The following is a 239,343-nucleotide window of genomic DNA, read 5'->3' as shown; positions in this document are numbered from 1 at the left end:
ACACAATAATCCAGTTGTGGTCTCTCCAGAACCCCGAACGTTATTGCAAGACAGTACTACCTTGGTACTTCATTATCTTTGTAATAAATACAAAAAAACAGCAGATGCTGGAAATCTGAACTAAAAACAGAAAATACTGGAAACACTCAGTGGGTCAGGCAGCATCTGTGGTGAAATATAGTCAAGGTTTCAGTTCAACGATGTTTCATTTGCCTTCTTAATTACATGCTGACCTTGCTGCTAACTTTCCGTGCAAGGACACTCAACACTATATTCTGCGACACTTCACATGCCCTCCATCACTTCAACAACTTTCAGTTCCCCGGCCTTGACCATCTCATTTTCACTATGGATGAAAAAATCCTGTACACTCACACCCCCCATCAGTAAGGCCTTGGCTCTCCACTTCTTTCTCGACAACAAACAGTTCCCCTCCAGCACCACCCTCCTCTGTCTGGCAGAACTGGTTCCTCCCACTTTCTCCAAACTAAAGGTGTGGCCATAGGTACTCGCAGGGTCCTCAGCCACGGCTGCCTTTTCATCAGCTAGGTGGAACAATCCATGTTCCAAGCCTATACTGGTAATGCTCCCAACTCTTTCTGTGCTACATTGGCGACTGCATTGGGGCTGCTTCCTGCACCCATGCTGAGCTCGTCAATTTCATCAACTTTGCCTCCAACTTCCACCCTGCCCTCAGATTCACTCGGTCCATCTCCAACACCTCTCTCCCCTTTCTGGATCTCTCTGTCTCCATCTCTGCAGACAGATTAACCACAGACATCTTTTACAAACCCACTGATTCCCGGTTACCTTGACTACACCTCTTCCCACCCTGTCACTTGTAAGGATGCTATCTCTAGCTGCAGCAACCCGTGAAATAAACCACCTTCCTTTTCCATTCAGGTTTCAAACACTCACATCACTGTGACGGCAACCAGAAGCATCTGTACCTGCTCCTGTACAAATTTCCAAAACGAGCCAGTTCTCTCCAGTCTGACACCTCAGGTCTTGAACTTTAACATAAAGCAGTGGAGGCCTTACCTGGCCTGTGTAATTTGTGAGTGTGTTGGAAATTGTTGGGTTCTTACCTACCAGTGTCTCTGTCAGACTTTCAAAGGTTTGCCTGTAAAGTTCCTGTAACCCGATGCCCAGCTGCACTTTCTGTGAATCTGGTGTGGCCCATACATTAGCCACTGGCCACACAACTAGTACTTCAGATTAGTAAATAAAAGTAATAAAACCTCAGTTCACGAGCAAGTGCAGTGAATGTTAGCCTTTTTGTGCAATTTATGGTAAAGAGCTTATGGTATTTATGGCAAATAACAACATTTAAAAGACATTTAGACAGATACACGGACAGGAAAAGTTTAGAGGGATTTGGGCCGAACACAGGCAAATGGGACTAGCTGAGGTGGGCACCTTGATCAGCATGGACAAGTTGGGCCGAAGGGCCTGTTCCGTGCTGTATGACTCTAAGCTGAGACAAACTGTAGAGTCAACCCTTGTGATTGCTGGGAGGGCTTCTCTTCTCATCCACGCATTCTGTGCAAGACAAATGTTTGTGGACAAGGCTAAAGCTGTATCACTGTGACTGGTCAACAATTGTACTGGTCAAATTCTGATCCAACATCTGGAGTCATCCAGGAAATTCCAGAGGTGATGTACGTTGCCGCCACTGGGCATTTTCTCTCCTCACCTGGAATACCGCATTTCATGAATGGTAAACTTGCTGTAAATGATCCCATGCAATGGAGCTGTGGACCTGCATCCAGAACCTTTAATGGAATTCATGGTGATCAGAACTCCCCCACCTTTGGACCCAAAGACCAGGAGACAGAAATTTCCCACCTGTGTTCAGTTCCACACCTCCCAACACACCAGTTTAAGCTGGAAGGAGATTCAGGGTAGGACAAGGATCCCCGTTCACAACGTCTAACTGGTACCAAGCTCAGGATACGATCGAAGGAGAAACCAGGGAAGGAGAAAAGGGAGCAGAGGTTATTCCGACTCCAGATGTGGGGGCAGATTTCCAGAATCCTATCTGAACTGTGCATTTATTACAAATGTGACATATACAAAAAAACACAAATTGGTCAAAAAAGACCCAGTGTTTGCAGGTGTGTGCCTGTTTCACCCACAGCGCAACACCTAGAGTTTAGCATTGTGTCACAGACAGAACAAACTCAACTCCTTATATCGGCTACAGAAGAATGGAGTTTTGTCAGTGGGTCTGGATCATTGCACCGACTCCATGGGCTCCTGATGCAGCCGGAAGAGCAGAAATCCCAGCAGGAGGAGGGCCCAGGATCGATTCCTGTTCCTGGTGTCAGCTCGCCAAGTAGTTCAGTGTCAGTTGTCTTGGTTTCTTCTTCTTCGCTTTCAGTACAGGTGGCAGAGCAAGTCTGAAAGCAGTCCTGAATGTAAAACAAAAAGACATCGTCACCAATCACGATGGAGCCCACCGTAAGGGGAGGAAACAATTGAACCTGTCGATACTCACTCACAGGTCGTGCAAATAGGGCTGAAGTTGCAAAATACTAAAAATTAAAAAGAGAAATCCATTAGAAACTGACCAACATACAAATAAAGACCTCAAAAACCAAGATGCTATTTAAAACTCACTGGATAAGCAGACAGAACACACGTAGCCAATTTCAATCAGGTTACGGTGGCAGAAGCAGGCAGCTCTGTAATCCACATGGACAGGAGGCGGGAGGACAAGCTGGGATCTCTGCTCTGGGTCTGGTAGGAACACCCACTGGCGGTGAGAGGTGGTGTGGGGCAAGGAGGACACAGAATCAGAGACAAAATTACATTAAAAACTTCAGTGATCTACAAAAAGCTATTCTAGGTTGAGGAAGTGAGGACTTTACTGCATCAAAAGATTTCTGTTGGGAAGGGTGTCAGGGAATGTAGATCTGATGGCTGTGGGGCTGAGGTACAGGTCCAACTGAATGACAAAGCAGGTTTCCTTCGACTCCTACATGACAGACAAAATTGTGCAGTGATATAATGAGAACAGGAAGTTTCACTTTGGATTTTCAGATCAGGCTTCAAGGAAGTGCCTCAGTCCCTCAAACAAACTCATTGTTGCGGCAGTTGGCACAAACACAGTGGCATGAACTACCCTAGTCCCTGCCCACGCTGATGGTCGAGGAAATGCAATGTATTTCAGGGCACAGTCTACCAATTTATTGAGTTAAAATACACAACAGTTTGTGGTGGGGTTTGAACTTTGACCTGCCTGGGAGGTAAACCAATGCAGCAACTGCTGCACACCGATCAGAGCGTCAGATCAACTGGAACCCATCCTCTGGAAGGCAGTGACACCAGGCACGGTGGGTGCAAGGACAAGGCAGCGTTACAGTGTCAGGGAGGTGACAAAGGATTCTTACATTTCACAAAACCTTTCATTCCCAGTGTCACAGCTCTGAACATCCTGAAGTTCAACGGAGGGGCAGGTGGATTCCAGCCCCACCTACCCAATACCCACCATCCGCACACACACACACACACACACACACACACCTGTCCCCACACACACACCCCATCCACCCAGTACCCACCATCCGCACACACACATCCATCCACACACACACATGCACACTCCATCCATGCATACACACCCCTATCTGTGCGCACACGCGCGTGCACACACACACACCCCTGTCCACAGAGTGTACCCCAGCCCCACTCCATCCTCATGGAGAACCACTGAACAAGTCAGGCAGCAGCAAACACCATGTTTAAGGATTCACCTTACCAGCAAATACTGTGTGAGTGCCAGCAGCTGTGGTATTTTTAAATATAATCCTCCGGTTATATCTGCAGCCTGTGGACAAAAAGAGAAGCCAGATTAAACTGATCCAGATGGGTTCTGAAATCCCTGTACATCAGGCACTGACCCTCAGACTGATCAGGGCAGAGAGATGACAGCTCTTAGTATCCTGGTTGTTATGGAACAGTTGGTGGGGTGGCGGGGGGGAGGTGGGGGTGGGGATGGTGGTGGGTGGAGTAAGAGATCCATACCTCTCAGACACACAGGTTCCTAGGAAATGAACTCAGGTTTCCAAGCTGGGATAGTCTGAGTCCAGGGAGAGGAGATGTTGATACCCTACTATGCTACTGTGCCAAAGGATCACTTCAGCTGAGGCAAGAACCCAGGCATCCAGGACAGCAGAGTTCCACAATCAGGCAACGCAGAGTCAACGGTGGCTGCACTAACCCTCCAATAACAAGCATCTCCGAGAAGCAGCAACTTAAGGAGCAGCACAGAGAACACGAGGGTCACACTGGTAGAACCCAGCTCCAGCCCTCAACGACCACCCAAATGGTTGTGTGGTGACTGTCAGATTATTGCTTACATACGAGGAAAGGTATTTTTGGGGTGGACTCTAATACAGTGGATACCTTACGTGAAACAGATGGTCTCAATCTAAAGCAGTCGTTCCTCACTTACCTGTTGCAGGAGTCCAGAGTCAGAGTCCAGAACACACGCGTCAATCAGAATATTCTGAGAGAGAAAGAATCCAGACATCTATATTACAAAATCCTTGGACTACTCCGCACTGTATACATTCTCTCTCTCCACCTCTGGATATGTACCGTCTACAAAATGTACGACACAAGTTGTCAAAATTGTCGTCAGCATTTCCTGAACCCACAACTTCGACCAGGGTAAAGGAGGAGGTCAGCAGGTGCAGGGGACACCACTGCTGCAGGTCCCTGTGACAGCCTGACCTGGAATTCCGACAACATTGCAAGAATTCCCTCCTCAGCAGAAGGACCTCAGCGGTTCACTTCCACCTTCTTGAGGGCACCCACAATAAATGCTGGCTTAGGTTATTAATCCAAGAGGGGAAGTCACTTCAGGGCTGAGCCAGTGTCTCAAACTCCCTGGGACATGATCCAATGCAGACACTTGTATAAATATAAAGGCAACAGTTGTAACACGTGCTGATGGACAGAAATGCACCAAATGTTATGGGACCAGGACAAGCACTCACACAAACTTGTCACTGTTTACTAGAGGTTTTAATATCTCGGGGTTACTAACTAAGCTTCTGCAGACAACTGTGGCAAAATAGATCTATTCACAGCTTATATTTCAACCGCACTTAACAGCCTGAAAATGAAACCTGGCAACTTCACTTGGGACTGACAAGTGAATCTACAGAGCAGTGTGGCACTGACCTACACAAACACCTTCCAAAACTGTTTGAGCTGCACCATGACAACTTCCTTCTGCTTCACCGAGCACTGTCAGTGCTGACGGAGGTGGATTTTCAAACCTTTCACCGAGAGATTCTAATTATTACTGGACTCACGTGTAACTCAGTCAGTATCACACTCGAAGATTGTGGTTTAATCAGATATTAAACAATAATCAACTCTGCCCTCTCCCACAGATGTAAAGGATCCCAAGATAGTATATCAAAGAAGCACACAAGTTATCTTTGGTGTCCAGACCAATATACATTCCTCAGTCAATACCACTAAAAAAATAATGATCAGATTGCCAGTTGTGGGAGCTTGCTGTGCACAAACTGCCTGCTGCTCATTGTACAGCAGTGACTCATATTTCAGAAAATAATGTCCATTCAGTCTTCATCCAGAAAACTAATCAGTGTTAGAAATCGTATTCTGTGAGAGGAGCAGCGCGCAAACTTTACCTGCTTCTGTGCTGCAAAAATAACATTCATAAAATTCATATATTGAGCAGCAGAGTCCTCAGCAGCTTTAATAACCTGTGGAAGAGATGGACAATTCTAAATCAAGCTGACATCACCTCTGCGTTGTGCTGCAGTGGGGTACAGGGATACCTCAGGTACATAATTAGGGCCAGGGGTTGGGGGCTGTGGTCACCTGTTCCCCGTCCCCAGACTTTACTGTCCCCTCCCACCCCACAGCCTCCAGGCACCACTCTCAGGCCCACAGCTCCGCAGCACCCAAGGTCATTCTCTCCAAGCCTCAGGTAACCTGCAGCCCCCTCGGACTCCCAGGCAACAGCAGTGTATCACTCCACCCCTTACAAAATATGTGCAAGAAATCTTTAACAGTAGCCACAGGAAACTCACCAGTATTCGGGACTTCAGCTCGTGGCTGGCTGCATTTTGTGGGAACAAAACGAAAACAATTTTTGTAACATCCGAGCTACAAGTTACAAAACATACTTGAAGTATTCCTAAATCTGTGCCTGATCAGTCCTGTTCCTCCCTCGGTAACACCGCACATTTACAGCATTAAACCAAAAATGACCATGCTGTGAAATATCACAGAAACGTGGGAGGCCATTCAGCCCCTTTACTGTTCACTTTGACCATGGCAGATCTATACCTCCACTCCAGTTGTTCAAATGCAAAATACTGAGATGATGTAAATCTGAAATAAACACACAGAATGCTGGGGGGGGGGGGGGGGGAGGAGGGGGAGGAGCACACGCAGATAGATGATCAGTGAGTCCAGGTGAGAGGGGGAAGGGAGGTGGGTGGGGGAGGGGGAGAAGATGTAATAAGCTGAGAGGTGAGAGGTAGAAGAGGCAAAGGGCTGAAGGAGGTGGAATCCGGTAGGAGAGGGCAGTGGACCATGGAATAGAGGAGGGGAAGAGAGGAGATGGGCAGGTCATCAAGGCAGGGGAAGGGAGCCAAAGGAATAGGGAAGACAAAGGGGTGGGGGGGAGGGAGACAAAGGGGTGGGGGGGAGGGAGACAAAGGGGTGGGGGGAGGGAAGACAAAGGGTGGGGGGTTACTGGAAGTTAGAGAAATCAATGTTGAGGCCATCAATTTAAGACATCTGGACAGGGACATGGATAGGAAAGGTTTAGAGGGATATGAACCAAACACCGGTAAATGGGACGACACCTTATTCGGCATGGATGAGTCAGGCCGAAGGGCCTGTTTCTGTGCTGTATGACTCCATATTATTATTGGTTAAAAAACCAGAAAATGCTGATAACACTCAGCAGGTTAGGCAGCATACGTGGACAGAGAAACAAATTAACGTTTTAGGTCAAAGACCCTTTTTCAGAATTGGGAAAAGTTAGTAAGTTGGTGGTTACTGAGATAGAGAATTAACTCCTGCTCAGTGACTGGGGATTCAAATCCCTGCAGCATTACGTATAATGGCTGGCAGGGACACGATGGGCTGAAGGGTCTGTTCCTTTGCTGTACAACTCTATAACTTTTTACCATCACTCTCACTTGCAACTCAGTGCCGAAACTCTGCAACTGGATTCTGCAATTCCCACGTGCTCCACTTGTGGAAAAGAGTGACTTCCAAACTGACATCATCATGTGGCTGGGATCTGTTAATTCAATCGAATATCTCATTCTGCACTCTGAGCTTCTAACAGACAATGAAGAAAAGCAGTACCTGAATCTCAGTAAACACACGTACTTACCATTCAACTCCTTATTCACTTTGTGAATATCTGACATCAGAAGTGGTAAGAAAAAAACAACAGTTGCAGACGAGAAGTCAGCTATGTGGTAATAGAATTAAAAACTCAGTTTGTTCAATTGAATAAGTGGATGCATTTTTAGCCAGACTCTGCCCAATACATCACTGGCACATCCCTCCCCACAATTAGTAGTGTCTAGAAGGCAACATCCATCATCAAAGATCCCCACCATCCGGGCTGTGCCATCTTCTCGTAGCTCCCACTGGGCAGGAGGTGCAGAAGCCTGAAGTCCCACACCACCAGGTTCAGGAACAGCTACTTCCCTTCAACCATTTGGTTCTTGAACCAACCAGCACAACCTGAATCACTACAGTTCACCAACACTATGACCACTTTGAGTTAAATGGACTTTTTTTGTTCTAATTGTGTTTTTTCTTGTAAAATTGTGTTTAATTTGTTTTTCTTGTGAATACTGCTTATCTGATGCTATGTGCCCGTGATGCTGCTGCAAATAAGCTTTTCATTGCACCTGTGCGCACGTGGACTTGTGCATGTGATAATAAACTCGACTTTGACTTGTCTGGAAGCTCCAAAATGTGCGGGTGAAAGGGCAGCCAAACAGAATTCTGTGAGGAACAACAACTCTGTAACAATGATCATATTGACAAGATTCAAATTTAGACCTAGAACTGACAGATAACCAGAACAAAATTATATTGCTTCCCCACTAATATTCTGCCATTCACATTTTGCGGATGACACAAAGGTTGGGGGTGTTGTGGATAGTTTGGAGGGCTGTCAGAGGTTATAGAGGGATATAAATAGGATGCAGAGTTGGGCTGAGAAGTGGCAGATGCAGTTCAACCCAGATAAGTGTGAAGGGGTTCATTTTGGTAGGTCAAATATGTTGGCAGAATATAGTCTTAATGGTAGGACTCTTGGCAGTGTGGAGGATCAGAGGGATCTTGGGGTCTGAGTCCATAGGACGCTCAAAGCAGCTTCACAGATTGACTCTGTGGTTAAGAAGGCATATGGTGTATTGTCCTTCATCAATCGGGGAATTGAATTTAGGAGCCGGGAGGTATTGTTGCAGCTATATAGGTCCCTGGTCAGACCCCACTTGGAGTACTGTGCTCAGTTCTGGTCGCCTCACTACAGGAAAGATGTGGAAGCCATTAGAGAGGGTACAGAGGAGATTTACAAGGATGCTGCCTGGGATGCAGAGCGTGCCTTATGAAAGCAGGCTGAGGGAACTCGGCCTTTTCTCCTTGGAGCAACGGAGGATGAGGGGGGACCTGATAGAGGTGTATAAGATGATGAGAGGTATTGATTGGGTAGATAGTCAGAGGCTTTTCCCCAGGGCTGAATTGGTGGCCACAAGAGGACATAGGTTTAAGGTGCTGGGGAGTAGATATAGAGGAGATGTCAGGGGTAAGTTTTTTAGTCAGAGAGTGGTGAGTGCGTGGAATGCGCTGCCGGCAACGGTGGTGGAGGCTGATACGATAGGGTCTTTCAAGAGACTGTTAAATCGGTACATGGAGCTGAGTAAAATAGAGGGCTATGGGTAAGCCTAGTAATTTCTAGGGTAGGGACATGTTCAGCACAGCTTTGTGGGCCGAAGGGCCTGAATTGTGCTGTAATTGTTCTATGTTCTATGTAGCCAAATCCACCCAGAAACCTCATAGTTATGAGACAACTTTGTGACCTATTCACCAGAAACATAATATCAAATGTTGTAAGTGTGGAGCAAGATTCACTTACACAAAAACCTGTTCAAGAACTCAACAATCAGAAAGTTTCTCCTGTGTGGACAAGAGTGAAACCCTGCAAGCTATGGCCAGTAATAATGAAATCTTGCAGAATATCAATGGCTAACAAATGAAAAGTCTGCAAATTATGGGTTTTGAGAGTGAAACACTGGCCATGACATCATCAACACAAGACAGCTCATAGACTTTGAATCAATTCTGGAGCAAGGATACAACAAAGTGCTTTTGCCAAAGATCCTGCCAGCAAGGTTTCTGTCAGATGTGCTCTCACTTCAGCTGCAATGCAAGAGAGGAAGACGTCACTTTGTCATCATGCAGCAACGCAGCGACACATTGTCAGTGCACTGGAGCTCAGGTCTGACACGATACTTACTTTTTGCCATTAGGTCTTTGATCTCCTCGGTGACAATGTCATTTCCTAACGCCAGGAGCTCAAATTTACCGTCCTTACTGCCAGATGAAGTAGATTCTGCAGAAGCGGTGTCACTACTTTCAGAAAAGCTTCCCGATTTCCATCGTTTACCTGGGTACAGGAAGCGGCTGCAGAAACAAGAGGAAAACCCGGGATCCCATTAACTTTCCAGCTCTGTGGAGGTCAACAGTTCTCTGGTGAGCTGCCAGATGCCACGGGCTCTCACGCACATCCTTACCTCTCCTGGCTGTGACTCGCGATAATCACCAGTCTGTTACTGCGGCTCATGAATAAGTGTGAGTTTCCCATCACCATCACTGCGTCCATACACTTGGAGAGGGTGAACTGGAAAACAGGACAGAAACCATGCCATAGGAGTTGTGTAAATACCTCTCTTACAGTCAAAATAAATTCAGAGGTTGCACCATCACCTGTCAGTTGTGAGTGCGAGGCACTTAGATCCACAGTTTGCATCACCGGTTGCTCCATAATGCAGCAAGATTAAACACACATGGCAAGAAGGTAAACAGAGAGAAAGCACGAGAAAGAACAGCGTTGAAAAAAGGATTGGTGGATAGAAATAAAACCAGAACAAGAAACAATTTCCCCACACGACTGGACAAGCAGAGAGTACAGCAGGCCCGTGTACACGTGTGTGAATGCAGAATACAGCAGGTCCGTGCACACGTGTGTGTGAATGCAGAATACAGCAGGTCCGTGCACATGTGTGTGAATGCAGAATACAGCAGGTCCGTGCACACGTGTGTGTGAATGCAGAGTACCAGACAAGGTTGGAGAGCTACAACTCTACAGGTGCGACGGTGCTCAGGGAAGATGGGGAAGTGATGGGGGGGGGTGGGGGGGGGGGGCAGCACTGAGTAAGGAAATGTTGCAGTGCTGGAGAAAGAGGAAACCCGGAACGATGAAGGACGGAATCATCCTCCTGCCGCCCCACTACCCTGGTGTCCCGCCCACCACTCCCACCACACTCTGTGTACAGAAGTCAGGAAGTCACATTGCAGCCGTATAAAACTTTGCTTAGGCCACATTTTTGTGTGCAGTTCTGGTCATTACAGGAAGGATGTGGAGGCTTTGGGGAGGGCGCAGAAGAGGTTCACCAGGACACAGCCTGGATTAGAGGGTATGTGATACAAGGAGAGGTTGGACAAACCTGGGATTGTTTTCTCTGGAACAGCGGAGGCTGAGGGGAGACCTGATAAAGGTTTATAAAACTATGAGAGGCATAGATAGAGTAGAATCTTTTTTCCCAGGGTGGAAATACTAGAGGGCAGGCATTTAAGGTGAGGGGGGAAGTTTAAAGACGGAGCTAGTTTTTCACACACAGAGTGGTGGGTGCCCGGAATGTGCTGCCAGGTGTGGTGGTGGAGGCAGATGGGATGGTAACATTTGAGAGCCATTTAGACATGTGCAGGGAATGGAAGGATGGGGACTGTGTGCAGGCAGGTGGGATTAGTTAGATTGCCATCGTGGTCGGCACAAACATGATGGGCCGAAAGGCCTGTTCTGGCTGGACTGTTCTGTGTTCAGCGTACTTGGCCATTCCACCGGGTCAGTCCCCCCCACCCCCGGGTCAGTCACTGCCCCACACCACCGGGTCAGTGCACCCCCCCACCACCACCACCCCCCCATCCCCACAACACTGGGCCAGCACCCCCCCCCTCCAACAGTGTGTTTCTGGCCCAATGGGGAATATCTGGGAAACACTGGTGATAATATTTAGAATAACTGTGGTAAATGATATAGAGTGCTCCAAGGCAAAAATATTCAATTGATGAAGGGCCAATTTCACTGAGATGAGAACAGACCCAGCACAGGAGAACTGGTATCAAACTGTAATTGAACAACGCAAGACCTTTAAGGTAAAGAAGTTTCAACCATAGTCTGGCTACATTCCCGTGAGGAATGGAGTGGAATTAAAACTAAGGATAACCAAAAAGACGGACATTCAAATAGAGCAGAAAGAGGAGCAAACATCACAGAAAACGTGAGGCAAGGAGAGGGCTCAAGAAAAGAGCAGCAGCAAACGTGAAAGGGAATCAAAGGTTCAGTTGCATCTGAGCTGGGAAAGGGCTGTATGGGGAGAGGTGGGGCTGATCAGAGACTGACTGGAGGAAGAGGTACCAAGTGAGCGCTCTACATCATCGCACCAGGGAAGTTGTTGATGAAGTCTCAGTAGAGGAGAAAGTGAATGATTGTGAGTGGACCAAAAAAATGTTCCAGAAATAACAATCAGCAACAGAATGAGAAGTCACTTGGAGATTAGGGTGCTGAGACCCCAGCAACATCTTCCTGGGTGAAGATTTATGTAAAGTGCTCACTCAGTATCTCACATGGATTTATTAAAGGCAATTTTATAAAACTCTGGTTAGGCCACATCTGGAGTATTGCATTCAATTCTGGTCGCCCCATTACAGGAAGGATGTGGGGGCTTTGGAGAGGGTACAGAAGAGGTTAACCAGGATGCTGCCTGGATTAAGAGGGCATGAGCTATAAGGAGAGGTTGGACAAACTTGGGTTGTTTTCTCTGAAGCAGCAGAGGCTGGGGAGAGATCTGATAGAAGTTTATAAGATTATGAGATGTATAGACAGACAGCCAGTATCTTTCTCGCGGGGTCGAAATGTCTAATACCAGAGGGCATGCATTTAAGGTGAGAGGGGTTAAGTACAAAGGAGATGTGCGGGGCAGTTTTTATTTACAGAGGGAGGTGGAGGCCTGGAATGCGCTGCCAGGGGTGGTGGTGGAGGCAGATATGATAGAGACGTCTAAGAGGATCTCAGATAGGCACATGAATTGGACCATGTTTTTCTTGTGAATGTTGTGTGTCTGATGCTATGTGCCTGTGAGGCTGCTGCACGTACTTGTACATAAAACAATAAACTCGACTTTCTACGAGCAGGCAGAAAGGAATTGTTCAATTAGATGTCATTAGTTTAATTGGTTCGGCACAACATCGTGGGCTGAGGAGCCTGTTCCTGTGCTGCACTGTTCTTTGTTCTAAACCATATCTAATAAACTTGATACTGTCTTCTTGTGAAGTAACAGAAAGGTTGATAAGGGAGATGCGGTTAGTGTAGCGTCTATAGATTTCCAAAAGGCTTTTGAAAAGATGCCATATTATGTCTGTCTTCACGATTGAAGACCATGGGCTGTAACAGCAGTGATAGAGAAAGCGAGTACGAATGAAGTGTTTCAGAATGGAGGGAAATGTACAGTGATGTTCCCCAGGGGTCGGTACTTACACCAATGCTTTTATTAGTACATATTAACGACTTTAACAACAGAGCAAAACAACACTTTAGTGCTTGGAGGATTTTGTGTTCTGGGGAATATCAACAACTTTTTCTGTGCCAACATTCACCTGGGAACCAGTTCCACTGGGCGCTCACACAAACCACAATGCTCACAGTAGGAAAACTATTCCATCAGAATAACCCTGGGGCTCAGTGGGAGGGTGGGTAGCAGGTTGGATAGGTGATGTTTGTGATCTAATTGAGAGGTGGAAAGATGATCAAAGAATGTTCAGGAATGGTGGCAATCCACAGCTTTTATGGGAGGCACAATGGTGTAGCTGGTAAAGCTGCTGCCTCACAGCACCAGAGACCTTGGTTCAATCCTGGCCTTGGGTGCTGTCTGTGTGGAGTTTGCATGGGTTTCCCCCGGGTGGTCCAAATCCCCTATTCCTCCTGAGCCTCTCCACTCCCCACACTTAGTGGCACAGATTCCCTGAACACTGGATCCCAAGGTGTTATTTTCTGAAGGAAAATTACCATTTAAATGAAACAACATTATCTGCCTCCAACCTAATTTCTTACCTGGGATTCTTTCAGGATTTGCTGGCCCCACCAAACAGGATTGACATCCACCACAATAACGAGGAGGCTGATATCCTCATCTGTTTGGAAAATGAAAGGAAAATGTGGTCACTAATGGTTGGCTGGTGAAGATCATGGCACATCTTCTGAAAGCTACAACAGGTCCTTCAAATCAAGGTGTCTGTGAGGTATCAATGATGGGAGTCAATCCTGATCCAGGATGAGATGGAAGCCATTCAGAGAGGAACTGAGGGGATAATGGTGCAAGAAAGGACATTGTTATTGCAGAGCTGCAGCCCATTGAGTTGTCCCTCTGGGGACTCTGATCCCTTACACATCACCCATTCCTTTCACTCAATACTCTCGAACTCCCCATACAACCCTCGCAGCCAGCTCTCTTCCTTCAACACAACCCCTTGCAATCCACAAAAAGCAGCAGGAACTCAGCGGGTCAGGCAGCATCTGTGGAGGGAAATGGACAGTCAGTGTTTCAGGTCGAGATCCTTCATGTGGAGCAGGGTAACTGCTGGGAGGGGCGGGGAGGAGGAGGAGGGGGGAGGAGGAGGGGGGAGGGGGGGAGGAGGAGGGGGGGAGGGGGGGAGGGGGGGAGGAGGGGAGGGGGGGAGGGGGGGAGGAGGGGAGGGGGGGAGGGGGGGAGGAGGGGAGGGGGGGAGGGGGGGAGGGGGGGAGGGGGGGAGGGGGGGAGGGGGGGAGGAGGGGAGGGGGGGAGGGGGGGAGGGGGAGGAGGGGTAACTGCCGGGCGGGAGGAGCCGTCACTCACCCGCCGCCATCGCTCCGCCGTGTTTCCGGCCCAGGTGCAGCGCTGAAACAGTCCGGGTCCCGTCAGCCCGGAACCGTTGACCGACGGCTCTTACCGGAGGACAGTTTAGTGCGGAGGTGGCAGCGGTCCGGCGGGATGGATGAGGAGGGTCGGTGACCCGGGGGGGGCCCAGGCGCTGGATCCGCGCCGCCGTACCGTGTGGGGGAAGGGAGGGATGGGTCGGGGGGAGGGTGTTGAGGGGGGTTGTGGGAGTGTGTGTTGGAGGGGTGGGTGTGTGGAGGGGGGAGGGGGGTGTGTGGAGGGGGGAGGGGGGTGTGTGTGCGGGGGTGTTGGGGCTGGTGTGTGGAGGGGGGAGGGGGGGTGTTGGGGTGGGTGTGTGGAGGGGGGAGGGGGGTGTTAGGGTGGGTGTGTGGAGGGGGGAGGGGGTGTGTGTGCGGGGGTGTTGGGGCTGGTGTGTGGAGGGGGGAGGGGGGGTGTTGGGGCTGGTGTGTGGAGCAGGGAGGGGGGGTGTTGGGGCTGGTGTGTGGAGGGGGGAGGGGGGGTGTTGGGGTGGGTGTGTGGAGGGGGGAGGGGGGGTGTTGGGGTGGGTGTGTGGAGGGGGGAGGGGGGTGTTGGGGTGGGTGTGTGGAGGGGGGAGGGGGGTGTTGGGGTGGGTGTGTGGAGGGGGGAGGGGGGTGTTAGGGTGGGTGTGTGGAGGGGGGAGGGGGTGTGTGTGCGGGGGTGTTGGGGCTGGTGTGTGGAGGGGGGAGGGGGGGTGTTGGGGCTGGTGTGTGGAGGGGGGAGGGGGGGTGTTGGGGCTGGTGTGTGGAGGGGGGAGGGGGGGTGTTGGGGTGGGTGTGTGGAGGGGGGAGGGGGGTGTTAGGGTGGGTGTGGAGGGGGGAGGGTGGGTGTGGAGGGGGGAGGGGGGGTGTTGGGGTGGGAGGGGGGTGTTGGGGTGGGTGTGGAGGGGGGTGTTGGGGTGGGTGTGTGGAGGGGGGAGGGGGGTGTTGGGGTGGGTGTGTGGAGGGGGGAGGGGGGTGTTGGGGTGGGTGTGTGGAGGGGGAGGGGGGTGTTGGGGTGGGTGTGTGGAGGGGGGAGGGGGGGTGTTGGGGTGGGTGTGTGGAGGGGGGAGGGGGGGTGTTGGGGTGGGTGTGTGGAGGGGGGAGGGGGGTGTTGGGGTGGGTGTGGAGGGGGGAGGGGGGTGTTGGGGTGGGGAGGGCACCGCCGATGACCTGTGCCGGACCCCGCAGCGTCTGCAGGGCCGGACAGGTGAGGGTGGTGATGGGCGGTGGGGGGAGGGGTCCCTCCTTGACCTCGTCTGCAGCTCCGAGAAGGTGGGGCTGAGCTACTGCGGTGCTGCTGCAGGCGCTCCCTCAGTGTTGTTCCTGGATTTGGACGGTGACAGTGAAGGACCGGTGAGATATTTCCCTGTCAGGATGGAGTGTGATGTGGAGGGGAATCTGCAGTTGGTGGTGTGCCCCCTGCCCTTGTCCTTCTTTCTGGAAGCGCACATGGGTTTGGGAGGTGCATCAGAGTAAATGCAGTGCATTTTGTCCATGCTGTGGTCACAGCAGGTGGTAGGGGGAGCTGATCTAGAGGGACGTTTTGCCATGGATGTTTCTGTGCACTTTGAGAGTGTTGGCACTGTACTCATCCAGGCAGGTGAAGAATGTTCTGTCACACTCTTGACTTGTGCTTTGTAGATGGTGGCAAGATCTTGGGCTGTCAGGAGGTGAGTCACTCAGCAGCTGATGCCCTGCCTCTGACCTGTTCTTGTAGCCATGGTATTTGTGTGGCTGGTCCAGTTGAGTTGTGCTCAGGGTTTTGGTGGTGAGGGACCCATGATGATAATGCTATTAGATGTGGTTAGATATTTTTTGTTGGAGATGAGGAATGCCCAGTTATTGTGGTGTATATGTGATCCGTCACTTCTCAGCCGGGATATTGACTTGCTCTTGGCATATACAGGCATGGGCTCCTTTACTTGCTGAGGGAGTTATGATGATTAAGAACGTACTAAAATAAGTAATTGTCTGTGCCTCAACCAAATGGCATAATCATCTGACTTTTGCAGAGCTTGTGGACTATTTCAAAACCCAAATGAGGGAGAATGAAGATGTGGCTTCTGCAGTTGCAGCCATTCGTACCTTGCTGGAGTTTTTGAAGAGAGATAAAGGTAAATGAAACCTGATGTAGTTTACAACCACTTTCTGCACCTGTGTTTTCTTTTATTGAGACTGTTAGATGAATCTGTTCACTCTTCCAAATTTAAAAGTTATACAGTTTATAAAAAACCTAGTAATTCTTGTGCATGAGCAGGATGCTGTATTTTCAGAGTTTTGTCAGTTGATTGACATTCTCAGATTATTGCTACATTTATGTAGAATACATTTGTTGATGCTGAAAGAAATGTGAATCCTTTCACTTCACACCAAGCTTCAAGTTGTTCCCTGTGTGTGTTTCTGGAATTAGGTGAGACCATTCAGGGGTTAAGGGAGAATCTGAAGGGAGCCATTAAAATCCTATGCAGTGTAGACTCGTCAGTGGCAGTGTCTTCAGGTGGTGAACTCTTCCTCCGTTTTATCAGTCTTACCTCCCTGGAACACCCGGTACGTACCTTGGTGTGGACAATGACCTTTATGTATCTTTGAATATGGACAATGGAATCCCCTCCCTACACCTCTCCACTTTAAATCGCCCCATGACACCTACCTCTTAGACTAAACCTTTGGTCACTTTTCCTCTATCTGCTTGCATGGCTCAATATCAGATTTTGTTTGTGCTCCTGTGAAGTGCCTTGTGATGCTAAAGGCCTGTATAAACGTATGTTGCTCTGTAAGTGGAAAGGTGTTCCAAATGGCTCTGCAGCGGCACTTACCCACCAGTCTGTGGGTGACAGACCTCAGCAAAACACATGTGGACTGGTGACCAGACGCCGGCCCTGCTGATCGGTGAGGAAGCCCACCTCTCAGAATGGGGCTGCAGCATTGATCCCATGGGATCCCATTGATCTGCAGCAACAGTATTTGATGACGTGAGTCTCCAAACTCTGGTTCAGTTGAGTTCTGTGAATTAGAACAAAGTTGATTTTATAAAAAGTTGTTGTTGCCTCCAAACACGTTCCTGTGTGATCTGTGCATGTGGAGTGGGAATAATTTTCTGTCCCTGAATGTTATGCTGTGTTCCAATACAGATGACCCTTGCGTTATAGAAATTTGCCTTTACAGAATTCACAAATCATTATCCAAAAATTTGAGATGCAGAACAAAATTCACTCACGGAATTTATGTGGGGGGATAAAAGTAAATACAATTTATTTTCTTTCAACTTGTGTTTCTTGACACGTGCGCAGATAATGCGGATTCACGTTATGGAAAACTCATGATATGGGCCACTTTCTAGGAATGCAAACCCCCAGTATTGCGAGGGTCACCTGTATTGTTGCAGCCCTCCTCTACTGGAGGTGCTGCCATACCACCAATGGACCAGGAGGAGGTGGTTCATAGATGGAGACATTCACAATAGGAATGTATAAAGGACAGTGTAGAACCTTGAAATGTGGGCTGAATCATTCCCTCTGAGCCTAACTTGATGGCCAGTAGAACCTGGTGAGCTGTGGGAGATCAGGTGTTTTGTGATATTTCCAAGATTGCTCTTAACTGAGTTTAAACTTTCTTATTGTAGGATTATTCAATATGCAAAAAGACGATGATAGACAGAGGGGAGCTTTACTTGGAAAGAATTTCCGTTTCAAGGAACAAGATCGCAAACCTGTGTTCCGCGTTTATAAACGACGGTGCAGTGAGTACTGAATCAGCTGTATGGAGAGCTTGCAGACCTTCTTCACCCTTTTCTCACCTATCATCCTTCCTGCAGGTTCCACATGTGACAATACGAACAGTACAACAGGAGTCACCGTCCTCATATATAAAAGAAAAACTCAGTTTGAGCTCAGTAGCCCCAGTCTTCTCATGGGAAATTTTTGGATCATTTGAGGTGCTCAAGAAGAGGCTATTGGCCAATGGGTTAATATCAAGGCTTTCAACTCTGATAGATACAGACCTTTGCTGCAAATGTCAGACAAAGACCTGTAGTTAGCTGGGTTCCCTCTGTTAACATCCTTAAATAAATGCAGTTTCCAATCTCTCAATTCTCAAAGAACTTTACAAAATTAAGACAAGGTTAAATCACGGTCAGGGTTAAATCTACTTAAATCACATTATTTTCACCTTTGTTGCATGTAAAGTCCAGTTGGTTGCTTCCTTTGAGATTTTTAGGCTTCCATGTACTGGTGATGTTTGTCATTGGAAACAGCAATATAATCTGGCAGCTCCAAATATCTGAAGCCCCAACATCTGTCCCTATCATTTACAGAGTAACCATGTAAAGTCCTAACGCTGTTTCAGGATCCTTTAGATTCATTTCCCTTTGTGAAGAAATTCGTGTCTTTCATTTGGTATTTATTTTCAATGTACAGGTTAAAATCAGGAACAATTGTTCTCATTTATCCTAAACGTCAGTGCATTGTGTTCACAAGGAGTGCCTACTGGTTGTTGTAATCCATTCTCACTTCTTTCCCAGAAAATTTTGACCCACTCTTCTTCACGGGTGGTCCTGCGTGTACTGGAGAACGCTGCCAAGGCCAAAAAACGCTTCAGTGTTTACGTTACAGCATCACAACCTGATTCCTCAGGGTGAGTCCGAATTACACATTGTCTGGAGAGTCTGCTAGTCACCTGGAGAAGCTCCTGGCCAGTACCTATTATGTAGACAGAACAGACCCTTCCCATGAGCTTTGCAGTCACCCTCTCTGTTGTGGCCAGTGTTATCAGGCAGAGCCTCAGTTTGAGGTTTCTGTTTTACTAAACGATGATACCAAGTGTTACTGAATCCACTCTGGACCCATGCACCTACACAACCCTAATGTGTCCCCAAGTATTTCACGGCTGCACATTAACCCTGTAGTACATGGGGCTGCAGACTTCAGTGATCAACCTGGACATCAGGTAAACACTGTTTTATGGAAGAACTTACAATTTACTTGTGACTTTTGAGGCCGGTCTATATTATGTTCACCATCAAGTTTACAGATGACACTAAAGTAGGTGGCATTGTAGACAGTGGAGATGGTTAACAGGATAGTTACAGAGGGATCTCGATCAGCTGGGTCAGTGGGCTGAGGAATGACAAATGGAGTTTAATTCGGATAAGTGTGAAGTGTTGCATTTTGGAAAGTCAAATCAGGGTAGAACATTCACAGTGAACGGTAGGGCCCTGGGGAGCGTTGTAGAACAGAGGGACTTAGGAGTACAAGTACATGATTCACTTAAAGTGGAGTCACAGGTAGATGGTGGTGAAGGAGACTTTTGGTACGCTGGCCTTCATCGGTCAGGGCATAGAAGCTGAGATGTGGTTGTACAAGATGGTGAGGCTGCATTTGGAGTAATTGTGTGTAGATATGGTCATCCTACTAATGGCATTGATGACATGAAGCTGGAAAGAGTGCAGAGGAGATTTACGAGGATGTTGCCAGGGTTCAAGGGCCTGAGTTACAGGGAGAGGTTGGGCAGGCTGGTACTTTATTCCCTGAATCATAGGAAACTGAGAGGTGATCTTACAGAAGTGTGCAAAATCATGAGGGGCATGGATAGGGTGAATGCACACGGTCTTTTTGCCAGGGTTGGGGAATCAAGAACTAGAGGACATAGGTTTAAGGTGAGAGGGGAGAGATCTAATTGAACCTGAGGGACAACTTTTTCACCCAGAGGGTGGTGCGTATATGGAACGAGCTGCCAGAGGAAGTGGTTGAAGCAGGTACGTTAACAACATATTAAAAAAAACAATTGGACAGGTCCATGGATAGGAAGGGTTTAGGGGGATATGGGTCAAATGTGGGCAAATGCCTAGCTCAGGTTGGCACTTTGGTCGGCATGGATGAGTTAGGCTGAAGGGCCTGTTTCTGTGCTGTGTAACTTTGACTATGTGTTAGTCCCATCTCCCAGCACATGGTCCATATTCTTCTGTGCCTAGGCGATTTAAGTGCTCATCTGAACACTTCTTAAATACTGTCAGTGACCCAGTTTCCACCGCTCCCTCAGGCAGTGTGTTCCAGATACTCCCCACTCTCTGGTGAAGAAGTTCCCCCTCAGATCCCCTCTAAATCTCTCCCCCCTCACCCGAAATCTGTGTCCTCCAGTTTTATCTCCCTCCGATACAGGGAAAGTTTCCTACGGTGTACTCTATCTATACCCCTCATAATTTTATACACCTCAGTCACATCCCTTCTTAACCCCCTCCAGGGAGAACAGACCCTGCCTCCAGTCTCTCCTCATAACTAAACTGCTCCATCCCAGGCAACCTCCTGGTCAGTCTCCTCCACACCCTCTCCATCACTATCACATCCTTCCTGTAGCACAGTGACCAGAACTGCTCGCAGTGCTCCAGCTGAGGTCTGACCAGAGTTTTGTAAAGTTGGAGCATAACCCTCTGACTAATGAAGGCCAGTATCCCATGTGTCTTCCTAACTATGTTATCCACCTGTGTTGCCACCTTCAAAATCTATGGACTTGTACTGCAAGGTCCCTCTGTTCCTCAATACTCCCTACGACCCAACCATTCTAGTCTCATTACTACTCCCACTTTACATTTGTGTGGATTAAACTCCATCTGCCACTTATCAGCCCACTTGACAACACATCGATATCTCTCTGTGGAGGACAACCTTCCATACTATCAACAACCCCACCAATCTTCATGTCATTTGCAAACATATTAATCATGCCTCCCACATCTGCATCCAATCATTCATGTACATTATAAACAGCAAGTGTCCTGACACGATCCTTGTGGGACACCACTAGACACAGGCATCCAATCGCAAAAACAACCCTCTACCATCAGGTGTAGGGAATGTTCATGGTGTATATCCTAGCCTCATTAGTACTCCCAAAATATATCCTATTGCCAAGCCAATTTTAGATCCAGTTTGCCAGCTTCCCCTGGGCCCCAACCTTTTGAACCTTGTGGGACCTTGTCAAAGTCGTACTGAAGTCCATGTAAATCACATTGACTGCCCTGCCCTCAGGAATACACATTGTTACCTCTTCAAAGAATTCAATCAGATTTGACAAACAAGATCACCCCTTGATTAAACCATGCTCATTGTCTCTGATTAGTCCCTGCCTTTCCAAACAATCATTAATCCTCTCCCTCAGAATTTTTTTCTAGTATCTTCCCTATCACTGTTGTTAGGCTCACAGGTCTATAGTTAACAGACTTTTCCCTACTGTCTTTCTTGAAAAGGGGGACCACGTTTGCTGTCCTCCAATCATCCGGTACCTCACTTGTGGCCAGCGGAGATGTAAAAATCTCAGCCAGAGCCCCAGTAATCTCTTCCCTTGCCTCCCGCAGCAGTCTGGGATTAATGCTGTTAAGGCATCGAATATCTCCTCTTTATTTATGGAGACTTGCACTGGAATTTCACCTTCCCCTTGCGTAGATAAAAATAGACAGAGTCTGTTCCCCAGGATTAGAATGTCAAGTACTAAGGACGTTCATCTAAGGTGAGAGGGGCAAAGTTTAAAGGAGATATACGGGACAAGTTTTTTTACGCAGAGAGTGGTGGGTACCTGGAACAGACTGCCAGGGGAGGTGGTAGAAACAGATAGCAGATGCAGTGTTTAAAATGCAGTTGGATAGATGCATGAATATGTGCTGTTATAAATTCATTGAAACTAGTACAGTGAGATGGACTCTTGACCTCACAATCTACCTCGTTATCACCTTGCACCTTATTGTCTACCTGCATTGCACTTTCTCTGTAGCTGTTACACTTTATTCTGCGTTGTTATTGTTTTACCTTGTACTACCTCAATCACTGTGTAATGAATTGATCTGTATGAACGGTATGCAAGACAAGCTTTTCACTGTACCTCGGTACAAGTGATAATAATAAACCAATTCCAATATGCAGGGGACGGAGGGACGTGGATCATGTGCAGGCAGAAGAGATTTAGTTTAATTCAGCATCGTGTTTGGTGCAGACATTGTGGGCCAAAGGGTCTGTTCCTGTGTTGTACTGTTCGGTGTTCAATGCATTTAGGGCCACACCTATGCCTTCCAGTTCCATGCACAGTTTGCCTCTGCTGTCCCTAATGGGCCCTACCTTTTCCCTGGTTATTCTTTTGCCCTTAATAACTTCGAACCCCTTCAGATTTGCCTGAATCCTGTCTACCAGTGATATTTTGTGACTCCTCTTTGTCTTCCTAATTTCCTTTTTAAGCCTCCTACACATTTAATGCTCTTGACAGGCCTCCCCGTCATTAGTTCCCTTTACCTGTTATATGGTTACTTTGTTCTCTTTAGCCAACCCTCTATCCCTCAACATCGAGGGTTCCCTGTACTTGTTACCCTGGGCTTCACCCTTACAGGAACATGTTGACCTTGAACTCTTGCTATCTCCTTTGAATGCTACACTGTTGTCATTTTGTTAATTAAAATTTTACACTTGTCAGCTGAATTTATCTCTAAAATCTCAAAGTGTTATAGGATTTGGAGTGAATCAAGTAACTTTACTGTTTATCTTCCAGACTTAAAAGTGCAGAAAGACTAAAAAAGCTGAATATTCCAGTGACGGTGATCTTAGATGCTTCAGTCGGGTATGTTGGGAAATATTCTTCGGGGACAGTTGAAAAGAGTCCTGTTTGACCAGTTTGGAGGTGTTATTTTCACAATGTTGAAGCAGTTGGACGATTACTGTGTATATCATCTATTTTCTGGGTCCCTACATGAACTGTTTTCCTTCGTTTGCAGGTACATTATGGAGCAAGTGGACCTGCTGCTGGTCGGGGCTGAAGGGGTCGTGGAAAGTGGAGGAATCATTAACAAGGTGACGGTTTCTTCCTGTTAACCGAATCTAACTTGCTCCCTAATCATGTGACCAGGAAAGGAATCGGGAATGTGAATCTTTCAGCCCATTTCTTCATTTGATCCCATCTCCGTGCAGCACCTGCCACCACCCCCTCTATCCCATGACTCTTGCTTCCCTTGGGCAGTCCCTCGGAATCGAGGATAACCTGTCTGCTGTCCTAACCAATCCATCGGTCAGTCTTGATATTAAAATTTCCAATTGAAGCCCAGTTTTTGTGGCGGTGATTTTGATTTTCACCTTTGGCTGGATATCACCCCCAAATGGCTTGGACTTATTGTAAGGTTTTTTGCCCTTGGGATTTCCCCAGCTGTGTGACGGAAGAAGTGTAAAGGGCTCAGTCAGAGGGTTTGGGCTTTAGTCCTAATACACAATTTGTTGCCCCAGTAACGTGGGGGAAACATTTTCTCCATTTACACTGTTTGAAAACACAGCAATTCCAAAAAAAAATTGGTATTGTCGAAACCAGTGTTGTTAAAGCCAGTAATTAACTTATATTTGCAAAGAACCACGTGTCTGTGGAACATAGTCATCGTGAGGTTTCTTAAGTTCATCTAAATGAAGGGCAATTTGTTTTCTCTTTGCAGATTGGAACGTACCAAATGGCAGTGTGCGCAAAAGCACACAACAAACCCTTCTACGTGGTGGCAGAGAGTTTCAAATTTGTCCGGCTTTATCCCCTCAATCAGCAAGATGTTCCTGACCGTTTCAAGGTGAGAAAATTCAGAAACAATTGCTCAAAATGAAGTTTTTTCTCATGCCTTGGGTCAATATTTTGATTAATTACATTATGGTTACCTCGGTTAATAATTGCACTCAGAACTGGTGACTTTCACTGATGTTAGTTTCTGCTTCAGGCACTTCACAAGAAATACAAAAACTTATTATATACTTTCTGCTAACAACAGAAAAGGTTGTACTTCTGATGCTCTTTGGGAGTAGGGAGTGCTCGGCAAAGGTCACTGCATCTTTCTCTGCTTCAAACGTTTAAAAGATAAAGGCTTCATGGGGACAGAGTGAGGCAATGGGATTAGCGTGGAATTGATACAGGACCATGGGAAGTGTATGAGCGATGAGATTAGTTTATGATGGTTCTGGCAAAGATCTAGCATGTACTGGACCTGTGCTGAAATGCTATAGCTATATAATGTTAATTGATGCATTTTAATTTACAGTACAGAGCAGAGATACTAAAATCGGCAAAGAACCTTGCAGAGGAGCATCCGACAGTGGACTACACCCCACCATCGTTCATTACCCTTTTGTTCACTGATCTGGGTGTCCTCACCCCATCTGCTGTTAGTGACGAATTAATTAAACTATATTTGTAATAATGTGTCTGCTCCTTTTGAAAACAGGCAGTAATAAAATTATCTTGCAGCACAAAGTAGACATTTAAAATAGCTGGACGAGTTGAATATTTAATGAAGTGAGCTAGTCTGGTAGGTGAGATCACAGGGTGAGCTAGACAATTGGATACTAAATCGGAAGGAGACAGAGGGTGGTAGTGGACGGATGTTTTTCAGATTGAAGGCCTGTGACCAGTGGTGTGTCGCAGGGATCAGTGCTGGGTCCTCTATGTTTTAGATACATTAATGATTTGGTTGGGAATGTAGTTGGCAAGGTTAGTAAGTTTGTGATGACACCTAAATGGTGGTATAGGGGACAGTGAAGAAGGTTGTCTAAGATTATAATGAGATCTTGATCAACTGGGGAAGTGGGCCAAAGAATTGTAGATGGAATTTAACCCAGACAAGTGCAAGAGGTTGCACTTTGGTAAATTATACTTGTACAGTAAATGTTAGGGCCCTGGAGAGTGTTGTGGAACAGAGACACCTAAAGATACAAGTACATAGTTCCCGGAAGTAGTGACACAGGTAGACGGTGATGGAGGTGGTATTTGGCCTGCTTGCCTTCATTGGTTAAGATACTGAGTACACGAGTTGGAAATGTCATGTTACAACTGTACAAGTCGTTAGTGACACTGCTCTTGGAGTATTGTGTGCAGTTCTGGTCACACAGCTATAGGAAGGATGTCATTAAGCTGGAAAAGGTGCAGAAAAGATTCGTGAGGATGTTACTGGGGCTGGAGGGCTTGAGTTATAAGGAGAGGCTGGGACTTTATTTTTGCCCTGGAGTGTAGGAGGCTGAGGGATGACCTTGTAGAGGTCTATGAAGTCATGAAGGGCATAGATAAGGTTGAGGGTTGTTTATGTGATTGGATGCCTGTGACCAGTGGTGTTCCACAGGGATTGGTGCTGGGACCCCTGCTGTTTGTCATGTATGTGAATGATTTGTATGGGAGGTGTGACCAGCAAGTTTGCAGGTGACACGAAGCTTGGTGGAGTAGTTGACTGTGCCGAGGACAGACTTGGGCTGCAGGGTGATATCAGTGTGCTGGGAAAATAACAGAGTTTAATCCAGATAACCATGATCTGTTGCATTTTGGGAGCACTAATGAGGCTAGGGCATACAGCGTTAATGTTAGGGTCCTGGGGAGTATTCAGGAACAGAGAGATGTCTAAAGATCCTTGAAAGTGGCAACACAGGTAGATAATGTGGTTAAGAAGGTAAACAGGATATTGGCCTTCATTACTTAGGGCAATGAATACAAGAGCAGGTAAGTTATGCTCTAACTTTGTAAAACCTCGGTCAGACCTCAGCCAGAGCACTGTGAGCAGTTCTGGTCACCGTGCTACAGGAAGGATGTGATGGTGGTGCAGAGGGGGTTCACCTGGATGTTGCCTGGGATGGAGCAGTTCACTTTTGAGGAGAGACTGGAAAGGCTGGGTCTGTTCTCACTTTGGGGGTGGGGGTGGGGGTGGTGGGGATGGGGATAGGTGATGATGTTAAGTGCAGACGTGACTGAGGGATATAAAATTATGAGGGGTATAGATAGGGTCGATTGCAGGAAACTTTTGCCTACATCAGACGTGGATAAAACTTAGAGGACACAGATTTAGACTAAGGGGGAAGAGACTTGAGAGGGGATCTGAAGGGGATGTTCTTCACCCAGAGAGTGGGAAGTACCTGGAACACACTGCCTGAGAGAGTGGTGGAAGCAGAGTTGCTGACAGTATTTAAGAAATGTTGAGCTGAGCACTTGAATCGCCCAGGGATGGAGGGCTACAGGCCAGGTGCTGGAGATGGACGAGTACGGGAGGTGCCCCTAGTCAGCACGGACAGGGTGGGCCGAATAACTTTTCCAGAATGATTCTTCAGGAAATAGCAAAGGGATGAGATCAAACAGGTTTTACTACTGTCCACAACTCACCTCAATAGATTCTCCCACTAATATTATAGGGAATTTATATTAAACCTGGATTTTAATGTAGCATGTTTTAAAGTAAAACAAAGTGCTGAGGAATTATTCACAGAATATTACATGGCCGACTACTTTCTGCTTCAGCCACAATTCACGTCCCAATCAGCTGCTTCTCAAAGTCTTCCTCACTGATCTTCCCCTTCTTCAGCTTCTTTAATAATCTGGTGTCATTGAGAAGTTCATCAATATCCTCTTCCTCCCTGTCTGATCCCTGGGAAAAGAAATGGGACTGTGAGAATCACTGAGATTGAGCAAATGTACCAATTTGAAGCCAACCAAGTATTCCCCAGAACCTTGTTCACAGACCCAGGGAAGGGTTTACACACACAGTGTAGTTTACCAGCTGTTTACAGACCCAGGGAAGGGTTTATACACACAGTGTAGTTTACCAGCTGTTTACAGACCCAGGGAAGGGTTTACACACACCACTGTAGTTTACCAGCTGCATGAATGGTGTAAAAGTAGAAACAGACCAGTTGCACCTTCCCAACACAACCTGAGGATTCCAGACCTGGGAGAGTCTCAACAAGGTTCACTATGGAAAGAATTGATTTCTTTAATTGGAGGAATTATTCTCCTCACGGCGGAGTGGCAGTGAGAAGTGCAGAGGAGAGAGGCTGCCCATGAGTATCTTTATTACCAGGTTGCAGCCTGGATAACTGACTGGTGATCGTCTAACACCAGTGTTTAATTTGAAGGGAGTGCGTGACTGGGGAGGTGAAGGTTAGAAGGCCATTTGTATCCACAGGTTCTCCATATTCTGTCACCTTCAATTGCCACAAATATCTCTCACACTGAAGGAGAATTTATGTGAAAACATTCACATCAGAAGGTCATCAATAAAAACATTCCACTGGACTCTTGACCACATTGAGAGTTTCAAATGTCAATATTACACAAAGGAAATACCAAGATAGGCACCCTGGCTCCCCAGCCCTGCCAATCCCATCCCACTCTCACCAGCCGTGACCACTGCTCATCCCCTCCCACCTCCTGTGCCTGTGACACTGCTGCAAGCTTTTCATTACACCTGTGCATCCCATAAACTCGATGTCGACGTGCTCCTCTCCAGCATCCCCTCTCCCATGTTAAACCCACCTTCCGTTTGATCGCTTGCTTTCTCCTCTTCTCTCTCCTGGTTTTCTGCTTTGACCAGGGCTTATTTTTCACAAGTTTCCTCTTTGTTCCAGTTTGCTGCTTCTCCTGCTCTGTTAACAACTTCTGCCGCTGCTTCTCTCTGTTCTTGTCCTTGTACCGGATGGAATCAGTGTCGATATTCTCAGGAATAAAACCAGGAAAACTTTTTCCTCTCAACTCTGGCATCTTGGGCAGTTTAAGGAGAGCAAAGCCTCTGGCAACTGCTGCAAAATCCAGATCTGGAAAAGAAATCGTTGCAGAATCAACACCTGAGGCTCTGTTAGAGTGGAGGAGGAAATGGAAATTATCCTGGGCCTTAAACAATGAAAGGGCAAAGCTGGAGGATGTGGGATCTGGTGCGGAGCCTTCGACATCAGATCACAAGCAAGGCATTGAGAATTTTGTAAATGGGAGCGTCCGAGTGCTGAGGGCGAGGCTGGGAGCTCAGGAACTGGGGAAGAGGAACAAAGGGCAGACGTAAAGGGTATTAAAAATGGGCCTTTAGAGTCAAGTCTGATATTCCCCGGAACATCAGAGATTCAGGAATAGTCCGATCCGGGTGAGTAGGTGATCAAAGATCCTTTGCAGCATGCCTATTGAATCCCATTTCCTCAGGCGGGTGAAACTCAAAAGGGGAACAAACTGAACACTGGGAACAGGAATGGAATCAGGAAATGTTTGGAAATCTGTAACTCCACTGCCCTAACTGCTGCCAACAACAGCTGGATGCTGGGCTCAGGATTAAGATCAATTGCTGCAACTGTGGCAAGTTCCTGTTAACATTAAAGTGCCTTCCCCTGGCTAAGTGGCAGGCTTCTCTCCGGGATCCCGGTGCACATTTACATTGGCTGCAGTGAGCCGAGAGGTCACCCGCGCGATGAAACTGTCCAGTTACCTTTCATCCGGAATATCAAGCTGCACTCGTGTTTGGCATAAGACTGAATGAAAGACACAAAGGCCTTCATTCCTTTTTCGAAGAAAGCTCGGTCAGTTAAAGCCAACTTCTTCAGGTTCGGCAGCACGTCAACAGAATCCTTCATCAGCTTCATCTCCTCCATTGGACACTAAACAGAGAACAAATTCACTGAAAGAAAAGATAGGGCTCCAGGACCACAACACGTCCTTCATTTACACAGGTACTAAACATCCTGTTTCATACAAAACTGGATCACTGATTTTTGAAGATCAAAGGCTTTGTTAACATAAGAAGTAGTTTCAACACAGCAGTTAAACCTAACCAAAAGCATATCTCCTTATACACAAGTTTCCAGTTTTGAGTTTTATAAAATACTTCATAAACAGAGGCATAAACTCACAACAGACGGTGTCACCTTATGAATCTATTGGTGATGCTGCCTAAAACTATGCTGGCTGGTCTCTCAGTCCCTTGCATTGGCACCAGTCACATTACATCGACCAGGAGGTCCAAACCTAAATCTGATTACATCGTTACACTTTGGAAAAAGTAGACATACCTTTTGATTAATGGATAGGAAGTTGACATAAGTTGTCTCCATGGGAAGTAGGAACACCAGAGCATTGCCATGGTGACCAATGCGAGCTGTTCGTCCACAGCGATGGACAAAGGCACTACAAAACAAAACACGGTCTTCAAACACCAGTAACTCAATCACTGGTATCAGCAAAGTGGTGTCCAAAACCCACAGGTGTCCAACCACTAACTGAATGTCCCCACCTTAGAGAAGCAACACAACACACCCAGAGATGTTCACAATCAACCTTGGCAGAGCCCACAGAATACATTCCAATCAGCATGCAAGGCTGAGTTTTAACAGATATAACACCCATTCTAAGATTACGGGATCGGTTTCAATCTGAGTGTCATTAGACGTAATTTATTCTGCCCCTTAGACCCCAACACAGCGACTGAGTGCAAGTACCTGGCACTGCTGGGAGGGTCGTACTGCAGGACCCAGTCAACCTCTGGGATGTCGATACCACGAGCCATGACATCCGTGCAAACCAAAATACCACTGGAAACAATCAGAGGGATAGTCAGAGTGTAGGAAGAGGAAAGCATTAAGGAGTAGTTTTCTGTCCTACTTATACCAATAAACCTGAGATTGTAGTGTCCGACTTAAACCATAGAGCGGTGTACATCACCGTCAACCACACCTACAGGGTGCTGGTTGACATTGTCCGACAGGTACCAGCAACACTTCTACTTGCACTGCCCAACCTAAACACCTGGGTGTGTGTTTGCGGTGGAGTCACAGAATCACCACAGGATAGCACAGTGACACAGCTGGCAGCTCCAGTGATCCAGGTTCAATCCTGACCCTGGGCGCTGTCTGCGTGGAGTTTGCGCATTCTCCCCCCGGCTCCCCCCCAGGTGCTGCAGCTTCCTCCCACATCCCAAAGATGTGCAGGTTAGTAGATTAGTTGTCTGCTGTAAGTTGTGTATATGAGTGGGAGAATCTGGGGAGAACTGATGGGATGGTGGGGAAGAAATGTGGGCATGTGGTGAGTGCAGACTCGATGGGCTGAAGGGCCTGTTTCTGTGCCATCTCTGATTCAGCACCGAGCCCACGGTCTGTGCTGCCTCCTTACAGAACAATCCAATCAGTTCGTTTCCATTACTTTCTCCTCGTCCAGTCAATTCTTCTCTTTTCTAATTGACTGAGGTCACAGTCAGCAGGTAACAGCAAGGTCCTGTCTGCTCATACTCACACATCCCAGTCAAGGTCCTGTCTGCTCATACCTACACATCCCAGTCAAGGTCCTGTCTGCTCATACCTACACATCCCAGTCAAGGTCCTGTCTGCTCATACTCACACATCCCAGTCAAGGTCCTGTCTGCTCATACTCACACATCCCAGTCAAGGTCCTGTCTGCTCATACTCACACATCCCAGTCAAGGTCCTGTCTGCTCATACTCACACATCCCAGTCAAGGTCCTGTCTGCTCATACTCACACATCCCAGTCAAGGTCCTGTCTGCTCATACTCACACATCCCAGTCAAGGTCCTGTCTGCTCATACCTACACATCCCAGTCAAGGTCCTGTCTGCTCATACTCACACATCCCAGTCAAGGTCCTGTCTGCTCATACTCACACATCCCAGTCAAGGTCCTGTCTGCTCATACCTACACATCCCAGTCAAGGTCCTGTCTGCTCATACCTACACATCCCAGTCAAGGTCCTGTCTGCTCATACCTACACATCCCAGTCAAGGTCCTGTCTGCTCATACCTACACATCCCAGTCAAGGTCCTGTCTGCTCATACCTACACATCCCAGTCAAGGTCCTGTCTGCTCATACCTACACATCCCAGTCAAGGTCCTGTCTGCTCATACCTACACATCCCAGTCAAGGTCCTGTCTGCTCATACCTACCGCAAGACATTAATTAGTGGATTTAAGCTCAGAAGTGGAAGCTTTCACTTTTGTTCGTGCCCCTTAAACCTTCCGTAGCATCCCAACGCTGCTTCCCCTGGGAGCAGCTTACACACCACACATCTGCAGCCTTTCTGTGGCTCAGGGACTGGCTCCCCCAGTGAGATCCGAACACAGTGTTTCCCTCAACCTAAACCTTTACCTTTCAAGCTGCCGAAACTCTGTGAAGATATTTTGACGTTTGTGCTTCATTTTCCCATGGATACACATGATTCGGACGTTCTTCACCACCTTGTCCAGTGCATTCCCATAATAGTCAACACAAGCACACGTACTGAAACAAATGAACAACTCAGTTAAACTGAGGAAGGAACAGGTGACCAGACAGGGAGGCCCCAAATCCCCTCCAAGCTTCAGAACAACATCACATTCTCATAGATTCACAACCATGATGGAACAAACTGCACTTCTCCTCAGTAAATAAATGAGTAACAGACACCGCGGTTGGGTCTATGATCCTAATCCTCACACTGCCACCCAGAGTGGATTCATAGCAAAACCTTGTTCCATCCTTGTTCTGCCTGTGTTGTGCACAAGGCATTTCCTACCAAATCCTCAGACCTCCGTACCTCAGAGGGCTATCGATGCTCAGTTGAGTGCAGGCCACCCCCACGTTATGGCCATTTGGGTCACAGATATTCACCATTACAGAATTCACACACTATCCAAAACTTTGCGATACAGAATGAAGTACACTCTCATGGAATTTACGTGGGGAAAAGAAGTAAATGGATAAACACAAAATTTATTTTTTTCAACTTGCATTTCGTGTTGTAAGCTCAGATGGCACAGCTTTGCATTACGGAAGATCGCAATATGGAGAGTTTTCAGGAACTTAACACTCCTGTAATGCAGGGGCCTGTACATACAAGGCTGCAGTCTGGGTTGGGCGGGAAAGTGGACGAGGCCAGGACTAACCATGGAGACACCAGGGATGGAGACGCTGGAATCTGGAGCAACACATAAACTGCCACAGGATCTAAGGGTCAGGCAGCATCTGAGGAGGGAAATGGACAGTCAACGATTTAGGTCAAGACCCTTCACCTGGACTCCAACTCAGAAACGTCGACTGTCTGTTTCCCTTCACAGAAGCTGCCTGACCCACTGGGTTCCTCCTGCAGTTTGTTTTTTGCTCAGGATTAGGCATTGTGGGTTCAAGAGCAGAACGACAAACTGTGCCACACGTTTCCTGTCAGAACAATGGTGCTGCAGCCAAACACGAGAGGAAACCAGCCGGTATTGTACTGAGGCTGGTCTGTGCAGGCCAGGCAGAGATCCACTGTAAAAGATTTGCAGCCTCACTTCAGTTACAGAGCAATATCTCACCAAGCCTGAAAGTCATGGCTCAAATCCTGGTGCAGGATCTAGGCGCTCATCTGTGCTGACATCAGGGACGTTCCACATGCTGAGGTAGTAAACCTCATACCAATACCTCCCCACCTCTGGTGGGAGGGAGTTCTCCCAGTGACCAGACCAACATCAACCCACAACCTCCATCCAAAACAGATTCAGTCGTAGTCACTGAGTCATTGGGTTGTTCCGCACAGGAACAGCCCCTTCAGCCCACCATGGCCATGCCAACCCTTCTGCCCATCTACACCATTTGCAGGAGTTCATATCCTGCTTTAAGTGCCTGTCTGAATGCCTTTTAAAGGTGATGTATCCGAGCCCATCACCTCCTCCGGCAGCGAGTTCCAGATATCACCCACAGTCTCTGTAAAAACTTTCCCCTTAAAACTGCTTTAAATCTCCTCCCTCTCACCTTCAGCCCAATCCCTCTCGTGTTTGATACCCATACCATGGAAAAGGATTGACGATCTGCCCTATCTGTTCCTACACCTCTATCAGGTCACCCCTCAGCCTCCTTCGCTCCAGGAAAAACAAGCCCAGCCTCTCCAATCTCTCCCATAACTAAAGTTCTCCAATCCTCCAAGCCTGTTCAGATTATGAACAGTTGACAGGAATGGAACCTGCCGTAACCCAGGGAAGAGCTGACTTCCCAACAGGCATCATCTCACACTTGTCGGGATTAAATTCCATCCGCAAACACTCCGCCCAACTTTCCATTGGATCCATCTCCTGCTGCAGCTGAAGACAAGGCTCCTTACTCTTCACTGTTCATTCAATGCATTACTGTTTGTGAAATCTTGCTGTGTAAATGCTGTTCTTGTTTGTATTGTAGCTGCCACACACATTGTATCTTAAACATGGTTGTTCTTGGAATGTTAGTGGTCTGTTAAGCTCACCAGGGCACCAGATCCCGCCATCCCTCCCTCCACTCCCAGGGGCCCCGGTTCCTGTGCTCCCTTTAAACTTACTTGGTTTGCTGGAAGATTTATTGTAAAACTGCCCAGCATCTTAGGGAAGTGAATTAGAAGCGAGTCGGGGGTGGAGATAGCATCCAATCCGCCAGTCCGACACCACCAAAGGCCCCAGAGTTTTACCACATGGCACAGAATGAAAATGAAAAACATGACGTTTTCAGTGGGAGGAACGTTTACCTGAAGAAGACGAGATGTTTCTGTTTTTTATGCTTCCGGAGGAAGGCAACTAACTGATTAAACTTCTCGTCTGCTCGACAGATCTGCAAAGCAAACATCACAATAATTGAGAACAAAGGGATGTAGAAACATAGAAAACCTACAGCACAATTCAGGGCCTCAGCCCACAAAGCTGCGCCGAACATGTCCCTAACCTAGAAATTACTAGGCTTACCCATAGCCCTCTATTTTATTCAGCTCCATGTACCTATCTAACAGTCTCTTGAAAGACCCTATCGTATCCGCTTCCACCACCGTTGCCGGCAGCTCATTCCACACACTCACCACTCTCTGAGTAAAAAACTTACCCCGACATCTCCTCTATACCTACTCCCCAGCACCTTAAACCTATGTCCTCTTGTGGCTACCATTTCAGCTCTGGGGAAAAACCCCTGACTATCTACCCAATCAATACTTCTCATCATCTTATACACCTCTATCAGGTCCCCCCTCATCCTCCGTCTCTCCAAGGAGAAAAGGCCGAGTTCCCTCAGCCTGCTTTCATAAGGCATGCTCTGCATTCCAGGCAGCATCCTAGTAAATCTCCTCTGTACCCTCTCTAATGGCTTCCACATCTTTCCTGTAGTGAGGCGACCAGAACTGAGCACAGTACTCCAAGTGGGGTCTGACCAGGGACCTATATAGCTGCAACAATACCTCTCGGCTCCTAAATTCAATTCCCCGATTGATGAAGGACAATACACCATATGCCTTCTTAACCACAGAGTTAACCTGCGCAGCCACTTTGAGCGTCCTATGGACTCGGACCCCAAGATCCCTCTGATCCTCCACACTGCCAAGAGTCCTACCATTAATACTATATTCCACCAACATATTTGACCTACCAAAATGAACCACTTCACACTTATCTGGGTTGAACTGCATCTGCCACTTCTCAGCCCAACTTTGCATCCTCTCTGTGTCCCTCTGTAACCTCTGACAGCCCTCCAAACTATCCACAACACCCCCAACCTTCGTGTCATCCGCAAACTTACTAACCCACCCCTCCACTTCCTCATCCAGGTCGTTTATAAAAATCACAAAGAGTAAGGGTCCCAGTACAGATCCCTGAGGTACACCACTGGTCACCGACCTCCACGCAGAATATGACCCTTCAACAACCACTCTTTGCCTTCTGTGGGCCAGCCAGTTCTGGATCCACACTGCAATGTCCCCTTGGATCCCATGTCTCCTCACCTTCTCCATAAGCCTTGCATGGGGTACCTTATCAAATGCCTCGCTAAAATCCATACACACTACATGTACTGCTCTCCCTTCATCGATGTGTTTAGTCACATCCTCAAAAAATTCAATCAGGCTCGTAAGGCAGGACCTACCCTTGACAAAGCCATGCTGACTATTCCTAATCATATTATACCTCTCCAAATGTTCATAAATCCTGCCTCTCAGGATCTTCTCCATCATCTTACCAACCACTGAGGTAAGACTCACCGGTCTATAATTTCCTGGGCTATCCCTATTCCCCTCCCTGAATAAGGGAACAACATCCGCAACCCTCCAATCTTCCGGAACCTCTCCCGTCTCCATCAACAACGCAAAGATCATCGTCAGAGGCTCCGCAATCTCCTCCCTCGCCTCCCACAAGCAGCCTGGGGTACATCTCATCCGGTCCCGGCGCCTTATCCAACTTGATGCTTTCCAAAAGTTTCAGCACCACCTCTTTTCTAATATCTACATACTCAAGCTTTTCAGGCCGCTGCAAGTCCCCACTACAATCCCCCAGATCTTTTTCCGTAATGAATACTTTAAATCAGTATTCACTAAGTACCTCCGCTATTTCCTCCAGATCCATACACACTTTCCCACTGCTGCACTTGATAGGCCCTATCCTTTCGCATCTTATCCTCTTGCTCTTCACATACTTGTAGAACGCCTTGGGGTTTTCCCTAATCCTGCCCGCCAAGGCCTTCTCATGTCCCCTTCTGGCTCTCCTAATCTCTTTCTTAAGTTCCTTCCTTTTAGCCTTGTACTCTTCCAGATCTCTAACATTACCTAGCTCTCTGTACCTTTTGTAAGCTTTTCTTTTCCTTTTGACTAGATTTATTATAGCCTTCGTACGCCACGGTTCCTGTATCCTCTCATGACTCCCCTGTCTCATCGGAACATGTCTTTGCAGAGCTCCACACAAAGACCCCCCGAATATTTGCCACATTTCTTCCATACTTTTCCCTGAGAACATCTGTTCCCAATTTAATCTTCCAATTTCCTGCCTGAGAGCCTCATAATTCCCTTTACTCCAAGTAAACGCCTTTCTAGTCTGTCTGTTCCTCTCTCTCTCCAGTGCTAACGTAAAGGAGATAGAATTATGATCACTATCTCCAAAATGTTCACCCACTGAGAGATCTGACACCTGACCAGGTTCATTTCCCAATATCAAATCAAGCACAGCTTCTCCTCTTGTAGGTCTATCTACATATTGTGTCAAGAATCCTTCCTGAACACACTTAACAAACTCCACCCCATCTAAACCCCTCACTGTATGGAGATGCCAGTCGATGTTTGGGAAATTAAAATCTCCCATCACAACAACTCTGTTATTCTCACACCTTTCTAGGATCTGCTTCCCTATCTGCTCCTCGATATCCGTTACTATTGGGCGGCCTGTAAAAAAAAACACCCAGTAAAGTTATTGACCCCTTCCTGTTCCTAACCTCCACCCACAGAGACTCCGTAGACAGTCCCTCCATGACGTCCACCTTTTCTGTAGCCGTGACACTCTCTCTGATCAACAGTGCCACTCCCCCACCTCTTTTGCCTCCCTCCCTGTCCTTTCTGAAACATCTAAAACCCGGCACTTGAAGTAACCATTCCAGCCCCGGAGCCATCCAAGTCTCCGTAATGGCCACCACATCATAGCTCCAAGTATCGATCCAAGCTCTAAGCTCATCCGCCTTGTTCACAATACTCCTTGCATTAAAATAGACACATCTCAAGCCTGCCTGAACACTTCCCTTCTCTATCACCTGCCTATGGTACTTACTCCTAGCTTCCTCTATTTGAGAGCCAAACACCTCTTCCCCAGTCTCTCCAGTACGGATCCCACCCCCCAACAACAATGTGGATGGACGAAGGTGCAGACAGGTGGAGAGAGGGTACTGCAGCAACAGAGAGGCAGGGATAGGGCGAGGAGTCAGGGCCACGGGGACAGGGCCACCTCCTGCACACGGTACGATTGGGGAGCAGTACTGGAGCAGGCACACAGAGACAGGGAGAACAATCGCCCACACTCCCTGCCTCCCCTTGGGAGACCAACATCCATTCTGAGCCCCCAGACTCCCACAACTACAACTCATCACATCCTGCTTCCCATAAGGACTCCAGTCCATTCTCCCAGGTTCTCCATCCCATATCTTCCTTTTCCCTTATCTGTGGCCTCCGCTCTCCCAGTGCTGATCGGGCTCTCGACCACACTGGTTTCATTTCCCGTATCTTTGGCCTCATCCCTCTCCTGCCACAGAGCAAGGATCAGCCGACCATAACCCTTCCACTCACCAGCCTCCACGTTCACCGGCTCATCCTCCAGTTTCTGCCACTTCCAGTGGGATTCCACCACCTCTCCTCCCACCAACATTCCCGGTGTGACTCAGGGTCCGTTCTTCCTTCTCCACACACAAGTCCCCGTCCTTGGGAACCCCCCCAGACAGCTGCAGCAAATCCAACACTGGTCCTACCGCCCCTTCCCTTCCCACCATCCGGGACCCAAACAGCCCTTCCAGGTGAAGCAATGATTCACTTGCATTCTCCCAGCTTGGACTGGTGCATTCAGTGCTGATGCTGTGGTCCCTCTGTATAGCAGCACACCTCCACAGGTGACCCTGAGCTCCCAGCTGCCTCTCACTTGAACTCTCCATCCCACTGCCCCGTCCCTGTGGGCTTCACACGGTTACAGTGAAGCCCAACATAAGCTCAATGTACCACAGCTCTCGGGGTCGCTGACTCAGGTTTTCTTTCTCTGCAGATGCTGCCTGAACTGCTGGGCTTTTCTAACATTCCCTTTTACTTCAGTTTTCAGCAGCCGCTGTGCCCTGGATCCCACAGTTCCCAGACGTTTTCTCCCTGTTCTCTCAGCTGCCATTATTGAGCCTCCAGCACCCTCCCTCGACACCAACACCGTGTCATTGTCTTTGTTATCTCCACCCTTCTCGACAAGTTAACCATGCCTGCTTGCTGACATTTTCTCGTTGTGGTCACACATTAACCCCCTCCCTCCCACAAATGCCAAGTACTTCCGGCATTTTCTTTTTTTTTTGCAACAATGCTGTTTATCCTCCACTTCCACTCAGAACTAACTGCTGGAGGAACTCAGCGGGTCAGGCAGCGTCTGTGGAGGGAGATGGACAATCCACGTTTCAGGTTGAGACCCTTCATCTGGACTGTCCAGAGACGTCAACTGTCCATTTTCCCCCACAGATGCTGCCTGGCCCGCTGAGTTCCTCCAGCACTTTGCTTGTTGCTCCAGATTCCAGCGTCTGCAGTCTCTGATGTCCTTATTCTGCGCATCAGCGTCCTCCCATCCTTCCTCTGTTCAGTCCCCACTGCCTCCTTCCCTCAGGAGGAAACCCTTTCCCACAGGCTGACCCTCACACCAGAATGGACAACACTTAGAATAGTTGGACTGGCGGAATCATCAGATGCTGGGAGTGAGGGGGAATGTGTGGAAGGAGCTGACCTGTGGGCAGAGGGAGCTCGACAAACAGTGTGAACCATAAACAGCAGGCGACAGAGGTACTGGAAGGGGAAGTGATTGGGCAGAAAGCTGAAGCACACAGACAGAGCGTCACATTTCTTTGAAGGCAGGATAAGATTCCTTAAAACAAAGAGAAGAACAGACAATAAATTCAAATGGAGAAAAAAATGAAACAAAATGGAAAATTATGAAAAGGAACAAGATTTCAAAGAGAAAGTATGGCAAGATGTAACAGCTTGCAGGAGGTCTGTTTGACGTTAAGCGTCAGGGACAGTGTGGGATATGCAGAGTGACCGACATGTTACCACCTCTCCTGACTTCCTGTGGGATCCTACCATGTAACAGTTGTGCAGCCGGATGGGTGTCTTTTGGGTGCTGTCTGCCGTCATTCCCTTCTCCTTCACTGTGATGCGGACGGGGTTACGCAGACCTGCTCGCACCAAGTTCTCCACCTCATCGGTCTGAGTGGCGGAGAAGAGCCCAGTTCTCCGCTGCTTCGGCAGAAAGCCCAGGATGGTGTTCAAGCTGCAGCATCACAACAGACAGAGGTGAGGATTCTGTGATGTCACAGCTACAGCAGAGGCCGGCCCACAACATCCGGCCGGTATTCATCACTCTCCCTGCCAGTGGCAGTTTCACAGCCTTTATGTTCAGCATCACTGAATGCATTTAAAACTGGCACCCAGTTCACCCACCCCCTACCCTTCTCCCGAACGCACTGCTGCTGTGGCCAAGAACCTCACCTTGCTTCAAACCCCAAATCGAGGAGCCGGTCAGCCTCGTCCAGCACCAAGACGTCCAGGCTCTTCACACAGCTGGCGAGATCCAGACCGTCTGCCCGCCGTCTGAACATATCTTCCAACCGGCCAGGGGTGCCCACCACAATGTTCCCTCTGTGGGGAGAACACAGCAATCAAGCCTGTCTCTCTGTATAAACACAGCTGCCAGTTATTGCAAGCTTCCATCGTTAGGGAAGGCTTCACCCATTACACTTCTGACCCCGAGTGAGGATCATGGGTCAAGCCTCGTGGCTGAACACACAATCCAGGCAACACTTCCCAAGGCCGTACCAAGGAATACTGCACCGTCAGGGGCACGGTACTTCAAATGTTAAACTGAAGTACTGTCTACTCTCAAGTGGACGCAAAGGGTCCCCAGCACCATTTGAAGAGAAAGAGAGAACCCTGCCCATCATCAGGCTGTTTCTCACTGTGTGCAAACTGAATGCCACATTCCCTCAGTCTCCACAGTGACCGCTCTTTCATAGTCCTTCACTGGCTGTGATGTGCGAAGGGCAAAATGTCAGGGGACTGCAGGATCTCTCTCTTCAATCTGAGGAAGATCCTGAATAATTGGCACCAATTCCCTGTGTAATCTTACATTGAACTTGAAACTCAGAGAGATCCAGAAATTGCAGGGAGACTGCAGGGTCACTGACTTAAACTGGAAGGGAGAGTGGGGAGTGAGGAAGAGAAGGAATCACAGCATCAGTGAACCTATAACAGTTAATAGCAGAGTGTACACAGAGTATAAAAACAAGTTAATCCTGAAGTGTGAGGTGATGCACTTTGGGAAGTCAAATAGGGGTTGGACATACACAGTAGATTGAAAGGCACTGAGGAATGTTGATGAGCAGCGAGGCCTAGGGGTTCAAGTCCCTGGAAGTGGCAGCAGGGGTAGGTGGGGTGGTGCAGAAGGTATATGACATGTATCACAAGTCAGGGTATAGAATATAGGAGTTGGGACATGATGTTGCAACTTCACAAAACACTGGATAGACCACACTTGGAGCACTGTGTGCAGTTCTGGTCACCACACTACGGGAAGGATGTGGTTACACTGGAGAAGGTGCAGAGGAGATTCACCAGGATGCTGCCCGGATTGGAGGAATTTAGTTATGGGGAGAGATTGGACAGGTTGGGTTTGCTTTCTCTGGAGTGAAGGAGGCTGAGGGGTGGCCTGATAGAGGTGGGTAAAATTCTAAGAGGCATAGATAGGGAAGACAGTCAGAATGCTTTTCCCCATAGTAGAGGTATCAAATACAAGAGGGCATGGGCTTAGGCTGAGAACCAGGAGTTTTAAAGGGGATTTTAGGGGCAAGTTTATTTCACACAAAGTGTGGTTGATATCTGGAATTCACTCTCAGAGAAGGTGATAGAATCAGATACAATCACATTTAAAAGGCATTGAGACAGGCACTAAATAGGCAAGGCATAAATGGATAATGTGGGCAAATGGGATTAGTGTAGATGGTCACAAGGTCAGCATGGATATGGTGGGCTGAAGGGCCTCTGTGCTCAACATCTCTATGATTGATGTGAATACAAGTACAGAGACACTGACCAAACAACCTCATCTCTTGACCCTGGCCCATTAGCCAACTGATCTGTTTAACGGGTTCAGTAAAAGCGACAAGTGACTCAGCAGCAAAGTTCTTGCTCCTTCAAAGCGACGAGTTCCAGGTTAAAGCAACAGCCTGGAGGGAGGAGACTTTGGTCGTGAGTTTAAAGTCTGTGGTTGGAAACCAGTGGCCATTTCCTAATGGTTGGATTCTTCCCCACATTGGATCATTCCAGTGGCCTCTACTTTCCATTCCTGGTCACAGCCCACTCACATCTCCTGGGAATGGTTTGGGCACCTGCGGTGGTGGGCTGGGGAGTGGGGGAAGGAAAGCTGGCCCTGGCAGAGCCAATACCAGCTGTGATGCCCCTTGGAGAGGAGCAGCCAGCCAACACAGGAGAGGTTGTCTGGAGATAGGAGAATTGTAACCCAGTGCAGAAAGTAATCGAGGGGTGGACCTTAGTCCAAGTCCTGAGTGAGTGTCACAGCCTGACAGAACAGCAGGCAGTAAGCAATAACCTACTGACTGGCCGAGAACTCAGGGACAGAAATGGACAGGGAACTTGCCCAGAAGGAATGGTAAATAGGCAGGAAGTCCACACTTACCCATGTTCCTTGAACCTCTCAACATCTTCTATTGGATTCCTTCCACCAATGAAGAGAATCTGACTGAAAGCAGAATACAATATTATTAAATCTTTAAAGGAATCTTTTCACACACAGAGCCCCTGTAGCCCATCCACACCAGCACTCGCAGACTGCAGGAATCCTGCAGCTCACAGACGCCTCCCATTCATTCACTTGAGCTGATGGGTTTCCAATCTCACCTGAACTGTGGGAAGTGCACCATGAACTGTTTGAGCACCTCATCAATCTGGATAGCGAGCTCCCGGGTTGGAGTGACAATGAGCGCCCCAACCTGGATGGAGGAGGGAAAGAACCAAGAGTCACTCTTCAGAACGTGAGCCAAGGACGTGCATTTGTCAAAGGTATTTCATAACGTCAGAACATTAAATGAACTTTCCTTCATTGAACTACTGTTACATTCACTGATACACTATAAGAAACAAATTGGTCTTTGCACCTTATTCAAAGGAATGAAAAAAACTTCCATGACAATTTATTTCAACAAATCTCTGACACGTGGGCCCAGCTGGTCTCACATTGGTGAATGGGGAGGGCAAGGATGCTGTAGATCAACACTTTGATTTTCAAAAATTTGCTATGGTCAGCCATGGGGGAAATGTTGCAGTGGACAGATTACAGGACTGGACAGACTACAGGACTGCTCATCAGGAGGCAGGGCTAAGAATCCACTTTCAGATCCCTCAACAAAGGTGTTTGCCCCACTGAACCTATCTCCTCATACCTCGACTCTGACCTCTCTCCCCTTGTCCAGTGCCTTCCCACCGACCTCGCATGCCCTCCACCAACTTCCTATTCCTTGGCCACCACCACCTCACCTCAAAGTCCCGAAGCAAGGTCTCAGCCCAAGACGTAGACCATCCCTCTGCCTCCACAGGAGGATCACATGCAGACAGTTAAGTCTAGTTTAATTTAGCATCATAGTCAGCAGACATCATGGGCTGAAGGACCTGTTCCTGTGCTGTCCTGTTCTATGTTCTAGATGCTGCCTGACCCGCTGTCTTTGTCTTTGCTCCAGATTACAGCATCTGCAGTCTCTTGTGTCTCCCTCATGATAGTAGTTGGGAAACTTAAAAAATAAAGACTCAGTACTAATTACTTTTAATTATACAAGTGTGAGATTAAATTGGATGGGATATTTTGTAGAATGTATACAAAGCCACAGCATAAGAAAGCCCAATTAACTCATCAAATTTTGAGAAATTAATACAAATTTCTGCATGGTTCCACATACAGAGAAAGATGTGGTGGTTTTAAAATGGATTAGTAATCCAGAGGCGAGTGCAAATCACATCATGACAGTTCTGGAATTTAAACATTCAATTAGTAATCTGAAATTTAAATAAAAAGCTCATCTTAGTAATGATGGGCTTGGAATGAGCAGATCACAGTAAGAACCCATCTGGTTCACTAACATCTGAGGGAATCTGCCTGGTCTGGTCTATATGTGACTCCAGACCTGCCAACCTGGTTGATTCTCAATTCCCTCTGAAATGGCCAGCGAGCCCCTCTGCTCAAGACAATAAACACAGGCCTTGCCACTGAAAAAAATAAAGAGATCAGAGTCTGTCTCAATAGCCACATAATCCCCAAATATCTTCAGGTTCGTTTATTGTTGTCATTGGCATATACACACAGGGTATAAATGGCATGAAATTAGCTCTTTGCAGGAACAGCACAGTACCTTATGAAACAAACTCACAGTCGAGTTTATTGTCATAAGCACAAGTACATGTATGCACAGGTGCAATGAAAAACTTACTAGCAGCATCACAGGCACATAGCATCATGTAAGGCAACGACAAACATAAGTTAACATAAACTTAAATTAACAAATTTTAATGAGAATTAAAAAACTGCAGACTTTGGAAATCTGAAATAAAAACAGCAAATGCTGAAACACTCAGCAGGTCAGACAGCATCTGTGGTGAGAGAAACAGTTAACACTTTAGGTCAAAGACCCTTTGCCAAAACTAGAAAAGTTTCAGTTTTTAATCCTTTTATGAGATTTAGCGATTTGAGACATCCAAATTTCACCGAGCGGATCTCAAAACAATTACGACCAGATCATCATTTTAGTGATAATGAATAAGAATGAAATACGGCCCCCGAATTCCAAGTGGAACTCCCCTGCTCTTCAAAATAGTCCCATGGAATCTTTGGCAGCCACCAGACAGAGCAGAGTGGCCCTGGTGTAACTGCCCTGAAAATCAGCCCTTCTGGCAGTGCAGCACTCTGTCAACCCAGGGCAGGGACAAACCCACAACCTCCTTCAGTAATGAGAATGCCAACAACAAGCTCCGTGCTGCTTTCCTTTCTCTCTTCCTGTCCAACCTTCCCTCAAAATAAAATCCAATTAGTATCTATTTTACAACAATTAAACTCAACTTTCAGGAAATTTTACAAGCACAACGGAACAAACCTGCAGCTTCTTTAACCTCTCCTCCCGCTTTAAAAGGATTTCCAAAATCGGAATGACAAAGGCCAAGGTTTTCCCACTGCCGGTCACCTGTGTTAAATTAATGCACACGTTTACCCAGTGAAATCAAACATTCCACAAACTCCAGAGAAAGCGCTGGGTCACAAGGTCACTTACAGCTTCTACCGCCACATCTTTGTTGTTCATAAACAGAGGGATCGTTGCAGACTGCAAGAAAACACAGGCAGATGGAGTCATGTTTCTCTCCTCAAAGTACTGAGATGTTCTCATTTTGTTTTAACCCTTTCCAGGGACAGTTCACTCTTGAAATTTGCTTGCATTAGTGAGTGAAAATTCTTCAGCCCTTATCCAATAATGAAACAGTACATACATATAAGTACCAGTGCAGTGAAGGGCTTTAGTTAAAATGATGTATAAATAGCTGTGCAGCTATATTAAAATTGTTTATTTGCGGTATTTTCATTTATTTTAGTTATAAATTACAGCCCATTAATAATTATTGTCAATACAAGCTGGATAATAGCTGCATCATTGAGATCTGAAAGGTGCCAAATTCAGCTCACTGAATCTTTAGCATGAGAGGTCATCAGATGGAACCAGCTGCTCTAATCATAACTCTGCCTTCTCTCACCAGCCCCACCCCCTCCTCCAACCAGCCCCTGCCCCCTCCCCAACCTCATCTGCATCACTATCTTTTTTTTTCCAAATATAAATTCTTTGTAGTTTAAGTTCCAGCCTTGCTTATGGACAAGCATTCTATGTTCTAAAACCCACACGTGCAGAAACACTTCTCAATCCTATTATATGTCTTGTGAATTAGTTAGTTGACGTCAGCCATGACCCCTGCTGTAGATGTTGCCCTGTGGCATATAGCCAGGGAGTTGTTTTGACCACTACTGGGCTCGAGCGAAGGACAGCTTGGCATTTGTTGACAACAGTGCTGTGGTGGGATTGTGGCAGTGCAGCCACCCAAGGATGTTCCCAGAGGGAAAAGTTGAACAATTAAAGATCTGCAGAGAGAACAAGACCGTTTCCCAGCCCAAGAACCAAAGAAAATGTAAATTGATACTGCTTCATGTTTCTTGTCCCCCCCCCCCCCCCAGGGCATGGATTGTTAAACCATGCAGAACAAGGATTAACACAGATGAAGAGCAGCTCCAGGTTATTCCCCAGTTCTCCAGATATCAACTCACAGAAAGGTGGAAGAAGTACATCTTGGATGATGGTGAAGAGGTGAGATCATAATCTCACCTCAGAACCATATAGGATGTTGAGTTTGCAAGTTGGTTCAAACTCAAGTAATTGCCAGACAAAAGGGAACAGAGTCAGACGGTAGGGAAAGGAGTTTGTGACGGGGACCAGAAGTGACTTCGCTCTTATCAGCATTCATGCTCATCCATTGGGCAACCTGGCAATGAGGGGACGGTGGAGGGACCAGGAGCGTGGGAAGTGGGTCTCGTCACGGAGAAACTGGCATCCTGCGCTTTGACAGACCCGCCAAGGATTTGGATTGAAAACAGTTTCCTGAACTTTGGGGCAGGGTTGGGAGGCAGCGGGTCACCTCAGACCCCAACCCCAGTGACGAGGGTCCCCAATGTCGCCGCGACAACAGCCCAGGGTCCCGGTGATCACACCGACCCACCCCCGGCGCCCACTGCTTCCCCGGGAGTGAACTGGGGTCAGGGCTCACAGCGGTGGGTGACGACAGGTCAGGGCCCTGGGTCAGGGAGGGGTCAGGGGTCGAGGTCAAGGGTGGGTCCAAGAGGGGTCAGGAGTTCTCCCCAGGGTCACAACGGCGGAGCCTGGGCTGGTGAATCCGCCCCCCGTCAGCCGCCGGGCCGGGGCCGGGGCCGGGGCGGGGGGAACCGCAGCCGCCGGGCCGGGGCCGGGGCCGGGGACGGGGCGGGTTACCTGCACCGGGCACATGCGGGGGAACCGCAGCCGCCGCAGCGTCTCCAGGACCAGCGGGTGCAGCCGGACCGGCAAACTCTCCCACACCCCGGACTCCGCCATCTTCCCGGCACCACTTCCGGTCCGGCACCACTCGCGTCCCGCCCGCCCCCGAACACGCGATTTGGTTCCGGGGCGCCGACCGCCTGCGGCCGGACCCGTCAACTGAGGCACGTCGGAGGAAGGAAACGGTTCGGGGCCGGAGCCGAGCGTGGACGCAGCAATAGGCACCGGTGTCCCTCTCCCCCCTCCCCTCTCCCCTCCCCCCACCCCTCTCCCCTCCCCCCACCTCTCTCCCCTCTCCCCCCCTCTCCCCTCCCCCCACCCCTCCCCTCTCCCCTCTCCACCCCCTCTCCCCTCCCCCCACCTCTCCACCCCTCCCTCCCGCCTTTCTTAGTTATGGTGGCTAATACTGAACAGAGTTCCCAGGTGAGGTCTCACCAGTGCTCTTAAAGCTGCATCAAAACTCCCCTTTAAACTCTATACTACTTGCAATAAAGGCCAACATTACCAATTACTTGTTCTATCTCCACGCTGACAATGTTTCATGTGTTTGAATCACTGGATCCTTTTGTACCACATGTTGCTGTCTCAGTTCATGTCTATAACAATGAACATTATCTCATCATTCCTCCCCTCCCCCCCACCACCACACACATACACTTTATTTGTTAATTTTTGTGATTTGTAGATTTTTATTGTCTTTGCGCTATACTGCTGCCACTGAACAATAAATTTCACATCACGTCAGTGATAACAAATCTGATTCTGATTTCCCCTCGGACCTTGTAGGAGGCTAGCACAGAATCTGCAGAGACCCTGTCAAAGATATTTAAAATGTCCTTAGCAAACAGGTGAGGTGCCAGAGGAAGGCTCTAAGAATAAGCCAGGAAATTATAGGCCAGTGAGCCTGACATCAGTCATGGGTCAATTATTGGAAGGTATTCTAAGGGACAGGATATATAAGTATTTGGATAGACAGGGCCTGATTAGGGATAGTCAACATGACTTTGTGTGTAGCAGGTCACATCTAACCAATCTAACAGAGTTCTTCAAGGAGGTTACCAAGAAGGTCGATGAGGGAAAGGTAGTGGACACTGTCTGTATGGACCTTAGCAGGGCCTTTGGCAAAGTCCCGCATGGGCAACTAGTCCAGAAGGTTAAGTCACTTGGAATACAGATCCATAGTTGCTTGAAAGTGGTGTCTCAGATAAGATAGGGTTGTAAAGAGAGCTTTTGGCACTTGGGCCTTCATAAATCAGGGCATTGAGTACAGGAGTTGGGATGTTATGTTGAAGTTGCACAAGATGCAGGTGAGGCCAAATTGTGCAGTTCTGGCCATCTAGCTACAGGAAAGATATCAATCAGCTGGAAAGAGTGCAGAGAAAATTTATACAGATGTTGCTGGAACTCGAGGACCAGAGTTATAGGGAAAGGTTGAACAGGTTAGGACTTTATTCCCTGGAGCACAGGAGAATGAGGGGAGATCTTATAGAGGTATACAAAATTATGAGGGGTATAGAGAGGGTGAATGTATGCAGGCTTTTTTCCCCTCAGCTTGGGTGAGACTAGAACTAGAGGTCATAGGCTTAGGGTGAAAGGTGAAATGTATAAGGGGAAATCAGAGGGGAGACTTCTTCACTCAGAGAGTGGTGCGAGTGTGGAACGAGCTGCCAACAGAAGTGGTAGATGTGGGTTCAATTGTAACATTTCAGAGAGGTTTGGATAGGTACATGGATGGGAGGGGTTTGGAGGGATATGGTCCAGGTGCAGGTAGATGGGACTAGGTAGAAGATCAGGTCGGCATGGACGAGATGAGCCAAAGGGCCTGTTTCTGTGCTGTAGTGCTCTATGAATAGAGGCACATTGCCAAGAAAGAACCCAAAGTAGTGGGGGACAGGATGATAGAACAGTACAGCACAAGGCCCTTTGGCCCACATTGTCTGCACTGAACACAATGCCAAATTAAATTTCTTCTGCCTGTACATCATCCATATGCCTCTATTCTCTGTATATTCATGTGTCTCATGCAAACTAATGACACTTAAAGTACTTTATATTATAGATGCAAGGTTATTGAACAGCTACAGAATATTCTGTCCAACAGAACCATAATGGGCAGAAAATTCCTACAACATCCAGTACTAACTGTTGGGAGAGCACTAACTGATAGACACTACAGTTAATGATGCTTTAAGAGGATGGAACCAGAATGTAAACCAGGAGAGAAATGGAATAGTGTAAAACTATTGCAGAAAATTGCAAAACTAAACAAAATCAAGAAATTATCCAGACATTATTTTAAATTCCAGTTTTTATTTAAAAAAAGTAACTGGTCCAGGTCTGCTTCATTTCAGTTCCCACACCACGCTGTACAAAACCTGATCAATAAAAAGGATCCCAGTTGTATATAATGGAATCAATTTTGAAAACAGCAAACTGAGACACATTGGATGCATTTGATAGACTTCTCAATTGGGTAAACTTCAACAGGTAATTTTTTTTAAGTTATAGAAATTAAACGTCTAGCGCTTATATTTAATCACTTGCAAGTGTTTGACGTGAGTCTGCATTTAAGTAAGTTTTCAGACATTACATGGTGATCCACAAGTCAATGCTTCAAGGATAATCAAACAGCAAAAAGTTAGCTTCAAATCCTGAACTGTAGATTAGTTTGGTTCACTAGTCAGGCAAGTCTCTCATCAACTTCACACAATTCTACAAAAAAACCAGCAAGGTATCTCATTCTAAGACAATAGGACTCCCCCTTGTGTCAAAGGGACATTTACTCCTTTAACCAATGTCAGGAAGCTAGTCATATGGCCATTATAACACTGCCATCTCTGGGACCTACTGAACATAATTCAGTTGCTGCATTTTTAACATTAAAATGGTGATTTCATTAACTGAAAAGTACTTTGAGACACAATGTGAAGGGTGCTGAATGAATGCACGTCTTTCCTTCAAACTATACCCCATGAACTAGTGACATTTGCTTGTCCTTCAAGGAGCGGCAGGAGTGATTAGCTAAGCAGGCTTGCAGTTGGTTCCATTAATCAATAACCAAGGTGTCAGGACCGAGATTAAAAAAATAAAGTTGAGGGAAATTTAGGCTTTTAGCTTCTATTTCCCATCTCCCCAATGAATCTTCAAACACTCAGACTGCACTGGTGTCTTACAATATGTTGCTTATAGTAACCAACAGGTTCTCAAGTCAAGATCCTGACTCTGCGACTACACGTTTCCCAAAAGCAGAAGGCAAATGGAGCTCCGTTACTGTCCCCAGATACCGGCACAGACAAGCTCAAATCAAACCATTTTGGACCATATGGGTTATATGGAAGAAAATCTTTCCAATATTAAATGTAATCATTTGGGAAGTTTGTTCCTTGTCTGCTAAGATTGTTGAAAAGACAGCTGTAGCCCAGAAAATCAAGTGAAACAAGGCAAATGGAGGATGCTTCAGAATCTCAGTTGGATTTAAAAATGGCTGGCAAAATGCATTGCCACAGGCAGTTTGGACACTTCTCAATCCATGTGTTTTTTTAAATCCAACTGAGATTCTGAAGCATCCTCCATTTGCCTTGTCTCACTCAATGTTTCAGCATTGATGGCCTAGGGCATTCATAAGGATTGCCCCAATTTAATGCAAATTCCTTCTTTGCATATTCTCTTGCAAGTACACCTTGTGGAAATCAATACAAGTAAGATAAAATTCAATTCAGTCAAGTGGCCACAAGCTGATACCTATAATTATAACAAAGCTTCAAATCTCTTGGATCAGGGAAACTTTGTGGAGGTGACTGTACAAGAATACTTGGGCTTGGGGGGAAATCACTGACTAGTAAAGCCCTGGTTAAAAACTACAATCACACAAACTAATTAGCTTGCAGCACTGATCTTAGCATCAATAGAGATGGGAATGAACATCTGAGAGATTTTTATCAGGACTGAGACCTTATGGTCTGCACCCCTCACTATTTTAGCATCATTTCCTGTATTTGCCATCTCATTCTTCCCACCCTGAAGTAGAACTAACTTTATGAAACACAGTGAAGGTGCCACAGAGAGTGACTGTTTCTCCTTGCTCACTGTTGTATCAGCTTGCCAATCCAATGATACCACTGATAAATTAGACACTTTCAGCAACAATGTTAATACTGATTCAAATCATGCACAAATCTGCAGTCCTTCAGCAGAAGGGTGAAGGGCAGGACCAGATGTCTGCCCTGTCAGTTTATCAAGATGGCCTGGCTTTGCCCTTGAAGATTACAGCATTTGGCTCATACAAACCAACATGTTATGAAGTACAATGGAAATTTTCAAAGAACCTGGCCACAAGATTTGCAAAGTGTTTTTGTACAGGTTTCCCACTAGCTTTAAAGAACAATTGGAATTTTGTTTTCTGTACCGATGTCTAACTGAACAAGTACAAGGCCTTCACACTTAAAGGACAGAATACAAACATTAAGATCACAGCCTCCCCATACCTTGTAGAGGTTTAAGAGCAAATGCTGTATTAACTACACATTAGCATGGGGTTATTTCATCGGAGACACTCAACTTTAATTTACATCAGTCACATCTCATCCAGTTAAGATCTGATGTTACAGAGACACTGGAAAAGAATTAGCAGACACAGCAGCATTTCTTTTAAGATGAAGTTTTATAAACCCGTTCTTTTGAAAGTTTCACAATCCCACAAGTTTTTTTCCATCAGAAGTCTTCGCAGGGAGAAAATCCAGTCAAATTCCAAGATATTGCCCAAGTACCCTGGACAAAAAGCTGCACAGACAGGGTTTATACAATAAAGTACCCAGTCACAGAAGATTGGCAGTCTTGTGAAAGACTGAAGATAAACAGCTCTGACCAGCAATTTAGATATTAATATTCCACTGGAAACTCTAACCATGAATTCTTTTAATAAGTGTTCCACTTACAGCATGTTAATTAAAAAATAACACCCTCCTGTGACCCATTTCCCACCCCAACCCCCCCATCAAAATCCCTTCACTGCTGAGGAATTTCATTCTAGTTTGGCAAGGAGTATTTCAGTTAATGGGGGAAACCTCAGCCAACAAGTTCAAAAACATTACAGAGAAACAAGACAGCAATGGAAAGACATAGTGTATATCACAACCGAAGATCAGACAATTTGTCCACTAAAGGGTCAGAGGTCACCAGTTCATAGTTAAACAAATCAGCTGCAATTGGACACTGTACAGCCCACCGAGGATTATTTTAAACTGCATTAGTTCCATTTTCTTTATTTAATATAAATAACCCCTGATAGTGAACTGAAAAGTGAAAGGACTGTCAAGTTGATGGATTGCGCTATGCCTAGTTTACTGCCCCAAAGTAAAACCTTGACCTCTAAAACACAAAGGTAAACTATAACCAGAAATAACTTGTAGAAAATTGTTGAAAAGATTTTTCAAAAGACCAAGTATATTAAACTTACTTGTACTAGTCACATCTTAATCAGTAACTCACACACCTAAATGTTTTTCTTTATGTTTAGTTTCAGCCCATCATCAACGTTACCAATTACAGCAAAGCAAATTAAAGCGTACTTAGATGGATGTTTCTAATACCCACATTCATAACCTCAAACTCCCAGCAGCAAATTTGGTTCCAGTGGTGAAAACAGAAAACTACATGAAGTGGCTGGACAGTGTTACAAAAAATCTATAGCTCAGCTATTGAACCAAATGTAAATTTCCAGAAATCATCACACAACCAGTTACAAAAACATAGCTGAAGGGACCATTAATGTTCCAAAAGGAAATTTATATACAGCACTGCAAACAAATTAAACTGCTTATACACTGTAACCAAAATGCTTTTGAAAACATTAAAGGGGCTTTCAGATCTCTTTTCAAAGATATGAACCAATTTGGAGCATCAAAAATCTCCTACTGTGTAGCTACTGGATAGTGCCCTCCGTAGCCTGCTGCCCAAAAGTAAAACCATGACCTCAAAATAATAAGATAAACTATAACTGGAAATAATTTGTAGAAAATAGTTGAGTGAAAAGATTTTTTTAAAAAAAAGACCAAGTATATGCAGCATATGCATACTAGTCAAATCTTAATCAGTAACTCACACACAATGCCATTGCTTTCTAAGCCCATCATCAATGTTACCAATTACAGTAAAGCAAATTAAAGTGTACTTAGATGGATTTTTTTAAGATTTGAATTGATTGGAGCATCAAAAGTCTCATACAACGCAACACATGGCCTCCGCAAAATTCTCTTAAACCCATGGACTCCCAACATACTTCAAAGGGTGTTTAAATAAACAGCAGTAAATGAAGATTAACAGTGCGCAAAAGGGTTTCAGTCAAGTGACAAAGTAATAAAAGCGATTGTGACCAGATACTTTTCAAACTGCTTATCGTTGTCAAATGTCTACACATGGCGGCTAGACAACCCTTCGGACTTCAAAAAATCTTTTCAGATAGTAGATCTGTCCAAGCGTCATAGCAACTAGTACCAGAGCTTCAAAGAAAGACCAGAGGACCACTCTGCTGTTTGTGTTGTCATTGACTGCAGAGAAAACATAATAAACAAGATTGAGCTGGGTACATGATTAACAATGCCGTCACAAAATCACAATGAAACAGGCTGCCAAATGGAAAGCAATATTGGGTTTTATTTCAAAATCACATTGACTTGATGCATCCACAATTCACAAATTCTTAATATTCCTCCCTTCACACCAAAAAGCTTGTTTTCATTGCTTGTGTTACATTTCACATCCAGTCCAATAACAGGATTTCAGATGCATGCCACATTATAACAGAGGCAGACAGTGATTTCACTGCTACTTTCCAGGAGGAATTACACCTGCATGATGAGAGTTATGAGCTACAAACAAGGGTGTGATAGATTAGGGGATATCAAGGGTCATGGGTGGAGTCAGAGAGGACCCATGGTTAACCCCCGTTCCTACTCATGCATTCTTCTGTCTATAGCACTTAACCAGCAAAACGGTCATCTACTTTGTACCCACCAGGTCAGGTTGGAAAATTAAATTTACTTATAAATAGCTATTTGTGACTAATACAAAGAAACAGTAGCCATGAAATCCAACTGACTTTCAGGAAAAGGAAGCAGTCATATTTACTCAGAGCCTTTTGCAAGTACAATCATGCAAAAAAAGACAGCCCCTCACTGTTCTCAGAGTGCAGAGATGAGTAGTCTTGGTTTCCCAGCACCACATGGACCAAAATTGAATAAACAAGGACACGAAATGGAAATCTGAGCCCACCACGAGTGCCCAAACAGACTAGGCAGCTGGATCAGCTCCACTGGGCAAAGCACAGTTTGAAGCTGCAGGGTTGATGCTGCATGACCATTAAGAGGTGTACTAGCCTGAAGGACCACACTTTCACTCAACTGTGATATAAACAAATCTCAACCAGCACCAGGCCTCAAGACCCTCAGTTCAGGCACAGGAAATTCAGTAGGTGTTCCTAGCCCTCTGCTTGCATGGATGATAGAGCAGCCACTTGTACACCTTCCACTTGGGGTCTGGTACAAAAGCCTCCACGAGAGGCTGCACGTGCCCAGAAACAAAGTAGCGCCAAACAAGCCAAAAGCAGAGATGCACTTACTTGCTCTGTGTATCCGCTCACGCACTTCCATGTACTCCTGCTCATGCTTCACCGCCGTCATGGCCACAGCCAGTTCATTGATCATTTCTTCCAACTTGTTCTGGTGAGCTTTATCAACAAAGAACATCAATGTGAAACCCTCTACATCATGCTGTTACATTTGGTCCATTAAAGCCATTCCTTGCAGCAAACAGCCAATTTTCTGAAGCTCCAAAACGTGCAGGTGTTATCTCAAAAATGATAAGCAAGACCCACCTTGGAAAAGACTTCAGCATTTTGCAAAATTTAAAAAGTTTGGGAGAATTTTGGAAAGTAGAATAATAGGTTTATCAAATGATAAACAAGTTTTAGTTCTGTGGTACAACACAAATAACCGAAAAAATATCAGAGACTGTACTTAATGTTATGGTTGCAATCCCCCTTTCCTGTTCAAGATTGAAACATTCATCAGATGGTCAAATTATTTTTGTAATAATTAATGAGCAAAAAATTTATTAGAGATAAGACTGTAGTAAATATACCCCATGTTAACACTAAAAGCAATACCAAAAAGTCAAAAATAAAAAATAAACAGTTTGTGACCCAAAACTCCACCATGAATCTGTCATACCTACAAATATTTTTAGCTGCGATTAAATATTACAGCTGATTCTTTGTAGTTTTGCTGTAAAAGCTTCCAAACCATCAGTGGCATTGCCCATTTTCAAAATTTATCACTGAGTTAGTATTGTTAGCATACACAGCCAGCACACAACACTGGTAACGCTGACAATGATTCCTGTAATCCAGAAGTAAATAATTCCACAAGCCATTTGCATTAGCCAGGAATTAAGGGAAGTACACATCAAAGAAAAGAGACAGCAAAGAGATGCATTAAAAACGTTTATCAGTTGACGTACCATCCCAAGTATTCCCATCACCTGAAGGGAAGGGTAAACAGAAGGACATGGGATAAATATAGGTCCAAAGTAAAGGAACAGAAAGCAAAAAAGGGACAATGAATAAGCAACAAGGAGTCTCTATATCGTATATGATCCCCCGGCTTTCAGAAATGGAGGCCTTGTGGAGCTTAAGACTTGCATTGACAGATATACAGACACAGCCACTAACCTCACACCACCTCAGGAATTTTACAAACAGCTGCTCAAGGCCCAGAATGCAACTTTGCAGAACAACTTGCACAAGCTATAAACCCATCAATAATTTAGTCACGGATAGAGTCACACAGCATGGAAACAGGCCATTCAGTCCTTCACCTCCACACTGACCATTGGCACACATCCATATTAATCCCCATCCTCCAAGCACTTAGCCCACAGCCTTCAATGCCTCAGCAATTCAAGTGGTCATCTGAACACCTCTTAAATGCTGTTAGCAACTCTGCTTCCACCACTTTCTCAGGCAGTGCATTCTACTCTTTGGGTGAAAAAGTTCCCCCTCAAATCCATTTGGAGAATCATGGTCTGATCAGGGACAGCCAGCATGGCTTTGTGAAGGGCAGATCATGTCTCGCAAGCCTGATAGTGTTCTTTGAAGAGGTGACCAGACAGATTGATGAGGGTAGTGCAGTAGATGTGGTCTACATGGATTTTAGTAAGGCCTTTGACAAGGTTCCACATGGTAGGCTTCTTCAGAAGGTCAAGAGGGCATGGGATCCAGGGAAGCTTGGCCACATGGATTCAGAACTGGCTTGCCTGTAGAAAGCAGAGGGTTGTGGTGGAGGGAGTGCATTCAGATTGGAGGGCTGTGACTAGCAGTGTCCCACAAGGATCAGTTCTGGGACCTCTGCTTTTCGTGATTTTTTATTAATGACTTGGATGAGGGGGTAAAGGGTGGGTTGGCAAGTTTGCATACGACACAATAGCTGGTGGTGTCATGGATAGTGTAGAGGATTGTCGAAGATTGCAGAGGGACATTGATAGGATGCAGAGCTGGGCTGACAAGTGGCAGATGGAGTTCAATCTGGAGAAGTGCGAGGTGGTACACTTTTGAAGGACAAACTCCAAGGCAGAGTACAAAGTTAATGGCAGGATTCTGGCTACTGTAGAGGAGCAGAGGGATCTGGGGGTCCATATCCACAGGTCAATGAAAGTTGCCTCACAGGCAGATGGGGTAGTTAAGCTTATGGGATATTAGCTTTCATAAGTCGTGGGATCAAGTTTAAGAGCCACGAGGTAATGATGCAGCTCTATAAAACTCTGGTTAGACCACACTTGGAGTACTGTGTCCAGTTCTGGTCGCCTCATTATAGGAAGGATGTGGAAGCGTTGGAAAGGGTGCAGAGGAGATTTACCAGGATGCTGCCTGGATTAGAGAGTATGCATTATGAGGAGAGACTAAGGGAGTTAGGGCTTTACTCTTTGGAGAGGAGGAGGATGAGAGGAGACATGATAGAGGTGTACAAAATATTGAGAGGAATAGATAGAGTGGACAGCCAGTGCCTCTTTCCCAGGGCACCAATGCTCAATACAAGAGGGCATGGCTTTAAAGTAATGGGTGGGAAGTTCAAGGGAGATGTCAGAGGAAAGTTTTTTACCCAGAGAGTGGTTGGAGCATGGAATGCACTGCCTGGGACAGTGGTGGAGGCAGGTGCATTGGTCAAATTCAAGAGATTACTGGATAAGGATATGGAGGAATTTACAATAGGGGGATAGTCTTAGGTGAGGTTTAAAGGTCAGCACAACATTGTGGGCCGAAGGGCCTGTATTGTGCTGTACTGCACTATGTCCTATGTAAATCCCCTCCAAATCTCTTGCCCCTTACCCTAAACCCATATCATCTGATAAGGGGAAAAGATTCCTGCAGTACACCCTATACCTCTCAATTTTATATACCTTGATTATCTCTCCTCTTAACCATCTCCGCTCCAGAGAAAACAGACCCAGCCTCTCCTCATAACCAAAACGCTCCATTCCAGGCAACACCGTGGTGCATCTCCTCTGCACCCTCTTCAGTGCTATCACATCTTTCTTATAGCATGGTGACGAGAAGTGCATGCAGTACTTCAGCTGAGGTCTGATCAAGGTTTTATAAAGTTGGAGGACAAACTCCCTGATCTTGTATTCAAAGCCCCGCCTAATGAAGGCCAGTATTCCATATGATTTCCTAACCACATTATCTACCTACAGTGCCACCTTCAAGGATCTTTGCACTATGACACCAAGGTCCCTCCATTCCTCAATACTCCCAAGGACCTTACAATTCACGGCTTATGCCCAAGCCTCATTAGTATACCCAGAGCACATCACCATTTCACCAAACCATCCATATCACCCTGTAGCTTAAGACTACTGTCCACAACTTCACCAATCTTGATATCATCTGTGAACTTGCTGAACATGCCACCTACATCCACATTATTTGTGTATATTGTAAAAAGCAAGGGTCCCAGCATCATCCTTGTGAAACACAACCATTGGCAGGCATCCAATCACAAAAACCACCCTCTACCATTACCCTCAGTCTCCAATTGCCAAGCCAATCTAACAACTTTCTGTGGCTCCCACAGGCCCGTCTGAGGAACCTTGTTGAAAGCCTTATGAAGTCCGTGTAAACTACATCTACTGCTCTGCCCTCATCAATACACTTTGTTACTTCAAAGAATTCAATCAAATTGATCAAAGAGGATCTGTCCTTGACAAAGCCATGTTGGTCGTCTGATTAGTCCCTGCCTTTCCAAGTGTTCATTAGTCCTCTCCCTCAGAATGTTTTCAAGTATCTTCCCCACCACTGATGTTAGTCTCAGGGAAAAGCCTACAGTTACCAGGCTTTTCTCTGCTGCCTTCCTAGAAAAGAGGGACCATGTTTGTGGTCCTCCAGGCATCTGGTGCCTCAGTGTATCCAGTGAGAATTTAAGTCTCAGCCAGAGTCCCAGCAGTCTCTTCCCTTGAAAAGGGGAACCATATTTGCCATTTAATTACAAATGACAACAGAGAGAGCAGACAGCACTTGAAACTACAGAATTGATATACTGGGATAAGATTCCAAACAAAAGGTAAAGGCCATTATAAAATAGGTTTCTCAAGTGAAATCAGAGACTTTTTGCATGCAGTAGCAAGCTTTTAAACATTTTTCATCTGTTCGGAGCCCAGATCCACATGAGGGAAATCTTATAACATGAATCCTCTGAAGCTTTAGTCATAGAGCAACTATAGACCTGAAATATTAAGATTTTGTTGAATCTATGGGCCAAAGAGAAACAGTGTAAATAAATTACAATTTATCACCAACTTCTACGTTACGGTTATCATTCATTATGCCCAGCTGTACTTCAATCCCTCTCAGATCACCGTAGCTCACCCTGAACAATCTTCCACCACATGAATGCAGAAGCATAACTAGAATTCTAGCAGAAACATAGACTAACTGTTACGCTTCAACAAAAACATTCCATATTTAAAATAGATCACTGTCACTGATAAACAAAGACATTAATTGGTACAAGAACCCAACTGGTGCATTAATATTCTTTAGCAATCTTTGTGACCTCCCAGACCCACATCTACACGTAACGCCCATCTCATACCAATGGGATAGAAAAGGCAAACACAAATTTCTGCTAATTAAAGTAGCAATGATTGGATAGAAAGTGAAATTCAGAAAACCATGCAATAAAGATCAGAACCCTGATTTATGGTAATGAAAGGCACTGTTCAAATTTTGAAACCATCCTTCTACCCAAAAAGCAGAAACAGTCTGGGCCAAATGCCCTTTACATTACATTGTACTTCAGATCTAACACTGTACCTTACCACAATCTACATTTTTTTTCCCCGTCATATCCACCATATCAAATGTATTCAGCAATAGATGAATACAGACAGGAAGCAGTCACATGACACAAACAGTGGTTGTGGTTGAGCTGAATGGCCTGCTCATCTGCCTTATAACTTACATAATTGAACCCCAAGTCTCTGAGACTCCAAGGCACCCAGGGCAAAGGCAGGATTTTCACCACCCGCAAAGACAAAGACCTTGCAGCCCCAACGAGAGGGGGCAGTGGCACCTAAGCCCCAGCTTACTGAGCTTTTTCCTTTGACTTTTCCTACAATGAAAGCATCCAACTGCTGCAAAATACAACTAAATTTGGGCAGAAATGCTTAACCTGTCAGCCTGCAAAAATGCAATTGTTTAATAAATGATGTGAGCAGCTGTAACTGCCAATGGCCCTATTTAACAAATAATAAATATCCCATTGCTGCCCATCTCTATGAGAGTTCAAGGTACCAATCCAACATCCCACACTGCCACAGCGACTGTGAAATCCCACCTTCTGTTTCCATGTCGTGTCCTTTCGGTGCCTCTCCAATGTCAATCGTGAACATCACTATTTTGGGGGTCATGGTAGACATTCTGTTACTGAAACAGAATTTATACGTTCCATCCATGTGTGCAGCAAAAGTGTACTTCCCACTGGACTCTCGGTCCCCCTTGTAAATATTTTTGCCATCTGGTCCTGTAATCTGCAGAAAACAAACAAAAACATAACTGAAGTTCTGGCAGGGGATTAAAACCTAAAATTTTTTCCATAATTTCAATTTTATATGGAGTCGGAAAAGAAGGCATAGTGACTTAAAAAAATTTCTAATCTGTAAGTATCAAAAAGTGTGACCTAGGCAAATTGTATTTATTAGACAACTGTTTGAAAGATAAAAAAGTTATCAATGAATAAATCACGGAAACATGTTATTCCCTTCATTTTTTAAAAAAATTAAATTAAATTATTTTTTAAGTTTTATTTACAGCACGGTAACAGGTCCTTCCGGTCCAATGAGTCCGCGCCACCCATCTTAAACCCAAATTAACCTACCCGTACGTCTTTGGAATGTGGGAGGAAACCGGAGCACCCAGAGGAAACCCACGCAGACACGGGAGAACGTACAAACACCTTACAGACAGCGACGGGAATCGAACCCCAATCGCTGGCACTGTAATAGCGTCGCGCTAACCGCTACGCTACCGTGCCGCCCTAAAGAAAGAATTTTTCCATAAAGAAAAAGCTGAGTCAACGATAGCTTGATAGCAATGATTTACAATCTAATTATGAAAATACATCCAGAGACACTTGATAAAATTTAAGAATGAATGGGAAAGAGAACTCCAGATACTTTTACCCACAGAGACAGAAAATTCTTCAATTAGTTAATACGTCTTCAATGTGTGCCAGACACTCTTTGATACAATTTAAGGTGGTTCACGGGACCCATATGTCGAAGGACAAGTTAGCCCGTTTTTATCACCATATAAATCCTATATGTGACAGATGTAATTTGGAGGTGGCTTCCCTGACACGTTTTGGTTCTGTCCTCTTTTGGAAAAATATTGGAAAGACATTTTTAATATTATTTCAACTGTATTGAATACTGATTTACAACCTCACCCAATCACTGCAATTTTTGGGCTACCAATGATGGAATCTGGCCACTTATCTGCTGCTGCTTGTCATACAATTGCCTTTGTTACATTAATGGCCAAGCGATCCATTTTGTTTACATGGAAGGATCCAATACCTCCCACTACTTTTCAATGGTTTTCACTATATCATGTTTAAAACTTAGAAAAAAAATTAGGAGAGGCACTGTGGATTCTTCGCTTAAATTTGAGTCAGTTTGGAGTCCATTCATTCAATATTTTCATATGATATAGATCCCTTTTCAATAATCTTTGAACTTAGAGGAGCAGAGTTCCTCTTTGTTTATCAAGAAATGTCAGTTAAGTTTTTTTTTCCTGAAATTTATTTCTAGTTTGTTTCGTTTTATTACTTATAATTTTTTTAATATATAATAAATCTTGTTCTTTTTCATTTTGATTTATTTTTGTAATATATTTGTTTACTAAGGAACAGTGGGGCTCAGAATATATCTTTTTTTTATTCTTTATGACTATATACGTCATGATTGTCCTCCCGATCTCTTTGTATTACGTGTATAATCACCAATGTTATATGTATTATTCTGTATTAATTTGAAAATTAATAAAATGATTGAAAAAGGAAGTTCTAGCAAGTGTGATACTCAAAGTGCACATGGAAGGAAAGTAGATATTTGATGTATCCCCCAAAGGGCATAAAACACCTAAAAGTAGCTTTGGGTAGTGCTAAGATGCACAACTTTCATATAGGTAATAACATGCACATTTGTCACTGTCCTAATCAGCCAACAAAATAGTTATAAATGAGAACAGAACTAAATGGCATTAGAAGGTCTAATTAACAATGAGCTCTTCAGCAGTGTGGAATCACCTTTCAGCCTCTCTAAATAGGCAACATAACTGCATTTGTCTAATCAGAACCATTAGAATCCATGGTGAGCTATGCACTAGTCTGAATGGAGGAACCCAAATTTCTAGTGAAGTGTAACCTTCTGGGTTCCCGTACCTGGCATTTCAGCATCCTCTAGTGCCCTGTATGTGTCAAGTATAGTTTTCCAAATCTGCTACAGAATGACTTTATTGCTACAGTCATCATCTTGGAGAGATAAAGCCTCACTTGAACTGATCTAACGAGAGTTAGAAGTTACTGCAGATGCACATCTGTACAACAATGAAAGTTTCCATTGAACACAGTCATCTTTTTACTTCATCAGCACAGTTATAAGAATCCCCAATGTGAACCTGTCACACTGTTACTTACATTACCCAAAATGTCTAGGTGCTCCATAATAAATGTGCCCTTTAGAATGTACAGTGCAGCAAAAGACTGGGAATCTTTTTATGTAGCATGCAGCTGGGATGTGGAATGCAACATCTGAAAAGGCTGTGAAAGCAGCTTAATTGCAACTTTCAAAAAAGGGATAGTGACAGGCTGTGGAGAAAGAGCAATGGGAAGCTGGACCAACTAAATAGCTTTCATAGCCACAAGTGCTATTCGTACCTCTAATGGTACTGCACAATCCAGATTTCAACTATACTTGAGAACAGAATGTTTAACTTAAAAATGTAGCCCAGATACTTGTCCAAAAGATCCTAACTTCAAACACTACTCCACATAATAAACTCCACTGTGAACATTACAGGAAATTTCTGAACACCTAACACTAGATTTCAGAAACTGACTTAAAAGGACCATGACTGCAGATAGTCCAGGATGCTGGACTCAGTTCTTACACCTTTAAGATTAAAATGTGAGAAAGCTTTGCAGGGTTGACACAGGGCAGGTGAAGAATATTGAGATTGGTTTTGTTTTTAAATTTAGAGTTGCAAATAATTTGAGAGAAGCTGCAGAGGAGAGCACCCTTTCAGTGGCTCCAAATAAACAAGAATGAGGCACAACAGAAAGTTACATCCATCTTACTTAAGTCGCAAATGCACTTGAAGTAGTTCAGAGAATAATATCTGGAGCAAGCAAATCCCTAATGGGGTTTGCATCCTCTGCCATTTAGAAGAGTGAAAGATGACTTGACTGAAATAAGATCCTGAGACATCTTTACAGGGTGGACATGAAGATGTTTCTTCTTGTGGGAGAATCTAGAACTAGGGGGTCACAGTTTAAAAACAAGGAGTCACTCATGTAACCCAAGCAAGGAGCAATCTATCTTCTCAGAGTGCTGTGAGTCTCTTCCTGAAAGGGCAGTGGAAGCAGAGTCTTTGCATAAATCCAGAGATGAATGTGTGATAAACTAAGGGAGGTGAAAGGATAATGCAGGTAGGCAGGAATGTAGAGTTGAGATTAGAATCAGATCATCCATGATATTATTCAGTAGTGCCAACTCAAGAGGACAAGTGGTCTATCTTTGTTCCGACATCATGTGCTCATATGAAATTAGAATGTAACCTTGTGCCAAAGTGATCCAGGGAGAGCAAGGGGAGATTGATGGTGTGTGTTGTGTTATTTAATTCAGGATGCAACTCTGACATCAGTCTGCCCACTGATGTGATTCCAAATACAGTTCCTATTCCCAAAATTCCCAATAGGAATGAAAAAGGAATCTCTACAGCTCCTGAGATTCATTTAAAGATTGATATTAAATATGAAATTAAAAGGAGCATTTTACACTTGCACACAAATCAGATGGAAACTTCCTGTATAATTCATATATTAACAAGGCCAGCATTATTGCTTAGCTTGCAAATGTATTTACAAAGATAAAACAGAAATACTTTATATTGCAGGAAATTATTAAGACATAGTATGCCCTACCAGGAACTACAATGGAAGGACAGTCCACAGCTGCTGTTAAAAAGGAACTGGATAAATATTTGATGAGGCAAATTGAAATCTAAAGAGCATGGAGAGTGGTTGGACAATGGGTCAAGGTGGGTTATTCTTCAAAAACACTGGTGCTGCTACAACAGACTGAATAGTCTGCTTGTTTGCTCAGGCATTCCAATTTTATGGAAAAGTTGCGACAGATTGTGAGTGGAAACCCTCTCCAAGTGCAGATGGATCTGCTATTCATTATTGTATTCAAACATTGACAGTGTTCACACCTTACACACATCGGTCTCGATACACCAAAAGATGGCACAAAGAGAGAGGCCCTCAATTAACACTTCAGCCTGTTTTCTGCAGGAGTCCTCAGCAATGTTTTAGTTGCAGGGGCAACTTTAATATCATAATCAATTCAAAGACCTGAATAATGAACCACCTCCCCGAAGTTCTACTGTCTCATCTACAATCATAAATCTGCACTATATATTGAGTACAAGCACATTGCGCTCATTGGACACATGAAATGAAAAATGCTGCAAATACACAGCAAATAATCCAAGAAATGGTTAACAGAACAGATATTGTCTCTGTCAGAACACCTCCATAGTAAATAGCTATTTGACGAAAGGTTTGCAGAACACATTTTATTTTTCTTAAAAATTCAGATTTGCAAGTCAAAATGTGACGTCTACTTTCAGGATCTTTGACGGAACAGCTGAGGGGGAGAGAGAGAGCTTACTATGCAAGGCCCAAGGTCTGCAAAACTCCTCTGCAAATTATCTTGACAAAATCCACGTATCTTTATATTTTAACCCTTCGATTCCCGGAGAACAGAATAACGCACAAATCTTCCATTATCGGACACGTATTTTCTGAAGGAGTCTTTTTGTCCTTGTGTTAGGGTTAGGGTCACTGACTGGAGAAAGAGGATTTGTCTCAATCTCTTTTATGACGAGAAAGCTACTGCTATAATAACTTCACCAGATTACACTAAAACACAGTCAAAGTTACTTCCTTCAGTAAGAACACTTTGCACGTCGGTTGGATGAAGTACCAGGACAAGGTGCCTGCAGAAACATGATTAACAACCTTGCAGGAGACCGATGGAGCGGGAGCGCCCGCTCTCCCCGAGCACTGCGGGGCACCCTCCGTACCAGGGCTGCTCGTCTACCAGACGCACGGCAGACCACGTTACAGCTTCAGTAGGGCAGCCGTCCGGCGACTGGAGAGCGGAGGCCGGAGCCGAGCACTCAGGCCTCCCCGCCGCGGCTGCACGGGGAGCCGCGGTCCGGGCCGCCCCCCACAGGGGGCAGGCGGCGGACAGGCTCCCCCACCCCCGGGCCGCACCGACCCGCCGGCGGCCCGCGGCCTAGTGAAGCCGGGCCCTCGCCTACCTCCACATCGATGTCCAGGAAGCCGCCCTCGGCCACCTCGAAGATCAGACCCATCTTGGTGCCTGACGTGACCTTCTCGAAGAAACATTCCTCGGCGTGCGCGTCGATGCTGACGAAGTAAGCGGAGGCGCCGCACAGGTAGGTGAGGAGGCCGAGCAGCACCGAACACTCGCCGAGCGTCAACATCTTGTGTCCGCGCCGAGCCCGCCTCACCCTCCGCCACGTCACCCCGCCGCACCGCGCCTGCGCACCCCGGCTCCCTCACCCCCGCCGCACCGCGCCTGCGCACCCCGGCTCCCTCACCCCCGCCGCACCGCGCCTGCGCACCCCGGCTCCCTCACCCCCGCCGCACCGCGCCTGCGCACCCCGGCTCCCTCACCCCCGCCGCACCGCGCCTGCGCACCCCGGCTCCCTCACCCCCCCCCGCCGCACCGCGCCTGCGCACCCCGGCTCCCTCACTCCGCCGCACCGCGCCTGCGCACGCCGGCTCCCTCACCCCCCCCGCCGCACCGCGCCTGTGCACCCCGGCTCCCTCACCCCCCCCCGCCGCACCGCGCCTGCGCACCCCGGCTCCCTCACCCCCGCCGCACCGCGCCTGCGCACCCCGGCTCCCTCGCCCCCGCCGCACCGCGCCTGCGCACCTCGGCTCCCTCACCCCGCCGCACCGCGCCTGCGCACTCCGGCTCCCTCACCCCGCCGCACCGCGCCTGCGCACTCCGGCTCCCTCACCCAACCAGCACCGCGCCTGCGCGGCTGAACGCACACCCTTCGCACTGCGCCTGCGCGTTGGTCGGCGGGACCGGAGAGGAGATGGACGTCGGCCCCGGTCGCGGTCCCCCCTCCGTCGGTCGACGGGGTCCTCAGGCGGTTCTGTGTGTCCGGGGGCAGTGGCTGCAGCTCGGCCCTGACCCACACAGGCCCAGCCCCCGGTGTTGAGGGTAAGGGCTGGGCGGGCAGGGGCCGGTGGTCGTCCCGACCCGAGGTCATTGGTCAGCCGGGAGGTCAGTCCTCCTGATCCCGCTAATTATGTCCTTATTTTCCCACAAAGACCCCATCGGCCGGATTTCTGCCCTTCATTAAACCTATCTATTCCCCTCACAATTTACTTCGCCACTTATCTTTGTATCATCAGCGTATCTGCCTGCAGTACAGTCAGTTTTGGAACTGTTTTCTTCTCTAAATCTGAAGCCTAGGATGCCCACAACCTCCCCCTTAATGAATGTAGCACTTTCAGCAATGTCTCCTGGGTCTCTCTGTTCCTTTATAGACCCTGATAATGTAAAAATATCCTATATTGTTTCTGCTTTTTTTCTGTTAAAATGTTATCACTTCATACTTCATAGTAAATTTCATCTCCTACTTGGCTGCCTATTCTGCCAGCGTATATGTGACTTTTTACAGTCTTTTCCATACATACATCACAAAATAGACCCTTCAGCCCACCAATCCCACACTGACATCAAGCCCCTGTTTACACTAATTCTATACTAATCCTGTTCCCATCAACTCCTCCCATATTCTGCCACCTCACCTACTCATTAGGGAGAATTTACAGTGGCCAATTAATCTGACAACCATCACATCTTTGGAATGTGCAAGGAAAGATGTGGTGAGACAAAGACCTGATTGTGTGCTGTATGGCTCCATAAAACTGGGGCACCCAGAGAAAACCCACGCAGTCACAGGGAAAATATGCAAACTCCATACAGACAGCACCTGAGTCAGGATCAAACCCAGATCACTGGAGCTGTAAATTGGGCAGGGCAATAGCAGATGGAACTTAATCCTGATAAGTGTGAGGTGGTGCATTCTGGGAGGACATAGAAGTGCCCTAGACAGCATTGACAAACAACAGGTCCAAGGTGTACAAGTTCAAGGATCCCTGAATGTAGAAGTGCAAGTACATCGGGTAGTGAAGAAGGCATACAGATGCTTGTCTTCATTAGCTGGGATATCGAATATAAGAGCAGAGTGTCTTGGTACAAATTTGTAAAACATTTGTTAGGTCACAGTTGGAATATTATGTGCAGTTCCGGTCCCACACTATAGGAAGGATATGACTGCATTGAAGAGGATGCAGAGGACGTTGCCTAGGATGGAGTGTTTCAGTTATGAGAAGAGACTGGAGAGGCTTTGTTTATTTTCCTTGTTGTCGAGGGAACTGAGGGGCTACCTGATAGTTTTAGGGGAAATAGTAAGAAACTTTCCACCAAGGCAGAGGTATCCAAGGCCAGAGGTTTAAGGTGAGGAGTAAGAGATTTGGAGGGGATCTTAAAAATAATTATTTTTCACCCAGAGGATGGTTGCAAAACTGGAACATGCTGCCTGAGAAAGTGGTGAAGTCAGGGACTCTCACAGCTGCAGCTAAGTGCTAATAAATGGGATTATTTAACAGGTACTTGATGGTCAGCATGGGCAGGGTCGGCTGAAGGTCCTGTTTCTGTGCTCTATGAAACCCATGCAGTCACAGGAAGAACATGCAAACTCCAGACAGCATCAGAGCCAGGATGGAACCCAGCTCTCTGGAGCTGTGAGGCAGCAGACCTGGCCCCTGTGCTGCCTCTTTCTCCTTAATGTTCTGTCCAGATTTTGATAAATTACTTTGTGTCCACATCCAGGTTATATATTAAACAGCAGTGGTACTGGTACTGATCCCTGGGGAACATTACTGTACACCAACCTGCAAAAACAACCATTTGCCAAAGCTTTGTCCTTTAGCTGTCGCAATATTGTTTATCTGGACCACCACTGACCCGTCAAGCCTCAACTTTGTTAATCAGCCTTTTATGTGGATTTAGTTAAACACCTTTAGAAACTCTCTTGCTTCCCCTCGTCAACTCAAACCCCAAATGACTGTTTCCTTGATCTTTGTTTCCCGTTACCAAGGTTAAACTGACTGGTCCATCACTGCTGAGCTTGTTCTTAACACTGGGGACACAAGACTGCAGATGCGAAAAGACCGAACTGCGAGGTCTGAAAATGGATCCTGATCAGTCCTGATGCAAGGTCTCGATCTGAAAAGCCAACTATCCCTTTGCCTCCACAGATGCTGCTTGACCTGCTGAGTTCCTCTGGCTGTTTAGAACATAGAACAGTACAGCACAGTACGGGCCCTTCGGCCCATGATGTTGTGCTGAACTATATGAACACCTACTCCATGATCAATCTAACCCTTCCCTCCTGCACAGCCCATAGCTCCATTTTTCTTACATCCATGTGCATATCTAAGAGCCTTTGAAATGTTCCTGTTGTATCAGCCTCTACCACCACCCCCGGCCGTGCATTCCAGGGACCCACTACTCTCTGTGTAAAGAACCTACCTCTGACATCTCCCTTGAAGATTCCTCCTCTGACCTTAAACAGCTGTCATCTGGTGGTTGGCTATTGCCTCCCTGGGGAAAAGGTGCTGGCTGTCCACTCTATCTATGCCCCTCATAATCTTATACCTCTCATCCTCTGGTGCTCCAAAGAGAAAAGCCCTAGCTCGCTCAACCTTTCCTCATAAGACATGTTCTCTAATCCAGGCAGCATTCTGGTAAATCTCCTCTGCACCCTCTCTAAAACTTCCACATCCTTCCTATAATGAGGTGACCAGAACCGGACACAATACTCCAAGTGTGGTCTAACCAGAGTTTTATAGAGCTGCAACATTACCTCATGGCTCTTGAACTCAATCCTCCGACTAATGAAGGCCAGCACACCATACACCTCTTAACCACTCAATCAACTTGTGCGGCAACTTTGAGGGAACTATGGACTTGGACCCCAAGATCCCTCTGTTCCTACACACTGCTCAGAATCCTGCCATTAACCTTGTACTCCGCCTTCATGTTCATTCTTCCAAAGTGTATCACTTCACTCGCCCAACTCTGCATCCTGTTTGTTATTCGGTTGTAACCTATCACAATCTTCTACACTATCCATAACCCCTCCAACCTTCATGTCATCCGCAAGCTTACTAATCCATCCCCCCACTTCCTCATCCAAGTCATTTATAAAAATCACAAAGACCAGGGGTCCCAGAACAGTCATCGACTTCCAGGCAGAATATTTTCCATCTACAACCACCTTCTGCCTTCTGTGGACAAGCCAATTCCGAATCCACACAGCCAAGTCTCCATGGATCCCATGCCACATGGCTTACTGGATGAGCCTACCATGGGGAACCTTTTCAACTACCTCACTAAAATCCATATACACCACATCCACCACTCTCCCTTCATTTATTTGTTTTGTCATCTCCCTCGAAAAACTCAATTAGGCTCGTGAGGCACAACCTGCCCCTCACAAAATCATGCTGACTAACCCTAATAAAAGTATGCTTCTCCAAATGCTTGTAAATCCTGTCCTTAAGAATCATCTCCAATAGCTTGCCTCCCACTGACATAAGACTCACTATTTCATAATTCCCAAGATTATCCCTACTCCCTTTCATGAACAAAAGAACAACATTTGCCATCCTCCAATCCTTTGGTACTCCTGTGGCCAGGGAGGACGCAAATATCATCATCAACGCCCCAGCAATCTCTTCCCTCGCCACCCGTAGTAACCTGGGGTATCTCCTGTCAGAACCCGGGGAATTATCTATCCCAATGTTTTTCAGAAGCTCCAACACTACCCCTTTCTTAACCTCAACATGCTCCAGCACATCAGCCTGTTCTACGCTGACCTCACATTCGTCAAAGTCCCTCTCCCTGGTGAACACTGAAGCAAAGTATTCATTAAGGATGTCCCCTACCTCCTCCGCCTCCAGGCATATGTTTCCCCCTTTATCCTTCAGCGGTCCTACCCTCACTCTAGTCGTCCTCCTGTTTTATGTTTTCTGATTTCTGGTTGTTGTTAAATGGCATCAGTCAAATACATACATAACGTTGTGAGTTTGTGATGTATATCAGTGAGTGGTGGAAGGAGTGGTGTATATCAGTGAGTGGCGGAAGGAGTGGTGGATATCAGTGAGTGGCGGAAGGAGTGGTGGAAGGAGTGGGCTTTGTTACGGGTGTTGTCCAGGGATACAAGGTAAGATCTTTATTAGTCACATGTACATCGAAACACACAGTGAAATGCATCTTTGCATAGTGTTCTGGGGGCAGCCCACAGGCGTTGCCATGCTTTCGGCGCCAACATAGCATGCCCACAACTTCCTAACCCGTACGTCTTTGGAATGTGGGAGGAAACCGGAGCACCCGGAGGAAACCCACACAGACACAGGAAGAACGCTTACACCCCTGATTTTAATCTTGTAGAGGTTTTTGGGAGGAAGTTACCACTCACCATAGGACATTCAGCATCTGCCGTATGTCTGTAGTTGTGCTCCTATGGCTGGTCCAGATAATCTCTTGCACAGTGGTGGCCCCAGGATGCTGAGGCAATGATGAGTTAAGTGATAATGCATCGTGTGGTGGGGCAGTGTTGGGGGCTGAAGGCCCAACCTCTGCCTGTGATGGTGGGGCTTGGATTGACCATGATGTTGAACGTTATGCAGTCATGGTTGGATCTTCTCTTATTTGAAATGATCATCACCTGAAACTTTGGAGAAAGAAACAGAATTAACCTTTCAGGTTGATGTCCTTTTGTCAGAACTGGGAATGTTTAGAAAGCAGATGTGTTTAAGTTTCAGGAAGGGTGGAGGGAGCAAGGGGAATGTCTGTGATAGGGTGGGGACCAAAAGAATTAAATGACACATCATATTGGTGTTGGTTGAGAAATGGCTGTGAAGGATTATTAATGATAGATAATCTGTTTGAAGAAGGTGAAAACAGGAGAGAGAGAGACATCTGGAATGCTGTTCAATGCTGGAGCTATGAGAGACAGTACAGAGCAGTCTCTGGAAATCTGAATCTTTGGGAATGCTGGGGAAGCCCATCAGTTGAGTTACATCAGACCTGTCCAGGGATTGAAAGCAGAAAAACTGCAGATGCTGGAAATCTGAAACAAAAACATAAAATGCTGGAAACACTCAGCAGGCCAGGCAATGTGTGCAGAGTGAGAGACAGAGTCAGTGCCACAATTCAGGGACCCCATGCCCTTTTATGGAAGGTCAGCAAACAAACTGACAGGACTGCCTCCCTCCCCAGAGGCTACCTGATTACTGAACACGCCCAGCATTCCCTACTCCTACACCCAAATTAGTCACTGACACAAACTGGAAAGTCTTGATATCTGAAACTGTTGAATTCAAAGTTAAGTTCCAAGGGCTGAAGATGAAGTTGTTCTGTACCTTGACTCAGGCTTCAATGAGACAGCATGAGGACAAAGGCAGAGTGGGAGAACATAGTGGCAGGCAGCAGAAACTCAGGGTCAGCCTTGCAGACCAGAGGAAGGTGCCACAGAACAGTTGCCCAATCTGGGTTTGGTTTCTCCAATGTACTGGACACATGATCACTGAATGCATCTGCTCAGCCTGAATATGTAGAATTATCAGGGAAAAGCCCAGCAGAAGAGAAGGGATTTAGCAGCTAACAGGCAGAAAGTCTTCCTGTTGAATTCTGCAGCTCTTGGAACTATATTCACTTCCGAGCAATGTCATCATCCCTTGCATCCAACTGCAAGGGAACATTATCCCTTGAGCCAGTTTATATGTATTATATAAATGTATATTTGATCACGGGGTAGAAGGCATTGGCAATCCCAGCATATATTGTCCTTTCCTATTTGCCTCTGAACTGGAGGGAGCTGGTCAAAGAAGTTGATGAGTCAGTCGATGAGTCATGTATCGGCCAGGCCAGGAGCAGCAGTTTTCCTTCCCTGAAAGAAATGAGTGAACCAAATGGGTTGTCCTGATCTGTGTACAGTACAGTCTTGTCAAAGAACGTAGGACAGTACAGCTCAGGAACAGGCCCTTCAGCCCACTACATCTGTGCTGAACATGATGCCAAATGAAACTGTCTCTTCTGCCTGCACATGATCCATATCCCTGCATGTTCATGTGTCCGTCTAACGGCCTCTTAAACACCACTATTGTATCTATTTCCACCACTCCCCCCAGCAGCCTGTTCCAGGCACCCACCGCTCCCTGTGTAAAAAAAAACTTGCGCTGAATATCTACTTTAAACTTTCCCCCTCTCACCTTAAATGCATGTCTTCTAGCAATTGACATTACCCTGGGAAAAAGATTCTGTCTACCCTCTCATAACCTTCTAAACTTCTACCAGGTCTCTGACTCTCCAGAGAAAACAACCTGTGTTTGTCCAACCCCTCCTTACAGCTCACATCCTTTAACCCAGACAACATCCTGGTGAACCTCTTCTGCACCCTCTCCTAAGTCTCCACATCCTTCCTGGAATGCGGCAACCAGAACTACACACATCTGTCAAAGTAAGGAATCATTTAAACCTTCAGCACCACCTGCAGTAGGTCAGTGACTAAAACATCCCAAAGCACATCACAGGAACTCGACACCTAAAGATATACAGAGACATCAGGATGGTGACGGCCAACCAGTGTCTTAAGGTAAGAAAGAGAGGCAGAAATAGAGAACTTCCAACAGGAAATTCAAGTGTTTAGAGGTCCAGCTGCTGAAACCAGGATTGCCAAGGGGAGAGGAGATGAAACTGGGGTCCACAAAGGTCTGGAATTGGCATACAACAACAACCTACATTGCGGAAGAACTTTACAGCAGTGAGATGCCCCAAGCCCTTCACAGGAGCATTCCTAAACTAAAAGGAGATACCATGACAAATAACTGAAAGCCTATCCAGCACAGTGGCTTTTAAGAAGGTACAGAGATTGATGGAAGGAGGCTCAGGAACTTGGCAGGTGAAGGTATACCACTGGTGCTAGAGCAATTAAATCAGGAACGCTGATGTGGCCAGAACTGGAGATGTACATAAATCTCTAACAGCTGGTTGAGGCTGTGCTGAGATCTGAAAATCAAGGTGTTGCTTACCTGGGAGCCAAGCAGGTTAATGAGCTAAAGGGTGACAGGTAGGTGATGGCCCATGCTTGAGTAGGACATGGGCAGCAGACTTTAAGATGGTCTTGGGTAGAATAAGGGAGGTTGGCCATCGATGAGCTCGTTAATATCATATTGCTCTGCTTAAACTGTTGCTGTACATCCTGTATTAGAACATACCCAAAGCAAGTACCTCAAGACATGGTAAGATACCACCAGTACTGTCCCAACGTCCTCCCAATTCACTGGATGATAAGCAAACCAAAATCAGAATACTCTCCCAGCTCAATACCACCAGCATTGAGGTCTCAGTTACAGTCAGTTGGCTCCATTTGGCGGGCCACATTGTTTGCAAACCCAACACCAGATTCCTGAAGTAAACTCTCTATTCCAAATTCCATCACCTTAAGTGGTAGTAGATGGTGGTCTCTCTGACTGGAGGTCTGCGTCTAGTGGTGTGCCGCAGGGATCGGTGCTCTGTCTGTTGTTTATCATCTACATTAATGATTTAGATGATAATGTGGTAAACTGGATCAGCAAATTTGCAGATGACACCAAGACTGGGGGTGTAGTGGACAGCGAGGAAGGCTATCAAACCTTGCAGCGTGATCTTGACCAGCTAGAAAAATGGGCTAATGGCAGATGGAATTTAATGCAAACAAGTGTGAGGTGTTGCACTTTGGGAGGACAAACCAGGGTAAGACAGTGAATGGTAGGGCTCTGAAGTGTGTGGTAAAACAAAGGGACCTGGGGATACAGATCCATAGTTCCTTGAAAGTGGCGACACAGGTAGATAGGGTTGTAAAGAGAGCTTCTGGCACCTTAGCCTTCATAAATCAGGGCATTGAGTACAGGAGTTGGGATGTTATGTTGTTCTACAAGATTTGGTGAGGCCAAAGTTGGAGTATTGTGTGCAGTTCTGGTCACCTACCTACGGGAAAGATATCAACAAGCTTGAAAGAGTGCAGAGAAAATTTACAAAGATGTTTCCGGGACTTGAGGACCTGAGTTATAGGGGAAGATTGAATAGGTTAGGACTTTATTCCCTGGAGTGCAGGAGAATGAGGGGAGATCTTATGGAGGTATACAAGATATGAGGAGTGTAGATAGGGTGAATGCATGCAGGCTTTTTCTCCTCAGGTTGGGTGAGACTAGAACCAGAGGACATAGGTTTAGAGTGAAAGGTGAATTTGAGGGGGATCTTCTTCACCCTGAGGGTGGTGCAAGTGTGGAACGAGCTGCCAGCAGAAGTGGTAGATGCAGGTTCAATTGTAGCATTCAAGAGAAGTTTTGATTGCTGCATGGATGGGAGGGGTTTGGAGGGCTATGGTCCAGGTGCAGATAGATAGGACTAGGCAGAAGATCAGGTCGGCATGGACTAGATGGGCTGAAGGACCTGTTTCCTTGCTGTAGTGCTCTATGACTAAGAGTGTAACAAACTCATTAAGCCCTGGGATTCCCTGACCCAATGACCACTCGAATTGGAGAAGGAGCTGTTAGATGGCAGTGAGGATCTCAAGTCGTAAGAAAATACGAGTAGGCCATTCGGCCCCTCAAGCCTGCCTGCCCGCCCATTCAATATGTTATTCATGTACCTATATTGATATGTTAATATATAAATGACTTAGAAGAGAATGTAGGTGGTCTGATTAGTAAGTTTTTAGATGACACTAAAATTAGTGGAATTATAGACAGTGAAAAAGGTTGTCCAAGGATACATCGGGACATGGATCAGCTGGAGAGTTGGGTGGAGCAGTGGCAGATGGAACTTAATCCAGACAAGTGTGAGGTAATGCACTTCAGTCTGGTAGGGCATATAGAATAAATGGCAGGACCTTGGGGGGGGCAAGTCCATAGTTCCTGAAAGTGGTGACACAGGTGGATAGGATAGTGAAGGAGGCATTTCGTATGCTTGCTTCATAGGCTGAGACATTGAGAATAAATCACTGGTTAGACTGCACTTGGAGTATTGTGTATAGTTCTGGTCACCACACTACAGGAAGGATGTGGTAGCATAGAGAGAGTGCAGAAGAGTGCACCAGGATGTTTCCTAGAATGGAGGGCTGTAGTTATGAGGAGAGCTTGGATAGGCTGAGTTTATTCTAACTGGAACAGAGCAGGCTGAGGGGCGACCTTGTAGAGGTTCAAAAAAATTATGAGGGACACAGATAGGATAGAAGGTCAGAATCTTTTTCCCAGGGAAGGGGAGTATAGAACTAGAGGGAACAGGTTTAAGGTGAGAGAGAATAATTTTAATGGAGATTGGTTGGGTAAGTTTTTCATACCGAGGGTGATGATCACCTGGAACAAGCTGTCAGTGGTGATAGATACGATGACACCATTTAAAAGGCATTTGGATAGGATTTTGGACAGGAGAGGTGTAAAGGCAACAAGCCTAATGTAGGCAAATGGGATTAATGTAGATCACCATCATGTTTGGCATGTTCAAGGTGGGCTGAAGTGCCTGTTTCTGTACCGTATGTTTCTATCAATCTATGATCATGGCCTCATCTTCTTTTCTGTGCCAGTTCCCCATTGCCCTCAATTCCCTGATCCCTCAAAATTTATCTACTTCCTCTTTAAAAAAACAATGATCTAGCCTCTACAATCCTTTGGGGGAGAGAATTCCTGAGATTCACCAGCCTCTGTGAGAAGAAGTTTCTGTGTCCCTCAGTTTTGAATGAATCCGTGCATCAGAAGCATGCAGAAGGCCAGCATAAACAGCAGCAATAATGCCATCTCCCAAACTACTCACATCCCACACGCATGAAATGCCCCATTTGTGGAAGAGTCTGCAGGTCTCACATTGGCCTCATCAGCCACCTCTGAACCCATAGAACTGGAATCAAGTCATCCGTGATCCCAAGGAACTTCCTAAGAAGAAGAGGAGGAAATAGGAAGAGTAACTCCTTTATTCAAAAAAGGAGGGAGACAAATGCAGGGGACTAGAGGTGAGCTAGCTCAGCATCTGTCACAGGGAAATTTAGAAGCTACTATCGAAGACATCATTGAAGGGCACTTAGAAAAATTCAAGGTGATCAGGCAAAGTCAACACAGTTTTGTGAAAGGGAATTCATGTCTGCCTAAGTTATTGGAGTTCTTTGAAGAACCATGTTGTGGATAAAGGACAATCAGAGGCTGCAGTGCTATACTTAGATTTCCAGAAAACATTTGATAAGGTGCTACATCAAAGGTTATTGAAAGAAATAAAGCTCATGGTGTAGGAGGTAACATATTGGTACAGAGAGAAGATGGGCTGGCCTATCAGGTTGGGCATAAATGCATCGTTTTTCTGGTTGCCAAGACATAACAAGTAATGTGCTCAGTGGGTGAAGGCACCAAAGGTATCATTGCTAACACAAAGACAAGTACAGAATTAAGTTGTGATGAGGACATAAGCAAGGTCTAAAAGACCATAGCTCAGTTAAGAGAGTGGGCAGAGATCTGGCAAATTGTGTATAGTGTGGGAAAATGTGTAAGTCCATTTTGGTATGAATTTTTTTTTAAAAAGTATATTATCTGAGGTGCAGAGCTCTGATGTGTGAGGAATCTGGGTGGCTTAGTGTATGATTTACAAAATGCTGATATACATGTATTGTCAGAAATAATGAAATTGCTCAGGGAATTGATTATTGAACGGGTTATTGGGGAATTTGCTATCAAACAGTTCCCAGTACGATAAGATGGATTCTTGCACCTTATTGTCTGCCTGCACTGCACTTTCTCTGAAGCCGTGACAATTTATTCTGCATTCTGTATTATTTTACTTTATGTTATCTCAATGTGCTGTTTTAATAGATCTGTACAACTGGTATGCAAGACAAGTTTTTCACTGTATCTCGGTACATGTGACAATAAAAAAATGATTTACTGATTTAGTTTACCAAAATTAAGTTCTACTAGGCATTGGTGAGACCACATCTAGAATACTGCATACAATATTGTCACATTATTTAAGGATATTACATGGGAAGTAGTTTAGAAAAGGTTTGGTATGGTGACACCTGGAATGGGCAGATTGTCCTATGAGGAAAGGTTGGATATGCTGAGCGTGTTTACACTGGAATAGAGTGAGAGAGGAATCGACTGAAACACAAGATCTTATGGGGTCTTGTCAGGATGGATGTGGCGAGGATGTTTCATAGAGAAAGGGTCACTGTTGAAGAACGAGGGGTTACCTGTTGCTGTAGCACCTTTCAGATGAGTTAAACGAAATCCCCATTTTGTAGTGTGGCAATGTTCTTCCCGGAGACCAGACCAGTACTTAACCCACCCCAACCTCACGAACACACAGTCTTTGACCTGAGTCGTTGGTTCTGTTTCTCTCTCCACAGATGCTGTCCGACCTGCCGAGTGTTTCCAGCGTTTTCTGTTTTAATTTGTGCCCTCCTCGCCTACACTTCAGAAGGACTTGGAGCCGAGCCTGTGAATACCAATTCGTTCTAGTTGTAAGAAAAACTAATGTTTGTGAAGAGCCTGCGGTAGGTCGGTGGTGTTGACCGAACGGGCACATGGACCCCACGGACCCCCGCGCTGGGCTGTGCCCGGCTGGATTGCGGCGCATGCGTACTGGTGCCTCCGCCCGCGGTGACTTGGCGTTGCAACGTCGGATGGAGTGGACTTGGTGAGAATTTGTGGCGGAGGAACGTCCCGGGAGTGTGAGGTGGAGGGAGAGTGTGAGGGAGAGGGTGAGGGGAGTGGGAGGGTGAGGGGAGTGGGAGGGTGAGGGGAGTGGGAGTGGGAGGGTGAGGGGAGTGGGAGTGGGAGGGTGAGGGGAGGGTGAGGGGAGTGGGAGGTGGAGGGAGTGGGAGAGGGGAGGGGGAAGGGAGTGTGAGGTGGAGGGAGTGAGAGAGGGAGAGGGGAGTGAGAGAGGGAGAGGGGAGTGAGAGAGGGAGAGGGGAGTGAGAGAGGGAGAGGGGAGTGAGGGGGAGAGGGGAGGGAGAGGGGGAGAGGGGAGGGAGAGGGGGAGAGTGTGAGGAGAGGGAGGAGGGGAGAAGGGAGCGTGGAGGAGGGAAAGTCAACGAGGAGGGAGGGAGAAGCAAAACAAGTCTCAGTACAGGAAAGTTAGGGATAGAAGGAAGGGAAAACAAAGGGAAAGAGTTAGAGGGGAGAGAGAGGGGAAGGGGAGGGGGAGAGAGAGGGGAAGGGGAGGGGGAGAGAGAGGGGAAGGGGAGGGGGAGAGAGAGGGGAGGGGAAGGGGGAGAGAGAGGGAAGGGAAGGGGAGGGGAGGGGCGAGGCTGGGAGGCGGCAGACGGAGGGGAGGGGGTTGCAGGCCCGGACATGGAGGCGGGCTCGGCCCTGGACAAGGCTCCGACCGACCTCTCGGTCACCGACGTCTACGACATCGCGGCGCTGGTCGGCCAGGAGTTCGAGCGCATCATCGACGCCTTCGGCTGCGACGCGATCGCCAAGCTGCTGCCCAAAGTGGTGCGAGTGCTGGAGATGTTGGAGGAGCTGGTGAGCCGCAACCGCAGCAACCCCGAGCTGGAGGAGCTGCGGCTGGAGCTCGGCCGCCTGCGGCTCGAGAGGACCGAGCGCATCGAGAAGGAGCGCAAACACCAGCAGGTGAGCGGCGGCGGAGCGGGTCCCACCGGGGACGGAGCGGGGGTCCACCGGCCCTGGGGTCCCAGTCCCCCCGGGGACAGCTCGGGGGTCCCCCAGCCCCGGGCAGAGCGGGTCCCAGCCACAGTCCCAGTCCCACCGGGGAGAGCCCGGTGGTCCCACTGGCCCGGCGGAGCGGGTCCCACCGGGGACAGCCCGGGGGTCCCAGCCCCGTGCGGACCCGGTCTGGGATTTCATGTGGGCAACGGTACGACCCAGGGAGGAACCGTAACCTTCAACCTATCTGATCCCCTCGAACCGCCCTCGCCGTCTCTGCCCCCTCTCTCTCGCCATCTAATCTCCCACCTAATCTAATCCCACTCCCCCCTCACTTCCCACTCCCTCTAACACCCCGTCCAGACTAATCACATTCAGATTCAGGGTGCAATGAAATTCCTTGATCATGTGAAGCTCACAGAGTGAACAGTGTACATGCAGAGTAAACAATACAGGGAGGAGCACAAAACAAGACTGGTGCAGAGACAGTAGTGCGGTCTGAGGTAGTGCAGAAGCAACTGCTGACGTGACAATAATTGAAGAGGGAGGGTGAAAAGTTGGAGAATGTGGCAGCCCTACTGGGAAGGGGATGTGAGAGAGGGGACTGGTTCAGGAGTCTGACAGCAGTGGGGAAGAAGTCTGGACGTTCGGGCTTTCGAGCTTCTGTATCTTTGCCCAGAAGGCAGAAGAAGGAATGGCCAGGGTGGCAGGTGTCCGTGACGACACTGTCAGCCTCCCTGAAGCAACGCACGGTGAAGACGGACTGCGTGGAAGGAGGTGAGGAGCCTGTGACAGACTGGGCTGTGTTTACTGCTCTCTGCAGGTTCCGTTGGTCCACAGCACTTGTGGTACCGGGCTGGGATGGAACCTGTCAGTGTACTTTCTGTAGTACATCTGTAGAAGTTTAAGAGAATCCTCGTGGACAAGCTGAAGCTTCTTAGACGCCCATCAAAGTACATACACTGATGTGCTTTCTCGATCATGGCATCACTCTGGAGGGACCAGGCGAGGTTGTGAGGTTGCTGATGATATGGATGCCGAGGAACTTGAAGCTGACGACCATCTCTACAGCAGCTCCATTGATGAGGACAAGGTTGTGTTCACCCCCTGCTTCCTTAGGTCAACAACCAACTCTGCTGACATTAAGTTGTTCTGACACAATGACATGAGGATCACAATCTCTTTCCTGTACTCCACCTCACCGTTGTTGATCTGGCCTATAGTGTGGTGTCATTGGTGAACTTGAAGATCAAGTTGGCGCTGCACCTGGTCACACAATCCTGGGTACACAGGAAGTAGAGCAGGGGACTGAGCACACAGCCCTGGGGAGCTATGATTGAGAGCCAGGTTGGATGAAATGTTCTGACCAATTCTAACTGACTGCTGGTTAGGAGCCAGTTACACTTGGGAGCCCCAAAGCCAAGGTCCAAGAGTTTGGAGGTGAGCTTATTTGGTGTAATGGTGTTGAAGTCTGAGCTGTAGTCAGTGAATAAATCCTGACATAGGTAATGTCATTGTCAAGGTGATCTAGAGCTGAATGTAGAGCAAGGGAGATGGTGCCCTCCATGGACATATTTTCCCTGTAAGCAAATTGCAGGGGTCCTGATAGTCTGGGAGGCTGGTGCTGATGTGGATCTTTATCATTCTCTCAAAGCTCTCCACAATGGTCAATGCTAGAGCTACTGGTTGGTAGTCATTGAGACAGGACACTTGACTTTTCTCGGGGACTGGAATGGTGGAGGTTTCCTTGAAGCGGGTGGGCACAGTAGACTGTTGAAGTCAGAGGCTGAAGATGTCAGTGAAGACGGTGGCCTGTTGATTACACAATTTCAGAACCTGCCCAGGGACTCCATCTGGGATGGCCGCTTTCGAGTCTCCCCTCACTCCCCACTCCCTATAATACCCACCCAGACTGATCCCACTCTCCTCTCAACCCCCACAAACTATCATCCTCCTCTTTGATATTGTTGTAGCCGTGATCTCCACATTCTAACCTCTTCTGCAATCTTATGTATGTCAGAGGAATGTATTTTCCAAGGCGTTAATTAAGTTAGAACAAAAGTCTTAAAAAAGCCAAATGTTGAACAAACGGTGGTTGATCCATAGCAATAGTGCCACCTTTGATCTAATATCAGCTGCTCCCTCGTGAAACCCTGGCAACTGGGAAGGAGCTATGTCTGGGAGGCTCGGTCCAACTTGTTTCACTGAGTGTGGGAAACAGGTGGTCTTGGTGCTGTCATTTGATTGGATAATAATGCTGAACCGGACAGACAAGATATTGTCTCGGTAACAGAAAAGCTGAAAATTGACAATGTCAATGATACCAAACTTTACCATGAAGATAAGGAGGTGAGACGCTCCTGCTGATCTTATTTGTGATGACGTTGCATATCATTCTCGCTCTCTCTTCTCTAGGTGGTCAGTCACCTCCATGCTGAATAGTCAGGAGTTTCAATTATGTACAGAATTAATGTTTTCACTTGTTTCTATACAATTAATCTCCTGCCCTGGAGGTGTGGTTTCCTTTCCTGGACTTGCTTTGACTGTCAGCTGCTAAATGATCTATTTGTTGCTCTTAACATTGAGTCAGCAGGCTACTCACTGGGTGACACTGCGGTGCATCGTTTGAATTTACCCGGTGTCATCTCTGCACACCCACAGGCACCTCTCACTCACCCCATCCTCTCCTGGCCACCTCGCTCACCTTCACTGCTCCCAGACCTGACTGGCTTTTGGTTTTACTCTGGTCTGCTGTAGTTTGTTTGAACTCTGTGTGTGGAGCTTGAGGATGGACGGGTTTGGGGAGGGAAGTTTCTGCTATGAAACGAAGTAAGCAGACTGGCCCTGCACTCTTGAGTTTGGATGAATGAGAGAGTGTCCATTTAAAATAAGTTGAATCCTTACACAGCTTGACAGGACAGATGGGGGGGTCGTTCCTTCCCCCCCCCCCCCGCAGGTGGGATCACCATCTCAGACCAAGGGTTGGCCATTCAGCACTGAAGTGATTCCACGCCAAGGTCAGTGAGTCTTCCGAATGCTCTGTCGCAGAGGCCGGTGGCAGCTGATCCCTGAGAAAAGGAAAACCGCAAATGCTGAAATAAAAACTGAGTGCTGAAAACACTCAGTAAGTCAGGCAGCATCTGTGGAGAGAAACAGTAAGGTTGGAATGTTAATTCTGTTTCTCTCCACAGAAGCTGCCTGAAGTACTGAGTATTTCCAGCGTTTTCAGTCACAACGACAAGAGTTCGATAAGTTTTTGGATATTAAGGGAATTGGGGATATGGGGGTTAGTACAGGAGGTAAAAGGTCAGCCTTGGTCTACTGAATGCCAGAGCAGGTGTGAGGAGCTAATTGATCTCCTAATTCTAGGTCTGGTGAAAATCTGCTCGTTTGTTTGGCTTTTCCAGGTTTCCCACTGATTTTGGGATCTGGATGTCGCTGGCAAGGCCAGCACTTACTGCACGTGCCATTGGCCTTGTGACGTTGGGGCTGAGTCACCACCTTGGACGGTGCGGTCCTTCTGCTGAAGGTGCTCCCACAGAGCTGTCCGGGAGGCTCCAGCATTTAGTCCGATTGACAATGAAGGGACATTGATATATTTCCAAATCAGGATTGAATTTGTGTAACTACTGACAGGGTTAATATAGAACATAGAACAGTACAGCACAGGAACAGGCCCTTCAGCCCACAATGTTGTGCCGAACCAATTACATTAGTAATAAAATGCCCAACTACACTAATCCCTTCTGCCTCCACAATGTCCATATCCTACCATCTCCCTCACATTCGTGTGCCTGTCTAAGAGCTTTGTGAACACCCCTATTGTATCTGCCTCCACCACCACCCCAGGCAGCACATTCCAGGCACCCACCACTGTCTGTGTTTAAAAAAAACTTGCCCTGCACATCTCGTTTGAACTTGCCCCCATCACCTTAAATGTATGCCCTCTGGTATTAGACATTTCAACCCTGGGGAAAAGATACTGGCTGTCAACTTTACTGTATCTATGCCTCTCATAATCTTAAACCTCTATCAGATCTCCCCTCAGCCTCTGCTGCTCCAGAGAGAACAACCCAAGTTTGTCCAACCTCTCCTCATAGAACATGTCCTTTAATCCAGGCAGCATCTTGGTAAACCTCTTCTGCACCCTCTCCAAAGCCTCCACATCCTTCCTATAATGGGACAACCAAAACTGAATGCAATACTCCAGATGCAGCCTAACTAAAGTTTTATGAAGCTGCAGTATAACTTCCTGACTCTTGAACTCAACGCCTTGACTAATGAAGGCAAGCAAGGCACATTTGAGATTACATCCATTTATTTGCTGTGTGAATGCTGGGTTGTGACATTTCCAGTGGTAGTGTTGTACTGAGATGGATTTAGTCCTTCGGAGCTCGTGCTGGGTTTGATTGAAGTTGTACAGATGTCTCTGGGCTACATAAGGGTTCTGTTGCAGTCTGTAAGCCAATTTCTCTAAGTCAGAAGTGTCTGTTTTCTGTAATGACCCCCATCGTATCACTCTATATACACAATGTAATCCTCTCACTTCATCAAATAATCACTCTAACACTTCCCATAATTAAACTACTAGAATAGGCAGTGCATCCAGTTGTTAATACCACAAAACATTTTATTATTACTTTTACTAGCTTGAAAATGCTTTAAAAATGTCTGGGAAAATATGCATAAAATCAAATTCCGTAAGCTAGGTCATTTGTAACCCAGGGAGCCCCTGTATCTGTCTGTCAGTGTTGGAAGAGGAATTAGATGTGTTTTGTTGTGGTCACAGATTTGATGCATTCGGTTTGCTTCACTGAGAGTTTTCTGATAGTGCCTTGGTGAGGTGGTAGTTCTGGTTTGTTTCTAGGTTCCCTGTTGTAGTCTGACCCACTGCCCCTTCCTCAACCTGTTGACTGTGTCTTTCATTTGAAACTGGGGAATGAGTTTTGTTGGTGAGTGGAAATGTGCGTAAAATCCATAGACCAAAGAATGTTCCAGAAGTCATCCTGACGGCAAACTGATAGGTCTTTAATGTCACTGAATGATTTTAATTTTAACCAACAGAAAAGCCATCTTAATTTCTGGGGACAGGGATCCACCTTTATCCGTTCAGTCACTTGGTTGGATTTTGGGTGTCTGTGTCATTGTACTATCAGCGCTGTGTGGACTTCAGTTCCCTGCCCATTCTACGCTACTGTTGGTGACTATCAGGAAAGCTTTGGCTGCCCCCAGCATCCACAGGGAGGGAATTCCAGACCGAGGCTGCCCTTTGTTTGAAGGGGATCTTCCAGCCCACCTCGAAGATAAGCTCCTGTGCATGTGTCCAGAGCTCTCCCACCAGACACTGTTTCTCTGTCCCAATCTCACCACATTCTGTGCAGCTCTTCCTGGGACTGTCCTCCCTAACCCCCCCTTCCCCCCCCCCCCCCCCCCCCCCCCAACCGACTGAGCAGCCTTCCCTGGATGCAGCCTTCCTTGGACACAGCCCTTCCCTCCCCTCCTCTCTCTGACTTGGCCCTCCTTGGCAGTGCCCCCATGACTGGGTGCCCCCCTCTGGACTTCCCCCAGGCAGTTATCCGATGAGAAGCTCAGTTTGGGAAGTTGGAAATGATTGTGCTGGTTAGCAAGCTGGGGTTATTTTCATTGCCGCCTGTTTCAATGTGATGGCATGTTTGCTCATGGCCTGTGATTATGGGATGACGTTGGCACTTGGCAACAGCTCTTGCATCGTGCTGGTTCCTAAAATAACCTCTGACTGGGAGGAAAGTTCCTGACATGATCACTAATCGGGTGAACACTCACCGACACCCAGCCACTCTCATCCAGTGGATGTGAGCTACTTCAACAGATTCACCTGTAAACATCAAACATGTTTTAATTCAGCACAACAGGGAGAACTGTTCTACCAGAGTGAAACTTCCTGAAGCGTGTGATTGGATAACTGGCTGTCCTCCAGTGTTGGGCCAGTCTCATGTGATTAACGCCTAGTGCTGTGTCTGGGAATCTCATTCCCCAGCTGTCAGCTCCTGTCGCTCAGATTCCAGATGCACAAACGTAGTAAAGTATAGAAATGTCAGAGTTAATTGACTAATTGTTCTGCAGGCATGTCAGCTGCTTTAATTGCTGTTTGGATGGGCTTTGACTTGTTGGAAAAGCTCTCCATGTGACGTTGGAAAAATTAAACCTGGAGATTGCCATTTACATCTCCTATTTTCATTGGACAAGAGTCTCTGGATTGTTGGATGTTCCTGCTGTATATTACTTCTCTCCATTTCATCACCATTCTTGTCTGGGGAATTGTTGGTCCCTTTCTCCACTCCCCCCCCCACCCCCACACCCCACTCAGCAATTACTTATAACGCATGATGAAGGAAATAGAAACGGGTTGACTGACCAGCTCCTGAGAGAGATTCTTCAAAAGATTATGACTGATTTGGTCATTGGCCTCAACCTCACCTTCCTGCCCCATCTCCATAACCCTTGATTCCCCATAGAACAAAGATGTTCAGCCTGCAAAAGCTTCATCACCAGCCAAAGATTCACAGACCTTTTCGATAGGAACTTCCTCCTCATCCTAGATTGAAATGGGCAACGCCTTATTCTGAATTGCCCCCCTGTTGTAGATACTCCACAAGGGGAAAGATATTCTTGGCTTCAACCCTGTCAACACCCCACCCCCAGAATCTTGCATTTTGCCACTACCTTTCAGACAGAATAGCCCTAATCTGCTCAATCTTGATTAAGAAGATGGAGGTGTTAGACATCTTGGAATGCACAAGGTGGATAAATCCCCAGGGCTGGCTGGATGAAATAAGGGAGGAGATACCTAGGACCCTGACAGAGATATCTACATCTTCGGTAGTCCTTGGCTTGGATATGAGAACAGAGGGTAGTGGTGGAAGGATGTTTTTCTGAATTGGAAGTCTGTGACAGTGGTGTACCATAAATGGTAGAGTACTGAGGAATGTTGTGGAACAGGCGGACCTTGGGATTCAAATTCATAGTTCCCTGAAAATAGCAACACGGGTAGATGGGGTGGTGAAGAAGGCATATGACGAGAAAAGAGTTTTAAAGGGGATTAGAGGAGGATGTTTTTATACAGAGAGTGATTGATAACTGGAACTAGCTGCCAGAGGAGGTGCTGGAATGAGATATAATCATTACATTTAAGAGACATTTGGACAGGCTCTTGAATAGGCAAGGCATAGACAGGTACAGACAGTGCAGGCAAATAGATGGGCAGAAATGTCGGTGTGGACGTGATGGACTGAAGAGCCTGTTACTGTGCTGTACAACTCTATGACTAAGGTGCTCCTGTGATGTTGTTTGGGAGGGAGTTCCAGGATTTAGACCCAACAACCATGTTTTCAAGTCTGGGTGATGTGTGGCTTGGCGGGGAGCCCACAGTGGTGATGTTACCCCACGCCTGCTGCTCGTGTCCCTTGTGGTGAGAGAGGTTATGGGTTTGTTACTTTGAGACCATGTTCGAAACGTTTGTTCAGGAGGACTCCTGGTGTCAGCTTCCCTACTAACCACGCCTTTCCAGGGGTTGTCCTTTTCATTCCTAGAGTCAGAGTTGTCCAGGACAATTGGCCTTTGGAGCAGTGCAGACTGTGTTCCTGGTCCTAGAACTCCTGCTTGGCCTCACCCGTTGCTCCCAGGTTTGGGGTAGGTGCTGACCATGGGTGCAGGTTCTGTGTTGGAGAAAGGCCATGAGATGTTCACTTAGGATGAAGGACCAGCTCATTCTTGACAGTGAAAGAAACTTCACAAAGACTCTGTTCCTCTCCTGGTTTGTCATCCCAAATGGTGTTCTGGCCATGTTATTCCTTGAGGTGGTTGTGTCTTGCTCAGGGTAGTGATGTCGCTGGCGGAGAGTGCGTTGCTGCTGGGACTGTCGGTTTGGGCCCATGTTGTGGAGTGTAAGTTTTCTGTCTGCTGCTGCTTTTAACTTGGAGTAGCCCTTGCACACCAGCTCCACGTGACCTGACAGAGCGAGGTCTTTGATCTCGCGGCAGGAGGTCCAAGACAATTGGAGACCAGGCTGTGCTGCATAGACATGGTACACCTGCACAGACATGGACACTACTCACTTACACTTTGCTCACTCACATTCCTGCTCTGTCTGCACACAGATCAGCACCATCACACGCTCTCTCCCTCACCCTCCACTCTACCCAGTCACCAGTTGCTCACCCTCCTGCACTGAGGTCAGTCCCCAACTGCCAGACCTCCATCGCTCCAGGGTCAGATCAGGTTAGTTTATTGTTATATATCCCAGGGTTCAATGAAATTCCTTGCTCACATGAAGCTCACGGAGTAAGCCATGTACATGGTAATAAATACAGCGAGTGCAAAAACAGCAGAATGGTACCAAGTATCGTGGCCACTTCAGGGGCGGAGCAGTGGGCGTGAGGGTTGTATGTCTGATGACCTCTCTGTCCTGTGTTCAGGAGCTGGTCCTGGTTGAGGACGTTTGGAGAGGAGAAGCTCAGGATTTGCTGTCACAGATTGCACAGCTTCAGGAGGAGAACAAGCAGCTGATGATGAACCTCTCCCACAAAGACACACACCTTACCGAGGAAGAGATCCTGAAGCAGGAAGGTAAAAGCAACAGGTTTGCCTGTCTGTTAGCCAGGCTTCTTGGAGTGATTCTTCCAGCAGTGTAAGGTCGAAGACCATGTTCTGCTGCCTCCTGAAATTACAAGAGTACACTTAAAGTAAATGATCCAGAGTAAGGTGCTAACAAAGAGCCCAGTGCTGACATACAAACTGCTTGATACACAGTTGGGGTTTGGACTTCACTGTCCTATGGGGCGATGGAGACAGATTCAATGGGTGCTGAGGAAAGGAATGGAATAGATACTTGCAGCAGAGAAGATTCCAGGGATTGGGAATGAGAATTCCACTGTCCACAGCAGGGAAACAGGCAGTTTGTACCTTCTGTTTCAAGTCACATATTCCTCCTCATCTCCCTCTGAAATGGAGAAACCATGAACCTGCATCATATAGTTAGTCATAGAGGATGGAAACAGGCCCTTCGGCCCACCATGTGCATGCTAACCTTTTTTGCCCATCAACATTAATCCCCTTTGCCTGTGTTGTCCATATCGTCTGTGTTTGCCTGTTTAAGCACTTGTCTAAATGTCTATTTAAATGTGGTCATCGTATCTGACTCTATCACCTCCTCTGGTGGCAAGTTCCAGATATCAACCACTCTGTGTAAAAGGATCCCAATGGGGAAACATCCTCTCGGCACCCACCTGTGAATCCCCTCAGAATCTTATGTTCAAAAGGATTACCTCTCACTGAGTTTGTCCCAACTTGCTCACCCTCCCTTCATATATCAGCTCCTTCATGCCAGGAATCAACCAGTAACATTCCCTGCACTGCCTCCAATGTACATGGAGACCAAAACTGTCTACTGTTCTCCAGGTGTGGTCTCACCGTTGTCCTGTACAGTTACATCTAACCTTCCCCACTTCTATGTCCCATACCCCTGGCAACAGAGACCAACATTTCTATTGGTCTTCCTAATTATTTGTGGTACCTGCATGCATGTCAACCTTTTGTGTACCAGGACCCCCCCAGATCCCTGCTCCCACAACATTTTGTCATCTCTCAGTTTGTATAATTTGCTCTTTTCATTCTTATTTAAAAATAACCTCACATTTCCCACATTGCACTCCATCTGCCAGCTCCTCGCCCACTCACTTAATCTGTCAATATCCTCCCCACATCAGTAACTGCAGCTACAGTACACCCTAGCCCTTCAAGTCACGAACATAGATTGTGATTAGTTGAGGTCCCAGCACAGATCTGTAAGACCAGACTAGTTACTGATTGACACCCACTTAAACCTCGTACTCTCTACTCTCTGGGGAAGGTCTCTCCTGCATTTCCCACCAGATGTCCCACTTCAATAACCCCCAGCACTGATTTGTGAAAGGGCTCTTGTTGGCTGGATCTCTCTCTCCCTCTGCTGTCTAATTATAAATGATGGCACCCAGATATTCAATCCGAAAGCAGAAAGGTCTGGAGTGACGGGGCAGAGTCCAGTGGGGAGCAGGGGTCGTGGAGGGGGGCGGAGTCCTGTCCAGAGCAAGGGGGAGGGGACGGAGTCCAGTCTGGAGCAGGGGGGAGGGGCGGAGTCCGGTCCGGAGTGGTGGGGGGGGGGCGCGTGCGCACAGAGTCCGGTCTGGTACTTCCCCTTGCTGACCTGAGCTAGTGTCTTGCTGACAAGCTGGCAACATTACTGCAGAAAGGGTCCAGAGACACAGCCTCAGGTCCCACTGTGGAGGTTTGGGAATTGAACCCCTCGCCCGAGGACCGGATGAGTGATTGTCCTGAAAAGTAAATCAACAAAATGTCAGCAGGTGGTTTTGGGGCTTGTTACAAAGGCTGTGTTCAAGGCTGCATTCTGGGCTGAGTCCACGTTTCCCCCGAGGTGTGTCAGTGAGGAGGGTTTACGTCGGCTGTGTTTTCAGTGCCAGGGACATGACGTTGGGACTCAAACAGCCGAGTATTGAGAAGCTCTTGGCTGAGGTTCTGAGCTCAGTCTGGCATTAGTTTGTAGAGTTATATCTGTCCTCAGCCGTCTGAAGTTTAGAATTCACTGGGTATCCCTCTTCTGGCTGCCTCAGTCATTAACATTCCACAACCTTTAAAGGAACCCCTCTGTACACAGGGTCTGTATCTGGCTCCACCAAAACTTCCAGTCTTCAAGGAGTTCTGTCTAATTTGCCACCCTCGGGTGCGCTTGGTTCAAGTGCCTGACTCAGTGTTGTTGGTGAAGCTGTGGTCCTTCAGATGCTCTCAGCTATGCCCCAGCTGTGGGCAGGGTAGAAAAGGGCTGGTGGAGAACGAACCCAGACTTCCCCATGACTGAGACAGGCCCAGCAAAAGGGTTTAAAGTTTGACGGTAAATGAAACCGGGTGTCCCCACTAATGTTCCTCTGCTATCGTTCAGCCGGGATGTCAGAGAGGGAGCGGCTGGTGATGAAGAAGCTGAAAGAGGTGGTTGACAAACAACGCGACGAGATTCGGGCCAAAGACCGGGAGCTGACACTGAAGAACGAGGACGTGGAGGCAGTAAGTGTCTGCACCCTTGATGTTCCCCACGTACACCTCCCGGTGTTTCCCATCTGACTGTAGATGGCCCCTTGCTGCAGCATTACACAGGCAGTGTTGGGCTTCTCTGAGGCACAGTCGGTGCTGTGTGACAATGTCTGGGGTGGTGTTCTGGCCCAGTGCAGGACTGATGGGACATGAATGTTGCTGCAGGGCCGGTAATCCCGAGGCAATAGGTTCCGATCACCCCCCTGCCACAGGGAACCTGTGGAGCAGCCGTTCATCCCAGTGTAGACAGAACTCATTCTGGGCAGGGTGGAGGGGAGGGGTTCCCGGATGTGCCACAAGCGGTGTTGGTGGTCTCAGACCGAGGAACCGTGTGGGGGGGGGGGGGGGGGGGGTGGTTCAGGGGGGGTGTGGGAGGGGGAGGGCCGGTGTGGGGTCCTAGACCATAACCAGGTCCTGGTTCAGCTCCATCTCCCACTGAGTTGGGGGGGGGGGGGGAAGTGGGATGGGGGGGGCACCACTGGTGACCGAGCCTCAGGGGGAGGGGGGTTTCTGCGGTGATCCTCCCCTCCCCTCCCACACCAGATCACTGTCGAGACCACCGACGGTCGCCCCGTTTCCCATCAATCACGCGTGTGGCTTGGTGTGATGAGTAACGGACACAGTTCAGCTCTGGGCCCGGGGAGCCACTCACCGAGGGAGGGGCAGCACCGGCTCTCCCCTCCCAGGCCAGGATCTGGAATAATACTTATTGTTAACGTTAAATCTGGCCATTTTCACATGTCTCTGGGATTTTGCTCTGTAAGTTTCCTGATGGGAGGAGTAGGGGCTGGGTGGGGGGGGTGGGGTGAGTGGCTGGTTATTGGGGGGGGGGGTTCCTGCTGGGGCCATTGAAGATGTGCGAGGCTGGTCTCTTATTCTCCCCCCTCGCTTTCCCCCTCCCCTCCACCTCTCTCAGTTGCAGCTGCAGCAGAACCGACTGATGAGGATTAACCACGAACTGCGGCACAAGGTGACGGTGATCGACGCCCAGGGCAAGGGGCTGATCGAACAGAAGGTGGAGTTGGAGACCACACTGCAGACCAAGGAACAGGAGATGGGAAACATGCGACTGGAGATCGGGAAGCTGAGGGAGAGGTTCCAGGGACAGCCCACACAGAACGGAGAGCAGGAAGGGAAGGTGGGTGTGATCCACTCACAGTCAGCATGGCCGTACAGTCCAAAAGAGGAAGGGTGCAATCGGCAGGAGACCAGATGTGATGCTCCTGTGGTCGAGAAACTCATTGTCTGGGTTCGTGGGAACAGGTGGAAGGTTGAGGCAGGACAGAGCTCAGAGCCCAGGAGATCTGCCTGTGGTGACTTATCTCTGTGCCCCAGGCACCGTCCACTATCCTCGGCTCTCCTGGAACGGTTAGAGAGGGAAGTGCAGATTCCAAGAACTGTGGATCTTGTTAATTCCCTGGGATAGTCCCAGTTGCAGCCTTGCCACCAGGATGATGCCAGAATGATCTCTCGTCACTCTGCTCCAGCTATGGGCTGACTTCAGTGAGTTTGTAACAAGTGACAGAGGTGAGGAGAGTTCCTTAAATCCGAGGGTCTACGGCCAGGAAATAGGCTGAAGGAATAAAATGAGGGAATGCACCCAGTCAGATAGTGGTTCAAGAGCTATCCCAAGGTGAGCCAAATGGTCTCCTTTCCTGTTGTGGGGAAGTCTCTGCAGCAGGTTTTGGGTGGCATTTGGTCCTCTGAGCTCCTGGAAGAAGCTGGAATCAGACTCGCTGTGTAATTTTATGTTAATTTTCTTTCACAAGGGATAACATGATTCCTCTCGAGAAGTACCTGCCTTAACCTGAATTTAGAACCAGGTGCTACTGGTGTTGGGAGCTGTGATGTGGAGGATGATTGCAGGGGGGACTGGCCTCACATTTTGACTCTGCTTCTCATCCCCGTCCCTGTGAGAGGGAGTGTTCCCGTTGGCCTCTGCCAACAGTGACCTGTCGCTGTTATCACCTTCAGGTGCATCAGTTGACCACCTTCCCAGAGCCGGAGGAATGGGAGTGGGAGTACTTCACGGTAATGGTTCGCTTTGTGCTGTAGTTTGTCATTCTGCTGTGAGAGTGGACCAGCCATTTTGCCGCATGTTCGGGACTAATCCCCCTCATTACAAAGTGTGAAAAGTTTGAAAAATAACGTGTGGAGTTCATTTAATCCCAAGATGTGAGAACTTTGAGACTTGAATCATCTAAAACTTTTTGGAAAGGTGGGATCGAACGGACAGCTTTGTAATGGACAAAGGTGAAACCAGAAATGTTTCAGGGGGGAGTGAATATTTTCTTCTCTAACTGTCCTTCAGTGAGGTAATTCAGAGAGTTCCAGATGTTGGAAATGCTGGAAAGACCCAGCAGGTCGCAGTGTATGTGGAGAAAGAGGCAGTGTCACAGGTCAGAGACCCTTCGTCAGAACTGGGGAACAGAGGAAACAAGTTGCAGAGAGGTTGTGGGGGAGGGGGGAATGGATAGGATGAAGAGAACGTCCCTGAGGGTGAGGCCAGGACTTCCGTGGGGATAAGTTGTGTAAGAAGTCACTGGACTGACAGGTTAATGAGGGTAGTTAGAGAGAGGTCACACATAAAGGGCTGAGGGACCGGCCCCACTGGTCAGGTGGTGCCAGTGGAGACAGGAAAATGTCACCAACAGGCGACTGGCTCTGGAAATGTCCGGTTGTGATACAGATGGAGAAAGCGAATTATCTGAACTTGTAGAGTTAGATAATGAGTTGCCATCACATTCCTTTCTACAAGATGTAGGAGGAGGCCATTTGGCCCATTGAGTCTCTGCTGGCTCTCGGAGCAATGCCATCAGTCCCATTCACCACTCCCTGTAACCTGTCTCCTGCCATGTACGTCAACCTCCCGGCCGATTCGCTGGCCTCTCCACAACGGCGTGGTAATTCACATTGGAACGTTAACCTGCACATCTCTGTGTTGTGGGATGAAACCAGAGCACCCAGGGGAAACCACAGGGAGAACGTGCAAACTCCACACACAGTGCCGGAGGTCGGAACTGAACCCTTGTCATTGCAGCCTTGTGAACTCGGCGTTGAATTCTACAACTTAATTCCCCATCCCACTCCCTCTCTGACCCATTGGTCACAGTGAGGCCCAACACAAGCTGGAGGAACATCACCACATCTTCTGTCTGGGCATGCAGCAGCCTTCTGTACTCAATGTCAAACCTTCGAACTTGTGGTAACATCATTTCTCCATCTGTACCAGAACCAGCCAATTCTGTTGTATGCCATCAATCTGTGGCTCGACCAACTCTCTCCATCAGTGCAGCCTGACCACAGCCCACAGTCCTGCCATTAGCAACACATAGTACAAAGAAGCACAGTCACCCTGTAACTGCCCTGTTAACCCATTCAACCTGCCCTTGTCCTATCACATTTCCCCTCCAACTTATAGCAATCCCTCACACCAACTCTGCAACTTCACCTTGCTTTCTGTGGGTGACTGCTCAGAGTTCTGGTCTCCACAGGTTCTACCCTGTAAAGGCCATTCAAGATCTTCAAACAGCCGGTTATCAACCTTAAAGATCCCCTTTTCAGGAGCGAGGACCCCAACTGTGTCTCCCTTGTGGACTCCATCAACCGGAATATCTTGTTGCAGCCTCTTTGTTTTGAGGCTTGCACTTTGTAACGAGAAAAACAGAGGTGAGAGGAGGAGGATGAGAGGTGACTTGATAGAGGTGTACAAGATGATAAGAGGCATAGATTGAGTGGACAGTCAGAGACTTTTTCCTAGGGCAACAATGGCTAACACGAGGGGACGTAATTTTAAGGTGATTGGAGGAAGGTACAAGAGAGATGTCAGGGGTAAGTTTTTTTACACAGAGAGTGGTGGGTGCGTGGAACACACTGCCTGCAGAGGTTGTGGGGGCAGATACATTAGGGACATTTAAGAGACTCTTAGCTAGACACATGAATGATAGAAAAATGGGGGGCTATGTGGGAGGGAAGGGTTAGATAGATCTTAGAGCAGGATAAAATGTCGGCACAACATCATGGGCCGAAGGGCCTGTACTGTGCTGTAGTGTTCTGTGTTCTAACTCGTCCCACCTTTCAGTACATTAAACCTCTCCAAGGTCAAGGACAAAATGACTGTCAGATTAGGACAGTGACCAAAGGTCGCCAAAGAGGATTTTCAGTGACCCCTCGTCCCCTGTGACACTGAGCGGTCTCTTCCCCCCCCCCCCCCCCCCACAACAGACGGAAGCCCTGAGCGAGGAGGAGCTGCAGTCGGACAAGATGCTGGCGGATCTGAACGATCTGAACGACCCGAACCGCCCACGGTTCACGCTGCAAGAGCTGCGGGACGTTCTCCATGAGCGCAATGAGCTGAAGGCCAAGGTCTTCCTGCTGCAGGAGGAGATGGCGTATTACCGCAGGTCAGTGCCCGCGGGGGTGGGGGGTGGTAAGTTCCAGTGGGTGTCCGCGGGGGTTGGGGTTCAGTATCTGTGGGGGAGAGGAGTCGGTGCCTGTGGAGGGGTCAGACCCCATGGGGGTCAGGTCAATGTCTTGGGGGGGGGGGGGTGTCAGTGCCCACAGGGGGTCTGGGGGGTGGTGGGCGAGGTCTGTGCCTGCGCCTGGTCTGGGGGATGGTCTGTGGGGCCCAGTACCTGCCCCGGGTGGGGGGCGGTCCATGCCCACGAGGGGTCAGTGCCTGCGGGGGTCTCGGGGGGAGGTCAGTGCCTGTGGGAGGTCCAGGGGGGTCCGTGGGGGGGTCAGTGCCCGTGGGGGGTGCAGGGGGGTTAGTGGGGGGGTCAGTGCCCGCCTCTCCCCACTCAGCGTCAGTCTTGTTGTTACAGTGAGGAACAGGAGGAAAGCTCGGGCTCCTCGAACTCTCTGCCCTCCCCACCGCTGCAGCCCAGAGCAGCCACTCAGCCGGAGTCGGGCATCCGGAGGCTGTGAGTATTCTGGCTGGCGTTCCGGGCTGTGGGAGCACTGGGTGCTGGTGTGGGCTGTTCACTGGTCTCTGTGGGGCCGAACCCCGTCTCTCCGTCCACCTGCAGTGGCCCCCAGTCCCGTGTCGGCGGCTCAGCAACCAGGGACACTGAAGAGTGGTGCAGGGCACAGGAAGAGCCCGACCGACCCTAGAGAGGCTGCTTGCAGGGGTGGGGGGGTGCAGTTCCATTTCCAGCTGCTGCCCTCCTCCCTGCCCTGAAAGCTCCAGTGATCCCCGGATCAGTGGCCTTTCAGGCAGAGCGTCAGGTCTCCCTGCCTGACCGTGGCTCTAGTTATAGTCTATCCCGTCCCTCCCCCCGCGTCGCTCCCCCCTCCCCATCCCTCCGCGTCGCTCCCCCCTCCCCCTCCCCCCGCGTCGCTCCCCCCTCCCCGTTCCCTGTCACTCTACACCCCCGCCCATCACCCCTCTCACACCCTGCACTGGGGGCGGGGGGAGGGTAAAGCTCTTGGATATTAATCAAATCTCCATGAAAGTTTGGTGCCCTGTGTGGTGGAGGGGGTGGGCCGTGCGGAGGGGGGGGCCGTGCGGAGGGAGGGAGGGAGCGTCACTGGGAGGGGCCGTGTGGAGGGAGGGTCACTGGGAGGGGATGTGGGAAGGGAGGGGACTGCGGAGAGAGGGAGGGAGCGTCGCCGTAGGGAGGGAGGGACACTGGGAGGGGCCTTGGGGAGGGGGTGAAGGTCACTGGGAGGGGCCATGTGGAGGGAGGAAGAGGCCATGCAGAGGGAGGGTTGGTCACTGGAAGGGGCCGTGCGGAGGGAGGGTGGGTCACTGGGAGGGGCTGTGCGGAGGGAGGGAGGGAGGGTCACTGGGAGGGGCCGTGGGGAGGGAAGGAGGGGCTGTAGGGAGGGAGGGTCACTGGGAGGGGCTGTGTGGAGGGAAGGAGGGGCCGTAGGGAGGGAGGGTCACTGGGAGGGGCTGTGCGGAGGGAGGGAGACTCACTGGGAGAGGCTGTGTGGAGGGAGGGAGGGGCCGTGTGGAAGGAGCAAGGGAAGGGCTGTGTGGAGGGGTGGGAGGGACACTGGGAGGTTTCACCAGCATTGTTCCTTCGGCTGTGGGGAGTGATGAACCGGCCCCCTGGTACGAACCGCCAGGCAGCTGGTGAGCAGTTTGTCGCTGCCCCTTTAAGAGCAGTGGTCACTCACACCCTCTCTGGGCCGAGTGTCCAGTGGCTGGTCATCGATCCAGCTGCGGGGAATTTAGGTAAATAAACCTGTAAGCTGAGGCATCAGGTTGTCGGTCTCTCTGCTGCCTTCAGGGGTGTTGGTACTGACTCCAGTCTCCCCGCAGGGTGGAAGGTGGGAGGGAGCCCCGTCCGTGAATGGATGACAGAATGACTTGGGCTGGGGAGGGGGTAACCCAGGGCAGGGGAGTTATTCCTCTTGCAGGTAAGACCCAGGCAGCAGGAACAGGTGGAGGCCTCCACAGCCAACACTGCACCTCCCGCTTCTGTAACCGCACGCAGGACCCCGTAAACTGGGGCAACATTAAATCATTATCCAGGGGTCCCCCTCCCTCCGCTGAATATCCCGCCGTCGGAAGGGTCCCATGTGTGAGGTTGAGCCAGGTCCATCGAGTGGTGACATTACCGACCCCCCCCCCCCCCCCCCATTGCATCAGTGAGGGAAGGGCTGGAGGTTCGACCAATATTCCTCTGATCATAACCACATTGTTTGTGGGATCTTGCTGTGTACAGATGGGCTGCCAACTTTCCTTTGGCAGAGGTGTCCATGGGGAAGGTGGAGTGGGGGGAACCTGTGTGTCGTTACTGCTCACCCTGAGTCTGTGGACATTGTAGGGAGGGTCCCCCACCCACCATACGGGGGAGGGGGTCCCCCACACACACAGTACAGGGGGATGGGGTCCCCCACACACCCACACAGACCAGTCACCACGTTTGCCTCACTCCGTGACGTCTCACCCCACAGCCCCCCCCACCCCTCTTCCTGACGAGGGTTTCATCGGAATAAATCCCCCGGCTCTGTCTCTGGACCCTCAGACAGACGGAGCCCACTCCCCGAGTGCGCCTCCAGTCTCTCTGGTCCTGGCTGCATTCCCCCTATCCCTCTCTGGTTCTGGTGCCGCTCTCCCCGCTCCCTCCGTCCCCTGTACACTCACTGGCTCTCCTGCCCTGGGAACTGTCCCATTTACTCCCAGCTCCCCGGAGCTGAGCTCCAGTATCTTGGCAACCATTCTGCTGAACCTCCTGCAGGATTCTGCCTGGAAGTGGATTCCACTCACTCACTAACTTCTGACGTTTCGCTGGAAACCTAACGAGAACCAAGCCATTGCCTGAGCGACAGCTACTGCTGGCTCTCTCTCCACCTGGTGTTTGTTGAGACGTGGGTTCAACTGCCCAGGTTTATTACGTGTGATTCTCCACTCCAGTGTCATCTCACATTCCTGTTGGGATGCTGCATGTTATCCGGCAGTATTGCCACTTCCTGCGGGATTGCATGCTGCACTGCAGCATCAAATGCTACTACAGTGTTGCTGTGTTTCCTGCAGTGTTGCATGCATCCCTAGATCTCCTGCAGGGTTGCGAGCAGCACTGCAGCTGTGCATGTTTTTTTTAGTGTTGTTGAGCATTTCATGCATTCACCCAGTACTTTACCTCTGCCTTACTTAAATCTTACACCAACAAATTAATTAGATGATTAAACTCTGCCTGTTTCTGCTGAGCTGGTCTTGTGTCCCTTCTGCATAAATGACTTTCATCGTTTTACTAAAGCCTCCTGAATTTCTCCAGTGTGATAAGTCATTCTGTTCTCTCGCTGTGCAGTGGGTGTTCTTCCCTTTATACATGGTGCCAGTGCACAGCCCACTGCAGCCAACACAGGATACTATTGTACTGGAACTAATGCAGTGAGCACCATCTGTGTTACATCTGTACTGTGTTGTACTGGAATGAGCATTTGTTTCCTGCTGTTTATTGTTGTATCTGTTACTCTCTGCCCAGGATCTTTACTGCCATAATGCCAATGGTAGCAGCTGGATTGATTCCAGATGATCCCACATTACAGCCAATCAGAAGACTTGTTTCCCTTGTACGATCATTTTATTATCTTCCCATTTTTAGCTTCTGCATGAATCTGATCTTTACTGATCTCCTTATGATAGGCTGATGAAGGTTAATGAATCAGCCAATCAAAACAATGCATGATTTTGCATAATCAACCATTCTGTTGTTTAATAGTTTCACGTCCCTTTCTGCCTGTTAACCTTTGACCTATGTTTTTTCTGTGTTTTACCCTTGATCTGGCTTCTGTGTTTTAACGCTTGACCTGCTTTTCTGTGTGTGATGCTAGTTTTTTTGTCTGATTTAAGAAGTTGGTAAATTTGTTTTAAAACCAATTAACTTGGAATGTCCCAGATGTTGTTGGCAGATTCCAGACCTGTGGTTTGTGAGGGGCTCCCAGATGTTCGATTGGATGCTGGAAGTGGAGTGGATCCCAGTGACCCTCACCTGTGCCCCCCCTCCACTCTCCTCACCCCCTACCTGAATCTGTCACTGAATATGGCATCGTTTTCCTGAATGGCTGTGGTCCATCTGGGGAGCTCCTTCCATCCAGTTTTCATTGCTGTTGTTAGTGGGGAAGGTCGGGTGACAGTGTGCTCTCTCATTTCTGGTTGTCAGTGCGGTAGAAGGATGGTCCACGTGAGGAGCCCGCTCCCTGGAAAAGCTCCCCAGTTAGTTCCCTGATCTTTCTCATCACCCTGAATCATACCACTGATGACTGTTCTCGGTTCTCTAAGCCCTGAAGTCACTCATTAGACATCCCCTGAACATTTACTTCTCTCTCCTCCATTCCAAAACCCATCACTTCAAACTTATCAAGATGGCTATTAATGCATTCCTAGAACATAGAGCAGTACAGGAACAGACCCTTTGGCCACTGCGCCCCACCCCCCGCCCCCATACTGATCATGATGACAATCCAAACTTATCCCATCTGCCTGCACACGGTCCATGTCCCTCCATTCCCTGCCTGTTCATGTGTCTGTCTAAAAGCCTCTTAAACATTACAGTTGTATCTGCTTCCACACCTCCCCTAACAGCACGTTCCAGGCACCCACCGCTCTCTGTGTGAAAAACAAAAAAAACTTGCTTTGCACATCTCCTTTAAACTCACCCCCTCTCACCTTCAAGCTCTGCTCTCTGGTATTTGGCATTTCTACCCTGTGAAAAAGATTCTAACTGTCTACCCTATCTATGTCTCTCATAATTTTATAAACTGCTATCAGGTCTCCCCTCAGCCTCTGACATTCCAGAGAAAATAATCCAAGTTTGTCCAACCTCTCCTTATAGCTAATACCCTCTAATCCAGGCAACATCCTGGTGAACCTCTTCTGCACCCTCTCCAGAGCCTCCACACCCTTCCTGTAATGGGGCGACCAGAAATCCTGAGTGGTTTTTATTCTACAAGTTGCAGGCAGGTGATTTCAGGAAGAGTGAGTCTACTTTGTGAGGGGATCAAGCTGAGGTTCAGACATTGAGAATTTTTTCCTCTAATATTGGCTTGCTCTTGGTTCCAAGTCAAACTTGAAAATATTTGTAATTAGCAGTGGGTTGTGAGATTGAAATTGGGGAATGAGTTAGTCAGTTTATGCACTTCAACCAGTGGCCTTGCAAGGAGTGAGCAGCTGGGGGTTTAATTGGGGAGGTCTTTCAAAAAGCTGGCACAAAAATCTGGGCTGAATGGCCTTGTCCTGTGGCTGATGATTCTGATGGGGAACGCTCACATTTTCAGTGTAAAGGACGGCAGTATTTTGTTGTGCTGTCTGTGTGTGAAGGGTGAGGAGAGGATTACTGAGTCAGTGCATGTCATTAACAAGGTGCCACAGTCCCAGTGCTGCCTCCCCCATAGTCGTCTTTTATTTGGTGGTGTTTGGGATGCCGGATTCTGCAGCTGGTGGTGCACTCTGCTCTAACGTCACCTGCTTATTTGTGTCTTGCCCAGGTTTAATTTATTTTCACGGGACAAGCGAACAGAGAACCGTCTGCGAACACAGGGATCAGCTGGAACTTGGGGAATTTCTGAACAGGAAGGGATTGTCACAGAACAAGGCCAAGAGGCACTGCAACACCTATAACTATAACCCTAGGCTCGCCGGACGTGTATAACCTCAGATGGTTTGAAAAATCCAAAGGCCACTTTCCTTCAACTCAGTTTTGGGAAGAACTGAATATTGACTTGTATTCACACATCTAACCAAGTGCAAGCTGATGGGTGGTTGAGACGGCAGTCTGTACTGGTGAACTGTTGCAATCTTATCACTAACCCTTGTTGGGAAAGGTTAATTAATGTGATGAGCTGATATATTGGAATAGTAACAATAGTTTGTAACTTGCAGTGTTATATACCAAACCCAAAAGACTTATCTCTGAATTATACAGCTTCTGCCTTCTAACCATGTGCTTTGTGAGGAGCTACACCGTCTTTCTTGAGTTAGACACTGACATTTTGGAATGTGTGGGAAAGAACTTCAGGAACACATCCAGAGTTCTCGGGTAATTGGAAGAAACAGATCTGTGATTTGAGTTGTTCTGGGTCTCCAGCAGTCATTTCTGTCCCGGCCATTTGAATTGATGTGAGTTTCTGCTGTCAGCTTTAATTCTGATCATGGGAAGCTGATCTTTGTAAATTCCGAGAGCTCCACAACTCGGGCCCAACCATCCTGTGCCGGCAAATCTCCCACACAACTGTGCAGACCAAGGCTGAGGAAAACAAAACAGGAGATGCCAGAGTTTGTTCAGCAGCTCAAACGTTGTTTGCAAAACCTTTGGAAAAACAAAGCTGGCTGTTGGGAACTTGGGTCACCAGCTGTCAGCTGCTCTCTGCAGGAAACCAAGGTCTTCTTGGTTTAGTGAAGCAGGTTAAAGCAGTGGTTAGAGTGTCTGGAGATAACATAGCTCAGAGGAGCTCGTTCATTTAAAAACAAGCCTTTTGTTTCATCTTTTCACAGTTTATCACTTGATTCCTTGAGTCCCTGACTTTTAGAAAACCTGTATTTGAATAAAGTCAGTGAAATATTTTGTGCTGTAATTATATTCTCCTGTAGTATCCCCTGACTGGAGAGTGTCTTACAGTGTGACACCTTTACATTGACTTTCGTTCTGAGTGTGTTCAGGCAGAGAGTGACTGTAGTGTAGGAATGTGTGTGAAGGAATCGAGTCACTGGGGTGAACCGATCTTCATCGGTGTCTGTTCAGGGTTTGTAAAGGTAGATTGGTGATGAAGGTTAGCCGTTAGAAGTGCCAGATGAGTAAAGTAGTCATCGTAAGCAGACACTCCCTGAGTTGTCGGGTGCCTTGGGCTGTGAGATCTTCACCATTCTCTTCTGTGGAGTTGTCAAGTAGCCATTGTCCCGATCCTGAGGGGTCAGGTCAGCATGAGCTGAATCAGGTCATTGATTTTGTACGTCTCTCGGGTCACTGTGTGTTTCTCTCTCCACAGAAGCTGTCTGACTTGCTGGGCAATTCAATTTGCTGTTTTATTTCGGGTTTCCAGCACTTCTCATTTTTTGCTTTTCAATTAATGTAGTCAAACCACTAAATGTTTTATCAGTTACTCATGGAAAGGATAGCAGTTCTATCTCAGCAGTTCACTACACAGTGTGCAACACATCACAACCACATTTACGTGCAGGTGCTGAGTTTCACTGGTAGATTGTAGATTCACTATCTCTCTGGGTTCTAATTTTGTGCCTTTAATGTTTCTTTAGATTCAGCATGGAATCTCTCTCTCACACACTCTGTTTTGCCAAAGTAATTGTGAAGTATTAACTAAAGACTGCTGAATAAAGTTCAGTGTAGCCCTTTGGTTCCAAAGTCATGAGTGTTTCTCCGTCCATTAAATATCTTCTGTCTGTGGGCATTTCTGTTCCATCGTAAACCTCTGGCTTCTGTAACCATGGAGACAGCCCTCCAAAGGTTAACCTGTGGTTTCCCTGTCCACCTGATCCAACCTTGTGCAGAGTGGGAGTAATGTTCACCTTCATCTGTGTAATGTCAATGGCTGGTGTTCACCCTCCAGCTGCTGTTTGCCTGTTAATCAATAGAACGAGTGGGGGGTGTTGCCCTGAACTGTCCCTCGAGCACGTTCTTCACATCAGGAAACTCCCCTCTCTGCAATAAGTGAACTGAAATTATCCCAGTGAAATCCAGCTTAAAATAAACTCCTCTTGAGCTGGGAGGGTTCGTGGGTGAAGGTGATGTCTGGCTGTGCCATTATTGTCAGTTGTTGTACTGATCAGGAAGGGGAGATTGGCCTCAGGGTGAGGGGGGTGGGGGAAAGGCACCAAAGTCCTGGATTAAATGGAATTACAAACAGTGAAAAGACAAACATTTGTTTTCTGATTAGTTTTTTGGGACAGGATGTCACTGGCAGGTCCGGCATTTATTGCCCTTGAGAAGTGGTGGTGAGCCTGACCTGCACCTTTAACGTCCACACTCACCTTTCCTGGGGGGTGGAGGGGGGGGTTCTGAAGGATCCTGATGTGAGTGAGTGGTTGCTGCTACTGACCCTCCACTTCCACATCTGGATTAGACACGGAAGATCCCTGTCGGGGGTGATTCCCTGAGCAGGCGCTGGATCCAAGGTGCAGCCACAGAGTGTCTGACGGCCGAGTGCAGTACCTGGAGCTGTGCTGCACTGTCAGATGAGGCATTACACCAAGGCTGTCGTAGTAACTGTGCAGGGGGCTCTCCCAGTGCACTGTTCAACGTTCGTCCTCACTCAACAGTCTGAATGGGATCTCTGTGGGATCCTGCTGTGCACATGTAGGCTGCTGTGACATCACAGAGTTGTACAGCAGGGGAGCAGATCCTACATCCCACCTTGTTGGGGGTGACCCTCCAGTGTTAAATACTCACCCATCAGCCAGTACTTGGTGGCTTTGGGATGGGAGTGGAGTCCGGAAATGCAAAGGTTTGGATGTGTCAGCTTTCTCTGGTGCTGCAGAGGAAATGCTGAAACCAGGTGCTGTGCCAGAGGCTGCACTGAACCTGTCTGGTCCACACCTCCCAACACCTCGTCCAACGGTTGCCCAGCAACTGAAGTCAACAATGGAGCAACTGGAGAAGGGAAGTGAAGTCAGGTGAACTCTTGTTAAGGAAGGGAAGAGAGAAACATTTAACTCCCCTGATCTGTGAAGAGGGTTTTGTGAACGTTTCTCCAGATAGTGTTGCCAGTCCTCACATTTGTAGCAAAAGGTTAACAGAGATCAGAACTTCAGCTTTGCTTCAGCTGATACCTGGGAGGGAATGGAAGGTGGGGAACCCTGGGCAGCCCTTGAGAAGGACCCCCTCAAACTCACTGTTGACGACGTCTATGAAATCTCCTACGATGTCGGTTGTCAGTTCAGGGACGTGAGTAGCTCACAAAGTTCAAGAGCAATTTCTGAGCTGCAGTTCAAGATACTGAGAGTTTTAGAAATGTTTGAAACTCTGGTCAGCAAAAGTTCCATCAGCCTAGAGGAACTGAAACTTGAACGGGACAACCTGAAGACCAAAGCAGAAAGACTTATGGGAGAACTACAGAATGGAGTGAGTGACACAGAGCAGGAGGTATGGATGGATTTCAAACCCTGCTGACTGACCTCCCGTGGCTGTTGCTCGTTGATACTGAGGCAGAATCTGCTTCAATTGGCTCAATGTTTAAACCCACATAACTGACCACAGTTCTGTGGGTGAGCAGCCATTGTAAAGTCTCTGAATCCTGTGTATTGGACAGGTGTCAAAAGATTTATAAACCACAGCAGAAAACAGTAAGTCCCAATACTTTAGCCTGTATACCATAAAATCACACAGCAAATTGGCCCAGGCATTGAGTACAAGAGTTGAATTGTCATGTTACAGTTGTACAAATGTTGGCTAGGCAGCACTTGGAGCATCGTATGGGATTGTGGTCTCCACACAACAGGAACAATGTAATTAATGCAGCGGGGGTGCAGAAAAGATTCACAGGAATATGAACATAGAACACAGAACAGTCCAGCACAGGAACAGGCCCTTCGGTCCACCATGTATGTCTGTGCCAAACGTGATGCCGAATTAAACTGAACCTCTTCTGCCTGCACATGGTCCACATTCCTCTGTTCCCTGCATATTCGTGTGCCAATCTAAAAGCCTCTTGAACTTCATCATCGTATCTGCTTCCACCACTGCCCCTGGCAGCCTGATCCAGGCACCACTGCGTAAATAAAAAACCTGCCCCGCACATCTCCTTTGAACTTTCCCCTCCCACCTTAAATGCAGGTCCTCTACTACTTGACGTTTCTACCCTGGGAAACAGACCCTGACTGTCTCCCCTATTGATACCTCTTATAATTTTATAAACTTCCATCAGGTCTCCCCTCAGCCTCCGACTCTCCAAGTTTGTCCAACCCTCCTCATAACATATGCCCTATCCAGGCAGCGTACTGGTGAACCACCTCTGCACCCTCTCCAAAGCCTCCACCTCCTTCCTATAAAGGGGTAACCAGAACTGCACCCAATGCCTGGATTGGAAGGCTTAATTTATAAAGAGAAATTGAATGTTGGGTCTGTTTTCCCTGGAGTAAAGGAGATTGCAAGGCAACCTGACAGAAGTATATAAAATTATCAGAGATATAGGTAGGGTGTTTCCATGGTTGGGGTGTCTAAGAATAGAGGGCAGAGGTTTAAGGTGAGAGGAGGAGACTTAAAGGGGATGTTAGGGGTAAGATATTCACACAGAGAGTAGTTGGTGTCCGTAACGAGCTGCCAGGGGAGGAGGTGGAGGCAGGAACAGTAACAACATTTAAGACACATCTGGACAGGTGCTTGAACGAGCAGGGCATTGAGGGATATGGAAACATTGCAGGTAAATAGGGTTAGTATAGATAGACTTGATAGGCTGAAGGGCCTGTATCTCCATTGATTCTATAAAAACCATTTAGCCCGTTGAGCCCATGCTAGCTCTGTGAGAAAGCTCCAATTTGTCCAACTCTCGGTCTTTCCCCAGAGTCCTGTGCAATTTTTTCAAATATTAGTTCTGTTTTGTAAGTTCCTGTTGCTCTGAAACAAGTCCCCAGTCACAACAGGTCATTGTGTTAAACTTTCATCTTCTTCCCTCTGCCTGGTTCTCAACCTCTGTCCTCTGATTTATGGATATGAATTTAGTTTCACCTCACTTGCCTGTGAAGTCAGCAGCTTCCATCGGCATTCTGTTTCCAGAGGTTGTGGAGACGTCCCAACTGTGGGATCCTGCCCATCCTCATGGGCTACAAGGTGAAGTACATCTCTCCCTTCAAAGGCCTCCCTGAATACCTTCAGAAATCCCGAGCTGGATCTGTGCTTGGGATTCTGAATTGGGTATTGAGCTGACTGTGTAAGAATCTTGTGTTTCAGTCACTCTGGCCCCAGTGACTGTGACTTCTGTAGATCACTGTTGTACTTTCTGCCTGACCTGTGGGAGTCGTTAGTCTGTGAGTGTGGGTGGGTATTCACACACTCGTTTCATCCAGTTAATAATGTTTGGTTTCTGAAAGCAGCGAACCGTTGGACCTGACAAGTTTCTCATAAACCTGGAGGACCCGAATTGCCCAAGGTTCACCTTCCAGGAACTGAGTGATGTGCTACAGGAACGAAACAACCTTAAAGCTCAGCTTCTTACCACCCGAGCAGTCATCCAGGGTTATAAAAGGTGGGTCCAGTGTGGGGGGGGTCTTCCTCCAACCATACAATTGACTCCTGCAGATGGACTTTCATCAGAATAGTCTCCTGAAAAGTCATTGACCCAAGAAGTTGTCTCTGCTTTTATTTTTGTTGATTCATTTGGGAACCAGACTCTGAGCCTGTGGTACCAGTCCCAGTGTGGTTTGTCCCGATGAAGTGCTGATTGCACTGGTTACTGAGAGGACGTGTGGGAGTCTGGTGGTCGGGCTGCTGGCAACTGGCAGCAGGAATTGGCACAGTGAACTGTGAAATGCCCGACAGGAGGTTGAGTTTGGTTCCTGTTCCTGATCACAGAGACTCACACAGCACAGAAGCAGGCCCTTTGGCCCAACTGGTCCATGCCGACCAAGATTCCCATCCAAGCTAGTCCCATTTGCCCGCATTTGGCCCATATCCCTCTACACCTATCCATGAATCTGTCCAAATGTCTTTTAAATGTTGTTAATGTACCTGCCTCAACCACTTCCTCTGGCAGCTCGTTCCATATACTGACCACCCTCTGGGTGAAAAAGTTGCCCCTCAGGTCCCCTCTCACCTGAAACCTGTGCCCTCTAGTTCTTGAGTCACCAGCCCTGGGGAAAAGACAGTCAGAGACCCTGCTGGAAATCTAGGCAGGTGTGTGGAGACCTGAGGCCAGTTACAGAAAGTGAGAAGCAAAGAGAGGCAAAGAGCACTTGTGGGAAAGGATTAGCTGCAAATGTAAGTGCATCCCAAAGTGTTCTATAGGAGTATAAATAGTGAAGGGCAGGAGGGAAATATTAACGGGAACTTGCACATGGATGCTGAGGGTGATGTTAAGGTACTGTTAGATCTGGAGATGATGTTATCCAGAGGTTCTTCAGAAGTTACAGCAAATCTTATGGTTACAGCTGTTTTATTAGGTGTTCATCATAGTGCAGGTCAGATAGGGTCAGCCTGTGCCAGCAAGCGAGGCAGAGAAGTAACAAGGGAACTGTAACTATAACAAAGGAACGTGAGCACATGCTCCCCTTTTATACTGCAAACCAGGTAAGAAACTTCACACTTCAGCTTTGCAGACAAAGAAACTACAGAAGTACAGAACCAAATGTACTACAGGTTACTGAATGTTTGCAGGTGATTATACAAACATATAAGAGCATAAAGAAAGCTAAAACTACAAGGAAAAACACAATAAAAGCAACAATCTGGATCCTGACCCAACAGTACTAAATGAGTACCTTGTGTCTGCCCTCGCCAGGGAAGAGGGTGCTTCCAATGAAGGAGATGGTACTTGGATACAAAGAATAAGGAAAGGCAATGTAGAATAAAGGACCCTGTTCTAAGGGTGGGGGGGGGTGCAGGAGCAGAGGAAGCTGGGGGAATGGGTGCACCAGTCATTGAAAGTGGTGGAGTGGGTTGAAAAATAGGGCAGAAACAATTCTGGTCGGCAGAGAGTATAAAGGAAAGGAAGTCATTCTTCATAAATCACCAGTCTGGTCTCAACTGGAATATTTTGTTCAATTCTGATTGTCCCGTTACAGGAAGGATGTGAGGGTCCAAGGAAAGATTCACAAAATTGGTTCCTGGGAGTCTATAATTAGGGATAAAATGACTAAAACCCTTAAGATTTCCAGCAGATCAGAGAGAGTCGGCGTGGATCAGGAGAAAACTTGGTCGTGCCTCACGAAACTGGTTGAGTTCTTTGAATAGGTAGCTCAATACAGGGTGGGGCTTGTCAATGGTTTTTATTTATTTCGACTTCCAGAAGGCATGTGATTTGAGCTTGCAGCTAAGGTTGGAGGTTCTGGCATTGAGAGGTGGTCAGTACGGACTCAGTGGGCCAAAGGGCCTGTGTCTGTACTGCATGGCTGTAACCTGAGTGACCTGGCTTGGAGCAACAGGAGAGGGAACGGAGGGAGCAGACATCAGGATGTGACTCATGAGGTGAATGTAGGTGACAGTGAGCTCACCCGAGAAAAGATAAAACTGGGCACCTTCGACAGCAGTGACCCAGTAATTCATGTTGACAGATTAAGAGGTGGTGAGTGGGTTTAGAAAGTAACAAGGAGGCCAGTGGTACACAGGCCTTGATGTCTGGAGTTATGGGACAGAGGTTACACTGCAGCGATCCAGAGCCCCGGACAAACACTGGGGATCACACCACATCAGATGCTGATTGCCCTCTGAGGCAGCTCAGTCCACGTTTACTCAGATTCCAAAGGTTCAATTACGACTATCACACAAACTGTGGGTTTATAAGATTGGGGATGATTTAATCGGTGTTTACTGTTACTGAACCCTAAACATTGATTAAATCAGACCCTACTGCTGCTGGATGGGATGTCCCGTACTGGGGGCAGAGTTGTAACATTAGTGCAGTCCCTCTCAGGAGAGAAGTCAGCAAAGATTTCCACAGGGAGGCGGGAGAGATTTCAAATCCTCCACTGATAATGGAAGCTGGAATAATTTTTAATTTTCAGTTTGATATCGATAGACTTTTGTTACCCATTAAGGGAATACAGGCATGCTGATTCATCACAATGTCCGTAGTTACACCAGAGACAAGGAAGCAGGGAAAGGCAGGTAGAGTTCCACTCACGGATCACTGTGGTCTCAGTAAACGGTGGGGCTGGAGCAGGGAGAGGGGCAGAATGTCTTCTTCCTGTTCCCACATTCCCAACTGACAGAATGAAGCGTTATTTGAACGTATTTTGTGATTAGAGAAGAGATCTATCGTGTGGTGCGATACAAGGATGTCTGGGTGGTAATGTGGAGGTTTGTTTCTCTGCTTTTTTCAGTGGAATTCCCACTCGAGAAGAGCATCACGTGGTGAACTTGAAGACGGGACCATGGTCCTAGTGGCAGAAGTGGATAAACTACATTTCATAGAGTCATACAGCAAGGAAACCGGCCCTTCAGCCCATCTTGTCTATGCTGGCCATCATACTCATTCCATTGTCCAACACACAGCCTGGTGTTTCATCTACATTTTAAGTGAAGTGGGAGTACTTCCCTCCATCACTCCCTCCATCACTCCCTCAAGCAGTGAGTTCCAGCTTTCAATCACTTTCTGGGAGAAATGAAAATCCTCAAATCCCCAGTAAACCTCCTACCCCTGACTGTAGACTTATGCCCTCTGGTCATGGACTGCTTCAATGAACACTATCTACCCTACCAATGCCTTCATAACTTTGTGCACCTTAATCAGCCTCCTCAACTCCAAGGTAAACGGACCCAGCCTCTCCAGTCTCTCCTCATGTCTGAAACGCTCCATCCCAGGCAACATCCTGGTGAATCCCCTCTGCACCCTCTCCAGTGCAATCATGTCCTTCCAATAGTGTGGAGAACAGAACTGCTCACAGCACCCCAGCTACTGAATGTACTCAGTGACCAAGTCGTTATATCCAACTTGGGCAGAGAATTCCATAGATTCACCAACTTTGGGTGAAGAAATTTCTTTTTATCTCAACAAAACCAGAAAATACTGGAAGAACTCAGTCAAGTAGGATCTGTGGAAAGAGAAACCAGTTCATGTTCCGTGTCAAAGACCCATCTGCAGAACCTGGTCTGAAACATTGACTGGTTTCTCTTTCCACAGATGCTGCTGACTGGCTGAGTTCTTCCAACATCCACAGTTTTGTTTGTTTTCTGTTACTTTTCTTCCTATCTCTGTCCTGGGATGACCTCTTATTCTGAGGAGAAACGTCATCCCTTCATCCAGCCAGCAAGGCTCTCCGAATTTTGTAGGTTTCGGTGAGAACTCTTCTAAACTCAGAAGCAGGTGTAGTCTGTGTACTTGCTCCTCACTGGATCAGCCCCACAATGAGGAACTAAAGATATCCCAGTCAGCAAAGTCCTGGAGCAGAACAGACAGATCAAAGGATTTGGTTTCAACACTTTAGTAAAAGCTATTAAACATCCAATGGGATTCCAGATTTTATTCATTGTGTTACTGAGCACAGAAGCAGGGAGAGATGTGGGTTTCACTCTGGGCCATTCTGTAGACAAGGAGTCTTTGAGATTTGGAGGAGGCAGTAGAGATTTCTGCAGATTTGCATCCTCTGTCAACACTAAAACACAGACTGATGATTTGGTGTAACCCTGAGGCAGAAGATGCCATTGTTCAGGTAAGATTTCTTAGCTTAATTTTCAAGAAAGGCAATCAAAGGAAGGTCTCAGGAACCAGAAAACCTACAATCAACATCTGATCATTTTTATTGTGGTATTTTACTGTATCTACATTTGCTGTCAAGCTAATATTTTAATGCAACTTCAGTTTAAGTGAAGTGCTGCAGAAAAAAATTACAATTAGTCATTGATTACGGCAACACCCTGAACTCCTGTATAACATTTGTGGGTTATATGTGAGGGTGTGACTTTCACATGGTATGTCAATGACACTCTTCTTGCAGATTCCTTCTGGAATTGTCCTGTTTATGATGGGATGACTTGCACACAACTAACAATATAACCCATTGGTCAGGCCACAGCTGGAGTGCTGTGGTCCATTCTGGTCCAACACTCTAGAAAGGATATGACTGCACTGGAGAGGGTGCAGAGGAGCTTCACCAGGATGGAGACACAAGAGATGGCAGATGCTGAAATCTGGAGCAAAAAAACAATCTGTTGGAGGAACTCAGTGGATCGTGCAGCATCCGTGGGGGGGGGGGGGGGGGGGGCGGGGAAGGAATCCTTGATGGTTCAGGTCAAGACCACATGAGGTGGTAGAGGCAGGTCCTCCCATAGCACCTCAGAAGGATCTGGGTGAGCACTTGATTCACCAAGGCAATGGCCTAAGTGCTGGTAAGTGAGATTGGTACTGACAGGTACTTGATGGGTTGCATGGACATGATGGGCTGAAGGGCCTTGTCTGTACTGTATGATTCTATAACTCAATCTATGACAGATATCAACAGATTTTTTTGGATATTGAGGGAATTGACATAGAAGTAGGCCAATCAGCCCCTTAATCCTGCCCCATATTCAACTTTCCTAAATGATTAGTTATTTTCTCTTTGATTATTGACTCTAGCATCTCGCCAACAATAGAGGTCCCACACTTAGCCACCACCTTTATATATTCATAGAAACTCTCACTGTGCTTTGACATTACACACGTTTTCTCCCAGAATCAATTTTCTCCCTTCTTATGAGCTTTTTACTCTTTTACTGCAGGATCCTAAAAATCTCCCAGTCTGCTGGCCAATCGCCAGCCATTGCCACCTTGTCTGCCCAACTTTTCAATGTACCATTATTCTTGACCTCCTTAGTAAACCACAGACTGTGCCTCTTTCTCTTGGAACCCCTCTTTCTAATTGGGATAAGTTCCTGCTGAGTGTATGGACCAGCTGTTTGACTATCTGCCACTGTTCATCCTCTGTCCTGTCTCTTAGCTTATTGTCCCAGTCCACCTTAGACAACTCCACCTTTGTACCATTACAATTGCCCTTATTTAAGCTGAAGACAATGGGGTTCACCCTCAAACTGCATCTGGAATGCATAATGGTCACTTCCTCCTCGGAGACCTTTAAACACAAGACCTCTTATTAATCTTTCCTCATTATGCACAACCAAATCTAAGAGCCTGTTCCTGGGTAGGTTCTGCAATATACTGCTGTAAGAAGCAATCCCTCACACACTCCACAAATTCTTCTCCGATGATACCCTTGTCAATTTGCTTCATCCAATCAATATGGAGGTTAAAATCTCCCACAACAAATTACCTTTGAGTTTTCCTGCCCCTCCAATGTGACATCCCATTTCCTGTGATCTCTACCAAAACCTTTTGTATTTAATAAGACAGTCAGCATGGATGAGTTGGGCCAAAGGGCCTGTTTCCGTGCTGTAAGACTCTATTGCTCTAAAGGTGGAGGACGGGCTTCGACAAGTAAAGGACACAGTGGGAATAAGGTCTGTAAATCACTGAATTGGCTGTACCAAGCTGACAATCTCACCCACAAATGGGAGAACTGCTTTTTAGTGCGGGGAAGTCATTTAATTTGCATTGAATGTGTATGTGTTTCATTTGTTTATGATGAGTTGGCATAAAATCATTGTATAAATGTGACAGCTATGTGTTAATTTCAATAAATTACAGATATTCTTTCAGAAAAAAATACAACATCTTGAAAACAGCTTGTAGATTTCTTTTAAAGTATCTGTTTCAGTAAGAACTGTTCCTTGTTACTTGGCAACAGAACTTTCTGAATCTATATTTGGGCCTTTCAGAGCAACACAATAGATAAAGACTCTGGCTTGAACCTGCTGCAGGATGGACCTACTGGGATACAAGATCGCCTGAGTTTTCTGCCCCAACTCTTCTACTGAGGAACCCGTTTACAGGGTTGGACGTCACTGCTATGACGACAAATACTGTCCAATCCTTTCCAATCAGTTCACTTCAGATACATCTCCAGATCGCAATGTGTGGATCTTCCAGAGTTTCTACTGAATTAAAGAAAATTTTTTACAATTACTTCTGGAGAACTGATTGTGTACAACGGAAGATAAAGAACTGGAGACGTGCTGGGAACATCCAGCGGCTCAGGAGGCCTGCAGCCTCTTGGGAGATGTGCTGGAGACATGCAGCCTCTCAGGAAGGGCAGAAACCAGGAAGGAGGGACAAAACTTTCTGCCATTAGCTTGATCTGCAGCTTCAAACTATAATGAAACAGGATTCTTGCAAGAAGCATAAATAAGTGAAGACAACATTTAGAAGGAAGTTTAAGGCACATCGGCTGGGCTGGAAGATTAGATCACGGGATCCAGGGTGAGTTAGCAAATTGGATACAACATTGGCTTGGTGGAAGGAGTTGGAGGGAGGTGGTGGAGGGTGTTTCCCAGAATGGAGACCTGTGGCCAGTGGTGTGCCGCAGGGATTGGTGTGGGTCCACTGTTGTTTGTCATGCATATTAATGATGTGGATGAGAATGTTGTTAACATGGTTAGTAAGTTTGCAGATGTCACCAAAATCAATGGTGTGGATGGCAGTGAAGGTTGTCTAAGGTTACAACAGGATCTAGATCAACTGGGAAAGTGAGCAAAAATATGGCAGATGGACTTTGCGGACAAGTGTGAGGTGTTGTACTTTGGTAAGTTAAACCAGGGCGGGACTTGCACAGTGTGTGGCAGGGCCCTGGAGAGTGTTGTGGAACAGAGAGACCAGGGGTACAAGTACATGAATGTAGAACAGGCCCTTCGGCCCACAATGTTGTGTTGACATTTTGTCCTGCGCTAAGATCTATCTAACCCTTCCCTCCCACATAGATCCCCATTTCTCTATCATTCGTGTATCTATCTAAGAGTCTCTTAAATGGTTCTCTGAAAGTGGAGACACAGGTAGACAGAGTGGTGAAGGTGGCATTTGACACACTTGCCTTTATCAGTCAGGGTATTTAGTATAGGGGTTGGGACATCATGTTACAATTCTACAAGGTGTTGGTGAGATCACACTTGGTATGGTAGAATATTAGAGGCTCTACAGCAAGTAGTCAGAGAGTCACCACTACCAACCCTGGGGCAGTCTCTGTTCTGTTCATACCCCAGTACCACACAGGAAAATCCTGACATTATGATTCCCATACTTACAGAAAACTTACTTAAGTAACTTCATTCTATTGCTTTTACAACAGCCCCAGTACACTTCAATTGTTCCAAATCCTTATGCAGCTGTATGAGCAAGTTCCCTCTCAGTGAATGGACCACTAAAGGCCACATGTAATCATTTGCTGTGCACAAATTCCAATTGGTTCATTCCTGAAAGTCATCACAGCCAAGTCCTGACTGGTTTCACACCACCCCTTACAACACAGGAGCCAAGGCCAAGTCCACGCCAGCTCTCAGCACAAGCCCACGTCCTCCATTCTCTCCCACGTACCCAATCTTGTACCACTCACCTACACACAGCTGCCATTACTTTATAATGCATGTTTTTGGGATGTTGAAGGAAACTGGAGCATGAGGAAAACCTACATGGTCACAGAGAGAACATGCAAACTCCACACAAAGGGGGTTGGGGTTAGTTACATGTAGGGGGCATGGACAGTGGGTACAGGAGGTTTGCACTGACCCAATCGCTCCCAGACCCCAGCTCAACATTGATCTCTTGATCAACATCTGCTCATTTGTGGTGGGATCTCCACCTGCGAATGGGTCATAGTTTCCAAAGTTACAACTGTTAACTACCATGACCTCTCCCCCACCAAAGGGGGGCATGAGGAGTTTAAAAAATGGTGGCAGTCTGGGTATGAGTGGTGGCGGCAGACTCGTGTAGTGCTCCCCAACTTCCTCCCGAGTACGTGCACAGGGTGACACCGAGACCAGCACCCCAGCCTCCCCAGGGTGCAGTGGATGCGGCAGGGTGACTTCACTCAGAGCAGCACTCCAGCCTCCCCAAGGAGCAGTACATCACTGAGTAATCTTTCCAAAGCCCTTGAGCAGAGAAAGCCTGGCATCCTTGGCGTTCCTGCCCATGGGGTAAATGTGGATTTACCCCACCATGGTCTGGATCAAGGTTGGCCCATAGTGAGAGCAGAGGGCACATTCAACCCACGATGTGCAGGCAGAACCATTCTGGCTGGAGTCTCCCTCAAAAAAACTGCTTCAGTACAATTAGGTCACAGAGTTTATTTAAATATTCTTCAACATGAAGCTTTTGTACACAAACTTTAAATAGCCATTTACAACAGGAGGTCAGACATGTGATGCAAAGTCCTGCTTTAAAAATGCATTTCAGCAAAAACAATCAAATGTTCATTCTTTGCATTCAGAAAAATCCAATTGCATCTTTTGGATGGAAGGGACAGTGAATTCATCATTCAGCATACAGAGGCTTTCTAAAAGTGGTTCATTACTTTATAAATGAGACCAATCACTTAAATATCTAAGTTTCTTATGCAGAGCACAAAGCAGGACTAGGCTGCTACTGTACAACAAATAGTTTACATAAAATACAGAATCTGCTTCATGACAGCAAGCTCCTAAAGCACACCTGTGTGCAAGATTTAAAGCATTAAGATCTAAAAGTTCTGAAGATGCAAGACCAGCTCCTCTGCACAGCTCAGAATCCAGTGCAGCGTGCATTGGTGGTTTGATAAAATGATGCATCACCAAGGATCAAACCAAATGCTTCAAAAAAAAAAGCTTCAAATCCTAAAATAAATCTCATCCATCTCACTGCTTTAGCCAGGGATGTGCTGCAATTGATGCCTTGCTCCGATCTCCATAATCGTAAAGCAGCTCCTCACCATCTTCAATGTCCCGAGAGGCAACAAGTATAAGATGGGGCTTCCCATCCACGTCATGTAGCTTGGTCTGACAGTTCCCGTTCTTGCTGTGGTTGATCAGACGGCCCAGGCGCATTGTTTCCTTCGTCGCATCCACACTGAAAGACAATTACAAAACTTGAGTTAGAAGTACACTTTCTAAAGAAGATGAAAGCAGTTTAGTAACAGGGCAGAACCTTGACGAAGTCAGGCACAGCACAGAAACAAGTTCAGTGATTTATTCTGCACAAGAACCTCCTCTCACCCTATGAACATCTCTCATGCTTTAAGCTGCCCTGGCCATTTCACCGAGTCCCACATTTCCAACGTGACTGGGTGTAGGGGTTGGACAAGCACACCGACTCCCGGTCTCCACCTCAGTGCAAAGACACCTCTGATTGCCTCACACAGACCGGAGTTCCTCCAGTGTCACTGAAACCTGCAGTCAGGGAATGTGGCAGAAGGCAGGCAGCAGAACCAGGGAAGTGCTGTAATGGAGAGGTGGCAGGTACGTTCTCCCAGAAAGGAAACCATCAGCCAAACCTCCTGCTTCCTCTGGTGAATACTTTCACACATCATTCCAAGTAAACAGCATTCTCCCTTCTCTGGGTTATAGGAGTGTGGAAGTTCTCTGAAGGAGGATGGTGAAAGCAGAAACCCTCCAGCCGTAAACCATACCCGACTACAGACCCTGTCTGCAAGGTGCAAGTGTGCTGGGACAGCACGGCCATGGGCTGAATGGTTCGAACTTCTCGACAGTGGCATCTGCAGCACCAGTCCAACCCTAGTTCAGTGACAAGGCAGGCAATCCCAGGAGAATTATACTGTACTCAGTTGGACAGCTTACAGACAAAATACTGCTATAACAGAGTTAGGGTGCTGTCATTCAGCACACTGTGGTTATTCCCCCAGTGAGGCAGGGCAGAGACTCAAGCCCCTTCAGTGTTGTTTCATTTACATCAAACTGCAGCTTAAAGCAAGCACACGACACTCAAGTTCTGATGAAGGATCATCAACCCAAAATATGTTAAATGTCACTCTCTCCCCACAGATCCTGTTTGACCCAAGTATTTTCACCAATGTTTTCTGGAAAAAAATATTCATGCTGGGAATACTCTGCACCATGCAGCACCATAGTGGAATTCTCTGTCCAGGGTAGCAGTAGAGGCTACCTCATTAAATATATTTGAGACACCGTTAGATGGATTATCCTACTGTGCAAAAATCTAAGGTTACGGGGAAAATGCAGGTAGGTGGATCCGAGTCCCCAGCCAGATCAGCCATGATCTTATTGAATGGTGGAGCAGGCTCGACAGGCCCGAGGAGCGACTCCTGCTCCTACTATTTATAGTCAATATTTTGATTGATGAGAATTCTGATGAAATATCAGACTTGAAACAAACTGTTTCTCTTAGGCAGGCATCTGTGGATCACATCACAGAAACCAGCCCTCCCTCCATGGACTCAGTCTATACTTCTCACTGCCTCTGTAAAGCAGCCAACATAATCAAAGACCCCACCCACCCCCGACATTCTCTCTTCTCCCCTCTCCCATCCGGCCGAAGATACAGAAGCCTGAAAGCACGTACCCCCAGGCTCAAGGACAGCTTCTATCCTGCTGTTATAAGACTACTGAATGGTTCCCAAGTACAATTAGATGGACTCTTGACCTCAATTTTCTTATTATCTGCCTGCACTACACTCTCTGAAACTGTTACACTTTATTCTGTTATTGTTTTGCCTTGTACTACCTCGATGCACTGTGTAATGAATTCTGTATAAACAGTATGCAAGACAAATTTTTCACTGTACCTCAGTACATGTGACAATAAGCCAATTATGAAGGATGTAAATTACACCAAGAATGTTGATGTGCAACATCTGTACTTTGAATAGCAGAGCTGTGAGAACAACATCAGTGAGTGTAGTGATAGCACAGTGCACAAGCACTGAGCTAAGAATGAGGCAATGGCAAATAGACCAAGAGTATCCATCAGAGGGAGAGCTCACCAGTAAGTTTTACTGAGGTATTGAAAGTAGTACATGTAGCAGCCAGTGGAGGGATCTTGTGCATATTCAGCTTCTCGATTCTTTGCATCAGCAAATTCAATGAGGTCCCCATGGTATTCCACCACGAAATCTCCACGTTGGAAAGGTTTTGTGGCCATCACACCGCGGCCTTTCCCGTCAATTATACTAACCTGGAAGAACAGAGAGAAAGTTAGGACGATGGTGCCCAGTAGAAGTACTGGCAAATCATGGCTGAGGACAGAGACAATGTTTTAGTACAACCACTAATTTGAGTAGAACACATCACACATACAGGCAAATATACTTAAACAACTCCAAACACCTGTAACAGTCCGGTCTGCAACTCTGCAATAAAAAGTTAAGATGCTATTGTGTCAGGGAGAAGAGTACACCCAGTCCCTTCCCAGTGTGGAGTTTCTACCCATCCCTCAGCAGGTGTTTGCAGACCCAAGTTCTTTAAGCACTGGCTCACTGAGCAAACTGGCTGATGTTGGTTTACCAGCTGTGACTGGGTCAAACCCTCAACCCAGAGGTGTAAAGTTAGCCCAGCACGTTCAGTATTCATACCATGTGCACACTTCAACAATACCTTCATCCCTTCTTCCTTCCCCGTCCGAATCAATTCATCAATTATTTTCTTTTCTTCTGACTGTTGGAAGAATAAAAATGATCAGGTCAACAGGTCATTGGACATTTCCAATGTCAACAAGTTCACTGTGCTGCAGCAATCAGGCTCCCCTTGGTCAGCGGCTGGAGTGAGATAACCACCATCCCTGCACAACGGTGCAGCCACAGATGCAATCCAAAACACTTACCTTCAGCTGTCCTTCACACTTCCTGCAGCTCCTCCTGATCGGATAGTAATCAGTGACTTTGTGGTATCTACCCGATGGGCTTTTCACACTGCCAAGAACAGAGAAAGTATTAATTCAAAGACCAAGCAGCAGCAACACAGACACTGCAGAGTGTGATAAATCCAGACATTCAGCCCTGCCTCCCTCAACAGCCTGACCTTCACATGTCAACTCTCAGCTCAAAGCAGCGATAATCTGGTCTCTGACCAGAGTCAGTCGAGTGTCGTCACTGAGTCTTATTTGATTGGCACATTTTCCTGACTATTGGATGTTATTTCTATTAACCCCACAACACTCTTTCGATTCACTACAAGGTATTACACACGATAAAAGGTCCCAGAAAGTTGGGGGGTGGTGGGAAACCATTTCTGAGATAGAGGCCAAAGATATCAAGATCTGGTTAGTTGGATAGCAGAGTGAGTCTGCAAAGTGTTGAGATGAAAAAAGACCCTAGTATTTTAAACAAAAAGCAGGCAATTAGGAAGGATAAGGAATATAAGTGTAGGGAGGTTTTGATGCAACTGGGTGGGGAGATCACACCCAGAGTAATGTGCACTTTTTGGTCTCATTTTTGTATACTTGCTTTGAAGGTAGTGCAAAGGAAGGTCACCATGTGGATTGCTGGAACGTAAGGGTTGAGCCTACACTCATTATAGAAGAGCAAGAGATGATCTCAAGAGGACATGAGATTCTGAGGGATGCATGCTGAGGTGGTGTTCCTGCTAACAGGGGTATCAGGTACTAGGGGCATCATTTCAGAATAACAGGTTGTCCATTTCAGAGACAAAAAGGAATTTCTTCTCTTCAAGGGTTGCGACTCGAAGTTTCTACTGGAGTGCTGTGGAGGTGAAATCATTGGTTGTACTTGAGGTGGAGACTGAGACATTTAAACTGCAAGGTGTCAAGGGGCATGGGGAGAGAACAGGCAAGTGGTACTGAGGCCAACATTGGATCAGCCATGATCTTATTGAAAAGCAGAACAAGCTCGAGGAGCTGAACAGCCTACTCCTGCTTCTGTTTGTGATCTTAAACCTTTCATTGAGGAGGAAGAGCTCAGACAGAGATGAAGTGCAGAATCAATGGGCAGAATTGATCTTACGGTGTGCGTTTCCGAGGCTTCCCAATACACTTCCTCCGAACACATTTTGCATTTGTTTTTGTGCTTTTGTTGCCAGGAGACTGAGCAGCAGACTTGCCCTTTCTGGGGGATTTGCCCCCAGCAGGTGAGGCAATCGCTGCAGTCTCCTCTCCTTCCTCGCTCACATTTTGCTCCTTGTTCAGTTCTTTACTAGACTTCGTGGAATCTCCAGCATCGGACACACAAACCTTTTGTTCACCTGCAAGAATTACAAGCTTGATGTCAATAAAAGGACATTCAAAGACAAACATGTTTTGTCCTCAATGAATCCGAGATAAAAAGACCAAATGATTCATAAGAAATACAAATTGGGAAAGAGACCAAGCCAATAACAATTGTCTGCAGGGCCATGAGGAAATGGCAGATGTGTGTCGATTGGTTCTGCTGAAAAGCTAAAACAGACACACTGGGCTGAACAGCAATTGCCCAGACGATCAGATTCAATAAAATTAACATTTCTACAAACACAATAATCCAATAATCGCATTTAGGGCCCCCAACATCCAGCACTGGTGCCAAGGATTGAAGCCTACAGGCAAAGCCTCAAGTTGTCGTTCAGAGTTTGATTTCTCAATAGTTCCTGTTTGAGCAGAGATGCAAAACAAAATATGGAGCAAAGCAAAAACAGAAGCTGCCAGGTGGGGGTGGGTGGGAATTGTTTTGTTTTGCAAAAATTAAAACCAAGATTTTTTAGGACTAAATTAGTTACTCCCCTCATTGTGAGTGGCATTTGGAGAGTTTCTGTGGCCATTACTGCAGCAGTTATAATACACAGGAGCTCTGAGATTTTACACCCTCAAGCTAACGCAAGTCATTAAGCTGCCCAAACAGGGGTGTCCGCCTGCTCCTGCCCATTTTTCTTGGAGGTTAGGCCACTGTTTTACTACCACGAATCACTGAGTGTCCTGCTCCACTGAGTGTTTTACATCACTGGCCAGTGGAGTCTGGTTGGAATAAATAACTGATTAGACAGATAATCAGCTGGAAATTGGATGAATAAACCAACCATCAAATCCAACAGAAAAACACAGCTGGTTGAGGAATGCACAATGTAGATTTCTGTTCAACAGGGTACGTACAAGGTGGCAATGCTACACTGTCTCAGGAGGTGGTACTGTTGTCACTGCTCCAGATTCAATCCTGACCTCCAGTGCTGTCTGCTTGTTATTCCTGTGACCATAACGGTTTCCCTGGGTGCTTCAGTTTCCTCAGACATCTCAAAGACATGCTGGCAGATTAATTGGCCACTATAAATTGCAACTGTTGTAGGTGGGTGTTAGGGGAAAATCAGGGGAGGTGGTCAGTCACACAGTACAGAAACAGGCCCTTCGGCCCATGATTTCCATACCAAGCTTTATGCCTGTTTACACCGATCCTACTTACCTGCGTTAGCTCTGTATCCTGCTGTGCCTTGCCTATTCAAGTGTCTGTCAAAATTTCTCTTAAACGTAATTCCTGCACCTGATTCCATCAGCTCCTCTGGCAGCGAGTTCCAGATATCAACCACTCTGTGCAAAACCTTATTCTTCAAATCCCCTTTAAAACTCCTTCCTCTCACCTTCAACCCATGCCCCCTTGTTTTTGATTCCCCCATCACAGGAAAAAGATTCTGACCAGCTACCGTATCTATGCCTCTTATAATTTTATACACATCCATCTGGTCACCCCTCAGCCTCCTTCACTCCGGGGAAAACAAGTCCAGACTATCCAATCTCTCCCCATAACCAAAATCCTTCAACCTAGGCAACATCTGGCAAGTCTCCTGTGCAGTCTTCTTCCTATCATGTGATGACCAGAACCACACAGTACTTCAAGTGCAGTCTAACTGGTGTTAGTAAAGTTGCAACATAATGTCCCAACTTCTGTTCTATGCACCTGAAGGCAAGCACGCCATATGCCACCTACACCATTCCATCAACCATTCTTGGCACTTTTATGGAACTATGGATTTAATCCCCAAGGTCTCTCTGTTCACCTACATTCCTTTGTGCCCCACCATTTACTGTATATGTCCTACCCCTATTTGTCTTCCCAAAATACATCACCTCCCACTTGCCAGGATTAAATCCCATCTGCAGAGAAGTCACAAGACCGTACAGAGCTGCTACTTCCTCCAATAGAGAAGTCCAGAGCAAACAGGAGGACAATACCAATCCATTCGGGAGACATTTCATACAAAGCACAAGGGAATCTGGAATATCATCTCTAAAATGCCTACACTGAATTTTTGTTCATTAAAGTGGTTCTAATCAACAGGGATGCAGCAGCATAGGCTTTACATTGTTGAATGAGTAATCAAGAGGCCTGGACCAATGACAGAGGGCAACAAGTTCAAACTTCACTCCAACAGCTGGGGAGACTGGAAGTTAAAAAGCTAGCACGAGCGAAGGTGATCATGAAGTTACTGATGTTTATAAAACCCGATCTGGTTCACCAACACTAAGAAAGAGTGGCAAACAGCTTCGAGGGGCTGTACAGCATTCCCATACTTTCGAAAGGCAGATGCCAACCAAGTTTGAAAGTGGATCTTGCAAGTTCTAGAGTCCAGGGAGTATTCCAAGCATTTCTTTTTTCTAAACTAAAAGGTTTCAGAGTTCCAGCACCAACATAATTTCACGTTTTGTCCTTCTAGGACTTCTATGGGACAGTTTTACTCCAGAGATTGGGGCAACCATTCATCGTGGGAATTTCAGTGTTAAATGTGGTCTCTCCAATCGTGTACAAAGGGAACCTGGTTTGAAGCTGTGCTCAGCAGTCAGTGAAAGTAAACCCAAAAATTAACAAGCTGATAATGGAATCACTTTTGGATCTTGATAGAAAGTTTAGATTGCCTAGAATATCCGAAACTCAGATTAGTGTGGGAATGAATTGGGATCTAGACATCACTGTTGGTCCTCAGCCTTCTCACTGCCAGGTGACACAAAACCACAAACTAGGTGACCACCACCTCATGTCCGGCTGGGGTCGTCTCCAACCCAATCCTCCAATTTCAGGTAACCTGCAAACACCCACCCGCTTCTTGCGCCTCCCCCCTTCCCAATAGTCACCTAATTTTGTTCTCCTCCCCCACTTGGTTCCATCTGTCCATCATCCCTCTTAACTGGTTCTACGTCTCACCTTTAAGCATCTGCAGCCTTGTGTCTCCTTTTCAGTCTCTACTTCCACCTTCCCCCCCCCCCCCCCACTTTCCCCCCCAGCCTCTTCTTATCTGTCTCCACTCATCACGCACCAGCTGTCTCCCAACTCCACTCCTCCTCCATCTGCCCATCATCTCTCTCCCCTCCCCAAACCTGATTCCACTCATGACCTGCAGCCACTGCCTCACCCCACCACACTATGCTGGCTACCTTCCCCTTACAGTCCCAATGCAAGTTCTTGACCCGAAACGTCAACCACCCCCCTGCTTCACAGATGCATCCTCCAGCAGTTTGTTTTTTGCTCCCACTTCATGTGGTCTGATATCATGAATTTCTAGTTTGCATATTTAATTATCACTCTAAACAAAAGATTTTGAACCTGCTTCTGAAATATCCACAGGTGATGACCTCACATACCTCTTTTCCTTCTCTGTGTTTCACATTTAACAGTACATTTAACTTGGAACTTCATTTGATTCTTTGAAGTAGCGGAGTTTTCATCTTGCAGTGGAACACGTGAAGAACGGGTTTTCCTAGGGCTCAAACGACGAAGGATCTTCGATTCAATGAGTGCATTTTCCTAGTGAAATGGGCATCAGGGAGAAAGGGTAAAGGAACACTTACAAATAACATCGTATGTCCTCAGGATATTCCAAATTGCCACACCATCAATTGTTTCTTAAAAGGTTTAATATAGACAGATAATTTGCACACAGGAGTCAAACCCTCACAGTACTGATAAGTTAATAGATATTATTGTAATATTATCACAAAGAATAGGCATTGTACACATGAACTGGTGAGAATTAGTTACTGCGAAAGGAGCAGAGAGAAGTGAAGGAGAACCACACTATAAAAGTAAACTTTAAAAGTGGATGTTAATGAATGAATGAGCAAAACTGGCTTTTGTTTCCCAATGAAGCACAAAGTCCCAAGGTGGTTCACTGTAAACATCAAGAATGCTTGCAAGGCTCAAACAGCAAATAGCTTGCTTCTACTGGGCTATGATACAAAGACCAAATCTACACGTTAAAGCTTGTCGATTTTATTTTGATCAAAGCTTAGCTTCTATTTCTTGTGGGAAGCTCGTGCTTCAAATCATCTCTCAGTGGAAGCTAGCTACTTGCTGTTTAAACCTCAAGCTTCTAGTTTGATATTTGCACTGTGAACTACCTTGGAACCTTCTGACTACCTGAGAAAAAGTTTTAGAATTACAGAAAGAGAATAGTGTCCGTGATAGGGTGGAGACCAGTGTTGTATTGGTATTGGTTTATTATTGTCACTTGTACCGAGGTACAGTGAAAAACTTGTCTTACAAACCGATCTTACAGGTCAATTCATTACACAGTGCAGTTACATCAAGTTAGTACAGAGTGCATTGATGTAGTACAGGTAAAAAAAAACAATAGCAGTACAGAGTAAAGTGTCACAGCTACAGAGAAAGTGCAGTGCAATAAGGTGCAAGGTCACAACAAGGTAGATCGTGAGGTCATAGTCCACCTCATTGTATAAGGGAACCGTTCAATAGTCTTATCACAGTGGGGTAGAAGCTGTCCTCAAGTCTGGTGGTACGTGCCCTCAGCCTCCTGTATCTTCTACCCAATGGAAGAGGAGAGAAGAGAGAATGTCTCGGGTGGGTGGAGTCTTCGATTGTGCTGGCTGCTACACCAAGACAACGAGAGGTAAAGACAGAGTCCAAGGAGGGGAGACTGGTGTCTGTAATGCGCTGGACTGTGTCCACAACTCTCTGCAGCTTCTTGCGGTCTTGGGCAGAGCAGTTGCCGTACCAAGCCGTGATACATCCTGATAGGATGCTTTCTATGGTGCATCGGTAAAAGTTGGTGAGAGTCAAAGGGGACAAACCAAATTTCTTTAGCCTCCTGAGGAAGTAGAGGTGCTGGTGAGCTTTCTTGGCCATGGCATCCACATGGTTTGTCCAGGACAGGTTGTTGGTGATGTTCACTCCCATGAACTTGAAGCTGTCAACCCTCTTGACCTCAGCACCATTGATGTAGACAGGTGCATGTACACCGCCCCCTTTCCTGAAGTCAATGACCAGCTCTTTAGTTTTGTTGACGTTGAGGGAAAAGGTTGTTGTCATGACACCATTCCACTAAGCTCTCTATCTCTTTCCTGTACTCCGACTCATCACCGTTTGAGATACGGCCTACAACGGTGGTATCATCTGCAAACTTGTAGATGGAGTTAGAGCAGAATCTGGCCACACAGTCATGAGTGAATAGGGAGTAGAGTAGAGGGCTGAGGATGCAGCCTTGAGGTGCACCAGTGTTGAGAATAATCGTGCCGGAGGAATTGCTGCCTATCCTCACTGATTGTGGTCTGTTTGTTGGAAAGTCAAGGATCCAGTTAGAGGGAGGTGTTGAGTCCTAGGTCTCGGAGTTTGGTGACAAGCTTGCTTGGTATTATTGTATTGAAGGCAGAGCTGTAGTCAATAAACAATAGTCTAACGTAAGTGTCCTTACTGTCCAGATGCTCCAGAGCTGAGTGAAGGGCCAGGGAGATGGCATCTGGTGTAGACCTGTTTCAGCGATAGGTGAATTGCAATGGGTCCAGGTTGTCTGGGAGACTGGAGTTGATGCGTGCCATGACCAACCTCTCAAAGCACTTCATGATGGTCCAGATGACAATGGCTTTAGGTTCTGCCAGAAAGAGGGAACTGAATGTTTGTGAACAAGAGCTGATCTGCCTGGGGAAGGATTGTAAATAGAGGAAAATAACCGAGGGAAGAAAGGAACAAAAACAGGCTAGAACTGCAGATTAGATTTCCAACAACTGCTGTGATATGCTGGAAGTACTCAGAAGATCATGCAGCACTGTTGAGAGAGGAAATCTGATATAATGTTATAGGTGGATGATTTTTACATTGGAGCCAACCAGTTCTGACACAAAAACAGGCAAGGCTGGTGATATGAAATTTCTAAATTCATTAGTGATGCCTGAGGGCTGCAATGTGCACAGACAGAAGGTGAAACACAAGGACACAAGAAACAGGAGGCAAGGTCCAATTGCCCCCTCAAGGCTGTTCTGCCATTCAATAAAATCACGGCTGATGCAGTCTTGTCCTCATTCCCCTCGACTCCCTTGTCGCTTAGTGAATATATTCAAGGTGGAATATCCAATGACTTCTTTCACAGCCCTCTGTGGTACAGAATTCCAGAGTCACAACTCAGAAGAAACTCCTCCACATCTCCACCTTGCGTGGTGACTGCTTATTCAGAAACTATGCCCCTTTGTTCGAGATAACTATTCTAGGATCTACCCAGCCATTCTCCTTCAGAATCTTATGTTTCAATAAGACCTTTAATTCTTCTAAACTCCAATGAGCATAGACCCAACCTGCTCAACCTCTCCTCGCATTAACCCTCTCATTGCAGGAATCAACCTGGTGAATCTTCTCTTCACCGCCTCCAAAACAAGTCTTAAACTACAACTCCACACAGTAGTCCAGGGACAGTTTAATTGGTACCCTGGAACATTGCTTCAAAACTTCCTTACCTCTATATTCCACAACCCTTGCAATAAATACCAATGCTACATTAAGTCTTAATTAAATGCAGGCTGTTCCCACAGGACAACACTTTGGGTTTCACACATTAGGACTCCCAGATCCCTAGGTACTGAAACATTTTGTACGTGCTGTTCCTTGAGCTTACACTGGCTTTGCTGGAACAGCAGAGGAGACCAAAAACAGACCAGAGCAGAACCGGGATGGGGAATTCAAGTAACAGATGACGAGAAGTTCAGGTTCAGCACCTTTGCCACGGGCCTCAGGTCTCAATTACCTGCTTGAGGAACAGTACTGTATCTTCTGTCTAGGTACACTATGGCCCTCAGGTCTCAACTTTGAATTCAACAATTTCAGATAACCTAACTTTCCAGTTTGTATCAGCACTGGTCAGTTGTGTAACTAACAACTGATGCTGTGATTTGCTCAGTACATCCACCATTCTTTCATTTCATATTTCACATAACTGCTATGTTTTGCATCTCACAACTCCAGCACATTTTGTTGTAATTCTCTGTTCTCACTTGTCTTTATTTAAACTCCTCCAAAAGATCAGATTGATTACAGCATTTGTTTCCCCCTCTTTGATGGCACTAAAAGCAACTATGCCACCTGGACAACCCAAGTCTCCACACCCATACCTTGCAACTTAAGCATGCTGCGACATGCTCACTTTCTCACATACCCAATCCTGACAGACTGTCACTGAACTGAAATGCCAACTTTATTTCTCACTTGATAGGCACTGCCTGACCCAAGTACCTCTGGCATTCTGTTTCATTTCAGATTTCCAATTTTTGCCAGTTTTTTTTTGGCTTGTCACCCATTTCTTGTTCTTTGCTGCTACTTCAGTCTCACTGATCACAATTCATCCAGAAAATATTAATTGGTGGGTATAGGTCAAACTTTGAATTTAATGTGTCACATGGCCCCAGAACCATCAAACAACTGCCTATGCAGTTAAAAGTATAATGGAAAATTTGTAAAATATAAATCATTTGCACGAAGCATCAGGTGAACTAAAGGACCAGGAGGAAGAACAAAGAGGTTCTCTCTGGGGGATGAAAGGGGATCAAACTGAGGCAACGCCTGCCCCAACTGAGCCCATTACCCTGATGCACCATTAAAGCAGTGGCCTAGCAACACATCAACCACCTCAGCCACAGAGACATGCTGGCACTTGCACCCCCACATCACCGGCTTCAAGGTAGGCCAGGGCTGTCCAACAGCCAAACTTGCACACTTTTTTATAAAAGGGCAATTATTCAAAAGACCATAAAAACCTTTAATTTTACCAACTTATTTCCCAGTGATTAAATTTGTGCCTTTAATGGGAATTCTAATTTTGATTGTGGGCAATTTTACAACACTGAAATAGGCAGGGTCCATACAGATCAAAAAAAGGAACTGCCCAGCCTAATCTAACCTTGTCGCTCTAACCAAGGGAGGGAGAGAGAAACTAGGGAAACACAGACCAGTTAGCCTGACATCAGGAGTAGGGAAAATGCTTTAAGGAAATGAAAGCAGGGCACTTTGAAAATAATACTGGAACTGGACAGAGTTAACACGAGTTTAGGACAAATCTATCAGAATTTTTTGATATTGTAACTAGCAAGGAAGATGATTGTAAACCGGTGGATGTGGTGTATTTTGACATTCAGGTCTTCAATAAGTTCTCACACAAGAGATTATTAAACAAAGTTAAATCACACTGCACAGGAGTTAAAATTCTGGCATACATTGAGGTTTGATTAACAGACAAAACAGTAGGAATAAAAACCATCTTAGGTCTGGAAGCTGTAACTAGTGGCATGCTGGGACACCCAACTGCTCACAAACCAGAGCAATGATTTGGATCAGTTGATCAAGTATAATACATCCAAATTTTCTGATGGGACAAAGCTGGGTGGCAGTGTGGACTGTCAGAAGATAGAGGGGTTTCAAGTGGATACAGACAGGGGAAGTGAATGGGTGAGGACGTGGCAGATGGGATACCACCACGTAACAATTTTTGGAAGAAAGTTAGAAAAGCAGAGTTTTTATGTTAAATGATGAGAGATTGGAAGGCGATGACACTTGGGTGCCTTTGTATGGTATGTGAAAATGTGTTAACATGGAATGAAAACTGGGCACAGTTAGAATCATGGGTCCTTTTTAGGCAAGTGGGATGTAACTGGTAGCGTACCCCAGGGATTGGTTCCTGCCCATCAGTTGTTTACTATTGACATTGATGACCAGGAAACGCAAGGTTTCCAAGTTTGCTGATGAGACGAAAATAGGTGTAAGGGTGTGTTGTGATGAGGACATTAAGGTTCTGAAATTGGATATAGATAGGTTGAGTGACTGAGCAAGAACCTGGAAAATGGAGTTTGATACAGGGAAGTGTAAGGCCACGCGTTTCAGTGGGAGCAATCAAACAATTGTTATTTGAATGCAGAGAGACTGCAAATGAGGGAAGTTCAACAGATCTAGGTGTTCTAGTGCAGGAATCACAAAAGACAGAAGCCAGAACCTGTACTGCAAAGGGGTCAGGGTTTAAGAATAGGGAAGTTTTGTTACAGATGCACAGGGTGTTGAAGGACACACCAGGAATACTGTGCAGAGTTTTGGTCCCCTTACCTGAAAAAGGATATAGTAAACATTGGGGGCAGTCCAACAGAGAATTACCAAGTTAATTACTGCTATGAGAGAGTTATCCTATCAAGAGAAACTAGATCGTTTGGGTCTGTATTCCTTGGAGTTTAGAACAATGCAGGCTAACGTTATTCAAACACAAGATCCGAAAGGGGCTTGACAGGGAAGATGTTGCATTGCTTTCACTAGTAGGGCACAAACAAGGGGACATAGCTAAAGTAAGGGGCTGGTTATTTAAAACTGAGGTGGGTAGAAATTTCTTCACTCTGGAGGGTGGTGGAGGCTGGATCATTTGATATATTTAAGGTGGAGACATAAATATTTGAAAGATCAGGGAACTGAGGGTTATAGGGAACGGGCACAGAGGAGTTGAGGCCAGCATAAAACAAGCCACGATATTGAATGGTGGGCAGGCTTGAGGGGACTGATGGCCTACTCCTATTTTCTTATGTCCTTGGAAGAGGATTTGAATACCAGAGGAGACACATTACTGCAATTAAAAAGGATACCGGACTGGTGAGATTGAAACTGCAATATGGTGTGCAAGTCCAATTCCAAAGATGGCAGGTTTGTTACAAGAGGATAGATCATGCAAAGGGCCTAGAACCTCTGGAGTTTAGAACAATCAGATATGATCTTTTGAAAAATACAGCATCCTTACAGGGCTTGAGAGGGTAGATGCAGTGATGACACTTCCCCTGGCTGGGCCATCTCAACTCTGCTAGCTGTTCAGGGCAGATGAGAAGATTGTTCTTCACCCAGAGGGTGGTGAATCTTTGAAATTTTCTAGCCAGTGGGCCCATGTAGGCTCGATATCTAAATCTCTTTCAACATTGATTATCATCAGAGATTCAGGGCCAGTGCAAAAAGGTGACCAAGGGAAAAGATCAGCTAAAATTTTACTGAAGAGCAAAGCAGGCATTAGGCACTGAATGACCTTCCATTTCCTCTATTTCTTGTCAGTTTGATGTTCATTAGTTCTGCAGCCTAAAGCTTTTCAAGCACACATCCAAGTACTTATCAAACGTGAGGAGGGTTTCTGTCTCTGCTAACCTGAAGCAGCGAATTTCAGATTCCCATCACCTTTGTGGCAAACCAAAATTTCCTCAGCTCTCCTCGAATTGTTCTACCAATTACTTGAAGTCTATGCCTAAAGTTTTTCATCCCTATGCCAATGAAGTCTATTTACTCCATCTCGATTCCTCAATTAAATCCACCCTCAGTCTCCTCTGTTCAGAAGAAAACAACCCCAGTTTATCAGGACTTTTCTGACAACCATGTTATAACATAACATCAGAACATAAGAAATAGGAACAGGAGTAGGCCTAGTGGCCTGTCAAGCCTGCTCCGCCATTCAATAAGATCACGGCTGATCTGGCCGTGGACTCAGATCCACCTACCCATCTTTTCCCCGTAACCCTTATTACCCCTACTATGCAAAAATCTATCTGTCTTAAATATATTTAATGAGGTAGTCTCTCCTGCTTCCCTGGGCAGAGAATTCCACAGATTCACTACTCTTTGGGAAAAGCAGTTTCTCATCTCTGTCCTAAATCTATTCCCCCCGAATCTTGAGGCTATGTCCCCTAGTTCCAGTCTCACCTACCAGTGGAAACAACCTTCCTGCCTCTATCGTTTTTTCTCCCTTTCATAATTTTATGTTTCTGTAGGATCCCCTCACTTTTCTGAATTCCAGCAAGTATGTGTCACCTTGGACTAATCTCTCCTCATAGGCTAACCCCCGTCAATCTCTGGAATCAACCTGGTGAACCTCCTCTGCACTGCCTCCAAAGCCAGTATATCTTTCCTCAAGTAAAGAGACCAGAACTGCATGCAGTACTCCAGGTGCGGCCTCACCAGTACCCTGTAGGGGGCAGGCACAGTAGTGTAGCAGTTAGCATAACGCTATTACAGCGCCAGCGACCTGTGTTCAATTCCAACCACTGTCTGTAAGGAGGTTGTACGTTCTCTCCGCATCTGCGTGGGTTTCCTCCAGTTTCCTCCCACATTCCAAAGACGTGCATCAGGAAGTTGTAGGCATGCTACTTTGGCACCGGAAGCAAGGAGACACTTGCGGGCTGCCCCTAGAAAACTCTATGCAAAAGATGCATTTCACTGTGCGTTTTGATGTACATGTGACTTAAGATATCTTATCTTACAGTTGCAATATAATCTCCCTACTCAAATTCAATCCCTTTAGCAATGAAGGCCAACATTCCATTTGCCTTCTTGATAACCTGTTACACCTGCAAACCAACCTTCTGCGATTCATGCACAAGCACTCCCAAGTCCCTCTGCATAACAGCATGCTGCAATCTTTCACCATTTAAATAATAATCTGATTTTTTATTTTTCCTTCCAATATGGATGACCTCACATTTACTGACATTGTGCTCCATCTGCCAGACCCTTGCCCACTCACTTAACCTCTCTCTCTCTGCAGGCTCTCCACATCCTCTGCACAATTTGATTTTCCACTCAATTTAGTGCCATCAGCAAACTTAGATACGCTACACTCAGTCCCCTCTTCCAAATCGTTAACATATATCATGAGCAGTTACAGGTCCAGCATCGACCCCTGTGGCACCCCACTCACCACTGATTGCCAACCAGAGGAACACCCATTTATTCCAACTTTGCCGCCTTCTATTGGTTAACCAATCCTCTATCCATGCTAATACATTACCCCCAACTCCACGCACCCTCATCTTATGGATAAGTCTTTTATGCGGCACCTTTTCCCAATGCCTTCTGGAAATCCAAGTATAGAACACCCACCTGTTCCCCTCTATCCACTGTGCTCATTATATCCTCTAAGAACTCCAGTAAGTTTGTCAAACAGGACCTGCCCTCCTGAATCCAGGAATTATAATGCTGTCAGTACGCTTGCAAATCTGTGCAATCAGACTGTTCTTGTGATGTCGTGATCAGGCCTGTAATGTGTTCTTTGCATTTTGAGCACAACCTGCCAGTTCATACATTGTGCCTCAGCTAATGAAAGGAAGCATATCAGAAGCATTTGTAACCACCATTTTTGACCCGCCCTGCTACCTTTACAGATCTGTGGAAGTACTCACTGAAGTTGCTCTTTCTCCACAACACTAATATCCTGCCATTTATTCTACATTCCAACGCCTTTTTGCACCTCCTTGAATGCATTACTCTAAATTCCAGCTGATTTTCTGTGATTAATCTCCATTTGGCACTTTTTGGCTCCACTGACCAGAACATTTACACATCCTTGCAGTCCAAAGCTTTCCTCTTCATCATCAACCACAACCGCCAACCTTTGCACCAGGTTTAGCATATCCACAATTTTAGCTCAAATTTTTAATGTCTATTACAAAGCAAGGGGCTGAGTAGAGCCCAGTGGAACTTCAATGATCAGCCTTAAAATCACAATAACATCATCCACAATCCTTTGTTTCCTGCCACTGAGCCACTTTTGGATCCAACATGCAACTCTTGTGTGGGCTTTTACTTTGGCCATCCTCCCATGGGACACAAGTGCTGCTAAAAATCCACAGACTACTCAAATACATGACCCTCATTGAATTCTTTAAGGTGGTAACAAAAAGGGTCAGTCAAGTTAGTCAGTCACTACCTTCTCTTAACAAATCTGACTGTTTCTGATTAATCTGTGCCTTTCCAGATGAAGGTTTATATCATCTTTCAGGATTGATTCTGGATAGAATCTGGCCATCTATCTGCCTCTGCTAACTGTATGATTGCCTTCGTTACATTAATGGCCAAACGATCCATTTTGCTTAAATGGAAGGATCCAATACCCCCTACTACTCTTCAATGGTTCTCTCAAACTATATCATGTTTAAACTTGGAAAAAATTAGGAGTGGTACTGTTGATCCTTTGCTTAAATTTGAGGAAGTTTGGAGTCCATTTATTCAATATTTTCACATGATATAGATCCCCTTATAATAACCTTTCAATTTAGAGGAACAGAGTTGATGACATAATATTGCTGTTTCTATTGAGAAATTTTAGTCCTGTTTTTTTTTTGAATTTTTTCTTCTTTCGCTCAGTTTGGTTTGATATATTGTTTATAATTTTTCTTATTGTTTTGGTTTTTTTTTTCTTTCTTTTATATTTTATAATAAATCTTTTTCTTTTATATTATATTCATTCACTAACAGATCATTGCATCTACATATTTTTTTATATACTTTATTATTCTTTATGATTATCCATGTTATGATTGTTCTCCTGATCTCTTTGTATTACATGTATAAACATTGATATATTAATCTGTATTAATTTGAAAACTAATAAAAAGATTGAAAAACAAAAGAAAGGATTGATTCTAATAACTTGCCCTTCACTGGTTCAACCAACTGGCTTGTAATTACTCAATTTAATCTTTTCTCATTTTTTAAAAACAGCCTGAGACAGATATCATCCAGGCCTGGCAACCTGTCCATTTTCAAAAGATGCTAAACTCAATACTTCAACTTTTGCTGTGTCACTTCTATCCCTCAGCACCACTTTACTGTAATTACCCAATACTCTCAGCTTCTCCAGCTTGCAGATACTCAGTGATTGAGCCTCCACAGCACTCTTGGCTAGAGAATTCCCAGGATTGACAATATTGAGTGAAAAGAATTTCCTCCCTTCCTAAATAACTGACCCCTTATTTTCAAGTAGTGATCAATGCCATTTTCAAATTCACCGACAACACTACTGTTTTTGTACAAATCACAGGTGGCAATGAGTCAGCTTACCCGAGTGAGAGGACAGCTGGTTGAGTGGTGCCGCAAAAACAACCACTTTCTCAATGCCAGTTAAACTAAAAAGCTGATTGTTGACTTCAGGAAGGGGAAGGAGGGCGAACACACGCCAGTCTGCACTGGGGGGAAAATCAGTAGTGGAGTGCCAAATGGAAATTTCTGGGCACACACGGTAGTGTAATGCTGTTACAGCCCCAGCGACCCAGGTTCAATTCTGGCTGCTGTCTGTAAGGAGCTTGTACATTCTCCCCGACACTGTGTGGGTTTCCTTCGGGTGCTCCAGTTTCCACCCACATTCCAAAGATGTATGGGTTAGGAAGATGTGGGCATGCTATGTTAGCATTGGAAGCATGGTGACACTTGTGGGCTGCCCCCAGAACACTATGCAAAAAGATGTATTTCACTGTGTGTTTCAGTGGACATGTGACTAATTAAGAAATCTTATTGGATGACCTGTCCTGGGCCCAGCACAGATGCAATGATATGAAAGCAAAGATGCTGGCGCACTTTCCTTAGGAGGTTAAGCAGGTTCAGTCTGTCACCAAACACTCTAACAAACTTCTACAGATGTACTGTTAAAAGTACCCTGACTGGTTGCATCATGGTCTGGTATGGCAATTCAAATGCACAGGAACATAAAATGCTGCAGAGTAGTGGACTCAGCCCAATACATCACAGGCACATCCCTCCCCACCATCAGTAGCATCACCCCAATTTTCTATCCATGCTACAGTCTCTTATTCCATAACCTTTGATCTTGATGACAATTCATAGAGCCATACAGTACAGAAACAGACCCTCTATATCAGTTATCATTCCCCCTTCAATACCCCTCACTCCAGCAACATCCAAATCCTCACCCTGCCAACCATCAGTACTTTCTACAGGAAGTGCTGTCTCAAGAAGGCAACATCCATCATCAAAGATCCCCATCATTTGGGCTGTGCCATCTTCTTACAGCTACCATCAGCCAGGAGGTACAGAAGCCTGAAGTCCCACACCACCAGGTTCAAGAACAGCAACTTCTGTTCAACCATTCAGTTCTCGAACCAACCTGCACAACCCTAATCACTACAGCTTAGCAAAACTATGCACAAAAATGGACTTGGGTTTTTGTTTTGTTCTAATTGTGTTCTTCCTTGTAAAAGTTGAGTATAATTTATGTTTAATCCATGTTTTTTTTCTTGTAAATACAGCTTATACGATGCTATGTGCCTGTGATGCTGCTTCAAGTAAGGTTTTTCATTGCATCTGCATACTTGTGCATGTGACAATAAATTCAAATTTGATCTTTGGTTCCAGACATCCCAATGAGGATAAACAAAATTCTGACAACTATCCTGTCACACTCTATATAAATGTTGTATGGCTCACTCAGTGCGATCACCTTCCATTCTTAATGACTCGCAGACCACAGGACAAAGCCAGGCTCCGTCATTCAGGAAGATCACAACTGATCTGATCTTGGCTCCAGCTCCACTTCCCTGGTGACCAAAATCTGTTTTGAACTTGGAATATTTTTAAATGACTCAGCCTTCTGGGATAAAGAGTTCTAAAGATTTATGACCTTTGAAGAAATTCCTCCTCATTGCAATTTAACACTGAAACTCTACCTCCTATTTCTTGAATTCCCCAAGAGAAATCCTCCCAGCAGGTTGACAGCTGCTAATCAGGCTCCTAAACCAGAGCTCAAGCTCCCCCTGATGACACCACTTCTTACACCCATGATTTTCCAACACACAAAGCCCCCCGGTATTCCAAGTTCCCACACAGTACAGGATGGGCATTCTGTGGGTCTGAGTTGCGCTGTCATTGTCCATCTCTAATTGCCCTTCAACTGAAGGGATAATTAAGTTTCAATCACATTAACAGCCCGGAGTTACACAAGGGGCAGAATCGGCAAGGATGGCAGATTTATTCTCTTTAGTCACATTAGTAAATAAAACGTATTTTGCGGCAACCCAATAGCTTCGAGCGATTATTATCGATGTCGGCTTTGTAACTCCAGATTTCTGTCATTACTTGACTTTAAATTGCCCAGCTGCTGTGTCGAGATGTGGTTTATATTTAATTCAATACTCCGGAGCCCCTCGATACCCAGTCACTAACTTATCATCACCGTTACGAAGTAATTTAAAGTACAAACACGTACAAATAACCGAAAAACGGCAGCGATTGGAACAGCTTGAAAACCAGCGGCTGGGGGCGGAGAAGAAATGGTGCGGCTGCCGGGTTTGGAGGGGCATTGGGCAAGGGGCAGCGGTGGGCGCTGGATGGGAAGGGCAGGGCAGGGCTGGCTGCAGCCCCCCACCCCGCCACACGTACCTCATTCATGGCTGGCTGCTGCTGGTTCTCCTTCACCGCCGCGGCCTGGCCTCTGCCGCCTTTGCCCGGTGCCTTCCCTAAGGATTAAAACATATCGAGAGGAAGCTCAGCACGTTATCAGAGCGCGATAGCAGCCGGTCGCGGCGGCAGGAGGCGGGAGGGAGGGAGGTGGCAGGTGCCGTGAGGGAGGGAGGTGGCAGGTGCCGTGAGGGGAGGCTGCTCGGGGGACTAACAGCGCGGCACGGTCGCCATCTTCAGTTACCGTATTCCCTGTAAAACACTGGCTGCGGGCACCGCTAACGTCAACCATAACCAGAGTTAGTGACAGAAAGTAACAAATATAGGAATTAGAAAATATTACCCATTTTATTGAAAAATAATCCAATAAAAGCAGAAATAAAAGTACAAAATATACTAATTAAAACACTTTTTAAAAACTACAACAAATTCAGTCTCAACAACTTTCAAACCAATGTTAAAGATCCCCCCGTTCTTCAGACTAACTTTTGTAAATGAATATACCACGCCTTCCCCTGTTTTTGATTGGGTAGAATTGTTGGCAACGCAGTCGGATTTCCATGTTTGCAACGCCCATTGGACCAGATGGTCGTCAATCAATATATCATCCATCAAGTTAGGGTGATTCCGCCGCGGCCCCGGGGATTTTAAATTACGCGCTCACTTTCTATTGGCTGTGCTGACGTCAGTACGGCCGCGGATTGGCTGGACGGCGGTGATGTTTTCCTTTGGGAGGGTGGAGGTCACGTGACTTGGACTTGCCGCCGGTGATTTGGGGAGTTTTTTTTAGGGAAAATCCCGCAAATTCAACAAAATTATGCTAGATCATTTTACTCGTTTATGGGCTCATCTGATTCCGGCGGCAACACGATTGGCGGAAACTGTCGGCAGTCCGCGGCCCCGGCGGGCGGTTGGACGAGGCACTCGGCCCGGGGTCACGTGACAGGAGATGGCGGCGGCGCCTGACATGGCGGCGACTGGCTAGCGAGTGAGCGGAGTGCGCGCCCTGTGTCCTCGCCTCGCCTCAGTGCAGCGGTGAGTGGCCGAGCCTAACAAACACCCCTCCAGCTCTGCTCTCGATGCCCAATCCCACCGGCTGCCCGACCGGTTATTGTCAGTCTGAGGTAAAATTCCCAGGAAAACAAAGGCCGATTTCAGCAGCAGCCTCTCCAGGGGCGGGCGCCGCTCGGCCGCTCGCAGCCTGGGCGCATCGTGCGGATGGTTCTCGGCTCCGGCTCTGCTCCTCTTAAAACTGCCTTTATTTAGATAATCACCGACAGAACAATAGAGAGAAAACAGTGTTGTATGAGGACAACAGTCAGCCGCCGGGATCGGGCCGGGTCTGGCGCTTCGGGAACTTGGGCCTCCCCGGTGGCTGGGTGTGGGAGCAGCAGCAGGCGAGGGTTTGTCTTATTTCGGTTTCTCTTTCTTCCCTCGGTTGTGGATCTCCGTGTTTCGTTCACACTTGTCTTCAACCACCATTACGCAGCCATAAAATAACCCGGAAGTTTGCTTTCTTACTGAGCACGTGTTGCAAGTAGAAGGTTAAGGTTTCGCTCTCCTTAAACCACTCCTTCCTCCTTTCCTATGTTTATTTTCTCCCGTCTTGGCCATTTTAATGTAGGTCAAATTATTTCCCCTTCCTTGTAGCGGCGCGTTCATTTAACCGTCCTGAGAACCTCTGTCTTTGTATGAAAGGCTTGGGTTCCAGAATCAGGCAGCTGCCGGGTATTGTAACTGTGGTAGGGCGTGGGGGTTGCTTTGAGGGCCATAGTGTAACCTGGGAAGTCTTAATGTTTTATTTCTTTCCAATAGTTAGATGGAGACACTCTCCTCAACTCAGTTTAGGGTTAATGATGCATTTCAGTTTATCGCCGGCCTGTGAGTTGATCTTCAAACTCTCTTGTATATTATGTACCTCCACAAAGAAAAATGCACTATCTAGTTAATGACACTTTGTAAAATAGCTTTTAGAAAGTATAAACGGGGAAATGGGAGGAAGAAGCTCCAGGGAAAGTGCGAATGTTTTTATTGACAGTTTGAGTTTGTTCACTTTGAACAGCATTCCCATTTTTGTACTCTTGACCTTTTGGAAGGTACGAAACAATGTGTTTTACAGAAAATTGTCCTTGTAACAGACTAAGTTATTGAAGACCTTGTACTCAACATTGAGACCACATAGTTTAATTGATTTATAACTATTTTCAAGGAGTTTACATAATCTCTGATCAGCTTGGCACTGGTTAAGTTAATTTCTTTTAACTGGTCAGAGTGTCTAAGTAATTTAAATACATAGATATTTAAATTCAGTCTTGGTCTTAGAGCCTTAAATAGCTTTAATTACAATTGAGATGTTTTCTCAAGGCAATAACTTAAGTTGCTGTTCCATCAATTTTCTTTTTTGTTACTCATTTGCATTGATGATTCTACAGCAGCTAGTCTTTTAGTTTCATTTCATTTCTCTTTCCCATCCCAAAACTTAATGTCATTTTGTTTTAGACAAAGCAATTCAGATGAAACATTTTGATTTGAAGGATATGCTTGATTTTGTTCCACAATTTACCTTTTAGAAGGTGTTTGTGGGTGAGATTAGTGACTGTTTGGGGTGGGAGGGGTGAAGCGACAAACTTAACTCATCTTGGGATATTTTGGTATGTGTCCTGGCAATTCCACTTGCTATTAGAATTGTTGAGCTTCTGCCACAGTTGGTTTGGATTTAAAGTGGTCTCTGGTATATGCAGTATTTGTTCAGTCATTTCCATGGCTTGATTGGGATGATTCTCACTGTAATTCTGTTGCTAGGTTTATGTGGATTGGGTTTGCATTGTTTCTATTTAACTAAAAATGAATTTGTCCTTAAAATTTGCTCATGTCATACATTGTAAATGTTCCTGTGCAGAATATTTAGATCTAGATTCTAAGAAAGTAGAACTATTTTAAACTGTGACTCCTTAGCCATGGGTAAGGTACTGGAAGACTAGAGGCTGGCTAATGTTCAAGAATCGCTGCAGGGATAAGGCAGTGAACTACAGGCTGGTAAGCTGAACATCAGTAGTGGGAGGGTTACTGGAGGAAATTCTGAGAGACAGGATCTACCTGCATTTAGAAAAGCAAAGAGTGATTATAGATGGCCTGGCTTTGCGTAGGGGAAATTGTGTGTCTCTCAAATTTGATTAGGTTTTTTGAAGAGGTGACCCAGAGTATGGTATGGTGCAGGGAGGGGATGGTAGGAAGCAGAGGATGATGGTGGAAGGTTTTTTTTGCCCTGGAGGCCCGTGACTAGTGGTGTTCCCCAGGGGTCAGTGCTAGGCCCATTACTGTTTGTCATCTATATAAATGATTTGGATGCGAATGTACTGGGTATGGGTAGTAAGTTTGCAGATGACACTAAAATAGGTGGCATTGTAGACAGTGAAGATAATTGTCAGGAATTACAGAGGGATCTTGATTAGCTGGATAAGTGGGTCGAGGAAGAGCAAGTGGAGTTTTAATTTGGATAAGTGTGAGTTGTTACATTTTGGGAAGATAAATCAGGGTAGGACTTCCACAGTGAATGATAAGGCCCTGGGAGTGTTGTAGAACAAAGGGACCTAGGAGTACAAGTACAGTTGCTTGAAAGTGGCGTCACAGGTAGACAGGGTGGTGAAGGGGGCTTTTGGCACACTGGTCTTCATCACTCAAGGGTTTCAGTATAGAAGTTGGGATGTTATGTTGGGCAAGATGTTGATGAGGCCGCATTTGGAATATTGTGTTCAGTTTTGGTTACCCTTCTATAGGAACGATGCTATTAAGCTGTAAAGAGTGCAGAGGAGATTTGAGGATGTTGCGGGGACTCAAGGCACTGAGTTATGGAGAGAGGTTGAGCAGGTTGGGACTTTATTCATTGGAACATGGGCAAGTGATAGCTGATCTTATGAGAGGTGTATAAAATCATGAGGGGTGTAGATAGAGTGAATGTACACAGTCTTTTTCCCAAAGTAAAGGAATCAAGAACTAGAGGACATAGGTGTAAGAGAAGAAGGGCAACTTTTTCACCCAGGGGGTGGTCCGTGTGTGGAATGAGCGGCCAGAGGAAGTGGTTGAGGTAGGTGAATTAACACTTAAAAGACATTTGGACAGGTACATGGATCGGAAATGTTTAGAGGCATACGGACCAACGCAGGCAAATGGAACTAGCTTAGATGGGAATCTTGGTCGTCGTAGGCCAGTTGGGCCAAAGGGGCTGTATCCTTGATGTATGACTCTGACCAAGAGGATTGAAGAGGGCAGGGTTGTAGATGTTGTATACATGGACTTTAGCAAGGCTTTTGACAAGGTCCTGCATGGTAGACTGGCCAAGAAGGTTAGATCACGTGGGATCACATCAAAATTTGCTTGATGGAAGGAGTCAGAGTGTGGTAGTGGAGGATTGCTTTTCAGATTGGAGGCCTGGGACCAGTGGTGTGCTGGAGGGATCGGTGCTGGATCCCCTGTTGTCATGTTTGTAATATACTGCTGCTGCAAAAAGCTAATTTTCATTAGTTATATGCTGAATATGTACACCTATGACAGTTAGCATAGTGTGACATGTATATTAATAATTTGAATGAGAATGTAGGTGGCATGATTAGTATGTTTGTGGATGACACCAAAATTGGTGGTGTGCAAGACTGTCTAAGACTATAGAATCTAGAACAACTTGGCAGATGAGCCAAGAAAAAGTAGATGGAATTTTACACAGGCAAATGTGAAGAGGTGCATTTTGGGAAGTTAAACTAGGGCAGGATATGCACAGTGAATGACAGGACCTTGGGGGGGGGGGGTGGGGGGTGGCTTTTGTAGAAGAGAGAGACATTGGGGTACAAATACATAGTTCCCTGAAAGGGGAGAGACACACAGGCATGGTGGTGAAGAAGGCATATGGCATGCTTGCCTTCATTGGATGGGGCATGGAGTACAAGAGTTGGGTTGGATAGGGGAGTCTGAAACTAGATGGCATAGGTTTAAGGTGAGAAGGGCAACATTTGAAGGGGACCTGACAAGCTATTTTTCCACATAGAAATTGATGGGTATATGGAATGAGCTGCCAGAGGAAGTGGTAGAGGCAGGTACAATTATGATGTCTAAAAGATATTTAGACAAGTACATGGATGGGAAAGGTTGAGGGACATGGGCCAAATGCAAGCAAGTGGGACTAGCTCGGGAAGGCACCAGCATGGATGAGTTGGGCTGAAGGTCCTGATTCCGTGCCATCTAACTCTGACTCTATAAAAATTGATATTTTTAAAGATTCTGTTGCAAGTACCCTTCTCACAGTTGAAGGGGTAGAGAATGGGTACTTGCAACAGAATTTTAAAAAATCTTCGTAAACCTTCACAACTGCCTTTTGTGTACTGGAAATCCCAAAACTTTGGGATTCAAGGTTGATATTTATTGTAAGATGTTTGAGTTTAGTGGCAAAACTTTTGTAAGTTTAAAAATAAAAGGAAAAGCAATGTATGTGGGGTTGTGGTGATTCAAAGTATGGGCTAATGATTTGGTATTCAGTTTGTATCATTGTTTGGAACAGGCTAATTGCCTTGAGAAGATCATAGAATTGATAAATTGGTTTATTATTGTCACATGTACTGAGGTACAGTGAAAACTTTGTTTTGCATGCCATCCATACAGATTATTTCATCACATCAGTGCATTGAGAGCACAAGGGAAACCAATAAAAGTGCGGAGTAAAGTGTTACAGTTACAGAGAAAGTGCAGTGCAAGCAGACAATAAGATGCAAGGCCATAACCAGGATTGTGAGGTAAAGAGTCCATCTTATTGTACTAGGGGACTGTTCAACAGTCTTACATCAGCGAGATAGAAGCCTGGTAGTACTTGCTTTCAGGTTTTTGTATCTTCTGCCTGATGGGAGATGGGAGAGGGGAGAAGAGAGAATGTCTGGGGTGAGTGGGGGTCTTTGATTATGTTGGCTGCTTTACCAAGGCAGTGAGAAATGTATATAAGAGTCCATGGAGGGAAGGCTGGTTTCTGTGAAGTGCTGAGCTGTGTCCACAACTCTTCGCAGTTTCCTGTGGTCTCTGGCAGAGCAGTTGCCATAACCAAGTCGTGATACATCCAAATAGGATGCTTTCTATTGGTGCATCTATAAAAATTGGTGAGTGTCAAAGGGGACATGCCAAATTTCTTTAGCTTCCTGAGGAAGTAGAGGTGCTGGTGTACTTTCTTGGCCGTGGTGTCTTCGTGGTTGGACCAGGACAAGTTACTGGTGCTGTTCACTCCTAAGAACTTGAAGCTGTCATCCCTCTTGACCTTGTTGCTCTCAACCCTCTTGACCTCATTGCTGTTGGTTAAACAGGAGTGTGTGCACTGCCCCTCTTCCTGAAGTCAGTGCTGAGCTCTTTTGTTTTGCTGACATTGAGGGAAAGGTTGTTGTCATGACACCATGTCACTAGGCTTTCTATCTCCTTCCTGTACTCTGACTCATCGTTATTTGAGATCCGGCCCACTATGGTGGTGCTATCTGCAAACTTGCAGATGGAGTCAGAGCAGGATCTAGCCATGCAGTTATGAGTAGAAAGGGAGTAAAGTAGGGGGCTGAGGATGCAGCCTTGTGGGGTGCCAGTATTGAGGATAATTATGGTAGAGGTGTTGCTGCCTATCCTTACTGTTAGCGATCTGTTGGTCAGGAATCGAGGATCCATTTGCAAAGGGAGGTGTTGAGTCCCAGATCTAGAATGCCTTCTGCAGGGACCACTCTCACCATGACCCCCTGGTCTGCTCATCTCTTCCCACCCTCCCCTCCCTGACCGTTGACCCTTGACACTTTACCCTGCAAACTCGGCAGGTGTAACACTTGTTCTTGCATCTCCTCTGTCTCCACCATCCAGGGACCTAAACAGCCCTTCCTACTCTACTGCATTTAATGCTCCCAATGTGCTACCTCCACATTGGTGAGACCAAACACAGACTAGGTGACCAATTTGCAGAGCACTTGCACCCTGTCTGCAATGGCCATCCTGAGCTCTCAGTTGCATGCCATTTTAATTCCCCTTCCCATTCACACACTGAACTGTTCATCCTCAGCCTTTTCTGCTGTCAGGTTGAGACCCAACACAAACCCAACATGTCTCATAATCTGCCTGGGCAGTCTACAACCCAATGGTATTTAACATTCAATATTCCAGTATTAGCTAACCTCCACCTCCTGTATCTCTCCTCCCCACCACCCCCCCCCCCCCCCCCCGCCCCCTTTCCGATCCACCTCTGGTTCTTGCATTTTTTTGTTCTCTTTCCCTGTAGTGCCCCCTCCCCCACCAGTACTCTATTCTCATTTTTGTTCTCCTCCACCTACTGGTTCCATCCACATACTACCCATACTACCCACACATTTCACCCAGTGAATGGCTTCCTCTGGTTCCAACTGCCCTTCACTTGTACCCTAATGGTTCCCATTATCACCTTATAGGCACTTGTAGCCTTTGTTTCCCCACATCACCCTCCATGTTTTGTCTCCATCTTCCCTTTCCCCTACCTGGGTCCATCTGCCCGGCCTCCTCTTCCCATCTTCAGTCCATCTATCACCTACAGGTCTCTGTCACAACCTTCCCCTTCTCCTCCTTATACTGACTATGTTCCCTCTCCATTCTCAGTCTGGCTGCAGGGCCTTGACCCAAAATATTGACAATTCCTTTCTTCCCACAGGTTCTGCTTGACCCACTGAATTACTCCAGTAGTTTGGTTTTTCTATCTCATCATCAAATATCGATCTGTACTAATCCTATTGCCAGCACTTGGTCCATAACCTTCTCTGTCTTGGCGATTCAGGTGTTTGTCTACTATATACTATTTCAACTTCGTGAAAGTGCTCATCTCCATCACCCACTCGGGCAGCGTGTTCTGGATTGGTGAAAAAAAAATTCTTCCTCAGATCCCCTCTAAACCTTTTCCCCCTTGCCCTAAATCTGAACCCTCTAGTTTTGCATATCTCTGCTTATGGGAAGAATTTCCTGTTATGTGTGGTGCCTAGACCCCTCTCGGGTCCACTTCAGCCTCTGCTCCAAGGGAAACAAACCCAGTTAATCTAATTTCATATGATTCCTTTTTATTTTATCCAATCTTCAATATTTCTTAACATCCAGTTTTTCTTTGATACTGTCTTTTTCACCCTCTGGGAACACTTTGGCCCAGAACTCTCGCTGTTTCACTTTTCAAAGACTCCCACTTGTCAGATGTAAACTTGCCTGCAAGTAGCTTCTCTCTGTCTACTTATGCCAGGTCCTGTCTTAGGACTTTGAAATTGGCCTCCCCCTCTTCCAAATCTGGACATCGGACCATCCTTATTCCTTTCCATAACTACCTTGAAACTGATAGAACATCTCCCTGAAGCCTCTGCAGACTCCTCACTGCCCCTGAAGATACTTGTGTGATGTTCTTGGAGAGGAAATAGCAACACTTAGACCCACCAACGATGAATGATGATGTATTTCCAAATCGCAATTAATTTTATTGTCCATTACTGTTCAGTGCAAATTGTGACAAGTCTGCAGAGTTTTAATCCAATTTGTTCATTGGTTTAGTTATCTTTGGCATGGTCCCCTGTTTGCTTTTGTGGCTTCACCAGTTTGGCATCTCATTTTTAGGCTAGACCTTAGTTCCTTGTATGCTTTACTGCATTCCACATTGAAAGTGACTGGAGTCCTTGTTTTATTGGAAGTGGGAAGGAAAGAGCAGGTCATGTGGTTATAGATTATGATGAATGCACCTTTAATAATATGCAGTACCTCTTTATAAGGTGCTTGTTATGTTCTGAGTCTGTGACGTTTAGCATGATATTAGTACCATACATAATGGAGGTGGAGGATGTCCTGGATAGAAATGATTGCATAGTGGTCATTCCTGGCAACGTTGCTATGGATAGATGAATGCTCAGCAGGTGGGCTGCACTACTTGCTGCAGATCCAGTCTAGTTGTGCTTAAATTTGTTAGTTACTATAAGTGGATATAATGAAACAGTTATATATACTTCTGCAAAAATTTGCGTTGAGAACTGAAAAGTAAGCTTGGTGAGGCCACTGCCCCATTCTTCTCAAAGTTCCCTAAACTATTCACTGGAGGTTTTGGAGAGGGTGCAGAAGAGGTTTACCAGGATGCTGCATGGATTGGAGAGCATGTGCTATAAGGAGAGGTTGGACAAACTAGGGTTTTTTCCTCTGGAGCGGTAGAGGCTGAGGGGAGACCTGATCGAAGTTTATAAGATTGAGAGGCATAGAGTAGAAAGCAGGTATCTTTGTCCCAGGGTCGAAATGTCTAAAACCAGAGGACATGCAGTTAAAGTGAGGAGAGGGGGGTAAGTTCAAAGGAGGTGTGCAGGGCAAGTTTTTTTACACAGCAAGTTGTGGGTGCCGGAAATGCGCTGCTGGGGTGGTGGTGGAGGCAAATACGATAGAGGTGTTTAAGAGGCTCTCAGATAGGCACGTGAATCTGCAGAGAATGGAGGGATATGGACATGGTGTAGGTGGAAGGGATTAGTTTAGTTACTAGTTTAATTAGTTTGGCACAACGTCATGGGCCGAAGGGCTTGTTCCTGTGCTGTACTGTCCTATGTTCCTCAATCACTTGTCTTTTTTGATTGTAGTATACCATCTGAAAGAAGAAGTACAGCAATTCACTGAGACTTTCTTGACAATATCTCCCAAACCCATGATCCCTCTTGTCTTGTCTTGAAGGACTTGATCAGCAGATACATGGGAAAGCCACCATCCATAGTTGCTTTCTAAGTTGTACACCATCCAAAAAACACCAGTTTTTTTTTTAAAAGAAAAACACTTCAGCTTCAACCGAGCTGTTTGATTGTGGATGCCTGGCTTCATTCCTGATAATGGATGCAGTGTTAAAGGGTATAATTTATTTTGTACTATATTTTACTGGAGACATGAAGCTACTCTGGGCTTCGACAATTATTCCCCAGTCCATATCAAGGAACCTGAAATAATTTCATGTTTCGGATTGGTTATTGACAGCTGCATGATAGCCAATGAGTTGGAGTTTGGGGCTGCAGCAAACTATCAATTCAACAGGATATTTAGTAAATAGGCTATTTCAAGAGGAGAGGAAACAAACTACAGCAACTGCGGGTATGAACGGTAGTGTAGCAGTTAGCGTAACACTATTACAGCTCCAGCGACCTGGGTTCAATTCTGACTGCTGTCTGTAAGGAGTTTGTACGTTCTCCCCATGTCTGCGTGGGTTTCCTCCAGGTACTCCGGTTTCCTCCCACATATCAAAAAGACACATGGGTTAGGAAGTTGTGGGCATGCTATGTTGGTGCTGGAAGTGTGGCAACACTTACGGGCTGCCCCCAGAACACTACACAAAAGATGCATTTCACTGTGTGTTTCAGTGGACATGTGACTAATAAATCTTATCTAACCTCCTCCACTAAAAACAGTGAGTTGGGGGTATATTACATAATAAAAAAGGCATAAACATCAATTCCAAAACACTTAAAGAAGGCAAGACTAGCAAATACTCAAACTGTGGTTACAAGAAGTTCAGACTCCCAACTATTACCCAAACCATTGTGGAGAAAAGGCAAAAACAAAAATGGAATCGAAGCTACTGTGCTTTGTTTCATTTTCACTTTTGGGAAGCCCTAATTTAATCTGTTTTGTTAATCTCTAGATGACAGACCCAGGCCAAGATCTTCTGCTTGCTGCTTTGAGCGAAAGTGGGATTAGTCCTAATGACCTTTTTGATGCAGATCCACTTGATACTGGCTTGATGTCGCCTTTGTCATCTGGTGGCTTGCAGCAGGTAAAGTGACTTTATGTATCATTTAATTTATATAACTGTTTCTTTATCCTGGGTGTGACTATATGCAATAGTGTCTAGATTATAATGGAAGGTAGGGTTGGGTATATTAAAGTTGAATGTTGGCCTAGATTGTGATACAGGATTCTTAACATACAGAAATGCTTTGGTGCAAATTTGGGCCAGATTATCTATTGTAAACTTTAATGTTTTGTTTAATTCTTGGATTGTGCTGCTGTTTGTGTAGTTGTACTGCAGCACTCTAAGGTCAAGTTTATGAGATTAACCTATTTATAGTTTGCTTCATAGCAAGATTACTTTAGCCATTGCGTGGTTTCCACCCATTCAGTCATTTGCTGCTTTTTAAAACTTTCTGCATTTGAATTGTAATTTCCTGCAGCCGTCAGTTACTCAAAACTCTACAATTTCTTCAACTTTGGCCTCTTGAGTGTCTCTAACTTCCTTAAATTGTGCTTTAGACTGTCTAAGTTGTAATGTCTGTAATTCTGTGAAAATGGAGGGCTTCGGTGTTCAAAATTTAGATCGGGATAGCAATAGCACAGGAAAAAGAGGGGGACGAGTCTCTGAACTGCGTTCTGGAGAATTTTCTTGATCAGAGTGTTTGTGGCTGACTAAGGAAGGTGGCATTACTGGACTTTGTTATAGGAAATGATCTGGGTCGAGTGGAGCAAGTATCAGTTGGGAAACATCCAGGAAACAAGAATCATAATGTTATATGGTTTGGAATAGCTGTAGAAAAGATGTAGACTAATCCAAAAACATTAAATTGAGAAAGAGGCAGTTTTAATGTGTTGGGAACTGATCTGGCCTTTGTGAATTGGAATCAAAGCTTAAAAGGCAAAAGCAATTGAATAATGGGAGAACTTTAAAGTGGAGGTACTTTGGCTACTGTCTAACTATATTCCCATGAGGGAAAAGGATAGGGATTTAAAGGGTATGCTCCCTAGATGACCAAAAAGATGATAGAGTGAAATGGAGGAGGGAAAAATAAGAGGTGGGGGGAGGGGGCAGTTTAACATAAATCAGACCCAGACTGATTTAAAGAAAAAAAGTTAATGGAAAGTGAAAAGGGAAATGAGGCAAAGGATGAGCACAAGAAAAGACTGGTAACAATAAAAAAAACCCATTTAATTGAAATGTAAAGAGGAAAAGATCGTAAGGGGTAGAGGTAGAGCTTGAAGACTGTAAAATTGCTCACGTTATACCTGTATTCAAAAGTTGGTGTTGGGATCAATGTGGCATGCCAAATCTATTTCACCTTGATAGTGGAGAAGATCTAGAAACAATTGGGAACAGGCCTCTGCTTATGAAGGCAAGCTCACTAACTCCCTTCTTCACTACCATCCATGTCACCACTTTCAGGGAGCTATGGAGTTACAACCCAAGATCTCTCTGTACATCAGTGCTTCTAAAGTCCCGGCCATTGCCTCTATGTCCTACCAGAACTTGATTCAATTTTATTGTACAAAAAAAAACTGGAAAAGTATTTGAAGGGAATGAATTTACACGACTGTGGAGAAGATCTAGAAACAATTGGGATCAGTCAAGAATGGATTTATTAGAGAAAAAAAATAGAATTTATTACAGAAAATTTATTAATTCGTCACAATATCATGGGCCAAAGGGCCTGTTCCTATGTTGTATTGTCCTGTGTTCAAACCAGCATCTATTTGTTAAAAGCAAGTCATGTTTAATTTGATAATTTATGAAGAAGGAAATGCAAGTTGATGTGTGAGTATATATGGACTTGCAACAGACATTTGCTAAGGTGCCATATGATAGGCTTGTCATTAAGATGGATGGCCATGGAATAAAAGGGGCTGTGGCAGCTTGAATCAAAAATCAGTTAAGTACTAGGGAACGAGTCAGAGTGACAGGTAGATTTTTCATACCAGAGGGAAGTTTACAGTGGAACTCCCCAAGGACTGGAACGAAATATGAAGGTTTGGACTTGAGTTTCCAGGACACGATTTCCAGACTTGCAGATGTCTGAAAACTTTAAGGGGGAGTAATGAATGGTGAGGAGAAAGTGGAAAACTTTAAGGAGATGAAGACAGGTTTGCCGATAGGTGGCAGATGAAATTTAATGTTGAGAAATGTAAAGCTTTATGTTTTAGTGGGAAGAGACAATATAACTGGAGTTTTGTGCTAATTTTGGGTACAACATGTTAGACAAGATGTGAAGGCTAAAGTGTGTGTGGTGAATAGGTTCACTAAAATTATTCTGGGAATGAGGAACTTTAGTTATGTGCATAGAGTGGAGAAACTGGAATTCCTCTCCTTAAAACAGAGTAACTTGGGAGGAGATCAGATGAGGTACTGAAAGTCATGAAGGGAATAGTCAATGGATAGAGGAAAGATAGTTCCCATTGACCAAGGGGTCCAGAGAATGGAGGTGATTGGCAAAAGAACAAAAATTAACATGTGAAAAATTTTTTTTTACTGATTGGGAGTTTGGGGTCTGGAATATATAGCCAGGAATAGTAATGAGTCATAGAATTGTATAGCACAGAAACAAGCCCTTCTGACCCAACTTGCCCATGCCAACTGTAACGCCTGTATATGCTAGTCTCATTTGCCTGCAATGGGCTGCATATCCTTTTAGATGTTTCATATCCATGAGCCCATCTGGATGTCATTTAAATGTTGTAATTGTACCTGCCTCGACCACTTCCTCTGGCAGCTCGTTCCGTATGCCCACCCACCCTGTGTGGGGAGAAAATGTGCCTCTCTGGTCCCCTTTAAATCTTTCCCCTCTCACGCTAAACCTATGCTCTCTAGTTTTAGACTCCCTTGCCCTGGGGAAATTAGCATGAGAAGCTATCGTATCTTTGTCACTCATTTTAGAAATTGAGTAACCCTTCAGCCTCCTATGTTCCAGTGAGAATAAACCCAGCTTATCCAATTTCTCCTTGTAGCTATGGCCCTCCAATCCAAGCAACATCGTGATGAATCTCTTCTACACTCTCTCCATTGCTACCACATCCTTCCTGTAGTGCAGTGACTAGCACCAAACACAATACTCCAAATTCAGTCCAACCAACATTTTATATAGCTGCAACATGATGTACCAACTCTTGTACTCGATGCCTCGGCTTATGAAGGCAAGCTCACTAACTGCCTTCTTCACTACCACACATGTCACCACTTTAAGGGAGCTATGGACTTGCACCCCAAGGTGTCTCTGTACATCAGTGCTCCTAAGGTCCCTGCCATTGCCTCTATATGTCCTACCAGAACTTGATTCAATTTTATTGTACAAAAAAAAATTAGAAAAGTATTCGGAAGGAATGAATTTGCAGGACTGGAGAGAAGGCAGGAGATTTGGTACCAGCTGGATTGCCCGAGCACAGAGCTGATACAGACTTGACAGGCCAAATTGTTTCGTCCTGTGCTGTAACTTTTGTGAATTCTCTCCATTTATCTGTCCATCTTTGCACCTTTTAAAACTGCTGTTTAAAATTTGTGCAGCCTTTAGTCAAAACTAACCAACTGCATTAGTGTTACCCATGAAGTACCTTACTGTTTTTTTTGTAACTGTAAATGTGCTCTATAAGTATAGTTGCAATTTCAGGTTGAGTTTTTCTGCAATGATTCAGAATTCCATTGCCTTCTTTCAAATTTATAATTTCAACTGGAGCTCTAAAGGGGAAGTTGACAGATGTTTAGAACTCCTTGTTTCAATAAGCTGCACATATTTTCCCATTTGCTTTTCTCTGAAAGGCAGGACAGGCAGCCAAGAATTTTTTTTACCTCCCTGCAGTGTTCGTTGATTTATCCATGCCACAAAATCTAAAGCAGTAATGTTTATTTTGCTGTGAGAATACTTTTGGAAAACGATGCAGGAGTATAGATGGAAATACGGAACCACTTGTTGGATGAGCTGTGCATTAAATGGGCTGTTACTACTTGTATTTGAAGTAATTTTACTTTTGCTGTGTGGCATAATTTTGATGGATAAAGCTTATTTCTACGACTGGCATGATTTTTACTTTTATAAATTTGAAATAGTGTGCTTTTGTTAAATTTTGTCATTCTATTTCAGGTTTTGTATCAATAGCAATCTGAAATTTAGCAGTGTATTCAGCATATTTTATTGCACTTGCATACTTTATGATTATTCCGGTACATTATTATCCTGGTATGAGTATTGTGGATAGCATAGAAGACTGGCAAAGGATACAGCGGAATATAGATCTGTTACAGATATAGGCAGAGAAATGGCAGATGGTGTTCAACCTGGCCAAGTGTGAAGTGTTGCACCTTGGGAGATCAAATGTAAAGAGACAGTACACGGTTAATGGCATGACCCTTAACAATGTTGATGAGCAGAGGGATCTTGAGGTCCAAGTTCATAGCTCCCTGAAAGTGGCTACACAGGTTGATAGGGCGGTAAAGAAGGCATATGGCATGCTTGTCTTCATTAGTCAAGGCACTGAGTTCAAGAGTCAGGAATTATGCTGCAGCTTTATAAAACTTTAGTTAGGCTGCATCTGGAGTATTGCGTTCAGTTCTAGTTGCCCCATTATAGGAAGGATGTCGAGGCTTTGGAGAGGGTCCAGAAGAGGTTTACCAAGATGCTGCCTAGATTAGAGGGCATGTGCTATGAAGATAGGTTAGACAAGCTTGTATGTTGTATATTAAACTTGAGTTCCTCTCTGGAGCGGTGGAGGCTGAGGGGAGATCTGATAGAGGTTTATAAGATTATGAGAGGCATAGATACAGTAAAGTTGACAGCCGGTATCTTTTTCCCAGGGTTGAAATGTCCAATACCAGAGGGCATGCATTTAAGGTGATGGGGGGTAAGTTCAAAGAAGATGTGTGGAGCAAGTTTTTAAAGAGTGGTGGGTGCCTGGAATGCTCTGCCTGGGGCGGTGGTGGTGGCAAATACGTTAGCGGCATAGTAGAAGCTTTTAGGTAGGCACATGAATATGAGGGAAATGGTAAGATATGGACATTGTGTAGGTAGAAGGGATTAGTTTAATTGGATATTTTATTACCAATGTAATAGGTTCAGTGCAACATTGTGGGCCGAAGGGCCTGTTCTTGTGCTGTACTATTCTATGAGAACATATAATACTTTGAAAATTTCCTTTTATTGCATGTTATGTGATTTTAGCACATATTTTTGATTGTAGTGATGTTTTTATGTTTAGAACATAGAACAAGACAGCACAGAACAGGCCCTTCCACCCACAATGTTGTGCCGACATATCTAATCTCTCCTACCTACAGAGTGCCCATATCCCTCCGTTTCCTCTCATTCATGTGCCCATCCAAGCCCCTCTTAAAAGCCCCCAATGAATTTGCCTCCACCACCCTATCAGGCAACGCATCCCAGGCATCCACCACTCTTGAGTTGAAAAAAGAAGTACCCCTCACATCTGTTCTGAACCTACCCCCCTCACCTTAAATGCATGCCCTTTGGTATTGGATAGCTCAATAATGGGGAGAAAATGTATTGTTTTTCCACCCTATCTTTGCCCCTCATAATTTTATACACTTCCAACAGATCTCCTTCAGCCTCCCCCACTCCAGAGAAAAGAGCCCAAGTTTGTCCAGCCTCTCCTGATAGCACATGCCCTGTAATCCGGCAGCATCCAAGTAAATCTCCTCTGCACCCTCTCTAAAGCCTCGACAACCTTCCTATAGTAAGGTGACTAGAATTGCACGCAATACTCTAAATATGGCCTAACCAGAGTTCTATAGAGATGCATCATAACTTGACTTCTATACTCAGTACCTCAATTAATGAAAGCAAGCATTCCATAAGCCACCTTAACCACCCTATCTACCTGTGTAGCTACTTTCAATGAGCCATGGACTTGCACCCCAAGGTCTCTCTGCTCTTCAACACTGTTGATGGTCTTGCCCTTAAGAGTGTACTGCCTCTTGACATTAGTCCTACCAAGGTGCAACACCTCACATTTATCCGGGTTAAACTCCATCTGCCATTTCTCTGCCCACATCTGCAACTGATCTACAGTGGCATGCAAAAGTTTGAGCACCCCTGGTCAATATTTCTGTTACTGTGAATAGCTAAGCGAGTAAAAGATGACCTGATTTCCAAAAGGCATAAAGTTAAAGATGACACATTTCTTTAATATTTTAAGCAAGATTATTTTTTTATTTCCATCTTTTACAGTTTCAAAATAACAAAAAAGGAAAAGGGCCCGAAGCAAAAGTTTGGGCACCCTGCATGGTCAGTACTTAGTAACACCCCTTTTGGCAAGTATCACAGTTTGTAAACACTTTCTGTAGCCAGCTAAGAGTCTTTCAATTCTTCCTTCTTTTTCAATCTTTTTATTAAATTTCAAATTAATACACACAGCAATAGTGATTATACACATGGTGCGAAGAGATTGGGATTACAATAATAACAGTTGACATATACAATCACAGGGTGTAAAATATAATCTGAACCTCCCAATCTCTTTTTTTTTCTTTTTCAATCTTTTTATTAGTTTTCAAATTAATACAGATTAATATACTGCATCAGTGTTTGTACATGTAATACAAAGAGATCTGGATAACAATCATGGCATAGATAATCATAAAGAACAATAAGATATATAAAAAAAATCTGTAGATCCAATGATCTCTTAGTAGATGAGTATAATATAAAAGAAAGGAAAGAAAAAGATTTATTATATAAATTAAAAAAAAACTGAAATCAATAAGAAAAATTATAAACAATATAAACAAAACAGAAAAATGTCAAAAAAAAACAAACAAAAAAAAGAGAAAAAAGACTGGACTAAAATTTCTCAGTAGAAACAGAGCAAAATTATGTCGTCAACTCCGTTCCTCTAAGTTGGAAAGTTATTGAAAGGGGATCTACATCATGTGAAGATATTAAATGAATGTTCTACATTAGATGCTCCCATTTCAGAGGAAGAAGTAAAGAAAGTAATATTTTTAATGAACTCGGGTAAAGCACCCGGCCCTGATGGATTCTTGTTCCCTGGTTAGCCAAAATTTTTAAAGATGCCCTATCAGTGGGTAAACTAACACAATCTTTCTATGAACCTCCCAATCTCTTATCAAGTGAACATGATACAAAAGAATTTGAAAGGAATTTGATTATATGAAAAGAGGACCCCCAAAATTAAAAGCAAACCAAAAACTTTAAAAAAAAAGCTGGACTGTTATTTCATCAGTTTAAAAAAAACATTACTATGTCATTAGCTCTGCTCCTCTATATTCAAATAAAAGATTATTGAAAGGGATTCGCGAAAGGTCTGCTTACATCATATGGAAATACTGAATAAATGGACTTCAAATTTAAGCGAAGGATCAACAGTGCCATTCCTAATTTTTTCTAAGTTTAAACATGTTATAGTTTGAGAAAACTATAACGTAGGATCCTTCCATTTAAATAGAATGGATCTCTTCGCCATTAATGTAACAAATGCAATCATAGGACAAGCTGAAGCAGATAGATGGCTGGAATCCATCATTGGTGACCAAAAAATTGCAGTAATAGGATGAGGTTGTAAATCAATATTCAATGCAATTGAAATAATATTAAAAATGTCTTTCCAATATTTTTCCAAAAGAGGGCAGGACCAAAACGTGTCAGGTTTCAATTCTTGTTTGGGGGATTTTCACCCATTCTTCCTTGTAAAAGGTGTCTAGTTCTGTGAGATTCTTGGGCCATCTTGCATGCACTGCTCTTTTGAAGTCTATTCACAGATTTTCGATGATTTTTAGGTCGTGGGACTGTGAGGGCCATGGCTAAACCTTCAGCTTGTGCCTTTACCTTTGCTCATTGCGGCCAAAAAGTTCTATTTTAACTTCATCAGTCCACAGGACTTGTTTCCAAAATGCATCAGGCTTGTTTAGATGTTCCTTTGCAAACTTCTGACACTGAATTTTGTGGTGAGGACGCAGGAAAGTTTGGAGAAAAAAGGGTGCAGAATTTCATGAAAAGAACACCTCTCCAACTGTTAAGCACGGGGGTGGATCGATCATGCTTTGGGCTTGTGTTGAAGCCAGTGGTACGGGGAACATTTCACTGGTAGAGGAAAGAATGAATTCAATTAAATACCAGCAAATTCTGGAAGCAAACATCACACCAGCTGTAAAAGAAAAAGCTGAAGATGAAAAGAGGATAGCTTCTACAACAGGATAACCATCCTAAACACACCTCAAAATCCACAGTGGACTACCTCAAGAGGCACAAGCTGAAGGTTTTGCCATGGCCCTCACAGTCCCACGACCTAAAAATCATCGAAAATCTGTGGATAGACCTCAAAAGAGCAGTGCATGGAAGACGGCCCAAGAATCTCTCAGAATTAGAAGCCTTTTGCAAGGAAGAATGGGCGAAAATCTCCCAAACAAGAATTGAAAGACTCTTAGCTGGCTACAGAAAGCGTTTACAAGCTGTGATACTTGTCAAAGGGGGTGTTACTAAGTACTGACTGTGCAGGATGCCTAAACTTTTGCTTCGGGCCCTTTTCCTTTTTTGTTATTTTGAAGCTGTAAAAGATGGAAATAAAAAAGTAATCTTGCTTAAAATATTAAAGAAATGCGTCATCTTTAACTTTATGCCATTTGGAAATCAGATCATCTTTTACTCGCTTAGCTATTCACAGTAACAGAAATTTTGACCGGGGTGCCCAAACTTTTGCATGCCACTATAGATAACACAAGAAAAGGAAATGAAAATTCAGATGTAGACCATTTGAAATTGAGAGCAGGGTAGAAACTGGCAGCAAAAGTAATGAGATATTCAAATTCTGTGCAAGTGCAGAAATTAACATTGTTACGAAGTACCATGGACAGGGGTAGCTCCCCCAAGCGGGACTGAAACTACATTATTTTACAAAGCCAAGAAATATCATGCTGTATCTGTCACCAGTCTTCTTCACTATTCACAACTCCACCAATCTTGGTATTGTCTGCAAATTTGCTAAGCCACCCCATCAATATACTCATCCAGGTCATTCATGTACATCAGAGGTCCCAGCACAGATCCCTGTGGAACACCACTACTCACAGGCCTCCAGCCTGAATAAGTCCCTTCAACCACCACCTTCTGTCTTTTATGGGCAAGCCAGTTCTGGTTCCACACAGCCAATTTTCCACTGACCCCATGCATCTGAACTTTCTTGATTAACCTATTATGAGATCTTGTCAAATGCCTTACTGAATTCCATGTAGATGACATCCACAGCACTACCTTCATCAATCTCTCTTGTCACCTTGTCAAAAAAAAACTCAACCAGGTTAGTAAGACATGACTTGCCCTGCGCAAAGGTGTGCTGGCTTTTTCTAATCAAGCCATTGGATTCCAGATGCTCGTATATCCTATCTCTAAGAATTTTCTCCAACAATTTCCCAACAACTGACGTGAGACTCACCAGTCTATAGTTCCCTGGATTTTTCCTTGTTCCTTTCTTAAATAGAGGAACAACATTTTTACTATTACAGAAGTTGAATGGCAACTTGTTTCCTCTTCTCACTTCAAAATGACAGTGAAGCGTAAATCAGCCAGGAATTGTTTAAAAGCTGCGCCATCAAAATAAATTGTCTTTAATGGTGATAACCATTCAACTTGAGCCCATGGCTTCGGTTGTCAGAGCCAAGAAGTTGTTGTATGTAAGGTTATCATTCAAAGGTAGCTTGTCATATTAAGCGCTCAGAATATCAGAATGGTTACAGTAAAGTTGGAGACAACTCAACCAACTGATTCTGTTCCGGCTGTTTGTCAGAACAATTCAGCTGGTCGCACTCCCTAGACCTGAAACTTTTCCTTTTTAGGTAATTATCCAGCTCTCTTCTGATGACTAAAATTGAAACTGCCTCTACTGTTCTTCCTACTCATTAGAACCAAACCATTTACATTAGAGTCAATTGTTTGGAAAAAGCACTTGGTACAATAATATGGCATTGTATAATTTATCGTTGGAATATTTATTCGGTACTTGACATATCTAATACAGTATCTTTGTCATTTGTCTTTGGACTTTTCCCTGTATATTTTTTGTTTCTAGATCTTTTTAAGCTGTTGACAATTAAAGTTAAACCATGTGGCATGGTAGTATAGCGGTTAGCGTAATGCTATTACAGCGCCAGCAACCCGGGTTCCATTTCAGTCCCTGTCTGTAGGAAGTTTGTATGTTCTCCCCGTGTCTGCATGGGTTTCTTCCAGGTGCTCCAGTTTCTTCCCATATTACAAAAAGACACATAGGTTAGGAGTTGTGGGCATGCTATGTTGGCACCGGAAGTGTGGCAACACTTGTGGGCTGCCCCCAGAACATTCTATTCACTGTGATTCGGTGTACATGTGACTAATAAAGAATTCTAAAAAATCTTACTGTATTAGGTAAGCACAGTTGTCTTGTGTTCACGTAACAGGTATGATTTATGATAATATAGAAGGAGCTTCATTTTGATTTTGTAAGAAAGATGATGGTCTTGCTCAAAAATGATCTATTTTGATAGATTAAGGAAAAACTGTTCCCAGTGGCTGAAGGATCAGTAATCCAAGATTGTGTCTGGTCAAAAGAACCAGTGAGGAGGCAAGAGAAGCGGATGACGTAAGGAAATATTTTCATAGTGAATTATTGTGATCTGGAATACATTATTTGAAAGGGTGATTGACATAGAAGCAGCCTTAAAGGGAACTCGATTATTATGGCATTGCGGGAAAGGATCAGGGTTGCAGGGATCATGCTTTCAAAAAGCTAGTCTGGATGTGAAGGGCCAAGAGACCAATTTTGGTGATATATCATTCTGTCATTGTCTTTCCGAATTTGTTTGCTGACTTTGCATTGTAAAACGGCAGCTTGACCAGATTGCTGGTGCTGAGTCAACTAGGGAAGCATAGGATTCATCACTGCATCAAGTGAAACTTACTATCTAGTTTTGGATCCATTCAGCTGTAGGCCTTTGACAGAATATGGAGATGTTCTCTAATGTGGAGGTTGGATCTGCAGTTGGATATGAATCCTCTACACAAACATCAGTAATGCATTGAAAATACTTAGAGGCTGAAAATCTAAACTAAAACCAGAAAATGCTGAAAATACTCAGCAGCTCATGCTGCATCTAAGAAGAGAAACAGCTAACATTTCAGCTTGAAGTTCTGATGATGAGTCTTCAACATAGAATGTTAACTTTTGTTTCTCTTCCCACAGATGAGGCCTGAGCTGCTGAATATTTCCAGCATTTTCTGTTCTTGTATAGTCATACAGTGGAAACAGGCCCTTTTACCCAACTTGTCCATGCCAATGAAGATGCCCATCTAAGCCAGTCCCATTTCTCTGCATTTGGTCCACATTTCCCCAAACCTTTCCTATCCAAGTGTCTTTTATATATAGTTATTGTACCTGCCTCAACCACTTCTGGCAGTTTGTTCCATATATGCATCACCCTCTGCGTGAAGTTGCTCCTTGGGTCCCTTTTTGAAGTTGAAGTTGCTCCCTGTCCTATCTTTTCCCATAACTATTTTAAAACTGATAGAATTGTAGTTATTGGTCACAAAATGCTCCTCTACACTTCAGCCACTTGCCTTACCTTGTTCCCTAAGAGGAGGTTCCGAGTTGAGTCCTCTCTAGTAGGGTTCTATATATTGATAAAGGAAGCTTCCTTGGACACTTTTAACAAATTCCGAGCCCTTTGTACTATGGTGACCCAGTCAATAGTTAAAATTTCCCACTAATACTACCCTATTAATCTTACAATTATCTGCGATCTCCATGTACACCAGTTCCACTAATTCCTGCTGACTATTGGGGGGCCTATAATACAGTCCCATAAGTGATCATCCCCTTCTTGTTTCTCAGTTCTACCCATATAGCCTCACTGGATGATCCTCTAAGAATATCCTCTCTAAGCACTAATGCTATATCCTCTCTCATTAAAAAGGCAATAACCCCCCTCCCCTCTTACCAGTACCAATATCACGTCTGTAGCATCTGTATCCTTAAACAGTGAGCTGCTGATCCTACCCTTCTCTCAGCCATGTTTCTATTATGGTTATCATGAATTACAGTGGGATCTTGATCAGCTGGGTAAGTGGGATAATGTATATAATTAAGGTAAATGTGAGGTGTTGCATTTTGGGAAGACAAATCAGATAAGATTTCTTTATTAGTCACATGTACATTGAAACACATAGTGAAATGCATCTTTACATAGAGTGTTCTGGGGGCAGCCTGCAAGTGTCACCACACTTCCAGCGTCAACATAGCATGCCCATAACTTCCTAACCTGTACGTCTTTGGAATGTGGGAGGAAACTGGAGCACCTGGAGGAAACCCATGCAGACATGGGGAGAATGTACAAACTCCTTACAGACAGGGGCTGGAACTGAACCCGGGTCACTGGCAGTGTAAAGCGTTACGCTAACCGCTACACTACCATGCTTGGACTTTCACTGTGAATGGTAGAGCTCTGGGGAATATTGTTGAACGGGGGAATGGGAGAATAAGTATATGGTTCCCTGAAAGTAGTGTCACAAATAGATAAGGTGATGAAGGCGGCTTTTGACACTGAGTATAGAAGTTGGGATGTGATGTTGCAGTTGTACAGGATGTTGGTGAGGCTGCACTTTGAGGAGTACTTTGTTCAGTTTTGGTCACTCTGCTATAGGAAAAATGCTATTAAGCTGGGAAGGAGTGCAGAGGGGATTTACAAGGATGTTGCTGGGACTTGAGGGACTGAGTTATGGAGAGAGGTTGAGCAGTCTAGGACTTTATTCCTTGGAGTGCAGGAGAATGAGGGGTGATCTCGTAGGGGTGTATAAAATCATGAGGGGCATAGACGGTGAATGCACAGTCTTTTTCCCAAGGTTAGGGAATCAAGGACTAGAGGGCATAGGTTTAGGATAAGAGGGGAGAGATTTAATAGGAACTTGAGGGGCAACGTTTTACCTAGAGGGAGGTCTGTATATGGAATGAGCTGTCAGAGGAAGTGCTTGAGGTAGGTACATTAGCAACATTTAAAAGGCACTGCGACTAGTACATGGATAGAAAAGGTTCAGAAGAATGTGGTCCAAACGTGAGCAAATGGGGCAAGCTTAGATGGGCATCTTGGTTGCCATGGACTGGTTAGGCTGAAGGGCCTTTTCCCCTTCTGTATGGCTCTATAATGTCCCAATCCCCGATCCAATCTGCACCCTGAGTTTCTCTGCTGTACTTGTTAAGCTCCTGCATTGAAATAAGCGCAGTTTAAACCACCGGACTTCCCTTTCTTTGTGCCGTGCTCTTAGCTGTCCTAATAAGCTTGCTGTTACTGCCTACAGTATTTGGCCCCAACTTCTCAGCTGTCTCATTTCTGATCAGGGACCCACCCCCTCCCAATCTAGTTTAAACCCTCCCGAGTAGCAATAGCAAATCTTCCTCCAAGGATAATGGTCCCTCTCCAGTTCAGGTACAACCCAACCCTCTTATACAAGTCACTTCTGCCCCAGAAGAAATCCTAATGATCCAAGAACCTGAATCCCTCTTCTCCCTGCACCAACTCCTCAGCCACACATTCTTCTGGCCTATCCTTCTATTTCTGCCCTCACTAGCACTTGGCACTGGGAGTAATCTGGAGATCACTACTCGAGGTCCTGCTCACAGTCCTGCTGGGGGCGCTTGGTGGTGTAGCGGTAAGCACAATGCTGTTACAGTGCCAGCGACCTGGGTTCAATTCTGTTGCTATCTGTAAGGAGTTTGTACATTCTCTTGCATCTTCATGGGTTTCCTCCAGGTGCTCCGGTTTTCTCCCACATTCAAAGATGTACAGGCTAGGAGCTGTGGCCATGCCATGTTGGCGCCGGAAGAGTGGCAACACTTACAAGCTGCCCCCAGCACATTCTCAGTAATACAAAAAGATGCATTTCACTGTGTGTTTTGATGTATATGTGACTAATAAATCTTATCTTTTTAATCTCTCTCTTACCTCCCTATACTCGCTTTGCAGGACCTCATTTCTTTTTCTACCAATGATGTTGACACCACTGTGCACAATAACCTCTGGCTACTCCCCCTCCCCATTGAGAATATCCTGCTACTGCTCAGAGACATCCTGGACCCTGGCACCCAGGAAGCAACACGTCATCCTGATGTCTTGTTTGTGACCACAGAGCCTCCTGCCTTTCCTCTTAACTATCAAGTCTCCCATCACTATTGCCCTGCCCGACTTCACCCTTCCCTGCTGTGTTATATCAGTAACACGGTCCTCATTAATGAGTGGAAAATGGAAAGCTTCCCAGTCAAACCTGGAGTTGGGCGAGGTTTTTTGTGCAGAGTATGGCATGAAGATATGGAAATGCGGGTGGAGGTGCTGGGTCAAAGCTTTTAACTGTGTGGATGACATTGGCATGTTTTTTGTAGGTTGGTTGAATGTTATGACGGATAAGGCTTGCCATTTTTCTGTGGAGTGTCCATTCATTTGGACCATATCTTAATGTGTCTCTTAAAGAAAAGTTTGTAGATAAGAACACCTTTGACCACAAGTCAGCTAGTGGTCTGCATGAGATATTCTTGCCCTGCAGGTAAAGGAAATGGTGGATCCTATTTGTATCTTTCCAGACCCAAGTGTTCAGTCATTTAGCTCATGACCAGAACATTCAAACAAATACCAGAATGTTGCTTGGCTGATAGGAAGGGCCTTCTCATCATTAGACCCACCCTCACCACATTCTACAGGGGTACCATTGAGAGTGTAGTGACCAGCTGCATCTCTACCTGGTACAGTAACTGTAATGTCTCTGACTGTAAGACTTTGCAGAGAATTGCGAGTACAACTGGAAAGATCATTGGAATACCTCTTCCCTCCATCCTGGATATTTACAACACACGATGCACACGCAAGGTCTGCAGAATCATAGATGACCCTTCTCATCCCTCCCACGACCTATTTGTCTCACTGCCGTCTGGCAAGTGGTACTGGAGCATCTGGGCCAGAACTACCTGACTGTACAACAGTTTCCCCCCCTAGGCTGTCAGGCCCCTGAATACCCTGGAGGCATTTTCAGACAAATGCCGTGTCAAAAGCCCTGGTTTGCATAACAGTGTATAAGAACTTTGGCTGCTGCTGAACATGTTTGTACATTTAGTGCAACATACTGAATTCTGTATTTTCTTTGTCCAACTCTGTTTTGCACTAACCGTGCACTAATTTTATATTCTGTATATACCATTTTTTGCACTGTTTGTACTTGCAAATTTTTTTTTGTCTGCGTTTATTCTATGTTGTGTGAGTCTGGGGGGAAATGACATTTCGTTCCTCTGTGTTTTTATAGCATATGGGTGAATGACAATAAGGTAACTTGACTTGTGTAGGGATGCACTTGTCATCCATAGGGTAGTATAGTACGACAATGGATCCTTCAGTTCATCATGTTCATGCTAGTCATTAGGTATCTATCTAAATTAATCCCACGTTCCAGCACTTGGCCAGTAGCCTTCTAAGCCATGGCATTTCAAGTGTTCATCGAAATACTTAAACATAGTGAATACCCTTGGGCATTGCTTTCCAAATTTCAATCACTCTTTGGGTGAAAAGGTTCTTCCTCAAATACTCTCTTAACTCCTATTTCTTACCTTAAATTTATGCCTGGTTAGAGAAACTTCTTCAAAGGGGAAAAAAGTTCCTCACTATCCACCCTATCTATGCCCCTCGTTATTTTGTATACCCATCAGGTCTACCTCACTCTTCACCCGGTTAGGCTCCTCTTTTAACCAGTACTTCAGCTATAGCCTGATTAATATTTAATATAGTTGACCATAAGTTTCCTACCATATTCCATGCTCCAACAAATGAAAGCAAGAGGTCCTGAAAAAAGACGATAAGGGCATTAGGAAGGAAGTTGAGAAGCAGGACCGCAAAGGTAGTAATTTCAGGATTACTGCCTGTGCCATGCGACAGTGAGTATAGGAATAGAATGAGGTGGAGGTTAAATGTGTGGCTGAGGGATTGGAGTGAGGGGCAGGGATTCAGATTTCTGGATAATTGGGGCCTCTTTTGGGGCAGGTATGACCTGTACAAAAAGGATGGGTTGCACTTGAATCCCAGGGGGACAAATATCCTGGCGGGGAGGTTTGCTAAGGTTTCTGGGGAGAGTTTAAACTAGAATTGTTGGGGGGTGGGATCCAAACTGGAGGGACTGGGGAAGAGTTGTTTGGCTCTCAAACAGAGAAAGCTTGTAGTTGGTACGAGAGGAAGGACAGGCAGGTGATAGAGAAGGGATGTGCTCAGACAGACGGCTTGAGATGTGTCTATTTTAACGCAAGGAGTATTGTGAACAAGGTGGATGAGTTTAGAGCTTGGATTTATACTTGGAGCTATGATGTGGTGGCCATTACGGAGACTTGGATGGCTCAGGGACAGGAATGGTTACTTCAAGTGCCGGGTTTTAGATGTTTCAGAAAGGACAGGGAGGGAGGCAAAAGAGGTGGGGGAGTGGCACTGTTGATCAGAGAGAGTGTCACGGCTACAGAAAAGGTGGACGTCATGGAGGGACTGTCTACGGAGTCTCTGTGGGTGGAGGTTAGGAACAGGAAGGGGTCAATAACTTTACTGGGTGTTTTTTTTTATAGGCCGCCCAATAGTAACGGATATCGAGGAGCAGATAGGGAAGCAGATCCTAGAAAGGTGTGAGAATAACAGAGTTGTTGTGATGGGAGATTTTAATTTCCCAAATATTGATTGGCATCTCCATACAGTGAGGGGTTTAGATGGCGTGGAGTTTAAGTGTGTTCAGGAAGGATTCTTGACACAATATGTAGATAAGCCTACAAGAGGAGAGGCTGTTCTTGATTTGGTATTGGGAAATGAATCTGGTCAGGTGTCCGAGCTCTCAGTGGGAGAACATTTTGGAGATAGTGATTATAATTCTATCTCCTTTACAATAGCATTGGAGAGAGATAGGAACAGACAGACTAGAAAGCCTTTTAGTTGGAGTAAAGGGAATTATGAGGCGCTCAGGCAGGAAATTGGAAGCTTAAATTGGGAACAGATATTCTCAGGGAAAAGTACGGAAGAAATGCGGCAAATATTCAGGGGATATTTGTGTGGAGTTCTGCATAGGCATGTTCCAGTGAGACAGGGAAGTTACGATAGGATACAAGAACCGTGGTGTACAAAGGCTATAATGAATCTAGTCAAAAGAAAGAAAAGCTTACAAAAGGTTCAGTGAGCTAGGTAATGTTAGAGATCTGGAAGAGTATAAGGCTAACAGGAAGGAGCTTAAGCAGGAAATTAGGAGAGCCAGAAGGGGCCATGAGAAGGCCTTGGTGGGCAGGATTAAGGAAAACCCCAAGGCATTCTACAAGTATGTGAAGAGCAAGAGGATAAGACGTGAAAGAATAGGACCTATCAAGTGTAACAGTGGGAAAGTGTGTATGGATCAGGAGGAAATAGCAGAGGTACTAATGAATACTTTACTTCAGTATTCACTATGGAAAAGGATCTTAGTGATTGTGGTGATGACTTTCAGTAGACTGAAAAGCTTGAGCATGTGGATATTAAGAAAGAGGAGGTGCTGGAGCTTTTGGAGAGCATAAAGTTGGATAAGTCGCCAGGACCAGATGAGATGTACCCCAAGCTGCTGTGGGAGGCGAGGGAAGGGATTGTGGAGCCTCTGGCGATGATCTTTGCATCATCAATGGAGACGGGAGGTTTCAGAGGATTGGAGGGTTGCGGATGTTCTTCCCTTATTTGAGAAGGGGAGTACAGATAGCCCAGGAAATTATAGACCAGTGAGTCTTACGTCAGTGGTTGCTAAGCTGATGGAGAAGGTCCTGAGAGGCAGGATTTATGACCATTTGGAGAGGTATAATATGATTAGGAATAGTCAGCATGGCTTTGTCAAGGGCAGGTCCTGCCTTACGAGCCTGATTGAATTTTTTGAGGATGTGACTAAACACATCGATGAAGGGAGAGCAGTAGATGTAGTGTATATGGATTTCAGCAAGGCATTTGATAAGGTACCCCATGCAAGGCTTATTGAGAAAGTAAAGAGGCATGGGATCCAAGGGTCATTGCATTGTGGATCCAGAACTGGCTGGCCCACAGAAGGGCCGTATTCTGGTTGTTGAAGGGTCGTATTCTGAGTGGAGGTCGGTGACCAGTGTTGTACCTCAAGGATCTATTCTGGGACCCTTACTCTTTGTGATTTTTCTAAACGACCTGGATGAGGAAGTGGAGGGATGGGTTAGTAAGTTTGCGGATGACAAAAAGGTTGGAGGTGTTGTGGATAGTATAGAGGGCTGTCAGGGGTTACAACGGGACATAGACAGGATGCAAAGCTGGGCTGAGAAGTGGCAGATGGAGTTCAACCCAGATAAGTGTGAAGTGAATCATTTTGGTAGGTCAAATATGATGGCAGAGTGTAGTATTAATGGTAGAACTCTTGGCAGTGTGGAGGATCAGAGGGATCTTGGGGTCCGAGTCCAAGGCACGCTCAAAGCAGCTGCACAGGTTGACTCTGTGGTTAAGAAGGCATATGGTGTATTGTCCTTCATCAATCGGAGAATTGAATTTAGGAGCTGAGAGGTATTGTTGCAGCTATATAGGTCAGACCCCACTTGGAGTACTGTGCTCAGTTCTGGTCATCTCACTACAGGAAGGATGTGGAAGCCATAGAAAGGGTGCAGAGGAGATTTACAAGGATGCTGCCTGGGATGCAGAGCATGCCTTATGAAAGCAGGCTGAGGGAACTCGGCCTTTTCTCCTTGGAGCAACGGAGGATGAGGGGCGACCTGATAGAGGTGTATAAGATGATGAGAGGTATTGATTGGGTAGATAGTCAGAGGCTTTTCCCCAGGGCTGAAATGGTGGCCACAAGAGGACATAGGTTTAAGGTGCTGGGGAGTAGGTATAGGGGAGATGTCAGGGGTAAGTTTTTTACTCATAGTGGTGAGTGCATGAAATAGGCTACCAGCAACGGTGGTGGGGGCTGATACGACAGGGTCTTTTAAGAGGCTTTTGGATAGGTGCATGGAGCTGAGAAAAATAGAGGGCTATGGGTAAGCCTAGTAATTTCTAAGGTAGGGACATGTTTGGCACAGCTTTGTGGGCTGATGGACCTGAATTGTGCTGTAGGTTTTCTGTGTTTTTCTGTGAATCATGTATGATGTCTTTACCTTCTCATTTTGTGTGCTGCCATCTTCAGGGATCATTGGATTTGTACATGATGACTTTTTTTCTTCCTCAATATTTCTAAGGCTCCTACCATTCATTGTACATGTCCTGCCCATATTCGTCACCTCATACTTATCAGGATTAAATTCCATCTCCTACTGTTCTGCCTGTGTTAGCAACTGATCAATATCTTTGTGTGACCTATGATTTGTCCCTGGTATAAACAATGCCGCCAATTTTCATGCAACCTTATCCTACCTTCTACGTATCCATGTGGTTACTGTGATACACTGCTGGGCACAGCCTTCCAGTCACACAACTTTCACTATCATTCTCTTGATGCCAAACCAGTTTTGAATCCAATTTCCCAACTAGCCTGGATCCCATCAGTTCTAAACTTTTGGATCATTCTTCCATTTTGGACCTTGTGGAATCTATGTAAACTATATCAAATGCACTGCTGTCATTAATGCACTTTACCTTTTTAAAAATAAATTCATTCAAATCGGTCAGCCAGAATTTCTCACTAACAAAATGGTGCTGACCAATTAATTCCTGCCCTTCCAAATGTAGATTTTATCTGTCCCAAAATGGATAGAATATTTCCTTCATGTTCACGTTGACCATCCATGAAGTTCCATTGTTAGCCCACTCCTTTTTGTAGCTATTTCCCTCAGCATTTTTTGTATGGCATTCATCTCACTGAGTTTTTTTTTGTAGCTAGCCCATGATAGTTCAGAGGTCCATGGCTGCCACTGAGCTACCAGATTTCCCTGGTGAGCGAAGAGCAAGTCAGAACGAGATGTGATGTAGCTATTCTTATGTCTCTTTATTTAAGGAAAATTGCAAATGCGTTGGAAGCACCTTGGATAAGAATTATGAACTTGACATCTGGAATTGAAGGGTTGCCTTATGATCAAGGACTTGATAGGCTAGCTTTGTGTCTGCTGAAGTTTAGTAGAATGAGAAATGACATGATTCCTGAGGAGTCATGACACAGTGGATGTGAAGATCTTTCCTTGAGTAAGACAATCTAGAACTAGGGGTCACACGGAAGCTCGAGATTGCAGATACAGGAATCTGGAGCAAAAATAAATTGTTGGAGGAGCTCAGTCAAGCAGCATGGTTGGGGTACTGACGCAGGGTCCTGACTCAAATCATTGATCATCTGTGTACCTCCACAAATGCTGCTTGACACACTGAGTTTCTGGAGCAGTTTGTTGAGAACGAGAGGTCATTGTTTAAAAATATTGGGGTATCAATTTAAGACCAACGAGTCAATGTTTTTTCTCCTCGGGGGTTGTGAGAATTTGGAATTCTCTTTTAAGGACAGTGGAAGCAACTGCTTTGAATATTTTGATATGCATGTAGATAGGTCCTTGATAAGTAAGGGGTTAGAAGGTTATAGGCAGTATGTGAGTTCTTGGAGCTGAGGTTTCGGTTGCATCAGCCATGATCTTATTGAATGCTAGAGCAGACTTGAGGGACCAAGTGGCCTGCTGCTAATTTGTTTGTATGCTTATATATTCAGTTTGAGTTCCTTACTCTGGAGAGCTTGCAGTCAGTCCTTACTGATCACTTACTTGAGCAGAACTGAAGGTAAAGTCTCCATTTCCTGAACTGTCATTCAGATTCCATAAAATGAAACTATTTTCAGCTCCACTATTGACCTCAACTGCATTACTGAAACTTATCTGTAGCTTTGATGTCTTCAAGGTTAAATTCAATGTGAACACACTTTTTCGGATCCTGTGCTCCATCTGCTGAACCTTGGAAGTCCCATGTGTTGAAATGTTGGCTCTAAGGTAGACATTTGAATTCAAAGTCAAAAATTGAGTTTATTGTCATATGCACAACTACGTGTATGCACAGGTGCAATGAAAAACTTGCAGCATCGTCCCAGGCACATTGCATCAGATACACAACATGCAGAAGAAAAACATGAATTGTGCACAATTTTTCAAGAAGGAACACAATTAGAACAAAAAAGTTCATTATAGTGCAAAATAGTCAAAGTGGTGATAGTGTTGCTATACTGAGGTAGTGATTAGGGTTGTGCAGGTTGGTTCAAGAGCTGAATGGTTGAACAGAAGTTGCTGTTCTTGAATCTGATGGTGTGGGATTTCAGGTTTTGTACCTCCTGCTGGATGGTAACTGCGAAGATGGCATGGTTTGACTGTAGGGATGTTGCGTTCTTGAGACAGTGCCTCCTATAGATACTACCAATGGTGGGGAAGAATGTGCCCGTGATGCATTGGCCTGAGTCCACTACTTCTCTGCAGGTCCCAAATGCCTGCTATGTTTTCTCTTAACTTGTTACACTGAATTGTTATTGGACTGCACAGTTTCGTCTTTTGTGGTTTGGAATCTTTACCATCTTTAAGTCCAATGATGGCTTTGTATGTTTTCTTTTACTCTGCCAGTCTGTCCTTGCTCAGAAAAGAATTGATTCGTTGCTATCGTGGGCATGAGACACCTGCTGTTGTGTTGTTCCTGATATTCACCTGAACCATTCCAGTCTATTGAATGGTTTGAGGCATTGCAAATGCTCCAGATTCTTGCTGGTTGTTGATTAGCAATGGGAACTTTACATTTGTTGGAGCAAATTACATTGCAGGCTAAATCTGGGGCTTCCACTCATCATGAGAAATCAGAATTCTTAAATGCTTTATTAGATCTTTTGGGATTTCGGTTGCAAGTCTTTCAGGCTGTATATAATGCTGGATGTAGCTCTAACACAGATTTCATTTCAATAAGTAACAGCTTATTTCACTTGGAACAGGGAGTAAATGTAGGTGGAATAATTGTCTGCGAAAATTATTCTTGTACTTTGCTTAAAGAAATCTCTGCAGTAAAATGTTAGTCCACTCAGGATTTTGCTGCCAGACAAGCAGATTTTCCTGACTATTGGATGTTATTGTATTAATACTTTAATGCACTTTTTAAGAAAAAAGTTACACACTAGAATCAAATTTTCCAAGTAAGTTTAAAGGAAGCGTGGGAATCTAGGGTCCCAGTTTTGGGGTGGGGGAGGGGGGGTGGTGCCGTGGAGGAATCCTGGGCTCCTGGTGAGCCAGGGGCCAAATCATAGTTGGACCTTGAATTATTGTGGTTTTACTGTACTTTGAATGCAAACTTGTTTCCAGGGCCAGTCAACGTGCAAGGATGTTAAGAGAATTAGTTATAGAACAATACTGGCCCTTCAACCCACAATGTTGTGCTGGCCTTTAAACCTCTCCTAAGACTATCTAACCCCTTCCTCCCACATATCCCTCTATTTTAAATTCCTCCATATGCTTATCTAGTAATCTCTTGAGTTTGACCAATGTACCTGCCTCCACCACCACCCCAGGCAGTGCATTCCATGCCCCAACCACTCTCTGGGTAAAAAACCTCCCTCTGATATCTCCCTTGAACTTCCCACCCAATACTTTGAAGCCATGCCCCCTTGTATTGAGTGTTCGTGCCCTGGGAGAGAGGCGCTGGCTGTTCACTCTACCTATTCCTCTTAATATTTTGTTTACCTCTCCTCGTGTCTCCTCTCATCCTCCTCCTCTCCAAAGAGTAAAGCCCTAGCTCCCTTAGTCTCTCCTCATAATGCATATTCTCTAAACCAGGCAGCATCCTGGTAAATCTCCTCTGCACCCTTTCCAGCACTTCCACATCCTTCCTATAATGAGGTGACCAGAACTGGACACAGTACTGTAAGTGTGGTCTAACCAGAGTTTTATAGAGCTGCATCATTACCTCGTGGCTCTTAAACTCGATCCCTCGACTTATGAAACCCCATAAGCTTTCTTAACTACCCTATCCACCTGTGAGGCAACTTTCAGGGATCTGTGGATGTGGACCCCTTGATCCCTCTGCTTCTCCACACTACCCAGAATCCTACCATTAACTTTGAACTCTGCCTTGGAGTTTGTCCTTCCAAAGTGTACCACCTTACACTTCTCCAGATTGAATTCCATCTGCCACTTCTCAGCCCAGCTCTGCATCCTATCAATGTCCCTCTGCAATCTTCGACAATCCTCTACACTATCCACAACACCACCAACCTTTGTCATCTGCAAACTTGCCAACCCACCCTTCTACCCCCCTCATCCAAGTCATTAATAAAAATCACAAAAAGCGGAGGTCCCAGAACCGATCCTTGTGGGACACCACTAGTCACAGCCCTCCAATCCGAATGCACTCCCTCCACCACAACCCTCTGCTTTCTACGGGCAAGCCAATTCTGAATCCACACGGCCAAGCTTCCCTGGATCCCATGCCCTCTGACCTTCTGAAGAAGCCTACCATGTGGAACCTTGTCAAATGCTTTAAAATCCATGTAGACCACATCTACTGCACTACCCTCATCACTCTGGTCACCTCCTCAAAGAACACTATCAGGCTTGTGAGACATGGCTTTGTGAAGGGCAGATCATGCTGGCTGTCGCTGATCAGACCATGATTCTCCAAATGCCCATGGATCCTATCTCTAAGAATCCTTTCCAACAGCTTGCCCACAGACGTAAGGCTCACTGGTCTATAATTCCCTGGACTATCCCTACTACCTTTTTTGAATAAGGGGACAACATTTGCCACCCTCCAATCCTCCGGTACCATTCCCATGGACAACGAGGACTCAAAAGATCCTAGTCAAAGGCTCAGCAATCTCCTCCCTCGCATCGTGGAGCAACCTAGGGAATATTCTGTCAGGCCCTGGGGAATTATCTGTCCTAATATTTTCTAACAGCTCCAACACATCCTCTCTCTTGATATCAACATGCTCTGGAACATTAACCTTACCAACACTGTCCTCAGCGTCATCAAGGCCCCTGTCCTTGGTGAATACTGAAGAGAAGTATTCATTGAGGACCTCACCTACTTCCACAGCGTCCAGGCACATCTTCCCACCTTCTCACATCTCTAATCGGTCCTACCTTTACTCGCATCATCCTTCTGCTCTTCACATAAGTGAAAAAAACCTTGGTTTTCCTTAACCCTACTTGCCAAAGCCTTTTCATGTCCCCTTCTTGCTCTCCTCAGCCCCTTGTTCCTTCCTAGTTCATCTATTAACTTTGCTTATGGAGATTGTAGATGTACCAGAGCAACACTAGTAAGGCCAACATTTATTGCTCGTCCATAAATGTCCTTGGGGAGGTGGAGGTCAGCTGCTGACTTGAATTGTTGCAATCCTTCTGGTAGAACTTGCTGTCTTCTGGCCTCAATGTTTCTCTATGAAGATAAGCTTAGTGGTTGTTGCTGCCTTTAGGCTAGTGTAGCCAAATAAGAAAAGGAGGACATAGTACAGCACAGGAACAGGCCCTTCGGCCCACGATATCTGTGCTAACCATGATGCAATTTAAACAAATCCTACCTGCCTGCACATGGTCCATCTCCCTCTATCCCCTGCCTGTTGACTTGTCTCTCTAAATGCTGCTTAAATGGTGGCATATCTGCTACCATCTCTGGCAGTGCATTCCAGGCAACTACACTTCTTTTAAAAAGTACTTGCTTTGCAAATCTTATTTAAACTTTATTCCTCTCACCTTAAACCTATGCCCTCTAGTATTTGACATTTCTACCCTGAACATAGATACAGCACAAGAATAGGTCCTTTGGCCCATGATGTCTGTGCTGATTATGATGCCAATTTAAATGAATCCCATCTGCCTGCACGTGGTCAACATCCCTCTTACCTGCCTGTTCATGTACCTGTCTAAATGCCTCTTAAAGTTTGCTGTTGTATCTACTCCCACCGCCTCTCCTGGCAGCGTGTTCCAGGTACCCACCACACTTTTTAAGATAAAAACTTGCTTTGTAAATCTCCTTTTAAACCTTCTCCCTCTCATCTTAAACTTCTGTCCTCTAGTATTTAACATTTCCACCCTGGGTGAAAAAGACTCTGAATATTTAGCCTATCTATTACCTCATACTTTATAAATTTCTATCACATCTCACAGCCTTCTCTGCTCCTTAAAGCTATTACTTTTTAATCCAGGCAGCATCCTGAACTACTACTAAACCCTCTCCAAAGACTTCATGTCCTATCTGTAATGTGGCAACCAGAACTGCACACACTATTCCCAAAGTGGCCTGACCAAAGTTTTGTACAGCTGCAACATGACTTCCCAACTTTTGTACTCATTACCCTAAATGATGAAGGCAAGTGTGCTGTACACCACCTTTGCCACTCTATCTACTTGTGCTGCCACTTTCAGGGAGCCTTGGACTTGCACCCCAAGATCCCTCTGTATATTGGTGCTCATAAGGGCCCTGCCATTTACTATGACTTCCCTAATTCCATTTGTCTGGATTAAACCTCATGCCATTTCTCCACCCAACTGATCTACATCCTGCTGTATTCTGAGACAGCTCTCCTCACTATCCACAACTCCACCAATTTTCTTGTACACAAAATGTAAGTTCTGATTTCCATCTATTATTAAATTAGTAATATAATCTCAGTTGGTGTGCATTATTGGCAACTAACATAGGTTGATGGCGAAGGATATTTTAAACTTAATTTTCAAGCTGCTGTGCAAGATTTAAATGAATTAATGAGTTAATATTTAGAAGGAAATAACCAGAATAACATAGCTTGAACTTCATTTAAGTAATGTCATTGATTTTACAATGCAGTTGAGACCTACAGTATAGCAATTGACGGTTTTTAAACAGTTCTCAATCTAAAATTTTAACAATTTTGGTAGCGTCTTTATGAAATATGACCAAAAATTGCTCCGATTCATTACCAAATGAATGTTACCTTCAAGTGCTAGATCTTTTGATGACTTTGCAGTGAATGGAAAAAATTACCCCTATGAGCACAGAGAAATTTATCAATGATCTTGATAGCAGTTCAGCTTCTGGTTTGGCTTGTATGAATCCTTTAGTCTGCAGTTTGAATTGAAAAGTATATCATTTCAAGCTGAGCAAATCAATCACTAATTTGAGCATTTAAGTCACTTTTTATTGCATGTACAGGTACTTTTCCATTATGATGTTGATGGCTTGATATTCAAACTTCTGGATAGGTTTCTTTTCTCCAGTATTGTTTTAAAACACTTATGTAAAATGCCTTTTCCTAGCATTAATGGTGACAATTCTGTGGAAGTTGGTATATCATTTGGTTTTTCTTAATGCTCCTTAGCATTCGTCTTTTTATGGGATTCCTTAAGCTGGCTTGTAGAGCAATGCAGGATCTGATTCTGATAAACGTGTCTTATGTGCAGCATATTGACAGGGATTATCTCTGATCTTGGAAAATAGCAATTTGATCTTGGGCATTGTAATATTTCATCTGAATTTAGGCACTGAATAATTGTTTTGAAAAATTGAATACAGTAATTGGTTAATTTTGATTTTACTCATGGTTTAAATGAGTGATTGGTGTAATCTTTGAGCTGTTAGTATATAAAGTAATGAATTTGATCATTTCTAACATTTCTGCCCTCTGTTTCTTGGTTGCATGGAATTGTACAGCACGGAACAGGCCACTGAATCTAACATGCTCTACATGAGCTTCCTCCCACATTTTTTCATTTAATTCTGTCAACCAATCCTTTTCCTCCTCTCCCTTCTATTAATCTAGTAAATAAATCAGTGCTGTTCACCTCAACCTTAATTCATAATTAACACTTGTTGGTTACTTTGGCCAGTGGTTTAGGACTGGAAGTGCAAATCTTCAGTGTATTTTATTGAATTGCTGAGTAATTTTAAAAACTTGCACTGGGTCATCCTTCCGTTATTTTCAGTGAAATGACAGCCGACCTCATCTGACTTCCTGTAACTTGTAACATGAGAACATTTTCATTTCTATAATTTATTTGTATTTTTTTTTCTCAACAGCCACCAGCAGCTACCACTTTTGTGCTAAATCAGCTGAATCAGCTGCCAAACCTTGGAACAACATTAATTGTGACAAAGGCACCTGTAAATGCCGTCTCTCGTCCCACAGTTACTGTAGCAAAAGTTATTCATACCAGCTCACTAGCATTAACCTCTACAGCTGCTCCAGCAGCAGCTACAGCATCCACCAAGGACCAGATCCAGCTTAAAGACTTACTTAAAAGCAACAGCTTATCGGAACTGATGAAAATGAAGCCACCATCCAATATTGTTCAACCTATTACAACAGCAGCCAGTAAGTTATTTTCAGTTAAGACTTTCTTGTTTGAATTTGCTCATTTCACCTAGTTTTAGAAATATTCAAACCATTAATAAACATAGGTGTCTAGAAAAAATTGCTCTGTTAACATTGTACAATATTTAAATGCAGGAGTCTCTTGCATTATTTGTGTATTGTTTCAAAAAACTCTTTTGTCATTGTAATGAATAGGTAAGTTAAACTTGGATGCAAGTTGGTACTATTTGCTTACACTTGCAATCTAAACATCAGGCAATTGTACGTGCATTTTATTGAAACCTCTGGGAATATGACATTGAACATACGATTTAATGAAAATCAATACCAAAGGAACATAAATGCATAAATTCTAAACCAGTTAAAGAAGCAGGAATGGATCATTCAGCAACCCCTCCTCCATTGCTGTCTCTGCCATTCAACAAGTTCTCTGTAAAGCCTTTTCCCCTTATCCCTTGATTCATTTGGTATTAAATATCTATCAATCTTTCTCTCACGTGTGTGTGTGTGTGTGAGAGAGACTGAACTTCCTCAGCCCTTTTGTGTGGAGAATCCCAATGATTCATTTCCTGAAGGTGAGGAATTTTCTGCTCATTGGTCCTGAATGGACAGCCCTTTATTTTGGGGATGAGAATACCGTTTTCAGTATCCCAGCCAGAGGAAACATAGTCTCCGACTTTAATCCTTGTGTTGCAACGTCATCATTTCTTGTTCTAAACTTGAGCATAGACCCAGTCTGCTTAGTCTCCTCAACACACATTTCCAAACCCAGGAAATGTGTGGAACTGTTGTATTGCACTCCCTCTATTGCAAGCATATCCTTGACAGAGTGAGAGTATTCCAGGTGCTACTGAAACAAGACATCTTTACCCTTGTGCTCAAATGCCCTTGCAATAATGGCCACTGTACTGTTTGCTTTCCTAATCGCTGAATCTGCACATTAGCTTTCAGTGATTTAGGTAGGACACCCACGTACCTCTGTACGTTGACATTTTGTCTCCTGCCAATCTAAAAATACTCTAATTTTTCTTTTTTCACCAAAGTGGTCCACCTCATATTTTTCCGCATTATTCCATTTTCTAATCCCTTACTAGTTTACTTTATATCTGTGTCTCACTGAAACAGCTTTGAATTCTTCTCACAACCATATTGTTACTTAGTTTTGTCTCATCAGCAAGTTTGAATATATTGCACTTGCTCCTCTGACCTAAATGATTGATATAGATTGTAAACAGCTGGGGCCTGAGCACTGATGCCTGTAGCATCTCAGAAGTTGCAAATGCCCATACTGAAAAATAACCCCTTTGAGTTATTTTCCCAATGTAGGGTTTTGGCCTGAAATAATGACATTTCCTTTCTCCCGACAGATGCTGTTTGACCTGCTGAGTTCCTCTGGCAGATTGTCTGTAACTCACTCATTTCTACTATTTTACCAATTTGAATAAAACCAAACCATCAAAGCCAACTCCAGCTTCAGCGTTTGTAGTTTATTCAACTTTAATAAGATGGCTTCAGACTGAACAAAGTCTTTTTCAGTCTTTATATAAAATTCATCATGTGATCACTTTTTCCTAAAGGCCCATTAATCACCAGATCCTCAGTTAATCCCTTCTCATCACACAATACTGGATCTAAAGTATCCTGTTCCCTTGTTGGTCTTTCCCCATAAACTCCATAAATTCATCTTCCACACTGAATGAAGGCTCCACCTTTTCAATTGCTCATTTGCTGATAATCATTTCATGGGTTTTCAGAACAAAGAGCACAGCAGCCTTTTCCATTTGCCAATTTATGCTTCATGACCTCTGATTCACACTGCAGCCATGTTGCCATTTGTAATTCTTTTGGCTGAAGAGGTTGTGTAGGTCTTGTCTGTAATGTCGTCATTTTACATATTTTTGTCTTGTAAAGACTAAGGAGGGATTAAATTTTTAACATTTCTAATGATTTTTATTAAGTGCAATTGGTCCAGAAAAGTACTTAGGAAAAATATCAGTAGAAAAGAACCATTTGATTTGAAACATGACTGCAAAGTTTCAATGTTAAATAAGTGTTTAATATTAATCATGCAAGGAAATTGAGAAATTTTCCAAAATGCGTTAGAATTTTTTTCCCTAATTAACTTCCTTACAGAAATTGTACTACTCACTTCTAAGATGTCAAATAAACCAGGTAAGGTGGTCATATCCTCAAACCACAGGAAATCAACACAATGGAGGCATGCCTTGTTACAATATGGTGGAGTAATGGCTAATAATAATCGTGCAACATTTGTTGGAGGTTGATGTGCTGTGAAGCTTGGCCCAGCACCACCTCTGGTATTTATTACGGGAGCACTTTAAGTAAAAAATCTCATGTTCCATTATGGAGTTAGAGGTTAGAACCACTTATCCTGTTTTCACACTGGTGGTCTTGTAAATCCATTACATGGAACAATTCTGCAGCTTTGGAAAATTTTCTTTGCCTTTCATCTTTGGTTATCACTCTCTTATTTTGTGCTTGGGCACCTTTTACATCTTGTGTTTGCACATTGGTGTGGGGCTGAGGTACATTTTTTGATTTGATTTTACATTATATTTATTCCAGAAAACACGTTTTGCACTATATAGTAATCTGGAAATAATCTGTGCAATGTTTCACTGAATAAAGCAGCACTGTTGCTAAGGCATGGAATACACTACCAGTAGTAGTGATTGAAGCAGAAACTGTGTTATTAATTTAAGCTGGTTAAATTGTTAAAGGAAAATGTTTAAGGTAATGGGACAAGACAGCCTTGTAAGATTAATACATTTCACATGTGCATAAATACCAACAGATTGGGCTGGTTGGTCTTTATGGTGCTGCATTTACTATGAATTGCATGTAAACTGTATAACTTCCACTAACTTTGGCACTGTTTAGATGATGTCTTAATACATTGAGCAAGAATTGCCAAAATTAAAAATACTATTTGGATTTAAATTGCCTTTATAATTTCTGCCTGAAATCAGGGCAGTTTTTGCTGAAGTTGTCTTATTGGTAGATGAAATTCTTAATCAGAGTACCAAGATCTGTTAAAATCAGTCTCTTGAATTAGGTTCTGATTTGTAAGGATCATGAATGGCCAGGAACAAGTCCTGAAGAGAAAGGGTCTATTACTCTTGTGGCCCACTCTGTTATAGAGGACTCTCATTTTAAAATCTTGGCAAGGAATTGTGCAGGCAGAAGGGATTAGGTGTCATTAGCTGAAATAGTTAGGCACAACGTTGTGGGCTGAAGGGCCTGTTTCTGTGCTGTACTGTTCGATGTTCTATGAATTAAGGTACAGAACATTCCTGAAGGCACTAACTAACTTTGGAAAATTATTCCCCACGTTCTGCCCACTTCCTCAATTGAATGTAGCTTTGTCAATGAGAATTGGCAGGAAAATGAATGGAGCAGTATTCAGTACTCATCTGTGAGTGAATAGTTATCAAGGGGAAGAATCTTGGCTTACCTTACCCTCACCAACCTAGGTTCTTAAACTACATGCTATATCTGGTAACTTCATCATTATGATCTTTTATGTGATTAAAAATGGTGTCGCTCAGAGTACAAACTCTTATTAAAATAATCGATGAAAAACAGTTGAAGTATAAACTGTTTGCGTGGGGAGTGCGCAGTGCAGAAGTTTTATAGACCATTGGCTTTCTATCTGCTTGTACATAATAGGTTGTTACAAGTTTCGGACCTTTGGCGGCATAGTGGATGTCTGAAACATAATTAGTATTATAATTTAAATTATATTAAACCTTGTTTAGATTTGAAAATGTTTTTTTTGCATGGAGTGAAATTGAATTTGCTCTGGTAGCTACCTTTCTAAAATTACTGGAATGTAGTAAAAGTAGAAATTAGTAAGCCAAATAGGTGCAGGTAAAGATGACGTGAATTTCTTTCAGTAAGCTTTCATGAAGATAACAACTACTGTTACCTAAAATCCTACATAAAATGTATGTGCTGGAAACGCCAGGCCAGTCAGGCAGCATCTGCAGGTGAATTAACATCTAAAGTGGATGATGATACATTAGAACTGGTTTTTCAAAAAAAAATGGTGATCGAGAATGTTGACAGTTGTACTCTCCACAGGTTCTCTCTGACCCCACTGTTTACTTCTCATCTTCACTGATTTTCATTTGTGAACATTTGATTAATGCATATTTATTGTTCAGAATAAATATACTTGACTGCAACCCTGATAAATAGAATTAAGCCTTTTGTTGCTGATCAGTACATTAGGCCTAATTTTAAAGTGGCATTAACAATATAATTGGAAATTGTAGGCTGTCTAGAGTTAAATCAACTGTACTTTGTTTGCAGCTGACTTAAACAATGGTGTTGTGAAGAAGGAATCATTGAGTAAAGAGGTGACTCGAATATGGGTTAATGAAGACATCAAAGTACGGAGCTTTTCTCCAACTCCAGTAAGTAAATGTTATTTTAGATCTTAGACATTTTTGCCACTGTTGTCAGGAAGAACACTCCAATTTGGAGGTCTCTTAAGGCGTGCTGACTTCTGTCTGCACTTGTAATTTTATGCTGGTGGTCTAATATTGCTTGCATAGAGATCCTTGTTTTCTCAGCCTGGCCAAGAAACACAGAATTCAATTAAAATTTGGTGCCTGATTGGTGTTGCTTCTCCACCTTGGAGCACACTGAAGCAATGTGCCATAGTTGTGCCAGTGCAGTCTAGATTTTAGCCACCCTCTGGGTGGGAAAAACTTCTTCCTCAGAACCCTTCTAAACCTCTTGCCTTCTACTCTTGCCTATGGACTCTAGTTATAGATACTTCTACAGGGAAAAACTTCCTACTACTTACCCTCTGTACCTCCATTATAACTTTGTATACCTTTGTTAGGTCCCTCTTATAACTCCATGGAAAACAGACCCAGCCTATCAGTCCCTCCTCATTACTGAAACACTCCAGTCAAAGCAACATCCTGGTGAATCTCCTCTGTGGCCTCTCCAGTGCAATCAGTCCTTCCCACAGTGTGACGACCAGAACTACGCTCACCTGTATCACTATAGAAACATTTGTTCCATCTTAAACCCCAGCACAGTCCTCTTCACCCTCCATTTCAACTTAGTTTCTTTGATCTTTTATGATGACCGTTATAATGTGGCTACTAATATAGAAAGTTCAAGTAGTATTGGGCAGCATGTTCCATAATCGCCATTCCTTATGGAACAGATGATCCTTAATACGTGCAGGGGATTTTTCTCCCCTAAAGTTAAACCAAAATGTTAGATTAAGTCTAAACAGAGCATTTTTTTTAAAGTTAAAATTTACACCTCTTGGAGAGATTCGTGGTGTGCATTCAAATATAAAATGCATGTGATTGTGTGACTGCTGTTGACCAATAATGCCTGCCAATCTTTGTGAAAACCAATTCAAAACTTCCTTTACAAATAAAACTTGAGATCTGTGCCTTTTAATAGTTGATGAATGAAGTAGAAGCTTCAGTTTATGCTCATTTCTCCTGAGGTTACTAAATAGTTTTACCTGTTGATACAAGGGACTGCAGATGCTCGAATCTAGAGCATCTAGATTCAAGGAACTTGGTGGGTCTGGCAGCATCTGTGGGGGGGAATGGACAGTCCACCTTTCAAGTTAAGATGTCTAATAAAGGTTCTCGACCCGAAATTCAACTGTCCACTCCACCCTCCATAGATGCTGCCTGACCTGAATTCCGCCAGCAGTTTGTTTGTAGTTCCATCTGTTCTTTGGCTAACGAAACTTGGACTGTGCTTTCAGTTTTTTATCCTAATCTCTTGAAATATTTGATAGAAATTGCCTCTGAAAGATGAAGAGGAACCAGAGGAGGAAGACGATGAGGAATTGGGGCATGCGGACACGTATGCTGAATATATGCCAATGAAGTGTAAGCCTTTCCTTCAAAGTCCTCAGTTGATATGTCTACTTCCAGATCACCTGTATGTTTTAATTTAGTAATTTTTCCATTATGAAACATTTTTTAGCATGTAATGACATATCTAAACCTTTGAGTTGAATTACACGTTCAAATGAATACTAAGAGTTTAGAATCTAGGAATAAATTTGCAACTTTTACCACAGTATGCTTTTATGGCCACCTTTTGTTATGATAGCCTTCTGATTTTTATCTTCTTACTTAAATACAAGTACAAACCATCTGGTTTGGAATATAATCTACAACATGCATTGAGGCATTGCAGCTGTAATGTTGGGCTGTCCTGTCCTATGGATTGTGTTCTTGTGTGAGCAGGCTTTGGCAATTGCCCCATGACACAACTTCACAAACTAAGATGTCATAAGTTGCTGATTAACCTGTTTTAATTTCTGGTAGATTGCAAGTGATTCATCTTTTATATTTAGAATTTATCTATCAATAACTTAGTTGAGAGCACTTCAGTGGTAAAACAGAGTTCACTTCAATTATATCTTGTAGTGCCCCTCACATTGGGATCACCCTCTGTTGTAGTGACTGATACTAGCATTGTTCTATGTGGGATAGAATCTTTGAACAGTGTCCACTGAAGGAGGCCATTTTGCCCATCAAGTCCCTACCAGCTCTTTGTAGAGTTATCCAGTTAGTCCTAATCCTCCACTTTTCCCTATTCTGTAAATTATTTTCCCTTGTGCTTATCCAATTTCCTTCTGAAACCCTGAGACTCTCTTTACACCATTTCTGTGAAAGGAATTAATAAGATTGGCTTCTGCTCGCTTGAATATAGAAGAGCAAAAGATGATATCATTGTGACAGACTAAATTCTGAATGGATTGATAAGGTAGATGTTGAGAGACAGTTTTCTCCATGTCTAGAATGATGAGGCATAGAGCTGTGATGGGGCTCAGTTTGTTTGGAGCTGAGATAAGAAATTTCTTCACACAAGTTTAGTAAGTTTGTTAATGAGTAAGTTTAAGGGTGTGATTAGTAGATTTTTGAATACTAAAGGGATGAAGGGAGAGTGATCAGGTGGGGAAGTGAATTTGCAGCACAAGATCAGCCACGTCTTTACTGGTGGAGCCACCTCAAAATAATCTGATGTATTTCTTGGGTTCGTGTATTATATTTTGTCACTAAAATTAACTTTCTGAAATCTACTGGATCTGGATTGTCATGGTTACTAAAGCAGGTAGTTTAATATGTTCTGTTCACCAGTAAATCTAACTGTAATTATTTTAATTTTGTTATCAGTGAAAGTTGGATTGCGCCATCCTGATCCTGTTGTGGAGACCAGCTCCTTATCCAGTGTAACTCCCCCTGATGTTTGGTATCGGTTGACTGTACAGGAGGAGACCATTGACAGTGGGTGGCTGTCTGCTCTGCAGCTGGAAGCAATCACATATGCTGCTCAGGTACTGAGGTTTTAAACTACTTGTGAATAAGTTCAGCTCCAAAGCTCAGATCTTTCATGGTGCATAACTGTTACTAAATCAGGTACATTGTTTATTATTTTGAACCACAGCAACATGAAACATTCCTTCCCAATGGGGATCGTGCTGCCTTCCTAATAGGGGATGGGGCTGGTGTGGGTAAAGGAAGAACCATTGCTGGTATCATTTTTGAAAATTACCTTCTTGGTAGAAAAAGATCACTATGGTAAGTGGAAATTTAACGTTAGTTCAAATAAACTAAAACATATTTATTGTAGTTGGCTTCAGTTGAAGTTCTGTGCTTATTACAGGTTTAGTGTATCCAATGACTTGAAGTATGATGCTGAAAGGGATCTGAGAGATATTGGAGCAAAAAATATCCAGGTTCATGCGCTGAATAAGGTAGAGTAATGAACAATTCTTTTTGAAGAGATACCTTTATGTTGAAGGGGAACCAGTCCATTTCATTAGCATGTTTCATAACTGAATCGATTTGCTCACTTGAGGCCAATATACATTTGTACATCTTTCCACTCAATATTCCTGCTTTCTTTTCTGCACAGCAACCCCACTTTTCCCAGTTACACATTTTTCTCATGTTCCCCTGTTTTTATTAAAATCTGAGTGGCTCACTGGAGAGCCTGGGTTGGGTTGAATTAACTTGAGAGGGTATTTTTTTCCTTGGGCCATCTCTCTTTGGGTGATCAGGAACTGGAAAATGCTCATGAAGGCTTGTTATTGCAGCAATGAAATATTATCATGTTGCACAAGATTTTAAATTACAGGTTTTGCCTGTTGGATTTTAGCAGCATGTTTTAATGATGTTGTTCTGAAATACCATTAATGCCTTTAGCTGTCACTTATAGATGTATGTTAGAGTAACAACATGTTCCTGTAAGGGTAAAAGCCAAGTTAACAACTGCAGGAACCCTGGATGTCGGGGGTATCAAGAGTTGGATGGGGGGTGGGGAAGGAAGCGTATCACAGGTATAGGGAACTAATGGTGGGGAAGATCCATCAAGAGTATAAAAAGTATAGAGGAGCTCTTTAAAAAAAAAAGAAATTAGTAAGGCTAAGAGGAGTCATGAAAAATCACTGGCAGGGAGGATTAAAGCAAATCCTGTTAAGGGCAAAAGAATAATCAGAGAAAAGGTAGGGCCCAGAGGCTACATGGGCAATCTGTGTGTGGAGCCAGAACGAGAGATGAGGTCCTAAATGTATGCTTTTTATCAGTACTCACAAAGGAAACAGACTTCATATTTGGAGAATTCAGTACAGGGGAAGGTGAAAGTCTCATGAAGAGGGAGGTACTTGATGCCTTTGTGGGCTTAAAGTTGGATAAATCCCCAGGACTGGATGGGATTTATCCTGGGCTGCTATGGGAGGCAAGGGAAGAGATTGCTAGAGCTTTGGCTTTTAAATCTTAGCCAGACACAAGTGAGGTATCAGATGACTGGAGGACTGCAAACATGGTTCAAGAAAGACAGCAGGGAAAAGTCTGCTAACGATAGACCTGTGAGTCTAGTATCAGTGGTAGGGAAGATGCTGGAAAAAAACTCTGAAGCAGAGTATTAATAATCACTTGAAAAGGCAGGAACTAATCAGAAGGCCAACACGTCTTTGTCATGGGCAGATTCTCTTAGAGAATTCAATCAAATTGGTCAGAAGAGGTAACAAAGTGTGTCAGTGAGGGTAGGGCAGTCCATGTAATTTACATGGACTTCAGTAAGGCCTGTGAAGGTTGAACAGAGGAGAGTGGTTCAAAATGTTGGGGCCCGTGGGATCCAGGGCAAGTTGGCCAACTGGATCCCAAATTCTCTTGGCCATAGGATGATGGTAGAATGCTGTTTTCAGCGTTTGGATGTCTGTGACTACTGGAATCCCACACGTGCTGGGACCCTTGCTATTTGTAATATACATGAATGATTTGGTGGAGTTGTTAGTGTGGAAGGTAGTCTTAGAATGCTAAGAGATAACAACGTGTTGGGGGAAATGGGCTGAGAATGGCAGGTGGAGTTTAATCTGGACAAATGTGATGTGATACATTTTGGGAGTACTAATAAGGCTGGGACATACACCATAGTTGTAGGGTCTTGATACTGAGGAACAGAGGGACCTTGGAGTTAAAGTACACAGATCCTTGAAGGTGGTAATATGGATAGATAATGCGGTTAGGAAGGCGTATGGTGCACTGGCCTTCATTAGTTGGGGTACTGAGTACAGAAGTAAGAAGATTATGCGCAAACTTCATAAAACCTCGGTCAGACCTCGGCTGTAGTTTCTTGTGCAGTTCTGGTCACTGTGCTACAGGAAGAATGTGGTTCTGTTCATGGGATCTCGTTTATTTTGCATACCTAAATTGTAATTTGAATGTGGGGGTTTCTGGCTTGTCATATTTGAATCCAATCAGTGCATGTAATCACATTTTTTCCAACATTAGGCAGAGGATAATCATTAGCCATCAGGAACCCATATAATTTTTCCCTTAGCAAGCTTGGAGAGCTGAGACCAACTGTTATCATTGTAGTTGTTAAATTAGCTGGTCCGCTGAAAGCCAAAAATCAACCCCGAGTTATTGCAGCATTCATCATAGCTGGTGATCCTGCCCATGATTGAACTGTTTCCATGCACACTCTGCTTGGGAAGATCATGCTATGTGCCTGTGATGCTGCTGCTAGTAAGTTTTTCATTGCACCTGTGCATACATGTGCTTGTGCATCTGACAATAATGTTGACATTTTCTCCTTGAGGATGAAATAGATTTCTTGTAGCTATATGGTTAACCACTATTTGAGAAGAATTGGGGTGGTGATGGTAATGCTGGAAATGGGAAGTGGCCAAGGCTGGAATGGCTAATTATCTGAAATGGCTGAGTTTAATATTGAATCTTGGAGGCTGAGATATGCCAAGTCAGAAGGCGAACTTGCATTGACCTTCAGTGCACAAGTGTTGGTGGCCAAAGGTGACGAGGTCAGAGTGATTGGGATAAAGAATTGGTGATAGGAAACTGGCAGTTCAGGTCACCCTTGTGGCCTGAATGGAGGTGTTCTGCTTAGCAGTCCTCTTCCCTGCACTTGGTGTCCCTAATGTTATAGAGTCAAAAAGTTGTACACAGACACAGGCTCTTTGCCCCAACGTGTCCATGCCAATTGTGATGCCTGTCTATGCAGATCCATTTGCCCACATTAGGCTCCTATCCCTGTACCCTTTTACTGTCCGTACCCATCTAAATGCCTCTTAAACACTGTTATTGTCTGTACTCTCTAGCTACTCATGCCATATAACCCCCAACTTCTGTGTGGAAAAACTTGCCCCTCAGACCTCCTTTAACTTTCTCTCCTCTAACTGTAAATCTATGCCCTCTACTTGTAGACTCCCCTGTCCTGGGAAGAAGACTGAGTATCTATACCCATCCCTCAGCCTCCTGTGTTCCATTGAGAATAAACCCAGCCTATCAAACTGGTGCAACAATGGATTCTTGCAGGAAGTGAGTTTGGAACGAATCTGGTGAAGTAGCTGTGGGAGTTTGTGGGCTTGGAGTGGATATTGATTTCTAAACTATCTTCTGAAACAAGAAAAGTTGAGGAGAGAAATTCCAGCCTTGTATCCATCTTGAGTGAAAACAGAAAATGCTTGAAACACTTGGCAGATGAGGCAGCTTTTGTGGAAAGAAAAAGGGTTACCATCTCCGAACTGGGAAAATTGCAGGGAAGGTGGGTGGGGGAGGGGGTGGGGAGAAGAAGGTGATGGAGAGATCAAAAGGAATATCTGTGACAGAATGAGGCTAGGATTGCCATGGGGATAAGTTGTTGTGGTCATCTGGTCAACCTCTACAGCTCATCCCTGTGGCAACCTTGGCCTCACCTTGTCAGAGAGATTCCCTTTGTCCTATCCATTCTTTCCACGACTTCTGCGACTTTCACTTCATTGACGCAAAAATAAATCCTCTTTCCTCATCAGCTACTTGACCTGAGTACTTCAAATATTTTTCTATTTTCCATTCAAATTTCCAGCATTTGCAGTATTTTGCTGTGGATTGCAGTAAAAGCTTCCTACCATCAATAGTTGTGCCAGTTATTATACAAATAGTTAAGAATGTCTTTTATGAATTTTGAATGCTCTGAATTGATTCACAAGGAAACATTTCTTTCACCATTCCTTCGATTGAATTCTGCATCAACCTTGTTATAACATGTTCATGCTTTTGGCCCTTTCTTGGATCTTGGCAACCAGTGTTGGAAATGTGTAGATTAATAACGTCACCAAATCAGCAGAAAGCTACAGTGAAAATTTTTGATTTTAATTTACTTCTCAGCAATTTTTAACCAACATGAATGTTTGTGCTGCTCGTTTGTTTTCCAGTTCAAGTATGGAAAAATCTCTTCCAAACAAAATGGAAGTGTGAAGAAAGGTGTCATTTTTGCAACATATTCTTCACTAATTGGTGAAAGTCAATCAGGTGGAAAATACAAAACCAGGTTAAAGCAGCTTTTGCATTGGTGTGGTGAAGACTTTGATGGAGTGGTATCCTTTTTGGTAGTACAGAAATTTAAGTATTAATGTAGCATGTTCTACAAGTAACAAAATTAAAATAAATAGAGATGTATTAAATGCAAATTAAATGAGCAATTTCCACAATTACCTTCTTCACAAGTACTTTGTTTAGCAATGTTGTATGATTTTTGTCTGTGGCAGTTTTTTTCCTTGATGTATGTTTAGGGACTTTGATGTGGTATTGCCTTCCATTGCCAGCTGGTGAGTCTGCCCACGTCTGGTTCTATTCTTGCCTACCTGACTGTAGTCAGAGGCTTGTCTTCTCATTCTTATGCTGTCATTGTTAGGCATGCCCCAAGGGTTCTTCATTGACAGCATTGCTTGTAGGTATGATTATAGTGATGATGGAGCTGGGTGTTAACTTGAGGATATGCATTCGGATTTGTCCATCATCTATACCTCCCTTCAGTAAACAGAATGACTGAAGTCATCATTTGGCTTCTTACCACTAGGTACATTTTGCCATTCAAGCATTCATGCTAAGTGATAACTTTGGTAGCATCTGTTCTATTCAAGCCAAACCTATGTTCTCTATCATAAAGGCCATTTGATTCCACCTTCTGAAATACTACTCAACATTGCTATTTTGCCAGTGAAATACTCAAGCCCACCTTTGTCATGTCCAGGCGAGATCCATTTTCTATCGATCTGATGCCTGCCTGATCCACACACAATCCTGCTTTCACTTCATCACAATTGCTCTTATTTGCTCTTATAAAAGTTAATTTTTTTAATCCCACCATGATATTTCCCTTCCCTATTTTTGTAAATTTTCTGAGTGTTGTACCTCTGCTGCTGTCATTATTCCATTCCTCTGACTAGAATCTCTTCTTTCGCTCCCTCCTGCCATCTTCAGCTATTGGGATCTGGTCTCTGGATTCTTTCTGGCATCCCTCTGGAGAGCTATGGAAAAGCCTTTGACCCACCAATCTAAAATTTTTGCTATTGTCAACTTCGTGCCTTGCATTTGTGCACCATATTATGAAATATACCTAGCACTAAGGAGATGGTGGTGGTCTGGAGTAGAATTCAGATCTTGGAGCTGCACATCTCTGAAAATCCATGGTATCTATTTCAGAACTTAGCTTCTAGCCTAACTTCGGTCTGTGGGCACTTCAGACATTCATCTGTGGCTCATTAGCATATTTCATGGCATAGCTAATAGGGATTAGAAGCTTTTGCGTTAACCTCACTTCTCAAGCATAGAATCATCGTTGTAGTTTGGAGCTGGATAGTTGCATGCTATTTATAGCAGATATATTTAAAAGCATCCTTAACTGAATTATTGCAGATAGTATTTGATGAATGCCACAAAGCCAAAAATTTGTCACCCGTTGGTTCCTCAAAACCTACGAAAACTGGACTGGCAGTGCTGGAACTGCAGAATAAATTGCCAAAGGCTCGGGTGGTGTACGCCAGTGCTACAGGTATACAACGTCTTTTATTTAGTTAAACGTTGGAGGTTTAATTTTCTGCTTTTGTGTTTACTAAAGTAAATTTATTCTCTTTGGTGGAGACTGAACGAGGGATAGAAAAGTAGATGCTGTAAATCTGACATTAAAGAAAAACAGCAAATGCTGGAAATACGAAGCAGATCCTGCAGCATCTGTGAAGAAAAAAACAGTTACTGTTTCAGGTCACTGACCCTTCATAATTCTTTCTACCTTTGTACAGTCCTTTCCCATATAAATTTGTAAAACCTTTGATGCTCTCCACCACTTTGATAGTTTCTGCTTTCTTGGTCCTAAGAGGCTCATCTTCACCATAGCATTCTCATTCCTCTCGACCTCCACCTGACACCAGTGCATTCTGAGGACCCTTTGTTTCTTCCTTGAACAGAGCCCCACCCAAACTGCACCCATTTCTCATTCAACTGGATGAACTCATTCTACTACAAAACAACCTCTCTTTCAACTTTACTCCCTCCCAATCAAGGGTATAGTTATGGGCTATCTCATAGTCCCAAGCTATGTCTAGCCTTTCCTTGGCTTTGTAAAATAATGTAGTTTCAGTCCCGCTTGGGGGAGCTACCCCTGTCCATGGTACTTCGTAACAATGTTAATTTCTGCACTTGCACAGAATTTGAATATCTCATTACTTTTGCTGCCAGTTCCTACCCTGCTCTCAATTTCAAATGGTGTACATCTGAATTTTCATTTCCTTTTCTTGTGTTATCCACAGTGGCATGCAAAAGTTTGGGCACCCCGGTCAAAATTTCTGTTACTGTGAATAGCTAAGCGAGTAAAAGATGATCTGATTTCCAAATGGCATAAAGTTAAAGATGATGCATTTCTTTAATATTTTAAGCAAGATTACTTTTTTATTTCCATCTTTTACAGCTTCAAAATAACAAAAAAGGAAAAGGGCCCGAAGCAAAAGTTTAGGCATCCTGCACGGTCAGTACTTAGTAACACCCCCTTTAACAAGTATTACAGCTTGTAAACGCTTTCTGTAGCCAGCTAAGCGTCTTTCAATTCTTGTTTGGGGGATTTTCGCCCATTCTTCCTTGCAAAAGGCTTCTAATTCTGAGAGATTCTTGGGCCGTCTTGCATGCACTGCTCTTTTGAGGTCTATCCACAGATTTTCGATGATTTTTAGGTCGTGGGACTGTGAGGGCCATGGCAAAACCTTCAGCTTGTGCCTCTTGAGGTAGTGCATTGTGGATTTTCAGGTGTGTTTCAGATCGTTATCCTGTTGTAGAAGCTATCCTCTTTTCATCTTCAGCTTTTTTTTAAACAAACGGTGTGATGTTTGCTTCCAGAATTTGCTGGTATTTAATTAATTCATTCTTCCCTCTACCAGTGAAATGTTCCCGTACCACTGGCTGCAACACAAGCCCAAAGCATGATCGATCCACCCCCGTGCTTAACAGTTGGAGAGGTGTTCTTTTCATGAAATTCTGCACCCTTTTTTCTCCAAACTTTCCTGCGTCCTCACCACAAAATTCAGTGTCAGAAGTTTGCAAAGGAACATCTAAACAAGCCTGATGCGTTTTGGAAACAAATCCTGTGGACTGATGAAGTTAAAATAGAACTTTTTGGCCACAATGAGCAAAGGTATGTTTGGAGGAAATAGGGTGCAGAATTTCATGAAAAGAACACCTCTCCCACTGTTAAGCACGGGGGTGGATCGATCATGCTTTGGGCTTGTGTTGCAGCCAGTGGCACGGGGAATATTTAACTAGTAGAGGGAAGAATGAATTCAATTAAATACCAGCAAATTCTGGAAGCAAACATCACACTATCTGTTTAAACAAAAAAGCTGAAGATGAAAAGAGGATGGCTTCTACAGCAGGCTAACGATCCTAAACACACCTCAAAATCTACAATGGACTACCTCAAGAGGTACAAGCTGAAGGTTTTGCCATGGCCCTCACAGTCCCATGACCTAAAAATCATCAAAAATCTGTGGATAGACCTCAAAAGAGCAGTGCATGCAAGACGGCCCAAGAATCTCTCAGAATTAGAAGCCTTTTGCAAGGAAGAATGGGCGAAAATCCCCCAAACAAGAATTGAAAGACGCTTAGCTGGCTACAGAAAGCACTTACAAGCTGTAATACTTGTCAAAGGGGGTGTTACTAAGTACTGACCGTGCAGGATGACTAAACTTTTTTGCTTCGGGCCCTTTTCCTTTTTTATTATTTTGAAACAGTAGAAGATGGAAATAAAGAAAGTAATCTTGCTTAAAATATTAAAGAAATGTGTCATCTTTAACTTTATGCCTTTTGGAAATCAGGTCATTTATTCGCTTAGCTATTCACAGTAACAGAAATTTTGACCAGGAGTGCCCAAACTTTTGCATGCCATTGTATGTCTAACTCAAGGAATAGGCTAGTGATCAACACCTATTACAACTTGCAGATGCTCATAAACATCTAAGCTACTCCTCCATCCATCTTGTAAGGATTTTATTTCATTCTCTCGGTTTCTGTTTCTGCTGTATCACTGGTGACGACTTTCCACATCAGTACTTCTGAAATTTTTCTTATTCCTTATCTGTGGCTTCCACTCTATCACAGTTGACAGGGCTCTCAACCATGCCTCTGCTGTTTCCTGAACTCATCCCTTCCTCTCCATGCCAAAGCAAGGATAGGTTCCCTTTGTCCTTGCTTTCTGCCCCCACTAATCTCCCCACTCAGCAGATGTGGTCTTCTGATTGGAGAAATCATAGAACATAGAACACTACAGCCTAACACAGGCCCTTAGGCCCACAATGTTGTGCCGACATTTTATCCTGCTCTAAGATCTATCTAACCCTTCCCTCCCACATAGTCTCCTATTTTTCTATCAATCAAATATAGAACACATCTATTCGATCTGCAAGGATGCCCTTGAGTTTCCAGTTGCCAGTCAATTTAATTCTTCAGCAAAATAACAAACCTGCTGGAGGAACTCAGTGGGTTGAACAACATCTAATGGGGTGTGGGGGCATGTGAGGGTGGAATTGTTGATCAAAATCCTGCATTGGGAAATTCTCCATCCATTCCCATTCAGACCTGTCATTGGCCTTCTATACAGTTCCACTGAAGATAAACATAAGCTCAAGGAACAGCAAGGTTTGTATTGAACATGAATAGAACATTACGGCCCTCTGAACTCAATTGATTTAAACAATTTCAGCCATTCCCCTTTTTTGTTTATCCTGCTTGGAGTGGAGGACATATCTAATTCTTCCCATCATTCACCCTCCTGCAGATTAACAAGCTTCTTTTGTCCTTCCCAGTCCTGACAAAAGGTCTCTGACCTCAAATGTCAACTCTGTTTCTCTTTTTACAGATGTGGCCTGACCTGCTGAGTATTTCCAGCATTCCCTGTTTTTATATTAGATTTACAGGAACTACAATTTATTTTTTGTTTTCAGCTAACCGTTTCGTTCTATGAATCATTTATCTGGAAGATAGGTTTTTCTTCTCCAGATGCTGCCAAATCTTGGCATTTACAAAGTTTTCTGCTTTTACTTAGATGTGATGAGTGGAAGTATTTCTGCAGGAGCTCTTGTTGAGATTTGATTAACTAAAAGATGAGGAGGTTGATAGATTTGTCAGTGAAGTGAGTTGAAAAGTGGTTAAAATGAATAAGCAAGGAGTTAAAATGAAAATCTGCCATGATCTAATGGACTGATGAAACAGGCTGAAGGAACTCAAATGTGCTAACTATTAGAATGTATCAGTCAATTAATATAAATCGTAATCAATGCACAGTCCCCCTCCTTTGGTCTTTTTATATCTCAAAGGTTTTAATTTAAAATGATGCTTCAAGGCTGATTGGATAATAGTAGAACAGGAATTTTGGACATATTTAGGACTTTTGGTGATTTGTTTTTCAGTTGCACTTATACTATCATTCCTCAAAATAGGTGCATCAGAACCTCGCAATATGGCTTATATGAATCGACTTGGAATCTGGGGTGAAGGCACACCCTTCAAAGAGTTCAATGATTTCATTCAGGCTGTGGAGAGGAGGTAAAATACAGTCCAAACATTTAAACAATAAAGTATAATGGTAACAATCTGTCAGCTGGAATTAAATATCTTTCAATTCTTTGTAATGGTTATGTTTAACACATGACTATAAATTGCTAGGTGTATGATTCTCATGACTTTGCTTCTTTAAAACAGAGGTGTTGGGGCAATGGAAATTGTTGCCATGGATATGAAGCTAAGGGGAATGTATATAGCAAGACAGCTGAGCTTTTCTGGAGTAACCTTCAAAATTGAAGAAGTTCCCCTCAGTCAAGACTACATAAAGATGTATAATAGAGCAGTTAAGCTGGTAAGTCATTGTACAAGCTTTTGGTCTTTATTGGGTTCACGTGAGAATAGGAACTAAAACTGCTGGCATTTGTAGGCACCACCTTGTTCGCATGAGGATCTTTAGCTGTTAGAATTGAAGGTTGAACAATCAAAAAATTTCCATAGTGTTAGATTTGTGCTTTGAAGTCGCTGATTTTCAGATCTTGACTGTTGGCTGCAAAATCCATCTGAGCAAGCACTTCCTATAATAATTTCTGCAACAATATAATAACCTGTTGAGTACCTTGTGCAAGGAATGTTGTGATACGATTCTTGTTTGATGCTGCAGTTTGGAGCAAATCAATTTTCCTGAACGGAATAGGATAAATTATGAACATTTGCCAATGCATTTAATGGCTGATGGTCTATGTGTTTCCTCAATGTCCTTGCTACCCAAAGCATCAACAACATTAAACATATTCCAGGAACTTGTTAATTTTTTTCTGAGGATATGGGTCCTTGATTGCAGTTGCGGAAGGCTTCCTGAGGCTACTGTGATATTTGAAAATTGTGCTGATCTTGGAATAGCAACTAGATAACTAGGGCGGCACGGTAGTGTAGCGGTTAGCGCGACGCTATTACAGTGCCAGCGATCAGGGTTCAATTCCTGTCGCTGTCTGTAAGGAGTTTGTACGTTCTCCCGTGTCTGCGTGGGTTTCCTCTGGGTGCTCCGGTTTCCTCCCACATTCCAAAGACATGGGTAGGTTAGTTTGGGTTTTAAAATGGGCAGCATGGACTCGTTGGGCCGGAAGGGCCTGTTACCACGCTGTAAATAAAATTTTTTTTAAAAATTTAAAAAAAATAATTGTAGAGCTGTGTGGAATGGAATTATAGTGTTTTGCCTTTTGGGCATATGTTACGTGTATCTGGTGCTCAAGTGAAGGAATAAGGAGTGAAGAAATGTTTAAAATTGTTTTCTTGAGCTTGCTGTCCAGATCAAGCACCTTGCTTACATGTGATATTTGTCTTTTCCATTTTAACAACCTGAAACATGTTTGGTGAAGTTAGTGATTAGCTAAGCATTACAGGTCAGCATTTGGCCAGATTGGCTTTGTTTGATTTCTGGTTTGTTGAATTACCTGATGTTTCACCTGGACAGCAACTGATATGCTACCGCTGCTGCCCTTCCTGATGTAGGACAGCTGTGACTGAAGTGTGTGTGAAATTTGGCCTCTGTCGTGATGCCCCATCGGTCAGGACCATGCGCCAATGACTGCATGTGCATGTACCTTTTTAAGAGGACAGAAAACTAATGAAAATATCTGGATCATTTTTAACCCCATGCCAGTGTAGAGACCAGGTGATAATTTAACTAAACCTACCATAATTCCTTTGGACAGTGGTCAAGGTTTCTTTCAAATAATTTATAATAACAGCAGAAAATGGTAGAAACGCTCAGTGGGTCAGGCAGCATCTGTAGAGAGAGAAACTGTTAATGTTTCGGGTTGTAGGTCCTTTGTCAAACTGGGAAAGTGACTGGGGGAATGGAATCCTTACAGGAGTGAGGGTGAGAGGAAGTGTAGTTAAACTGGCTTTGAGTCTGTAGGCTTGTAGTTAGTGCAAGCCTTTGCCCTGAGATGGAGAGAACCAGAAAAAGAAGTCAGATATAAACTGTGTGAAGGAGAGAGCAGGGTGGAAATTGGCCGCTGAAGTGATGACATCTTCATGTTCTGAGTCAGTGCAGGAAGCAGTACCAGTACAGTCATCAATACACCAGAAAAAGTGAATAGGACTGAAACTGTTCCACACATCCCACAAAATGACAGACATAGAAACATAGAAAAACTACAGCACAATTCAGGCCCTTCAGCCCACAAAGCTGTGCCGAACGTGTCCCTACCCTAGAAATTACTAGGCTTACCCATAGCCCTTTATTTTTCTCAGCTCCATGTACCTATCCAACAGTCTCTTAAAAGACCCTATTGTATCTGCCTCCACCACCATTGCCGGCAGCCCATTCCATGCACTCACCACTGAGTAAAAAAAAACTTACCCCTGACACCTCTATATCTACTCCCCAGCACCTTCAATCAATGTCCTCCTGTGGCCACCATTTCAGCCCTGGGGAAAAGCCTCTGACCACCTACCCGATCAATACCTCTCATCATCTTGTACACCTCTATCAGGTTCCCCCGCATCCTCCAAGGAGAAAAGGTCGAATTCCCTCAACCTGCTTTCATAAGGCATGCTGCGCATTCCAGGCAGCGTCCTTGTAAATCTCCTCTGCACCCTCTGTATGGCTTCCACATCCTTCCTGTAGTGAGGCGACCAGAACTGAGCACAGTACTCCAAGTGGGGTCTGATCAGGGACCTATATAGCTGCAACAATACCTCTCGGCTCCTCAATTCAATTCCCTGATTGATGAAGGACAATATACCATATGCTGCCTTAACCACAGTCAACCTGCGCAGCCGTTTTGAGCGTCCTAGGGACTCGGACCCCAAGATCGCTCTGATCCTCCACACAGCCAAGAGTCATACCATTAGTACTATATTCTGCCATCATATTTGACCTACCAAAATGAACCACTTCACACTTATCTGGGTTGAGCTGCATCTGCCACTTCTTAGCCCAACTTTGCATCCTATCTATGTCCCGCTATAACCTCTGACAGCCCTCCAAACTATCGACAACACCCCCAACCTTTGTGATTTTTATAAACGACCTGGATGAGGAAGTGGAGGGGTGGGTTAGTAAGTTTGCGGATGATACAAAGAGTAAGGGTCCCAGTACAGATCCCTGAGGTACACCACTGGTCACCGACCTCCACGCAGAATATGACCCTTCTAAAACCACTCTTTGCCTTCTGTGGGCCAGCCAGTTCTGGATCCACACTGCAATGTCCCCTTGGATCCATGCCTCCTTACTTTCTCCATAAGCCTTGCGTGGGGTACCTTATCAAATGCTTTGCTGAAATCCATATACTCTATATCTACTGCTCTCCCTCCATCGATGTGTTTAGTCACATCCTCAAAAAATTCAATCAGGCTCGTAAGGCAGGACCTACCCTTGACAAAGCCATGCTGACTATTCCTAATCATATTATACCTCACCAAATGTTCATAAATCCTGCCTCTCAGGATCTTCTCCATCAGCTTACCAACCACTGAGGTAAGACTCACTGGTCTATAATTCCCTGGGCTATCCCTACTCCCTTTCTTGAATAAGGGAACAACATCCGCAACTCTCCAATCTTCTGGAACCCCTCCTGTCTCCATCGACGATGCAAAGATCATCGTCAGAGGCCCTGCAATCTCCTCCCTCTCCTACCACAGCAGCCTGGGGTACATCTCATCTGGCCCCGGCGACTTATCCAATTTGATGCTTTCCAAAAGTTTCAGCACCTCCTCTTTCCTAATATCTACATGCTCAAGCTTTTCAGCCCGCTGCAAGTCCCCACTACAATTCCCCAGATCTTTTTCTGTAGTGAATACTGACGTAAAGTATTCATTAAGTACCTCTGCTGTTTCCTCCGGATCCATACACACTTTCCCACTGTTACACTTGATAGGTCCTATTCTTTCACGTCTTATCCTCATACTCTTCACGTACTTGTCGAATGCCTTGGGGTTTTCCTTAATCCTGCCTGCCAAGGCCTTCTCATGGCCCCTTCTGGCTCTCCTAATTTCCTCCTTAAGCTCCTTCCTATTAGCCTTATACTCTTCCGGATCTCTAACATTACCTAGCTCTCTGTATCTTTTGTATGGTTTTCTTTTCCTTTTGACTAGATTTATTATAGCCTTTGCACACCACATAGTAATTGGTTTATTATTGTCACATGGAACGAGGTACAGTGAAAAACTTTGTTTGCATGCCATCCATACAGATCATTTCATCACATCAGTGCATTGAGGTAGTTCAAGGGAAAACCAATAACAGAATACTAGTATGGGCTCCTGTAAATCCCCATAGATATATCTTTGGAGCTGGTGAAAATGACTGGAGTTGAAGGTTTTTATCTGCATTAGCACAGCCAGGTGAGTTTAACTAGACTGAGCATACACTCCCTTGAGTTTAGAAAAATAGGAGGTAATCTCGTTGAAACATACAAAATATTTACAGCCAAGGTGTTTCCCCTGAATGGGCTGTTTAGAAGCAGGGTTTACAATTTGAAACTAAGGGATTGGCTGTTGGACAGTGGCAGTAAGAATCTCTTCACCTGGAGATATTTGGAATTCTCTGTCCATGAGGACTGTAAGAGCACAGTCACTGAGTTTATTCATGAAAGGGATTGATTTTTAGATATTAAGGGAATCAAAGGTTGAGGTTTTGACAGGAATAATCAGTCCTGATCTGGTTGAATAGTGAAGTAGGCACAGAATAATGAATGGCATGCTCCCATTTCTTGTGTTCTTATTAAAGGTAGAGCATTTAAGGTTAAGTAACTTGTGAGATTATCTATTTAAAGAATTTACTATACAGTTTAAAATTGTAATAGTAGCAAGAATATTACTGGAAGACAGATGCAGTTACCAGTTTCTTTTCCCATGAAGCATGAACTGGTCTTGAATTGTGTTTCTTAAAATTAAAATTGATTTTTGAATTTTGACTTTTTATCTTTTCAGTGGGTGGAGGCCAGGGAGAAATTTCAAATGTCAGCGGAGCTGATTGATGCAGAACAGCGAATGAAGAAGTCCATGTGGGGACAGTTCTGGTCAGCACATCAGCGTTTTTTTAAATATCTCTGCATAGCTTCCAAAGTTAAAAGAATAGTGCAACTTGCCCGGGAAGAGATCAAAAATGGAAAGGTAATGAATGCTAAAAAATTCTTTCTTAAATGGAACGATTGTGTGTGGGGCCATTACTAGAATGGTGATTAATAAACGTGATGAAGAAATTAAGAGTAGTCTCTTTACCAGAGCCTGGTAAGAATATGGGATTTGCTGCCACTGGGAGTAGCTGAGTTAAATGCATAGATGTAGCTCAAGGAAAACTGGCTCAAGACCACTTGACCATGAAAAGTACAGAAAATTATTCTGCTTGGATGATGGTGGGAGGGGTCTCATGGATTAGTTGGATTTAGTTGTTTGTTTCTGTAGTATGTACAAAGTAACTTCAAAGCATAGTCGAAATCCTGGTATTTTGAGAAACAATTGGATTCAGTTGTAGAAAGAATTTAAGGCAAGTTTTAAAAAAAAAATCTACTGTTCGAATTATTTAGATTTGTTTTTACTTTCAATAAGAGGAGAGACAGACTCTGAGATTGAAAGCTTGAAAGGCTGTGGGAGCAAGCCTAAAGTATTGTAGAGCAGTATCACCCATTGACATCTATGGCATTGATTGGTCCATTAAATTCAATGATGCCAGCCTTTTCAGCTCTGGCTCACAGCTGCCGATGCGCATTCTGTAAAATGTCTTGCAAGTTGTTTGTTGTGGTGGATTTAAAGTGGGCTTGAATTTGGTTAGGAGCTTGGAGCATTTGTCCAAAGTTGATGCAAAAAAAAAACTTTTTTAATAAGGTGTTATCTGTTTTTAAGCTTTCTGGTATACTAGGGATAATGCTTGGTACTTAAATGGACAGGAAAGAGATTTGTTGGATATTTTATGAAAGGTTTTAGATAAAGCGAAGCTTTCTTTTAAGTATAGCTATTAAAAATAGCTAATGGAATGGAGGTTTGGCAATCTTTCTTTTAGAGGAACAAAGGACTGCAGATGCTGGAATCTAGATGAAAAACATTATGATGCTGGAGGAACTCAACAGGCCAGGCAGCATCCATGGAGAAAAGCAGGCGGTCAACGTTTCGGGTCAGGACCCTTCTTCAGGACTGAAGATGGGAAAGGGGAAGCCCAAGATACAGGAGGGAAAAGCAGAGCAGTGATAGGTGGACAAAAGAGGGGAGGTGGGGTGGGCACAAGGTGGAGGTAGGTAGATGGAGGTAATCGCTAGTGATAGGCAGGTGTGGGGGAGGAGGGGAGAGCAGACCCACTAGAGGGTGGGTCAAAGGTAAGGAGAGAAAGGAACAAAAAGGGGGTAGAAAAAAGAAAGGCCAGGAAAAGGAAGAAGAGAAGAATCATGGTGGGGGGGGGGGGTTGTGGGAAAGGGGAGGGGATTACTCTTTAAATAGCATTGTCAGATCATCAAATAATTTGGTTCATTTTTCAACATCTGTAGCAATGTTCTTTTAAGAGAAAATTGAAAGAATAGTTGAAGTGGAAAAGATGCAAGGCCACTAGGAGTGAATTAGTTTTCTACGTCTCTAGCAAGTACCAGTAGAGAGATTTAAGAAATGAGACATCAATGTGCTGTAAGCATCTGCGGTTCTTAAGACTTCAAGATAAATTTATTGTGAGTGATTATTCTCAACTGAGTTATCTGTGACAAAGTACTATCTATTTGTTGTTAGATGTAGAAAGTAGCTAACGTGCAAAACTGCTACTAAGACAATCAGCTGCACCAAAAATCAGCAACTGGATTGGTTTGTTAAGAAAAATATCACTCAATCAGCACATTGCTTGAAGAGGCCAAACAATACTGACCTGACTCTGCTGCCTGAAGACATAGCCTAAATACGAGTTCATTGGTTCAACCCAAGTTATGGCAAATTAAACATTGTAGGCAGGAAAACAAAAGCCAACAAAATCCCAAACCAGAAGTGATCAGAATGTTACAAATCTCTATGGTATGCTGAAGGTTTATTTGAAATAAAATTCTTAACAGTTTGGATGGTCCCACCTTTGATTACTTGCAAAGAACAGCACAGATTGCACTGTTTGTGGATCTGGTTCTGGAGCTTCATCTTAATGGTTTTACTAACCTTGACATGAAATAATTTTGTGCGTTATGCAATGACTGCAATGTGTCTTTGTACACGATGAGATTAGTGCAATCTGTGCTGTTCTTTGCAAGTAATCAAAGGTGGGACCATCCAAACTGTTAAGAATTTTATTTCAAATAAACCTTCAGCATACCATAGAGATTTGTAACATTCTGATCACTTCTGGTTTGGGATTTTGTTGGCTTTTGTTTTCCTGCCTACAATGTTTAATTTGCCATAACTTGGGTTGAACCAATGAACTCGTATTTAGGCTATGTCTTCAGGCAGCAGAGTCAGGTCAGTATTGTTTGGCCTCTTCAAGCAATGTGCTGATTGAGTGATATTTTTCTTAACAAACCAATCCAGTTGCTGATTTTTGGTGCAGCTGATTGTCTTAGTAGCAGTTTTGCACGTTAGCTACTTTCTACATCTAACAACAAACCCAGGAAAGCAAGAATAAGAAATCAGGCAGAACTTGACAACTGGATTTGTTTCATAGAGGGCATTGGTTTAAAGTGAGAGGGGTAAGATTTAAAGTGGACTTGAAGAGCAAATTTTTGACACAGAGGGTGGTAGGTATATGGAATGAGCTGCCAGAGGAAGTGGTAGAGGTGGGTACATTAAAAAAGGTATTTACGCGGTACATGGATAGGAAAGGTTTAGAGGGATATGGACCAAACATAGGCACATGGGATTAGCTCAGGAAGACAGCTTGGTTGACATGGATGAATTGGGCTGAAGGGCCTGTTTCTGTGCTGGTGTGGCTGGACTACTGGCAACAGTTTGGATCGTACCTAACATTCTCAGATCTTGTGCTTTTATTTGCTTCATGCAGATTGTGTTTCTTTGCAGCAATTTAAAGAGATTTTAAATTTCAGATGAGAAATATTTCAGATTTGCTTGAGTCTTTGTATTTGTCTCAGTAGACTATGGGTGCTCAGCCATTGAATATATTGGAGATAGATTTTTTTTATTACAACAGAGGTCATGTGTATTAGTTGGGAATGTTGACATGGATATTAGCTGTGGTCCTATAGGAAGAAGTAACTGTTAGCCCCCAATTCTAATCTAAGATCATTATCCCAATGAAGTACTTCATGTGCTAGAAGGTCAGAAGTACTAAGGTGATGTTGAATTGATCCTCCATTGGAATACTTGTGGTAATTTAACAGATTCAATGATATTGAGGTTTCTTGTACACTTGAAAAATTGAATGCAAAGTATCCAGAAGTTCTGAAAGGAATTTATATAAATATTTGCATTTCAAGACGTATCTGATAATTACTTTGTGCTTTGTAGTATGCCTTAGTACTCAAAGTATAATAAATGAGATGAGGGTAAAAGAAGACACGTGGAAGTGTGATGTCCTTGTGATTCCTTAAATAAGACTTGAAAGGAGCAGAAATGGAAGCAATGTTCCTCATGATAGGGGTTTGAGATGAGGGAATTTAAAAAAAAGTAGGGGGTAAGTGGTATTGGCTAAAGAAATAATAGCACCTCTGAGAAGGAATTTGAATATAAGAAGGATTATAATGATTTAAAGGTTGAACTAAGAAAGTTACATTATTGGTATGTACTGTAGACCTTCAACCAATCTTGTGAGAGAACAAATTTGTCGACAAGCAGGTGATTTGGGAAAAGTAGATCAGAAGCAACCACTTGAAGGTTTTAAGAATTTCACTGCTCTGTCATTATTTTTAAGCAGAGACTCAGAGTTCAAGATAAGCATGTTACCACAAAGATTGTGTGGATCTGCCAGATCTCAAACCCCAAGGTGACTTCGACAATGTGCATAGAAGGACAAGATGAAGCAAAGACTGAAAGCAGAAGTTTGCCTTAAGATCAATTTTGCATCTTGAGATACCAGCATTTATTATCTCAGTCCTGGGCTAATGTAGCTTGTTGGTACAGTGATGACTACAATTTGGGAGCGGTCATATTTAAAACTACCGGAGTTTATCTGGGTTTTCCGTTAAAATGAAAAGTATACTTCAATGCTAATAAAAGTTGCATTGAGGTAATAGACCTAGTGTACATAATTCTTTGATTCTTCAGGCATAGTTGAACCCTGCCCATCGCTTACTTATGTCTCTATTTGTAAATGAACTAAATCGCAGAAAATCCAATTGAGTGATATAAATCTACAGCAAGAAAAAAAGCCCATAATTTAACACTATCCTTGTGTCCGAGATCTAAAAGATAATAGATGTGGGAAATAAAAAGGAAATGATGTTGTGGGTGCTATTCTCAGCTGTGGTTTAAGAATGTTGTTGAACAGAACAGAGAGAGTGTTTAAATCTAAGCTAAATCGAGTTCTATGACAGAGGTGATCATAGGGCTACTAGAAAATACCCCTGGCCTTCTCCCCACCCCCCACGCCACACACCTGTACACAAGATCTGGACCAACAAATCCATATAAGGTTTTGTATCCATTCAAGATTCCTTTCTTTGTTTTAGTCCAATTCTAGCAGCATAACCCTGCTATAGCTACATTAAAACTCCAGATTAGGTTGTATTTGGAGCAGTTTTGGCACCATTCTTTAGGAAGGAGACGGGCCCTCTATTTATCCCTAGAATTAAATTACACAAGGTAAATATGTTTTAAGGAACTTACAATGTTTGTGGTGACTGGGTGTGAATTTTCAACATGTTAAGGAGAACTTGAAAGGTGTATGGAACCATTGCTAACAGTAAGGATAATCTAGGATCAACATGCACAGTCAAAGAACTAGAGAGTGATGGAAACTACTTCTGACTCAACCTGCTAGGTTGATTAATTTTAATTGGAGTTTTTTGTTAAGCAAAGATATAAAAGAATATTGAGAAAAGGTGAGTTTAAGCAGGTAGATCACATTGTAGACACGGCCACACTGTGTGCCAGACAAAGCTTGGGGCTGTATTTGCCTTTGTTTTCTTCCTCACCCTTCCTTTTCTAACTTCCCTTAGCATTTTTCTAGCACCTGTAACATTCATGCCAATCAATTTTTGTGATAGCATTTTCTACATTCTCAGCACTTTCTGGTTAAGGGAAATCCTACTGAATTCTGTTCAGTTTTTTGGCTTTTATCATGTATTTGGGTGGCCACCGGTTTTGCTTTCCTTGTTATCAGTAAAGCAGAGTCGACAGTACCAAACCCTTGTGTGGTTATTAATGACTGTTATTTCACCATAAGGTCAGAAGTGGGAATGTTTGCTGATGATTGTACGGTGTTCAGTTTCTCTTGTAACTTATCAAATGAAACAGCTTATACTTGTATGCAACAAGACCAAGACAATATTCAGGCATAGGCTGATGAGTGGCAAGTAACATTTGTGCCACAGAGTCCCTAAACATCAACGTTCTGAGGGTCACCATTTAATGAAAAGTTCATTTGGATCAGCTACATAAATACTATGGCTGCAATAACTTCACAAGCTGGGTATCCTGTGGCTAATGACCCAGCTCCTGACACCCAAAGGCCTTTCCACCATCTGCAAGGCTCGTCAGGAGCTTGATGGAATACCCTCCATTTGGACAAGTGCAATGCCAGCAACTCCCAAGAAACTCAACACAATCCAGAACAAAGAACCCTATCCATTTCCCTAAACATTGATTTCATCACTGCCAGCACAGTGGCTACGATGTGTACCATCTACCACCTGCACTGCATTGTCTCAGTAGGCTACTCTGACCAGCTTCCAAACCTGGATCCTCTACTAGCAAGAAGGATGTGTGCAGCAGGTGGATGGGAAAACCACCCACTAGTTCCCTTCGAATTCACACACTATCATGAGCACCCTCACCACAAGATGTTGGTGAGACCACACGTGGAGTATTGTGTGCGTTTCTGGTCGTCATACTATAGGAGAGATGAGATTATGCTAGAGATTCTGCAGTAAAGGTTCACAGGGATTTTGCTGGGACTGGAGGGCTTGAATGATAAGGAGAGACTAGATCGGCTGGGACTGTTCTCCATGGAGTGAAGGAGGCTGAGGGGTGACCTTCATGAGGTTTATTAAATCACGAGGAGCCCTCAATGCCCTGACAGATTAAGGCAAGAGTGCCAAATGCCACTTTGACCACTTTGTCTACCTGTGATCCCATTTTTACGGAACCATGTAGTTGTAACCTGTTCTACAACACTCTCCAGGGCCCTGCCACTTTGCAAGTCCTGCCCTAGTTTAACTTAGCAAAGTGCAACACTTAGCATTTGTCCAAGGTAAGTTCCATCTGCTGTTTCTTGGCCGACTTTCCCAGTTGATCTAAATCCTGTTATACTCTTGGGTAACCTTTTTTGCTGTCCACAATATCATCAATTTTGGTGTCGCCTGCAAATATACTAACAATGCCAACTGCATTCTCATCCAAATCATTAATATAGATAACAAGCAACAGTGGACCCAGCAATGATCTCTGTGACACACTATTGGTCATAGTCCTTCAATCTGAAAAATCACCCTTCATTACCGCCAAGCCAATTTTGTTTTCAATTGGCTACCTTGCCCTAGATCCCTTGTGATCTAACCTTACAGACCAGCCTACCTTGTGGGACCTCATCAAAGGCCTTACTAAAGTCCACGTAGAGAACATCTACTGCCCTACCCTCATCAATCCTCTCGGTTACCTCTTCAAAAACAATCAGATTCGTAGGACACTATTTCCCGTACACAAAGCCATCCTGACTGTCTCTAATCAGTCCTTGCTTTTCCAAATGCTGGTAGATGCTGTCCCTCAGAATTCCCTCCAGTAACTTTCCCACTACTGATGTTGGACTCACTGGCCTGTAGTTCACTGTTGTAGGGTTTCAACCCGAAATGTTGGATAATTCCATTCCTCCCACAGATGCTTCTTGACCTCCTGAGTTCCTCCAGCAGATTGTTTGTTGTTCCCAGCTTGTCTTGTAGCTCATGAATAAAGGCACAACATGAGCCACCTTCCAGTCTTCCGGTACCTTGCCTGTTTCTAGTGATAGAGGTATCTCTGCCAGGGTCCCAGCAATTTCTTCCTTGGCTTCCCACAATGTCCTAAGATACACTCAGTCAGGCCCCAGAGATTTACCCACATTTATGTTCTTTAAGATTTCCAGCACTTCCACCTTTGTAATGTGGATGTGTTTCAAGACATGACTATTCTCTTCCCTGAATTTCCTAGCTTCTCGAGTACAGAAGCAATTCTCCAGGATGTTGCCTGCAATGGAGGGCTGTACCTATAAGAGATTGGATAGGATGGGTTTATTCTTACTGGAACTTAGGAGGCTGAGGGGCATAGATAGGACAGATAGTCAGAATCTTTTACCCAGGAAAGAGGAGTCTAGAACTAGAGACCACAGGTTTAAGGTGAGAGGAAGAAATTTAAAGGAGGTTGAGGTGTACGTTTTTCACCAGAGGGTGGTGATTATTTGGAGCAAGCTGCCAGAGGAGGTAGTCGAGGCAGATACTGTTGCAACTTTTAAAAGATGTTTGGTCAGGTACTTGGGATAGGAAAGGAATGGAGGGATACAGGTATAATGTGGGCAAGTGGGCTTAGGGTAGATGGGCATTGTGGTTGGCAGGGACAAGGTGGGCCATTGCTGTGATTCTGGGTCACATCCTTAATGCCTTGTGCACTTGTAGTCATATCTCTTCCTCTCTACTACAGTTAGATTATATTCCAGTTACTATAAGGCTTCATTTTGCTTAAGAAAATCTGATGGCCAAGTGACACATTGATTTGCTAACTTTATGCCCATGCTACATGTTTATTATCTTTTGTAAATTGTTGCAGCTCTTCTCAGTATTGTCTGTTAAATATCTTCAAATGTTGAAAATGATTTTCAGTTTGAAAATATATTTGTTAATATAAATTGTGAACAATTATGGTCACAGTCCCAATCTTTGCAGAGCCTCACTTGCCATCTTCCGCTCTACAGAACTGCTCTTTCCCCTACCCTCTGCTTGTCTTGAAGTCATCCAGCTATCCATTCACAACATTGAGAATTGTAACTGGGAAGTTTATAAGCTACTGCTGATAAGTAAAGTCTAATCCATTCTAATAGCTTAATTGTTTAATTCTAGTGTGTGGTGATTGGTCTTCAGTCCACTGGAGAAGCAAGGACCCTTGAAGCTTTGGAGGAAGGTGGTGGTGAACTTAATGATTTTGTTTCAACTGCTAAGTACGTTTGCATAGTATAAATGTCTCTTTTTTTGAATGTCAATTTTGTTTGAAAGGTGGTAGCAGTGCAAAACTAATAGTGCTGCTGCTTATGTATAAACGGAATATGGGAGTTACTGTCTTCCTGAGATGTTCTGCCATTGCCAGCTGGAACCATTGCTTTGATGCATTTGTTTATATACACAACTAATACAAGAGAGGGAAACTGTGAAAGGTAAACTGCCAAGTTTATTGCTTTTCTCTCTCAAATTAGCTAGGAAGCTCCAATGAGATGCCCTCAGGTGTGTTCAGGCTCTCTAAATGAATGTACTTTGCATGGTCTAGGAATGTTCTGAAGTACCATGGTTTGGAAATAAAATCTTCTTGAGCTGTCCTAATTAAAGCACAGTGTAGTTGCTTTTAAAAAAAATTTGTTGAAGAATCCATTTAAAATTTTTGAACAGTTTGAACAATCCATGACCAGGCCAGATGTTTTGTTAGGGCAGTTTAAAATTCAAAGTATTAGCATTACGAGCAATTACTGCATGTAACTTGTTTCATGAACAGCAGCTGTGTGGTTTTACCAGTGTTTACCAAATCTCATGTATGGATAATCTGATGAATGAAATATATACAGAAGTGGTCACTTGAAAGTGCACTGTTACTATCAACTCTTTAGAAGAATTTACATGTGTAGCAGCTTTTTAACTTCTGTCCCAAAGTACTTCAGATCAAAGAAAGTGCCTTTTAAGTTCAACAGAATGAACTATTACAATGAAGGTAGCCAATTCACACTCAGAAAAAGGAAAAATCGGCTGGTTCTTTACACTCAAATAAAGTACTTGCAATAATTTAATTACAAATCCGTGACATTACTCAGTACTAGCAGCTGTGCCATGTGTAGTTTAAAATGTTGGGAGAAGTGTTTTACTTTTGAATTGTGTATTTAATTGGATGTGACCATCTCCTTGGCTCAATACTAGAGTACTAAATTGGGCTCAGGCCCTGTGATAAATAACTGCCACCTCTGAGGGCTGATATGTGAATATAGGCAAGATGGAGCTGATGGCCTGTATGCAACTCTCTCTTTCTGGAGCTCTGCCCTACTAGTTGTTTATTCTTAGGGAATAAAGGAGTCAACCTTTTAAATAATTGAGATCATTATATAGAACATAAAACAGTACAGCACTGGACAGGCTATTCAGCCCATGATGTTGTGCCAATGTTGATGCAATTTATTACAAAATGTCCTCTTGTGAATCATCCATATCCCTCCATATTCATGTGTGTATTTAAAAGCCTCTTAAACTCCACCTAGCTGTCTGCTTCCACTACTACCCCTGGTAACTAATTCCAGGCACCTACCACTCTGCATTTTTAAAATAAAAACTTACCCCTCACGTTGCCTTTAAACTCTTTCCTCCACCCCCTCCCCCCACCCCTCCAACCTTAAAAGCATGCCCCCTGGTGTTGGACGTTTCTACCCTGGGGGGAAAAGATTCTGACTGTCTCTCATAATTTTGAAAACCTTTATCAGGTCTCCCCTCAGCCTCTGACGCTCCAGGGAGAACAACCCAAGTTTGTCCAACCTCTCCTTACAGCTCATCTCCTCTAATCCAGGCAGCATCCTGGTAAACCTCTTGTGCATCCTCTCCAGTCTCCACATCCTATAATGGGGCGACTACATGCAATACTCTTAAGTGCAGTCTGACTAAAGTTTTATATAGCTGCAGCATTACTTCCTTACTCTTGTACCCCTACCAATGAAGGCAAGCATGCCTATGCCTTCTTTATCACCTTATCCACTTGCATAGCCACATTCAGTGAACTATGGACCTGGACTCCAAGATCCCTCGGTACTTTAATGCTATTAAGCGGCCTACCATTAACTGTATACTTTCTCTGTTCATTTGACTTTCCAAAGTGCAACACTTCACACTTGCCCAGATTAAACTCCATGTGCTACTTCTCTGCCCATATCTGCAACTGATCTATATCCCACTGTATTCTTTGATAGTCTTTTACACTGTCCACAGCTTCACCAATCTTGGTGAGTTATCTTCTGGAGTTAACAGGGATTTTAACTACATAATTCAGTTGGCAGCAAGCAAACGTTAACATATCAGCTATTCATAATGTAATTTCATACATTTTTTTAAATGTTGCAGAGGTGTCCTTCAGTCTTTGATTGAGAAACATTTCCCAGCACCTGACAGAAAAAAGCTGTACAGCTTGTTGGGGATAGAAATGAATGTGCCTAGCAATCAAGACTCTCCGATTGACAGTCCCTCAAGACAGAACAAAGGAAAAAAACGGAAAGGTATGACTGATGTTGGTGAATGTATTGCTTCTTGGAGTACAATGCCCATATTTTTTTTAGGAAAGACACTGGATTTTGCTGGAAAAGGCTAGCCCACATAAGGCAAACTTCAGGACTTTTGTGTGAATATGCAAGATCCCATGAAGTCCAAAGTTAAAACACGATCTTATCGTTATTCCCTAACATGTACATTGGGGAATTTGTTAGGATCCTGTGCCAGGTTGGACCTGGTGTAGAATCCTGCCAGCCAATTGATTTCAATGGGGATTGCTGGACTGAGGAAGAATAAGGCAAGTTCCTTTTTAATTATTTGTGGTTTAATTAATCTTTTTAATACCCAACAGGTTTTAAGCTTACGATTGATTTTATTTTTAATTTTCAAAATTTTAATTTCTAATTTATTTCATTTTTTTTAAACTTGGGGGTGGGATTTTTGTTGGCTGTCAAAGGTTTTGACTTCAATGGGTGGGGATTGCTCTGGCTTCCCTGCATTGCTCATGTGTTGATCAAGGCAGTACTGCAGCTCAATGTCCTTGTCACTCTAGAACTGACGAACTATTTGGTCGAACACGGTTGGTCTTTTGGATGTGGTTGAGCTCAATTGGATGAGTGTGTGCCCTTGCCAATGAAATCCAGGTCACTTTCTTTGAAGGAATTGGTGCAGGTTATTTAGTAGATTTAATTTCCAAGAGATGTTAAATGTACAAGATGTGTGCTTGAACCCTTGATGTTTCCTTTCATTGTAATCCCTGGTGTCATGTTTACAGAGGAAAGGGGAAGCAAGGCTTGCTTCATTAAGTATTTTAATAGGCCACATTGAATCTTTTATCAATGTGCACACGTATGAATGGAAAGAGAAAGATGCTGCTGGCGCAAGAGGCAATGTATTGATGGAGTTAGGTGATAAGGCTCAGGTAGACCGTAAACATTAGGGTCAATGTATTGGGCTGACTTTGTGCTGTGAAAGCTTTGTAAATAGAGTAGTGGAGATGGCACAGAAACAGACCCTTTGTTTCACTGAGTTCGCACACATTGACACTAATCCTATGTTAATAACATTTTTTTTTATTCTCTCCACATTCTCATCAACTAACCCCAGATTCTACCATTCATCTACACAATTAACATACCAACCTGCATGTCTTTGTTGTGGGAGGAAACCCACACAATCATGGGGAATGTGCAAACTCTATAAAGCACTTACTAGCTGCACCACTGTGCTGTCCAAACACAGCTTCCTAAACGTGTTCCATATTCTGTTCCAAACTAAATGGAGTTGCACTTAGTAATGCAGCAAATTGAAAATAGTGAATGTAATCCGAGATGTATTAAGGAATGCAGAATGTATTGTCTCTAATATTTTACCAGTAATTGAATATGCATTGTTTACCAGTGTATATTATTTAATTAATTGCCACAATTTATTTTCAAAATTACTTGGGAAGATTTCTTTCTTCTATCCCATTGCAACTATTCCACTTTTTGCCATGGAGAATTGGAATGGACATTAACAGACCTGGTGAAAATATCCTGTGGCCATCAGCAAGAGCACCGTAATGATCTAAAGCGAAGTACTGGGGTACAAATGCAGATGCTGGAAATGCTCAGCATGCCAGTCAACATCTGTGTGGAAAGAAACAGAATTAACATTTCCAATCAATGGCCTTGCATCAGCATTGGCCAAAGGCAGAAAGTAAACTGGGTTGAGAATAAACCCAGCCTATCCAATCTCATCTTATAACCACAGGCCTCCATTCTGGGAACCGTCTTGGTGAATCTCTTCTGTGCTGTATTGATACCACATCTTTCCTCTGGCGTGGCAACGAGAACAGTACGCAATCTTCGAAATGTGTTCTAACGTCCCAACTTTAATACTCAGTGCCTCAACCTATGAATACAAACATACCAAATGCCTCCTTCACGACCCTATTAATCTATGGTGCTGTTATGAGTCAGGTTGTTATTTGGTGAATGTCCCTTTAAGGTACCTGGACAGTAGAGTAGTAGTTTGTGTGTGTGTGTGGTGTCATCAAGACAGCAAGAAGATAACAACGTGCTGGCTGTTTTGCTCGGTGAGTCGAGAGAGACTGATTGCTCGTCTCTGTAACAATGGATGAAGAACAATAGCTGTGTCTGTCACTACAATCTATGTACGGATTTTTGGAGCAAACAAGTGGAGTTCACTTCGTCGTTAACCTGTAGTGGGAAACAGGTATTTGTGTAGGTGGCCGCTGTTGAATGCCTTCGGGGTGGCAGATACTTCAGAACAAAGCAATGGAGATCATCAGTGATTGAGGTGTCTTATGGGTTCCATTGTGGAACATGTAGATTTCGTAACTTCTCTCTACATTTTCTCTTCACTCAACGGTGGTTTTGCAAAAGCCTTTGCTCACGTTTCACCTGTTGACTTGCTGAACTGAACTTTGAGAATTATTCCTGGGTTTGGGAATTTGCCACACGCACACTTCGAGTTTAGTTTTGGGGTTAATGTTTAATATCTAACATTTTTACTTTTCTAAGTAAATAAGTAATTATTAATAAAATAGTTTCTAACACTTATACATGACTCGGTGTGTTTCTATTGTTGCTGGTATGTCACAGTGCCACTTTCAGTAAGCTGTGGACTTGGACCCCAAGGTCCCTCTCTACATCGATGCTACTAAGGTCCTTGCCATTTACTTGACGTATCCTAACAAAATTTGACTTCTCTGAGTACGTTATCTCACACTTGTCTGGATTAAATTCCATTTGTCTCTGCTCTGCCCAACTTTCCAGCCGATCGAAGTCTCAACAATGCCACTACCTTCTGCCTCCAACTACCAAATCTATTTTGGACCTAGTTTGCCATCAAATCCATTGTTCCTTAACCTTCTGGCCCAGTCTACCATGTGGGATATTGTCAAAAGTCTTACTGAAGTCCATGAAAACCACTTCTGCTGCATTACCTCCATCGATTTTCTTAGTTACCTCGTGCCATAAGTTTCTGATTTTTTTTTTAGAAAGCCTTTCAAAAAATCTGAATACATGTATGAATGCATTAACATAACTAAACTGTTGTTAATTCTCTGCTTCACAGTATGCAGTTTAGTGTGGTATAATTGTTGACCTCATAAGCATCTCCTGTCTGCTGGGCAAGTGACAGCATGATTCTGACTACAGATTACTGTAATCTTTCATTTCTATTTGCATTCTCCTGTCTTAAGAGGAAGTAAATTGAAAAGCACTAACAGAAGACAAAAATGATCTTAAATTGATTATTTAACGACATAGGTCATTGTCTAAAAAAAAACTATTTAAATCAAACAGTTCTTGTGACTATTTACAAGGAGTTGTAAAATAGAACTCCTGTCACCTCATGGCATTTGTGGGAGTGACACAGATCATTCTTTGATAATGTGATCATCTCTGGAGTAAATTGGCTTACTAAACGCTGAAGTTTACACATTTGTCACTGGGATCTTGCTGTGCAGTTCTCTGTCAGGCATACTGGATAAGCTTCATTATCACAATGGAGAACGTTTTAAAACTGCATAGTTATAATCCTCATTACAAATTGCATTTGGATATGTGCCAGTTTTACATGCATCTTGGCTTCATGCCCACGTTTCTGCATTCTTTCACTCCTACTTGTCTCTTTCCTGTACCTGTCAGTATGTCAGCACTCCTCTTTTGGGTGCCTTTTAGTAATGGTTCCTCAGTGGAATGCAGTCAGAGCCAGGATTGTGGGACCACATTGTCTAAAGTACATAGCAGGGGAGGAAGAAGAAAGAGCTGTAGTCATGGTGGATTCAGTAGTTACGGGCAAACATGTATTTCTGAGGCCGTTACTGTTACTCCAGGATGCCTCCCTGGTGCCTGGGCGAGGATGGCAATGAATGGCTGCAGAGAATCCTGAAATGGGAGGGTGAGCAACCAGAGGTCCTGGTCCACATTGGTACTGATGATTTAAGTGGAAAAGGAAGATGAAGTCTTGCAGGCAGAGTTTTGGGTGCTGGTAAAAGGTTAGAAAGGGCTTCAAGTTGTCAATTCAGGATTACTCGCAGTCCCATGTACTAATATGAACAGAAATAGGGAAATAGAACAGCTGAATGTGTCGCTGAGCAGCAGGTGCAGAAGGGAGGGCTTTAGATTTCTGAGGCATTGGAACCATTTCTAGGTCAGGTGGGACCTGTACAAATTGGAGGGGTTGTAACTCAGCAGGGCCAGTGTCCTCGTAGGGGAATGTGCTGGTGCTATTGGGAAAGGTTAAACTTGTTTGGCAGGAGTATGGGGACCTCTAGGGGAATTCAGGAAGGAGAGACAAAGCAGGAAGGGCAAGGTAGAAAACTAAGTGACAACAAATGGCAAAAAAAGCTAAGCAACAAGTTTGAAGCTGAGGAAAATGTCTAAATTTCATTAAAGATACTATATCTGAATGTGTACATTTGCAGTTAAGTTAATTAATGGCACAACTAGAAGTAAGTGGGTATAATCTCATTGCCATTACAGTAGAGTAACTGCAAGGTGACCAAAACTGGAACTAAATATTTGAGTATTTGACATTTAGGAAGGACAGACTAGAAGGGGGGCTGGTGTACAACTATTATTTAAGGAGGCGTTTAGTGGTGGGGAATGATTTTGGCATGACAGATGATGTAGAGTTAGAATCACTGAGTCAAACCAAAAATTGGCAATAGACAGGAAACGTTGGCAGGAGACCACCAAATGAATGCAATATGGGGCTTGGCATAAAGCAGGAAATTAGAGGTGCATGTGATATGGAAGTTTGCAGAGATCAAACTTGCTGCAATAAGATGAATCTGTGGGATTATTTGAGATTCTTCTGTGTCAATATCTTGAGGAACCAACTAGGTAAAAAAAAAACTATTTTGGATCTTGGCTTGTGCAATGGGAAAGGGTTGATTGGTTATCTTGGGGCCTTTGGGAGAAAGTGACCAGAACATGTTTAGAATTTTACATTGAACCACATCGGATTCAAATTCGATTTGAAACTTGGGTCTTAAATCAAAACTGTGAAGGTATGAGGGGAGAGTTGGCTGTGTTTGATTAGGAGAATATATTGAAAGGTGTGATGGTAGATTATTTCTTCTGGCTGAGGAGCGTATGATGATACAACATGGCTTGAGAATAAGGGGTAGAGTGTTCAGGACTGCAGTGAGAAACTTCTTCACTGAGGATGGTGAACATGTGGAATTGTCTAACCTGGAGGGCTATGGAAGCTGCTTATCATTCAAAATGGATATCAATATATTGGTGTGGGTATTAAGGCCAATGAGGGATATGGGGATAGTGCTGAGGAATGAATACTTTACTCTGCATTCTGTTATTGTTTTTACCCTGTACTACCTCAATGCACTGTGTAATGAATTGATCTGTACAAACGGGATATAAGACGAGTATTTTGCTGTACCTCGTTACAAGTGACAATAATAAACCAATTCCAATACCAAGGTAGAATCTCAACCACCAGGTGCATGAATGACAGAACAGCTTGAAGGACCACATAGCTACTTTTTTTTATATTAAGCTGAATTTTTGCCTCCCTTCACCCACCTTTGGTTGATCCAGCAGCAACCAGAAATCTGGAATCCTTTCTGTATTATTGTAACTCTGATAGCCTATCATTTGGACCAAACTTCTGGTTGGCTTTTTGGCTGGACAGTAGTTTGATTTTTGTTTACCTAAGACCTAGGGGAAGCTGATAGTTTTGACGTAAAACTATATATTTGAACATTGACAAGTTTGATTAGTTTTCTTTTGTGAACCACTTAAAATGTATCTGCTCTTTTTCAGTTAATGAGGACAAACGAGAAGCTAAAAAAGCTCGCAAGACCAAAGGGCTTGCTGGGAGCAGCTCTTCAGGGAGCGACTCCGAAGTATCTGAAAGTGAAGGCAGTGACGGAGAAAGTTTTCACTCTGTCAGTTCTGCTGACGATGACTTTAACCCTTTCAGGGATGAATCTTCTGATGAAGAGGATGGTAAGTTGATGAAAAGATGAGCAGCATTTCCATTCTAGACATCTCTACAGAGCTCAGTGTGAGTGAGGGCACTTTGCGCAGGTAGCAGTGAATGCTTTAACTGTGCAGTTATCTGCCATTTTTCAGTCATATGTGACATAGGAGGTCATTAGCCCTTTGAGTAATTGCCATCCTTTAGGGCAATCACATTCCCCGCTTCCTTCTACCCTTTTCTCTCTCACATGCACATTAACAACTCAGAACCTCTCCTCCAATTCTCCCACCAGTCACCTACACTAGGTCTAATTTACATTAGATAATTAATGTACCAACCAGCACATCTTTGAGATCTGAGGAAGCAGGAAGACTTAGTGGGGGAGGGAGCAGAGAAAATCTATGCCATGGTGGAGAATGTGCAGACTCCACAAGACAGATGAAAATTCATTGGAGGTATGTTGAGGTTATAAAGCTCACCATCACATGGGACTGATGCCCAGTCTTACATAAGGTGAATTACCATTTCTCAGCAAAGATATAGTTTCCATATCAATAATGCCAAACTATGTGTTAAGTCCTGATCATCGTTCAATGTGACAGCCTTCCTATTGTTGTAAATGAACAATGATTCTTCAGCCAACTAGATGGTGTCCTCTCATACAAAGCATTCCATGACTTCACTCTGATTCTCAAATGTACAATGTATAGTAATTTTGTCTTTGCACTGTACTGCTGCTGCAAAACAACAAATTTCATGTCATATAAGACAATAATAATAAACCTGATTCTGAATCAAGTGTATTAATCTGAAAGCCATGTGGAAGTTGGAGTATTCTGGAGAGTAGTATGAATTGGATGGGGGGAGGACAATGATAACGCTAGCTAGTCAGGAGCTTTAGCAGGTGAATTCTTCTGGATTCCGCTTCGGGTGAAGATGAGTTGAGTTTGTATCAGACATTGAAGCTATTGGGCATATTAACTGAGACATTGTTGAAAGGGATGGATGACTGATGAGGTAGCTGGAGAAGATGGTGATCGAAAGATTCCTGTTGTACCTTTCCCTGGGCTGGAGGTTCAGGATAATTTTATTGGCACAAGTCAAAGGGATTTGGTGTGATCGTTTGATGATAGGATTTAGAGGTGCCGTGGGTTTGTGTGGGGAAGCTTGTGACATGTTATTTAGTGACATCTTGAACTAAATGTTTTAACTATACTCTGGTTTCAAAGAGATTCTTGGGTCTGCCAACGACCTTCAATTTTTGTGACTATTCTCCTTTTTGTCGTAAATAGATCCTTGGTTAGTGAGGAAGGACCGGAAGAAAGACAAAGAGAAGAAGAAGAAGAAGAAAAGTATTGATCCAGATTCTATCCAAAGTGCCTTGCTAGCATCTGGCCTTGGATCTAAAAAGCCCAGTTTCTCCACAACTTCAATCAGCAGCACAACCAATAATGCACTTCCTTCAGGTAAAGGTGTTGCAAATGCAAAAAAGGTTTAGCCACTGAAAAATTGGCAGAGAGTATGGTGCAATGTTCAGTATCATGTGAATGAAGTAGCATGAATATATGTGCTTTTTATCTTGCATTGATCATCAGACTAAGGATTAGAGTCTATTTTCAAAAATGAGCCCCTTACTGTGATCTAATTCCCTTTCCTTTTCCTCCAAATAAAACTCAAGGTAACAGTAGCCATAGCATTGTAGCCAGCCAGGATGCAGTAGAAAGAGCCCAGCAAATGAAACGAGAATTACTCGAGAAGCTGGACAGGCTTGCTGAAGATCTACCTCCCAACACGCTGGATGAACTGATAGACGAGCTGGGTGGCCCAGATAATGTAGCAGAGGTCAGTTTGAAGTAATGTGATGATATGCATGCATCTGTAACTATGACCTGCTTCAGTAATGAGGACATACCCTGAGATGTTCCACAGGAATGATATCGAGCAAAACGTCACACTGAGCCACAAGAGAAACTACAATGCAATGAAGATGTGATAGAACCAAGAAGAATGTTAAAATGATGGTGGGGTTGCAGTGGAGATAGGTCTCTGAGTATGGGGATGAGACGTGAACACAAAAGTGTGGCTAGGATTTTGGGAGTAGAGCTTTGGAAGAGCTTCAGTTCATGTTGTGTGTGAAGGAAGGCACAGATTTTTGTAAATGCGGAGTGAATCAAGGCATAGGTAAGAGTTTCAACCACCAATTGCCTGAGGTACAGGTGCAAGCATTGGAATAGAGTATTTGTTTGTGACTAGATAGATAAATTGCTAATGTTGAAAGTGAGGAGGGTAGTCATTGGTTTCAGAATAATACTGTTAAGTTGTATATTACCAACTCAATATTACCTGTATTCAGTTGGTAATATAGGCAGGAAAATGGCAGGTGGGATTTAATCCTGAAAAATTTGAAGCAGTGCATTTTGGGAGGACACAAAGGCTAGAGTTTGTAGAATAAATGGTAGGGCCTGAGTACTGAGGAGCAGAGGAACCTGGGTGTGCATTTCCTTCATTCCTGAAGACAGCAGCACAGGTGGATAAGGAGGTTAAGAAGACGTGGGATACCTTTCTTCATTAATGGGGGGGGGAGGGGGGAGCATAGAATACAAGATAAAGGAAATTATGGTACAACTGCATAAAATGTTAGTGAGACCACAGCTGTAGTGTGTGGAGTTCTGGTTGGTAGATTATAGGAAGGATATGATTGCAGTAGAGAGGATGCAGAGAAGATTCACCAGGATGTTACCCTGGATAGAGTATTTCAGTTATAAAAGAGAGATTCGATAGGCTGTGCTGCTTTTCCTTGTGCTGGAGAAAGCTGAGGGGGGACTTGATTGAGGTTATCAAATTTTATTAGAGTTGAAGGTGGTGAGAAACACCCATAGCAGAGGTGCATATAACCAGGAGTCATAAAGTAAGGGGTAGGAGATTTAGAGAAAGTATTTTTTCACGTAGCAGGTGGTTTAAATCTGGAGCACCCAACCTGCGTGTGTGGTAAGGCAGGTGCTCTCATAACTTGTCCTATCACCTCCTATGCCATTGTATTTCAAGTGCTACAAAATGGAGATAGTATAGAAAGGCACTTGATGGCCAGCACAAATATGGTGGGCTGAAGGGTCTGTTTCCTTGCTGCATGATTTTCTAAAGATAGTGCAAGAATGAAAGGAGAGAGAGGGATAGTTTGAATGTGGACAAGGTTTCTATAGATTGGCACAACATCGTGGGCTGAAGGGCCTGTACTGTGCTGTACTGTTCTCTGTTTTAATAATGCATCAACAATATTGTGGCTTTGGATCAATGACCAATGTCACCGATTCTTAACTGTTCTCTGAAGTAAGCCAGCAAGAGTACTGTTGTACCAAACTACCATGCACTTTAGAATACCTTCATGTTATAGTTTGCAGCAGTTCCAGGTGGCTTCTCACCAGCATTTCCATTGGAGTATGGATATTTACTGTCTGGGTGCAGTGAATCAAAGATGGGGGGGAAGAAACACTTTTCCCATTGTCATCCAGCTACCTAGAATTTTATTTTTAATGTCAGCATTTCCTCTCAACTACTGAGTGGGTGGTGTATTTTCAGCCTCCTCATCTTTTCTTATCTGCCACTTCCCCCCCACCCAAAATACATAAACAGCTCTTAATCTAGTTAATTGTACTTTTTTTTAATTACATACCAGAACTTGTACAGATTTCATAAAAATAAGCTTACAGCTTGGTGAAGTGTCATACTCATTTAAGATAAAGCAATATCCTGCTTATGAATTTCCTTGTATTTAGTTTAAGTCATACAGAGGACTATGTTACTCTGTCCATCTTTAATTACTGTTATTCCTTGCTTGATCTGTTGAGGTGTTTATTAAATAAAAATGTTGTTAGACTTGCTTAATTGAAATTGTGTTTTCTAGATGACAGGCCGTAAAGGTAGGGTTGTGAGCAATGATGATGGCAGTATATCTTACGAATCTAGATCCGAACTTGATGTTCCTGTGGAAATCCTCAACATCACAGAGAAGCAGCGGTTTATGGATGGAGAGAAGGTACAAGGAATTCATTTCAGACATCTGTTTTGGATAGCAAGTTCTGATTACTACTTTTTTAAAATTGTGTTTTTTTGCCCATTAGAATATTGCGATAATTTCGGAAGCGGCCAGTTCTGGGATTTCATTGCAAGCAGATCGCAGGGTTAAGAACCAACGACGGCGAGTGCACATGACCTTGGAGTTGCCTTGGAGTGCAGACCGTGCCATTCAACAGTTTGGTGAGGACCTGTGGTTTTCAGTTTTGTTCCCTAATCTCTGTTCATGGAAGATCTGGGAATGCGGTTAGACAAATCTTAGAAACAGAGGGAAGCGGAGAGAAACCTGGTAACTATAACCGGAGAGTCTCACGTCAGTGCTCGGGAAGTTACTGGAGAGGATTCTTAGGGATAGAATTTGAGCATTTTGAAAACCATAGCCTAATTAGGGACAGTTAACATGGCTTTGTGCAGGGCAAGTCATGCCTTAGTAACTTGATTGATTTTTTTTTTGATGAGGTGACGAGGGTGATTGATGAAGGTAGAGCTGTAGATGTTGCCTACATGGATTTTAGTAAGGCATTTGACAAGGTCCCTCATGGGAGGCTCACCCAGAAGTTTAAGATCACAAGATCACAAGATAAGGGAGCAGAAGCAGGCCATTCGGCCCATCGAGTCTGCTCCAAGGAAAAGGGAAAAAGAAATGGGGTGGGAAAAAAGAGAGAGAAAAAAAAACTATTCTAATCCCATTTGCCAGCCTTATCCCCATATCCCTTGATACCCTGACTATTTAGATATCTGTCTATCTCCTCCTTGAATACCCCCCACTGATCTGGCCTCCACTGCTGTGCGTGGCAAGGAGTTCCACAATTTCACCACCCTCTGGGTAAAGAAACTTCTCCTCATCTCTGTCTTGAAACTGTACCCTCTAATTCTAAGATTGTGCCCTCTGGTCCTGGACACGCCCACCAAGGGAAACAGCCTAGCCACATCTACTCTATCCTTACCTGTCAACATTTTAAATGTCGCTACGAGGTCCCCTCTCATCCTTCTGTACTCCAGCGAGTACAGTCCAAGAGCCGACAAACGCTCATCATACTTAAGCCCTTTCATTCCTGGAATCATTCTCGTAAATCTCCTCTGAACCCTCTCCAACGTCAGCACATCCTTCCTAAGATGCGGGGCCCAAAACTGCGCACAGTATTCCAAATGAGGCCTCACTAGTGCCCCGTAGAGCCTCATCAACACTTCCTTACTTTTATACACTATACCTCTCGAGATGAATGCCAACATAGCATTCGCTTTCTTAACCACCGATCCAACCTGGTGGTTAACTTTTAAGGTATCTTGTATGAGTACCCCCAAGTCCCTTTGTACTACCGCACTATCAATCTTCTCTCCTTCTAGATAATAATCTACCCGCTTATTTCTACTTCCAAAGTGTACAACTGCACATTTCTCAACATTGAATCTCATCTGCCATTTCCTTGCCCATTCTCCTAAACTGTCTAGGTCCCTCTGCATTCTTTCTATTTCCTCTATGCTCCCTACTCCTCCACTTATCTTGGTGTCATCCGCAAACTTAGCCACACAACCATTTATTCCATCATCCAAATCATTGATGTACAAGGTAAAAAGGAGAGGCCCCAACACCGACCCTTGCGGCACACCACTAGTAACCGGTAACCAACCAGAACGAGATCCTTTTATTTCCACCCTTTGCTTCCTGCCAACCAGCCAATTCTCCACCCATTTTGCTACCCTGCCCATAATTCCATGACCTCTCATCTTATTAATCAGTCTCTTGTGAGGCACCTTATCGAAGGCCTTTTGAAAGTCTAAATACACAACATCTACCGCCTCTCCCTTATCCACCCTACCTGTGATTTCTTCAAAAAACTCCAATAGGTTGGTCAGACAGGATCTCCCCTTCACAAAACCATGTTGACTAGGTCCTATCTTGCCTTGCGTGGGATCCATGTTGAATTGGCTGTTTGGATTCAGAACTGTCTTGCCCGTAGAAGACTGAGGGTAGTGGTCAATGGGACTTATTCAGCTGGAGGTCTGTGACTAGTGGTGTTCCTCAGGGATCCGTACTGGGACCTCTGCTGTTTGTGATATATATAAATGACCTGGATGAAAATGTACATGGGTGGATTAGTTAGTTTGGAGATGATACGAAGATTGGTGGTGTTGTGGATAGTGTAGAAGACTGGCAAAGGATACAGCGGGATACAGATCAGTTGCAGATATGGGTGGAGAAATGGCAGATGGAGCTCAATCCGGCCAAGTGTGAAGTGTTGCACCTTGGAGCATCAAATGTAAAGAGATAGTACACTGTTAATGCCAGGACCCTTAACAGTGTTAATGAGCAGAGGGATCTTGGGGTCCAAGTTCATAGCTCCCTGAAAGTGGCTACACAGGTTGATAGGGCAGTAAAGAAGGCATATGGCATGCTTGCCTTCATTAGTCGAGGCACTGAGTTCAAGAGTCAGGAAGTTATGCTGCAGCCTTATAAAACTTCAGTTAGGCCGCATCTGGAGTATTGCATTCAGTTCTGGTTGCCCCATTCTAGGAAGTCTGCAGAAGAGGTTTACCAAAATGCTTCCTGGATTAGAGGGCATGTGCTATGAGGAGAGGTTAGGCAAACTTGGGTTGTTTTCTCTGGAGTGGTGGAGGCTGAGGGGAGATGTGATAGAGGTTTATAAGATTTAGAGGCTTATAAGATTTAGAGGCATAGAGTAGAAGCCAGTATCTTTTCCCCAGGGTTGAAATGTCTAATACCAGAGGGCATACATTTAAGGTGAGAGGGGGAAAGTTTAAAGGAGATGTATGGGGCAAGTTTTTTTTACACAGTGGTGGGTGCCTGGAATGGTGGTGGAGGCAGATACGATAGGGGCATTCAAGAAGCTCTTAGATAGGCACATAAATGTGCGGGAAGTGGTAGGATATGGACATCGTGTAGGCAGAGGGATTAGTGTAGTTGGGCATTTTATTACTAATGTAATTGGTTCGGCACAACATTGTGGGCTGAAGGGCCTGTTCCTGTGCTGTACTGTTCTATGTTCTAAATGGTGGTTAAAGTCTGACCGTGCCAGTTGGATATATCACCTGAAACATTTCAACAGCAAAATACTGTGGAAAATGGGGAATATTAAGCTTTGCATGTGAAACTGATAGTGGTTGATTAAGGATATCAGCAGAAATAGAGCAAAAGTATTTGGATGCAGTCATGAGGAAGTTAAATGGCTGAGCAGTCTGAGACTGAAGCACTTATTGTGGTGCTTTTGAGGTTGCCTGTGGACTGAGGATAAGACACAACCAGAATGTGCTGGAACCCTACTAGACTAGTAACAAGAACAATTCTTATACCTATCCTCAAGTATTTTTATTAGTAAATGTACAAAGGTTTCATTGTGACTTGAATCAAAGCTCAAAGGCTATGTATAGTTTCAACACAGCCTAACAGGTCTGTAACTACAATAAGTTTGAGGTAATTTCATCAGCCTGGTAGCTGGGTGGTTATTTTTTGTTTATATAGGCCAGCTTTAAATATGCAAGAGTCCAGCATAAGTTGCAAGTTGTCTTGATTATTTTACAAGCAGCTTAATGTGCACTGATAAGGGTTGTTTCTGTGGGATCGCATTGAAGTTATAGTGGGATTAGGGCAGAGTGGGTCTCCTGTACTCTGTGGGTATAGACTGAGGGATGTGGCTATGACCAAATGCATGAGTTCAAGAATGGAGCAGCCCAACTATATTTCTTCCACCACACGAGTGAGATACTGAATTGCACAGTGGTTAAACATTTAGTTTATTGGGTGATTTAAGGGAAGTGTAATAATGGAATATGACAATGGTGGACACACATGGAATTAGGATCACTCTTCACATGGAGGATTAACACCACAGTGCTTGAGCAGTACTGCACATTTCAATGTTCACTTAGTGTAACGCTATTACAGCGCCAGCAACCTGGATTCAGTTCCCACCTCTGTCTGAAAGGAGTTTGTATGTTCTCCCAGTGTCTGCGTGGGTTTCCTCCAGGTGACGTACAAGTTAGCATCTGTTGGCATACTATGTTGGCACCGGAAGAGTGGCGACACATGCGGGCTGCCCTCAGCACATTCTCAGTAATACAAAAAGATGCATTTCACTGTGTTTCAATGTATATATGACCAATAAATATCTTGTAGCTCTGTGTGAATAATTACTTTCCTCAGGTACCATGAATACACATGCTCTGTTCTGAGCTGTCATTGGTATGTGCTGTGGCATTAGGTGGGGTATTTTGGCTTGGCCTGTTCTGTGGGGCAACAAAGGTTGGGCATAGCTTGCTCTACCTTTTATTTTAGAATGGAGGGGTTTGTGGCAATATTGGGATAGGGAGTTGGGTGCTTCCTTCTCTACTCTGGGGTAGGAGGAGGTGAGGTAGGATGGGATATTGCCTGGGCTAGAGGGTGTGGTCTCATGCTGAGTATATGTGGGGAGTGTGGCCTTATTCTGTGAAGTGTCGTTATACTTGGGAGTTACTGCTCAAAAATTATCAAAATGTTCAAATTCCTTGCTACTGATTTGAAATGAGTTACAATATTCAATTGTAAGTAATTGATCTGTGACATTTGTGAGGGTCAAGACTTAACAGATTTATTAAAGGAAAGACACTTAAGGTCAATTGATTGTGGGGAATTGAGGTTGATGCTTTTGCTGGAACTGTGAAAATGTGATTATTGTGTTATTCACAGGTAGAACACATCGGTCAAACCAAGTGACTTCACCTGAGTATGTTTTTCTAATATCAGAATTGGCAGGTGAACAGAGATTTGCTTCAATTGTTGCAAAAAGACTTGAAAGTTTGGTAAGTTCATACTTTCAAACGGGATTGCATTTCCTGTCTCACACCAAGTCCAACCATTAGGCGAGAAAAGAAAAAGTGCTTAAAGATGTAGCCAACCTCGATTCCGTTAGATCGATTGCCTTTTTTCCTATTCTATGCTCAGATGACTTACTGACAAAATAAGCGGGGCTTAATGCTTTCCTTAGTTATGTTGTGTATTTGTTTTCATTGTCTCTTATACAAATTCATGAAATGACCAGATTTACTCTATTGGCCATGGTAAACTGCATAAACTGGGTTCTGTAAAAATGTGTCTAAGCACCCATGTCAACACAGACTATGGGAAGAGGAGGGAGTGCTCCAGCGGTGTGCAACGTTGCCTCTAATGTTAATAACATGCAGATTTTCCTGTCTCCCAACTTCCTGGTTCCAGCCAGTCCACCTTCACCATGCACGAACGGCCCTTCTAGACACTACCTGACCTGATGAATGTTTCCAGCATCTTCTGTTTTTATTTCTGATTTCCAGCATCTGCAATTTTTGATTTTTCATTCCAGGATGTTGACTTTGTTTTATTTTTGGACAGGGTGCTCTTACACATGGTGATAGACGTGCCACTGAAACCAGAGATTTGAGCAGGTTTAACTTTGATAACAAGGTAATGTTCTAGTTATCTGGGCAAGGAGTAGTGGGATTTTACAGTTGTTCATTTTAACTTTTAACAACTTATTTTGTATTTAGTCACTTTTATCTAAGTTACTGTGTGCTTTGCTTGCTTCAAAATTGGAATATAAGAAATGACATTGTCACAGTAATGGGAATGGAGCAAAAAAAGTATGCTGTAATACTGAGATTGAGCCTCATTGTGAATAAAGTAACATTTTGCATGCATATCGCTCGTGCTTTTAACTAGCTTCCAGAATTATAATGTGATGATGGACTGTTTGACACTTCTACAGTATGGCAGGAACGCCCTAGAAATTGTAATGAAGTCCATTGTGAATCTGGACAGTCCACTGGTGTCATCACCTAAAGACTACATTGGGGAATTCTTCAAAGGTACAGTGCAGATTCCTATTTAACTTTTATCAGTTTGGGTCAGTTGTAATGAACTCTGTTTTTCTTAGTTTAAGATATTTACTGCGCAGTTGTAGTCACCCAAGTAACTGGTTTTACCTGTGGCAATTTTAATAAAATTGTTTATTTTTTTTCATGCCTGTGTTGCCCTTTATTTGAGATTGCTGCATCCTTGGTTCACTGATAGCATTCTAACTCTGAATTAGAAAGCTGTGGGTTCACACTTCACAGCAGGGAGTTTGAACAAACAGTCTTAATTTAGGCTTCACTAGAAGTAGTGAGGAATCCTTGCATTGTTGGATGAAACATACTCACTCCTGTCTGCCTTTTTGGACAAATATGAAAGATCCTCACGCACAAGTTAAAGAAAAGGAAGTTTTCCAGTACCCTGTCAACATTGAACTCATTTGTGCTTACATGAATGAACTCAAATTGATTGCCAGATTTTATTTCACCATAATGACAGTTGGGCTTCAAACAAAAAGTACTTAACTGTGTGAAATGTACTGATTAAAGGTTTTTAGTTAAGAAGTCTGACTTGCTACCAAATTTACATGGTCACTTTTCAGTTCAGAAGAGGGAGCCACATCATCTTTCAACATTTCATATAGTCTTGTCAATGCTCTTTTAATGTATGGTATGTTATCCAACCATACCATGTACAGTGTAAGTTTGTATTTTTTTCCATAAAGTACAGTTAAATTAGGTCATCTGAATCAGAGTACATTGAGGAAGGCAACATTCTACCCTAGTGGTGTCTACTATTCCCAATCCTCTCTGCATCTTCTCCTTTCTGATGCTATGTTAGTTTAAACCCTTCCCACTCCACCCAAATCCTGTTGAGGTAGAACTCACCCATTTTTAAAAACAGTTCCTTCCTCCATCAAGGTAATACCCATAAATTAATCTACCTCTCCTGTCAAGATTACATTATCTTCTCTACCTATTGAATCTATGGCTGCAGGACCTTGACCCTTCAAGTTATAGATTCCTCTTCATCCCACCCCACAGAATATCCTGCATCCTCTGTAACATCCCTTATTCTGATGACGGGGAAGCAAGGCACTGTGTAGGATTCTTGTGATAGTTGCAAAAATATCTGCCTGTCCTCCTCTCAATCAAATTCTCAGACTACTGCACTGTGTCATTGATTTCCATCCTCAGAGTTAGTTTTTTGTTCCACACTTCTGTGTTCTGACCTACAGGGTGTCATCACCAATATGAGCACCAATTTAGAGTGGCATGCACTCTGAAGTACTTGTTACTTTTATGGATGGCTACACACTGATTATTCTGAACTCTGAGGCTGCAGGGTAACAGCCTCCTGGAACATTTGATTGGGAAAACCATTGGCCTGCTTTATGAAGTGATTCCAATTGCCCTCAGACTCAAAAGCCTTGAGTTGGAGTAGCTGTAGGTACTTCATCCACAGATGTCCCCAAGGATGCATGGTGTCCTGAATTTCCCAGGTGACACAGCAACTTTGTTCTCAGTAGATTTCAGCTGCCCACATTATTTCAGAAGTCTTGTATTTTTCATGTCATTTTTGATGCTCTTATTAATTTGTTAACCTCGTTAAGGTACCCTTACGTTTATTTTTATCTTTGTTTTTGTTCTGGTTCCACTTAGTGCCCTAGTTTAGAGAAAAATATTTTTAGAAAATACTCTACAGTGGATACTACCTGCATGCTATCCTTTGTCACACATGAATTTTGATATTTAACCCTGGATGGATCCCTCTCTGTTGAGCTCTTGCACCCAATGTCCGCAGTTCCTGATTCCACTTGGGTCCTTGGCTTTGGCTAGGTCTCGTTTGCTGCTCTTGCTAGTTTGATCAGGTCTGCCTCATTGTGCTCGCTCTGGTTCTGGTCACCACTCTTGTACCCTGTGTCATTCTGGCTGCTGTTGTGGATCTATTCCCCCTTGGTGACTTTGAGGTAGTGGTGATGGATCATTAAGATTAATGATATTGTATGGGACCAGAGTTGTTTATTGGTCATCTTGTCCAATGTGGAAGGTCTAAAGATGCCAATGAATTGGCAGTCATGCCTCTTTCTGGTGCTAATTCACACATTTCCTGCTTGATTTAGTTTTAGAACTTGAGTTCTGACTTGTTCAACCAAGGCAGTATCCACCGTACTATAAGACATAACTTGTGTTTCTACTTTTAAAACTTGTGATGGATTATGTTCTAACCCAACAAGTAACACTTAACATCTGAACTTGTCAAAGTGGGTAGATGGGCTTAGAATTAATGTAAGATCTGAAGTGGTGCATCTCCACCAACTCAACTATTATTCAACCTCAAATTGAGTTCTTTTAGGTTTGAACTCTCTCCAACATGGTGTAGAATTACTTGTTGTCTAGTAGTTGGCTTTACTTGGATTTTGGGACAGCTTCACCACCAAAGGGTGCTTATTTTTTGTTTTTGTTTCTGATGAGCTCATTCCATTTAACGTGGCCTGTGCTTTTGTGCCTCTAGATGTTCGACAGGGATTAATAGGTGTGGGTTTAATAAATATGGAAGACCGTTCGGGACTGCTCACACTAGATAAAGGTAATGTTTAGGTTAGAAATTGAACTCATTACTTGTGTTTCTGTGATCTAGATTCCCTTGGCTGATGATGTGATTATTCCATTTCAGATTACAATAATATTGGCAAGTTCCTAAATCGAATTCTTGGTATGGAGGTGCACCAACAGAATGCACTGTTCCAGTACTTTTCAGACACTTTAAGTGCTGTCATTCAAAATGCTAAAAAAAATGGAAGATATGATATGGGAATTTTAGGTAAGTCCTTGGTTTTATATTGTCCTCATTACAAGTTTATTATTCAACACTTACAGATTTGCATTTGTTTTTGGACAGATCTGGGTTCTGGGGATGAGAAAGTGAAGAAGCTAGAAGTTAAAAAATTCCTTACTCCAGGATATTCCGTATCGGGGCATGTTGAACTGTATACTGTAAGTGGCTGACCTTTTGGTGAAGTGGTTTGTATCTTCTATCTTTGGTTGTTTTGTTTTCCTTTTAACCTAGACCACCTTACCCAACATACAATTTAAAGGCTCTTTGAAGCTTGTCCTTGTATAAGGTCCATGTGCATGCTGCCAAAGGGGATTACTGGACAACCATCAGGAGTTGAAGCCTTGGGTAACTCAACCTCCCAGCTCTGGATTCTGAGACCATTTGTAACTCACTACTGCTTATTCTGGAATCAGTATTGAACGTGAATTAAACCTGAGGTCTACCAGATTAAAAACTTGGCTATTTACTGGTTTCTCCCAATGGGAGTTTCCAATTCACAATCAGTAATGTGCAGCTGAGGCACATGGTTATCAAAAATGTCATTGAAGATGACATTAAAGTTTCAAATGTCTAATAGAACTTGTAGAAGTTTGATATACTACAGTTTTGCTTTATGGCTGTAAGGGGATGTTTTAACAAAATATGTATTTTTTGTAGATAAGTGTTGAAAGAGGTATGTCCTGGGAAGAAGCTACAAAGATTTGGGCAGAGCAAATGGGAACAGATGATGGCTTCTATCTGTCAATGCAGGTACACAAAGAGAAAGAAATGGAAGTGCATGCTGCAACGTATGTTCCCAGGCACACGTTGTTCCTTAGATTCCTACTCTACATTATTATAATAAGACTTATCCTTTAAGCTGGAACTGATTAAATTGAACTAAATTATGCACCTCCTTCACCCAAACAAGTAACTCTGTTTCCTCTCCCGATCATGAAAGTGTGAAAACGAGAAGTTTATAGATCGTACAATAAGCCCGCCTAGTTTACTGTTCAGTGGACTATCCAGGATTGATGGAGCCTCCCAGGTTCAGAGACTGTTTCCATTCTTTTTTCTGGTTTTATGTGGACTGCATTTCTGTAGGACTGCAAAGCCAGGATGATGTGACAAAAGATCAAAGCTGCATTCACAGTCTGACTGTAGACTTGGAGATTAACAGCTAAATGACGCAACTTGGATAGAGCAAAATACTGCAGGTGCCGTTGATTCAATAAAATGTGGTTTCTCCAACCTTGGTTGGGTAACAAGGGTGGAGAGAAGATGATTTCAATACTATCCTTGTATAGTAGTCCCATTTATAAAAACAAAATTCCAGTATTTGCACAACTTTCCCACCTCACAGTTCATTTTGGTTAGCACAAACTGTTTGATGTTGAAAGTTGGTTGAACCTAGTTGGGTTTTGAAGATAATGAGAGAAAACTTGAGTTGGAATTTGAATTGTTACAGCAAGAATTCTGGACCCTCCAAAATTTCACCACCATCCTACAGGTACACGTGTTTCTCAGTCTGACCAACGCTGGCTGCCATCATTTGATAAGAAATCATTCAGACCATACAGACACCCTTTTCAATAGGAGAAAAGCCTTGTCATTCTAGCGTAGTTAATTTTCTAGTTGATGCAAAGTGTGCTGACGTTCTGAGTGAGATGTGTGAGCAGTAACAGTAGAAAGTTTTTTTACAAGTTGAATAATTTTTAGGAATATCAGCTTTTCATATCAGGACCATTTTATCAAAAATATCTGAACAAAATTCCAATTTGGGCTTAAGTAACAAGCAAAATCCATTCCTAACTGTAAGGCAAAGGAGGTGATTAGACATAAACACGAGTGCCTAATCACCGCCCTATGCTGTTCAACCATGTGACCATTGACAAGTCCCCACCAACGTTCCAGGTGGCACCCATGATAAGAATGTGAGAAACCGCAAGAGTAAGGCTACTCCACCCTTCCAGTCTGCTCTATCATTCACTGATCCAATCTTAACTTCAATGTTTTCCTGCTCTCTCTCATATCCCCCAATTCCCTTATAGTTCAAATATCTGTCAATCTCTGCCTTGGCAGCTCTGGATAGAGTCACAAACCTTATCAGGGAAGAAATTCCTGCCTGTCTTGATCTTAAATGAGTAAATCCTCCTTCTGAAACTATGCCCCCTATCTCTAAGTACCCACATTAATCCTCCCTGCATTTACCCCATCAATCCCTTCAGAACTGTGTGTTTTTCAATATGATCGCCTCTCATTATTTTAATACTTCAGTGAGTCCAACCTGCTCAACCTCTCTTCTTGCATCAAGAATCCCAGGAATCAACCCAGTGAATCTTATCTGCACTGACTCCAATGTAGGTATATTCTTCCTAAAATACCAAGACCAAAAGTGTACACAATACTCAATACATCAGATGCGGTCTTGCCAGAAACTTGTAAAGATTAGAAATTTGACTGGACCATGCACATAAATGTTGTGGCTGTCAGGGACTGTGTATTCTCAAATGATTCATCTCTTAACATTTGAGCCTTCATGTTGTCTGCAAGGCACAAGTCTGTCATGTAATAGATTATTCTCCACTTGCTTGTCTGAGTGTGACTCTAATCCATACTCAAAAGCAAGGCACACACTAGTACTTTATCTGTGCCTATGCTGTTATGATTCTGTTCTAAACATTCAGTCCCTTCATTACAGATGCACCATGCTGTGTCTTGTATCTGCAACAAAATGTACACCACAGAACAGGCAGCATCTGTAGGAAGAGAAGCAATTAATGTTTCTGGTCGATGATTAGAACTTGATGGCTTGTCATCAACTTGAAACTGTAACTCTGTTTCTCTCTCCTCATAGACATCCGTGTTCCATTTTAATTTTGGATGTCCTGTATCCTCACTTTATTTTACTTTTTCTTTACAAAGTGTACTGCAGCAACCTGCCCAAGCTTTAGCAGCACCTCCTCCATCGAAGGCAAGAGTTCCAGGCACAAGGGAAGAGCACCAGCTGCAGGTTACCCTCCCAAATATCACATCATGTTGACTTGGAAATGTGCCATCATTCCTTCATTGTCACTGCACCTGAATCCTGGAACTCCTGATCCAATAACACCAAAAGCACTGTTACCTCATGGACTGCAGAGTTTTAAAAATGTGACTCACCACCACCTTGGGCAGTTAAGAATGAGAAGTAAATGTTTGTTGGCCCACGTACTATTTATGAATAATTTTATTTTACATTCCTTTTGTAGGAACAAAAGTGGTTACAGTCACGGGGGACCTTTTGACGGTGACATTTTCTGCTTTAGTTAGGACTGATTCTTGTGCAGACATTTCCAAATGCAGACTGGTGCTCAGTTTCTCCTTGTGTAAGATTCTGTCCTTGGAGAACTACACCTACAACATAAACATTGAATCTTCACCACTGAACTCAATTAAACTCAAAGCATCAACTTAAGTACAAGAATTTTAGTGTGATGTCCCACAGCAAAAGCTATTGAACTACTATATAAGACATAAGTACATGACCAAGTACAAATTAGGGTGTATTGGAATTATTTGGACGTTAGGGCCGAGAATTAGAGTGAAGAGAAATGGTTGGAGACCCATTCATACTCACTGGGTAGTGAATTTTTCATCACCAAGCCCCTCAATGTTGTTGGGACAATGCCAAAGTTAATGTAGCTAACACTAGAAAACAGGGAAATCATTCCCAACTCCAACGCTGAAGCAAGCTCCTCATTATCATACAAAATTATTGGTACTTCATGGGTTTATAAACACCTGGCACAAAATGCCACCAGTCAAAATGGTCATTGCTACTGTGAATTTAGAGGGATTTTGTGCTCTTTCACAGGTTTGACCATGTGAACCTCTGCTGCCAAACCAATGTGATAAAGGACAACAGTTTTGCTGTAAAACCCTTGTTAATAGGCTGCTCTGCTCAATTCACTGTCAACAAATAGCAGTGTGTTTTTATGACAGAACTGTTGTTTGCTTTCCCTCTACCTCCAAAACTTGATCCTGCTCTGGGCAAGAAAGATCCAATCTCATTAATTTATATAACATTTTCCCTTTTTGGAATGTTCACCCTATTGGGCATTTCTGGAAAGTGGTGCTAATATTCTTTAAGTTCTGAGACGTCACACAGTTGTGTAGGCTTTATTAAATGATCACATTTGTGAATATCTTCTGTATTTGTGTACACCCACATCCCTAAGCGACTCAGAAAAGATCACCATATCCAATTGACAGTTTATCACATATTGCATCATTCCCTCCACAATCCTGGTAATTTCTGGCAGAAATCCCATCTCAGAATTCAAAAAACAAATTAAGAAATTGTGTTAAAAGGTAACCTTTTAACTTGGAGATTTCGTTTTGTATGTTTGCAGTGAAATGGAAGAGCATTGTACTGTGAGTAACTAACATTTTAAGTTGCAAATTTAATTGTGTCTTTTGTTCTAGATAAGAAATAATAAAAAGACAGCAATCCTTGTCAAGGAAGTTAACAATAAGAAGAGACTGTTCATGATGTACAGACCAAATACTGGCAAACAGCTTAAGCTGGAGAACTATATTGACCTAAAAAAGAAGTACAAAAAGGTGAAGGAAAATTTACTAACCAAATTTGGCAATCTGTGGATGTGCTGGAGTTATGACACAATATTGAGCTTGCTCTGGAATAAATTGTTTCCTCAGGCAGCACAGTTGGACCTGCCTCAGAGACGCTGGTTTAATCCTGTTGATGAGTGCCGTCAGGTTTCTTCCCTGCAATGGTTGGTGTGGATGTGGAGCGCTAACTGGCCTGTTCCCATGCTGTACGATTGACGCATCCCAAGGAAGGTCCATTGGCTACTTTAAATTACCCCTAGTGTAGGTGGTGGCAGGAAATTGGGGGGGGGGGGGGGGGGGGGGGGGGCGGTGGGAGGTAGTTGTGCATGAAGGAGAGCAGATTTGTCAGGAGTAAGCTGGGAGTGTTCTGAGACGCAGTAAGACTCGATGAACCCAGAGAGGCCTCCCATGTTGTGAGAAATAATGTGGGCCTGGCATTGATGCACCTTGCTGTGTCTTTGCTTTAACTGACGTAAAATGTGTTAATGTTTGTCTGTATCTCTGTTGTACTGTGACTGACTGAAACTGGGACTGGGTGGTGTGATCTTATTAAGCTTCTAACCTCTTGTGACTACCATCACAGGTATCCTCTGGGGAAGCAGAGTCACATTGGGTAGAACAATACAAGTCCTCTGCAGACACATGTACTCATGCATATTGGTTAGTATGATCATTAAAAATGTTTTAAAATTTGTACTATTTTGTGCTGGATGTTTCAAATCACCTTGATATCTTTTATCTCTTTTTGCATCCTATGGTCCCATCTTCAGCTTCCCTCCTATCCCAATTGTTGAATGTGTAAATGCTTCAATTCTGTCGGTATCTTCTTAACTCCTTGTTTGAATTTTTCCCTTTGAATTTGCACCTGTAACAGCAGTATAAGTCGTAGCTGAAGTCTCAGGCGACAGTTCCAGTGACTTTGTCAACTTATGTAGCTCTTGACATGGTTAACTGTACTCCCTTTCCTCATCTGTTTAGCTCACTAGGATAGTCATTCTTGCTCATCCATTCAATCAGAACATCATTAACTGGCTTCTCTCCCTGCCCCCCCCCCCTTCTCCAAAACACTTAATTGTAGAGTTCTCCAATGAACTGTCACCAGTCCCCTCAATTTATCCATATTAATCTATTGGCATTATAATCTTAAGGTCAATTCTGTTGCTCCATTGCCTTTGTTCTCTCCCTGCTCTTCTATCATGCTCTTCGAAGAGTTGCAATGTCCTTTTAGGTTCTGGGAACAACAAAGCTACCATTGTTAACTCTTGCCCCACAAATACCCCCTCTCTCTGATTGCCCTCTGCTGTTTACCCTGAGCCTGCACCCTGCCACTGCTGACTGTGACTTTAATAATTTCTGACTTGCATATGAAAACTCTCTATTACTAAACTTCCCATTTCTTTCTCCTCCTTCAGTCTACCTCAGTCCATTCATTTCCTGAAGCCTGTTTCTTCAGCTCGTGTTCACTTTTTTATTCTTCCATGAACTTTGGCCTATTTTTCTATTCAGTCTATGATTTAAATGGATGTATCATGGATGATGTGGGATCTTCTCTTCAAGACTGTTTTTAGTACATAGTTTGGTATTTTTTCCTTCTCTAATCCTGAGTAAAATTGAGACATTCCTTGATCAAATCTGTGCATTGTTAATTTGTCCACTTCTCTCAACCTCTCAATAAATTTGGATATCTGAAGATAGTTCTTTGCAACATTCAAGTAAAAGGTGATACTTGAGCAACTGATTTGGTTCTCAAATGGAAATGTGCATTGTGTAAATGAGTTTCAATTAACATTCGCTCAAACTCCTGTCTCTCAGTGAAGTAGTTTTGTAGAATCTTTGGCTGGTGTGGATACCTGAGTAGCAGCAAACTCGAGCTCAATGTTTTACTGCGGCAAGAGGAAGTTAGAGGCACCAGTTAGATGTGTAGCACCCAGTGGTCTCTGTCTAGGCATTTATAGACAGCTGGACACTGATTTCCAGTTTACTTTTTTAAAAAAAAGTAAATGTTGGAGTTTAAATTGTTGCTGCAGTGAAACTGGGCACCTTTTAAAATGCTGCCACCTGGTGAAACAAAATATGAATGTCATGCACTGGTTCCTTAATTTAAAAAAATTGATGTCTCTCGAGCCCAGTACTGTGTAACTTGTAGAACCCTCACTTCCAACATGGTCTTTATGCAGAGACCAGAATAATGTGGAAAACAAAGTCATCAGAAGGTAAATAGAAGCAAGGGTAGGCTGTATGAGCTTCTGAGATTGCTCCTTATTCAAAAAAAGGTTGTGGTTGTTCCTGTACCCTGACCATTGCCCCCACCCAGTTCCCACATGCTTGATTATCTTAGATTTCAAAAATTATGGATACTCAGTAACACAGCATCCATGGCCCTCTGGGACAGAGCAGTCCAAAGATTCACAGCACTCCAGGAGAAAAAAAAATAGGCTCTTGGCATCTACCCCATCAATCCCCCTTGTATGTCTCAATGTGATCAGCTGGCACAATGAGTTATTTCAGAATGTGGTACTTACCAATTACGCACTGAAGTTTAGGTCAAACTTCCTCAAAAGAATGCGCCACTTCCTGAGAATCTACTAAATCCAGACGGCACCGACTCTTAGGCAAGTAAAACCCTTCAGTACACAGTCCAGAACTGAACAAGTGGTTCTGAGTGTGGTTCCACAATGTCAGCAGGACTATCATACTCCCTACTCCAACCACTCCAAATATCGGCCTTAAAATGAAGCAGCTCTGACCTGAAATGTTGATTGTTTCTCTTCCCACAGATGTGGCCTGACCTGCTGAGTATTTCCAACATTTTCTGTTTTGTTCTACAGTTTGTTTGATTGTTTTCCTTTTTTTTACACAAAGGCCTTCACCTTCCCAGTTCCTCCGTTCCAAGCAATGTCCTGGTAAATCTCTTCTGCACTCTTATTGTTACTACGTTCTGTTACCTCCTCAAAGTTCAATTAAATTAAATTAGGCAGCACATTAGTGTAACTCTTACAGTGCCAGTGACCCGGGTTCAATTCCGGCCACTGTCTGTAAGGAGTTTGTACGTTCTCCCCGTGACTACGTGGGTTTCCCCCACATTCCAAAGGCGTACAGGTTAGGAAGTTGTGGGCATGCTCTGTTGGCGCTGGAAGTGTGGTGACACTTGTGGGCTGCCCCCAGAACACTCTACGCAAAAGATGCATTTCACTGTGTGTTTTGATGTACATGTGACTAATAAATCTTATCTGAGATAGGATCTCCCCCAACAAAGCCATACTATGCTTGATTAATCCTTTCCAAGTGTTGATTCATCCTGTCTCTGAATTTTTTCCAATAACTTTCCTACCACTGACATTGGACTCTCAGACCTGTGTTTACCTGGCTTATTGCTGCTGCCCTTGAATAAAGGGGTCCCCTTGCTGTCTTCCAGTCATTTGGTGCTTGCCTATAGCTAGCAAAGATTTAAAAATCTGTCAGGGCCCTAGCAGTCTTCTCCACTAGCAGCCTGGGATACCTCGCATTAGCCCCTGGGGATTTGTCCACCTTTAAGTCTCATAAGACACCCAATACCTCCTGCTTTTTCATGGTCATGTGTTCTTGAATTTTACTGTTCCCCGTCACCTGAATGATCCAGCTACAAATGACATCTTGAGTGTCCTTTAATACTAGATTTAATATTTTGATGACAAGAATACTGAAAAAAAAGTTGATGCTTTAAAAGCATTGAAACCTGTCAGTTGTAGTGTATTCATGGTTAAGGTCAGACCAGAAGTTTGGTTAAAAATCTCAAAACTGCAGATGTTGGAAATCTTCAATAAAACAGAAAATGCTTGGGGGCATCCAACAGGCCAGTCAGCATCTGTTCCCCAGATCGAATCAAGAGCCTGTTTCTCATCACCTGACCAGAATACTTCCAGCATTTTCTGGTTTTATTTTGGGGGAAAATTAATTTCTTTTATCTTTAATTTTTATTAGCATGCTTTTTGTTGCCGGTTTTCAAATTTCAGAGATATTCTTTTCCTGGCTTTCTCACTTTAATTGTTTTTTTCCTTGGCATAACTTCTGTTTACAAGGCTTGTGATAATTGGATCATTATTCATTTAGTGTGGTTGTATAAGAAATGAGAATTTAGATCCAGGCCCCATATGTTGATAGGTGTTGGCTAAATATCAGTCATCTTGATTAATTGTATCATGAATTTATCAGTATTGTAATTCTTTCTGTGTTAGTGCACAGTACAGGTGCTTCAGCCCACAATGTTGTGCTGACATTTTATCCTGCTCTAAGATCTACGGAACCCTTCCCTCCCACATAGCCCTCCCCCCCATTCTTCTATCATTCATGTGTCTATCTGAGAGTCTCTTAATGTCTCTAACACTCCAGGGAAGAAAGTCTCAGACTATCCTTTTAACTCAAGCCCTCAACCCTAATGTCCCTAATGTATCTACCCCCACAACCTCTGCAGGCAGTGCGTTCCACGCACCCACCACCCTCTGTGTGTAAAAGAAACTTTACCCCTGACATCCCCCTTACACCTTCCTCTAATCACCTTACCTTCCTCTAATCACCTTAAAATTATGCCCCCTCACGTTAGCCATTGTCACCCTGGGAAAAAGGTCTCTGACTGTCCACTTGATCTATGCCTCTTATCATCTTGTACACCTCTATCAAGTCACCTCTCACCCTCCTCCTCTCCAAAGAGAAAAGCCCTAGCTCCCTTAGTCTCTCCTCATAATCCATACTCTCCAATCCAGGTAACATCCTGGTAAATCTCCTCTGCACCCTCTCTAAAGCTTCCACATCCTTCCTATAATGAGACGACCAGAACTGAACACAATACTCCAAGTGTGGTCGAACCAGAGTTCTGTAGAGCTGCAACATCACCTTGTGGCCCTTAAACTCAATACCCCGACTAATGAAGGCCAACACGCATACACCTTCTTAACAACCCTATCGACTTGTGCAGCAACCTTGAGGGATCTATGGATGTGGACCCTATGATCCCTCTGTTCCTCCACACTGCTAAGAATCCTGCCATTAACCTTGTATTCTGCCTTCAGATTTGATCTCCCAAAGTGGATCACTTCACACTTATCCAGGTTGAACTCCATCTGCCACTTCTCAGCCCAGCTCTGCATTCTATCAATATCCTGTTGTAATCTACCTGGTGGGGGGAAGATGTCTAGTCCATTCTCCTGAAGAACAGGATTCATTGTATTGGTGCAGTGTATGTGCCATCAGGAGATGAGCCATGGTGAACTTCAGCTCTAGAGGTGCCTTTTGTGGCTAATAGCCTTTCAGGAACAGAACTGATCATTATTTTGCTTTATCTTAATAGGCGTGGAAACTGCAAAAAAGTGAGCCTGGGAATGATTTGTGAAGTTGGTCTGCGGTGCCGCACTTACCACGTCCTCTGTGGCTCAGTTCTTAGTGTGTGGACTAAAGTGGAGGGTGTCTTGGCCTCAGTAAGTGGGACGAATGTAAAAATGCAGATTGTGCGGTTGAAAACTGAAGATGGGCAAAGGATTGTAGGTGAGTTTGTGCAATGGATTAATACTTTACTGAAAGTGTTTCAGTCATAATGCTGTTAGTTATTTGAAGAAAAGTGGACCTTCCAATCCAAGTTTGCATTTAAATAGTTCCTGGTCATTCTCATCCAACAAGTCACGGTGGATACTTAGCAGTTCTGTATTTGGGCAGATGACAGGCTGTTCGAGACCAAAAGGAGGCTGCAGATGCTGGAATCTGGAACAAAAAGCAGAGCGCTAGAGGGACTCGGTGGGTCAGGCAGCATCTATTGAGACAAAGTGTAAACTGGTGTTTCAGGTCAAAGTCCTGCACCAGTCCGTAGAATTCTGTGCAGTGATTCAAACAAAACTAATAATTCCCTTTGCTCCAGATTCCAGTCTTTGCAATCTCATGTGTCTCTAATAATTCAATTGAGAACCTAGCTCAGTACAGCACTGAGAATTGAACAATGGGCAAATAAGTATCGGGTTAGATCAGGGAGAGACATGAATCTGCTACAAAACTGAAGTCAGTGCAAGGGTAATGTAAAGAAGGACATAGGTATCTAGAGAGACAGATGTGGTGGCAAGCTGTGTGGCTGGGTTGATAATTGAATACTGTCTGTCTTCATTAATGGGGGAAGAGGTGGTGCTGCTAATGCCTCTAAAGCTGGAATAAATTGAGAAGACAGTTGAAAAGGCATTTGTGGGCAGCGAATTAAAAACCAAAAGGTTTACAGAACCTTCATTTAAAAAAAACTGGCTGTGGTCCAGGTGGAGTGTTCTGTTTTCTTACCATCCTTCAGGGTGGGTGTCAAGGCCCTGGTGCAGAAGATGTTTATTACAATGGTTCCAAGATAGGAAAGCACATAGAGAGATTCGACAATACTGGCACTGTTCCCCCTATAGTAGAGTACAGTGAGTGCAGCTTGGGCACATCATTCAAAACCATTCATGGTTTTGACACTAGATTAATGGGAACTGTTTCTAGTAGTAGGAGGCTCAAAAGAGTGATTTAGTGTAAGTGGCAGAAGAGCCAGAGCCTTGGTGAGGGAAAACTGTGCAGGGTGTGGTCTGTAACACCCCGTCTAAAAGAGCAGTGAAAAGTCAATTCAGTCGGCACTCGAAGGGGAAGGAGGTAACACTGGAGGAGAAAATTGACAGGCAAATGGAGTGAATTGGTTAGATCCTTTGAAGAGGTAGTCATTTAGCCAGTAGTTCATTTACTGTCTGTGTTGTTGTTGTTCCATGACTTGAATACCCAGCAAGTACCCAAGCAGAGCTTAGTTATCATCTGATGGTCAGCAACACATCTGACATTTTTAGCACGTGCATTTTCTGGAATTTAGTTCATTCTTGACTTTGAGGGACAAAACTCCCTTGTCCCTGCTGACCAAGCATCACTTCACCATTGATTCCCATCAGGAGTTGCCCCTATATTAGCAGGATATGCTCAAAGCTTGCATTTGTAACATCAGCACTATAAGATTGGGATTCCTACATTCTACTTTGCTGCATTTTGTCTACTTTATAGGAAGTGAAGTTCAGTATGAAGGTAAGATTTGCTCTTGGAATGGTTTGCAAGTATGTTTGTTACAAGAGTCTACTTAAGCTGATGTTGAAGAACATGGGAAACACCGGGCCACTCCTGCTCCAGTCTAATTTCATGGCTGATCTTTAATCTCCGCATCATGTTACTGATATTGGTAGCGTGATTGACACCATTACTTGACTAAATTTTCATCTGTCCTTTCTGATGCTGATTGGCTTGAGTGAATCCACTCTTCAGTCAGTTCTGAACAATGTTTGTTGATGTTGTTTATCCAGTATTTCTTTGCTATTGTTTTAAGAACCTCTAAGAGTGATGAAAGGTGACCTGGCATTTGCCATGCTTGAAAAGTGCCCAAATCTCCTTGTGTCTGTGTTGTTTCATTTCCAAGCCAACTTTTGATTTGATCATTTTTGATTCTTTGCTTCCTGCATCCTCCCAGTATTAATTTCACCTTGATGGTTGGTACCTTATGCTTATTAATGCGTTACGTGTACAGCTTCCATAAGTATAAAGTAAACCAGCTGGCCCATCCCAGTTTATGCTCCCTGTGTCCCTACCCCCTCTGCCATTGTGCATCAAACTCCACCATAAGAAATAAGAAATGGAATCTGCTGAGGCCATTTGGCCTCTCATGCCTGCCCTGCCATTTAATAAAATTGTGGCTGATATTTTACCACAGTGTTTCCTGCCCTAACCCCATACCCTGGATTCCCTGGAGAGATCAATTACTCTCTTTCTTGAATATACTCGGTGAGTGTCCAGAGCCCTTTTGCATAGAGAATTTCCTAAGATTCACTACTCTCTAAGTTGACGCCTTCTCAGTGCTATCCTGAATGGTCAACTATTTATTTAGAGGCTGTGGTGCCTGGCTATAGACACCGAGTCAGGAGAAGACATCCCTTCATTCACTTTATCAGTGACCATAAGTGTCTTTCAATGAAGTCCCCTCTCAATAATGTGAAGTGTATCAGTTTCATCACCTGCTCCTGGTTTGGGTTAGTGGCATTTTTGTTTGGTGTTCACGAGCATTGCAGAGGTTTCCCTTTGCTGTGTGTCATCCTCGCAGCCCAGATGTGGTTTGCAGAGGCAACACTTTGAGAATTTTGAGAGGATCGGTTCTAAACGAGTGTTCAATTCTTGTAGATCAGGGTACATTGTTCAGTTTCTTTCTCTCCCTGTGGAGGGAGATTTCTCCTCACTGGTCACCTGACAAGTATGGGATCTTGCTGCTTCAGGACTGTGACGGGTTGTCGGCCCAAGAGATCACTGCATCACTTTGCCTCTTGGCATCACCTAGTATTAATGCTTGGATGGTGTGTCTTTGGTCACTTGGGTACAAAACTGGTCGAGGCTTCAGTAACTACATGTCAGGCAGCATCGAGAGCATTCTTCACCACTGATATAGTCATAGTCACAGGTGTTGCTTGATCTGAGGATTTCCAGTGGTGTCTGGTTTTATATATCCACCATCCGCAGTTGCTTTTCACAGGTTATAGTACTGGACTTCTATCCGGAGGCCTGGACTAGTGGTTCATGGACAAAAGTTCAATCACAGCAGATGTGCGATTTGAATTCATTCTGGAATTAAAAATCTGGTAATGGTGTTCATGAAACTTCTGGATTGTCACATTGTCCTTCAGGGAGGGAGAGATGTAACCTTCACCTAGCCTGGCTTGTATGTAAATCCAGAACTACAGCCAAGTTGTTCAGGAGGAGGAGCATCTGGTTCAGTGTTTGAACTTAAAAATCAGTCAAGAAGTGGTTGGGTGTGGTGCACTTAGAAAATGAAGGCTCTGATTTTCAACCATTTAACCTTGATTTTCTAATTTCAACAGGTTTGATCATTCCTCAAAACTGTGTCTCACCATTGATGAACATTCTGTCAACGTCAGACCAGTCACAGCAGCTGGCACTGCAACAGCAACAGATGTGGCAACAGCTGCACCCTCAGAGCATGAGTCACATCAGCAACACATAGTCTTTGGCCATCTGCACTGGGCCTGACCGTACTTGAAAACTGTGATTGACAGCGGTGCAGCACCATGTGACCTTCACTCTTTTCAGGAATTCAGGGTTGTGCTCCAAAGAGATTCCTTGATTAGTGAAGTATTGATGAAAACAGTGACTCTGGGATTGCCTGTAATTAAATCAGAGACAAGTTCTGATTAATAAATGGGTGACGATCGAAGACCTAGACATAGGGACATCTTTACTCTTTTTCTTCTCCACCCCCCCCCCCCCCCCCCAAATCTGTGTCAGTACTTTGTTCTTCTCTGACACTAGCTGCTATAATTTTCCACCTCCCATTTCTGCTGTTCCAGTGATGCAAGGGAGTGTGTGCACTTGCTGCACACCAGTCAGATATTTTGTCTTCAAAATAACTTCCTATGTCCTGTTCTGTAGCATAAGTGAGGGCATTCTGTAACTTGTTACAAGTGTGGGTGCACCGGTGCTGGAGGCATGCTGAAGGTTGCGTTACTCGCTGTACCTACTTAGAATGTTTCATCTTCAATACAAGCTTAGTGGAATTGTAACCCTGTAGAATTTTTCCTGATTCTGGTCTGGGTTTGTTAACCCTGAAGTCTTAAAAGTGAACAACCATTTATTCAGGGTTTGATTATCATGTATATCCTAGTAGCAGGATGTAAATAAGATGCAAAAAAAATTGCAAAAGTCCCAGCCTATTTAAAAAAAAAGAGGCAGTATAATTGAAGATTATGCTGGGAGGAGGGGTCTAATTGCTTTATACAGAAGCTGTTTTGAATATGTTGATATGCTTCCTTTCTCCACAGTATGTAATTTCTGGGTAACTACAAAATGTATGTTCTGTATTTCAGTGTTTAATGGCACAATCTTAAATTATCTGGTGATTTTTTTTATATATTAAAATTCTCAGAACCACTTTAACAGCTCCATCATATTTAATCACTCCCCTATTGGTTACTTGTTTTCTACCTGCAATTTTACCCAACACTTAGTATAGTTTAGACCACATACTTCAACATACTGGAAAGCAGTTTTTAGACGAAAGCTGTAATTTGTGAATCATAATAGAACATTGCAGATGATGGTAATCTTGTGCATGCAAGCATGGCTGGTGTGGGAGGTTTAAATACTGCCACTTGTCAGTCATGAGAAGTATCAAAGCTTATAATTCAAGTTAAGGATGTACATCTTGTACTCTTGTGCTGTACTGATTCACGGTACCTTGGTTGCACGTTCTACATGCTGGTGAAGCCAGTTGCTTAGTCGGGGTGTCAAATGTATGAAGGGAGCCTTTGGAGACAACTGCACTGTGTGCAGTGTCCTTGAGTGCTGTTCACAGTTCAACGCTGTTAAGTATTTAACAGAGTGTCTATATTACTTCAGTTAGTAAAACTTGTACTGTACAAATGTGTATAGTCTCAGCTATGATACCAATACTTTGTTTTGACTATAAATAGTTTCGTCAACTTTATCAGAATAGTGAAGGAAGTTTTGCCATTTCATGCTGGCACAAGTTGCACTACTGAAGATACTCAATTGTTTATAATTGTATATTTAAGTTTAGAATTGTCAACAATAAGTTACTGCAAGGCATGGGGCTCTTGCAGAAAACTATTAATAAATCATATTGTATTAATGGAAACTGGTGTAGAATTTTTAAAAGCTGGGAAGAGTTGTGCATTCTCAATGTTTGTATCCATAGGAAGAACAGTAGGGGTGTGTGTGTGGCTGACTGAACAACGTGATAAAAGGTGCAGTCAAATATTTACTGCAAGCTGGTTGTGTGACAAAATTCTACCTTTATTGGTGTAGTGACAGTGAAGTTGTGTGGGAAATGTCCTCATTCATTCTGATTGTGGGGATGGGGGAGGAAGCAATAGTTGAGGCTTTGATTTTTAATCACTATTTTTCAGGTACTTTGGTCTTTGGCCGTAACTGTCTGTGTGACTGAGGACTGTCTGTCTCTGGGATTTGTATCTTGCCCTGGTTCCTCAGCCATTGAATCTATTTTTCTGGGAATCTGTGGTACTGGTTCTCATTGTAACTCAGGACTTTTGATCTTCATTCTCCACAAGTATGACTGCTAGCTTTTGCCTTTGTAAATGGGGCGTCACAAAATCACTAAGCTTATGTGCAATCCAGTCATTTCTGTTCAACACCGTGGATGCATGTTGAAAATGTCATTTACATAAAATGTTCTATTAACCAAGTTAAGGATATTTGGTCCTGGTAATTCTAAATGTGTCTTTACTCTTCCTGCTTTTTTATGACTTGCAGTTCGGAACTTTATGGTTTAATTTGTTCATGTTGGTCTCAACTGCTGCCTCTCCCAAAATAACCAGAGCATTTCTAAAATAAAGTAAAAGGTATGTTATTAACAGCCAGCAGCTGTCATTTCTACCCTGCTTTCCCAAAATCGTGGGTTAACTGA

General features: G+C 44.3%; 8 protein-coding genes and 1 long non-coding RNA gene across 16 annotated transcripts; 4 read left to right on the top strand and 5 right to left on the bottom strand.

The window, feature by feature from the left end:
• Positions 1–1,268: 1,268 nt before the first annotated feature.
• gtf2h3 (general transcription factor IIH, polypeptide 3) lies at positions 1,269–14,337 on the bottom strand. Of its 2 annotated transcripts, none has more exons than XM_052031894.1 (13): positions 14,196–14,337; positions 13,415–13,494; positions 9,819–9,925; positions 9,542–9,708; positions 9,382–9,444; positions 7,400–7,429; positions 6,078–6,106; positions 5,673–5,747; positions 4,460–4,513; positions 3,764–3,832; positions 2,623–2,758; positions 2,501–2,537; positions 1,269–2,414 (listed from the first exon to the last, which is right to left on the bottom strand). In XM_052031894.1, exons 1-13 carry the CDS (start codon positions 14,203–14,205, stop codon positions 2,327–2,329), a joined length of 945 nt encoding a protein of 314 aa, XP_051887854.1. In that variant the 5' UTR covers positions 14,206–14,337; the 3' UTR covers positions 1,269–2,326. The 2 variants fall into 2 exon arrangements, with proteins under 2 accessions (XP_051887854.1, XP_051887855.1); XM_052031895.1 differs by having other exon boundaries at positions 2,505–2,537.
• eif2b1 (eukaryotic translation initiation factor 2B, subunit 1 alpha) lies at positions 14,201–24,551 on the top strand. Of its 2 annotated transcripts, none has more exons than XM_052031896.1 (9): positions 14,201–14,343; positions 16,249–16,350; positions 16,647–16,783; positions 17,859–17,975; positions 18,756–18,868; positions 22,763–22,831; positions 22,986–23,061; positions 23,688–23,813; positions 24,276–24,551. In XM_052031896.1, exons 1-9 carry the CDS (start codon positions 14,331–14,333, stop codon positions 24,429–24,431), a joined length of 909 nt encoding a protein of 302 aa, XP_051887856.1. In that variant the 5' UTR covers positions 14,201–14,330; the 3' UTR covers positions 24,432–24,551. The 2 variants fall into 2 exon arrangements, with proteins under 2 accessions (XP_051887856.1, XP_051887857.1); XM_052031897.1 differs by lacking the exon at positions 14,201–14,343 and adding an exon at positions 15,460–15,589.
• Positions 24,552–25,963: 1,412 nt separating this feature from the next.
• Positions 25,964–45,699, bottom strand: ddx55 (DEAD (Asp-Glu-Ala-Asp) box polypeptide 55). The gene is made up of 14 exons (XM_052031893.1): positions 45,563–45,699; positions 43,808–43,858; positions 43,634–43,720; positions 41,394–41,485; positions 41,173–41,235; positions 38,970–39,119; positions 38,562–38,751; positions 33,480–33,562; positions 31,121–31,252; positions 29,464–29,556; positions 29,038–29,152; positions 28,458–28,626; positions 27,524–27,801; positions 25,964–26,636 (listed from the first exon to the last, which is right to left on the bottom strand). Exons 1-14 carry the CDS (start codon positions 45,662–45,664, stop codon positions 26,517–26,519), a joined length of 1,725 nt encoding a protein of 574 aa, XP_051887853.1. The 5' UTR covers positions 45,665–45,699; the 3' UTR covers positions 25,964–26,516.
• Positions 45,700–50,142: 4,443 nt separating this feature from the next.
• On the bottom strand, positions 50,143–64,028 carry tmed2 (transmembrane p24 trafficking protein 2). Its single transcript, XM_052032143.1, has 4 exons — positions 63,765–64,028; positions 58,492–58,684; positions 53,223–53,330; positions 50,143–52,152 (listed from the first exon to the last, which is right to left on the bottom strand). Exons 1-4 carry the CDS (start codon positions 63,948–63,950, stop codon positions 52,028–52,030), a joined length of 612 nt encoding a protein of 203 aa, XP_051888103.1. The 5' UTR covers positions 63,951–64,028; the 3' UTR covers positions 50,143–52,027.
• A 4,812-nt stretch (positions 64,029–68,840) lies between these two features.
• On the bottom strand, positions 68,841–76,492 carry LOC127579520 (uncharacterized). Its single transcript, XR_007957687.1, has 3 exons — positions 75,834–76,492; positions 74,411–74,529; positions 68,841–69,290 (listed from the first exon to the last, which is right to left on the bottom strand). It is a non-coding gene; the product is annotated as an uncharacterized LOC127579520 (long non-coding RNA).
• Positions 76,493–76,813: 321 nt separating this feature from the next.
• rilpl1 (Rab interacting lysosomal protein-like 1) lies at positions 76,814–99,385 on the top strand. 2 transcript variants are annotated; one of them, XM_052032369.1, is made up of 8 exons: positions 76,814–77,220; positions 85,707–85,857; positions 88,223–88,344; positions 89,288–89,509; positions 92,596–92,774; positions 93,195–93,293; positions 96,309–96,396; positions 98,311–98,455. In XM_052032369.1, exons 1-8 carry the CDS (start codon positions 76,936–76,938, stop codon positions 98,314–98,316), a joined length of 1,152 nt encoding a protein of 383 aa, XP_051888329.1. In that variant the 5' UTR covers positions 76,814–76,935; the 3' UTR covers positions 98,317–98,455. The 2 variants fall into 2 exon arrangements, with proteins under 2 accessions (XP_051888329.1, XP_051888328.1); XM_052032368.1 differs by lacking the exon at positions 96,309–96,396 and having other exon boundaries at positions 98,311–99,385.
• A 2,230-nt stretch (positions 99,386–101,615) lies between these two features.
• On the top strand, positions 101,616–106,868 carry rilpl2 (Rab interacting lysosomal protein-like 2). Its single transcript, XM_052031817.1, has 4 exons — positions 101,616–101,897; positions 103,707–103,712; positions 103,865–104,016; positions 106,808–106,868. The coding sequence occupies exons 1-4, from the start codon at positions 101,616–101,618 to the stop codon at positions 106,866–106,868; spliced, it is 501 nt and encodes a 166-aa protein (XP_051887777.1).
• A 5,748-nt stretch (positions 106,869–112,616) lies between these two features.
• Positions 112,617–134,301, bottom strand: LOC127579358 (N-lysine methyltransferase KMT5A-like). 3 transcript variants are annotated; one of them, XM_052032096.1, is made up of 8 exons: positions 134,165–134,301; positions 133,661–133,737; positions 120,850–121,012; positions 117,257–117,494; positions 116,119–116,206; positions 115,893–115,952; positions 115,283–115,473; positions 112,617–113,391 (listed from the first exon to the last, which is right to left on the bottom strand). In XM_052032096.1, the coding sequence occupies exons 1-8, from the start codon at positions 134,253–134,255 to the stop codon at positions 113,181–113,183; spliced, it is 1,119 nt and encodes a 372-aa protein (XP_051888056.1). In that variant the 5' UTR covers positions 134,256–134,301; the 3' UTR covers positions 112,617–113,180. The 3 variants fall into 3 exon arrangements, with proteins under 3 accessions (XP_051888056.1, XP_051888058.1, XP_051888059.1); XM_052032098.1 differs by lacking the exon at positions 134,165–134,301 and adding an exon at positions 133,894–133,934; XM_052032099.1 differs by lacking the exon at positions 134,165–134,301 and adding an exon at positions 134,022–134,146 and having other exon boundaries at positions 112,629–113,391.
• A 73-nt stretch (positions 134,302–134,374) lies between these two features.
• Positions 134,375–237,828, top strand: sbno1 (strawberry notch homolog 1 (Drosophila)). Of its 3 annotated transcripts, none has more exons than XM_052032017.1 (31): positions 134,375–134,713; positions 144,339–144,470; positions 171,408–171,702; positions 176,038–176,141; positions 177,506–177,599; positions 178,896–179,056; positions 179,167–179,300; positions 179,386–179,476; positions 183,437–183,598; positions 184,920–185,055; positions 188,984–189,089; positions 189,246–189,399; positions 193,986–194,168; positions 202,211–202,308; positions 204,455–204,606; positions 210,400–210,585; positions 211,852–212,025; positions 212,238–212,401; positions 214,461–214,592; positions 214,678–214,813; positions 219,315–219,427; positions 219,993–220,064; positions 220,366–220,465; positions 222,966–223,040; positions 223,128–223,274; positions 223,353–223,447; positions 223,947–224,039; positions 227,736–227,873; positions 228,466–228,542; positions 233,206–233,399; positions 236,762–237,828. In XM_052032017.1, the coding sequence occupies exons 2-31, from the start codon at positions 144,339–144,341 to the stop codon at positions 236,902–236,904; spliced, it is 4,041 nt and encodes a 1,346-aa protein (XP_051887977.1). In that variant the 5' UTR covers positions 134,375–134,713; the 3' UTR covers positions 236,905–237,828. The 3 variants fall into 3 exon arrangements, with proteins under 3 accessions (XP_051887977.1, XP_051887975.1, XP_051887976.1); XM_052032015.1 differs by having other exon boundaries at positions 134,375–134,802; XM_052032016.1 differs by lacking the exon at positions 134,375–134,713 and adding an exon at positions 139,362–139,458.
• Positions 237,829–239,343: the final 1,515 nt, after the last annotated feature.

This window comes from Pristis pectinata, chromosome 17, assembly GCF_009764475.1.
Source record: "Pristis pectinata isolate sPriPec2 chromosome 17, sPriPec2.1.pri, whole genome shotgun sequence".
Lineage (NCBI taxonomy): Eukaryota > Metazoa > Chordata > Chondrichthyes > Rhinopristiformes > Pristidae > Pristis > Pristis pectinata.
The sequence above is the reverse complement of the archived record's forward strand: the minus strand, read 5'-3'. Positions and strand labels throughout refer to the sequence as shown.

What these genes read in the sequence shown, in the direction of transcription:
- gtf2h3 (XM_052031894.1), bottom strand. An exon ending in AGTGAATAAGGAGTTGAATG is followed by an intron (nt 6,107 to 7,399) that starts GTAAGTACGTGT and finishes CACAAAATGCAG; the next exon opens with CCAGCCACGAGCTGAAGTCC. An exon ending in TTTTTGCAGCACAGAAGCAG is followed by an intron (nt 4,514 to 5,672) that starts GTAAAGTTTGCG and finishes TTTCTCTCTCAG; the next exon opens with AATATTCTGATTGACGCGTG.
- eif2b1 (XM_052031896.1), top strand. An exon ending in GTTTTTGAAGAGAGATAAAG is followed by an intron (nt 16,351 to 16,646) that starts GTAAATGAAACC and finishes TTCTGGAATTAG; the next exon opens with GTGAGACCATTCAGGGGTTA. An exon ending in CGTTTATAAACGACGGTGCA is followed by an intron (nt 17,976 to 18,755) that starts GTGAGTACTGAA and finishes CTTCTTTCCCAG; the next exon opens with AAAATTTTGACCCACTCTTC.
- ddx55 (XM_052031893.1), bottom strand. Translation starts at nt 45,664, where the DNA reads ATGGCGGAGTCCGGGGTGTGGGAGAGTTTGCCGGTCCGGCTGCACCCG. An exon ending in GAGAGGTTCAAGGAACATGG is followed by an intron (nt 39,120 to 41,172) that starts GTAAGTGTGGAC and finishes TTCTCCCCACAG; the next exon opens with AGGGAACATTGTGGTGGGCA. An exon ending in AGCAAGCGATCAAACGGAAG is followed by an intron (nt 26,637 to 27,523) that starts GTGGGTTTAACA and finishes TTCTTTTCCCAG; the next exon opens with GGATCAGACAGGGAGGAAGA.
- tmed2 (XM_052032143.1), bottom strand. Translation starts at nt 63,950, where the DNA reads ATGTTGACGCTCGGCGAGTGTTCGGTGCTGCTCGGCCTCCTCACCTAC. An exon ending in ACACGACATGGAAACAGAAG is followed by an intron (nt 53,331 to 58,491) that starts GTGGGATTTCAC and finishes TTGTTGATAAAG; the next exon opens with CTCACCAGAACAAGTTGGAA. An exon ending in TGAGCGGATACACAGAGCAA is followed by an intron (nt 52,153 to 53,222) that starts GTAAGTGCATCT and finishes TTTTCTCTGCAG; the next exon opens with TCAATGACAACACAAACAGC.
- rilpl1 (XM_052032368.1), top strand. Translation starts at nt 76,936, where the DNA reads ATGGAGGCGGGCTCGGCCCTGGACAAGGCTCCGACCGACCTCTCGGTC. An exon ending in AGAACGAGGACGTGGAGGCA is followed by an intron (nt 88,345 to 89,287) that starts GTAAGTGTCTGC and finishes CACCTCTCTCAG; the next exon opens with TTGCAGCTGCAGCAGAACCG. An exon ending in ACGGAGAGCAGGAAGGGAAG is followed by an intron (nt 89,510 to 92,595) that starts GTGGGTGTGATC and finishes CCCCCACAACAG; the next exon opens with ACGGAAGCCCTGAGCGAGGA.
- rilpl2 (XM_052031817.1), top strand. Translation starts at nt 101,616, where the DNA reads ATGGAAGGTGGGGAACCCTGGGCAGCCCTTGAGAAGGACCCCCTCAAA. An exon ending in GTCATCCAGGGTTATAAAAG is followed by an intron (nt 104,017 to 106,807) that starts GTGGGTCCAGTG and finishes TGCTTTTTTCAG; the next exon opens with TGGAATTCCCACTCGAGAAG.
- LOC127579358 (XM_052032096.1), bottom strand. Translation starts at nt 134,255, where the DNA reads ATGGGCGTTGCAAACATGGAAATCCGACTGCGTTGCCAACAATTCTAC. An exon ending in TGGTATATTCATTTACAAAA is followed by an intron (nt 133,738 to 134,164) that starts GTTAGTCTGAAG and finishes TTTAATCCTTAG; the next exon opens with GGAAGGCACCGGGCAAAGGC. An exon ending in AACACAGAGAAGGAAAAGAG is followed by an intron (nt 117,495 to 120,849) that starts GTATGTGAGGTC and finishes TAATTCTTGCAG; the next exon opens with GTGAACAAAAGGTTTGTGTG.
- sbno1 (XM_052032015.1), top strand. Translation starts at nt 134,758, where the DNA reads ATGCCCAATCCCACCGGCTGCCCGACCGGTTATTGTCAGTCTGAG. An exon ending in GGTTTATGGATGGAGAGAAG is followed by an intron (nt 214,593 to 214,677) that starts GTACAAGGAATT and finishes TTTGCCCATTAG; the next exon opens with AATATTGCGATAATTTCGGA. An exon ending in TAAAAAAGAAGTACAAAAAG is followed by an intron (nt 227,874 to 228,465) that starts GTGAAGGAAAAT and finishes CTACCATCACAG; the next exon opens with GTATCCTCTGGGGAAGCAGA.